General features: G+C 39.2%; 2 protein-coding genes across 3 annotated transcripts; both read left to right on the top strand.

Moving 5' to 3' along the window:
- Window positions 1-48,309: 48,309 nt before the first annotated feature.
- Window positions 48,310-221,675, top strand: hs6st1a (heparan sulfate 6-O-sulfotransferase 1a). Its single transcript, XM_022667048.2, has 2 exons — window positions 48,310-49,164; window positions 216,069-221,675. The coding sequence occupies exons 1-2, from the start codon at window positions 48,647-48,649 to the stop codon at window positions 216,808-216,810; spliced, it is 1,260 nt and encodes a 419-aa protein (XP_022522769.1). The 5' UTR covers window positions 48,310-48,646; the 3' UTR covers window positions 216,811-221,675.
- A 9,331-nt stretch (window positions 221,676-231,006) lies between these two features.
- Window positions 231,007-270,547, top strand: uggt1 (UDP-glucose glycoprotein glucosyltransferase 1). Of its 2 annotated transcripts, none has more exons than XM_049482499.1 (40): window positions 231,007-231,271; window positions 232,426-232,558; window positions 232,769-232,848; window positions 233,230-233,360; window positions 233,457-233,569; window positions 234,578-234,752; window positions 235,286-235,382; window positions 235,498-235,576; window positions 235,917-236,017; window positions 237,147-237,246; window positions 238,486-238,546; window positions 240,302-240,393; window positions 241,645-241,795; window positions 242,712-242,831; window positions 243,249-243,334; window positions 244,236-244,371; window positions 244,672-244,803; window positions 244,979-245,143; window positions 248,490-248,610; window positions 249,107-249,205; window positions 252,236-252,330; window positions 253,059-253,265; window positions 254,188-254,319; window positions 254,422-254,552; window positions 255,244-255,339; window positions 255,471-255,573; window positions 256,157-256,236; window positions 257,216-257,405; window positions 258,359-258,517; window positions 258,607-258,692; window positions 259,421-259,505; window positions 259,906-259,994; window positions 260,960-261,064; window positions 261,644-261,728; window positions 263,792-263,974; window positions 265,004-265,164; window positions 266,248-266,362; window positions 266,482-266,598; window positions 267,674-267,842; window positions 268,249-270,547. In XM_049482499.1, the coding sequence occupies exons 1-40, from the start codon at window positions 231,235-231,237 to the stop codon at window positions 268,272-268,274; spliced, it is 4,623 nt and encodes a 1,540-aa protein (XP_049338456.1). In that variant the 5' UTR covers window positions 231,007-231,234; the 3' UTR covers window positions 268,275-270,547. The 2 variants fall into 2 exon arrangements, with proteins under 2 accessions (XP_049338456.1, XP_049338457.1); XM_049482500.1 differs by lacking the exon at window positions 231,007-231,271 and adding an exon at window positions 231,957-232,138.
- Window positions 270,548-288,358: the final 17,811 nt, after the last annotated feature.

Here is a 288,358-nt window from a genome sequence, read left to right as displayed (position 1 = left end):
TGAGGGGACAATTATAAAGAATGTACCTTCGAGTACAAAAAAGTACTCATATCGTACCTCTGTTTTTTAGAGTGTATATATATATATGTCTAACTGCATGGAATCTACAGCTCAGGGTGTGATAAAGTTGATTATAGAGCTTCACAGGAAATGCAAAAGTGAAAAAAAAAGAAATAAATGTTTACAAGAAAAGGTTTTGCTCAAGGGAAAAGCAGAGGAAGGCCAAAGTCTCAGTTTGTGGTTCCTACAATGCAGACTAACAATTCGTAATTATAGCTTTCCTGTAGATAAAGGCTGCACATTCAAGGGTTTATGAGGGTTTATAGAGCTTAGATCAGACCCAGAAATGTTTTGAGTAAGTAGAGCGCTAAAACTGAGCTTTGTTTGAATATGCAAAATTGATTAAGAAAGATGTGAATTAACATTGCAACACTGAAGAAGCATAGACCTACTATTTAAGAAATAATATTTATTAAGAACAGATCTCCGAAAGATTAAAACATGAACAATGCAAACAAGGCTACAAGAATGATGTCTGAATGATTTTCCTCTAATTTAATATAATTTAAAATGGTTTAAGAATACCAATTTTTGTATTGACCTTATAGTCTATGTGCAAAAACACACAAAAAACAGTAATAAACAGTGATAAAGTTATCCAAAAGCAGTGTGTAAGACTGGTGGAGCAGAACATGATGCCAAGATGCATGAAAACTGTGATAAAGAAACAGGGTTATTCCATCAAATATTGATTTCTGAACTCTTAAAACTTAAAACTTTATGAATATGAAGCTGTTGTTTTTTTTTTTTTTTTGCATTATTTGAGGTCTGAAAGCTCTGCATTGTTTTTGTTATTTCAGTCATTTCTCTTTTTTGCAAATAAATGCTGTAAATCACAATATTTTTCTTTGGAATTTGGGAGAAATGTTGTCCGTAGTGGTCTCTTAATTTTTTTCCAGAGCTGTGTAATGACTTTTGACTTTTGAAATGTAATTTGTCTGAACAGAGAAGGATGGATGATAGTACAATGTACAAGTGAGCCATGGTTCCCTCCAAGGGTTCTTCTACTTCCAACTTTTAGGGAGCTTTTCTTTCGCTTTTCTGTCGTTCACTGGAGATTCGGTATTGTATGATCAATGTTTTGTCTGATTCTCTGTCTAATTCTCATAAAAAAAGGGCTATATAAATAAATTTGACTTTACTTTACTTGACTATCAGCATTGAGGGGAAATAGCATTCAGGGGAACTGTGGAAGTCAAAATGTAGAAGTTAAAGAAACCACTCAAATATGATTTTTGAGAAATGCATTGCGCACAGAATCTAAAGCTTGGCTTGTTCTTGGTTTGTTCTTTTGATAAAAATGTTTTTTTTTGTCAATCTCTCTTAATCTAACTGTGGCAGTCACAGCATCTACTATTCGATCCCTATTCAAATACTATTCAGTCTACCATTCATAAGTTCTTAAAAATGAAAGTAAGCTCATGCATTCATTTTTGGTGGATCAGAGATTTTTTAAAAATATGGATGGGTCTACCATACTTGTGCAAATTATGAACCAATCCTACTACACAAATGCTAATTTCTCTTCAGTCTCTTTAGAAGTGCTGCAAATGCATGGGATTAACCTGCTAAGAGACCTGAAAAGGAATCTGAATTTCTCTAAATATCATCTCGTTTTATATCACTTCATGCAGCAAACAGCCTGGTTCTAGCCTTGTTCATCAATGTTATCTCCCTCCTGCACCTTTAACATGTTTCTTCATGCTTCTTCCACCTGGTAATATAAGCGATACATGCTCCATTACAGTGCACGACATGGAATTAATATCACCTGTGACTCTTCATGAAGACGTCACCGAGGACGTACTGCAGCTTCCGACGTAAGACGGATTAGATTTTGCTCCCAGTTCATATAATCAAAGGCCATGCGTTAAGATGTGACAGGTTTAAAGGTTTTTCGACGTACATACCTTAACGCGCCGCACCCGTGACCTCCGCACTGTGGCAGGCGAATAAGTATGCACGTCTTGATTAAAGTCTACTAAAGGTTTCAGGATTCAATGCCCTCGAGCAGATGGTGTGAATGAAAGTGTAGCACTGGTTGTAAATGTGCCAAATGTCATTTTAAGAAGCATGATTAGAGCGAGCATGTGGGCTGGAGCTCGCTGAGCGCAGTGGAGACATGAAGACAGGAGGAAATTTAGTGGAAAGTGAACCCTGAAGTTCTCCAGGAACACACAAGTAAAAGTAAAGATCTGGATAGCTGTCATTAACACTGCTGGCCACTTTATTAGAAACATGTACACTGTAGTTCCAATTACTAGACACTTTATTTGAAACATCTACCCTGTGCTTCCAATTGCTATGCACTTTATTAAAAAACACATCTTGGTCTTGCAATTACTGGACACTTTACTTGAAACACCATCCTTGTTCTTGTAATCACAGGCCACTTTATTAGAAACACTTACATGGCATGTACACTCATTAGTCAGATTATTAGAAACACCTACTATGGGCTTCCACTTGATAGACACTTTATAAGAAACACCTATCTTGTATATCTTCTCACTGGCCACTTTTTTGGAAATACCTACCTAATAGTTCCACTCACTGGCCACTTTATTAGAAACATATACCCTGTACTTCTACTCATTGCTCACTTTATTAGAAACACCTACCTTGTACATTGGCCTCTTTATTGGAAACACTAACATTGTACTTCCAATCTATACTGGGCACTTTTTTAATAACATCTACTCACTGGCCACTTTATTAGAAACATCTATATTGTGCTTTCACTCACTGGCCAGTTTATTAGAAACACCTACCTTGTACTTCGCTCATCGGTCACTTTATTGGAAACACCAACCTTTTACTTCTACTCCCTACTGGTCAATTTATTAGTAACAAACAAATGAATGTCTACTCACTGGCCACTTTATTAGAAACACCAACATTGTACTTCCACTCTCTGTTGGCCACTTTATTAGTAACATCTAAACAAACGTCTACTCACTGGCCACTTTATTAGAAACACCTACCTTGCATTCCCACTCTCTACTGGCCACTTTATTAGAAACACCTATTTTCTACTTCCACACACTGGTCACTTTTTTGGAAATACCAACCTTTTACTTCACACATTGACCTTTTTATTGGAAACAACAACATTTTAAATCCACACACTGTTGGCCACTTTATAAGTAACATTTAAACGTACATCTACTCACTGGCCATTTTATTAGAAACACCTATCTTGTACTTTGCTTATTGACCATTTTATTAGAAACACCTACCTTGTACCTCCACACACTGCTGGACACTTTATTAGTAACATCTGAACTTACGTCTACGCACTGGCCACTTTATTAGAAACACCAACATTGTACTTCCACACTCTACTGACCACTTTATTAGTAACATCTAAACTTACGTCTACTCACTGGCCACTTTATTAGAAACACCAACATTGTACTTGTACTCACTGGTCACTTTATTAGAAACACTTGCCTACGCATTACAAAGAATCACTCCTAGGTTGAGATTTATCAATTTCTATGAGCAGAGATGGTCAGAAATTCAGTAAGTATATATTATATAAAAAAAAATTATTTCAATATTTTAAGATACTAGAAGATATTACATTATTGTTATATAAAATATATATATATATAAATGTTCAGTAGTTTATAGGTAAAGACATCTATTGTCAGTTCTTTTAACAGTTCTTTTGACAGGCTTAATTTTGTTCCTGTCAATATCAGATTCAAGAAATTGTCCCTATATTCCAGCCCTGCTACAAAATACAGTATCTTTCATTGAGCAGCTTCCTGAAACACCAACTTTTTTACATAATGTATCTGAAACTGTCCTCCATCAATTTAAAACTAGAGAGTAGGGGTTTCTAATGAAGTGGGCGTTGGGCGTAATGGGGATTTTTTTAGAGTCACCAGAGGACATCCGCTACTGTAGATGAAGGTGAAGGCGCACTGCAGGGTTTCCCAGTGACCTCTGCTCTGTCAGCGTGTCGCTTTCCTTGCCCCACACTTGGCAAGATTTATGTTACTATTTCGCCTCTTGATTGCCGAGTTGACCTTCCGTCGCACGATTTAAAGCCGGGGAACATCGCGCCTCCAGGACTGGCCGGGAACCAGCGCAGCACCCTAAGTGGCTGACCGCACTTTGATGACCTTAGCATCAGCGGTTCCCTCGCCGGTTGCCTCCAGAGTCAGCGTTTTCCTTCCCCGGGGCAGGAGGAGGAGGCAAAGTGCCTGCGAGGCTCGGGCTCGGCCTGTCACCTGCCGTTTGGAGAGATCTGCTGAGGTATTGGCTTATCGCTGAGCTGCCGTCTCTCATCTGAGGTGAAACAGACCGGCAGGAAAGGGCCGACTCTCCGGCTCAAACTTGACGTTTACGGATTGCCTTCTGGAGGTGTGAAAATTTGGGAACGACGAAGAAACCGAAGAGGTCTACAAGACTGAAGAAGATCTTAATAAATGGGCATTCATTTTTTTTTGCGAATAGAGAGCATTGACATCTCCAAACATCCTTTCAAACAGAATTAGCTCTGAAAGTCAAAGTGCAGCAGTCAGCTTTAAATCGACGCTGCAAGGGTTTGGAGACACTAAGCCGATTTAACTCCCACTTTTTGGGATCTTGAAGGAAATCCCATTGCTGGCTCACACCTGAAAAGACATACAGAGTTTATGTTGGACATTAGATTCGTGGAAAGTCTGTATTTTAGGATTTTATAAAAAAAAAACAGTACAAACGGAACAACCAGCCTGACATTTCAAAACTTCAAACAAAAGGGAATACACTTCTCAAAATGGCCAAATTTTCCCAATACGTCAATATTTTGTGACATGGACATCACCATTTTTCCAGCACTTCTTTAACACTGCTCCATGACGCTCTTCAATCTTCCGTTTCAGGAAGCCCCAGAGGTGCTCAATTGAGTTTAATTCTAGAGATATGTTTGGTCCATCATCACCTTTATATTCAGCTGCCTCAACAAGACAGTTGTGATCTTGGAGGTGTGTTTCAGGTCATTATTGTGTTGTAAAAAATAAATGATTGGCTAAATCAAAGTCAATATACAGTAAATATTGACTGAGCTAATTCAATAGAGGTCTAGATCTCTTCACAAGAAGTCCAACCCAACATCAAGATGGTAAATCATGCTTTACCATTGGAACCACCATAACTAGAAAACCTCATTTACTAAACCTATAAACCTATATAAACACAAACACACACATACATATATAACACGTCCAACACACATGCAACATAGAAAAACCCTTAAAAAAACTACAAAGAATAAAAATGGCCGAAGGGAAGCTGGCTGCTAATCGAATTTGAGAGTTGACACTGTGAAGAGTTGATTTTTTATCTTTTTTAATGTGTTTTAAAGTAAAAAAAATGATCACACAGTGATTTTAACACTTTTTAACATTTTAATGTCATATATCAGTAGCAAACAATGGTTCTCATCAGTGCGAATCTCTTTTTGCACTGTTGTACAGTCGTGATCCCTGAATTTGCTGAACTGTCACGTAACTTGCTTAAGTCCTCATATTCCGACTGTGCTTACTCATGCGAAGAGGAGGCTAGAGGTGTGATTCTGCATGAAAATGAGATGCTCCTGGCTGCTATTTTAAAAACAGGATTCTCCAGTGGTCACAGGCATGATTTTTTTTATTTATTTATTCTTTAGGATGCTTTCACACCTGCCTTGTTTGGTCTGGACTTTGGGACTTGGGTTTGAACCCAAGCAGCAGGTGTGAAAGGGGCCAAGAAACCACCAGAGTTTGGTCCGACCAAAAGAGGTGGCCTTGATCTGGATCTAACGAACCATGGTCTAGTTCATCTGCAGTGTAAAGAAATTCTACACTATTCTAAAAAATAACTTATTTACATTCTAAAAAGTTGAGGGTTTTGAAATCTCCGGATATTCGGAAAAGCTGCCTGTTTTCTCTTTACTCCACTTAATAATTCCAGATCAGTAACAAGAATCAACCCAAATTCTACAGGTTTGAAAATAGATGTAAAAACTAAACAACTAAAAAAAACACGAAAGGTTTAGAGACCATGAACTGGTTGATTTGTATTCAGGATTTGTGTTGATTTTAAAATTAAGTTCAAGAAAGATACAATTTTATGACTTTATTCATCATACTGTATTTTGACAGATGCAGATTTACTTGACTATTTTTCTAAACATTTTGTGCCACTGACTGATTAAAACCCTGACAACAGTCAACAGTCAGGTGATCAATCCTATTTCAGACATTCAGGACCAATGTGCATGTTGCAACAGCGTTTACATCAACAATAAACAGAATAAAGAGTAAAATAACATTACTGTTCCCTTAAATGAGCTGCTGTCGTATCTTCAGAGCGTGAATGAGCAGGTTAGTATCCTCTGCACAAAAGCGCCACACTGTTAAGATATCAACGTGCCAAAGTCAGAGCTCACCTGCCTCTTAAACGTAATGACAACTGGTGCACTGATCATTTCACATTCGGTTCATTTCACCCAGCTGTGCAATGCGTAATTGACGGGTGCACTATAGATCACTAAAATAGTGTCCTTAGATTAGAAATTAATTTATTTACAGTAACAGTAAATTAACCCTTTTTTTGACTAGAAATAAAGGTATTTTGAGGATAAGTTCTGAGTGCTCACTTTATTTTCCTAGCATTAGCTTTTATCTGCTACAGGGCCATGCTAACATTGAACAGAATCACTGGTGATGACTTGTGACTTGTGTAGCAACCTAGCATTAGCTTATAGCGGCTCCAGAGGCTTACTAACATCAGATAATGGCTTTAGTTCTTGCTGTGATCGACTAGCATTAGCATTTAGCTGCTATAGAGGTCCTTACGTCCCTTTTTTTTTTACTTCCTTTTCATGTTTATCTGAAGTGTACATTGCATTTTGCCTTGAACTACTTTTGTTAGTGGATTGAGTATGTATGTTTTTTTTTCTACCACACCAAAGTAAATATTAAATAATTAGTTTTTCATTGTAAGGTATATATATCTGATGTCAATGATATCTGACTTTGACTCTGTATACAAATATCGCCGTTATTCAGTACGCTGTACACACGCACATACACAAAATTACACACAAGTACACACAAACACACGCAAATCTGTACACACAACCTCGAGCAGAAAGCAGACACAGCACCCTGTTGACTTTCAGCCCAGCTCTCGGTGAAATTGTCCCGTAATCAGCAGGAATGTTTGTGCCTGCTGAAGGGCCTTTTCCCACACAGCTCGTTTGCGAAGGGAATTTGCAGTGCATACATATCCCCTGACCCGAGGGGGAATGATTCACTCGGAGGCCCGCCGGGTACTCGCTTCACCCTGTAACATGTACACAGAAAACACACACTCTTACACACACACACACACACATATATATATATATATATATATATCGTTTACCCTCATGCTGCCGCCGCAGATCGCCGGGCACTGATAAGGTCAGGCTCTGCAGCAGTTAACCTGGCTTGTGTTGCACAGGGCTTTTGGCTTTCTGTTGACATGGGAGACTTACTTCCACGTGAGTCCAAACACTAACAGCTTTCTGAGTTCTCGTTGTGCTCTGTCGCACCAAATTCCACAGCAAATTCTGTAATTTGGAATAAACTCTGTGTGAGTTCAAATCAACTAAAAGGGGGGAAGATCCTTCTCTTATAAAGCCCTCCAACTCTGGGACTCATAACCTTCCCAGGACTCAGACACAGGCTCAATCGTTTAAGTCTAGACTTTTCTTGATTAGTTTAGCGTCTGGTAATCATTTGTTCCTGTTAGATAATGGCTGCAAATCCAGGGGTTCATGGAAATAGGTGATTGTGGCAATCTGGGATGCTGTTTTCGGTTGCCGCCATGTCTATGTTACCTTCTGGCGGCTCGCTTCCTTTAGTTCAGCTGTTATATGCAGATCTGCATCTGATTCTCAAGGATTCAAGGATTCAAGAAGATTTTATCATCATTCGCATCACATGTGGTACATGAGGTGGAACGAAATTGTGACCTCACGATCCAGTTTACACCCAGGAGCAATTGTCAAAACAAATAAATATAGATAAAATAAAATAAAATAAAAGTAAGAACACAATAAAATAGAATAGAAAAAAATAGACATCAAGATAAACACACAAAAAAATAGGGAAAGTACAATAGGGAAAGATTTGCTACACTAATTCCATCTTTCTGCATTCCTATAAATTATTGACTACCCACCTGCCCACTCAGGATCCAATGTCACCTGTCCAGACAGACTGATGGAAGGAAGTCTCTGGATGTCAGGCTTCCCCATCACCCACTATACAGCTCTGAAAAAAAAGAGTTCAATTCAGTTTCTAAATCAGTTTCTCTGATTTTGCTATTTATAGGTTTATGTTTGAGTAAAATGAACATTGTTGTTTTATCCTATAAACTACGAGCAACATTTCTATAAATCAATATTTGGTGGAATAACCCTGTTTTTAATCACCCTGTTTTTCATGCATCTTGGCATCATGTTCTCCTCCACCAGTCTTACACACTGCTTTTGGATAACTTTAGGCCCTTTACTCCTGGTGCAAAAATTCAAGCAGTTCAGCTTGTTGGTTTGATGGCTTGTGATCATCCATCACAATCCTCTTGATTATATTCCAGAGGTTTTCAATTTGGTAAAATCAAAGAAACTCATTCACTATTATCATTTTAGTGCTCTTTTATTTTTGCCCACTGCCCTTATTATGCCACCTGCCATTAACTAGTTGCTCACTCTCCTCTACCGATTATATTGAAGTTTAAATAAACTCTGACTAGAAATTTTGTAACTGATTCCATTGGTCTGGATATTGGCCTGAATATTTAAAATGTATGTGGCTGTATAACATTTAAAACATGTATAATTCATTTAATTCATAAGTTGTCTGACCAGAGCAGAGAGGGTCCCATAGCATATATTTAAACCTTATATGTGATAGTACAAGGTAAATACACATGAGCATTGATTCTTCTCTAGCTCTAAGGGAGTTTTCCTTTGCCTCATACCAGCACACTACACACTCCTAACATATAGTAGTTAATTATTTTACAGTAGATAGAGGTCAATGTAAATTATGTTATTGTTCTTGGTCTATTTCAGTTTAATGAGTGTGCAGTGCGTAGCCTTATTGTTGTTTTTTGAGTTTTGCTATAGGTTATATGATAAAAAATATATATATATAATAGTTTGTTCTGAAAGTATTTTATGTTCTTAAACATTGTTAATTATATTAGAGTAGATGGGGAGATGAGTTCTTAATAAATTGTTCTTAAATTTCAGGTCTATGCTTCTTCAGTGTTGCAATGTTAATGTTGCAAAGTTTCCCATATGCTTAGTGGAGCCCAAAGAAATGGACAATGGGTGTAGAAACAAAGATGCTTAAGATAGGAAGCTGAGAAACATTTGTGATGGTTTAATAAGACCCTTAACAACTGGTCTAGTTGACAGTATTTTCTAGGTTGAGCAGGAAAAACGTCTTAAATCTGACATTTTGCCCAACTATTCCTTTTTCTCTCTCTCTTGTGAAGATGTTGGGGGAAGGATATCAGAGCCTCCTCTAACCCCGTGTACTTCAGAGCCTGCTGTCATACTGCAGATGCCGACTAGGAGAGAAATAAAAGGAGGACTGGAAATGCGCCCACGGAATCGATCGGGGGCGGAATGACGAGCTCTGAGAACGCCGGTGTTATCAAGGTCTGGATACGCCGTGCTCTGTGAGGAAGAGAAAAAAAAGGAAGACGGCCTTTATTTGCAAATTCCCTTCATCTCGCTTCCTATCAGGCTCTCGTACTGTACCACACAATCCACACAATCCCAAACACAGCTAGACTGGGAGCAATTCCAGCTCAAACAGGGGCTGATGGCCTTGCTCAAGGACACTGGGACTGAGTTTTTGTAGAGTAGAACGGCCTGTTCTGTTTAGAATGACTTACATTACATTAGTTACAGCAGGCTGTAGACCACAGACTAATATAATGACTATCTACAGCAGGGGTGTCCAAACTTTTTTTGTTGGGGGCCAGAAGGAGAAATATATTTGAAGTCACGGGCCACACTCTGTAATAAAACAAATAATGAAATATAGCAATTTAAATAATACCTTTTTCCTGATTATTTCATTTACACACCATTTTACTTGACTCACTACCTTTATCTTTGAGAGTGTTGTGTAAACTAAGATTTTTCAAATTGATGTTTAATTTCATGATGTCTCTTAATATTAAACTCCTTAATTACGGCAACTTTTAGACTCTGTTTTTCTGCGCTAGAAATGCGCACTCTCTCCGCTTTTAGACTCTTTGTCCCGTTTTTCTGCTCTAGAAATGCGCACCCTCTCCGCTTTTAGACTCTTTGGCCCATTTTTCTGCGCTAGAAATGCGCACCCTCTCCGCTTTTAGACTCTTTGTCCCGTTTTTCTGCGCTAGAAATGCGCACTCTCTCCGCTTTTAGACTCTTTGGCCCGTTTTTCTGCGCTAGAAATTCGCACCCTCTCCGCTTTTAGACTCTTTGGCCCGATTTTCTGTGCTAGAAATGCGCTCCCTCTCCGCTTTTAGACTCTTTGGCCCGTTTCTGACACCTAGCGTTCAAACTTTGAATCTCACATTCTGATTAACAGCGGGCCAACTTTCATTCTATTTCTAAAATACCTCGCGGGCCGCTCCAAAAAAGGAAACGGGCCGCGGGCCGTAGTTTGATCTACAGCATTGGCGTAGATAGAATTGGGGGGGGGGGACCCAATATCAGAATTAGGTGGATTTGTCTTCCTTAAAAATGAGATGGCAGAAAAAGCAGAAATTGTTTTACAATAAACATTTTAAATTTGAAAGTGCACCAAAAAACTGCAACCCCGCCATGAAAAGCACCCCCTCTCTGAACCGTGTTGTGTTTCTAATTAAAGTTAACTTAAGCAGTTATCTCTGCTTTACTCAAGAAGATGTATGTATGCGCTGCCAAGAGAGGGTGCTTTTCATGGCGGGGGTTCAGATTTAGGCACTACTATGGTGCAGGTAACGTTCCTTTTTCCTTATTTCTTACGCGTTCTCAGCATTTCTTAGAACAGCATCTTGAGTTTTTCCATTTTCTGAGTAAAGTTAAAGCCTATTTAGCATATTCATAAAGTTTTAGAAGTTCAGAAATCAATATTTGGTGGAAAAACCTTGGTTTTTAATCACAGTTTTTTTTTCTTAATGCATTTTGGCATCATGTTCTCCTCCACCAGTCTTACACACTGCTTTTGGATGACTTTATGCCTTTACTCCTGGTGCAAAAATGGTTTGTGATCATCCATCTTCCTCTTGATTATATTCCAGAGGTTTTTAATTTGGCAAAATCAAAGGAACCCATCATTTTTAGGTGGTCTCTTTTTTCCGGAGCTGTATATTAAATGTATATTAACATACATTCATTATTACATTTTATCTGCTAGCTCTTTTTTACCATCAAGTGTTCTCTAATTCACTTCCAACATGATTTTTATTTTCTATTTTATTTCTAAATGTCTAAATTTAATTTGTATTCCAGGTTTTTATTATTGGAAAGTCTATTGACCTCACACTCCACTATCATTATTCTGAAGGATATGGCAGTGTTATTTGCATTGGGTACATATTCAGCCCGTCACCATGTGCAATTCTTTCAGCATCATTCTTCTCAGACTCCACTCTGTATGTAAATGCGAACCTCCATCACTGGCTCTTCATGCAGTTTACATTAGACTCGGCTCCACCACAGAACCATTCATCTTCCTGAGGTTCTGCAATCAGAGATAATGTTCCTTTAAAACCCTTCATTATGCGTCGCTTTTACAATCAAAACTCAAAACAGGATGTCACTGGTGAAGTATTAACGGTGAAATAATCCTAGTGATGTGCTGTAATTGATTTTTATCTCTGAATATTTGTATCCTTCTCACATTCTTCCCTTAGATGCAATTCAACCTGGGATTCACATGTTTATACTTGGCCTTGAAGTAACTCATATTGACAAATTGCAGTAGATAAGAAGTGTTGGGTGTTGGGTCTCACCTCACGACACCATGGCATGAGTTTCGAGTTTAACTCCTGCTGTAGTCTTGCTGATGTTACACCACAAAGAGAGCATAGCATGGCTTCTGTTAACTGATGTAACGAAATTGATTTTAATGCATTTGATGCTGACCTTCTAGAAAGGGTACTAGATACCGAGCCAGTGGAACTTGCTTTGAAACCTGTGTAAAACTCTGGTAGCAGGTAGCAGTGCACATGTCACTCTAATTGTGATCTAGGGCAGTGATGCTCGATGGTGCGAGAGCTGCTTTATGTCAGAAACATCTCGCACAGGCCTACACCCATGGGGGAGCATCACTCACACTTCCCTCCGACTGAAGGACTCTTTCATGGAGGGTCACTGGAACGCCATCACGCTGTGAAGTTAAGGAGCTGCCATTTGAGATGCATCCTGGGGACAGTGACCGGGCTGTGTCCCCTCCCTCCGGAGAACCAGGAGGGTCAAGCAGAGATGAATCACATGGCCGCGGTTCTCCAGGGCTGCCGCGGCGCCGGTGACAGGGACGAACCCGGCACCGTCTAATTAAGCCGAAGAAAGCGAGAAACATGGGGAGGAGGAGGAGAGAAAAAGAGAGAGAGAGCGAGAGAGAGCTGGACGGGTTCAACTAGAGGTTGACACTTTCATGGAAAAGGGGAACGAGGGAGAAAGGAAGAAAGTGCTGGATTCTAGTTGGAGGTCTGTCAAGATGTGTGTGTGTGTGTGTGTGTGTGTGTATGTGTGTGTGTGGTAAAACACCAGAAACACCAGGCCTGTGATAAAATGCTCAGATGATGATGAAACATTTGATTTCTTTTTAATTTGAGTCATTACACAAAATCTGCTTAGCCAGGACTAAGCTCCTTCTCAGGGAGTCGGCTGACCAATCAAATCTCAGAAGCCTTGAAGCCTCAGAAGTCTTGCCAAAGATGGTGTAACATGAACTTTAAAGTCTGTTGAAGGAACCAATGACTATCAAGGCTGAAAGTACCCTGATGTTTACCAACTATTTGATTTTGCTTGTGCAGACTGTGTTTAGTTATTGTTAGTTCATTTATTTATTTGATTTTTTATTGTATTATGTACAAGTTAGTTTTAGATTATTTTAACTTATTTTTGTGGTATTAGTCTTACTTTCTTTTGATCTTAATTTTTTGTCAATTAAACCATACTTAATTATTTTTTTTGTTCTATTTTATTCTAATTCTAATTTTATTTTTTTAAAATCTATTTTTATATTTTATTTACTGCTATCAGCTTTCAGACCTCAAATAAGTTTTTATTCATAAAGTTTTAAGAGTTCAGAAATCAAGATTTGGTGGAATAAACCTGTTTTTTTTAAATAAATCTTTTTTTTTTATTTTTATGCATTTTGGCATCATGTTCTCCTCCACCAGTCTTACACACTGCTTTTGAATAACTTGTTGCCTTTACTCCTGGTGTAAAAATTCTATATTCTAGAGGCTTTTCATTTGGTAAAATCAAAACTCATAATTTTTAAGTGGTCTTTTATTTTTATTCCATATTTTTCAGATGTCTATATAAACGCCTGAATTCTCATGAACTTTTTCTTTCTTATTAAGATCTAACCAACACACACATTCTTTCCCTCCCCTCCTATTTGCTTGTTTGTGTTGTTTCAGAGTTTGAATTAATATTGATCTACATCCAATCACCAGAGTCTACCGGGATTAACTGAGTCAATATCCCTTAATTACAGTCAGCATTCCAGCGCCTGCCTTGCTGCAAATTTGACACAGCCAATAAAAAAATGGATTCCAATCATGTTTCAGTATTAGCAGACCAACCAGAAGGAAGGCTTGCTAAATGTTAGCAAGAGCTCTTCCTCTGCTACTCGATTCACATGCATGGAAAACCATAATGGCCAATCTGCCTCTTGTATGACTAATGACTTTCATTAGTTAATGGATTATTGATTATTTTTTTTTCTCACCCACCCAAAATGACTGTTCAAATGCATTTCCAATATTAGATTCTAATGGGCAAATCAACCAAAACACATTTTTCAAATTCAATTTTAACCAGTTAGACTATTAAAACTGTTTAATTTTCTAGGTTCTCACACGGTAAGTAATCCACCCAGCTGAAACAACGTTGAAACAATGTTGAATCAACATTTAATGTTCAATGGTTGTGATAAGGTTGAAATTTTAACGTTAAATCAACATAATGTCCTCAAACTTCTGACTTTTGAATCAGCATTTTACATTTCCTCACCATATAATTTCTAAAAACGGTTGGATGGAGGAATGAAACAGTGTTTTACTTCTGTTTGCAGTAACTGCTTTTTAATTTAACATCATGTTCGTGTTGTAATAGTTTTATTGTTTTAGTGTTATTATGATCAGATGTTGAATCAGATTGATAGTGGTTGATAACTTTCTTTATAATCAGCTTTACTACAGTGATGTAAGTTTATTGTTAAAACACTGTTAACCATAGAATTTTCTAGTTTTTGCGAGCTATGTTTTTATTAAAGGTTGAATGTATGACGTTGAAACATTCAACCTTGATTCAACCATAACATCAACGTTGACCAGCGTTTATTCAACATTTATTCAACGTTGAAATGCCAGCTGGGCCTTCTCTTTTGTCATATATGTGAGACAGACCTGAACCTGGACCATGTAAAATATAGGTTTACATAGGATCTCCAGTGGATTTTGCTTTTTACAGGGACTCTAAGACTTAGGTCAGTGGCTGTAACTGTACTTAGCAGGGCATTACTCATGTTGTAAAGTAAAAACGTTTCTAACTGTTGTTTTGTCTCGCTGCCTCGCAATGCTGCTAGCCAATCAGAATTCCCAATTCCTATCATCCCCCCATTTCCACTCCTCCTCCACGCCAGGACTGGACTAAAGCAGTGTTATACTGAATCACTGGAGCACTTTTTTTCACAAAAAAAAAAAAACAGCTCACATGGCATTCATCCATACTAGAGGCCACAACTAGACATTTTAAAATGAATAAAAAAACGATGGAATGAGACCTTTAAGAGTACGACAGGCCTAAAGCAAACATGACCGCAGCTCAGGGCAGCCAAAATCTCCACTCTGAGGACGTTGCCAGATCCTCTGCATTCATGGAAAATTAAAGGGAGTAATAGAGGTCTGTTTGGACTATTGATATATGAGAGTAGTTCTGCAGAGAATAAACACAGAGATAAACTGATTTCAGCCGAGCTCTGGACCTCACATAGAGACAGTTTTCTTTAGTTAGCACCCCCCCCTTCCCTCCCTCCCTCCCTCCCTCGCTCCCTACCGAACCACAACATTACATAATGAGATCCATGTTTGTCCAGCGAGATTTATCCCCGCTCTGTTTGGGCTTCGTCTCCTGCCAAAGTTCAGATTTACACATGCTGTTGCCATTTATGGTGCAGAAAAAAAAAAAACTACCTTCAGATTGAATCGAGGCCCAGCATGGCTTCCCGGAGCCAAAATGCTGCTACTTTTTATGTTTTTGTTTATGTTTTCTCTACTTTATCAAGGTTTTCACATGTTTTGATAATAATGTGGCTATTATGAGTAATTATTCAAAATGACTGAACCCTTGTTTTTTTTTAAATAATGAAACACATGACAATTTTAAGTTTATCCACAGACAGCTTGCAAAAAGTTGAAATGAAAGTTGAAACAGTGAACAGTGAACAGCGTAGCTGCAGCCTCGTTACAGCGACTCGTGCAGCCTTGCAGTGTGATTCTGCATGGTTTGCTCCCGTCAAGGACATTGTGTGAAACCTGAAAAACACGCCCCGCAGCCACCCACACTGCTGACTTTCACCGCGCTAATATGCCAAGAGACTGCAGCGGGATGATGCAAATCTGTTTTTCTTTTTTTCTTTTTTCCTTTTTTTTTCTCAGGGTTGTTTTTGCCCAGCTCAGCATAAAATTCGCACGCCAAAACGAAGCTTGTGGAACAGGTGCAGCCGTGACGGCGTGTTCCTCAGCTCTCACAAACCGTACACTATTATTCTGGAGTTCTTCACAATGAAAATGCACGTCTGTCATTTTTCGTTCATTTCTATTCAACAGAACCGCGCTTGTGTTAAAGCTCTGCAGGTGTTGTAGTTAAAGTTTAGGCTGGAAACAAAACTATTACATTTTAGAAACTCTGAACAGAAATCTGTCCAATCTGGAGAGTTTTCGCTTTGGTATCTACACTGTAAATCAAATAAACTAAGTCTGTTTTACACAGATTTTGATATTTCTAAACAATACTCAACTATTTTGAGTTGAATATTTGTGGGCAAATATCCATTAAAATAGAGATATTTGAGTTGAACCAACTTATGATAACTGAATTTAGTCTGTTGCCATTGGACGCTTCTTTCCAATTGGCCAGTGTGTAGTGTTTTCCCCCGGGATACCTTAGGTAAACTTGTAGATTATACAGCTCTAAAAAAATAAACAAATTAATTAATTAATAAGAGACTACTTCAGTTTCTGAACCAGTTTCTCTGATTTTGCTATTTATATGTTTATGTTTGAGAAAATGAACACTGTTGTTTTATTCTATAAACTACAGACAGCATTTCTCCCAAATTCCAAATGAAAAACATTTTTATTTAGAGCGTTTATTTGCAGAAAATGAGAAATGGCCGAAATAACAAAATAAAAATCACAGTTTTCATGCATCTTGGCATCATGTTCTCCTCCACCAGTCTTACACACTGCTTTTGGATAACTTTATATGTCACTCATGGAGCAAGAATTTAAGCAGTTCAGCTTGGTTTGATGGCTTGTGATCATCCATCTTCCTCTTGAGTATTATATTCCAGAGGTTTTCTATTTGGTAAAATCAAAGAAACTCATCATTTTTAAAAATCGTGTGGATTGTAATCGGCGTGTCCGTGTAATAACAGTGTAACTACTGGTGTATTACACATTAATAGTGATTTATTACAGTTGTATAGGTTATGTAATTGCACATGTGTCAATTCAAGTCAATTTTGTATGTATACATTTATATTTCTCCAACAGCTCTTGTCTGGTATGTAATTTGGGTTATGATTGTTTTTGAGTACTAAACATCACTTTTCAGATTTTTTAATGGGAAGATGGATAAAAGATTCTGCTGTGTAAAAACTGGCCTTTATACACATTATATAATACATAATCTGCACATCTTAATTTCATTTGTATCAATATGAACTTAACCAGTAGTTACACTGTTATTACATAGATTCTTAATATGTAATTACACAGTTATTACACTTAACGTTTTATTTTATTTTAAATTAAACAAATTTAAGATGCTGCTGTAAAAATGGAAAAAGAAGAAACTGCAGCCCTGCCTGGCATGAGATAGTTCAGACTCTCTAGATACAAACAGACATAAATATGTACTCAGATATGTAGACGTTTCCCAGCAGTGCATATATGGAAATGATTTATTTAATGCATATGTGAATATTAATGTCTGATGAAATAGTAATAACCGTATGATGACTGATGAGTGTGTGTATGAGTGTGTATATGTGTGTGTGTGTGTGTAGTGCAGAAGAAAAAGGGAAAGAGAGAGAGAGAGAGAGAGAGAGAGCTGGAGCTTGTAATTAGTATGCTCTACAGACGTTAGCCGTGGATCTGATCTGCACTTTCATGGCACTGAATTGGAAAACAGACCAGGCTGAACTTTATCACCTTCCCCACTGGCCTTCCCTCCTCCAATCGCCGCACATCAGCACTTTCTGCTCGTTTCCGACATTTTCTAATTATCCGCTTACAGTATTTCAATAAATAATTAAAATATGAGTCATCAATCAAAAGCGAAACATTGATAACGAGAGGATGGCGAGGGGGGTGGCGGGGGGGGAATCCAATATTCGCTGAGTCCTGCAACCCCCCCCCCCGTGTCATAAATAAGTTGCAGGATGTAATATTCTCATAAATCACTGCGGTAAATGATAATGTGTCGTGCCGTAGGTAAGCGATGAAAATTATGTTAATGATAATTTTGCTTAAGTCATGAACAAGGGTGTAAGGCCTCAGTGAGAGATCTGTAATAACAGGCGGGTGTAGAACCAGGCCTTTCTGGATCAGGACTTGTTAGGATCAGGCTTTTAAGCGACTAGAAGGACCAGGCATTTTAGGCTCAGACTTTTGAAGGATAAGACTTTTGTAGGATTTGACTTTTTAGGATCAGACTTTTAAAGGACCAGACTTTTATACGACCAGACTTTTGAAGTTCCAGACTTTTGTAGGACCAGACGTTTTAAGGACCAGATTTTGAAGGACCAGACTTTTGTAGTATTTTACTTTTTAGAATCAGACTTTTGAAGGACCAGACTTTTAAAGGCCCAGACGTTTGTAGGACCAGATTTTTGTAAGACAAGCGTTTTGGAGGACTAGATATTTGTTGGATCAGACTTTAAAATGACAAGGCTTTTGCATGACTAGGCATTTGAAGTATTAGATTTTTGTATGATCACGCTTTTGTAGGACCAGGGTTGTGAAGCACCAGTCTTTATAAGGTCTAAACTTTTGTCCAACTCATCTTAGGAGCATTTGTAGTATCTAGCTTTCAAAATACCAACATTTTGTTGGACCAAGCTTTTGTAGGATTAAGATTTTATGGAACCAGGCTTTTGTAGAACCATAATTGAACCAATTGTTTCATCAGGCTTTTATTTGATTATTTTTATATAAGCCTATTTTTGTAAGACCAGCCCTTGTAAAATCTTGAACCTGTTGAACTAAGTCTTCAGTTCTGATTTGATTCTGATACACAACTGCTGAAGCAGATGCACACATTTATTGAGGGAGTTTTGGTTGTAGTGGGTGGAGATTTTGTTGTATTGAGAAGAGTTTGGGTTGTAGAGGGAGGAGTTTTGGATGTAGTGGAAGGAATTTTGGGTTGTCTAATGCATCTTGTAGAAACGGACATATTTACACTGCTGTTACATATGGATCAATTAGATCTCAAACTACGTCCTAAAGTTTTTTTGAAGGATTGAATTTGTGTTTGTCTTAAATCTGGAATCAGTGTTTTATCACAGTGCATTTTTACGTGTTTTATCAGGATATATATTTTTAATCAGGATATAATCTTGATGTTTAAGTTGCATGAAGTGACCAGGTGTAAACTGGGTCAGTCATGCCCTTGCCTTGTTCCTTGTCTGTCTCTTTGTCTTTTATGTGCTCTTTTTGTGTTCATTTATAGCTACGCCCCCTCGTTACTTGCCCTCGGGTGTTTCTTGTTTCCTGTACCCTTCTGTGCGTATAGATAGTTCCCTTCGTTCCTTTCTCACTCGTCTATGGTTGAGCTTTTTTTACGCTGGTCAGGTTTCTTCTTCCTCTCCCGTGTTCTCTGTGATTCTTTTGTTTCGTTCGTTTGTTTATTTTCTATAATAAATATTAACTCACATTTATGTCTGCCTCCACGTCTCCTCCTTGCCCCAACCTACAGGGTCATAGAGTAACCAACAGCATCAACGCTCTTCAACCACTAATTTATGTTTCTTTCGGCATGTATGTATCTCTCTCTCTCTCTCTCTCTCTCTCTCTTTTTCTCTCTCTGTATCTGAAGGAAAATGATTGGTTGCTATCTGTCTTTGCCTCGGGGGGATTTCACAATGAGCGGGCATCCCGCTAGGTGCTATCCGACAGAAACACCATGATAAAGATGAGCAAAATGAAAGCCTCCGAGCTTCCGAAACACAAGTGCCCGTGGCCTCTGCTGAGCGGTTTGTGGAGAAAATGAGTTTCCCCCTCGCCCGCCGGCTCTACGAGGCTTAACGCTCTGGCGTGGGAGAGAAACAGGCCGCTAAACACACAGCGCAGCCTCATTCAGATCAGCCCTACACCTGCTTATTTAAGCTGCCACTGACTAAGGAGGCCTCGACAGCGTAATTGAAGGTTCCGCGTCGCCACAAAGGGGCTCACAATGGTGTCACTGTACCCCTGTCACACACGTCCATTCCAGATAAACGAAAACACTGAATTGACGCTACAATGCTACAATGCTAAGCTAATCAAGAAGATGCTCTGACATAAACTCTGGCATAAGCAAATTATCTGCATTCATTTTTTGAACAACAGCTAAATAAGAGTAATCATCTACATGCTTTCCAAAATCCAACAAATATCATTGATATTATTAGCATTCATTCCTGAAGTAAGCAACAAAATATCGGTTTAAAAATGCACGTTTTAGAATAGTAACATTATGTGTGATTCCAAAAAAAAAAAAGAAACCAAACTACAAAACAAAACAAACAAAAAAATGGCACATTTGGGCATCTTTACTTTTAAGCTATATATACGAGATTTACAGCTCTTTAAAAATAACGAATAAATAAGAGACCACTTAAAAATCATCAGTTTCTTTGATTTTACAAAATTAAAAACCTCTAAAATATAATCAAGAGGAAGATGGATGATCACAAGCCATCAAACCAAACCAAGCTGAACTGCTTGATTTTTTTGCACCAGGAGTGTAAAGCATAAAGTTATCCAAAAGCAGTGTGTAAGACTGGTGGAGGAGAACATGATGCCAAGATGCATAAAAAAACTGTAGTTAAAAACCAGGGTTATTCCACCAAATATTGATTTCTGAACTCTTAAAACTTTATGAACATGAACTTGTTTTCTTTGCATTATTTGATATCTATCTATCTACCTACCTACCTACCTACCTACCTACCTACCTACCTACCTACCTATGAAATATCCACTATAAAAACTTGCGTCTTTAGAAGAACGAGTGTGATTAATCACAGCTAATCATAGTTAATCACAGAATATTGTTATGATTAATCAGATTCATTTGATTTAATCAGATTTAAATCGATTGTCACCACTACATAAAACACATTATATACACATTTATTTTGTCTGCAAGCAAATAAAAGTCAACGTAAATGCATGCGGTTCCAACTTTTTCTGATTTGGACTTTTGATTTGTCATATTCTACAGATTATGAGGAAAAGTGAAGGTAAAATGTCACTGTAACCCAGCAGAAACTCCTTTACACCTTCTGCATCAGATTTTTCAGATCAAACCGGTTGCCTCCTGCCCGAACTCTCGCCTGGCGCTCCGAGACTGCAGAGGTTGAAATCACCCAAGTCTTGGCTGGTTGCTGGAGGGTGAAGTGCATCAGCGCTTTCATGAGTAAACGCGTGATTGATGTGGTTACAGACAGGCAATCAGAGGAGCCTGGAGTCATCTATAATCAGCAGGGCTTTTTTTTCCCTTCTTCTTCTTCTTCTTCTCCTTCTTCTTCTTCTCGCCGCTCCACTCGGCATCGTGCTGCCGCCGCCGCCTCCCCCGCAGCACATTGACATGCCAGGCGGATTCTCCGGGGACGTGAGCAGAGAAGGTAGCCGACTGAGGACAAGGCCTGACGAATGACTGAAGCTTACTTTAAAAAGGATCTCTTTTTTTCCCGCCGCTCCCCACCGCCGTCGTTCTTCCATCTGCTTGACAGATCCCTGACTTCATCTCCGTGATTTAGAGGGATAGGCCTACGCGCCACATGACAGGGATGTATAGCGCAGGTACAGGTGGAAGGCCTCCTTACACGAGAAAAAAAAAAACAAAAGCGGAAAGCATCTGATTTACAAGAGAATGTGAATGTTTTGTGAACTCTTTGTGATTTATGACGCAAATCTTATGCACAGCGTGTTTCTACAACCGTTATCCATTTTCTATCCACTCCACTGATCATACTGTATAGGAAAACTTTGTTGCTGTTGTACAAGGGTCAGAACCCAACAGGACCACCAAAATGACTCCACCTTGGTCCTTCAGCACAGAGAAGAGTCTGGATGCTTGTTTTCTGTGGGTTTTGAAGGATGTTGGTTCGAGCCAAGCTGTACTGGAAGCTCTAATTCAACTCTAACTCCAATTTCATAAAACAATTAATAGTTTGAGAGAACAGTATTCTTTCCTGAAGGTTTCCTAAGTTTTTGTAAGTCATTCAAGTAAAATTGCAGGTGCAAATCCTGGATCTTGTTGCTAACCATCAGCAGCCAGAGTCCGAGAGATCGTGAATAGCCACGATTTCTCTGGGTGGGTAGATGCTGCTCTGACCCCACATTACTCCTGCTTTCCTCCAAGGGTGCTGGATACCCAGCGATGCTGCATCAGCAGAAATTTGAAAAGATCGTTGATTTCAAATAGAGGAGTATGCAGATCTTTACACTACTAGTGTTGGTGGGAATTTGATGGACATTACCTTATTGACTTTCCTTTTTCAACTCGTTTGAGTCATTTTTCATGGAAAAAACAAGGTTTCATGAATGGTCAACATTTTCACCATAATCTCCATAAAAGGTCTACCTTTTTTCTGATTTGGGTCAAAAGTTGAAAAGTGCTTTTTGTTGCATTTCTGAGCAAAATTTGGTCCAATTTACCATTGCCCATGCATTTTCCAACTCGTTTGAGTCATTTTTCATTGAAAAAACAAGGTTTTATGAATGGTCAAAGTTTTCACCAAAACGGCGTACCGCGGGTCTACGTTTTTCTGATTTGGGTCAAAAATTTAATAGCGCTTTTTTGAGCATTTCTGACCAAACTTTGGTCCAATTTACCATGCCCATGCATTTTCCAACTCGTTTGAGCCATTTTTCATGGAAAAAACAAGGTTTCATGAATGGTCAACATTTTCACTAAAACGACATACCGCGGGGTCTACGTTTTTTCTGATTTGGGTCAAAAAATGAAAAGTGCTTTTTTGAGCATTTCTGACCAAAATTTGGTCTAATTTACCGTGCCCATGCATTTTACAACTCATTTGAGTCATTTTTCATGGAAAAAACAAGGTTTCATGAATGGTCAAAAAAGGTCTACGTTTTTGTCTGATTTGGGAATGGGAGAAAATAGTGTAAAATTATCAACAAATTCTAGCTATAGATGTAATCTTACGCTTTTGTACCAGCTAGAATAACAGCATTGTTAAAACATCTCCTGGTTCTACTTTCCGGAGCTCCCGCTGTACACTGTTTGTATAAGCTCACCTCCGCGCTCCGTATCAAGGGAGCGAACAATAAAACACTGCCGAAGTCCTAATCACTCGACGAGACGTAGACTCCACTCGGAGAAATCAAAGTCTGAACTTCTCCTGCATTCTTTTTGAAGCCATTCAAATATAGCAGCGGCGTTTGATACAGCGCGAGAGCTCTTTGACATGCTGCACAGCGAGTCTGCGAGTCGACCTGTTTAATTTTTTTATTTTTATTTTTTTTTCTGAAGAGAGAGTGAGATGCTGTAGCCTCACAACTCCTGGATTCAGTTCTTGTTCTTCCTGATTTAATAAAGTGGGAAAAAGATGGGAGGAAAAGTGACAGACACGCCGAGGCGCGAATGAGTCATTCAATTAGTCTGAGAAGGAAGTTATTTTGGGGAAGTTGCTTTCGGCAAAAACTTCGGGCCTGAGGGCGCATCGTAACAAGTTGGAGCTGTGATATAATCAACACCTTCGCAAATGCTTGCTAATTTTTAGCGGCGAACTGCGGCTATAAGTGTTGGGCCTTCGGTTTAGGCTACAAATAAATCAAAACTGTGACTGATACAGAGGACCAATACCTGTATAATACATGTATAAGTTATTCTATCACAGCTTTGGGGCTGTACAACTAAAGTATGAACTTCTGGATTAAACAGGAGCTTTCTAAGCTAAGAGGTGTTCCAAATCTAAAAAGTCCTTCTGAAAAAATTAATCAATTTATTATAGCTTTTGACCAGCATTGGGTATGTTTTTGCTGCAAGCATTATCCCTGTAGTTTGACCATGACAGTTCACCAGAATGACCAGCAAACCCATGGCCAACATGGCAAGCAAACTGATTAATTACCTAGGAACCGAGCTGGCCTGGGGCCCCTAGACAAAGACAGGATATGAAATTAATGTAACGACAAACTGTGTGAGGGCCCATTTACATTATGTGATGGTAAATCAACAATATAACAATACTGTTATCAGAATCCCAATCAAGGAAGCCCCAGTAGCCAGCCAGCCAGGTTCGTGATTCTTGCAGCCTGCAAAATATGAAACTCAATCAGGAAGCCAGAAAAGGCTTGGGGCCCCCAAGTGCCTTGAAATGGCCTACCTTGACCAACCTAAATATTAATATATTTAATAAATGATGAGTACAATTTCGGAACTTTCTGCATTTGCTTTTTTTAAGTACATTTATTTCAGATAAATTTAAGTAATTTCAACCCAGTTTCAAGACCTAAATGTTACATAGAGTGTATAAGAATGCAGAAATTTAGTAAAGGTTACTAAAAGAAAGGATTAATTCAGTAAAAATAAATGTAGTAAAGTTTACTAAAAGAAAGGATTAATTCAGTAAAAATAAATGTAGTAAAGTTTACTAAAAGAAAGGATTGACTGAAGTTCAGTTCACTTATTTACTCTGTGTAACATTTAAGCCTTGAAACTGAGTTGAAGCTATTTAAATTTATCGGAAATTAAATGTACTTAAAAAAAGCAAATGCAGAAAGTTGCTAAACGTTTTTAAAGTAAATTTTATTAATCATTTTTTTCAGTGTATATCAACTTCCGCAGTTCCCCTGAACTGCTCAATAATATGAAAACACTTAGCTATGTTATTATTACATTGTATGTATTGTAAGCCTTGAATAAACCTTGCACATGCTTTTAATGTCCAAATTTAATATAAAACATGCACTTATACCAGCTTAGGTACTATAAAGCTGCTTGCAGAAATTAGCCTTATTATACAGGTAGAGTGTTTTTACATTTAATATTAACATTCGTGCACTAAAGGCTAGCGAGTTTTAATACATGATCTTAGGGGAGGCTGTCATCTTCCTAAGAGAACGACACTTTAGTCTGGGATAAGATTCACCCTCATGCTTTGATGTGACAGATAGAAGGTCAACCTTAGATGGCCTCACTCATCACATGCTGATTAAGAAAGGCTTGCTCTGTGCTTTCGACAGCCGGGACCAAGAGGGCCACTCCAATATGCACAAGCGGGAGCCGCTGCCCAGCCTCTCTTATTACACCATCAACCCCGTAGACCCTCCCCTTCCTCATGACAGACAGTGTAATTATCGCTCCTTCGTTTTTTTTAAGGTGGGGGCAGGATGTCACTGTTTTGATCAATGTGCAATGTGGCTTGTGCATTTTTGCTTGATCTTGTATGGTGCAGGGTAAATAAATATTTAATTTAATTGTATGCGTGTCTGTGTGTACACTATATTTGAAGTTTCATACAGACAGTCTACATACATAACACATTCATAAATGCATTAATTAATTAATTAATTAATTAATTAATGTTTGCTTAAAAAAGCAATACTTTAAATATATTTATGAATATTTCATGACAGCATTAAACTTAACATGACATGAGACGTTCTATGAAACAAATGAAATATTGTGTATTAACATAACATGATTAGACAGACAGACAGACAGACAGACAGACAGACAGACAGACAGACAGACAGACAGACAGACAGACAGACAGACAGACAGACAGATAGATAGATAGATAGATAGATAGATAGATAGATAGATAGATAGATAGATCCTCCTCCACCAGTCTTACACACTGCTTTTGGAAAACTTTATGCTACTCACTCCTGGTGCACAAATTCAAGAAGTTCAGTTTGGTTTGATTGCTTGTGATCATCCATCTTCCTCTTGATTATATTCCAATCATGGGTGTGCTTTGGGCGTGACGTGAAATAAACCAATCAGTGTGCCGGTTGTCCTTCCCTTTAAGAGGCGGGTGAGCTCTGACTTTGGCACATTTGTATTTGTATTAACAGCGCAGAGCATTTGCAGATACTGACCTGCACGTTCATGCTGTGAAAGTATGCCAGCAGCTCATTTAAGGAATGATTTTTTTTTTATTCTGTTTATTGTTAAGTTAAAAGTCTGGTTTGCCCTCTGATTATTATTGTCTAGGTTCATTTCCTACAGTAGCACATCTGTGTTTTCCACCGTCAAGATAGCAACACTTCCAGACCATCAAGCCCATAGGTATAGATTCTTCAATGCTATTTTAATGGAGCAGGTTCTTCTAATTCAGCTGGAACCCCCAGTTTTTAAATGAAAAAGTACAGCTAAGACAGATCTTCAAGCATGCACCTACAGTTTGCTGTGTTTCTAGAACCAGACTCTGGGTATTTGTAGTCGCTAATTTGGCTTGTTAAGCAGTCAGTATTCAGAGTCAGCGTAAACAGGGTATTTGCGACGGAGACGACATTTGCGCTACACGTCGGGACAGAGTGCTCCCTCTGTAATTGAAGCCTAACCGCAGCATCATGCTTTCCTCGCAGTCGTGGGCCGCAGTTTACCTAAGCACTGCTTACTTGCCGGTTTCCTTCCTTTCCGTTCCTTTTTTTTCTTTTTTTTTCGGAAGGCAAAGCAATACCCTCAATTAACGTTTTAAACACCCTAACATTAAGTAAACTGCTGGAGCTGAGCAGCGCACGACTGAAGCCTGGGAAAGTGTGAGCTAAGGAAGGATAATTATAGAATCTCACACCTCAGCGGTGGGGTTGTGTGTGTGTGGAGGGTGGGTGGTGAGTGGAGGGTGGGTGTATTTGTTTGTCTTCGAGGCAGCTTTGAGATAAAAAAGACTTTCCGGCCTAATCAAGGAGAGCGGGACAGATCAAATACCTCCAACGGAAGAGAGGGAAGACCAGCGAGTCTCGGCATATCAAACCCGGGAGGAAGAGGAGGATAAAAAGAGAGGGATGGAGGGATGGAGGCAAGCTTTCGGTCAGAGAGCTTCCTCAAGGCGAGGCATAAATTCACTATGTTGCCTAAAGCTATTCACTCATCTGCATTTGCACATATATAGTATGAACTTAAGAAACATCCCATTTTAAATCCATAAGGTTTAACCACCCTTTGCAGTTATTACAGCTTTAATTTTTTTTATAAAGCCTTTACACAAGGTTTAGGAGTGTGTTTATGGGAATGTTCGACCATTCTTCCAAACTGTCAGCTGAAATGCTTGCTCTAAATTCCAGTGGTGGTGTGTTATTTGTATTATTATTTATTTTTACCACATTTGGTGATGTAAGGCTTGAAAGGAGCTGATTGGCTATGGAAACCCATTTCATGAAGCTCTCTGCACATTGTTCTTGAGCTAATCTGAAGGCCTCGTAAGATTTAGAAGTCAGAATGAAGTCTGCGAATGTTTCTGAAGAGATTCGGAGATGCTGCATTATATCATGGAATCACATTAGAGTTTATTGAGCTCCTTTACAACATTTGTACAAGCAGTCTGCATGCCTAGGTGCATGTTTTATACACCTGTGGCCATATAAATGATTGGAGCTCTTTAGTGCACTGATTTGTAAATACTTTTGACAATATAGTTTATGTTACAAGTGACTACAACAGTGCTAGCACCTTAAAAACAGCCAGCTGAACTTTTATCAAGGCATCATGGGAATTGTAGTTTGTGATCTTAACTACAAGTTAAAAACACAGTGTCCAGGACCAAGCACCAAAATGATACCAATTCAGATATACAAAAAAAAGAGAGAAATACATTCAATGTGATCATCCAACTGTCATCCAACCTTAAAAATTATTTTGCAGTTAAACTTCGACATAATTAAACGTAAGGTAAAGTTAAGTTGTAAGTTTTTGACTAAATGACTTTGGCCATCTGCCCGGTCTGACACTGATGGACGTTTGACTGTAAGGATCTACTGCTACCTTCCTGTGACCAGCTGTTTACCCTCTAGCTTCTGCTACCTGAAATTTAGATTGACTCTTCTACTACAACTATAATAGGAAACCTGAGTATAACAACATATTTACGTATGTAAAGATACAGTAACTTTGTATTAATAATCTAAAAGTAACTTGGACCTGAGGAGGATGGCCCCCCCACTGAGGTTTGGTTCCTCCCAAGGTTTCTTCTTCTAGCTTCTTCCAGGAAGTTTTGACTATAGCTTGATTAGTAGGAGTAATATTTTTATATTTAGTGAATGTATGTGGTTCAAAAAAGTGTAAATGCCTCCACAGCTTGGCACCAACTATTTGCCTTGCTATGAGCATGCTGTCCAGTGTTTACTGGTTCACTTAAAAGATAACACCTCACAACTTATACACAGCAAATAATGGTGTTGAATTGACTCCCATAGAGGGTTTATATAGCTCCATACTCTTAGGAGTTAAATCAAAATAGTTGCCAGAGTTCCTTTTTAACTCACATTTGTATTTGTTTAACTCCCTAAATTGTCATGCGGACACTAAAAAAAGTGTTAAAAAATAAATTTGAAGATGATTAATTAGTTAATATGACAATTTATTATTTAATTATAATTCAAGGGGGGGTTAGATTGTGTTTTTAGTGCATTGCCATTTCTTTGTCCCAATTTACAGTATAGAAGATGGTAACTTGTTCTTAAAGCCTACAACATGTTGGCTAGGTAAACAACCATTATATAAGATGTAATGAAATGCCCAATGGAAGGTAGCCCTGGTGGGCAAGACTACACACTGATGATAAGTTACAATGGGATGCATGCTTATTATGCAAATAATGAGTTTAACTGGGTGGAGCTTAATTCAATCTTTGTGGAGTTGGGCAGTATTTATTGGGTTTCTTTGGGTTAACACTAAAATATTCAACTTTGTCAAATAACTCCAACACTGAACACGTGAATTAAAATTGAATTTAAATCTGAATGAAAACCTCAGCAACCACTTAGCAAATAAATAGCTTAGTTTGAACCCCATAGAACATCTTGAGTGGGAATTGAATTGGAAATTAAATAAATGCTAAATATGCTTTTTATAAGTGTGGTTTGAATCATTCTGAGACTGCAGAAGTCTTAAATAAGAAGAGAAAGTTTGTGCTATGTTGTTTGGTTAATTAGAAACAGCTGAAACTTTATAATTTGCTGTAATAAATCTGAATAAATCTAATTTGGAGTGGGAGTTATACATCATTTTGATTCCAGCTTTAATGTAGAGGACGTGGAGTGCACAGTAATGCCAGTTATTTGTTTGTTGTGCATTTTTATTGTGGTATTATTTTAGTCCGTCAGCTGAAATATCACTTACACGAGCACTCTGCTATTAGTACATGAGAAGGGCGTGTTGGAGAAAGTGTGAAGGGGCAGTCATTTGTCTAAATTGGGAACACGGAGGTTGTTTGAGTCCACGTGGACTCACCTCGCGTTTACAGCGTGTTCTTACGCTGCTGTTTGAATTTAACCTCGCAGCGCTTTCGGCTGACTCAGAGCTCCAATCAAGCTCTGCTGCTAGTGATCTGTGAGATTTCAGTACTGCATCAAACCGGCCTTTGAGAAAGCAACACAAACAAAAACATGGCCTGTAAAGAAGAGGACAAGAAGCGTTTATCATTTTTATGTAACTTATGGGGTTTTAAACGGTTTATTTTCAATATTTTCCTTGTATTTAGATAGATAGATAGATAGATAGATAGATAGATAGATAGATAGATAGATAGATAGATAGATAGATAGATAGATAGATAGATAGATAGATAGATACTTTATTTATCCCGAAAGAAATTTAGGCATCCAGCAGCAACAAAACAAAACAATAAGAAACATATTCAAACATAAATTAAATTTATAGCAGTAAAACACAATATGCAGTTACAATGTTTAGACACCAGAAGGTATAAAATCTTTTATCATTTTTATCCATTTTTATCCATTAGAATATGCTTAAACATGCTGTTGTGGTACTTTGTTTTGTTACTTAAACTACTTTCTGTATTATTCTGACTAGGCACACTTAAATTTCTTGAATTCCACTTTAAAGGATAAAGGAGTTTTTTAGAGAAGTTTCTCCAGCACCAAGGCTGGAGCAGTATTAGCATTAGCCGCTAACCTCCTGTTTCGCTGTTCAGAGCTAGCGAGTATACTGTAGTCTGACTGGAGGGTTCCTCAGTGTAGCGCAGTGTAGCGGGTGGCATTTACTACTGCTAACGACGGCTAACGCTGCTGCTAACTGCGGGTGGCTAGCACTGCTGCTGGCGGTGCTAAAATATTGGAAATCTAAGCTTACTGTAAATGAACCGAAATGCTTTACTCACCCAAATAGACAGTTTTCAGGAGAAAAATATGTGTAGGTTAATTCCTGGTGAGGAATACTATAGGATAGAATTGAGCCTTAGAGCCTTTCAGTGTTAATCCCACTAAACCCAATAAATACTGGCCAACTCCATTGAGATTTAATTAAACTTCCCCCAGTTAAACACGTAGTTTGCATGATGGGTGTGTCCCCCAGATCCTAACTTACCATCAGTGTGAAATCTTGCCAACCAGGGCTACCTTCCATTGGGTATTGTGTTATATTTTGTTTAACGGTTGTTCGTCTAGCCAATATATTGTAGGCTGTAAGAGCAAGTTACCTTCCTTTGTACAGTAAATTGTTATAAAGTGTTGGTAATGCGCTAAGATGACATATACAATGGAAAATTACACGCTGACCTGTCCCGAATAATAATTAAATAATACATTTCCAGTGTAAGTGTAACAATTTAGGAAGTTAAAGAAATACAAATGTGAGTGAAAAAGGAACTACGGCAAGGTGTTAAATGTTGAACTATTTTGAATGATTTAACTCCAAAGAGTGTGGACCTATATAAACCCTGAAAAGGGTTAAAATCAACTCTGTGGGGGTTAATTTAACACTTGCCTTGTTGCTGTGATGGAACACTACTTCTACTACTACTGCTACTACATGCCAAGGTTCACAAGTTTCCTGCTGAATGTTAGCATTCCAGTGGGTTTGATCGGCGCGTGAAGAAGTGTGAAGTGCGTGGTGGGTGTCCTTGGTCAAGTATTGATGGGGGGGCTTTGTAATAAGCCGACGCCTCTGTTTTCTTTGCGTGACAGGCTCTCTCTGTCTCTCGCACGGGCTGCTTACCTCGGCTCCTGTAATCACAGCCAGCCCGGCGGTTTATTAAGATGCCGTCATCTGGTATGACAGATGAGGCGATAACACCTCTGTAGTCTTAGCGGGATGAAACCTCTCTCTCTTTTATTCTCTCTCTTTTATTCTCTCTCACTCTGTCTCTCGACCACGCTGTCACATATTTTATGAGGAGTTTGGCTGGCTCCTCCGAATGTAGGCCAGAAAAAACACACACTTCACCCCTGGCATGCAGGAGCTGGACGGAGGCCCGGGTGTACAGATGTGTCTTGAACATCGTGCAGCAGTTAGCCCACCCCCACCACCATCACCATCACTCCATCACCACCATCAGCACCACCGTCAGCATACATCAGCATCAGCATCACCATACGTGCCTCACTTTAAACCCATCTATCAAACCCTGTTTACTGTCCTCAACAGTCCAATCTGTCCAAATGACTCTCTAGGAAAGTCTTTTGATAAGACTTTCTATGAATCCTGTACTCATAATGGATTGTATAGCACACCTAATGCCTTATCATGAGCTTCATAATTAAGCAATAATATCGCAGCAAAGCAGTGCCAATATTACATATATATATAGCAGAAACCATAAGCGTATTATTGTGATTATACCACAGTTCTATTATAGCTTTTTATTAAAATATTTTGAGTTAAAGAGGATGAGAAAATACTAAAATCTTTTAGGTCATAAACACTTCACAAGTTAAAATAGTACCATTGCTGCTCTGTTAGTAGCTTTGTAAAGTATTTCTTTCTTTTTTTATTTAGTTAAGTAGTTCTTGCTTCTCATAATCTGGATTAGAACATTACTCAAATAGAGCTATTCACTGTATACCTGTAACTCTACCTCTTCACTACTTTACAACTGATGCTCTCAAACACTTTATTAAGAGGGCATTGACATTGAAGTAATTAACTCTTGACAAGTTCAGCACAGCTGTTAACTGAAAGCCTGAACTCCAGGTTCCTCTACTTCATAAAACAACAAGAGGTGTCTCCTTTAAAGGTTCTAAAATAGAAAACATATTGTCGCTGTCCAATGAAAAACAAGTATCTCCTTTTTTTGTGGATCTTTAGTTTGCTACGTAATTTGAACTCACTAACTGTCCCTTAAGCTGTGCTGAAATTTCTTGATGAACAGATCAATAGAAATACTTAAAAATGACCTGAAATAAACTCTTTTTACATTGACTTTCATTGAAAGTTTTGAAGGTTTTTTTTTTCTCACTCCTGTAAAGTTGCTGTTTTGGAGATAAGTGTTAATCATTGGACAGCGACAATATTGTGGTTTATTTAAAACTTTTTTTTTACTTTTTCTAAAATAATTCATAGTGTGGATGGCTTTAGCGTTCATTTATGATGCAGAACAATTTAAAATAAAGTCAAAATAAATATAAACAATGCATTGTGATATCGTTTTGTGTGAATCCCTGTGAATTCTACACCTAACCAAGAATCAACCCTTTCCCTACACGTGAACGCTGGACTGAACTGGACTGATGCCCGGTTGTACAGATGTGTTGTGAACATCGTGCAGCAGTCAGCTGAACGCCCACCCCCCCGCCCAAGCACCACCACCGCCGCCACCACCAGCACCATCACCACCCGCGCCTCAAACCCATCCATCAAACCCTGTTTGCTGTCGTCGACAGTCCCAGCTGACGAGCTGCAGATAAACCCACAGCCATGTGAAATTAAGCACTGCTTCAAAGTGCTCACGTTCAGAGGCCTGTCGCTCTCGCCGAGCTCTGCCAACTTCTGGATCCCGGTCGCTGGTTCTTCATCACTCCTCTTCTTCCCAGAACCGAGAGAAAAGCCGGAAGGTCAGACGAGGCTCATTAGCAGCCTCTCACCTCACTAATATGCTGACTTGTTTGGAAGCTACTGTCGTCTCCCCCCTGCAAAGTTTTGCACCAGAACACATTCAGTGAGGCACTACCGGCTTAGTAGTGCCCTTTTCAGCAGAACATCATGACAGCCCATCTATATTCACAGCATACTGGCTTGGTATTATGGAGTCCCTGGCTGTGGTACACTTTTTTTTACTTACTTATGTGAATATAAAGTTCTGTATTGAAGAAAAGAGCAAAATCATCTGCTTTCCATTTCTCTTTCTGCCAGGAGTATTCTGAAGATTATGGGACACTTTGTTATTTTTTTTTTTTCTTTTCTTTTTTTAACTTTTACTCCATTTATCTTCTCAGTTGAACTAAACAAGTTAAATCCCCCACTCACAAGGACTTCATACTGATTTCCAATACTCAATTCAGAGAAAAATGAAGTCAAAAGGCAGTCAAACTGCCTCCAATGCATCAATGCAAAGCTCATACTGTATATGGAAAAGTGACGTGAATTTTTTTGAGTTTGAGTCAGTCCAGATAGATGGTAGCTATGGCTAAATGAATGGATACTGGATATCTGTGGCATTACAGTGATGATTGGATAGTTTTAACCAATTTCTATACAGCACCTCCATGAGCCTGGACTGTTGGGAAAGTTGGGTCCATGGATTCATGGAGTTGGTGCCAAATTCTGACCCTACTGTCAATGTTAAACAGTAAAAAACGGAAGTACGATATAAGTACTTATTTGTACTCAAAGGTACATTTTCATAATTGTATCCTCAAAGGTATAATATTGTTCTTTACAGGGTCAGATGGTTTCACTGTGAGATAAAAAGTCTTTCCTAACAGCAGGAAGTATGGTTTGGTACCATTTAACCAGCCAATAGGTACATTTAGTATTCTCTATCACTCTACTAATAAACAATGTACATATAATATAATTTGAAAGGTACAGCCCCAGCGACATGCTTTGTACTCTTTTGGGTACAAATCTGTACTTATTTTCTTAGTGTGTACTGAATACTACTGTACAGTAACTCAAGTTATCTATGCAACTGGAGCATTTCTGTCAGCTCCAACTGGTCAAATCATTCTCTGTCGACCTTTTTTCATCATTTCCATCTTTAAAACCCACTTCCTGGATGTGTTTTCTTTATGATACCAACTAGACACTGGGGACAGTTGTTCCAAAAATCCCAGATGAGATCAGCAGTTTAAGAAATACTACTTAAACCTCCACTTCTGACACCAACAAAAACCATGATGCCTTCAAATTCATTGAGATCCTATTGAGATTTTTCCATTACCAATGTACTGCACTGCTGCCACATGATTGGCTGATGTGACATGCTGCTATTAGAAACATACATAGATATAGGAGATACATATTTCTGGTGAGAACTGGCTTCCTAAGTAGTTTGTCACGCCGTCAACAGTCTCTCTACAAATGTGTAAATCTGGTTTGTATGATCAGCTCTTCTTGTTGCAGGGATGTAGTAATTCGATTACAGTGAGCATCTATCCTTCCTGCTTCTCTATTGTCAGTATGAATGTGATTAGACATCAGCAAATCATCAAATCATGTATCTGTGTCTCTCTCTCTCTCTCTCTCTCTCTCTCTCTCTCTCTCTGTCTATCTCTCTCTCAGCCTCATCATTAATGCACAGTCTGTGTGACAGTCACTTTAATGTGTCCGCTTGTCGAGGCGTCGCGTTGATTTCCCCCTCGCTGTGTTTGCTCCTGATTATATCCACATTGTATTCCTTAAATGCGCTAACAGGAATCAAGGAGGGAGCAGAAAGGGGGCAGGAATACCCCTGTGCTTCCTAAACTCCAAGAAATAGGATTCTGTACAGTTTTGTGACTTGTAATAATAGTGGAACTGTATTTGGTCCATTGGCTCCATTAAAGCATATTTTAAAAGCACTATATTTAAATTCTACCCAATTTTCTCCCTAATTTTGCTGAGCTACATAATCCACCCAAAAATTCCCAGGTCTGGCACACCAGCCAACAGATGCCTTTGCTACCCAACATCACAATAGGGGTGAGAGTCTTAGTCTACTGAGCTACTCATGCCCTAAACAGAACTTTTTATCCAAGAAAAGAACCATTTGGGTGCCCAAATAAATGGTTACTTGATTCTAAATAGAATCAAGCGCTGCACTAAAGGACCCTACTCTGCCATCCTGACCAACCAGACAAAGCCAAACAACCAGCATGACCAAAATTGTTGGCTAGAACGACCACGCTGGACCAGCAGTTGACCAAGTTGGTCTACTTGTTTTACCAATTAAGTCAACCACCATGATCAAGTTGGTTGGTCATTATGAGCAGCCTAACCACAGTAGACAGCATGATCCATTTGATCAAGCTGGTCAACCAGATTTACCAAACTAGTCAACCAATATGACTAACTGAATGAAAACGAGTCAAGAGCAAAATAAATTTTCAGCATAGGAACAGCCAAGGAACAGCTTTTCAACCACCTTGTCCATCAAACACTAACAAAGAACATCTACCAGAAATAGAAGAACAGCTATCAGAAATAGTAGGTCTTTCAGCTGGATTTCTTAGCTATTACTGGTAATATTTCATCACCAGTGGTGATGGTTGTCCATCAAGTTAGTGGATTAATAGATACACATTTGTCCATCAAGTTGGTGGATTCAAATGTACCCATTTGTCAATCAAGTTAATGGGTTAATAGATACCTATTTGTTCATCAACTTGATGGATTGATAGATATCTTTTGCTCATCAAGTTGATGAATTGATAGATATCCATTTGCCCATTAAGTTGATGGATTGATAGATATCAGTTGTTCAGCAAATTGGTGGATTGATACATATCAATTTGTCAATCAAGTTGGTCCATTGATAGATACTCATTTCTTCATCACCATTGTGCATTAATAGATACCCATTTGTATATGAAGGTGATGAATTGATACATACCTCTTTGTCAATCAAGTTGGTGCATTGATAGATATGCATTTGCCATTAAAGTTGATGGATTAATAGATAACCTTTTGCCCATCAAGTTGATGGATTGATTTTGCATTTGCCCATCAAGTTGACGGATTGATACATACCCATTTGTCAATCAAGTTGATAGATTGATGGATATCATTTGTCCATCAAAATGTTGGATTGATAAATATAATTTGTTCATTAAATTGGTGGGATCGATGTATACCCATTTTTCCAACAAGGTGGTGGATAATTGTTACCCATTTATCCACCAAGTTGGTGCATCGGTAGATAATCATTTCTGGTACACTGTTACATACCTATTTCTTCATCAGGTTGATGGATTGATAGCTGTTCATGTGTCCATCAAGATTGTGCATTGATAGATAGCCATTTTTTTATCACCAATGGATGGACATCCATTTGTTCTTTAAGTTGGTGCCTTGATAGATACACTGTTGCTCATCATCATTTTAGCACTAAGCAGTCCAAACACTGAACACAATGGAGAAAAAAATACCCTTATCAGGGTTCCAGTTACCACCAGAGGGAAACTGGCTGTTCCAAAGCTAATGGGATGGACATCGGCATGGCCAAGCTAATTAATCTGAGCCATGTCTGTGGGCTTCTGGGGTTTGTCTCCAGTGCGTGCAAAATAGTGAAAATGAGACTTAGCCCTCCTGAGAATTGTGCACAGTGAAATCCCCATTGTTGAATTAACACCTTAAGTGTTGAATTGGCTCCTGCTATGTTCATTAAATCCGGATGAACACAAACAAGCACTGCATGTGCTAATTCAACAGTGGGCGTTTTCACATGTGATAACTGAGGACATGATATTAAATAAAATTCCATTAATCATGTTGACTGATGTGCTGGGTTCAATAAATCTTTATTTTTGGATTGAGCCTATCTGTTGACTATATTTTCCCTTTGGTGGAAAAATCTCTTTCAAAATTCTGTGGAGTCCAAGCAGTGGCAAACACAGGCTGTTAAAATATATATATATATATAAATGACACAGCAAAACAGTAAGGATTCAAACTTCTGACCAATGGAAAATAACCAGACTGAATTTCCTTGGTTTAAAGTAAATTCCCACCATCTCCCAAAGACTACTGAGTATGTTATGTCCAATCTGGCCAAGTCTTTAAGCATTAACTCAACGGACCTCATCGCCCAGTGGATCACCAAGTACAATTGAGTGGAACTTTGGGTCAACCTGAGATGCAAGAGATGCCTGGACAACAAGTTAGCCCTTGGGAAGCTCAAAAAAATGGCAGATAGTTACAAAATACTGATTAAATTTAGAGTTTTTGTACCAATTCTCGATCAAAGTAAGGCACGTCACATTTGAAGTTTTACCCATTGTTACATATGAATTTTTCAATAGGACCAAACTACTCCATATTCTTTGAAAATAGAGCTTATCCCATTATGAGGGCATTTAAAGGACACTATTTTATCCACAGACTTTGCACTTTTTCTTTAAAAAGAAAACACCTACCTGGGCACTTCATCATGTTTTCTCACCTGTAGAGCCCATTTTCTCTACACATCAGAGTATCCTCTAGGAGTATCCTCTTATTGGGAAAGGCATAAAATAGGGCATCCATAAATGGGTAGTTCCATTTGATCACTTTTTTACACAAGAAGGGCAGCTGATAGAGTCCACCAATGACTAGGTTTACTCCCTATCCGGGAAATATAGAGTGGCACAGTGGCTTAGTGGTTAGCACGTTCGCTAAGCTCCCAGCTCTGGGGTCTTGGGTTCAAGTCCCTACCTGGGTGGAGTTTCCATGTACTCCCTGTATCTGCGTGGGTTTTCTCCGGGGACACTGGTTTCCTCCCACAGTCCAAAAACACGGAGATCAAGTACTTCGGATACTCTAAACTACCTAGAAAAATGTAATATTCTTAATTGATATGGTGTGTTTATGTATGTATAGGATTGTATATAATATGTATGAATGTGCGGTCATTTCCGGTTGAGAGTACGCTAGGCGCTATTGACTGCTGCTTTCTTACTGATGTGTGGATGAGTGTTGAGTATAAATAGCTGTGTGTAAAACGTGCTTGTAAATTGGAAAGCGTCCTTGGGTTTCTAAAAAGGCTCTACATAAGTTGAACTTTGATTTGAATTCATTCATTTATAGATAGGCAGTCATTAAGAAACACTATCAAAATTCCATTTGATCACTTTTTTTTACACAACAAGTGCAGCCAATAGAGTCTGCCAGTGAGTCCGCGACTTATTTTACTTCCTATCCAGGAAATAAAGCTGTGTTTCAAAAGTGACAATAAACACGGCATCACTATTGAATATAAAACGTGACAGTGTTTTTGTTTTTTGAACAGCGCATTTAACATTGATTTCCACTCGTTTCAATAGACGAACACTACCCTGAAAAAAAGTGCGATCATAAAAGTTCTCCGCTCTGCCAATCGAAAAGTAGTGAATCACCCACCTATAATGATGAGCGCCGGTCGACCTTGGAGCGCAGACACCCTCACTACCCAATAAAAAACTATCTGAAGCTCATAATATGCCATCTTTTTTATATAATGACCCAATAAATAAGAGCCGGTGAGCATGCCTGGCTGGCTTGTTTTTCTTTCATTAGTTTCCATCCAGCCAGCTGTGGAGAGGGACGCCGCGTTACCCTGGTTTCTCCATTTCTTTCGCATTCTCTTTCCTCTCCCAGTTGCAGATGGAGAGCATGAATAATTGATGTGGTTTAATGAGCTTGATAATGGTTGAAAGTGAATGGGAAAGCACTGGGAACAGTATAGGCAGCCTCTGTGAGGAGGCATGAAAGTAAAATTCTTCTATTTTAACCCAAGTAAATACTTGACATTCAGAAGCATGATTAAGTTGTTAAGCTATGAAAACAGGCCTCAAGCATTTTGTTGACTCACGAGCCAAAACAACGTTCTTCTAGAGCGGTCCAGAGATCTGAAATATGTTTTTTTTATTATAGCACCATCATTATGGCACTAGATGCCATCTCATACCTACTGATCAAATCAAGTGGTATACAGGAAACATCTGAAACATCTGAAAGCATGACAGAATCTACAGATCAAGTTGGTTATACTGGGAGTTTTACTTGGGCAACTGCCAGAGGTAGTAAAAAGTACAGTGACTAATCAAGTGTTAATCATGTGTTAGTGCATGGGTTGAGATCTTAATCCAGCAAAGTCACAGGAATCTTCTCACTAATTATGCTTGACCAACACCTCTGACTATATCTGACAGGGATATGGAATCCTTAAAACCACAGTTACATTCAAAACCAGCATTCCATCACATTCATACAGACAGAGGGTGACAAATCAATCAAATGAATTTGTCATAAGGAATGACAGCAGCTCATGAGGGATTTGGCACCAGAAAGCTTGGTGGAAGTGAAGACCACACACATTAAGTTGGGTTTTTAAATATCTATGATTTAAGTCTCAACTGAGTACCAAGTCCGCAGTGGTTTGAGTTTTGAGTCTCTATGATTTTAGCTTTAGTTTTAGTCTTAAGTCTTTTTGATTTGAATCTGAGTTGATTCTTAAGTCTCTTGGGTTTGAGTCTGAGTTGAGTCTGTACTCTCTGGGGTTTGAGTTTAAGTTTTAGCCCTGGGTCTTTTGGATTTGAGTCTGAGTTGAGTCTGAAGTCTCTTGGGATTGAATCTGAGTTGACCCTAAAGTCTCTTGGATTTGAGTCTGAGTTGATTCTTAAGTCTCTTAGGAATGAGTCTGAGTTAAGTCTGTAGTCTCTGGAGTTTGAGCTTTAGTTTTAGCCCTGAGTCTTTTGGATTCTAATCTGAGTTGATTCTAAAGTCTCTTGGATTTGAGTCTGAGTTGAGTCTGAAGTATCTTATATTTGAGTCTTGAGTTGAGTCTGAAGTCTCTTGAATTTGAGTCTGAGTTGAGTTTGAAGTGTCTTGGATTTGAGTCTGAGTTGAGTCTGAAGTCTCTTGGGATTGAGTCTGAGTTGAGCCTGAAGTCTCTTGGGATTGAGTCTGAGTTGAGTCTGTAGTCTCTGGGGTTTGAGCTTTAGTCTTTTGGATTTTAATCTGAGTTGATTCTAAAGTCTCTTGGATTTGAGTCTGAGTTGAGTCTGAAGTCTCTTGGATTTGAGTCTGAGTTGAGTCTGAAGTCTCCTGGATTTGAGTCTGAGTTAAGTCTGAAGTCTCCTGGATTTGAGTCTGAGTTGAGTCGGAAGTCTCCTGGATTTGAGTCTGAGTTGAGTCGAAAGTCTCTTGGATTTGAGTCTGAGTTGAGTCTGAAGTCTCTTGGATTTGAGTCTGAGTTGAGTCTGAAGTCTTTTGGATTTGAGTCTGAAGTCTCTTGGATTTGAGTCTGAGTTGAGTCTGAAGTCTCTTGGATTTGAGTCTGAGTTGAGTCTGAAGTCTCTTGGATTTGAGTCTGAGTTGAGTCTGAAGTCTCTTGGATTTGAGTCTGAAGTCTCTTGGATTTGAGTCTGAGTTGAGTCTGAAGTCTCTTGGACTTGAGTCTGAGTTGAGTCTGTAGTCTCTTGGACTTGAGTCTGAGTTGAGTCTGAAGTGTCAAGGATTTAAATTTGAGTAAAAACTCAAGACTTGAGTCTTGGTTGAGTATTGAGTCTTTTTTTACTTGTATTGTATATAATTGTAAACAAATAGTGTGTTGTTAACATTGTGACTTTTGATTGTTTTTACTTTTGAGTCTGGTGAAAAAAAAAAGTTTTTTTAATATCTCATTATATATTGCAAAGGCAATAGCATTGTAAGTGCTATGTGTGTTATTGGTGTTATTTTGGGCTCTATTGCCGATATAGTTAAACTTTTAATTATATATTAATTATGATTCCAGAAATATTCCAGCACAGTTTTATTGCACCTCATTATTTTCACAAGAGTAGGTTGAAAGTAAAAAACGAGAATGAGAAACTCTATGCAATGTTCATACTTCTTCAATCTATTTACTAAACCAAGTACATGTAATACAAATACCTCATGTCATTAGATCCAAATAGTGAGCCTTCTACAGGAAACGTATAGTGGAGAAAGGAGTGTAAAAGGAAACCTCCGATTTCCTGTTTGGAGCCGAACAGCTGTCCGGGTTCCTGCAGCGGATCTTGTGTGTAAATCCCCACTTTTCATTTGGCGGTGACAGGTTTTAAAGAGCTCTGATAATGACAGCCCTGTTTCCCTCGTTCTGTTCCACGGCTCTAATGAAGGCGCCTGGATGGATGGTCTGGAGTTTTGGCCAAGAAGCTGGGATTTTTTTTTTTATCCCTCACCCAGGTGAGAGAGTGTGGGCTGAGTGTACCGGAGCACCTGGACAGACTGACTGACTGATTGCACTTCGCTGGTTTGTACTGGCATGCTGCCAAATTCCCCCCACTGCAGCACTTTGTGCCAGACGAGGGCAATTATCCCCATGGCCTGATGATTCAGGACTTACATCAGAATCCATCCCTGTCCAAGCTTAGCACTGGAAGCCAGTTTGATGCAGTCCTATCTTCCTGCAGTAAAAGCACATATGCATTCACACATACAGCACGTCAGTTTCTGAATCAGTTTCTCTGATTTTGCTATTTATAGGTTTATGTTTGAGTAAAATGAACATTGTTGTTTTGTTCTATAAACTACAGACAACATTTCTCCCAAATTCCAAATATTAATATTGTCATTTAGAGCATTTACATGCAAAAAAATAAGAAATGACTGTATGACAACAACAAAAAAGATGCAGAGCTTTAAGGCCTCAAATAATGCAAAGCAAAGAAGTTCATATTCATAAAGTTTAAATAAAAGTTCAGAAATAAATATTTGGTGGAATAACCCTGGTTTTAAGAGTTTAAGAGTTTTCATGCATCTTGGCATCATGTTCTCCTCCACCAGTCTTACACACTGGTTTTGGATAACTTTATGCTGCTTTACTCCTGGTGCAAACAAATCAAAAGCAGTTCAGTTTGGTGGTTTGATGGCTTGTGATCATCCATCTTCTTCTTGATTATATTCCAGAGGTTTTCAATTTGGTAAAATCAAAGAAGCTCATACATTTTATGTGGTGTTTTATTTTTTTTTCTAGAGCTGTATAGAGCTGTATAGATACTAAAATGTCCATGTTCAGCATTTGCAGTCCAAAGTGCAGAATTTCTTGTTCCATTTTATACAGCAACTTGTTCAGGACCTGAAGCAGCAAAGCAGCCCCAGACCATCAAACCCCACACTACCACCACCATGTTTTACATTCAGTATAATGTTATGTTTCTGAAATGATGTGGGATGAGTTTTAGGCCAGATAAAAACAGGGCGGAGTCTGACTTTACGTGTGTCGAAGGAGGCAGGTGCTAGTCTTCACCATCCTTTTATTGGGATGATATACATCTGAGTAGCAGCTGAATGTGTAGTACAAATGGTCCAGCTAAATTGGGAGAAACATTTGAAATTAAATTATTAAAAAAAAAACTGTCAGTAAGACAGAAAACAATGAATTCACAGGCGCTCACAGGAGTTTTAACATTATACAAATGGAATCACGCTTACTGTTGTCTGCTTGTGTTGATTCACAGTTAGTGTTTTTGTGTGAAGGATTTCGTTTCAAGCCAGAGGCGACTAGTGGGGGTGTGAAAGTTGCTGGCTGACAAATGTTGGCCTGACAAGCCTGGGCCTGAAGCGCACTCGGAGGCTCAAATCATGTGAGCAACTAAAATAAAGTTTGAAATACTGTCTAGACAGAGGCTCATGTGTGGAAGGTGGTGCATCTCTATTTATTTGTACTTTCTTCTTCCATGTTTTCTGCATCTCTGTATCTTCAGAGTGCGATTCGCTTATTTTCGTTTGCTTTAAATCTTCAACTGCTCTGTTTCTTCTTCATCAGTACGAGACCGTGCATCTTGAAACAACCATTTTCTTCAGGAGGAGAAATCAATAACTGTTTAATCCCGCTCTGCAAGCCTCGCAATCTTTCTTTATAAAGATTCCTGTCGACCTGTGTAACCTGATAATGTTCCACACCAGTGGAAGAATAATAACAATATCAGCATCTGCTTAATTCCGGGGCTCGGGTGACGTAAAGGTCAGCGCCGGTCGGCTCCGCGAGGCCATCTCCAGGGTGAGGCCTCAAATGAAAAGCAGCCTGAGGGAGGAGATGGAGAGATAGAGAGAGAGAGAGAGAGAGAGAGAGAGAGAGGGAGGGAGGGAGAAAGAGAATTAAAAGGCTGAGAAAAGAATACGCCAGTTATGGTGGTAGCAAACCAAACAAATAGCTGCAAGAGGTTTAAATACAAGCCATATACAACACTTTTACAACCAACTTACAGTCCTTAGTTTGTTTTCTATTTGAAAGTTGTTTTTTTATTTAATGGTATTTTCATACTTTTTTCTGCATATATATGGATCATAATGGATGATCAAATCTTCTCAAATAAGCTAAAATAAGATAAAAACGGAGATTACTCAGATAAAAGTATAGATACTAGTAGATAGAGACCGCTTTAGTTTCTGAATCAGTTTCTCTGATTTTGCTATTTATAGGTATTTGTTTGAGTAAAATGAACATTGTTGTTTAATTCAGTGTTATTTAGTCCTTGGGCTAGACTCCTAACACTATGTTGGCCCACCTCTGTAACATGAATAACCTTGTAAGTTGCTCTGGATAAAAGCGTAATACAAAATGCTGTAAATGACAAACCAAATTGAAGAACAAAATGAATGCAAAATGGTATGCTTTTCTAACCCCGGCTAGCGCTGCTGGAGCAGTATTAGCATTACCGGCTAAACCAGGTTAGCCACTAATACTAATGCTCCAACCTTAATGCTGGAGACATTCGGGAATCTAAGCTTACTGAAAATAAACGGAAGCACTTTACTTTTTCACCCAAATGAACAGTTTTCAGGAGAGAAATCTGTGTAGATTAACATCCAGTGCTCGTTTTTTTATTTATTAAGAATTTCAGTTTTGTCCACCCTTGTTCCTTACTAGTGTCCCATACTGGGCCTTATAATCCGGTGCATTTTATGTTTGAACATAGACTAGAAAAAAGACGTTTATTTACAATGCAATTTATAATCCAGTTTTGCACATCTTGGCTGGATTTTCTCAGTCAGCTTTATGAATTAGAGTGACCTGGGATTCAAGCTTTCAGTTAACAGCTGTGCTGAACTCTTCAAGAGTTAATTACTTGAATTTCTTGCCTCTTAATGAAATGTTTGAGAGCATCAGTTGTAAAGTTGCATAGTATGGCAAGAACTACTTAACTAAATAAAGAAACCATCTCATCTCATCAGGACCACCCTAGGAAAGGAAGAGCAAGGGTTTCCTTTGTTTCTTTACCAGCTCATTACCAGCTCCCCAAATACGAGTGTTTTGATTTGTTTAACACTTTTAAGTTACTACATGATTCCTACATACATGTGTTCCTTCATAGTCTGGATGACTTCAATATTAATTTACAATATAGGGGAAAAATTATACATTGAATTAGAAAAATATATATTGAATTTTCATGCAAAGCAATACAACTCATTTGGGTCCGGGTCCTTTTTGGCCTTCAGAGATTACAGCTATTTCTGAATGCAGCCTGTTTCCTCACAGCCCTGCAAAGTTTATCCAATATAGCGAATGTCAGTTTTTTCTCTCCCCCTGATAATGGCGTTTCAGCCCAGGGTGTTTGCTTTGTTGCCACCAGTAATACCATGCCTGTCATCGGCTTTCATCCTCCAATCTGCAGTGACCTGTCTGAGTAAACCCGGAGCTCCTCTCGCTCTCGGGGTTCGCTCAGGCCTCAGCGATGGTTTAACCGTTCTTGACGGCAGCTTCAAAAAAAGTACATCTACCTTGACTATATTTAGAAACGTGCTGAAACTGTGCTGCACTATCACTCACAGTGGTGGACTCACTAGGGGCTATTTGAAGGCCCTAGTGAAAAAAAAAAAAAGTAGATTAGATTAAAGTATACTAAGCATTATTATGCTATAGTGCACTAAAGTGTTCTTGTGGCCACATTATTAATCAGTATATTTAAAGAGTACAGTATAAAAATAGTACAAAAGTCTTACTTAAAGTGTACTTCACTAAATGTGCTAAAATCTAAATATTTTAAATATACTTAAGTAACATTAAAACATACTAATTCATGTACAGTATGTAACCCCATATTTTAAATATGTTTACAGTAGAACTATAATATATTCAATAAGTATTCCAACTGTACAGTATAACTATTATACACCACATATATTAGACATGTATTAAGAATTGATGTTAAATACACATGTATGTGATCTATTATGCAGTACCTCTACTATACACTTCTAGTATACTTTGTTGGGTATAAAAATATATATTTGAATATACTTTACAAATTTACTTTACATGTTTTTTTTTTATTAGTAGTAATTAGTAATTTAATTTACTTTCTAAAAAGGTACATGATACATTGCACTTTAAGTGAACTATTGTCACAACTATTGTTGTTTTAACACACTTTGCTAAAAAAAATGTACAAACGTATATTAAGAAATAAGTATTTTAGAAGTATATTGAATTACATTAAACTAAAAGTGTACTTCATAGTACTTTATTTTTTTTAAATACACTGTATTGTACATTTTAAAAAATAAGTACGATCAAAGGCACTCATTAAGACACATTATCATAACTTGATGATCACAACTTATTGTAGAAAGGGGCACACTAGAGGGCACTTGGTTACTATTTTTGCTCACAAAAAAGGCAGCCAATAGGGAATTTGTCTCTTTTTGATACTCTAGAGGGCAACTTAGTGACACCTTTCATGCCAAGGGGAAACTGTATGTGTTGGAGGGGGGCAGTTGTCCCCCTCTATCCCCCCTCTTTGGTCAGCCAGTGGCCACTCAGCTAAAAAGTGACTCCCTCAAACCAATAGTAGCTTATCTCATTAACATGATACAGTCATCCAGTAGCATTTAACTCAGGAGTCTCGGTGGCAGCGCTCGCAATATTACATGACAGCGGGGGGCGGGGCCTGAGGCTGCTTCTGGATGGTAAATAAGAACATGCTAATGGCACTCGCTGGGTTTTTGAGTGGATAACGAGCAAACATCATTATTTTGAGTCGACTGGAGCAAAACAGCTACAAGGGAACTGAGCGAGTTCATTTTCTAACAACCATTTACCTAACAGAGCATCTTCCTGAACCTTTGACCTTTAGATGATTTGCCTAAAAAATATTTCAATTGAAAATAGGTAAATATATAGAAAAAAAAACTAAAGTCATTCTGTCACGGGTGCCAAAAACAGGATAGACAAGTGCAGATACCAAACACTCAATTTATTAAATAAAGATGCTGCCACTATGATCAGGAGATTGCTGGTTCGAATCCTGTTTATGTAGCTTTCCATCGGCTATCGGAGCCCTGAGAGAGCACAATTATTGGCCTTGTTCTCTCTGAGTGGGTAGATGGCACTCTTTCCCCTTATCACTTCTATGGTGATGCCGATCAGCACAAGGCTGCATCTGTGAGCTGATGTATCGGAACCGAGTCACTGCGCTTTCCTCCGAGCACGCTTGCTGTCCGAAAAGAGGCGGAGTCTGACTTTACCTGTATCAGAGGAGGCATGTGCTAGTGCATCACTAGTGCTAGGGCCATCACTAGTGGTAGGGGCAGTCCTAATGAGTGGGTTGGGTAACTGGCTGTGTAAATTGGTGAGAAAATGGGAACAAAATAGAAAAAAAAATAAAAAATTATTTGAAATTTAGCCTAAACCAAAAGTCAATCTTGCCATTCATATTAGTGCTTAACCTTCTGTTATGCAGTGTATTTATACATGCATATGTTTCTAGACATAGGCTTACAACAATAGGGTAATTATGTATACATGCTGATGACAATCATGTGCTATAGTGATTTGATTAATAAGTGGCAGCGATGAGAGTGCTTATAAAACTGAAGTGGCGGAGCTAACCCTATGGTGCTGTTAGTGTTGAAAATACTAAAGATATTAACGTTGATTTCAGAAATGCTAAAGCTAATCACACCCGCATTTGTGAGTCACAAAAATCGCTGAATTTAAACTATTGAATTTACACCAATTAAGACGTCAAGAATAGCTGAAATTATCATATATAAAGCTTTTTTATTGAGAGGCATGGTTTATTTATCGTACAATTTATCTAGTTTTGATTAACGTCAATTTTTAAAATGGAATTACAAATCAATGGAATTACAAAAAAATCGGTAATTTATTTTTGTTTCTTTTTTTTTTTCTAGTTTGTCATTTCTAATAATTACAAAAATAAAAACAATTATAAAGCGCAAGTGCAGTACGTTTACAAAACATTTTTGTTCGGCTGTGGACGTTATTTATTTTCTTTCACACCGGTTTTGCACACCATCAGTCCACCAATCCCAGCGCAGGTGGAGGAACAATTTCAGCCAATCGTAGCTCAGGCGTGGGCGGGCCCTAGGCGGAAAATGGGTGGGGACACAAAACAAAGCGTTGTTTTGTGTGGAGGACTTAAAAACAAGATACAGATAGAAATAATAAAATAATTAGAAACCTTATGCATAGGGCCTAGTAAACCAACCAGAATATTTACCTGTACAGTTTATTTATTTTCGTTGTGAACGTTATTATTTACTTTCTTCCCACTTATTTTCTTCTTATTGAGTTTCTACCCACAAGCCAATCCCAGCGCGGGTGGCGGGACAAATCCAGCCAATCGTAGCGCGGGAGGGGCGGGCACTTTGCGAAAAACGGGTGTGGGTTCAAAAACAGTGTAGTTTTCAGCATGTTTATTTATTTTATATACTTTTTAGCAGACACAGCTTTTTTATATTACTAAGACATGTACGAGACTCAAATAATAATATACATTTCGACTTATAATCGATTACATTTGATGAAAAAATGATAAATACAGCTCTAAAAAAATAAGATACCACTTAATGATAAACATCTGGAATATAAATATATAATCAAGAGAAAGATGGATGATCACAAGCCATCAAACCATCAAGCTAAACTGCTTAAATATTTGCACCATGAGTGGCATAAAGTTATCCAAAAGCAGTGTGTAAGACTGGTGGAGAAGAACATGCCAGGATTAAAGAATGATTATTTCTCGTTTTCTGCAAACAAATGCTCTTATTTGGAATTTTGGAGAAATGTTGTCCGTAGTTTATAGAATAAAATGGAATAAAACAACAATGCTCATTTTACTGAAACATATACCTATAATAAAAGAAATTGATTCACAATTTTGTTATTTTTTTCAGAGCTGCATTTTTTGTTCTAAACTTAAAAAGTTTAATTTGAGATTTTACAATTTGAAACAAAATACAGTATTCAACGCTTTCTCTTTGCTATGGACATTGTGTATGTTTTCTATTTATTTTCTTCCACACCTGTATTTCGGAAAACCCCGCCTAGCAGTTGCTGTGCACCAATTACAGCGCGGGTGATGGGGAATGTCCAGCCAATCGTATAAACTGTAGCGCGTGAGGGGCGGGCGTTTACCTGAAAACAGGTGGGGTTACAGAATACGCGCTGTCGTGTGTTGAGGACTTTAAAACAAGGTAGCGCGCCGCCGAGTGCGAGTGCGGAGCGACGTCCGGAGGAGAGGGACCGGTTACGGCTGGGTACGGCGGGATTCTGTTGGGTTCGGGCAGCCGGTCGGACGCGCTCGGGTCTTACAGGCTTTTTCTTCTTCATATTTTTTTCCTCTTCTTCTTTTTTTCGGGCTTAACAGGAAAGAAAACCCAGCAACACATATGCGCCTTCGGTCTCCGTGCCAGTCGCGGGTCGGTGCTGGGGCCGGCGCGCCGCGCGTAGTGCCGCACCGCGGGTTACCGACGTCTCGCCAGCCGCTCCAGTCCGAGTGAACTGAGAAATGGTCACGTATGAAGCCCGCTGGAAGGAACATGGTTGAGAGAACCAGCAAATTCTGGTTCGTCGTGGTCGGGTCGGTCCTCTTCATGTTGATTCTGTACCAGTACGTGGCGCCGGGGATGATGAACTTGGGTTCCCCGCACGGCTACGCGCTGGAGGACGAGATGGATATCTACCCGACCCCGGACCCGCACTACGTCAAGAAGTACTACTTCCCCGTGCGGGACCTGGAGCGCACGCTGGACTTCCAGATCAAGGGCGACGACGTGATCGTCTTCCTGCACATCCAGAAGACCGGCGGCACCACCTTCGGCCGCCACCTGGTGCAGAACGTCCGGCTGGAGGTTCCCTGCGACTGCAGACCTGGTCAGAAGAAGTGCACGTGTTACCGGCCGAACCGCAAGGAGACTTGGCTCTTCTCGCGCTTCTCCACCGGCTGGAGCTGCGGGCTGCACGCCGACTGGACCGAGCTCACCAACTGCGTGCCGGGGGTTCTCAATAAGAAGGAGAGTAAAATGAAAAACCAAAGGTGAGGCACGCGATCCCGCTTTATACGCTCCCCGTGCTCTCTGTTTATTACTGCTCTGTTGACTATTACGTTTTTAAGTCGCGCGCGCACACACGATTGCACTTTGAGGCTGGGCGATATGACAGGACATGGCAATTTTTGTATTTCATGATATTTATAAATACTACATTTTTAAACTTTTGCATATTTCAAACACATCAGGCTGTGCAAGTTGTTTTTATAACAATTTCATAACCTGCGTTTTAACAGCTTGTTCTCTAGCTATCAAATCAGAACTAGTTTTATGGAATGTAAAACACTTAATTAAAGGATTTGAATTGTTAAACTGGTTGGAACAGATCAGTAAAAACAAAAAGCAAATAATACAGAACTAACCCAGCACATATTTACACACTCCAGTCCAGTGATGCTCTCAAGATGTTTAGTATGTATTACTTAAGAACTAAATGAGTTAAAGTAAAGGACATAATGCTGTAAGGAATTTTACAAGGCTTTTAAAGGTTCTGTGACACATAAGTCACCATGGGCTCTTTTGGGTTAATGCCATTACAGCAGTTATTCACAGGAAAATATTGCCTAATATTTAACTTAACAGCAGACAAAAAAATCCCTCACCAACATTCAGACAAATCTGACAAAAACCTAAACTGTTTAAGTGGACAAATGTCATGTATAACTCAACTCCAAGTTTCCTCCCCAAACACACAGTGCTACCAACATTTAATTTATCAACTCGACACATTTGTAGGAGAAGAATAATTACCAATTTCATGGCAGGCATTGCACTACAAGCCCTCTTTTTGATTTTGAGATAATTTTGCATTCCTTGCCCATACCTCCCTCTTCACTTCAGCTCAAGACCTCCAACCTCTAACCTAAATACTATAAACATCTTAGACATTATGTTGCTGCATTGCAAAAATGCCAGAACTTCGCGATAGATGGACTCATATGAATATTATCAAATATATCAAAATGACTGTATTACATTGACTTCCACTGTAATTTTGGCAGGGTTTTCTTAGTGTGTGAGGTTGCAATGCTTTTTGCATGACAGTTGGTTGGGGGGACATCGCTTGTCCACATAAATTTGGTTAAATAGAACAATTTTTGTAAGCTCCCGTAATTAATCAAACAGCGCATCATAGCATTGGTGTAGCTTACTTTAGAAACTGGAGATTTCTACTATATGCTCAAAACTGTTGTTTTTGTTCCCGTTCATTAGTTATTAGTTAGTTTTGACAGTGACATCGCTCATTTATCAACTAATACTGTAAATAAATACTGTAAAAAAAGCCATTTTTTTTTTCATCTTTACAACATAGGTAGAACAGCTTAATGTGTTGTCATATTGCCTGTCCGAACTTGCCTGTGGTTTTGTTGGTGCACAGCCTGTGTTCTGAGGCATTTTAGCACTGTTAGCTTTGCTAGCCTGTGAAGTAAGCAGTGATGTAAGTGGTGGTTTTGAGCAATGGCTCCATTTACCCGACGGGCTTCAGGTTTATTTGTGTCAATTTGGAGCATTGCAGCTACATTTACCTGCAGCTCTGAGCTGGGGTGTTCCAGCTGCCGCTGTGGTGCGTAGTGGAAATGGAAAATTACTACTTAGCCTAGCAGCCCCCCTGTCAACACTGGAGTAATTCTAGCGGGGCAGTGGGTTGTGAAATGTGCTCCAATGTCCAGCGTGCTGTGCATAGTCTGTTTGATGATGAGTGTGTGTGTTGCCCATGTGCTCGCTGCCATGTTTTTTTTTTTGTACAAAAAGGAAGAAAACTGTGCTAAAGATATTTGTTCCTGTTTCTTGATTTGTTTTTATCTTTCCCTGTGTCTACCAAACATTCTGGCAACATTCCGGTACCATTCCCAATATTCCTGCTTATTTATATGGTTGCTACACTATTTATTGGCTGATATTCCCATCCAGATAAAGAGAGAAAGAGGAATAAAGTAAGAAAAAGGAAAAGTATAGTGCTGCAAAGAAGCATACTGGCACAGCACGCTAGCTAATGCTATCCAGTTAGTCTTTCTCGCTCTATCCTTCCTAGAGAGAAATGAGATAAGAACAGCACTTTATCTGAGGAGCTCCTGCTGCTGTTCCTTGCAATATTAGTGTTTTTATCTGAATAAAATAGGAAAACAACAGCAAACAGCAATTATTCACTCAAAAAGAGAGGAAATTAAAATTGCGCAATGAGTCCAATCAATCCACAGCTCGGAAATCAACAATTCCTCTCATTTGTTCTGCACAAAGAGACAAAACTCTAAAAAAAACTCTGGATACGAGGTGCAAAAAAGCTTCAGGAGCAGTAACTATAGCGCTTTGTAAATATATAGTAATACTTTACTGTAGCATGAAAATAAAGAAAATGCATTAAAAAAAAAGAGAAGGTGTGTCCAAACTTTTGGCCTGTACTGTAGTCCCAGATATGTTTCCTGCTGTGGGAATCATATCCCAGTCGCTCACTGCTGTTTTCTGTCCTAAAAAATGCAGCAGAGACATGGACGCACATTCCTCTGCTTGAGGAATCCGGCTGGCGTTTACGAGATCCCGTCTATCAGCGGCGCTTCCCAGCCTTGCTGGTGTTTTCCCTGCTGTAACTCAGACGTTTACAAGCCGTGAGGGGCTCGGGAAGGAGCTGATGAGTGGGGTCAGGTGGGTCTAGGGAAAAAGGACAGTGGGAAACAATGTGATTTAATAACATGGGAATTCCTCCTCTAATTTATCAAGTATGAAGTCTGTAAGAGTGTGTTCTGTGGGGTTTCCTGATGCTATTAGTGCTGTGCATTGGCAAAAGCATGGCAGTACAGGAACTATGTTTCAATATATGTCATGATGCACAACTATTAAACGATTAAAGAACCTCTGGAATATAATCAAGAGGAAGATGGATGATTCCAGCCCATCGGAGATCATTGAACCAAGATGAACTGCTTAAATTGTTGCATCAGGAGTAAAGGCATAAAGTTATCCAAAAGCAGTGTGTAAGACTGGTGGAGGAGAACATGACGCCAAGATGCGTGAAAACCGTGATTAAAAACCAGGATTATTCCACCAAATATTGATTTCTGAACTCTTAAAACTTTATGAATATGAACTTGTTTTCTTTGTATTATTTGAGGTCTGAAAGCTCTGCATCTTTTTTGTTCTTCAGTTGAGTCAAGGTTGGCTGTTAGCTGTTTAATGGCAGGTTTTGCACATATAAAAAAGGTTTTATTTCTTTCTTCTGTAAAAACACTGTAAAAACACTCTAGGATTCTTCTTCACCTCTTTGATCATTCTGCGCTGTGCTCTTGCAGTCATCTTTACAGGACGACCACGCCTAGGGAGAGTATCAAAAGTGCTGAACTTTCTCCATTTGTAGATTGTCTGTCTTACCATCGAAATTTTACCAAGTTGTGTTCAATAAAACCACGGAAACGTATAAATGTTTTGTGTGTTATTAGTTTTAGCAGACTTTGTTTGTCTACTGTTGTGACGGACATGAAGATCAGAACATATTTAAAGATCAATTTATGCAGAAATCTAAGTAATCTCAAAGGGTTCACATATTTTTTCTTGCAACTGTACCTAGCACTGGCCAGCAGTTTAGTATAGCACTTCTTGCAATACTTATTCTGCTTTTCAGTTCTTCTGTTGCAAAGAAGCATACTGGCATAGCACGCTAGCTAACGCTATCCAGTTAGTCTTTCTCGCTCTATCCTTCCTGGAGAGAAATGAGATAAGAACAGCACTTTATCTGAGGAGCTCCTGTTGCTGTTCCTTGCAATATGAGTGTTTTCTATCCGAGTAAAATAGGAAAACAACAGCAAACAACAATTATTCACTCAGAAAGAGAGGAAATTGAAATTGCGCAGTCAATCCAATCAATCCACAGCTCGGAAATCAACAGTTCCTCTCATTTATTCAGCACAAAGAGACAAAACTCTAAAAAAAAGTTATTTTACCTTAAGAAATACCAGTTTTTCTGTTCTGATACCAACTTTAAAATCATGAGTGTCCAGTGTATTTTCTTTTTCACAAAGACAAAACTTATGTATGACCTTTTTTTGATTTTTAATTGAGGCATTGCATCTAAAATGCCATCTCTAATATGCTACCTCTCTTCAGTGCTGTGTAAGTATTGAATTTCGATATCTGTCCGCAGTGAGAAGCTGCCTTTCCCTTTCCTGCAGGGAAAAAAAATACTAAAAATCTACTTTATTCTGTCAAACCAGTTCTGAACTCGAGGGTCAGCTGAACGGCCATTTGTCTAAAGACCAGTCCACCACTCTAAAAAAACTCACAGCTGAAGGACGTGGCAATGTCAATCTTGATGCCACATCTGGAATCTCGCTTTATGCGGTGTGACCGGTGTTTGCCGGTGGACGTGCTGAAGTTTTATAGCTGGTGGTCAGATATTGATTCACTCTGGTGACGCTGAATTATAAATTCATGAAGGACAGATTAGAGGTCTCGCAGCTTCAATCAGAGGAGCTTAATGTAATTTAACCTTTAAGAGGTCTCTACTGGAATAAGCTGAAATTCTGGCTCAGTGCCAGTAAGCAATATATTTATTTTTTCCCGCGACTGTATCTGCTGATGCGTATGGTTAAAATTGATTTTGAGGCTGTGTATTAATATGGAGTATCGATCGCATTGAACGGGATCTGGATTGAAGGGGAAGTAAACATTGCATTAGGATACTTTTGCCAGTAGGTGAAGAAGAACTGTTTAATCTGGACTGTTGATTAGATAGTTATTAGACAATATGTCCCTAAAAAAAATAATATCCCCTTAGGTGATGCCACAACACAAGGAGCGTAAAGACTAGCACATGCCTCCTCATGATACATGTGAAATCAGACTCCACCTCTTTTAGAACTGCTGCTGATGTAGCTGATTGTTGAGTAGCATCACAGCGCATTTGGAGGAAAGCGCAGCGACTCGGTTCTGATACATCAGCTCACAGACGCAGCCTTGTGCTAATCGACATCACCCTAGGAGTGATGAAAGGAAAGAGCGCCATCTACTGTACCCACCCTGAGAGAGGGCAAGACCAACTGCGCTCTCTCAAGGTTCTGGCAGCTGATGGAAACAGTAACATATGATCTGTAATAATAATAATAATAATAATAATAATAATAATAGAACAAAATATGCAATGTAACATTAAAATCAAATTAAACAGTATGTATCGCAATACAGAGGTTATGATTCCATCTATCACAATACATTGTAATATTGTATTCAAGGCTTGAGAATGTTTCAATCAAAACTCTGATTTTTAATAAATATACACTCTCCTACTAAAAAGTTTACAGTTTATCCAATCAGATTAGTAGACTTCCATGATAGTGGGTGGAGTTTAAACACATTAAAAATAATTTGAATCACTGTCTGACATATTTTTCACATGTCTTTACATGTAAACTAATACTGTGTTTTTTTAAATATTGTTTATGGTATTTAAAAATGTTGGCGATTTTAGGGGTGTGCTGTATCGTATCATACGCAATAATATTGCCAACATTTTTGAATATTGCGATATAATTATCATAATTATACCCTGAAATATCGTGCCATATCACCCACCCTTAACTATCACATCAGGGTACGACTTTTTTTGCTGTTTTGGCAAAAGAAAAAAATGTACACTGTTCTCAGTTTTCAGTTCTCTCTTTACTTTAATCCTGGATATACAGAGATAGTTGGAGTGCATTATTAGAATCATGACATTCTGGAACACTGACTTCTGTTACATATTGGATACAATTCTTTTTTTTTTTTTATATCTCAGTTAGGGGTGCGCCATATCAAATAATAAATAAATAAATAAATAAATACAAATAAAATAATTTAATTTTCATTTTGTTGCAGTAGTGTATTCTTGAAATATATAAATATTTTTAATTCTGTGTTTTGTCATATCGCTAAGAGTATCGTTATCGCAAAAAAAATACCATAAAATATCGTGATATTATTTTAGGGCCATATCGCCCACCCCTAATTGCAATATTATCATGCATTATACAGTATGGTATTGCACATGCTGATTAGATACTGGTCGATTGTTAGTAATAATATCTGAAGCATGCAGATATATACGTGTATCTGAAACAATTATCTGCGGAAGTGGGCGAGCGCTGTGGGATATATCCATGGAGAGTGTGAGTGGAGCTCTATTTGTGTATTATACCCGAGGGTATTTTCTCTCTGTCTAGCCGCACAGCAGTCTGAAAGCTGATTCGGGATTGGTTGAGGCCTGCATGAGAATGAAGAGCTCTGTGTAGTGTACGAGTGCAGCTGAGAAAGGCAGCGTTTGCTGCATGACCTTTACCCCCATCCGAAATAAAACATGTCTAACCTGGACTTGACCTCTGAAAAACTATCAAGATGAATGAAGAACATGCAGTAGCACGTATAGCACAGAGCAAACTGAAAAACCTGGTTTAAGACCACAATAATTTACTGTCCATACAGACAGTTCTGGTGGAAACAGGAGAGTTGAGGTGCACATTGAATTCTGCCGTGATTTGATCAGCCGTGGTTTTATGTTTTTTGGATACAATCCGGGTTAGCACCCGAACATCCCTTTCAGACAGCTTCCTCTTACAGCGTCCACAGTTAATCCTGTTGGATGTGGTTGGTCCTTCTTGGTGGTATGCTGACATTACCCTGGACACCGTGGCTCTTGATGCATCACAAAGACTTGCTGTCTTGGTCACAGATGCGCCAGCAAGACGTGCACCAACAATTTGTCCTCTTTTGAACTCTGGTATGTCACCCATAATGTTGTGTGCTTTGTAATATTTAGAGCAGAACTGTGCTCTTACACTGCTAATTGAACCAACCTTCACACTCTGCTCTTACTGGTGCAATAATGTGCAATTAATGAAGATTGGCCACCAGGCTGCTCCAATTTAGCCATGAAACCTAAAATCCCACACTAAAATGACAGGTGTTTCAGTTTCATTGTCCAACCCCTGTATATCGTCAACAAAAAAAAAACACTCAGCTGAAGCAGCTTTGTCAGCTTTCAATCAGCACAGTTTCCTATGTAAGAATGTTGCGTCAGTTTTTTAACAGCGTCCACTCGTTTTCTGATTGTGGCGGGTTTAATCACGCACTGGTAGCAGCGCTCCATCACACAGCTCTGGTCTTCTCATGATGGGGCTTAAGAGATGAGCCACTCGTCTGTCGATCTGCCTCTTCCGACTGCATCTCTCGCGCTCGCTCTCTCGCTCTTCAAGCAGCCATCTCTGTTTCATCAGAGTAAAGAGGGGCGAATGGGTCTCATCATGCAGCTGCTGATAGAAAAGATACTGTCTGTGAAATTGTTTCTTCTCTGCTCTGAGGGTCTGTTTGGAGTATTTGGCAGCAAGTTGTGAGATTGGGCTTTGAGAATTTGAATCCCCTTTCTGATAAAGAGCTTCTATTGTATATATTTCTTGTATTTATGATTTGTGATGTATTTGTGTGTAATAATATGTAACAAACAGTTAGTAATTATTGTTTTAAACCTTCTATGGTAAACAGGCTGCTTATGGTACTTTGGTACCTAGAGTATGGTAAGGGCCTCAGTCTAGACACTGGGTGTCTCCCAATTGAGAATTGAGTGTTAGTTACTGATCCTAACTAGTTTTTGGATATTTGTATGTTTGGATATGAAAAACCTGGAAAAGTCATGGAATTTAAAAATAAAAATTTCCAGGCCTGGATAAGTTTTGGAAAAATAAAAAAAATACCCAGAAAGCTTTGGTAAAGTCATGTAAATTTGCAATTCCCCAAATGTGTGTTACCATTTATCGATTGAGAATATCGATTGAGGTATTTTGAGCTAACAAATACATCAGCTCTGAGTTAGTTCAGTAATATGTAATATGATAAAAAACTCACAATGTCTCTCGCTCACTTGCTCTGTCTCTCACTCACTCGCACTGTCTCTCGCTCACTCGCACTGTCTCTCACTCACTCGCACTGTCTTTCACTCACTCACGCTGTCTCTCACTCACTCAATGTCTCTGGCTCCCTTGTTCTGTCTCTCGCTCACTTGCTCTGTCTTTCACTTACTCGCGCTGTCTCTCACTCACTCACAGTGTCTCTTGCTCACTTGCGCTGTCTCTCACTCACTCACAATGTCTCTCGCTCACTTGCTCTGTCTCTCACTCACTCGTGCTGTCTCTCACTCACTCGCACTCTCTCGCTCACTCGCTCTCTCTCACTCACTCGCTGTGTCTCTCCCTCTCTTGCGCTGTCTCTTGCACTCTACCCTAAGATATTACAATACAGTAAGTCTCCCTCCAAAAATACAAGGAACACAATGTATGTATTAAAGGAGTTCTCCTTTAATAAATACATTGTGTGAGAATAATTATTGCACTTTTTGTATTTTTTGGTTACAATTTAGAACAAGTATCTGTATCAATATCAAATTTGAAAACGATACTCAGGCCAATTCAGGGCTGTATAGAAAGTGCTGAGAGTCTTTTTGAGTTCACACTGCGAGGACTTTTCTTTCTCCACACTGATTTCATCCTATCTATTTAAAGATATTGCAGCAGATTTCCAGTCCCAGGCCAATAAGCTGGCACAGAAAATGCTGCAGCGCTGCTGTCGCTCTTTTAATTTTATAAAGACCCCTTCCTATTGTCTCTCTCTCTCTCCCTCTCTCTCTCTCTCTCTCTCTCTCTTATTCAGCTCCTCCTAGTGTCATCCTCTAATCAAACAGGCGAGGTAATTTTCCACACTGTAGCTTTATGGCTATGGGCAGCGCAGTGTGCCCCACGCGTGACTAGAACATTAGAGGAAATGTATTTTCATGGAAGATTTGCCGCAATTTCTAAAACGGCTAGCTGTGCTAATGGACAACCGCCTTATGCATAATCACCCCCCCCCTCTCGCTCATTCTCCCCCGAGTGTGTGTGTGTGTGTTTTCATATACAGCCTGGGTGAGTGAGTGTGTCGTATATTATATAGGTTTATGCAGACTGCTATAAAGACGGTTGTGCACTGGTGGAAAGAATCGGGGTAATTTGAGACGTTTCAATTAGCGCACCGGCGTATCACTCACAGCCTGCCGGGCGGAGATGGAGGGAGCGCTGTTTAAACCGAGGGGAGCGGCTGATGGAGCGAGGAGAAGGAGTGATTACAGAGCGCCGCGGTCGCTGCCCAAATGTGTTCGCCCGCTCTCTCTTCACGAGCGCTCGATGTGGCAGAAAAGGAGGCATCCGAGAAGATGAGCTCTGTTGAACACGAGTTATGAGAAATGATTTCCAGCGACGCTGCTGGCTCGACTGCGAGGGTCATCCTCCCCTGGATTCTGTGGCTCAAACTCCCACTGATTCTCTCTCTCTCTCTCTCTCTGTATATACAGGGGTTGGACAATGAAACTGAAACACCTGGTTTTAGACCAAAATAATTTGTTGTGGTGACGGACAGTTCTGGTGGAAACAGGAGAGTTGAGGTGCACATTGAATTCTGCCGTGATTTGATCAGCCGTGATCCTCTTACAGCGTCCACAGTTAATCCTGTTGGATGTGGTTGGTCCTTCTTGGTGGTATGCTGACATAACCCTGGATACCGTGGCTCCTGATACATCACAAAGACTTGCTGTCTTGGTCACAGATGCGCCAGCAAGTCGTGCAGCGACAATTTGTCCTATTTTGAACTCTGGTATGTCACACATTATGTTGTGTGCACTGCAATATTTTGAGCAACTAAACTGTGCTTTTACATTGCTAATTGAACCTTTACACCCTGCTCTTACTGGCGCAATGTGCAATTAATGAAGATTGCCCACCAGGCTGCTCCAATTTAGCCATGAAACCTCCCACACTAAAATGATGACAGGTGTTTCAGTTTCATTGTCCAACCCCTGTGTATGTGGATATAGCTCTTGAGTTCAGTTTCTGAATCAGTTTCTCTGATTTTGCTATTCATAGGTTTATGTTTGAGTTAAACGAACATTTTAGTTTTATTCTATAAACTACAGACAACATTTCTCCCAAATTCCAAATTAAAATATTGTCATTTAGAGCATTTATTTGCGACAGATGAGAAATGGCTGAAATAACAAAATAAAAGATGCAGAGCTTTCAGACCTTTAGATCATATTCATAAAGTTTTAATAGTTCAGAAATCAATATTTGGTGGAATAACCCTGGTTTTAAATTACAGTTTTCATGCATCTTGGCATCATGTTCTCCTCCGCCAGTCTTACACACTGCTTTTGGATAACTTTATTCATTCCAGAGGTTTTCAATTTGGTAAAATCAAAGAAATTCACCATTTTTAAGTGCTCTCTTATTTTTCTTCCAGAGCTGTATGTGTGTGAAGTGTGATTAGTAGTGGCAGTGTGTGATCTGTATGTGCCCAAATGCAGCAGTGTGTACAGCAGTGTAATTCACTGTGAGTGTCTGCTTTTAATGATGCTGAATAAAAGCTAGAAGGGTGTGTGATGCTTTAAGACGTGACCTACAGACCCTCTTTGTGGATTTGCCAATACAAAGAGTCAATATTGAAGACATGCTGCTCAGATTTCCTACTGTTCTGAAGCTTTTGTGAGGAAAAATAGACAAGGAAAGAATATAGTTTATAGTACGTCTTCTTAAGACAGGACTAAGTGATGCCTTCAACAAAGTGAAGCTTATCAGAAGCTGGCTAATGTTCACTCAGCTGTAGAGCTTTCCGAACTGAGCTATCATTGCTTTCTAGTGAAAACCTTAAAAACATCTTAAAAACAGCATCTTTGCAGGACATAGATAAAAGCTTCTTAATATTTTAAATGGACATCAAAGTAAAAACAGTTTATTTCAGGTCATTTTGAAGAACTTCTATTGGTCCATTCATGAAGAATACCTGACACAGTGTAAGAGACAGTTTGTGCGCTCAAATTCTGTGGTAAACTTAAAAAAACTACAAAAATGGAGATACTTGTTTTTTATTGGACAGCAACGATATTCACTGTGAGTCAGGATAAGTTGCATTTACTTAAATAATTTGAGGTAATTTGTTGCTTCAAATTTACCAAGGAACTTGAAACCTGAGTTAATTAGTCTTAATTAAAATTTTTAGTTTGGTCTTTTTTTCCATTTCAGTGATGTAAATTATAATATACATTTGAATAAATCTATGAAATGTAATGGAGACATAAAAGGATATGGAGTGAACAGATTTGAACACATATCAGCACAGAAAACGATGCTTGCTCTTACAGCCTACAACATATATGCCAGTTAATATGTGTAATATGCGATCTATTACAATGTAACAGTGAAAGCTAGCCTGGGGTCAGAAACTCGGGGACACACCCAGTATTCAAATAGCCAATAGTCTGTCAAAAGCCGAAAGAAAAAAGCAGTATGTGTTCAAAGAATGAGGTCAGCTGACGACCTGAGTATACTGAATATATAGACCAGGTTATTCCATTGACAGATTTTTTCCATATATTCCAAGATGGCAATGCCAGGATTCATTAGGGGCTGGAATTGTGAAAGAGTTCAGGGTTCAGGGAGCATGAGATCATCATCATTTTCACACATGGATTGAGAGAGAGTTCACCACAGAGTCCAGATCTTAACCTCATTGAGAATCTTTGGGATGTGCTGGATGGAGAAGAGCTGCTTTGTGCAGTGGTCAGACTCTACCATCATCAATGCTGCTGCAAGATCTTGGTGAAAAATGAATAAATTAATGCAACACTGGATTGAAATCAATTTTGTGACATTGCAAGCAGTGTAATTAAGTAACTGAGACTAGATTCTTTTGATATAAATGATGAATACCTTAATTAAACCTCTTTAGTTAAAGGTTCAGTGTTATAGGAAGTGCCCTCCACCTCCGTGCCCTGTAAATGCACCGCTCTGTTCTCTTCAGTCCAGGAGTGAGCCAGATGGCCGGGTGTTCTGTGCCAGCCTCCCGCAGCCAGACCTCCGGGCTGATTCGCTTTCCCTGGGCCAGGCCTTCCTGACATGGTGACTTCAAGCAGGAGAGGGCTCAAAGGTTTTGGAGCTTGGCCTCTGGGTAGCAGCCTGGCGTTCATGTGTTAATCCCATCAGATCAGCATGGATTAAACACAGCCCCCTCCAAAGCCTGTTATGTCCAAATACAGATCCCGCGCCCGTCCTTCCGTCCTTCCGTCCGTACGCTGCTGTCGAGAAACCGCCGCTTCAGTCGGGCTCCTTGTCTGAGAATTCCTTTGTCTTTTTTTCTCCTTTGTCATTTTGCTCCGTCTAAATTGTATCTGTTGAGACACAAGGCTTGTCTGTGTTACATATTTTTCCTGCAAATTGGCACAGAACAATGAGGACATTGTGAGGGTCATGGTGGCACATGAATGAACGGTGCTTTTCTTCTCAGTCACCTCACTGATTGGTCGTTTTCTCAGCTGTCAGTCCCTCGTTTTTCTATTTAAAAAGCTGCTTTCTTAAGAAATAAACCACATATTTGTGGTTTACTACACTAAACAACTGAATTTTCACCAAATAATGGTGTACAGACTGGTAAACCAAGTCCACACATTGGCAATGAACCAACTAAAGTCTGTATAGGCAAGGTAGTTATATTGTATGAATATATACACTCATACAAGACAAGCCCTCCATTGGTTTAAATGGTGACAGACCAAAAAATACTGTAAACTGAAGTCTCTAATAATCTCTTATCTCTAATAATAGCTGTCCAAAATCTCATGGTTAGATTATAGCTTTTATTGGCTTAATAATTCACAAAAATGAGCAATTTTTCATTTCAGCTTGGTATGGCTACTGCACTTGCGCAGATCTCCTCATCAAGGGATGCAGCTCATGCCTTTCCCAGTAGCCTACTAACATTGCAGCCCTCCTCTTGCAGTGTAACCAACAATTTGATTGGCTCTTTTTGATGAAGGGTGGGACTTTATTCTTAAAAGAATGCTGGGTATTAATAACACCTTTAGTAACAGTATTAAACAGTTTATTAGCACACTTCTATCTGTGTCTGTTTGTGTCTAATGATATCAATTGGACACACAGTGCTGTCCAACTTTTATGTGTGGACATGTTTCCATGATGTTTAGATGATCAAAATACTGTATATAAACCGATGTTATCAAGAGTTATATTGATAACTTAGATTTGCTTTGATAAACCAGTGGTGTTGTCCTCCAATGTATTTAGCTTAATGTATTTTTGATCATTTTTGATTGATGTTTTGAAATGTTTTGATGCATACAGTCATTCGAATGTTGAACTGGAACACGTCAGTCAACTCTTTCTGACATTATTCCGAGCTTCGACATCTGACTTCCGGGATAAACGGAACGCAGCATTAGTTTTTGCTTAATCCTGTTGGGTAACTTTACAACAAGCTGAGCTGTTTTGCTGACTTTATAGGATTATATCCCCTTGTGCCACAAGTAGTTTATATAGAGTATTTGGCTAAAAGTTCAACATTTCTTCCAAAGTCTTTTCAGAGAAGGCTTACCGTTTTGATTGCATTCAACCACAAAAGTGTTAGAGAGGAAGGGTGGGCCTACTGATGTTGGATGATTTGTTAGTTATGAACCACAAACGCCACAGCTCATCACATCTCCATCCATGCTGTCATTATACCACCTCAGAACAGCACTGCCAGACAAACAAGATGTTCTGGAGTCTATATAAGTTCTCTATACCCAATGACAAACATAAACTAGATGCCCCAGCCGCCAATGGTGTCAAAAGTTGAAGTATAGATACTGGGGTTTAAAAATACTGTTGTAGAAGTTGAAGTATCAACTTAAACTTAAACTTTTTACTTAAAAGTACTGCTTTTAAAACTACTTAAATCCATCCCAGGGATTAGGTTCAATTACATCCAGAACCACCCATGCACTTGAAGCGAAATCCTAAACTACACAAACTACACCTAAACTCAGAAACTACACCTAAATTCATCAAATACCAACCAATAGAGGATCTGAATGGTATTTTATACTTGTTATCCAACCACAAGCTTTCCGGATGGCGTGATTTATCTTTTTTTTTATGCTGACCAGCCGTAAAGAATTGAAAGTACTGATAACTGCATAAAAAAGTAAAGTTGAGTAACAATTTGCCTAAAAATTATTAGTCCACTAAAGTATAGATACCCAACCTTTCTACTTAAGTAATGTAACGAAGTATTTCTACTTCGCTACCTGACACCTCGGCCCAGAGCTGTTAATATATGTTCTAATGTAAAGGCATTGTCTAGATAGATGGTTCATATGGCATCCTAAATGCCCAACATCAGTACCTGACCAGAACGTGGACAAGGTCTCTATTAATGCTATACCTTCCAGTACCACCCACCCAAATACATATTCCCATATGTTCCTACTGATATCTGTAGAACTGTTGGATCAGCTGGTATCTACAACCCTTTGGGCAGAGAGTGTTGGAGTGAGGAATGGAAGCTTGGACTGGGCGAAGGCTCCCGGCTATTTAAAGCTGTATTTGACCCAGAGGTCTGCAAGAGCAGATTATATCACTGCAACACAGAAGCTGAGCTGCAGCCCAGAACTACAGAATCTACAAAGAGTAGAAGTGAAGATGTGAAAAAAAGACCTCTTTTCTACTACAGGGCCAAACGAATCTGGGTATGAAGGGTAAACTCATCAGTGGATTTTCCACTGTTTTACAAACAGTCCAGAATATGACGTTTATATTTACAGTAGAGAAAGGGGTGTAGAATGTATCTTGGTCTGTTGAGGAATAGCCACTGTATATTTGATTGGTTAGTCAATGCATTTGTTGATTGTTTAGAGTCACTAAACTCTAAACCATGTTTTTTTTTTTCCATTAATAGCTGAAATGTGTTCTTTTGAAGTAATAAAACATAAAAGTCCTGCTTATAAAAGTTTTAACCATTTCCTCTCTCCTTCCTGCACCACCTCTAAACTCATACATCACCCATTGCCCCTGACAAACCACAACCTCCCCACAATGTTGTAGCCTTTTTAAAAAATTTGATCTGAGGGTGGTTTCAGCCAAAATAAAGTGGTTTATTGGCCATTTAAAGGGGAAGGGGAAGGTGTTTTACGTTAAGGTGGTAGACGTTCATTGTTAAGGCGGCCACCTTACCTAAATAGTGTTGCAGAAAACCCTGGTTTGGCATAGAAGCACAGAATGTAGGCTTTGGTAGCAATGTTGGATGAGGTCAGTCATTGATGTGCTACTACAGGTGTACTAATGATGAACAAGTCCCATTGGCAGCCTAATAATGCAGTAGTAGCAATATTGGACAAGGTCGATAGCCGAATGGAAATGGAAAAACCAATGAAAGAAACCATAGCCAGTCTAACAGGTCCTCTGCAGTGGAAAAAAATAGGCCAATACGACACTTTAACTCAATTTCGTTTCAATGAAACTTAGTCAAATCCAATTTTTTTTTCCCAACCAACAGAAATGCCAAAATCTCTTGTTACAAGAGAAACTAGAAGCCAAAGCAGTTCTTACACACTTATATACAGGCAGTGTACCAGTCTGAAAAATAAAACAGGAACCATCACATTTATTATTTTGCCTGCCTGCACCTTATTTAGAGTAACCTCGCCCTTCCTACAGACTTTCACTAGGTTTTTTAGGCTTGTGTATTAATGTTTTGTGTGTTTTTATGGTGCTGCCGTTTTGTAATCTACTTAAAATATCACCCTGTCTTTCTGCTTATCAGTTCTGTATTTATGCTGCATTTACCCCTCCTTACGAGGCGGCCCCTGCTCCGAGGTTCTCGCTTGAGTTATTTATCAAACGGGAGAAGAAGAAAAAAGCAAGGGCCGTGCCGCGGCTAGGAACTAGATAATGGAGCCCGCAGGCCGTGAAGGGAAGTGTGCCCTAGAGTCGGCCCTGACACGAGGCCTGTACAAAAAAAAACGAAGAAGAAAAAAAAAAAACGCTCTGATGCTCTCTGTCGAACAGCTTTTTAATAAACAAAGACCTGACTCGTTTTTTTTTTTTTTTTCTCTTGCCCTTTGGTGTTTTGCATGAATGAATACGAGAACGCGGACACGGGCCTACTACTAAGCGCACAATTTCGCTGCGCTGGTTTTCCGCACAGTCCCTTCTTTGCTTTCTTTCTTTCTTTCTTTTTCTCTCTCTCTCTTTTTCACACTTATTTTTTTCTATACTCTATACTCTGTACCAGGCTCTTAATTAGGAACATTGAGTTAGAGCATTGTTTTTTTTTTTTTTTTCTCTTGGCTCCTAAGTGGCCCTCCATGTAACACCACCACACACAAGTGTTTGCTCAAACCGAGATTTTGCTCAGCAGTGTTTTCAGGCATCGCTATGCCAGGTAAAGCCCCTTGATGATTGCTTCAGATTGATTTCCCGGGCTGAGGACAAATTGCCGTGCAATGACTGATTAGCAAACATTTTTATTATTCCTAATTAGGGCCTCCACGCTCTCCGTGTGATTTGGATCTCAGCCGAGCTTTAATTAGCAAATCCTCTCATCTAAGTTCCAGCCTCGTCGCTCCTCTGCTCCTCTGTCTTTTTTCTTCTTCTCCTGCTTTGCTTTAACTGCTTTAGCTTTTACCTCTCCAAGCTTCCACTCCAACAGTGACCAAGCGCAGTTGGTCGTAGTCATGGGAAATGACTCGAGAAAATGACTGGACTTATGCTAGACGTACACTAGACGACTAGAGAAGACAGAGAAAAAAGACTCTGAAAAGACTTTTAATAACTATTCTAAAGTCTGACACCCTCTAAAGTCTGTTTTTTTAATTATTAAAAAATAAGAAGTTGATGAATTATTTAATTATACTACCAATTAATTGCTTTTAGCCTTATAAGTAAGTAGTCTTAGGGTCTTAAAGGGCCTTAAAGTGGCACTAAACTCCCTTGATTTTTGCTGTCTCCTCCCTCAGTTCAAATTTAACATAGGCTAAAAATAAGAGGAGAAGTTTGGGTTTGAGGGGCACTGGGTGATGTATGGGTTTAGATTTTTATTATTCCTAATTAAGCCTCCACGCTCTCCGTGTGATTTGGATCTCAGCCGAGCTTTAATTAGCAAATCCTCTCATCTAAGTTCCAGCCTCGTCGCTCCTCTGCTCCTCTGTCTTTTTTCTTCCTCTCCTGCTTTGCTTTAACTGCTTTGCTTTTACTTCTCCAAGCTTCCACTCCAACAGTGACCAAGCGCAGTTGGTCGTAGTTATGGGAAATGACTTGAGAAAATGACTGGACTTATGCTAGACGTACACTAGACGACTAGAGAAGACAGAGAAAAAGACTCTAAAAAGACTTTTAATAGACTGAGGTCTGGCATAAGTGTGAAAATGAGAAGTTGATGTATTATTATTCAATTATATGATCAATTAATTGCTTTTAGCATTATTATTACGTGGTCTTAGGGTCTTAAAGAGCCTTAAAGGGGCACTAAACCCTCTTGATTTTTGCTGACTCCTCCCTCAGTTCAAATTTAACATAGGCTAAAAATAAGAGGAGTAGTTTGGGTTTGAGGGGCACTGGGTGATGTATGGGTTTAGAGGCGGGGCAAGAAGGAGGGAGGGAGGGAGAGCTGATTGGCTGAGCTGCAGCAGCAGCAGTGTGCCTCTGATAGCGGTGAGACGCAGATAGTTGGACATCAGCAGAGATAGACAGGGATAAACTATTTATTGCCTAGTACCCCAATATAAGCATTTTTTTAAAGATTAGGAAATGTATATATATATATATTTTTTTTTTTAAGCAGGACTGATATGTTTTATTAGGCTACCTCAAAAGAACTCAATTAGCTATTTAGCTATTAATGAAAATATATACTGTATAAATTTATGGTTTATATGGTTTAGTGGCTCTTTAAAATGACTTTAAATAATGTAATTATTTCAGGGACAATAAATAATCTAAACAAAGAGTTATTGTGGTTATTGTAGCAGGTCTACATATAGATGAAACATATATATTTTTTTGAGCTCATCTGGTTTATCTTGGTGTACTCGGGATGCTTCCCATACCACCAGTGCTAAACACACAAAATTCCGTAGTTTGAGGAAACACTGCTCTATGACAAACCAGGGAATTCCAAGGAATTCTGTCTGCAGCTCAGTCTCGACATTCCTGGACCGAGAAACTCGAAACAAGTGAGACAAACTGGAACAGAGCATCAGATGAAATTGCGTAAAGTAAATACATATCGTTTAACACAGGCTCATTTCCATACTGAAGAGCCTCTATTGACTTAGGCTTCATTGGAAACATTAGCATTGGGTGAATTATTCCTTTAAGGAAAACCTCCGACAATGGCAGTAGCAAATCTAATTACAAAGACTGAGAGGCCCACTTTGGATGGAGTAAATGTGGACACAAAGGGCAAATCCTGGCTCGTGAATGCTCTCAGTTATAGAGCCTCTCCATGGTGCATTACATCATTTGGTGAAGGACCATTACCAGCTTTGCCAGCGATGCATGGAAAGGGTAAGAGCCAGGCTCTTCCAAATGGCTTTCATGAGGAAATTCTCTTTCAGCAAAAGCCAGTGGAGATCTTCTTCTTGAGCCCATCAAACAGAGTCCTTTCCAGTAATGCTAGAAGGAACTAGAGAACTGATGTCTAAAATGCAAGTATATTTGTATATTTTATTTACTATTCCGAAATGTGCAGTGTACCTACTGTCCATTAACTGTATAGTAGCATTTTGTAGTCCTATAATTCTCCTTTCACCATATGACCATCACAGAAGACTAGGCCTGTCATAATAATTAAATTATTGACTTATCGTTCAATAAATGGACATGACCTCAATTATTTTAATAATCGTAATATCGTCAGTTGTGTTTCACAGGGAGTGAATTAACTCAAAACATACCTTTATAAGGAAAAATGGCCTCCATCAGCACCCAAAACTAATCTAAAGAAACATAGTTATGGCCCAGTGTGGCTGTAGTCGCTTAACTTTGGTGTTTCTTCAGTTTGTGTTGCCTCAGCCTTCCTCTCACCGTCAGCGTATCTCTCAAGTAAAGGCTGAGGCAAAGTCTTTATGCTGGTCCAACGCGTGCCAGCTGGGCAGACTGGGTCTTTAAAAGGGTGTAATTCATTAGTTATTATATTGTGTTATATAACATAGCAGTTACTCTTGCACGGTGGTGTGTTGGTAATGTGTGTTCGGTTGGGATGAGTGGATCAGACACAGAAGTGCTGCTGGAGTTTTTAAACACTGTGTCAAATTAAGTCTGGTTTATACCTCTGCATTGAGTCAATTCAGCTTTGCGAACGCAAGAAGGTGTGGGTAGGAAACAAGGCTCTGTCGACCAATCAAACACAGCTGCTGCTGCTGCTGAAAGGTAGTTACATTCTTGGGCAGGTGCCTATTGTAGGGTAAATGCCTAGACATGGGGTATGGGTAGGCTACAGAATAGACTCAATGCAGAAGTATTAATTGGCTGCCTTTACTTTCCACTCTTTTAGACACTCCAACTTAGCTTCTCTACCTTTCAGATATAAAGTCAGAGAGACAGAAGCTCATCGTTTTGTGTTGGTCATCCTCTAGCCCTCTATCATTGGTCACAGGCCCACAGGAAGCTGCTCAGAGTTGGCTGGACATTTCTAGTTAGTGGACTCTTCTTAGAGTCCAGCTGTGATGCTGAGCTGTTTAAAAACACAAGCAGCAATGCTGTGTCAGATCCATCTATACCAACACAACGCTGCAAGAAAATACCCAACATCCAAATAATATCAGACATTTTTTTGTCTTTTTGTACACTAATGCTGCATTTCCCATCAAACTACTTTGAATGACCAACTTTAGTGTCAGTATTGAGGCCGGCACAGTGGCTTAGTGGTTAGCACGTTCGACTCCTAGCACTGGGGTCTTGGGTTCAAGTCCCTATCTGGGTGGAGTTTCCATGGGTTTCCTCCGGGGACTACGGTTTCCTCCCACAGCCCAAAAACAGAGAGATCAGGTAAATTGGATACTCTAAATTGATCTGGTGTATATGTGTGTCTGTATCCAGATATGAATTGGCACTCTGTCCTGGGTAAATGCTGTAGTGCCTGATGCAGTCCTTTAGGTGGACGGTTGTTTCCGGTTGCGAGTACGCTGCGCGCTATTGGCTGCCGCTTCTCACCGGTGTGTGGATGAGTGCTGAGTATAAATGGTTGTGATTAATACATGTAAACTGTAAAGCGTCCTTGGGGTTTCTAGAAAGGCGCTATATACATATATATATATATATATATATATATATATATATATATATATATATATAAACGTTGAACTTTATTCAATATCAAATCAATTATTTAGTCATTTCATCAACATTTTGTATACGTATTTCCCCTTTAAGAGAAGCTGAGTCTATTCTTTTTTGAACATAGCTTTATTTTTACCCAGTATGTGCTCTGTATGTTGAGAACGTGGTGTCTTCTCATCTTCTTCTCAGCGTTTATATGATTCATCCTGCTTTTTATTGAGGTCGTAAAGAGGTCCTATAATCCTGGCTTTAAGGAGGGATGTAATATTGGGTGCAGTGTTATATTTCCTTTGGAGTTTGAGATATTACATATATTGAGGTCAGAGGGAGAGAGAGAAAGAGAGAGAGAGAGATTGAGTGAGAAGAGATTCTGCCTACGTTCTGACTCGTGCAGCTCCCCTTCTACATCGTATATATATATATATATATATATATATATATATATATATATATATATATATACCCCTCAGGAGGACAGTGACACGGAGAATAAAGTTTATTTGCCGATCCATATTATGACACATAACATCCTCACATCGCTCTATCCGTTTATTTTATTTTATTTTATTTTTTCCTCTTTGCTGATCACGGCCATGCTGTCATCTGCATCCACTGCACCGGCAGCCCCTGTGCCGTGTTATCTCCTGGAGGGAAGGAGGGAGGGAGCGAGGGAGGAAGGAGAAAGCACCAGTTCTTGATTTATTGCCTCTGCAGAGAAGGAGGGAGGGAGCGCTGAGAAAAAGAGAGGGAAGGTTTTTGGAGCTTGAAGAATAGGGGCATAGAACGGCTCTGCGATTGAGGGGTTTTGAGGGTCGGAAGGATCTATTGCACCTGCTGAATGGGACCAACTTTTATCTTCCTTGCTCAGGAATTATACCGGCTCGCATCACATCCCCCTCTCCCCACCTCTCCTCTTGGTGTGTCCTCCCCTCTTTTCCGTTATCCCTTCTTCCAGTCCACCTTCTCCCCCTTCATCCCTTCCTTTTCTTTGTGTTGCTTTGGAACTTCCTCCTTTTTTTTTCTCCCCCACTGCCTGCAAGAGGCCCCTGGGAATTACCCAGAATACCCCTCTGTCACTTGCTCTCCCCATGAGGCTTTACTGATGGTGCACCTCAGAGAGAGGGAGATCAAGAGAAAAACGCAAGCATGCAAGCCAGCGAAGGAGAGAGGGAGGGAAGGAGGGAGGGAGGGAGAGAGGGAAAGAAGGAGAAAAGCAATGAAATGAGAGTAAGGAAGATACCCGGGGCTCACGGCAGTCCCTCACTACTCGAGCCCCTGCTGAGCTATTTTTATTTTTATTTTTAAAAGCTTGGCTTGTCCGTGAAAAAATCCTAGAAATTTATGCAGGTTTGTATTTTTTTTTTCCAAGAATGTGGCCCATCCAAAAATTAGTATTTACTCATGAATTGCTCATGAAAAGAAAGTGTATAAGCCATGTGTACGTTAAATGAAACCCTAGCCTAATCAGCTTGGTTAATTTACTTGGTTTATTCACCGTTATACATCATTTTCCAATGACATTAAATCTTTCTTCAAAATTTCTAATGGTTATTTAAGGCCAGTTTTTTTAAGTAGTCTATAGTCTGTCAACATGTGATTGCATCTTTAGCTTGAATGCCTGGTTATAGAGAAAGTTTGCTTCTAACCAGCGATAGCCTTAATAGTCTAGTTTAGACCTCACCTGTTCACACTTACCATTAACAAGCATCTTTGGTAGGGCTGGTAGAATAACTTGTATATGTTGATGATGTACTAGTGCATCTCAAAAAATTAGAACTTTATTGAAAAGTTACTTTATTTCAGTAATTCACTTATATATTCTAAACATGTATTAAATACAGAGTGATCTATTTTAAGTGTTTATTTATTTTACTGTTGATGATTATGGCTTACAGCCAATGAAAACCCAAAAATCAGTGTATCAGAAAAATAGGGTATTATATAAGACTAATTGGTACATTTGGCAGAGTGGGCAGTGTGCCAAGTCCTGCTGGAAAATGAAATTCGCATCTCCATAAAAGCAAGGTAGAGTGAGTGTACACACCAAAGCAAACCATACTTCTCAGGCTGGGAACAATATAGCCAAACTAAGTCAAAACTAGTTCAAAACTATGAATGAACACATGTGGAGTTTTATGTATTTAACAAAACATGATCTGACCTCCACAGTCACCGGACCTGAACTCAATCCAGATTTGAGGTTTGGGGTGAGCTGGAGCTTCACAGAGTGAAGAAGGCAAAGAGGCAACAAGTGCTAATAAACACCCCTGGGAACTCCTTCCTTCAAGACTGTAGGAAAACCATTTCACCATTTCAGGTGGCCACCTCTTGAAGCTCATTGAGAGAATGATGCCAAGAGTGTGCAAAGCAGTAATCAGAGCAAAGGGTGGCTATTTTGAAGAAAGTAGAATTATATATATATATTTTTTTTTTTAGTTATTTCACCTTGTTTTGTTAAGTACATAAAACTCCACTATGAATGTGTTCATTCATAGTTTTGATGCCCTCAGTGAGAATCTACCATGTAAATAGTCATGAAAATAAAGAAAACGCATTGAAAAAGAGAAGGTGTGTCCAAACTTTTGGCCTGTACTGTATGTGAGCCGGCTGTCTCGCCTCCAGATTGTCTGCACCACTCCCAGTCTGGGCTCTAAATAGTGCCTTGTTACTCGCTGAGTGAGCCCGGTTTCAGCCACTTGACGTGATTTGTCCCTGTGCATGCGTGAATTCGGGCGCAACGTGCCTGTGCCGCAACCTCCGCGCCTCTCCCGGAGAGAATAATGGAGTAGCGTGTGAGGGAGAGACGGTGAGACGGAGGGGGGGGAGTGGAGGTAGGAGGGGTCGGGAGGCTGGAGGCTGGCGGTAAATATTCCATCAGCAGAACTCAGCAGGATTCAAGGATGACCCAGCAGTGGCGGGGGAGCGGATCGGAAGAGTTACGGCTGTCAGCATGTAGAGCCTCCATTACTGAATATGATCTCCTGTCACGAGAGGGAGAGAGAAAGAGAGAAAGAGAGAGAGAGAGAGCGATGGAAAGATAGCGGATGGAAGAAAGGAGATGGATGGATGGCGGTTGAGGAATGTTTTGAGGGTGGAAAAGTGTGCGGAAGCTACTGAACGTGAGAAACATGAAGCGAAAGAAAAAGAGAGAAAGAGAGAGAGATAAGAGAGAAGACGAGAGAGATGAAGCATCACAGGGAGATTGGAGCAAAAGAGCGCCGGCACTTCCCTTCTTGCCAAAAACTCGAGCAGACATAATTTTTCGCGCTCGGTTTATAAGACGAAATATTGAACGGATTTGTCAGGCTGCCGTGCAGGACTGACCCCTGTGGTTTACCTCTGTCTACATCGCTCTGCAATCCTCCCTCACTCTCTCTCTCTCACATGCTTTTCTTAGCCGCGCCGCTCTTCCAAACATAGCTCTTATTGAGTTTGGCCCTTGTGCCTCTATCCGCGCTGCTTTCAAAGGCATGAAACGAGAAGCAGAACGGAATAAGAATCTTGAATCTGAATCCAGAGCTGCAGAATGTGCACACAGCCGAGCCACGGTGTAGCCGATCCGTACCCCAGGCAGACGAAGGCATGTGAACCCACTCCCCCGGCTTGACAGGCGTGCTAATTGAATTGTGGGAAAATGCTAATGCGAGAGGAGTGCCCACTCCTGTTGCGTTGTTGTGCTGCATGCCATCAGATGATTATTACTATTGCACAAGCCCTCCTGCCTTTCTTACCATAGACAAACATAGCATTTTTCACCACACTGCTACAGTAAACATGGATGCACCTTGAAAGCACCATGAAGCTGAAACCATGAAACTAGCGGTGCATCATTATTGCCACTGCTATGTCAGGGCTTTTATTTTGAAACGAGGACTCGTTTTATCAGTGCATAGACTTTGGGCGCTGTTTGATTTGTGACCAGTATTTACTAGTTTTGATAGTTAATTTACTACAGTAAATTCAAACCAGTGTTTTGCTAAATCCCCCGCAAAAAAAAAAAAAAAAAAAAAAAAAAAATATATATATATATATATATATATATATATATATATATATATATATATATATAAGTATATTGCTAAGGCTAACAGTACTATCCTAGCCCTGTACAACCTGTATTTCTCAGCTGGAAAAGAGACAGTTTGTGTAAAGTATTAAACTGTGTATCATAAATTAATTGAGTAATGTTGTATATGTGAAGTAATTGTAACTAGGTTATATTGTATGCAGAAATTAAGTAAAGGTTACTAACCGAAAGGATTCACTTATTTACTCTATGTAACATTTAAGTCTTAAAACCGAGTTGAACCGAGTTACTTAAATCTATCTGAAATGAAATTTACTTAAATAAAGCAAATGCAGAAAGTTGCTAAACTTTTTTAAAGTAAATTGTACTCATCATTTTTTTCAGTGTAGAGTCCTATATACTGTTTGTCTTTTCCTAACCTTTCCCTGCCACACTTCCCTCGAACATGTCTATCAGATAGCATGCAATTAAACAACATATCCCAATCTGGCGGCGCTAATCCAGGTATTATCTATCTGCTCAATACACTTCCTCTTCTCTTCTACTGCAGAAGACAAAGTGTCTCTGAGTGTTGACTGCCGTGCAGAGAGACATCTCGAAGTATTCTAAAGAGCTCTACCGCACGCGGGAACAGCCTTGTGTGGCAGGTAGAAAGCGTCCGTCTCTCAGAACAAGGGTGTGAAGCAGTAACTCGACTGCAGCCGAGTGCTTAGCTGAAGGCTAAGAGCGCTACCCTTTCAAACCCCGCACGTGTCTGCTGATCCCTCGGACTTTGAAGGGCTCTTAACCCGCAGCGGAACAAGGTGTTTCTGTGAGCTCTCCAGTCCGGCGCGAGACTAACAAGCCTAAATCATCGTCTTCTTCCTGCTGCACTAAACTTCTGATTGACAGGAACATCTGGAACCGGCACATTCGTTACAGGCAAATCTGGCACAGCATTTTAGGGGCTAAACAAACTCAGGAAGTGTTTAGATATCTAGAGCTTTGTGGGATTTTTTATTAAAGTGATGCTATAGTTATATATCGATGTAACAATGAGGACTGCTTCCTCTGTTGGCAACACTTTACAATAAGGCTACATTAATTAAGTGTACCTTCAACAGAATATCTTTATTAAATACTTTACACTTAATATTTAACAGCTGGCAACAGGGCCATGACAAGAAACTGGGTTATGATTGGTTCAAGGCATTAATTTAATTCATGAGAGTTTGCAGGTAAAGATTGGTGTCAGCCAGTGTCTTCAGATCCCGGAGTTCTCATTTCTTATAACATGTAACTTTTCATTTACTTTTCTGTTGAATGAATAACAGTAAAAATTGAATTATGATATAGTTTTTTCCTAAAATGTGATTTAAAAAAAAGAGAGATTGGGGGATAAAGCGCTGCCACTATCATCAGGAGATCACTGGTTCGAATCCCAGTCACGCAGCTTGCCATCAGCTGCCGGAGCCCTGAGAGAGCACAATTTGCCCTGCTCTCTCTGGGTGGGTACAGTAGATGGCGTTCTTTCCTCTCGTCACTCCTAGGGAGATGTCGATCAGTACAAGGCTGCGTCTGTGAGCTGATGTATCGGAACCGAGTCTCTGCGCTTTCCTCCGAGTGTTAGCGCTGTGATGCTACTCGGCAATGCAGCATCAGCATCAGTTTTAAAACAGAGGGAGGAGGGGTTAGCAGCTGATTAGGTGGGACAAATGGCCAGATAAATTGGGAGATAAACAGGAAAAAAAAATAGAAAAAAATGGCAATATATCCTAGTTATAGTATATTTACAGTTTATATATCACCAATTTTTTAAGTAGAACCCCTTCAGAACTCCTCTTACTCTCCAACTCCCAACTTGTTCCCATCTCTGTTGTTATAACTAAAGAAAAATAAAGAATAAAGACATACTGAACAAGGGATTTATTGTTGTTCCCAGAAGCTGCAATCAGTTGTGCTGCTTTTACAAAAAATGCGCAGCAAAATCAGGAGGGCTAAAACAAGAACGGCTTCTGTTCGGCAAACTCCGTCTCTTAGAAAACTCTGCAGGAGTTGGCAGAACAGTTAATGACTTTGCTTTGCTCCCTTGTCTGTACCCTCCAAAGTGCAAAATGCACAAAAAAATAAAAGGCAGTTCAGAGCAGTGTACAAATTTTTCTGCTGAAAAAAAAAAAAAAAAACGGATCTCGGGATCTTGCTATAAGTGTGTGTGTGTGCCTGTTCTGGAATGTCACCGTGCTGCTGGTGTTCTTGCGTCCGCCTGTCCGTCCGTCCGTCTGTCCGTCTGTCCCCGTCCGTCCTCTGCGTCTCACTCCGGAAGTGATGCGGTAGGAAGTGCTTGGCGGTTATCAGGGGCAGATCAGATCTCTGTCGCTGATAACGGGGCTCAAATTGTGCCACGCGATCATGTCTTGATTTGCTCCTGATGTCCACAGAGACCTTTGTTCAAGACGTGGTCAGGTGACCTTCAGCTGAGGTCGTATGGACACTTTCGCGAGCGCGACTGTTACATGAGTTGAGTTTTTTTTTTTTTTTATAATTAGTTTCTACCCTCTATTTCAAAGTAAACATTCTGTAATTATGCCTCTGTAAATATGGTACTACAAATACTCTACCATGATTTATTTTTATTCTTAATCTACATAATATATGTTTGCTTATATATGTTTATATATGTATGCTGCTACTATAAGACTGCAATTTGCATCAGGAACACTGGAGTTCTGTCTAGCCTACAAGCCTACAGATTAGCTAAACAATTAGCAGACTAGCTAACTAGCTAACTACTTAAACTGCTATCTAGTAAATGTACTAACTAGCTAGTTTAAAAAAATACCTGGCTAACCAATATACTATCTAACCAACTAACTAACTAACTACTTACCTACCTAACCTGATATCTAGTGAACTAACTATCCAACTAGCTATCTAGTAAATTAACAAACAACCTACATAGCTAATAAGATACCAAACTGACAAACTGACTTACTGGCTGACTTTTAACTTAGCTTACTTAGCTAACATTTTCTTAGCTATGTAGCTGGCCAATTAAATTACTATATAGCTAGGTAACTAACTAGCTAATTAGCTAACTAACCTGCTAGTGAATGAACTAATTAGCTAAAAAACGAACTAACTAACTTGCTAACTTAGATAACTAGAGCAGGAAACCTGACCCAATGAACATTATGATCAGCTCATACTTGAAACAGAATTGGTTTTGTTCTTCCTTCCCTTCTTTTTTTGGTGCCAATTTTTTTTTTGGATTGATGGAATAAAAATGTTAATATCTCCCCTAACTGTTATTGAGTGAACTCACTAACTAACTAACTAACTAACTAACTAACTAACTAACTAACTAACTAACTAGTCAACTAACTAACTAGCTAACTAACTAATTAGCTAATTAGAAAACAAGCTGTCTAACTGGCCAATGTATGTATTACCTACCTAGTTAACTACCTAGCTAATTACCTATCAAACTGAGCTAATTTCTACCTATGTAGCTTAGCTAACCAGGTGTGGACCCAAATCTATGAATGAAAATTCCTGAGCTCATGTTTGAAAAAGGAATTGGTTTTGTTCTTCCTTTCCCTTCTTTTTTTAGCGACTAAGTTAGAGTGATGGAATACAAATGCAAATATCTCTCCTGTCTGTTCGTTCATGCAGAGCTTTGCTCTTTCGCTCTCTCTCGCTCTCTCTCTCTCTCTCTCTCTCTTCTTTTCTCTCTCTCGCTCTCCCTGAATTTTGCTTTCCGCTGGAGAAACCTGGTGACAGCTTTACCTGAAATAACCTAATAGGAGAGAGTTGGGGAAAAGTGCTGAGAAGGGGTCTCTTATCTCTCTCTCTCTTTCTTTCTCTCTCTCTCTCTCTGTCCTGCACTCTCTCTGTCTATCTCTCTCGATCTTGTGCTCTGGCTGATGGGATTTTTGTCATAGTCATGTTCTTAAGATTTTGCGCTCGCTCTCTTCACTCCTGCTTTTTGCACCGTGGAGAAGAGCGTTTTACTGCTCCTCTCATTCATTTCTCAGGGATGGTGTGTGAGTGAGAGTGGTGTGTATGTAAGGGGGTGTTAAACACCCCGCCCTTCCCTCCCCAGCCCCCCTCTGCCTTTCTTTCTCTCCGTCTTTCTGCCTCCGCCTCTCTTGTGGCTCGTTCTTTATGCTTGACCAGGCGTGCTCCAAACCCTCAGCTTCAAAAGAGAGCGTAACTCATCAGGCCCCCGCGAGGGGGATTCTTCTCAGTGGTCCGGCGAAAGAGTGCGAGCGGGGCGGATACGATCTGGGGGCCACAAGGAACCTGTCAGATGATTTGCGACTCGTGCCGGAGCAGCAATAGGACGGAGAGTAGCACTGTGGACCAACGGCTTGGGAACACAAACAAGACTTTTGCCTTCTATTTTCTGTAGTTCTTTTGCTCCCCTCGTCAAATTCACTCTTAACTCCGGGCACTTGAAGCTGAAGCAGATGAAGTTGTGATGGAGTAGGGATTATACCTGTCAAGTCTCCTGTTTTGGTCGGAAAACTACCGTATTTTACCCATCTTTCCTGCCATCCTTCCATATTTATTTATTTTTTATTTATTTTAATAAATTATATTATAAAAAAAAATAAAAAAATAGTGTTAGTGTTAGTGCCAACAGCGGGAACAACCCTGGAACAGCAAATCAGAGGTATGGATGGATGCAAGGAGAGAGAGAAAGAGAAAGAGAGAGAGAGAGAGAAAGAAAGAGAAGGAGAGAGAGAGAGAAGACTTCATGTAAATATCTAGAAAAGGGTTTTTTATTTTGGCTGTACTATAAGAATTACATACATAGAAACGTCCACAGCATTTCAGTGTCACATTTTGTCAGATTATGATCATCTAATGGTAGTTTGTAAGTGGTTCACAGGTGGTTATATTTTAGATTTCTTGTAATCCTGTTTTAAAATGTAAGGGATACTGAAACGTGGTTGGGTTGGTTGGACAGCTCAAATCGGGCAGCAGAAAATTTTACCTTATTTTTAAATCCAAAACTTGACAGGTATGGTAGGAATACATCAATTAGTAGTGGCTGGATGTCACACTCCAACTCGCTTCTCCTCCAGCTCACAGCAGTGCTGCATAATAGAGCAGGGACTGAAACAAAGTGATAAACGGCAGGTTTAAGTTCATTTTACACCCTCCGCACATAAATGGAATTAAATAAAATATTGAAAAATCATTTAAAATGCTTAGTCTAAGTTTACAGCTTCTTCACAAACTTCACAAAGACTGTTTATCAGTTGATAGATATGGGCTGTACAGGGATAGGATGATAATGCTAGCTGAGCTAACTTAGCCTTAGCATTTGTTTGTGTACCAAACGTTCGGCTGCATTTCTCTGTGCACATCTGAAGTCAAGCAATTAACTGTGGCTTTCTGTTGTCTCTGTTTGGTTTAGTTTAATGTAGTGTCGAAATGCTGTGTGGTGTATTGTGGTGTTGAGAAATTGGACAGTGATTATGAAGTGCTTTGTGCGCTAGTGTGATGTTGGTGGATACAGCAGTGCTCATGCTGCATTGTCAATGTTCTTTCCGGCTGTTAAACTTCTGTTTTTCTCTCTTTTCCTTGTCTTCCTTATTTCTCTCTGCCTCTAATTGCTTATTTTATGTATTCTGTATACTTGTTTAAAATCTCTGCGAAATGTAATTGCGATGTCATGATTTTATAAAGCGCTAAAGCAGGAGTAGCATAAATTTTGAAATAAATGTAGCAGAATTACTGAATTTGTTATGCTAACTTCCTCTTAGTCAGTATCTAAGTGAGTGAATAGTTTTATGTGAAACACTGTGATGACCCTAACGAGAAAAAAAAAAAGGAAAAAAATGTGTATGGATACATGGTTGGATGGACGGGTGGAAAAATAGATACACACTCTGCCTCTCGCTCGCTCGCTCGCTCTCCCTCCCTCTCTTTCTCTCGCCCACCCTCCCTCCCTCTCTTTCACAAACACATTCTCCCCTCTACCCCCCATGCAGGGCATGCTGTTGTGTGAAGTGGCTCCATCCTGGCACCTCTACAGCAGATTGTGTAACATAACTCGAGCAGATAGCTCCATATGGCCTTCCCATTCAAGCTATGTGGCGGGGTTCTGCTGATTGATGCTAGCTTTCACAAGAAGCGATTGCTTGGTTAACACTGTTGATACACACCAAGAGTGACCAGGCAAACAATGGAATTCACAATGGAATATGATAAAACCTTAACTATGTAAAATATTTGTTTTTATAATTTATTAGCAATTTTTTTACCCATTTTCTCTCTGTCCAGCCAATTCAGCTGCTAGTCAGCTGTATATCCCCCATCACTAGTGATTCCACAACACAAGGAGGGTAAAGACTAGCACATGCCTCCTCCGATACATGTGAAGTCAGACTCCGCCTCGTTTCCAACTGGTGCTGATGATGCAGCATTACCCACTAGCATCACAGTGCACTTGGAGGAAAGCGCAGCGACTCGGTTCTGATACATCAGCTCACAGACGCAGCCTTGTGCTGATCGACATCACCTTAGAAGTGATGAGGGGAAGAGTGCCACCTACCCACCCAGAGAGAGAGCAAGGCCAATTGTGCTCTCTCAGGGCTCTGGCAGCTGATGGCAAGCTGCATGACTAAGATTTGAACCAGTGATCTCCCAATTACAGTGGCTGCCCTTTGAACTGATTGACCACTATATTTAAATAGCAAAGCTGTAAAGCTAACTAATGCATATTTAAGTAAGTATTTTACTGCCTTCTACTAAGTAAACTGCACTCATTTATTTTTTTTTCAGATGGTCAAATAATTTTTTTCATGCTGCTCCTTTCAACTAACTTAATTGAATTTCATCCCTCTAGAAACCAAAACATTTTACCACAAAATACACAAAATGTACAACCTACAGTAGATGCTGTATACATTATCAAATATGATATTTTTTTTACTTATGAAAAAGCAGGTACACACTGACAAGGAGGGTGAAGACAGCTGATGGCAAGCTGCATGACTGGGATTCGAACCGATTATAAACTCAACTTAAATTGACAGGTTTGATAGGCACCCAACACTCTGCTGACGTTGATATATGACCAAAATATACCAACTCCAACCTCTTTACAACTGTACAACTGATGCTCTCAAACACATTAAGAAGGCTGGAAAATAAAGTAATTAACTCTTGAGGAGTTTAGCACAGCTGTTAAGTGAAAGCCTAAAATTCCAGGACTCTACTTCGTAAAGATGACCGAGAAAATCCAACCGAGGTGTGCAAAGCTGTTATCTAAGCAATAGGAGCTACTTTAAAAATCTAAAATATATAATTCCATAGGTAGTTTCTTTGTAGTTTGGATGACTATTATTATTAGTATTAATCTGTATATCAGTATTGATTATATGGTACCACCCAGTCCTATTTGGTTACATATAACCAATAATATAAAGTAGTTATCGAAAAAAAAAAAAGTGCCCTCAAATATCATGATGTTACTTTAGGATCATATCGACCACCCCTAGAGGGAATGGATGTCATTGTGGGAATCTGCTTTGTTTGAGTTGTCTGAGTGTTCATTTGAAACTTGAGTAGAGTGTGTGAGTAAGTATCAGAGATCCGAGCAAACACACACACACACACACACACACGCACACACACATGCACATACAGACCACGACAAGCCCACTAACAAGCAAAACTCCCCTCCCCCCAGACTGTCTGTTTATCCTCTTTTTCTCACTCGTTTTTGTCTTTTTTTTTCCTCTCCCCCCTATCGAGGACAAAAGGAGTCATGAGGGCTCTGTTGCTTCATCTAATCCCTCACTCCACCTGCAGCCTTTGTCCCTGGTGTGTTCACAGTCATTTTGTCTTCTCTTGTCTCCCCACGACACATATAAACACACACACACACATATATACACACAGACACACACACCTCTAACAAACACTCAAACATTAACTCCATTCTTACTCAGTCAAAGCCACTCCTGTGCCTCAGGCCCGCTCTGCAGGAGTATATATATTAGGGGTGTCACGATTCCGATATTTTATCGAAATCGATCGAAATTATGTCATGGTCTATATAAATATAAAATATAAATATAAAAATAACAGTTGTTTTGTCTAGCCTCAAATATGTTAATAGTTTTGGTACCTTAAGGAGCATCTTTCTCTCAGATAAAGTTAATAATATATCTTTATTAAAGAAAAAAACTTGTCATTCTCAGGGACCGAAAAAGTCTTAAAGTCTTATTTTTCATGTTTAACTGTTATAGTAGGATAGAGTTCAGTTTGTTAAGGCTCTAATTGTTCTATTATTTTGTACATGACTGTTCCTGTATTTTTTTATTATTTATTTTGTTATGTTGCACATTGCTGTTTTACTAGTGCACACTGCTGCTACCAAAACAAGCCACTAGATTCCATTACATATATATCTTAATTAAATTATTTAAATTTGACCATTAGTGCCTAATGTGGCACAGATGTGATCTGTATTACAGATCACTTGTGTCACTTTCCATCACTTATATCAAGCCCACCTTTTGAAATAAGATATTGTAAATTTGATGAATCAAACCAATGACTGACCACAGACTAATCTAAAACTGGCATAGGCCTCTCTGCTGTAAAAAAAAAAGAAAAAAGGAAAATCCAGATTCAAATCGAATTGTGACTCTATATATATATATATATATATATATGTATATACACACACATACCCGTATTCCTCCTTGAATGATGTTTTTTCTTTATGCGTATATGTGTGTGTTTGAAAGCGAGCATGGTCGGTCGTGTGGGTGCGGGAGCAGAGGCCTCCTCTCATGCTGAGTTTGGGTTAATCCTCTGGGCCGGCTGGGCCGTAAGCTGTGCTCTAATGCAGTCTAAATAGACTGACTGTGTTGACCTCAGAGAGAAGCTCCAGAGCCTGCAGCCTGAGGCCGGCTCCCGGCGACCCCCTCCCTCATCCCTCCCTCCCTCATCCCTCCCCCTCCGCTCCCCTCTTCACTTCCTAACTCGCTGCCTGGTCGTGCACAGGCTTGGCCTTCACCCCAGCATGAATCGCGTAGGGTTGGAAATGAGGCCGGTCCTCAGACTGCATGCATATAAAATAATAAAATAATGGCCCTAAAATAATATTATGATATTGCATGTTTTTTTTTTTTTTTTTTTTTCCGATAACGATACTCTTGGCGATATGACAAAGCATAACAAAATAAATAAAAAAAACATTGAAAATTCTATTATTGCATAAGGTATGATTTGGGCCCACCTCTAACTAAGATATAAAAAAAATATACAATCGTTGGTTTTTTGATTTGATTTTTTTTTTTTATTATTATTTTTGATGTAACAGATGCCAATGATCCAGAATGGCATGATACGAATAATAATGCACTCAAATATCTCCATATATCCAGGATTAAAATAAAATAAATGATATAATCTGTCTCTAGTAGATATATAATGAGATAATGAGAAAAGTGTGATTTTGTCAGTACCACTTTAAAATAAGACTACCTTTATAAGGGGTTTATAAATGGTTTACAACTAGTTTATTAATGGCTTCTAATTAGGTTGTAAATGCCTTAAAAAAGCATTATTAGCCAGTTATAACACATATGCAGAAAGGGCAACAATGACCTGTTGTTTGCCAAATAGTGAACCCACAGCCATCTATAGTATTAAACTTTCGAGCTTGTCAGATACTCAACTTACTTTGTCTACTCCATCTAACTCAACTTGCTTCTCCATCAGTCAACATCAGTTTAACCATTTAACTCCCAAGTTTATTCATTTCACCATTAACTCTTTTAGTCATTTATAAACAACAGGCCATTATTGCCCTTAATACATATGTTATAACTGATTATTAATGATTTGTAAGACATTTACAACCTAAAAAAGACTACCTTTATAAAGGGTTTAGTTAATTAGTTTATTAATGGTTAGTAATTAGGTTGTAAATGTCTTACAAATCATTAATAATCAGTTATAACACATACATATAAACAACAATGGCCTGTTGTTTATAAATAACTAAAAGAGTTAATGGTGAAATGATTAAACTTGGGAGCTTAATGGTTAAACTGATGTTGACTGATGGAGAATATGGAGATGGAGAAGCAAGTTGAGTTAGATGGAGTAGACAAAGTAAGTGTAGTATCTGACAAGCTCGAAAGTTTAATAATATAGATGGCTGTGGGTTCACTATTTGGCAAACAACAGGCCATCGTTGCCCTTTCTACATATGTGTTATAACTGATTATTAATGATTTGTAAGGCATTTATAACCTAATTACTAAGCATTAATAAACTAATTGTAAACCATTTATAAACACTTTATAAAGGTAGTCTTATTTTAAGGTGGTACCAATTTTTCTTTTGCTAAAATCAGCAAAAAAAGTAGTACCCTGATGTGATAATTATAAGGATAGGGATAATAAGTCATATGGCACGATATTTCCAGGTATAATATTGTTCACAATATTCAAAAATGTGATAAAATTCAGTTAGGGTGTGCCTATCTAATAAAATGTCATTTTCATTTTGTTTCAGTAGTGTATTCTTAAAATATATATTTTTTTAAATCCTGAAAATATCATGAAATATCATGATATTATTTTAGGGCCACATCGCCCACCTCCATAGTATTGCACTTATTCCAATGTCTACAAATAGAATCTTGATGGAGATACAGTATTGACTGGTGTTTTCACACTTGTTGAAGAGTTAGTTACTTTTAGTTGAGTGTTTTCGAGTCTGGATGTGGCTCAGAGTGTCGTCCAGCACCTCTAGTAACCTGCGTTAATAATCCAATCTCTCTAACAAGCCAGGAATCAGCCCTGGGTGCAGACTTATCCATTAAGGACCAGTATAAAAGCACTTTTGCCTCTTCCTGATTCAGGAAATTGCTAAATTAAAGCTCAGTGGAGGATGTCCTCTCAGTGGCGAGTGTCTCATTTGTGCTAAATAGGAACCAATCAGTGATTGCTATAGAGGAAGCGCTGTCTAGACACCATTCAGACTGAGGGGTCAGCCTTACACTGCTGCAGATCGTGCTGTCTGTGCTGAACTGTGTTGAACCTTGCAAAACCAAGAGATGCGCTCAGTCCTGTAATGATCCAACCAGGTTCATACCAGTTCTGAATACTGAATACTGAATACCCTTTGGTGAATTAAACCATTCTGCAGTGGTGTGTGTACATCTGCATCCGCCCCAGTGACTGCCGCACGCCCCCACGCTGTGAAATATTAATAAAAGCACTCTTCTCTCGCACACAGAGCTGTCATCGCCGTCGCCGTCTCTGTCAAACTCACGAGCTGGGGGGTTGTCGCACATTTTTGGTTTCAATTAAAGCTCATGGTCGGGGAAGAGAGGGGTAGGTGTAGCAAGAGATAGAAAATATGAAGATGTTAGGGTGCAACGACTAAACGACTAACGACTAAAAGTTATACAGTGAACAATTTTGTACATTTTTAATATGTTGGTGACACTATTATGGGCGTTTCTTGCACAGATAAAGAATGATTTAGGATGCACCATCGATTAATAGTCAAAGTTGAACCCTAACATTGAGGGATACTGCTTTACAATTTACAGTATTAATTCCTTATCTTAATCTGGACCTAGAGCTGCAGTGAAAACATACAGACTGAGCAGCTGCCCATCACAAGAATAAAGCATGTGGATTAAACATGCTTTACGTTATTTCAGTAATTTAGTTATTCAGTTCTAACTGTGAAAATCTATATATATATTATATAGATGTATTACACACAGAGTGATCTATTTTAAGAGTTTGTTTCTTTTATTGTTGATGACTATGGCTTACAGCCAATGAAAACCCAAAAATCAGTGTCTCAGAAAATTCAAATATTATATTCCGAGATGAATTGGTACTTTTGGCAGTGTGGGCAGTGTGCCAAGTCCTGCTGGAAAATGAAATCCGCATCTCCATAAAAGTAGTCAGCAGAAGGAAGCATGAAGTGCGGGACAAAGAGTCTAAAAGTGGCGAGAGTGTTCAGTCGTTCCGCAGAAAAAGGGAAAAAGAGTCTAAAAGTTGCCGTAATAACGGAGTTTTATATTAAGAGACATCATGAAATTAAACATCAATTTGAAAAATCTTAGTTTACACAACACTCTCAAAGATAAAGGTAGTGAGTCAAGTAAAATGGTGTGTAAATGAAAGTAATTAGGAAAATGTATTATTTAAAGTGGTATATTTCATTATTTGTTTTATTACAGAGTGTGGCCCGTGACTTCAAATATATTTCTCCTTCTGGCCCCCAACAAAAAAAGGTTGGATACCCCTGGTCTAAAGTCTGAAGTCAGTGGTCAGGAGTTTTGCCACTGAATAGGCCCATATGTTCTAAAGATGTTATATTCTTCTGAAAAGCAACTCAGGCTATCTCCTGCCTCCATCTGTCCTGGAGAGGTTTTGCTTTGGGGATGGGTGACCCTAAGTCTCAACCCCTTAATCTGTGGGTAAGAGGTAAGCTCTGAAAGCTTGTTTTGTTGGGGGTTGTGGGTGGGGTAGACACATGCAGAGCTTGGTGTTGGGTGTATTGTTTGGTATTGGATGCTGCAGGGTGGCTAGTTATGATTTATTGTTTGTCTTATCTTAAATCTTTGATGGTGGATGGAATAAACAGGAAAAAAAAAACAACAGCTGTGCTGATATTATGGGCTATTTCCCAATCTGGACTGGAAGAGCCTTTTAGAGTCTATGTTCTTGGGGGTCACCATAAAGAAACTGCCCTGGTGAATGGTTTCTAAATGGAGTCAAATGGACCTAAATGGACAAGAGTACTCAGTAGATACAAGCCCCCTTCTTCTTTTTATCCAAATCTTGTTTGTCTTCACCTTTATCTTTAGCTGCTCTGTCTGCTTTTTTGTTTTCTCCTCCTTCTCCTTTTCTTTAGCAGTACTTTACTTGCATGAATTCATTGAGCATTTAGTTAGCGTTCCATTTTTTAAGCTTGGTATCTGTTTACTAGCTACAGTACCTCTTCCAAAGCCAATTTTATGAATTTTCTGAAAGAAACAAGCTGTACAGGACTTGGATAGTTTTTTTTTTTTACCTTTACCTTAGATGCTGCTTAGATACTGGTTTGTAGTTATTACTATATTATATGCAATTGAGACTAACCCTTAGTCTTTTTTTATTCTTCTTTTTTGTTATTCATCTTTATCTAGTTTGTTTTCATCATCCTCCATTTTCTTCTTCACCTTCTTTTCCTACTTCCACTGTTTTGTTTCTTCTTCTCAATGGTAATTGTTTATATCATTCCCCTCAATTCCTTCTTCTCTGCTTTTCTCCTACTGTTTCTTCCTCTTTTCTATTCACATCATCCTTTTTTCTTCTGTCTGCTGTTTCTTTTTTCTTCTCCTACTCCAAGTTCTTTTTTTTCTAACATTTCATCTTTATCTTCTTATTTTACTTTTACCTTTTTACAGTTTCTCTTCTTGGGCTTCTTCTTGGATCCTTGTGGTCCTCTTCGTCTTCTATCTATTCTATCTTCTTCAGTATCTTCATCTTCATCATCTTTGGCTTATGATTCTCTGGTTCCTCATCCCGTTCTCTGTATCTTCTCTTTCTTTTTGCATCATCTTTTTTCTTCTCCTTTTCCTTTTGTTTGTTGTCTTGTTCATCTTCTTATTTTTCTTTTTCTTTGCCTTCATAATCTTCTTCTTCTTCTTCATGTTCTTCTACTTCATCTTCCTGATCCTTGTGATCCTCTTCGTCTTCTATCTATTCTATCTTCTTCAGTATCTTCATCTTCATCATCTTTGGCTTATGTTTGTCTGGTTCTCATCTTGTTCTCTCTATCTTCTCTTTCTTTTTGCATCTTCTTATTTTTCTCCTTTTCCTTTTGTCCGTTGTCTTGTTCATCTTCTTATTTTTCTTTTTCTTTGCCATTATACTTTCTACTTTTTTTACAGTTTCTCTTCTTGGGCTTCATCCTCCTGATCCTTGTGATCCTTTTTCATCTTCTATTCCATTTTCTTCAGTCACCATCTCTGGTTTCTCATTTTCTCTTTCTTTTTGCATCATCTTTTTTCTTTTGCTTTTTCTTTCATATTGCCTTGTTTTATTTACCTTCTTCTTTTTTCTCACTATATTCTTCTTCTTTTTCTCTTTCTGCGCCACGCTCTGCTTCTCTGAGCTTCTCCTTCTTTCCTCACCTTTGTCTGAGCAGGTGTGCATGTTTTTTTTTTTTTTAAGTTTTTTTTTTTCTCATAAAAGACTCCCTGACAGGTTAATGAGTTTAAACGAATGGTTGTTTATGTGTTTTATGTGTGTACCTGTATCAACACCGGCATCAATTATACTTCTTCAAGTTGCATTCCGTAAACCTATTATACAGCGCATACACTCTCTTTATGTCCGGCTTGGTGGCAGGCGGCAGGCTGCAGGTGTCCTTGATAAAGGCCTTGCGTATGAATGACGGATCCGGCGTGCTGACCGCCACACATTGTGTAGGATGAACAGAACTCTCCGTCTCTGAACGATAGAGCCTCTCCGTCTCTCCGCCTCTCCGTCTCTCTGTTACCGGGTTCAAATCACTGTTTTGACGTGACGTCCTTCAGCCCAACACAAGATACGTCTGCTCTCCACAGCCGAGCTTTCAAAGCAGACACTCAGCCGTGCATTCCAGCTTCTTATCTAACGTCCAATCCTCCTTTCACGCCAAATTGATTGATTCAGCGGAAGCAGACAGTTGGTGGATAGAAGTTGATGACTTGCGTTCTCACTCTGGAGAGGCTTATGGCTTTAAATACTTTAAATACGAATGTCTTGAAGCTGCACCACTATTATAGTCATTTGAACCATTATTCCAGTTTAAATATCCGTATTTGTAAATTAGTAGCATCCCAATGAGAAACATATTCATTTCCATGCGATATCCAAGTTATATTTTGGGCCCTATATTACCAATCTATAGTGATTTGCTCATTTGTTCATTGTGCAGCTGTGTTTAGGGTGTGTCTTTGGTTTTGTCACAGTGGCTCGCGCATCTATAGGAATGGACTCTGATGATTGACTGTTGTCAGGGTTTTAATCAGTCAGTGGCGCTCCTGTGTTTTCCACCACAAAAATGGACACACGACAGAAATGTACCTGAACACACCTCACTTCAAGATGAACACACCAGACCAACACACAAAGCATCTAGTCCCTGTAGAAAAGTATTGCCAATAGAATAGGACTCTCTGGAGCAGATAAACATGAAACTTAAGACATCATGCCAGCGTGGATTAAAAAGGATATAAAGTTCATTATTTTTTGGGATGAGTTAGAGAGTTGGCGATGAGTTGGGATGATGATCATTCAAACTGCTAATGTCCTTGTCACTGAATGGAGTCAGACTCTCAAAGCAATTAAAATACATAAAACTTCATATTCATGTGCCAATACTTTAGTCTATATATGAAAATTTACAGTTATACTGATGATCTTGGAAATGGCAGTTCTTTATCTTTGTATATTGTTGATTTTAAACCCAAAAGAACTGAAAACCTGGAAACCTGAGGCACAAATTCTTGTTTTATTAACATTAAAATGTTAAAGTTTTGATAACAATTCATTCAGCCATGCTTTGAGTAATGTGCTTTACTTTTTAAACACAGCGTACTTCATGTAAGTTCTGTACATCCACAGTGTAGCCCACTTATTATAGCTATTTACGATACTCTTTTCCTCTGCTCGCTCCTCTAACATTTTCTGTGGTTCACCTGATCATTAGTCTACACCATAGCCTCTCTACGGGCAGCCACTGAAAAGCATTTGTGCAGGATCTTCATTAGCACTGCGAATAGGCCACATGGTAGCCATTTCGACTCCACGGTAGCCTCATTAACCTTACGCAGGGAGCCATTATGGATCATCGATGGCCAAAGGAACACGTCTGTCTAAAAAAATCTAATTAACGAAAAAAGATGCAAGAGGCGGTCGCTCCAATTAAAGACACTTTGAAGCTCCAAATGGAGCTCAGATCCTCAGAGGAGAAGTTTCTTAACGAGGAGCCGAGGTCTTGATGGATTGAGCGTAAAAAAATGAGCATGATTTTTAGTTGTTTGTTTGCTGTTTTCAATTATAGAGAATATATAATGACTGGCGATACAGTAGAACATTGCGTGTTTTCCATCCAAATGGCTTGTTAGTAGGGATGCACCAAAATATAATAAAAAAAGCCCAAAATTGAACAAAATGAAACATGTGACTGAAGGTAAATTACACCGTTTTAAACATGTTTTTTTCACAAGTTAATTGATTTAGTCTAATAATAGTTTAGTTGTATTTTTATCCTGCTTTTCTGCAATTTAAAAACATTTATTGAACATATCAGCAAAGCTTAAAATAATACCTAATAATTAATACTTAAAATTAATCACTGTTTGATATAAACTTCACAACCTGAGAAGATAAAGTGAAAGCTAACTAAGCTAACTAATACAGCTGAGGAGATGAAGTGGGGGCTAACTAAGCTAACTACACAACCTGAGGAGATAAAGTGAAAGCTAACTAAGCTAACTAATACAGCTGAGCAGATAAAGTGAAAGCTAATTAAGCTGACTACACAACCTGAGAAGATAAAGTGAAAGCTAATTAAGCTAACTAATACAGCTGAGGAGATGAAGTGGGGGCTAACTAAGCTGACTACACAACCTGAGAGGATAAATTTAAAGCTAACTAAGCTAACCAATACAGCTGAGGAGATAGGGTGGAGGCTAATTAAGCTAACTAAACAAGGGACATGTAGCCTTTTCCCTGGCTTTCCAAGTAGGAATTTCGACCTTAGGTGTGTTTCAACAAATGGTAGACGAAGTAAAAGCTGTCTAAAGAAATGTTGGAAAAAGTGTAAGCTAACTAAGCTAACTAAAAAAGCTGAGAAGATAAAGTGGAGGCTAACCATGCTAACTAAAGAATAGGCAGCTTTGATTATGAACTCTGGGTTGACAGGGCTCTCCCAACTTTTTTCAGACTAGGAATTCCAACTTGTAGCAGCACAGAAGATGAAGTAAAAGCTAACTAAAGAAATGTAGGAAAAAGTGTAAGCTAAAAAATCCAACTAAAGAAGCTGAGAAGATAAAGTGGAAGATTATTAATACACGTAAATGAAGGCTAACTAAGCTAACTCCAGTAATGTAAGATGTAATCCCAGTAAATGGAAGATGAAGTAAAAGTGGAAGCTAATTAAGCTAACTGAACAACTGAGGAGATGAGGTGGAAGCTAACAAAGCTAACTAATAAAGCTGTGAAGATAAAGTGGAAGCTAGCTAAACTAACTTAAAAAAAAGATGATGACATAAGGTGTAGGCTAACTATGCTAACTTCACAATCTGAGAAGATAAAGTAAAAGCTAACTAAGCTAACTAATACAGGTAAGGAGGTGAAGGAGGGGCTAACTAAGCTAACTACAAAACCTGAGAAGACGAAGTGAAAGCTAATTAAGCTAACGAATACAGCTAAGGGGATGAAGTGAAAGCTAACTAAGCTAACAAATATAGCCGAGGGGATGAAGTGGGGGCTAACTAAGCTAACTACACAACCGTAGAAGATAAAGTGAAAGCTAACTAAGCTAACGAATATAGCTGAGGGGATGAAGTGAAAGCTAACTAAGCTAACGAATATAGCTGAGGGGATGAAGTGGGGGCTAACTAAGCTAACTACACAACCTTAGAAGATAAAGTGAAAGCTAACTAAGCTAACGAATATAGCTGAGGAGATAAGGTGTGGGCTAATTAAGCTAACTAAACAAGGGGCATGTAGCCTTTCCCCCGGCGTTCCAAGTAGGAATTTTGACCTTAGGGGTGTTTCGACAAATGGTAGATGTTTCCTTTTAGGCCCATAACACTTCACAATACTTGAATGATTAAAAGTCACGAAAAGCTTAACTGTTGTTATTTTTTTTTCTTTGCTGTTTGTATTTATATATTGTCATACTGACTGAATATATAGTAGAACTTTGTGTATTATCTATTTTAATAGCATGTCTGTGATTTAAAATGCATATTTAGGGATGTTGCTGTGGTACTGTGGTGCTCCGTGGGCTGTTTTGATGCTAATTTAGCTTCGGCGTGTTTTAAAAGCAGAGGTTTTCCTGGAAAAAAAAAAAAAAAAAAAGCTGCTGTGGTTTTGGGCTGCTTGATTTGTGTTGTTAATTCTGTTAATGAGTCTCTCAGACACGAGTAAACTCTGGACCATTTCGTTGCATTGTTGAATGCCTACAGCAGCTGTTTAAACAAATAACCATCTCAGTTTTCATGCGGAGAGTGGTGCGTGTGTGTGTGTGTGTGTGTGTGTGCAGTGTGTGCAGTGTGTGTGTGTGTGTGTGTGTGTGTGTGTGTGTGTGTGCAGTGTGGGGGCATATGTAATGCCAGGAGGTGACAGGCAGTGACAGCCAGTTGAGTGCTGGGTCTTGACAGTGTCAGAAGGGATTAGGTCTTGGTCGAGCTGAGGAGTGTGTGTACATGTGTATATGTGTGTGTGTGTGTGTGTGTGTTAGTGAAAGTGAGAGAGAGAGCAATGAGAGAGAGAAAGAGAGAGAGAGACAGACTACAGACGGATGTGGGTCATTTATACAAACGATTGTGAACCGCGAAGCCAGAAAGATCAGATCCGAGACGGCTTGCTTTGTGGACGTAGGGAAAGTCCTTGAATGGACTCTAGTTATAGAACAGCCACTTATTTTCTATTAAACTTGATTTAGATGGATAAAGAAATAGATTTCTCTTCTGACATTAATAGAAGAGAGCTTATCCAACTCTGACGCCTGTAATTTAGCCACTGTTTTATCAAAACTGTATCCAAAACCTTTCTGTAAGACTTTCGTTATCTGGAGATTGGATGTTGTAGTTGTAGCTGCACCTGGATCAGCTGTAATATTATTTAGTTCCCCTTTCTGCACCCAAAACAGCACAGATCTGATGAGACATGGACTCCACAAGACCTCTGACAGTGTCCTGTGGTATTTGACATCAAGGTGTTAGAAGTAGATTCTGTAAAAGTGCTAAATTTGATGTTTAAAGCATTCAGATAGCAGCATATTTCAAATATCTACATTTTTTTTTTTATGTGATGATGCAGTATACTGTAGTCTGGATGTGCGGTCTTTGGTAACTTAGGCCCTCCTTAAGAGACAAGACAGTGACATGTCCACACAAAAAAGTGTACATGCAAGACGGCAAAGTGAAGTCCACAAAGCTAACAGACAGGTTTAGCAGGGTTGGAGCCAAGATGCTACCAGGGACATGGTTGGAGCACATAAATCGCGAATGCTAACAGCAAAACATAGCCGTGTTGGAGCTAACAGGTGCAGCCGCTGGTCACAGAAAGGGTGGATTAGTGATAGCTGTGATGCTAACAGGCACAGCAGCTGGACTCAGTAAGGGTGGGTCAGGGATAGCTGAGATGCTAACAGCTGGCCCTGCCAAGTTTAGACTCTGTAAGACCTGGTAGTATGCCTTGGCCGAGTCTTCTAACCATCACTATTTGATCCTTATCAAATTAAAAGTTCTGTAAACAATTCTGTATTTTTTTCTGTCAGCAGGGGTCCATTGGTAAACTGGCAAATAATTGTATAATTGTATAAAACATGTATAAAAATGGAAAACTTGGTAAAAAAAAAATATTTTTTATATAAATTAAAATTTCAACGTTTCACAAAGCTACTAATAAATGTCATTTGTTTCTAACTATATATAAATATGAAGAATCACTAAACCCAAAGGGATCATGGCACACTTAATTTATAATTATTAAATATAGTATTCTTTGTTTTTTGATGGGCAAAAAATTTAATGAAAAAAAAAAGCAGGGGTGGCAGAAAAGTAGCGTTTTTAACATTTATTTTTGTGCATGTTTTTTGCACTTTAACAGTGAATTTTAACAGAGGTATGTCCACATAACAACAGTAATTTTTTGTAAAATTCCAGAAAATATTTTTACAAAGAAAAATGTTTATTTCACAGGTAGTTTCCTTAAAAATGACAGTTAAAAGCTAAAATCAAATGAAACATTTCAAACCACAGTCTATTCTTGGTATTGTACATTTTTCCACTGAAAACAAAATAACAGGAAAAAACTGTAAAACCTTATTGGATAAAAAAAAAAAAAAACAACATTTAAATATATGACTGACTAAGATGTACTGTATCTCTCTCCCCTCTTCATGTACGATTCTATCCATTCACCTGTCTGAAACACCTGTTTTAATGTGATGGCTGATCTGTGCAGAATTTTCACTTTTCTTTAAGGATAAGATGCAGAAAAACTTCACCTAAGAATGCTGATGTAGTTTATAGTGATCATCACTCAGTGACACTGTGCTTTAGGGAGCGTTTCTAAAAACTCTTCGGGCCGCCGTACGAAAGCTCCGCAGAGTGGAATGTTAATTGGCCTGAAAGCTCTTTGTGTGTGTGAGTGTGTGTCGCCGAGGTGAAAGGTTCACTGACACACTGGCCTTTCTAAGAACCTCGCTCTCCTTGGGTCTGTCTAATTGATTAGAGAGCGGCTAGTCAGCCCCGAGAAAATGCCTCTGCTTTAGTCCAGAGCCAGCCGAGGGGAGGGGCAATGGTGTATGTGTGTGTGTGTGTTGTGTGTGTGTGTGTGTGTGTGTGTGTAGAAAAGAATGGGGAAGTGGACTTGGGGTCAGGGTCAGGGTCTTCCAAAGCTCCATAGCTCTACACTGGCTCCAGTCCTTCCATAAGAGACTGGCCTCTTCATCATTTTTGTTGTTGAGCCCATTCTTCATGATTGGTCCCATCGATGAGCAGAAGCCTTGGGAGATGATGCAATGGGATGGCACACACACACATTGGGCTGCAGCGATTATTCGATTGCGAAAGGGATGGGCGATGTGGCCCTAAAATAATATCATGTTATTTCTTAATTTTTCGTGACGCTGATTAAAAAAAACAAACAAACAAACAAACAAACAAACAAACAAACAAACAAACATATATATATATCAAGAATACACTACTGCAACAAAATTAAAATTATTTTTAGTACTGCATACAATATGATTATGGAACACCCCTAACTGAGATATCAAAAAAACAACAGTTTTATCAGATTTGTAACAGAAGTCAATGATCCAGAATGTCATGATACTGAAAATCGCAATGATTTAAAATAAATGTAAAATAAATGATATGGACAGATATAATCTGTCTCTAGTAGAAATATAATGGAAAATGATAACAATGTGAATTATTCTTTTGCTAAAAACAGTGTTTAAAAACTCCAGCAGCACTGCTGTCATTGTATTTTTTGTGCAGTTGATTATCTACAGCACGATCTAAAAGCCTACTCTCTCACACATGTGCAAGAACACCCCCCCCACACACTCGCACACACTTGTGCATTTATGCTTTTGATGTCTCACTGGCTCACTGAGTCCTCTGCATTGCATTAGCATTAGTAAATAGGATGCATTTCAGAGTATTTATGGTTTAATGGTTTGATGTGGATTGAGCACCATCTGTCTTCTCCGCTGCTCCTCTATATATTTATGCATATCTGATTGTGAATGTGAGTATCTGTATGTATGTGTGTATCTGTGTGTGTGTGTGTGTGTGTGTGTGTGTCTTCTCATTCAGTAATACTACAAATCCTCTCATTACAGTTGTTCTGTTGGACTCATTCCCCATTATAGAGTTTTCAACCTTCAAAGAATTGTTTTTTTTTCTTCTTCTTCTTCTTCTTTCTCTCGCTCTGAAACGTTCCTCCTTATCTTCAGATTCATTTCTCTTTGCATCGCAATGAGGCTGTCGTCATTACGGCGGGCCAAAATCCGGCGGCGTCCAAAATGCCACAATTACCGAACTACCTTCCCCGTCTCGCCCACCACCCCCAACACCCCCCACAAAATCTAATTGGTTTGTATGTGTCACACCTTTATCACGGAGCGCCGGCGCACTTTCATTCCGCCGGCTTTGATGTGTCTTTCACGAAATGGGAAATTTAATAACATCAGGCTTTTTTATTTCTTTTTTTATTTCTTCTTTTTTTTATTCTCATAGATGCATCACAATGTCTTCCCTCCACTTTGTTAAGAAGGAAAAAGGGGAACCTGATTGTTTATACTTTGCCGGCGCGAGCCCAAAGCTTCCCAAAATATATGCTAAAAAGGGGCAGAATCTGAGATAAGAAGAGCTTTCAGGAGCTGCTTTAAAAAAAAAAAAAAAAAAAAAAAGATGGAAGCGCTTGAAGCGGGTTACACAATGTAGGAGCACGAGTGAAACAAAGGAAACAATAAAAAAAAAAAAGCCGAACAACAAAACAGAGATAAAACACGAGGAAATTAAACAGTTTAAATGAGAGCCAGTTGGCAGAGCGTGGGTTAGAAACCTGTTGTCAGACACAGAACGGCTCTCCTTCTCTCTAGGTATTGCTGCTGATGTAGAATCTGATTATTTAAAGAGCAAAATAAAACAACACATTCTAGAACCATTCTTATTATAAAAAGCTTGCGGGATATAAGAGGTGGAATAAGCCTGGTGTTTATTCACAGTTTTTTTTTTTTCCATTTGGAATCATGTTCTCCTCCACCAGTCTTACACACTGCTTTTGGATAACTTTATGCTGCTTTACTCCTGTTGCAAAAATTCAAGCAGTTCAGTTTGGTTTGATGGCTTGTGATCATCCGTCTTTCTCTTGATTATTATATTCCAGAGGTTTTCAATTTGGTAAAATAAAATAAAACTTAAAACAATTAAAACTCATCATTTTTAAGTGGTTTCTTCTATTTTTTAAAGCTAATTTTATTGAGCTACCTCTAATGGTTTGGCTTAGACGGTGTCCTACATTAGAACCGTGTCCCACATTAGGCCAGTTCACCCAACCAGAACTATCTGTCTGGGTGTTGGATTACTGTGAGAGCACAGCTATTTGTGTATTGCTGTTTTTTTTCTCACTGTTTAAATGGGTTTAGTTCATACCGATTCAGTTTGGAGATCATCGCTGGTTCGAATCCAGGTCATGCAGCTCGCCATCAGCTGCCAGAGTCCTGAGAAAGCACAATTGCTCTTTCCCCTCATCACTCCTAGGGTGATGTCGATCAGCACAAGGCTGCATCTGTGAGCTGATGTATCGGAACCGAGTCCCTGCGATTTCCTCCAAATGCACTGTGATGCTACTCGCCAATGCTGCATCATCAGCAGTTTAAGAAGAGGTGGAGTCTGACTTCACATATATAAGGAGGAGGCATGTGCTAGTCTTCACCCTCCTTGTATGAAGGACATACAATAAAATTAGTTAAATTGGAATAAATGGAAAAAAGACATTTATATTAAAAATTATGGATTATTATTCCATGTGGAATAATGAAGCAGTTAATTATGGAAGTCAAATAGTGATAGGAGGGCGAGTCTTAGGAAGTATTTCAATAAAAAATATTGATACTTTCCACTATGTATTGATGATACTATATATATTGCGATACTGATATATTGTCGCACCTCTAGTGTGTATGGCTGTTATACTCTCTTTACTCTCTATAGATCTTTTTCTGCTATCCTCTTTATATTGAGGATATTGAAGAATGTGAGATGCCCCACCATTATCTGTGTTTCTTTCTCTTACACAAACACACACACACACACACACACACACTTACACACACACACACACATATATATACACACAGCTGAAGATGGGAAGATCACTAACAAAACTGCAGCCACTCCTCGCCCGCATCCCTGCTGATGCGTCAAGCTCAGATTGTAATTACGATATCCTCTTAACAGCTGTGCTCTCTCTCACTCTCTTCCTCTCTCTCTCACTCTTCCTCCCTCTCTTCCTCTCTCTCTCTCTCTCTCTCTCTCGTCCATGCTTGTGATAGGGAGATGGTATCTCTCGTTCTTTCAGAGATGAAATCACATCAGCGGGAAGATGCCAGCTGCTCCCCTTAACGTTTATCTGCGTCTGAGACTCCACTCTCCTCCTTCTTCTTCTTCTTCTTCTTCTTCTTCTTCTTCTTCTTCTTCTTCTGTGCTTTGTAGAATTTTTTTTTTTTGGCAGCATCTTAAAAGCAGTATAGGTTGATATTATCTGGCAACAATTCAGAATATCCAGGGTTCTGAATTCACTGTGTTACAAAGTAAAGAGTGTAATAACTATATGAAAGCTATATTATAATATTATCACACAGTATACAATATATACAATATTTAATTTATAATGAGATGGAAAATATTCCTTTGCATTATATATTGAAGCGTGTCAAGTAGAGTTATCTAGAATAGCTTTCAGCTAACAGCTGTGCTGAACTTGTCAAGGGTTACTTGAATTTGCTTAAATGTTAAGAGCATCAGTTGTAAAGTAGTGAAGAGGTAGAGTTACAGGTATACAGTGAATAGCTCTTTTTGAGTAACGCTCTAATTCATATTACGAGAAGCAATAAATACTCAAATTAGTAAAGAAAAATATCGAAGAATAAAACTTTATAAAAATTAAAGCTTAGTCAATCCTTATCAAGATATAGGGCGATAAACGAACTTTGAACATACCGTCACGTTATGATGGAACTGGTTCTCATCAGGACCACCCTAGAAAAGGAAGAGCAAGAGTTCCTCTGTTGCACAGGATAAGTTCAACAGAGATACCAGCCTCAGAAACCTCAAATAAACAGCTCCCCAGAGAAGAGCCAACCTTTTAAATGTTCTACATGATTGGTTGAGAAGTGTTCTAGCCGTGCTGATACTTGTAATAACATCACGGCCTTCTCACACTAAACTTGTATCGCTCCGCCGATGCGTTGCCGAGTAACGACGTATACACACAGTACAGTTTTGAATCATTACCTCCACCGGCACCAGCTGCAGCGTTAGCTTAGCACAGGCTAGCGCTCAACCATGGCACGCTCGCCCGCAGCGCTGGCTCGTCTTTTGTGGAAAAAAGGGAAAGGAAAATTGCTCGGCTAATGTCGTCTGACAGCCAGAACGGTAACTTATCCAGCCAGGCTAGGTTAAGCTAAGTTAATACTGAGCTAAAGCAAGCTACGCTAACCTAACCACAGTCCAGCCGGCTAGCTAAAACCAACACCACCCAGCAAAAACAGGCAGAAAAGTGTTTAAAAAATGTGCAGCGTTCACCTGAAGACGACTCCACGGAGCAGGAGAGGAGAGTATTAGCGTTATTTCACGGTCCTAACATTTAAGTTACCATCTTCACTTATTCCCAATTTTGCTTTCAAGCTAACTTTTTTGGTGTTAGTCTGTATGAACCATACACCGTTTTGTAGTTAAGTTTCAGTTCTGTTACAGTTTTTGTGGAACTTCTTTTTGGCGGAAGGCACAGTCCATACTAAAGCATATTCAAACTGAATTTCTTAAAGTTCTTTGATTTATTTTCTTTATTCATTTAGTAAAAAAAATAAACCTTTGTATAAAAGCAATAAAACACTCGAGGTCGTGTGTTATCTCGCATTCGGCTCGTGCCTATGACCAAATCACAGCCGCGATGTTATTCGTGATAACACACTCCCTCTTGTGTTTTATTGCTTAATTAACTCACGTCTACCTTCCAAAGTACTGTGTGTGAGCAACAGGGCTGCAGACGGCTTCATCTCCACTCTGTACAGTAGCTTTGTAACGCTGTGGTCTTGCCCTTTCCCTCTCGTCGTCTGCCCTTTTCTTTTCATTGGCGATTCCCCGCAGTCTTCCTCATTTTCTCTCTCTCCTCATATTCCTGTCTTTCACTCTCTTTTTCTCTTTCCTCCATATTTTTCTTTTTTCAGCCTCACCCTCCACAACCCCTCCACCCGGCTCACTCTCCGCGTTTCCATCTTTCCATCTGCCGTGCTTGCTGTCTGTCTGGGAGCTGGCGAGCCTTCAGAAGGCTGCTGTCCACTGGGGTGGGGAGTGGGATGGGGGGGGTGGGCCGGGAGACGCTTTCTGGAAAGCAACAAAAGGATTTAAAAATAAGTATGGTCTGTTCCTTATTTTAATGAGCCCCCTGCATTTCTCCCAGTCGGACGGGCAAGTCCACGTGCCAGTTCATACCAGGGCTGTCTGTCTGTGTGTGTGTGTGTGTTTGTGTGTGTGTGAGTGTGTTTGTGTGTGAGTGTGTTTGTGTGTGTGTGTGTGTGTTTTTTCAGTGTGTTTATATGTGGACAGTAGAAAAGCTTTCACAAATACACACTCTGCCTCTCGCGTGCTCCTCAAAGAGCTGGTTTGTTGCATGGCGGTGTGTATACCCAAGTTCAAAAGACATCAAAAACCTCTTTTCCGGAAAAGTAAACGTAGCAGCGAAGTGGTGCACATTTTAATTAGGCTTCAACCTTGCTGGACGGAATTGCCTGTTGAAGAGAATACGTCGTCTTTTAAGGACTTAGGATTGGACACCTTTTCTTTAATGCTCTGTTCGATAATTGCCTCGATTGTGGCTAAACTGAATGCTGGATGTGGGTATAATACTGAGGTAAATATATCGGGAAATTGCACTGCTGGAAAGGGGTGTGCCATGTCACATCGTACTTATATATTAATATTGCCAAAAAAAAAATGTAATACTGTGATATTATTTTATGGCCATTTGAGCCATAACTTTTTATGGGCACAATTTTTTTTTTGATGTTTGTAGCACAAAGGAAAATTCACACTGTTTTTATTTACCATAAACTTAGAACAAAAATAAATACCATTAAATACTGTGATACTATTTTAGAGCTAAATTTACTGAGGTAAATTTATAACCAATTATGCACTGCTTAGGTAAATGCTTAGGTAACCTAGACTGAAATACTGAAGAAAATTCATGATTAGAATTGCACTGCTGAGGTAAATGCATTAGTTGGCTTTGTTGGTATGTCTGCTGAGATAATAAAAATATTTTATTATTTAATGGTCTAGTCTTTGTAATAGTTTTTTTTTTATTTAAAAAGAAACAAAAAAAACTTAGTATGTTTAATTTTTTTTGTGGTGAAAAGAGTTTTAAAAAAAATAAGAAAAATGTTTGATGTTTGATATTTGGTATCTAGCCTCCAGCCTTCGTTTCATCTAGTCTAGTTGTGGTTTTGGACAACAATTTTCATTTCAGTGCATCTCTTACATGTATAGAGCTTGAGGAGATATGCCTGGGCGTACCTTTTTCGATTCTTGATCCTGACTTCTGAGAGAATTGGCACAGGTTTCTTGTCGCTAATTGCATGGCACTGTTCCAAACATGTGAAGCCCGGCGGCGTTTTCTGTACTAGATGCCTCTCAGGTTTGTGTCATTCAGAAGGAATCCTGCCTCCAGCCAAGGCGAGGATTTCAGGCTAAAGCCTGCATTTTCCTTCATTTCAGGCCAGTTAAGCGTACCGGGGGCATCCGAGTGATCAGCAATACATTTCAGACCAACCTTATCATATCCAGCCAGGTGTATCAGAGCAGCCGCTGAAGCCGGGAGGGAACAGATCTGTTCGGAACAGGCTGTCGGATCAATCTCCCCGCGGAGCTGGGCGGGTTCGCCATCCCAAATTAGGAGGACACGGAACTCGGTGGCGGGTTCGGGTGGCCGGCTGATTTCACCAGTAAGCTAATCTCCAGCTCTAGAAAGCATCCTTCCTGGAAAGCAATCCTTCAGACAGAAATCACTCAGAAAAGCAGTGAACTGTACTGAAGTGGTGACCACAGGAAAAGAGCTTCTGACAGGCGTGATTGAATCTCTTGGTTTCAATACATCTGTCAGAACCAAAGTCAATATGGCTTGCTGGAGTGAAATTGGCTTGCTTTGCCCGGCACTATAATGGGAATACTTCACAGCAGTACACACACCAACAAGGCTTTTCAGTGGGGACCAAAGCCCACTCAGTATAAAATGATTCATAACTACAGTACAGGCCAAAAGTTTGGACACACCTTCTCTGTTTCAATGCGTTTTTTTTTTTTTTTTCATGACTATTTACATTGTAGATTCTCACTGAAGGAATCAAAACTATGAATGAACACATGTGGAGTTTTATGTACTTAACAAAAAAAGGTGAAATAACTAAAAAATATATATATTCTAATTTCTTTAAAATAGCCACCCTTTGCTCTGATTACTGCTTTGCACACTCTTGGCATCATTCTCTCAATGAGCTTCAAGAGGTGGCCACCTGAAATGGTTTTCCAACAATCTTGAAGGAAGGAGTTCCCAGAGGTGTTTATTAGCACTTGTTGCCCCTTTTCCTTCACTCTGTGCTCCAGCTCACCATAAAACTCCACATGTGTTCATTCATAGTTTTGATGCCTTCAGTGAGTCATGAAAATGAAGACAACGCATTGAAAAAGAGAAGGTGTGTCCAAATCTTTGGCCTGTACTGTAGGTTTAATCCTGTCCACAGGAAACTGATCCAATAAACAATCAGCTCAGCAGACCAATTGACACAATCTATAGTTGCAACAATGAGGAGGTACATGGCAGGCTACCATTTAACCTATAGGGCAGCTTATGCTTATGCATACACTCTATGCCATAGCCTAGACATACAATGTAATATGTGTAGTCGTGTACTGTAGGCCTTAGCCTACACCATACTCTGGCAAACACCAAAACAGAACATTTCAGTGGGGACTAAAGGTCAAGAGGTTTTAAATGGGTTAAATGGGTCCCTAGAAAACTGGTCCAGTGTGTTTATTCCCTAGGTGGGCATCCAGTTTAGCAAATCAAGTACATTTGTTGCATAAAAAATGATTATAGACTTGACTTGCAACTTTGTTTGGTTGATTTGGGACACAGCCCCTGTACCATTGACACATCACAATATCCAACTTGACTTGGACTCCAGTCTAAAAGTTCATGACTTGGCGTAGACTCTACCCTAAAGACTTGTAACTTGACTTGTACTGTAGCCTAAAGACGTGTGACAAACTGGACCGTAGCCTTAAAACTCTTGATTAATGTTTGAAAGCCTAAAGACTCGTGACTTCAGTTGAACTCTAGTCTAAAGACTCATAGCTTTAGTTGAACTCTAGCCTAAAGACTTGTGACGACTTGGACTTTACCTTAATGACTTACGACTTGATTTAGACTGCTATATTTGTGATTTTGTGCACATATTTGTTTTTATTGATGTCCTAATCATATGTTCTGTCACCACCTTTTGTTCTGGAGCAAACACAGTTTGAATCCAACTGCGACAAAACTGTATGCTAATGGAAAACGTGATGAGATGAGCTCCTTGAGGGAGCCTCTCTGGTCATTTTCACCTCTCTGCATCGTGTTGTTTGGAGATCACACTCCTGAGCATGTTTTAACTCGCAGTGTGTTATCGGCGTCAGCGGCCTTGGGTTCTAAGTTTAGCGTGAAGCCCCTGCCTTGGCAGCTCCTCGAGTGCTCCTCTGTGAGAAGGAGAAGGCCATTTAAAACAAACTGTCCTTGTATGAGAAACAATATTGTCCAACCCAACAAAACAGCGATGCCGTTAAAGCCTTAAATATATCCTATCCTGAGTCAAGGCGTGTGGAGATGCTTGGTATATGTCTTGCTAACAGCTCTGTTATCTGGGGGCGAATGAGAGAATAATTGCAGTCAGATTCAATATCCTGACCAGCCTTGTAATGATTGGTGTAGTTAGAGTTAATGGCCTCACTGCTGCCTTTACCCCTCTGCTCCTCTTCACTGAACTTAAGCTACATCTCAGAGCTTCTAGGACAAAATCTGCAATCAATTTTTTTTTTTTTAAAGGAAAAAGTGTATGTTGCAAATTCAAAAGAGAAAAAAACATATAGCAAACATATATATATATATATATATATATATATATATATATATATATATATATATATATATATATATATATATATATATATACTTTTGTAATTATTAAAAAATTATTTTAGTTTGAATTTGGTCAGTTTTTGCTTTTATTGTTGTGTTTTTGTGATTTTCTGTTTTTTTTCTGCTAAAGTTTTCACAGGTGGGCGGGGCTTAGAAGAAGGCATTCCAAAGCAACGACTGACAAAATTTAAACTAAAGAAAATATTTTAAAAAGAACTGCTAAGGATAATAATAAAGTAATCAAGTATATTTAAAATATATATTTTTGCTATATATTATATATTTTCTCTATTGAATTTGCAACGTACAACTTTTCCTTTGGATTCTTAAGAATTTGATTGCAGATTTATTTTTTATTTTTTTTTACTTTTGGCACAAAATTCACTCCATACTAAGAGTATCGTTATCGTGTGAAGACCAGGAAATATTGCAATATTGTTTTAGGGCCATATCGCCCACCCCTAATTAAACCCACCACTGACTAAATCATGACTTAAATTATTATAATTAGCATAATTAGCATAAGACAGTACTGACTAAGTCTACACAGGCAATTCGTGACAACATTGTCCTCTTGTCAAGTCCGATATTTTGAATATACAGGGATGGGACAATGAAACTGAAACACCTGTCATTTTAGTGTGGGAGGTTTCATGGCTAAGAGCAAAGTGTGAAGGTTGGTTCAATTAGCAAGAACAAAATATTGCTCAAAATATTGCAATGCACACAACATTATCGGTGACATACCAGAGTTCAAAAGAGGACGAATTGTTGGTGCACGTCTTGATGGCGCATCTGTGACCAAGACAGCCCCCGATCTTTGTGACGTATCAAGAGCCACGGTATCCAGGGTAATGCCAGCGAGATACCACCAGGAAGGACGAACCACATCCAACAGGATTAACTGTGGACGCTGTAAGAGGAAGCTGTCTGAAAGGGATGTTTGGGTGCTAACCCAGATTGTATCAAAAAACATAAAGCCACAGCTGAACCCACATCACGGCAGAATTCAATGCAGTGCACCTCAACTCTCCTGTTTCCACCAGAACTGTTCGTCCGGACAATCAATTATTGTGGTCTAAAACCAGGTGTTTCAATTCAGTTTCATTGTCAAAAGCCTGTACAGTACATGCTATAAGTCTGCTGTTGAGAAAGTGGAGAAAGTGAGGCAGAGGAAGGAAGGGCTTTGCAGAAAACAGGATGTAGCCATGCGATTCTGCTGAGTCACACAGCGAGTATTACAAGCATTACTGTAGACGTCCAATCCTCCCGCGCTCTAATATAGCAGTCGCTGACCCTGTTTTAGTGGGAACAGATAAGAGAAGTGTAAATTACACTGAGCTCTGTGCTGATTTGTGCTCGTCCCAGTGGTGTGCAAATGAAGGAAGTGATTTGTCCTTCTTAATATGGGAAAATCCAGCCTTAATGAGAACAGCAGAAGGGGGGAACGAGTTTCTACTGTCGAGTTACCCTTTCCTAACCGTCCTGAAAATAAGGCCCTGCCAGGCTTTTCTCTTCTTTTTCTTTTTTTTGAGTAAGCAGTTTTTCTGTTTAGCCCTGCAGTGGAACTCTATACATATTACAGGCAGTCTCTCAGCCTGGCAGGTCTCCGAGGGTTGTGTAAATGGAATACTTTATTGGTTACACGACGCTGGCCACAAAACCCAGCGTTCCGTCATGGAACGCCGCTTACACCCGCTGTCAAACTGTTAATCTTTAAAATGGCCTGTGTCGCGCTCCCGCTGAAGTATGAGTGTGTGTATATATGGCACTATTCCAAACAGAAGAGGGGGATGAAGGATATTTTCCTCTTCGCCGCTGCCGCTACGTTTACCGAATGCCGTGTATAAAGAGACGTATTCATATGTGCTTTTTCGTATAATAAATGGAGCCGTTAGCTCTGATGGCGATATAGTCTTAAAGCCCGAGATCTCCAGATTACATCACTTCTGAGGACTTTCCATTACAGATCTCTTTCGGTCTGTCTGGTGCTAGACTGGTGCCATGCTTCCGTTGCCAATCATATTCCCAATCTTTCCTATTCCCATTCTTTTTTTCCCATTCCCATGGCACTGCACACGATATGTTGCGCTACATAATGATGATATCACGTTACAGAATTTGACAGCTAATATTAATTAATACCTTACTCATTTGATTATAGCGCCACCATGTGATGAAGTAGTAATGAAGCTGTCATTTTAGTAAGTCTTGGGATGTTTTCACAACAGAACTATTTGGTTTGGTTAAAACGGACTCTCTAACGGACACCCCTATTAATCTTAATCATTTTTAGTTCTAAATATTTGGGTGTTTGCAACAGCCATTTCAGTTTGATTTGCTTTGGCATACCTCAGGCGACTCTGTTTGTGGCGTGCTTGCAGAAATGGCTCCTTTCGCATCACTCTCCCATACAGCTTCTCCTTGTGCAAAGTGCGCTGTATTGTTGACCGATGCACAGTGACACCATCTGCAGCAAGATGATGCTGCAGCTCTTTGGAGGTGGTCTGTGGATTGTCCTTGACTGTTCCCACCATTCTTCTTCTCCGCCTTTCTGATATTTTTCTTGGCCTGCCACTTCTGAGCTTAACAAGAACTGTCCCTGTGGTCTTCCATTCCCTTACTATGTTCCTTAAATCTCTGAGACAACTTTTTGTATCCTTCCCCTGAACAACTATGTTGAACAATCTTTGTTTTTAGATCATTTGAGAGCTGTTTTGATGAGCCCATGATGCCACTCTTCAGAGGAGATTCAAATAGGAGAACAACTTGCAATTGGCCACCTTAAATACCTTTTCTCATGGTTGGATACACCTGGATATAAAGTTCAAAGCTCAATGAGGTTAACAAACCAATTTTGTGCTTCAGTAAGTCAGTAAAAAGTAGTTAGGAGTATTCAAATCAATAAAATGATAAGGAGGCCCATAGTTTTGCACCGGTCAAATTTTGGTTTAATGCATATTGCACATTTTCTGTTAGTACAATAAACCTCATTTCAATCCTGAAATATTACTGTGACCATCAGTTATTAGATATATCAAACTGAAATGGCTGTTGCAAACATGTCTAAAAAAATATATAATGTCTTTATCATTATTAGTATAGTGATGGCTGCACACGGAGCTAAAGCTAGCGATATGGGATGTAAACAGTGTTTTTAATAAGCTTCTTCTGCACTTTTTGGGTTATTAATGCCTCGTTTTAAAGGTCAGGGCTTTCCGGATTCTAGCAAGAACGTGTAGAGCTACTTTGAGCTGGATAACAAAGTCCATTTTACACTGGAGTTCTCCTTTAATACTGTATTTCCAGTGTTTATCCCAACGGTCAGACAGAAAACAACAGTAGTGACAGATTTTCCATGCAGAAAGCATCTGTCCAACATGCTGTGCCTACATTTTGACACTTGAGTGATTGGCCCCCTCGCCAGCTCCAGTCCAGGCTCATGCTTTGTACTGGTGACTGGCTTTATGCACAGTGAGAACAGTGGGTCAGAATAGTGAGTATGGAGAGAGAATGGGTCTTTATGGTGTGCAGTGTTACGGTAGTGACAGGGTGTGTGTCGGTGCTGATACTCGACATCAGCGAGGAGACAGCTCAGCTCAAAAATGTGTGTTTGAAGTGGCAAAAACTGGGACAGCTGACAGCTGAAACCAACAGGACAAGTGAAAGAGTCTCAAACCCAGTCTAGACTTCTTCAGTCTGTCTAGAACCTTTTAGATCTTGAGTTTCCCCCTCTGTCTGAATGGGTTTCAGGGGGTCTTAAGGGTAACGGTTTGACATCCAGCGCATCCATGTTCTCTTGATGTTAACTATTCTAGCAGATGTTAACTAGGGGATTACTACTTTATAGCTGATGTGTAATAAATGTTAACTACTCTAGTAGATGTTTGCTAGATGTTTACTACTTAACTTGATGTTTAATAAATGTTACCTTAATTTAGCTGATGTTCTCCAATAACTTTTGCAGAACATTGGCTTGGAGAACATCGGCTTAACCACTCTTGTCGATGTTCTCCAGATGTTAACTACTCTAGCTAATGTTAACTAGATGTTTACTACTTTAGCTGAGGTTTTGTAGAAGTTATCCACCCTAGCTGATGTTACCTAAATGTTTGCTACTTTAGCTAATGTTAACTAGATGTTTATTAGCTGATGTTCTGTAGAAGATAACTACTCTAGCTAATGTTAACTAGATGTTTATTAGCTGATGTTCTGTAGAAGATAACTACTCTAGCTAATGTTAACTAGATGTTTATTAGCTGATGTTCTGTAGAAGATAACTACTCTAGCTAATGTTAACTAGATGTTTACTACTTTAGCTGAGGTTTTTTTTTAGAAGTTATCCACCCTAGCTGATGTCACCTAAATGTTTGCTACTTTAGCTAATGTTAACTAGATGTTTACTTTTTTAGCTGAGGTTTTTTAGAAGTTATCCACCCTAGCTGATGTTACCTAAATGTTTGCTACTTTAGCTAATGTTAACTAGATGTTTACTTTTTAGCTGAGGTTTTTTAGAAGTTATCCACCCTAGCTGATGTTACCTAAATGTTTGCTACTCTAGCTAATGTTAACTAGATGTTTATTAGCTGATGTTCTGTAGAAGATAACTACTCTAGCTAATGTTAACTAGATGTTTATTAGCTGATGTTCTGTAGAAGATAACTACTCTAGCTAATGTTAACTAGATGTTTATTAGCTGATGTTCTGTAGAAGATAACTACTCTAGCTAATGTTAACTAGATGTTTACTACTTTAGCTGAGGTTTTTTAGAAGTTATCCACCCTAGCTGATGTTACCTAAATGTTTGCTACTCTAGCTAATGTAAACTAGATGTTTATTAGCTGATGTTCTGTAGAAGATAACTACTCTAGCTAATGTTAACTAGATGTTTATTAGCTGATGTTCTGTAGAAGATAACTACTCTAGCTTATGTTAACTAGATGTTTACTTCCTCGAGTACACTAGATGTTAACTACTTAACTAGATGTTTACTACTTGATTGTATTTAGATGTTTACTACTCTTGCTGATGTTAGCTAGATGTTCAACATTATAGTTTTTGTTAGCTAGATATTCACTGCTTAGGTTAATGCAACTTTTGTTCAGAAACAGTTGTGAACTTGAGTTCTCACACTTTAGAATAATTATTTAAAAATTATTTACATTTTATATTTAAAATTAATTACACCGCCTTATGAATCATTAGTGTGCAACATTTAACTGTTGAATATCAAAATGCAATGAATGCAGTGTATAAAAATGCTTACATTTCTGATATTGGCTGTGAGCCTTTCATTATTATTATTTTACTGCGTGTGGTTATCAATTATGCTTTTTGTTTAAATGAGAGGCTAATTATTTTTTGATTACAGTCCACAAAATGGGTCTATTTTTAACTAGTCTTTCGTCAAATGAATTAATATTTTTTATATATTTTGTATATAATGTTGTATATTAATGTAGTGCAGCAGTGTACAGTATATTCAGTGCTGGTACTAATTTAACTCTTCATCTCTCTTTCTCTCTTTTTTTCTCATGTCTGCTGCTGGCTGGATCCTGGTTCTGATTCTTGTCGTGTCTCAGGTAAGCCTCTCTGGTCTCTTTATATGTTATATCTCTGCTCTGACTCGAATGTTGAAAGCTTTCCACAGCCGTGTGCCTGACTTTCACATGAACCCCACGTGATTTAAGTGTTCAGAGAGGTGGAGAATAAACATTACAGACAGAAAGGAAAGATGTACATCTGATTGTTTGCTGGAGTTACAGGTTAAAGGTTGAAGTTGCCGGAGACGGGTCGGGCTCAAGAAAATGGTCTGGGATGCAAACCTCTGTTTTTTTTTATTGCTTTTTTATTTTATATAAAGCTATGGTGTAATAATTACCAAAAACAAAGTAACAAATCAAAAACAAAAAAAGTTGCACAAGTTTAGAATGTTATAACCACGCAGTTCTGGGGCTCAAGCACACGTGAGCTCCTCCGTTTGTCCACATTCTGCATTTGGCTTGTTTTTTTTTTTAACGTAGTTTGTGTGGTTAAAAATAGTTTTTTTATATATTCTTAAACCAACTTAAACTATATTATATTAGAGGAAAGTCATTCACACATCATTCTTGTAGCCTAATTTACTGATGTTTAGGCCTGTGGATCGTTGTTTGCGTTGTTCATGTTTTAATCTTGCGAAGATCTGTTCTTAAATTATCGGTCTATGCTTCTTCAGTGTTGCAATGTTTTTGTAATTATCATCATTCTAAACAGATTTTGCTCATTCTGGCAGCCCAAAATGTTTTAAAAAGCTCATTTTTAACGCTCTACTTACTAAAAAAATGTTGGGATTAAATCGGGCTCGGGCTCATAATGGCAATTTACGGGTCGAGTCAGGCTCGGGCAGAATGTGCACAGGCTCGGGCCGGGTTTAGGCTGTTTTTTTTTATGGGCCCGATCGAAGCTGACACACTGGCATCTGTCCACTCCATCGTCTACAAACCTCCGTATCTAAGTTTTTTCATTGATTTCAGTATTATAATCATACTGAACATCATAAGAATGAAACCTTGATTCTTATGTCAAGGTTTGAAAACGAAATATCGGAGTTCCTGTAGGACGTGTTTCGGGTACAAGAGCTTCAGACGCACAGACTTTAGTTATTAATGTTCGGGATTAGCCAGACATAACAAAACGTGCAAGTCAAGTCAAGGCCCTCTTTTACATAATTAGCCTTTTCATCGTGACCCTCCAACACCTCCCCCCCCCCCCTCACGTATCAGCGTGAGACGTTTCTGAAATGCTGTCTGAGGAAGAAGAGCAGCGAGAGGAAAAGTCTTAAAGCGCTCTCTTTGAAGTTTGGAAATTTAGCCTATACCCTTTCATCAGGAGACTTTTCAAGTGTCATAGATTTATGAGTGTGTGTGTGTGTGTGCACATGTCTGTGTTTGTGTGTGTGTGTGTGTAAATAAAAGTGTGTGTGTGTGTGTGTGTATGTCTGTGTGTGTGTGTTTGCTTAGGACGCCTGTCAACAGCACTAGAGTACAAGCTGCGTATTTGAAGCTTGGAAAGCAAGTGTGGGTGTGTTCGTGTGAGAAAAAGAGAGCAAGAGAGAGAAAGAGAGAGAGAAAGTGTCTATGAAGGTCACAGAACTTTTATTTTGGATGAAAAACACATTTGAACTAAAGCAGATAAACAGGATTTCTCTTTTCATTATTCTTAGATTATTTTTTTTTTAGACCTGTGTAGAGAAACAGTGAGCAATACACCACCATCTTCTCTTAGCATATCTCTCTTACAGGCTATTAGCAGTCATTGATTTGCCTTTCTTACCAGCATATAGTCGCTGTCCAATGAAAAACAAGTATCTCCAAAATAAGCAAATTATAGATCACTGAAGTCGTGCGTCATTCCGTAGTGCTCGTACGGCTTCCGTGTCTAAGCGTTTTTTCCCTATGAGAAAAATGAATGGAGTGAACTGACCTCCTGGCGCCGCTGCAGAGATTAGCAGGAGACTGTTTTCGGCGCAACACCAGAGAACTCCGGCCGTAATTTAGGAGCATTTTAAACACAGCTGAGCCTAATAATGATAATTCTGGTTGGTTGTCGCCTCAGTGGGGGCAGGTAGTTAGTAGATTAGTTGATTAGTTAGTTGTTAGTTGATTATTTGGGTCAGGTGTTGTAATTAGTATAAACTACTAATTAAATACTAAACCTGCAGGAAAGCGCTGATCTTGAACTGAGAACCATTTTCTCTTATTATCTGCCCCTTAAAGCTCTAACACAGACTACACTGCTCAACATTCCTGAAAGAGTTTTCACCTGTTTAAATGCTTTAATGATCCTCTGTGAAGAAGAAGAATAATCCAAAACGCTTTCTGATGGGAGTTTATTGGTGTTGTGCAGAATCCAGTCCAGTGTCATTTTCCAGCCGCTGTGCTGTGACGTCAGTTAAGCATTAGCTTAAACGATCTCGTAATTCAGAGAATCCAGTGATGTTTATGAGGTAAATGTACACAGAATAAAACCTACGGGGTTCTGAACATATTTATTTACCACAGAATGTGACAGAGGCCAGTTTTTTAAAAGCCCATTCAAATCCCGTATTGACTTGGACGGCTTAGACACGGAACCCCAAAGGAGCCCCAAATATGGGCATAAACAACATGGCGCCGACTACAAATTGACGGCACGACTTCATTGGTCTATTGGCTACAGTTGGTGTAATTTAGCCAAGGGCCAGGGGTTAATGAACTGGTATCATGTGTGTCCATTATAGGGATGTGCCATATCGTATCGTACGCAATAATATCATTAGCATTTTTAAATATTTGAACGATATTATACCCTGAAAAAATGTGCCATATCACCCACTTCTAATAATCACATCACTTACTACTTATTTGCTGTTTTTATCCAAAGAAAAATTCACACTGTTCTCATTTCCCATTATATACCCATTATCTACTAGAGACAGGTTATATATCTGTTTAGTATTATTTATTGTACTTTCATCCTTGATATATGAAGATATTTGGAGTGCATTATTAGTAATATTGGTATCATGATATTCTGGATCATTGACTTCTGTTACAAATCTGATAAAATTATGATATGATATGATATTTTTTTATATCTCTGTCAGGGGTGTTCCATATCATATCATATGTAATAATATATACATATTTTATTTTGTTTTAGTAGTGTATTCTTAAAACATTTTTTTTTTATTCAGTGTTTTGTCATATCGCAAAGAGTATCGTTTTCGCAAAAATATCATAAAATATCGTGGTATTGTTTTAAAGCCATATCGCCCTCCCCTAATCTATTAGTTATTAAAATTAACTCTTTAACTCTTTAAAACTTTTTTAAATTCATTATAATTTAACAGCTTTTGAAGAGAATCTGACTTTATAGGGATCTACCCATCTTTTCTGTCAGCACTCTCTGTTTCCCTGCATTGTGATTTTTTTGTGAGAAGTGAAGCGAGGCTGATTGCCTGAAGCTGATAAGCTGTTTATGACTCACTCGATCTGCTCCTCAGGTTTTGGAGTCTTTATCTCCAGACTCTTCTCTGTGTGCTGATTTCGTGGTTCGCTGACATCGCGCTCGGCGCTAATGCGACTCTGTCGGCGGTGTGTTTTCGCGGGGTTGCGAGGGAGCTTTAATTGCGAGTAGACGGTGTGCAGTTAGCATTAGCGGGTTTCATTGGCGCTGGCTTTGATGTGCCATTCACTCTGAATGAGAGGAGGAGGAGACAGTGAGTCAGCCACAACTGTCTGTCTGACTCGCCCTGGACAGCAGGAGGGATACACTAGGCAGTGAGAGCTGGATGGAGAGACGGTTGTTGAGGGGGTTCCCTCGGGGTCCACTTTTGCACTTTTTTTGGTTTTATGTACCAAGAACGATCATTATTTGCTTTAAGGCAACCGTTTCCCAAAGATCTCTTTGTTTTCTACAGTTAAACAAGCTGTTTTTCTCAATATGGCTATGGGAGTGATATATGCTTCTCATCCAAAAAATAGGTGTTCCCATGAGGAACAAACAAAATGATCGTTCTATTATTTAACCCTTAAAAAAAACATTACAAAACCTCTTAAAATAAGCAGTTTATCTCATTTTATTTACTTCATATTCAGTGACATTTCCTAATTTAATGGGAACAACTGGTTAAACATAAAATTAACATGACATGTTCACAATACCCCGCATAGATTTTGTGTACGCATCAAAGTTTTAGCTGTATAAAACATAAAAAAAAAAAAAAATCAGCATTTTATAATCTGTACACTTTTGTGTTGAATGATATGATATGCAATTTTATCATCTTTATAAAAAATCTTAAGAGCCCTAAAATCACATTACCATAACTGTAGTAGTGCGAGAACCACTGATAGTTCACACATCAGGAGGGTGGGGAAAAAATAAATTAATTTAATATAATTATTATATAATATTTTTTAGGAGATTTAAATTGCTGAGGTCAAATTGACCCCAAACTTAATACATGTTAATTTTGTTGATAACATAATATATGTTTATTTTTAAATGTTTAAAAAATAATAATAAAAAAAAAAAAACGAAAAAATGTCAATAAAATATTGAATTTTGTATTTATTTATTTTTTTAGGCAAGTTTTAATTTAGGCAGATTTTATGGGGATGTGCATATTTCTCCATAGTCATGTATCATGTATTCTGGTTGTATAATAGGGGGTGGGTGGTTGTGTAGATTTTTTTTAAAGGTTATTTAAGTAGTCGACAAACAAATATAGCATGTGACATAAACTTGGGTAGCAGTTTTAATTATAATATAAAAATTGCGGGACATTAAAATATCTGGGGTCAAATTCCAAATGCCAGACCTATCCCCAAATGAAAATGTGTGGTACTTTTGTGGTACTGATTGCAGTGTCAACTTTCCAACCTTGACCTGTACCGCAAATTCTGTAGTATCTGCATGAGAATATTCAAGCTGCATGGGATGGATTATCACAGGAAAACAAACCATTAGGAACCTCTACAACTCTATATATCATTCTGAGACATCTGGAATATTGTGCTACACATGCAGCTCTGGATGAGTTTCTTTGATTTAACCAAATTGAAAACCTCTGGAATATAATCAAGAGGAAGATGGATGATCACAAGCCATCAAACCACCAAACTGAACTGCTTGAATTTTTGCACCAGGAGTAAAGCAGCATAAAGTTATCTAAAAGCAGTGTGTAAGACTGGTGGAGGAGAACATGATGCCAAGATGCATGAAAAAAAACTGTAATTAAAAACCAGGGTTATTCCACCAAATATTGATTTCCAAACTCTTAAAACTTATTATCTATGAATATGAACTAGTTTTCTTTGCATTATTTGAGGTCTGAACTGTTAACATCACTCTATCATCTCTATCAAACATGGGCTATATGTGCTGGAGAGTGTATGTAAGGGCTTACGATGATACAGGCCTTTTAGAGAAAGTGCTTTGTTGAGTATTTGAGTGCAGAATGTCTGTAAGAGGCAGGATATTGCCGTCCCGTACTGCCGGCATCTTGTCTTCGGATGAATCTGCGATAAGAGCGCATGGAAAAGTGAGGCCACTTAGTGGAGCAGAGACAACGGTGCCCATTCTACTGCCATTCACAGAAGATAACCTTGATTTGAAAATCATTTTAAATGTTGAAGCCATTAAAAAAGCTTTGTACTGCATCTTCAGAAATGTAACATTCAATGGTACGATACTTGAATATTTAACTAATATTATTTATAGTTAATATCCCCCTAAATAACAGATGGGTTAGTCATCAATTTGTTTTTTCTGTTGTTTTTTTTTTATGGTACCTTAGCTGCACTTCTAGAAGCATACATGTGAAAAAAATGGATGCCAGCAGAAACTGACTGAAAGTTTATTTACTTATTTATTATTTATTTTTTACCAATATTTTCTGCCTGTTAAAAACCAAAGAAGTAGATTAAAATTCTGTATTTTTTGCTTATGCTGCTCCAGCAGTGCTAGCCAGGTTTAGCAGAAAACTACAGGCTAATAATACTCAACTCTGAATAATGAAAGAGATTGCACTTAGCACGGTTAGTGGCTAATGCTAATGCTGCTCCAGCAGTGCTATCCGGAGTTAGCAGCTAGATACAGACTGATACTACTAACCTGTAAATGGCAAAAAAGCTAGTGCTAAGTGCAGTAAGTGGCTAATGATAATACTGCTTCAGCAGTGCTATCCAGGGTTAGCAGCAGGCTACAGACTGATACTACTCACCTCTAAATAACTAAAGAGCTAGTGCTAAGCATGGTTAGCATGTAAAGCTAATGCTGCTCCAGCAGTGCTATCCAGGGTTAGCAGCAGGCTACAGACTGATACTACTCACCTCTAAATAACTAAAGAGCTAGTGCTAAGCATGGTTAGCATGTAATGCTAATGCTGCTCCAGCAGTGCTATCCAGGGTTAGCAGCAGGCTACAGACTGATACTACTCACCTCTAAATAACTAAAGAGCTAGTGCTAAGCATGGTTAGCATGTAATGCTAATGCTGCTCCAGCAGTGCTATCCAGGGTTAGCAGCAGGCTACAGACTGATACTACTCACCTCTAAATAACTAAAGAGCTAGTGCTAAGCATGGTTAGCATGTAATGCTAATGCTGCTCCAGCAGTGCTATCCAGGGTTAGCAGCAGGCTACAGACTGATACTACTCACCTCTAAATAACTAAAGAGCTAGTGCTAAGCATGGTTAGCATGTAATGCTAATGCTGCTCCAGCAGTGCTATTCAGGGTTAGCATCTGGATACAGACTAATAATACTTACCTCTAAACGACGAAAGAGCTAGAGCTTAGCACGGTTAGCGGCTAATGCTAATGCTGCTCCAGCAGTGCTATCCAGGGGGTTAGCAGCTGGATACAGACTAATAATACTTACCTCTAAACGACGAAAGAGCTAGAGCTTAGCACGGTTAGCGGCTAATGCTAATGCTGCTCCAGCAGTGCTATCCAGGGGGTTAGCAGCTGGATACAGGCTGATAATACTCACCTCTAAACAACAAAAAAAGCTAGCGCTAGTGTCTAAACATAATCATGATAAAAAAAATCAGGTTTGTCAACAAATACCATACATTTACTTATTAATCAGCTTGTTAATGCACTGTTATTATATATATTTTTAAAACACATTTTTTTATATTCCTTTTTAAAAAGCTTTTGTAACTGAACATAACTCTTATAACTCTTTTTAGATTTTTAATTTCTCTTTAGAAATAATTTTATGATAATTTGTTACCACCAATAATCACATATCAGAGGTACTGGACTTAAATATACTCTCCGTTGATGTTTTCTCACCAGCTTCCAAAGGTTCGCTCCTGTTTTTCTTCATCTTGCTGAATCGTTTCCCTTTGTTCTTGTTCTGTGCTTTGTTTTTAATCTGTCTTTTATCAGTTATCTTGGCTATGCAGAAGGCTGGTGCTGAGGAAAAAAAAGAAGAAAAAATAACATCTGGAGCTTTCGCTTGGGTGCGAGCTGGTGGCCGGAAAAGGCTTCTTGATTTCCCTTTGGCTCGTTGGTCCAGTTCAGTCATTTTTCCATTGATCGTTTCAGTCCTTTATGGGATTATATACTGTAAAGCTTTATAGTGAAGGACGATTGGATTTGGGAGGTGTTCTAAATATGAAGCCTTTAGATCCTTACTGGAAGTTTACTTTTTAAATTATATTTATTATATTTATTTATGTACAATTATGGCACATTTTCACTGAACGCTACCATCATAGCTCTGTTTATATTTCTGTATATATATTTTTCCTAAATTAATTGTTATTTTCCCAAACCAATACACCAGAGTATATATAGGAGATTATGAGTTTATGAATTTTTGCTATATCAGAGGAAGAATGACCTATTTATCCTGATCAAGCTGTATTTAAAACATGAAAAAACATTAAACCCAACAAACAAATTGGTGGCTGTGGAGCATTCTGGGAACAAAGCAAAATTAAGGGGCGGGGCCTGTGAAATACACTAGAATACACTGTGGGAAGCTGAAATAGCATCAAACTCTTGTTTAACACTGAGGTCCCTATTATTTTACACCCTGCTTATTGCTATCTGACACCCCACAAACAGTATATTTTCACGCCTTAAATAGCAACAGCTTTTAAGTATTTTTGGCGTATTGCTATCTTGGCAACGGAAAACACAGGTGCGCCACTGACTGAAAACGACCTAGAAAGACATCAATAGTCAGACATTCATTGTTATCTCACTATAGTCAGATCGTTTGTGTGTGTTTGAGGACAGAGTTTAGAACAGGAATAGGTTTATTGAGCTGCAGTAAAAAGAGTGAACAGAGTAGATATCCTGTGTCTCCAGCAGCCCACAGCAGGAGAACCCGGCCAATAGCAGCAGACATCTCTCCTGTGGTAATTGAACAGGTGGGGTTTGTGGTGTGGGTACATTAAATCCCTGTCAAATAAACCCAACCTCAGGTATGTTAAAGTCAAGAAGCTGAATAGGATCCAGTGTAATGGCAATGTAGCCAATGTGAAAAGAGGAATAATCGATTGACACCACTAATATACAACTCTGGAAAAAAATAAAAATAAGAGACCACTTAAAAATGACGAGTTTCTTTGATTTTACCCAATTAAAATCCTCTGGAATCAATATAATCATGAGGAAGATCACGAATGGAGGATCACAAGCCTTCAAACCAAACCAAGCTGAACTGCTCGAACTTTTGCACCAGGGGTGAGAAGCATATTAGCAGCAAGTTATCCAAAAGCAGTGTGTAAGACTGGTGGAGGAGAACATGATGCCAAGATGCATGAAAAAACTGTGATTAAAAACCAGGGTTCCTTGCTTTATTTGAGGTCTAAAAGCTGTGCATCTTTTTCTTTTCTTTTTTTTTGTTGTTATTTCAGCCATTTTTCATTTTCTGCAAATAAATAAATGCTCTAAATAAACATATTTTAATTTGAAATTTGGGAGAAATGTTGTCTGTAGTTTATAGAATAAAACAACAATGTTCACTTTACTTAAATATATACCTATAAATAGCAAAGTCAGAGAAATATATATATATATATAAATATATGTATTTTTTTATATATATATATGAAAAATATAACCTTTGTAAATAAACAAGTGTGTGTGAATGTCTGTGTGTGTGTGTGCGTGTGTGTGTGTGTGTGTGTGGGCCAGACTAATTCCCTATTAACATCTGTTTGGTGTGTGTGTGTACGTGTATGAACAGGTGTGGAGCAATCTCTTAACTGGTGTCTGAGGACTTTGGTTCGTTAGGCAGCTATAACACTTGCTACCGTGCTACACACACACACACACACACTCGCTCAACACACACACACACACTCGCTCATGCGTACACACTTGACCGGTGCACCAGAGCACAACTAACAGACTGCACATAGACCTATACACTGAGGACCCAGAAGAGGTATACCCGTCTGTGTGTGTGTGTGTGTGTGCGTGTGTGTGCGTGTGTGTGTGTGTCAGTGTGTGACTGAATACGGTCATCACCACTGAGCATGCTCTGGAAGAGCTGGCTCCTGCAATTTGTTTTAAAATGCTCACCCCCCACCCATCTGCACACACACACGAACACATATACACATATACACTATGTACACACATATACACCATATACACACACACACCAGGAGGGGCTGGAAATGGGGTTGGAAAGCCTCTGACAAGCTGTTGGGAAGTTAATGGGCATCCTAGAAAGGTCTTCAGGGAACAGAAAGCAACACAGACTGGAAAACACCATTCAGACATATGTGAGCAACACTCCGAGCTTCACTTCCTGTCTAATGTTTATTTTATTACAGACGAACACGTGCACCAGTTGTGCGGGAGTATGGAGGACCAAAACTGCCAAAATTAAAAATAAATAAATAAAAACTAGTAAATCGGGAAATGAATGAATGCAGAAATAAATAGTCATGTAAATAAATAAACAAATAAATCAAAAGAAAAAATAAATCATGTTAATAAAGAAATCCATAAATAACAATTTATTAAGACATTTCTTTTTAAGTATGTGTATTTATTTTTACATTAAATATTTTTTTTTTACCGTTTTTATCCACCATATTACTTTTATTGAGTGATTTACTAGTTTTTATTTATTTATTTATTTATTTATTTTAATTTTGGCAGTTTTGGTCCTCCATACGGGAGATCCCGTGTGCAAGAATTGTACATGTATGGAGTGTAAATAAAATTAGTTTTTAGCTCATATTATTATATATTTTATAAAATTAAATGTCATTCAAAACTTCATCATTTATTTATTTTTCAGTATTTTTTAACGCTTCAAATGGAAAGAAAGCAACAGCAACATTCATTAATAAACTATTAATAATTTAGAATGTAAAGTATGTGGTGGAAACACTGCATTACGAACATTCAAGGATTTTGGGTGTAGTATAGCATGTATCAGTTCAATTTTCTGACCGCCTGAGGCTAAAACATCACTATTCATTTGTTTCCTCAAAGTATAGTCAAGAAGACATGTTTTTTTTTATCCATTTAATGATGAAACTGGCTCTCATCAGGACTGTTCCAGGAAGGAAGAGCAAGAGTTTCCTCTGTTGTACAGGATAAGTTCATCCTCAGAAGTTACCAGCCTCGGAAACCGCAAGATAAGAGCACCTAAATTCTGCTTTAAAGAGTTTTTTTGGTTTATTTAACATTTTTAAGTTACCACATGTGTTCCTTTATAGTTTAAAATAAATAAATAAAAAAACATTGCATGAGAAAGTGTGTCTAAACCTTTGACTGGTACTGGTTCAGTCAGTAAATAATTTCTTCTTTTTACTCCTTTTTTTTTTTGGTCATTTTCTGCCTGTTCGTTTCATATTGGTTGCCAAATATTCAGTGAACCCTTAATAAGCACGGGGCTACAGTTTAAGCTTGGTGTGTCCTTTTAATCGATACTGATACCGATACAATACTTTCGGTACGGAATTCGGTATGGATACACAAATGATACTAAAAAAATATTTTTTCTAACTCAAACTCATTGGCATTGGCTCATTTTTTGTGAAAAACATATATCAAAACACATTTTCGATAAACACACACTGTACACCCCCCCCCACACACACACACACATTTATTTTACATACAGTATGTTTGGCCAAGGGCTAATAAACATTGCTTCATTTGTAAATTTGAAACTAAACAAATTTTCTACTCATATCTTGAGTTTAATTCATTTTCTTTTACATTTTATTAAAAAACTAATAAAAAAAAGAGTGGCACTTTTTAAAAGAAATGTAACATAAGAAAGGTAAAGGGCAAATATTAACCATGTAAGCTGTTTATATTGCTTGCAATTTAGGTGAAGCAAGCATGTGTAAAGCATTTTAATGTAGAATTGCTTAATTTTGCTGAAATAAATACAAGTAACAAAGTAAACGAGTAACAAAAATATGAACACCACACAAGGGTTAAGCAGGGGCCTGCAGTATATGTTTGCTCTGCTCCTTGGTGCATTGTCGTCCTATTAATTCAGACCAGGCTTCATCATAGGCGTCATCATATTATTGACTCAACACTAGTGTGTATTAACACAAATCAGCATAATTCCAATACTTACACCAAGACAATGACATGGGTGACCTTATTACAGCTCACAGTCTATGACAGATGACGCGCTTGGTTTGAGTGTTGGGGGGAATGGTCGTGGCCCAGTAAGCACTGCCCCCTGTCATGTGCTTTGCCGCTGCTACTGTCACCTCCACCCGTCACGCTCGCTGCTGCCACTCTCTGAAGAGCTTGTGTGACAGCTCCCCAGACGGCCGTCTTGGAAAAAAAAAAAAAAGGGGGCGGGGTTAGGCTAAGCGCTCGAGGAACGCGGCTCGTAACGCGGCTCGTAACGGCCCGCCGCCCTCTCCCCCGAGCCCCGACAGCAGCGTTAATACTTAATGCTCCGGCGGCCTCTGGCCTCCCCATGAAAAATTCAGCACAATATGAAATAGTGATGAACGCTGATGGAATGAAACCTGCTAATTTGTCTGCACCCACCCATCCCCCCCCCCCCCCACCTCTTCTGCTTCGTCGTTGAAGGGGCGTGTCCTTGGATTCATTGGATGCTGCAGCATTGTTGGGAGGGGGTGGGTTTAGGCATTGTTACAGAACAGCATGGGCGAAGAATCGAGGAATAGAGTGCATGCATGGAAGCATAATTTCAGACATCACATTTTTATTTACTTTTATTTTGTCCATTTATTAGGAGTCTACTCTAGAGCAGATAAATATGAACCTATATTGGCACCATGCCTTATGTCAGGCATGGGCTGTAGGGGTATAAGGGGTAGCCCCTTAGCATTGAACCATAGATCCATAAATCAGTGGAACTGTGTTCTCTGAAATGATGGTGCCAGTGCTTTAGACTCAAGTCTCAATTACAAGTTACAAGTTTCAAATAGAGATGCAGGAAATAAACATAGACAAGAGAGTGTAGGAAATGTACAGTATATTAAAATATATATAGCTAATCTTAAGCTGAAATCAAAGTTTAAATGTATGAGTAGTGCATAAAAATGAACTTAAACCTGCCGTTTATCAGCTCCCTGCTGGCTCTCTTCCTCACTCCTTGCTATGTGGTTGGTGTGGTGCACTGGATAACACCACCACCTGCCAGTGAGTTACCACTGTTACTTCTATGGGAGATTGGGGTTCAATTCCAGGTCTGGGTTCCTATGCTGTGCTAGACTCCCAACACTACATTGACCCATCCATCCAGTACTTTTGGGATGAATTGGGGGTTAATGATGAGGTGGGATGGTTACCATCCAACACCTTGACCTCACATAAAGAAGGGTTTTTAATATCTATACTTTTTTCCAAAAGAAATATTAAATAGGCAGGTTTCTCAAAATGTTTGGCCATATATAGTATGTGTTAAAGCCCCAATGGAACCAAAATTAGGTAAATAAGCAAATCTTGCAAATAAGTCTAATAAATTATCTTGTGGTGCTGCCAAACAGTTCCACAATACAAGATCAATGAAGATGACCTGTAGTATCTGGAACCAGGACAGTAGCATCAGATTACTTTGATGTTCCTGTTAGTTGTGAGGTCTGGTAGAACCACTGCGTCCCAGCAGGTAAAGGATGCATCATCACTGAGTACTTGGATGCTATTGAAGTGATGTAAAAACATGATAAAACATGTAAAAACTCATTTGTTGTATACCCTACGTTGGCTTTTGTCCAAAATAAAGGTCTGGACATTATCTGACAATGCTTTTTCTGGATATATGCATTCGAATTAGCAAACAACAAACTGCTGTTATTACAAATAGTATAGGGTTTTTTAAGGTTTTGAACAAGTCACATGAGAAATATAAACAGCACAACAAAACTTTAACCTATTTTTTAACCTTAATCCATTCACAAATGATCTTATTCAGACATTACCTAGACTTTACCTAGACTATGGGCCTGGCGCGATAAAGTCAAGGTAATGTATACTGTAGTTCATGCATGTTGAAAGGGGCTTTTATAAAATGTAGAGCAGTTGATTTACAGATATATAGATATTGATATATTGTCGCTGTCCAATAAAAAAAAAACAATTATCTCCAAAACAGCAACTTTATAGAAGAGAGAAAAAACCTTGTAAACTTTCAATGGAAGTCAATGTAAAAAGAGTTTATTTCAGGTCATTTTGAAGAGTTTCTATTGGTCTGTTCATCAATAAATTTTGGCACAGTGTAAGGGACAGTTTGTGTGTTCAAATTATGTAGTAAACTAAAAATCGACAAAAAAATGGAGATAAGTGTTTTTCATAGGACAGAATCAATTTTTCCATTGCCTGGTCTAAACCAATATAAACACACCACTAATGATCACATTAAGCCTTGTGTGGTGTTCGGGTCTGTGGGACCCGTTTTCATTTTTCATCAAATGATACTAAAAAAATATTTTTTTCTAACTCAAACTCATTGGCATTGGCTCATTTTTTGTGAAAAACGTATATCAAAACACAAAAAAAGAGTAGCACTTTTTGAAAGAAATGTAACATAAGAAAGGTAAAGGGCAAATATTAACCATGTAAGCTGTTTATATTGCTTGCAATTTAGGTGAAGCGAGCATGTGTAAAGCATTTTAATGTAAAATTGCTTAATTTTGCTGAATTAAATGCAAGTTGAGTTGCAGGTTGCCAGTCATTGCCTGTAATCCCTCTGGTAATATTTTAGCTACTCTCAGTTTTATGGCGCGGTCCTCTCTCGGGCCATGACATGTTTTGTTTGCTCGATCTGCATAACAAGATCACCACAGGCTCAAATGAGTCTAAAGTCTACTCATCCTAAAAGTGACCTCCGCTCAAGGTCGCTCTGCTCTGCTGCTGCAGATGTTTATGCAGTAAAGCGTTCTGCCGTGGGGGGCTGCTTACCCTCCTGTTCATTTTTAGCTTCTGTATGAGCTGCATGTTAAAATGTCAGTCATTAATAAATGGGGAGTTTTGTTCAGCGGCCGAGGTCATGCAGAAAGAATGTGAAGACTTAGTGTATTTTTTATTATTTTTTTTAATTGGCAAAAAGCTTTTTTAAGGACTGTTTTAATTTTAAAAAATATCATTGGGATGTGTGCTTACTTGACTTTTCCATGTTGTGGAGAGAAAATGCAAATTTCTTTTCACTCTTTTCACTCCTGCTACCTCCTGTGGTGGAAGTGTAATAAGTTAAAGTATATTTTGAGAGTTAGCGATGCGGAAATTATTATTTTTTTTTGCCTGAGATATTTTGAAATATTCAAATTCAAAAGGTTCACACAGATTTTCATGAGGTAAAAATCTGAGAAAGAAAATAAAAAGCAAGAAAGATCACTGTAAGTGATCATTTACACTAGATAAAGGGGAAAATAAAGGGCAAAAAATGGCTATATATGTATATATATGTAGAAAGGTACTTGGATCAGGACGATATCAATAAGCCAATACTTCATACTAATTTGGACTGTTATCAGCCTAAACTAAGCATCAAGGTACCTGGGTCAGATCAGTATTGGACCATTAGAGACTGATATTCAGCATTAAAACACTCACACAGATTAGATTGTTATGAGTACTAAAGTGCTGCCACTATGATCGGTTCGAATCCCGGTCATGCAGCTTGCCAATCAGCTGCTGGAGCCCTGAGAGAGCACAACTGGCCTTGCTCTCTCTCTCTCTCTGGTTGGGTACAGCAGGTGGCGCTCTCTCTTTACCCTCATCACTCCAAAGGGTGATGCTGATCAGCACAAGGCTGCGTCTGTGAGCTGGTGTATCTAGCTACTCGGCAATGCTGCATCAGCAGCAGCAGTTTAAAAAGAGGCGGAGTCTGACTTCACATGTATCGGAGGAGGTGTTGGAGCATTATTAGTAATAGGGGGAGTCCTAATAAGTGGGCCATGTAAATTGTAAAGAAAATGAAAAAAATAAATAAATAAGTAAAATTATATATATATATATATATATATATATATATATATATATATATATATATATATATATACTGTATATATATATAAAAACATGCACATTCCCACACGCTCTGCTCGGCTACTGCAGCAGAGGGCAGGTGTGTTGTTTGGGTTCTGCGTGATGGATGATAAGAGCGCTCCCTATCCCAGGCTTGTACAGTATCCGTCTGGCTCCTCTCTTTTCTGGAGCTAGGAAATCCATCTCCCGCATTCCGTCTCGCAATGCACAAGTGTGTGTGTGTGTGAGTGTGTGTGTGCATGCATGCTGTCAAAGTCCTCCCCGTGTCATTACCGCTGCTACAGCCTCTGTCTCCTAACGGACCCATAACGGCCTGCAGTGTGCCGGAATAGCACTTCATATTCCCTAATATAGCTCCGCTCAGCCTTCCCCTGCTTTACTGCTGGCCGTAACGGCTCCCGCGCCGCGAGGCACAACGCAGGCTGAATAATGCATGAGGCAGTAAACAAAGGCACATATGATCGCAGACTCACCACAACACACCTAGCTGCCCACGCACACACACCTCGCACCAGCAATTAAGTGAGTGCTCACATAGAACGCATGAAATCAGTCTTTCAGTCTTTCTGTCTTTCTGTCTCATTTCATGTTCCCTCCCACCCCTCCATACCGTGCCTTGCACAATAAGCTAAACCACACCCTCAGATGTAATCACGACAATATTCTGTGATTAGCTGCGATTAATAGCTCTTAATTGATATTCTTTAGATCAGGGGTGTCCAAACTTTTTTTGTTGGGGGTCAGAAGGAGAAATATATTTAAAATCACGGGCCACACTCTGTAATACAACAAATAATGAAATATGCCACTTTAAATAATACTTTTTTTCCTGATTACTTTCATTTAAACACCATTTTACTTGACTCACTATCTTTATCTTTGACAGTGTTGTGTTTAAACTAAGATTTTTCAAATTGGTGTTTAATTTCTAATTAATGTCTCTTAATATAAAACTCCTTAATTATGGCAACTTTTAGACTCTTTTGCCCTGTTTTTCTGCACTAGAAATGCGCACTCTCTCCGCTTTTAGACTCTTTTGCCCCGTTTTTCTGCACTAGAAATGCGCACTCTCTCTGCTTTTAGACTCTTTGGCCCGTTTTTCTGTGCTAGAAATGTGCACTCTCTCCGCTTTTAGACTCTTTGGCCCGGTTTTCTGCGCTAGAAATGCGCACTCTCTCCGCTTTTAGACTCTTTTGCTCCATTTTTCTGCGCTAAAAATGCGCACTCTCTCCGCTTTTAGACTCTTTGGCCCCATCAAAGGATTGGATTGCCTATAGAAAGCATGAATTTAGGCTTTTTGTTTATTTTTTTTGTGTGTAAACTAAAGCCCGTCCTTCTTGATTCCTCCCACTTACTTTTCAGGTCAGGCTAACCCTCAGTCTCGGGTGCATGCAGACGCATACACACAGCCTGTTTTGCTACGCAGTGAGCGTCTGTCCGAGGGCAGCGGGGTCTTAAGTGGCCGGGAACCTCCTGAGAGCTAAATCCACTTCATATCCGCTATGACCTGCTGGGTCAGTCCACACTGCCTCGTTCTCTCTCTCTGTCTCTCCATCCCTCTATTGCTCTATTTCATATTCTTGGGCTCTCTGCTGTCCAGTCGAGATCAAATAACCCATGCAAGGTCAGCACATACCTGGGGCTTATCTGGAATTAGCAGAAAGGTGTGCGGTACACTAGCGTTATTGTGCATGATGCTATTACGTTTTTGGTACTTTGGTACACATGGTGAACATTCAACTGAACATGATTGATTACAGACCCCAGATGCAGTCCAACAGTCAAGATGTATTTGATAAAATTACAGATTTGGTTTAAAAGAGTATTATACATCTATTATACATCTATTATACAGTATTATACATCTATTACACAAGTAAGAATAGCTCTATGGGCTATAAAAACTAATTCATAAAGTTTCCAGCTCACCAGCTCTAATCTAGCCAGTTTCATTCAGTTTTCGTTCAGAACGAGCCACTTAAGGGCTCTGACACTTTTATGCAAATAAGCTAATAAGCTGTAGACATAGTGCTTGGCATGATTGGTGGTGCCAATGTGGTTCTATGCAAATTTCCTTACAATGACATCACATTAAGGGAGCATCCAAACAGCTCACAGAAGCATATTGATTCCTGACACCAAATCTTTTAACTGATTTACAGAAAACGAATAAATAAATTTGATTATTTGGGCTTGGGGGGCTGTATAGGGGCAGCTGAGACTCAAGTTGGAAATAATTTTTTTTTTCTGTACCTGAGTTATGAATTAAAGAAAAGCAGGTTAACCGCAATGCTAGCAAGCGGACGGGCTTGCCCAACCCAAAACTGCAGTGCTAACAGATACAACAACCAGCCTCAGCAGTGTTGGAGCAATTTAGCTGCAATGCTAACAGCTGGCTTTGAGTGCACACTTCCTGGATCTTTTGGGGTAAGAACCAGATGAGGCTTTTTAAATAAGGGACAAATACAGAGAGCGTAGAACAGAACCAGGCGAACGACAGAACCAGAAGAATAGTAAACCATTATATCAGACTAGATATATTTGCTAGACTAGACTAGATAGAAAATATATTTAAAAAATGGAAGAACACAGTATAAACAAAACAGAGAGGACAAAACAAAAAAACAAATTAGAAAAAAACAAAACGGGTCATATATTGAGATACAAACGGGAATAGAATGCTCAATATGTCGCTGGAAAGCAGTGGCAATACTTTGCAAAAAAAAAAAATAAAAAATATATATATATATATCAAAAGCGTGAGCAGATTGGTTGAGTCTTAACACATGATAGAGACAGATGCATGCTGGGGGTTGTAGTCCTGAGGCGAAGATTGTCTATTGACAGAAACAGAGGAGTTCTGGTTTTGGACTACACAGTCTTTCCTAGATTTAAGCCACACCTACTTTTAGCTTAGAATGCAAAAAAAAGGTATTTAAAAAAAAAATAGGTAACGCTTATAAATTGGTATGAAAGATGAGGTATGGGTATTGGTATCCATGTTGGTGTATTTTAAACAATACTCAATAGTCATTTAATACAGTATAATAACTGCAGTATAATTTAATTATAATTAGCTATTCTTTTTCTATAAAGTAGAACAGCAAATATATTTTTCTTGCAAAACATATACATTTTTACTTTTTAAATCTACGGGAGACAGGTTTGGTTTTAGCCTTTTAATGCCAGTTTGATGTGCTGGAATAAACTGGGGACATATAGTATATATATATATATATATATATATTCCCTCTGTAATGCCCAAGCCCTGTTTACGATATTCCATTTCTCACTGTTTATAATAATATGCTTCTAAATCTGCCGAGACAGATTTCAGGGGGATAATCATAAAGAAATAGTGCAAACAATTAGTATGCCAACTCTGTCTTCTCCGGCTGCATCCGCATACCAAAATAAGCAATTAGAGCAGACCATCAGGATACAAAGATGTGAGTGTTGAAATGTGAGCTGAAATTTATATCATAATATTCTGCTCTGTCTAGTTATTAACAATGTTATATCACTATACATGCAGTACACTGAATAATAACACGTTGATGTTGATTCCAAGCTAATAACCAAGCTAAATGATAATGGAGACATTCTAATTATTTTTATTATGTACATTTATTTCTAATTTTAGCTAGGCCAACTGTCTCACCCATTCAGCTGCTACTTAGCTGTGTGTCCCTCATCACTAGTGATGCCACAACACCAGGAGGGTGGAGACTAGCACATGCCTCCTCTGATACAGCATTGAAAGCGCAGCTCAGACTTGGTTCTGATACATCAGCTCACAGACGCAGCCTCGTGCTGATCGGCTTCACCTAAGAGTGCCATCTACCCACCCAGAGAGAGCAAGACCAATTGTGCTCTCTCTGGGCTCTGGCAACTGATGGCAAGCTGCATGGCCGGGATTCAAACAATAGTGGTAGTGCATTAGATCGCTGAACCACAGTATAAGTGGCGCCCCAATAAGTTTACACTGCTTTAATGTGTCTTAAATACATCTCAGATCACCTACTGAGATGGTTTATGTGATCAGATTTGTGTTTGTTTTAAATGTGTCTTGGGTGTGTTTACACTTGCATTTGCATTATGTAAGGATCTAAGGATCTAAGCACAATTGCTTAGCATGCGCTAACACAGTCAGTGGACAGCTTAACATGCTTGGAGGAGAATGTTAACTACCAGTTTTGTAATATGAGCCATTAGCCACCGCCATTGATTTTCATTGCTCCCAGCCATGGACGGATGGTTGTGGCATCACCACGGATCAAACTAGTGACCTTGTGAAGATGAAAGCCCAAAGCTTAGAAGGCTTTGAAACTCAGGAGACACCTGAGAAGAGGTTCTTGATGTTCACGATGACAATGGTTCTGGGGAAACTTACTGTAAATGGTTCTTCCAAGAACAAATCAGGTTTTCTAGGCTATTTAGATTTAAATCTTAATCACTTTTCGTCATCGGCAACCACTTAATCTATTCATTTCAGGTTGTGAGGGGGCACAAAGACGCTCCCAGAAGTCAGCGGTCGACCCTTGTTGTATACTGTGTTGTATACTGAGGGACCCTCGCGCTAAGCTTATTAGCCTAGCTGTCTCACAGGCTTCATCGTGCGTGGGATACACCTTGATTAATCTTTAATGAGAGAGCTGACATGGCCGCCAATTTAGCTCTCTCGTCGAGACAGAAGAAGCACTGAGCTCCAGATAATTGAAGTCGCGTCGGAGGAGAGGAGGGGGGGGGGGGAGGGGGGTGAAAAGTTAGCCGGCAAATGACTGCGGCAGAATGCAACCGAGATCAGGGTTTGATCCAGCGGCTGAAAGTTTCTTTAGTAGAGAAGCAATCTCCCCGGAACGTCATCTCGCCAAATCGGCCTTCAGCAACTTAACGGAACATGCCGGCCCTCCCAGCGCTCTTTCTTTCTTCTACTCAGTTCCATTCCTTCCTTGTTTCTGTATTTTCCTTTTGCTTTTGGTGTCTCAAAGGTTGAAAACACAAGGCTGAAAAAAAAACACGGTTTTAGGTCCTCTAAAGACTGCTGGTGTTGTTTCAATTCTTAGCTCTGAAGCAGGGCTGTCAAAGTCATTTCAGGTAACGGGCTAAATTACATGCAGTCCAGCATCAAGGGGGCTGGACCCTTTATATATATATATATATATATATATATATATATATATATATATATATTAGAAAAGGCCCTGCTGTGCCCAAATCTTTTTATAAAAAGTTCCTCTTTTGATATAGTAGATACTATTAAGTACCTTGATGCTATTGGTTGTTGGTTGGTGTATTGGTCCATGTCCATGCATGTATTTAATCTATCAAGTGTAGAGACGAGAGGAAACCTATTTTTAAGCAATAGAACACGAGAGGGAGTGTGTTATCACGAATAACATCACGGCTGTGATTCGGTCGAGTGCTCTATTGCTTTTATACAACAGTTTCTTTTTTTACAAAATGAATAAAGAAAATAAATCAAAGACCTTTAAGAAATTCAGTTTGAATATGCTTTACTACAGACTGTGCCTTCCGCCAAAAAGTAGTTCCACAACAACTGTAACAGAACTAAAACTTAACTACAAAACGGTGTATAGTTCATACAGACTAACACCACGAAAGTTAGCTTGAAATCAAAATTGGGAAAAAGCGAAGATGGTAACGTTAGGAGGGTGAAATGACGCTAATACTCTCCTCTCCTGGTGCATTTCTGCTTGTTTTGCTGGGTCATGTTGGTTTTAGCTAGCCGGCTGGACTGTGGTTAGGTTAGCGTAGCTTGCTTTAGCTCGTCATTAACTTAGCTTAGCCTAGCCTGGCTGGTTAAGTTATCGTTCTGGCTGTCAGACGTCATTAGCCGAGCGATTTTCCTTCCCTTTTTTCCACAAAAGACTAGCCAGCGCTGCAGGGTGAGGGCGAGCGTGCTGTGGTTGAGCGCTAGCCTGTGCTAAGCTAACGCTGCCACTGATGCCGTTGATGATTCTAAGCTGTCCTGTGTATATACGCTGTTATCACAAATAGCATCACGGCTAGAACACTTATCAACCAATCAGATTGTGAGGTCGGAACTAACTGTTGTATAAAAGTAAATAATTCAATATGTACGTAAACAAATAATTGAATGATTGAAAGAATGAATAAATAAAAAAGCAGGAGTGCACTCGTTTTTGCTTTTGCTCGCCTGGTTAAAGCTTCTCAGGTTTATCTCCTCTGGCAGGTGCCACAGAAAATGAAAAGAAAGGAAAAAAAAAAAGCTGAAAGAAATGACTTTCAGTTAAGCACATGGGCCACGGAGGAGCTTGTGCCGCTGTTGGGGGGGGGGGGGGGGGGGGGGGGAAGCCGCGAGGCAGACGTAGCCGAGAGGAAGCTACAGGATTATGAGTCCATAATGTGTATGTTCCGCAAGCGTATAGCCGGTCCGGAACGCTCTCCGCTCTGCCGGCCACGCGGGAAATGAGAAAGATGAAGGGTTGAGGGGACAATGGCGATCCAGGTGCCATGTTTATGGAGTGTGAAGTTGGATTTTGACGGATAATGTGCTTTTTTTACGTGCAACGCATGCATGAAACGGTTTCCCAGCTTTGAGTATCTGGGCATCTTGTGATCCTTTGCTCATATCTTGGAAGTGCCTTCAGATATGAGCCTGGAGAGACTGGAGTTTTGTGGGGATGCCTTGCTCTGGACTTTTCCATTTCTGGGCATCTTAACAATTGCTGTTTTCAGCAGTACAGCATAGTAGGCCTCAATGCTACTTTTAGTTCCTTGTAAAGCATATATCACCCCTTATAGGACGTTTAAGGCTACTTGGGAGAAATGTTGTCTGTAGTTTAAAGAATACAGCACCAATGTTCATTTTAATCAAACATATTGGTATAAATAGCACAATCAGAGAAATCAGATTATGCCTTTTTGCCCCTCAATGATGTGGATGCATCTATTATCTATTATCATCTATATACGGCAGCCTGATGTAGACTATCCGCTGCAGATCACTGCGTTTTGCAGAACTCTGTTCCTCTAATTAGGAAGCCCTGAGTTATTGCTCTCTTTCATGGCTTGTTCGGATGCTGCGAGGCCTAATACATTGTGTTTCTGAGGCAGTGCGCCAGTTCATTTGATTAGAGGCAGAATGGACTATGTGTTTGGGTGTCTAGTTATTGCGTCTTTATATTTCAGTCTCGGCTCTCTCCCTTAATGAAGAACTTTACCTGACAATGCTGCCGCGGCCCACAGTGAGCGAAAACTATAGGGGCCAATTAGCATGATTTCATTTAGTGTGATGATCATTGATGTCTGCTTATCCTCTTTACAATTAGCTGCATAAGCAGAGCAGAGAGATTTTAATGATTCCTTTTATGGCTATCTCCTCTTTTTTTACTGTGACCTCAAAAAAAAATATATATATACATATATATATATTTTATTTTACAGTCAGAATCAAGGTCTGAACAGTATAGTACAGTAATACAGCTCTGGAAAAAAAATAAATAAATAAATAATAAGAGACCACTTCCGTTTATGAATCAGTTTCTCAGATTTTGTTATTTATAGGTATAGATGTTTGAGTAGAATGAACAAATACGTTGTTTTATTCTATAAACTACAGACAACATTTCTTCCAAATTCTAAATAAACATTTTGTCATTTAGAGCATTTATTTGCAGAAAATGAGAAATGACTGAAATAACAAAAAAAAAAACAAAGATGCAGAGCTTTCAGACCTCAAATAACGCAAAAAAAAAAGAGTTCAGAAATCTTTCATATTTGGTGGAATAACCCTAGTTTTTTATCATTTTTATGCATCTCGGCATCATGTTCTCCTCCACCAGTCTTACACACTGCTTTTGGATAACTTTATGCTGCTTTACTCCTGGTGCAAAAAAATCAAGCAGTTTAGCTTGGTTTGAGGTTTGATGGCTTGTGATCATCCATCTTCAATTTGGTAAAATCAAATAAAAAAAAAATTAAGTGGTCTTATTTTTTTCCAGAGCTGTATTCTTTAATTCCAGGAAATGGCCAACACAAAGATTTTAGTTGTAGCCTACTTGGTTTTTAACCAACTAGACATCTCTCCAACATAAGCTACAGTGATTAACATCTGGCTAAGATCAGCTAGGGTTGTTAATATTTAATATTTTAATATTGGCTAACATCTGTTAGAGAAACTGCAGTACTTCAGTTGGTGTAGTTAACATCTTGTTAACATCAGCTAGAATAATCGCTATGAGTTAAATATCAGATAGATCATATAATATCTAATTAACATAAGTTGGAGTGACTGAAAAACAAAAATACAAAAATATGGCTTGGCTGTACTAATTCTCTAAATGAATCATGGATGTGTTTTGGGTGTAATGTGAATTAAAACTATCAGTGTGTTACTTGCCATTCTTTTTAAGAACCGCGTGTGCTCTGACTTTGGCACGCTATGATATTAACAGCGCAGCAGTTTTGTGTATCTCAGCAGAGGATACTGACCTGCTAGGCGTGCATGGCGCATCTACTGTATATAAATGTATGATATGGCTCAAAATATCAACATTTGATTGGATTTCAGTACAAATTGGCAACTGGAGCTGTGCAGTATTCATTGTATATTCCTAATTGTTATTAGGATTCTATTTACTGCTGTAATTCTGTACCTATTCTGCTGTTCTATCCTTGATTTTCTGGGATGATGGTCCCTAAGCCCCTTTTGTAAACGTGAACATAAAGAGCTCTGTGATCTTATAGAAAGGAACGGACAGATCTCCTCCCAGCCCCGGGGCTCTGGATGGAAGTGTTGGTGGATTTCTTTTCACTGCTGTTTGAGGTGTGTGCATGGAGTGGACAGAGATAAATCACTGTTCCTTTTAGACATGTGTGTGTGTGTGTATATGTGTGTGTGTGTATGTGTGTGTATGACTCCGGACAGGCACCAAATGGCTTGTTTGCCCTGTGGTGTTTTTTTTTTTTATTTTCTGTTCTTTTTTCTTCAGCTGTCTTTTGAAGGGACGACCGGATAAGAGTGGTTTTTAAAAAATGTAAAAAGCCTATATGAAAGGAGGTAGCAGCTGAATACTACCCTGGACTGGGGCAGATTCTCGGACAACATATATATTTTTCTCTATGAAAAAATCTCACTCATCAGATTTGATTCATTTTAAATTTATTCACAGAGCTTATACCATATTATAAGGTGCACTATTAAAAAACGTCTATTTTATAAAGCGCGTTTTTGGGCGACACTAGTAAGGAACAGTGTTCCACAGTAATATACACAGATTTGGGTGAGTAAAGTGCTTCTGTCTACTTACAGTAAGCTTAGATTTCCAACATTTTAAACAGCCTAGTTAGCAGCAGCACTTAGTGCTAGTAAATGGCAACCGACAGCGGTACACTGAGGAACTGGGAGGCGCTATATTCACCTCTGAAAGGAGAAAGAGCTAGCGCTTAGCGTGGTTAATGGCTAATGCTAATGCTGCTGCACCCAGCCTTAGTGCTGGAGGAACTTCACTGAAAACTCACAGTTATAATTCTGTAATTCAACTAAATGTAGCTTTACTGCTCCTTAATACCTGACTGGTAAAATTCATACATAAGGCGCACCGGATCACAAGGCGCACTGACGATTTTGGGGAAAATTAAAGGATTTTAAATGCGCCCAATAGTCCGAAAATCTCAAAATCTTTCCATCTTTGTTCCTCATTGATAATAACTCTTCACTTTAACTCTCTCTTATCCACAGTGCAGACTCTTTCCTGCTACTTCTAACCATTTATATGAACAACTATGTTGAACAATCTTTGTTTTTAGATCATTTGAGAGTTGTTTTGATGAGGCCATGATGCCACTCTTCAGAGGAGATTCAAATAGGAGAACAACTTGCAATTGGCCACCTTAAATACCTTTTCTCATGATTGGATACACCTGGCTATGAAGATCAAAGCTCAATGAGGTTACCAAACCAATTTTGTGCTTCAGTAAGTCAGTAAAAAGTAGTTAGGAGTATTCAAATCAATAAAAGGATAAGGGTGCCCATACTTTTGCACCGGTCAAATTTTGGTTTAATGCATATTGCACATTTTCTGTTCTATTTTCAATCCTGAAATATTACTGTGTCCATCAGTTATTAGATATATCAAACTGAAATGGCTGTTACAAACACCCAAATATTTAGAACTGAAAATAATTAAGGTTAATAGGGGTGCCCAAACTTTTTCATATGACTGTATGGTCAGATATTATTGACCATTTTTTTTTCCTTTTTTTTATTGACCGGCTTCTACTTAAATTACAACTGCTATTGTTATAAAACTGTGTATTATATATTGACTACACACACACACAAAAAAAGTAAAAGCCGTCCTCAGACAGGAGCAGCTCTGAACTAAGCTCTGAAGCTCCACTCTGTCTTTGCAGCTGCCAGATTCCAAGCAGTGTTTTCATAACCCCCCTCTAATGTTCTGTGTTTGGTTATTGTCTGAGCCGACCCCAGCCTCCGGGCATGCTCTCTCTCTCAGCGGGACCAACCAAGCGACGCTGACGTAGGGGTGGAAGATTGTTAACATTGAGAGACAGGGAGCGATTGTGTTTACAGTAAAGCCTAAAATACAAAGAAAATAATAAAAAAACAGCATATCTGCATGTAGTAAAAGAAATCCTAATTAGTGACCAACATCACTTCCTAGCCAGTCATCCCCTTCACTGGTTATCTCATCTCATCTCATTGTCAACCGCTTTATCCGTGAAGGGTCGCGGGGGGGGGGCTGGAGCCTATCCCAGCAGGCATCGGGCGGAAGGCAGGATACACCCTGGACAGGCCGCCAATCCATCGCAGGGCAGACAGACACAGACAGACAAACAGACACATTCACTCACACACTCACACCTAAGGGGCAATTTCAATCAAGTTCCAATTAGCCTGAACGTGCCGTCTTTGGACTGTGGGAGGAAACCGGAGAACCCGGAGGAAACCCACGCAGACACGGGGAGAACGTGCAAACTCCACACAGAAAGACCCGGGTCGCCCCAGCCGGGAATCGAACCCAGGCCGTCTTGCTGTGAGGCGGAAGTGCTACCCACTGCGCCACCGTGCCGCCCCTTCACGCCCCCTATATTACCTTTAACTAGCCCAAAAATTGTTAGTGCACTTTTTTATTATGGTGCACCTTAGGAGTGTTATACAGAAGTTATACAATTATAGAGTTTCAGTGAAGTTTCTCCAGCACCAAGGCTGGAGCAGTATTAGCATTAACAACTAACCGCACTAAGCGCTAGCCCTTTCGCTCCATTCAGAGGAGAGTATTATCAGCCTTTAGCCTGCTGCTAACCTCAGATAGCACTGATGGAACAGTATTAGCATTAGCATTACATGCTAACCCCGCTAAGTGCTAGCTAGCCCTTTCTTCATTCAGAGGTGAGTATATCGGACTGTGTTAAAGCAAGCTACGTGGGACAAACCTTTAGCTAATATGGCCCTGGCTTGCTGGAACAATCAGCGTTCCTCAGTGTAGCGTCTAGAAATTTGTAAATCTAAGCTTGCTGTAAGAAACGGTACTGATTTAGTCACCCATATAAACAGTTTTTAGGAGAGAAATCTGTGTAGATTAACATCCAGCGCCCATTTGACTTTTAAAGATAATTTTTTAAATAATTACTGGTTTGTTTATTTAACTTAGCTTAGCTTTAAAAGTCAAGACCTGCTGAATTAGAAGAAAACCAATGGCGACACCCCTGTTCCTTACTAGTGTTGCCTAATTCACCTTATAATCGAGTGAGCCTAAACATGGTGAACAAGACTACAGTCTGATAAACTCACCTGCGAATGAGGAAAGAGCTAGCGCTTAGTGTGGTTAGCGGCTAATGCTAATACTGCTGCACCCAGCCTTAGTGCTGGAGAGACTTTACTGAAAACTCTTCACCCTTATAATGCTGTACTTCAACGAAATGTAGCTTTAATGCTCCTAGTGCGAAAAATACGGTAACTAGATGGCAGTCTAACGAGTGCTAATTGGAGATCAACCAGAGGAAGCTGCCTGAGATTTCAGCCTGTGTTAAAACCGTACGGCTCATGCAGTGAAGCGAGCGGAGGCTCTTTGAAGCCGCGACTCCGCTGGGTGGACTCGGACGCCCGAAGGTTTTGCGCAGTGAACTGTGCGTGGGAGGAGATGCTGGTCACTTCAAATGGACTGGAGTGCAGACTGCATTCTGCCATTGATCCGCGAGCCCGAACAAACAAACAGCGACTGTACGCCTGACAACAAAGTGTGCTGCTTTCCCTTTGAGAACCATATGTCCCGGCTCTGATGTGAAAATGGAAGCGAGGAGCCGCGCGAAGCCTCGCCTCGTGTCGCCAGCACAGAGAGGTAAAGTTTGCCTGGAGCAAACGCTCTGTTTTTCACAGACAAGAAAGACTGGAGCATCTGCCCTGTTTTTTTTTTTTTTTGCTTTTCTTTTTTTTCCCCTAACAACAGGCTGAAAAACATGGAAGTTCTGCTCTGAGTTTTGGTCTGTTTTTTTTATGTTCTTGTGTCTTAAGCCCAATCCTATTTCTCTTTTTTACCTCTAGCCCTTGTTTTTGAGTGTTTAGAGAGTTTTCCCTTATAAAAATACAAAAAAAGGTTTGAAATCCTCCATCCAAGAATTGGGACAACCCTTCAAGCACCAATCAGATACAAAAAATATCAGCATATCTGCATGTAGTAAAATAAATCCTAATTAGTGACCAACATCACTTCCTAGCCAGTCATGCCCTTCGGCGGTTATATTACCTTTAATTTGCCCAAAAATTGTTAGTGCACTTTTTATTATGGTGCACCTTAGAAGTGTTATACAGAAGTTACACAGGAGTTTCAGTGAAGTTTCTCCAGCACCAAGGCTGGAGCAGTATTAGCATTAACCACTAACCACACTAAGCACTAGCTCTTTTACAGACAAGAAAGACTGGAGCATCTGCCTGAAAAACAACAGGCTGAAAAACATGGAAGTTCAGCTTGGAGTTTTGCTCTGTTTTTTATGTTCTTGTGTCTTAAGCCCAATCCCATTTCTCTTTTTTACCTCTAGCCCTAGTTTTTGAGTGTTTAGAGAGTTTTCGCCTATAAAAAATACCAAAAGAAAGGTTTGAAATCCTCCATCTAAGAATTGGGACAACCCATCAAGCACCAACCAGATACAGAAAGTTCAGCAACCTAGCTGCTGCTTTTTTTTTTTCTTTTTTTTTTTTGCAATTTTGCTCATAGTTTTAGTTGATTTTTGCTTTTATTGTCCATGTCTGCACTGATGTTTTAAAAAGCTTATGGTCATGAAAATTTGCCTTAAAGGCATGGAAAAGTCATAAAAATATAATGGAAATGTATTGGTTAAAACTTGTGTATTGGTTAAAAAGTTTCCCCATACCTTCAGACGCCCTGTTCAGAGTATTTTGTCCATTAAACATTAAAAACACTTCTTCAGACTATCCAAGTAGTTCCTGGTTAATACATGAAGGTCAAGTCAGATTGCTTCATGTAACCAAAGCTGAGTGCTGTCCACTAGTTTGACAGACAAAAGTCTGAAGGTCAGAGGTCAGATCCTTTGTTAATTTTTTTTTTTTTTGGCATCAGATGGCGCCAAGCCTTCAGAGATTAGCTGGTTTGGAGAGACATGTCATCTGCTGGTGTTGATCCACTGTGTTTTATTATCAAGTCTAAAGTCAGTGCAGTTTTGTTTTCCCACAAAATCTTACAGCACTTCATGCTTCCCTCTGCTGACAACTAGGAGGATGGATATGCGGATTTCATTTTCCAGCAGGACTTGGCACACTGCCCACACTGCCTAAAGTAAGGCCAATTGGTCTTATATAATGTTTAAATTTTCTGAGACACTGATTTTTTGGGTTTTAATGACTGTAAGCCATAAAAAAACACTTAAAATAGACCCATCTGTGTGTAATACATCTACAGGTGTTGGACAATGAAACTGAAACACCATTTCAGTGTCATTTTAGTGTGGGGTTTTAGGTTTCATGGCTAAATTGGAGCAGCCTGGTGGCCAATCTTCATTAATTGCACATTGCACCAGTAAGAGCAGAGTGTGAAGGTTGGTTCAATTAGCAGGGTAAGAGTTTTGCACAGTTTTGCTGTGCAAAACAACAATGCACACAACATTATGGGTGACATACCAGAGTTCAAAAGAGGACAAATTGTTGGTGCACGTCTTGCTGGAGCATCTGTGACCAAAACAGCAAGTCTTTGTGACGTATCAAGAGCCACGGTATCCAGGGTAATGTCAGCATACCACAGAGAAGGACCAACCACATCCAACAGGATTAACTGTGGACGCTGTAAGAGGAAGCTGTCTGAAAGAGATGTTCGGGTGCTAAAACGGATTGTATCCAAAAAACATAAAACCACAATAAATTATTGTAGTCTAAAACCAGACTGCTCTACCTTTTATTCACTCGCTTGTTTTACTCTGTATGTTTTTTTTTTTTCACTTCCCCCCGACACTGAGTAGAGCTGTTTTGAGTGCTGCCTCCGTCTCAGGGCGGCTGTAAGAGGCGAGTCATTAACTTGTCGCGTGTTATTTGATGAATAAACTGCGAGCTGCAGTGAGTGAACAGGGCCGGTGACGTACCGCCACGTCGGGAGTGTTTCTAATACTCCTGTTCCTGAGAGAGTGCTGACAGCCGCGGACACATAATTAAACTATATCCTCTCAAAACCCGTTTGTGTGCGCGTTTGCATGTGTGTGTACGAGTGTGTGTGTTTATATGAGGCTCCACACAAATTGTAGTTTTCTTTTATCGCCCATTTCCTTCCGTTATTGCCAATCATCCCATTTAATTCTCCCTGAACAAGGCGAACAAAGGAACACCCATTACACCCGTCGTCTATCTCCGCGAGTCACCACAGACAATTCCTGCACTGTTTTTTTTTATTTTTTGATATATATATATATATATATATATATATATATATATATATATATTTTTTTTTTTTTTTTCCTATTAGAAAGGCATTTCCTCATCTTGCACATCCTTTAAATTTTTGGTGTGGGCAAAGTTTGCGTTTCCGCACCTTCTGCCCTGGGATCGAGGGAGGAATTAAGACCACCTGCTTCTGGAACAGTTCAGCAAACATATGGGCCTCCATCTCCAATTCTATCGTTCTTTTGAAACTGCCTTCTTTTTCCCTGCTTTGTTTTAAAGGGGGAAAAACTGTTTTATTCATCAAAAATGCTCTTTCTGGGTCTCTGATGAGTGAAAATGAATAAATTACGCCCTGTCTGGAGCAGCTGTTGCAGTTTTTTGTTTTTTTTTGTTTTTTTTTTTGTCTTGGCGAAGCAGAAAGCTTTCATTATTGTTCAATCTAAGCCTTAGTGCTTTTTCTGGAAAACATTTTTGATTGTTCAGTGAATAGAACATTAGGCTACAGCACAGATCCGTGACACATTTTGATCAGTTGGGTTTGTGTGTGTTGCCGCTGCTATTGTTTCATTTGTTTATTTCCTCCCCAACTCCCCCTTTTTTTTTTTTTTCTTGCCGTATTCTGAGCTGATACACTGATGTAGTCGGTGTCATAACACATCAGTGTATATGAATATATTATTACTATTATATAACAGAGAAACAGAGAAAAGTTCGGAGAGTGAACTCATTGATGGGCAGGACGATATTTTCTTTTCTTAAAATAATATGATACATGATATTTCAGAGAGTACCAGTCAAAACTTTGGACATACTGTCAAGGACAGACATTCGTAGATACCTAATGTACCTATATATGATTTCTATATATTATCAAAGGTTGGACAAAGTTTACATGGGGTAGTTAGGGACAGGCAGGGTCCGTAACAGAAAGGCAGCAATAGTAAACAACATACCAGAATGTGAAAAAAAGGTAAGATGGAGTCATACACGGGTAATCCAGCAGAAAAAAAGTCAAGGCAAAAGGAGACTCAAAATATAAAAATAGATCAGCAACGGTATCAAGCGATACAGAGGGCAAGGCAAGTGAACAGTCAAAAAGCACAAAATAGAACAGTAACAAAAAAACAACAAAAGAAATGCATCATAGAGGAGCTAGCAAACTAGATTCAATATTTGTCGAAGAGCTAAGGAAACAAGGGGTATATATACTAAACAGTATACACACAAATCAGTCCAGGTGTGAGCAATTACAAGCTGGGAGAGTGTGAACACCATAGCCAAGGTCCAGTGTGAGTGCATGCTGGGAATTGGAGTCTTTGTTGTTCAAGGATATCGACTTCAACACTGATTATTTACCTACAGTTTAATTTTGCATAAAATAATAGTGATGTAACAAAAATAAATCAAGTACCACACAATATAAACAACAGACTATTTATTACATGCATATAAACTGCAAATAGAGACAATGATAGCAAAGTTTTGCCTCTCATTTCCCTGTTGTTGTTTCAGTGGGTCTATATTAGATACGGCTCTGATACAATAAGATGTCGAAACTAGTGCTGGTACAGAACTGATACTTTCAGATGCAGAGCAACTTAGGTGGATGGATCTGGCTCGTACTTCACCCAATCACTTTTTAGTATTTAAAGTAAGATGGTTTCAGTTCTTTGCTTTAGTGCTTTAGCTGTAAAACCATCTGTAACTAATGCCCTGTGAATTTCATGATGTGGATAACATAGGAAGAATCAAGGAATTGGGCATTGAGGCATTAAAAGCAGATTTCATGGACAACCTGTGATGCACATGTCACATGATCAGTGCTTATTAATAAAATAGTTAAGGTTTATAAGAATTCAAAAGTCAAGAGAGCCCAAGGGCAAGTTGTGCAACACATTGACCAAACAAAAAGAGAGGAGCCAGTTGCACCAGCTGTTCATAACTGGGCTTATGAACATTTTTATATAAATTCATCTTAGTATCTGTTTGTTTAAAGTTCCGACAGTACAACATGAAACACGTGGACACAACTGTCTGGGCTATTTACTAAAGACATCAGATAAAATATATCACTTCGGCATATTATCTGGATAGATTGCTACAAAAATTGAGGGCCCTATTTTAGTGAGGGCACAAAAAAATATGTCTTGCATGCCTCGAAACATGCAAAAGGCAACCAGTAACCAGTTAAAATTAATCAGTGTGCCAGTTGTCATTCCCTTTAAGAGGCAGGTGAGCTCTGACTTTGGCGCGTTCGTATCTTAACAGCGCAGTGTTTGTGCACCTCAGGAGAGGATACTGATCTGGGGGTTCACGCTGTAAAGGTGAAGGTACGCCAGCAGCGCATTTAAGGAAACAGTAATGTTATTTTATACTTTGTTCTGTTTATTGTTGAGTTAAAAAATAGGAATAGACTCTAAAGACTGACGGTTGTCTAGGTTTATTTCAGTCAGTGGCGCACCTGTGTTTTTTTTTGCCACGAAAATATCAATATGTCAGAAATTTACCTGAACACACCTCACTTCCAGAGCAACACGCTCTAAACTCTGACGCTATTTTAATGGCGTAGGTGCAAGGTGTAAAGTGAAAATAGACTGTTGACGGGGTGTAACATAGCAATTAGGGTCCTGAAAGTACTTTTTCTTCTTTCTTTTGGTCACTAAACTCTCTTACTGCCAGCTGAGGGCTTTTTTGGAAGACAGGTGGTTGTCCACAGAAGCAGCAGGTGAGAGAGTGAAACTTAAACTCATCCCAGTCTCCCACTCTTCCGGAGGGAAAAGCTTTGTCTGAGGAGTTCAAGGAGACGGACTTTTTTGAAGGAGAACTCTTTAACTGAAAGGAGAAGCCAGTTTGGGTGAGGAGCTTAGAAGGCTGAGGAGGGTAAAGAACAGAAGCGAGCCTTGGGGCTAATCTAGACCCGCCACTGGACTTCAATCACGCTGTTCCTCCCTGTTGTGTTCTCTGGTTCCTTTCCTGCTATTGTGGTTTGCTGTAGTGGCCTTTCCTACACTGATCTCTGGGAAACTAGAGAGACTTTGTGTCTTCTTCTTATCATGAGCTTCATATTCACAGCAGACTACAGTATAAACAGATTGAGTATTTTGTAACATTTTCACACTAAATTACACAGATTTTAATGGTGAATGAAAGATAAAATGTCAATCACACATTAACCCTTGTGTTCATTTTTCATCAAATGATACTAAAAAATATTTTTTCTAACTCAAACTCATTGGCATTGGCTCATTTTTTGTGAAAAACATATATCAAAACACATTTTCGATAAACACACACTGTACACCCCCCCCCCCCCCCCACCTACACATTTATCATTTATATTACATACAGTATGTTTGGCCAAGGGCTAATAAACATTGCTTCATTTGTAAATTTGAAACTTAACAAATTTTCTACTCATATCTTGAGTTTAATTCATTTTCTTTTACATTTTATTAAAAAAAACTAATAAAAAAAGAGTAGCACTTTTTGAAAGAAATGTAACATAAGAAAGGTAAAGGGCAAATATTAACCATGTAAGCTGTTTATATTGCTTGCAGTTTAGGTGAAGCAAGCATGTGTAAAGCATTTTAATGTAAAATTGCTTCATTTTGCTGAAATAAATACAAGTAACCAAGTAAACGAGTAACAAAAATATGAACACCACACAAGGGTTAAACGACAAGTTATCCTGGACTACACTAGGGCTGCAAATGACGATTATTTTGGTAGCTGACTAATCTGATGATAATTTTTTTGATTAGTCGGTCAGTCAACGATTTTTCTTGCCATGTCCTCCATCTCTAAAAACAATAGAAACAGCTGATCATTTAGATTTAAAAGGCATTTTAATGTCTGGATTTAATCTGTTGTGTTTGGGAATTTTAAGAAAACAAAGACTAAGCTCTTTTTTGGCATCTTTGTGATATTTTTCAAGCATTTTCAGCTTGTTTATCGCTTGCTCTTTCGTGCAAATATATTCTGCATGAGATAAATCCTCCACTAGTTCACCCTAGAGTTTCTTCTCATAGACTGTGTATAGCTGAACAGAGCATTGTCTCTCAAAAGTGAAGCCACCACAGGTCGGGCGCCCCCTGCTGTTCGGTTGCAGAAAGCTGCGTAACCCCACCCATCCCCATACTGTAGGTTTCAATGGCAAAACAGACAACTTTCAATCACGTTTTTTTTTTTTTTTAAACTATATTCAGCTCTATTCAAAAAGGTGTGGTTATTGTAAAAAAGAGGGCTGGGTTACACCTAGCCGGGGTGGACCAATCACTGTATGGGTGGGACCATAGACTGTGTATAGCTCTGTGTAGGCAGTGCTCAGGGGCGGGGTTATTTAAGTGAGTAGGCTGTCTCTCCACCACAGTCTTTCTCCCTCCTCTGGTCTCTACTGTGGAAGATTTTGGCTTCATTTTCATTGAATGAATGGGAACGGCGACATGGCGTCCATCTTTTTTACAGTCTCTGGTTTCTCCTTCCTAGTTCTCCCTTCAAGTTTATTCTGAAACTCCGGAGAACACCCAATGGATAGTAAATAATGTGTTTCCTCAGCAGAACACTGTGCAATTTTTGGGGAAACAGACACGCTCACAGATGTCATCACAGTTCACGCTGAGGAACCTAGTATTCTTTGGTTCCCGCTGCGAACAAACGTTCTTGGTTCCGGAACCTACTTTTGTTCGTGGAATCGCAGCGAATAGTTCAAAATCAGGTTTGCGAACCAAAACGGTGCCGGTTCCATGTCGGGGGAAAAGCACTACCATTGTGGTTCTGTCCCCAGCACTTCGTGTAATTAACAAACAAAATTAATGATTAGTCGACAATGAAATTTGTAAAATTTGAAAATTGAAAATTTTAAAATCAGCGACATTGTCGATTGTATCGACTAATCGTTGCAGCCCTAGCAACTAGCTAAACTGAACCGAACACGCCCCTAAAAACACATACAAACACACTGTACTGTACTGTGCATTGGCAATTACGTTGACCAATCGTTGCAGCCCTAGCCTGAACCTAGCCTGAACAATGTCCAATTTAGGACATGATTGGATTAAAGTGTAGAGTAGTTTGGACTTCTTAGGTTCTTTTAAGAGCTCAGTGTGTGTGTAGAGGGTAAGTGGAGATGTAGGCCAGGTTTTAGCTGCTTTTCGACACGTCCAAAGTTTGCTAGACACATTCTACATATTCTACCAGATTCTCTTTGCAGAGGCTTCCACATCCATTCTCATCTCCAGCTCTGAAGTGTCGTTTGCGTGTCTGGATTTAGTTGGGTTTTTCTGTCTTGTAAGAATGAGAGTGATTGAAGATGAAGATGAAGATAGCGAGATGGCTCCTCCAGCTCCGCACACATTGCTTCAGAATGAGAAATGAAGCTCTGGATCCAGCCGTCTTGTCTCCTCCCTCCGCGCCCCGCTTGACGACACGTCTTGACGGCGCTCCCAGGGCAAGAGCGTCGTCTGCCGCACATCCTCCATCCGCTATGAAAGTTTGATTAAGCTGCATTTTTCAGAGCAAAGACTCCTAGACCCCAGAGAGGCGGAGAGTAGAAGCGCTGCGAGTGTCCCTGTTTCTTTTTGTCCACTGTAATTATGTCAGAATGGAAGTGTTCTGGCAAGAAATCGTAAGGGAGGCATACGAATGAACAACACCATACAACATGCTATATTTCAGTGAACTATAATGTATATAATAAGAATCTTATTACATTAACTGTATATGTATGGATGCATGGATATGCATTCTATAAATATGCATTTTCAGAGTTGCATTCTCAGATACACGGGTTGGACAATGAAACTGAAACACCTGGTTTTAGACCACAATAATTGATTGTGGTGACGGACAGTTCTGGTGGAAACAGGAGAGTTGAGGTGCACATTCATGGCAATTCTGCCATGATTTGAGCAGCCGTGGTTTTATGTTTTTTGGATACAATCCGGGTTAGCACCCGAACATCCCTTTCAGACAGCTTCCTCTTACAGCGTCCACAGTTAATCCTGTTGGATGTGGTTGGTCCTTCTTGGTGGTATGCTGACATTCTCCTGGATACCGTGGCTCTTGGTGCATCACAAAGACTTGCTGTCTTGGTCACAGATGCGTCAGCAAGACGTGAACCGACAATTTGTCCTTTTTTTGAACTCTGGTATGTCACCCATAATGTTGTGTGCATTGCAATATTTTGAGCAAAACTGTGCTCTTACCCTGCTAACTGAACCTTCACACTCTGCTCTTACTGGTGCAATGTGTACAATTAATGAAGTACAATGGGTACAATTAATGAAGATTGGACACCAGGCTGCTCCAATTTATCCATGAAACCTCCCACATTAAAATGACAGGTGTTTCAGTTTCATTGTCCAACCCCTGTATCTCAGATTTGCAGCTTATTTCTCCAGAATGTCTCCAACATCGTGATTTGCACTTTAGAAGCCCACCGATTTTAGTCATACATACCATCAGGCGCTTGCTAAGCTACATATACAGCGGATTACTTACCAGCGTATCACTTCTGGTGTTATTATATCTCCCTCTGTCTTTTGCCCTCTCATTTACACATTATCCTTTCTCTTTCTCTCTCCGTCCAGTTCTCCTCTCTCCCATGTGCTGTCCCACTATGAATATAATCTTCTTTCTCAGTTCCCTTCTCCTCTCGAGCTCGACTAAAATAGATGTTTACACGGCCTCGCAAATTTAGCGTGAGAATAGAGAATACAGCAGGATTTTAGCACTAAATGCTTGGCTGGCTTCCACTTTAGAATATGGAGGTGGATTTACATGTTAATATCGAGCCACTCTGCGGCCCCTGTGCCAGTTCAAGTATAATAAAGCCTTTCAAGGAGCTGCGTTAAGAAAAAGACACCGCCGGTTCACTGGGTCTCTCGGTTTGTATCTCTCCATCTTCAGCTGCTGTCAGGATGAACTGACCCATCTCTGATCTTCATGAGGCCGGAAGAGCTGAAGTGGTTTTTAAAGAAATTTGATTTCGAGAATTTGCAAGAGTTTGCAAAAATCCTGCTCTGCACATAATGCACTAATAAACAGAGCAGATAGATGAGATTGAAATACTGTATTTTACCGTTTTAGCCACTTAATCAGGAGATCGCTGGTTTGAATCCCGGCTATGCAGCTTGCATCAGCTGCTGGAGCTCTGAGAGAGTATAATTGGCCTAGGGGGATGTGGATCAGCACAAGGCTGCGTCTTTTCACCCTTTTTTGGGTGTATTTCAGTCATATTTAAATGGTTTACACCGAAACTAGCTTACACCGAGTTAAGCTTCTGCCCTTTTTTGAAAATAAAGTAGTTTAGGTTCTAGTCATCAATACAAATTCTTAATTATTCTCAATAAATACAGCTGTGTCCTTAGAATGTGTTATGCTTGTAGAACCTCTTGGAGGAAAACACGTAAATCGGAAAAGAAACCTTGGTGGATTTCTATGGCTGTAAATAGAAATCCATCACTGTCAAGATAATCATATTTTAGTTAATGTTTCTCAGACTACTTGGTAATCTACTGGATCCAAAGATCAGGTATTTCCATGAAGCCAAAGCAAAGCTCCTTTCATACATCTGCTGTTTTGGCTTTTCTTGGTCCTTCAGTGACGAAGATCTAGGACATAAGACATAAAACTTAACATATATCAGATGCATTTTTTTTTTTGTGTGTGTTTTTTTGAGAATTTGAGAAGGTCTCCAACCCCTTTCGACACTTGTCTCACATTATTTTCATTGCCGTAAGAGGAAGGGTTGTTAAGCACCATCTCAGCAGAGAGAGTGTTAGTAGGAGGATGAAGATCCAGAAGATGATGTCCTTATACAGTATTAATGAGAGAGATATCAGCTATTATTCATCATCATCATGTGTCTGTGGAGTAGTCTTGGAGAATGACCTGAGTGGGGCTTAGCGTAGCCTACTGTAGAGGGATAATTGCTCCCAGCACCTTCACATGTAGTCATGATACGTAGACTAGCATGCGTGCGACTGTCACGTCTCAGGTACAATGAATATTGATCCAGGTAACAACAGCCCATTTAACCCACTTGTTCCCGTTTTACACCTTAGTGGAACAAATCAAATCGAACAATGTGTTTGTGTTTGTGTTTGTCTAATTATCCGGAGCACAGCGCTCGAGTGTTGCTAATCAATCTGCAGGGTTTGGCTGTGGAATTAATCCTGAAGAGGTTTTAACTTCCTCTGCTAGCTCACAAGCCACAGTCTAATACACTTTATTTATTAAAAAATGGTTCTTGTTGGGATTATCTACATCTAAAATGTGTTTAAACAGTGCAGATAATGTGCAAAATCATACATCTAGGTTGTAAGTTGTTCTGGTTTTGCAGTATATACAACATTATGGGTGACATACAAGAGTTCAAAAGAGGACAAATTGTTGGTGCACGTCCTGCTGGCGCTTCTGTGACCAAGACAGCAAGTCTTTGTGATGTTTTAAGAGCCACGGTATCCAGGGTAATGTCAGCATACCACCAAGAAGGACCAACCACATCCAACAGGATTAACTGTGGACGCTGTAAGAGGAAGCTGTCTGAAAGGGATGTTCGGGTGCTAACCCGGATTGTATCCAAAAAACATAAAACCACGGCTGATCAAATCACGGCAGAATTCAATGTTTCTGTCTCTTCTGTCTGTCGGGACAATGAATTATTGTGGTCTAAAACCAGGTGTTTCAGTTTCATTGACCAACCCTTGTACAGGTGCATCTAATTTTTTTTTTGGAATATCATTGAAAAGTTACTTTATTCCAGTAATTCAGTTCAAAACGTGAAACTCATTATTTCTTCTATTGTTGATGATTATGGCTTAACACAGCTAATGAAACCTGAAAAATCTGTATCTCCGAGAAAATTACAACATTATATAAGACCAATTGGTACTTTTGGCAAGTGTGGGCAGTGTGCCAAGTCCTGCTGGAAAATGAAATCTGCATCTCTATAAAAGTTCCGTAGCAGAGGGAAGCATGAAGTGCTTTATATCAAAATGTTCTGAGAAAACACTGCACTGACTTTGGACTTTGGACTTGATATAACACAGTGGATCAACACCAGCAGATGACAGAAATGATTCTCCAAACCATCACTGATCATCATTACATTTTACAGAGAATTTCATTTGTAAAATAAGGGAGCAGAGTCTGGAGGAAGAGTGGAGAGACACACAGTCCAAACTGCTTGAGATCATAATGTGAAGTTTCAATCACAATCAGTGATGGTTTGGAGAGACATGTCATCTGCTGGTGTTGGTCCACTGTGAGAAGACATGTAACTTGAGGCTATTACGCATTGAAAAGGCAAAACATTTGGAAAGTCCAGACCAAACGAGGCTGGTTTGAGGGCTTGGAAAGCATCTAGGAAACCTTGTGGAAGTACAGCTTAAGGAATCGAGGTACATTGGACTTGGCAAATCCTCATTTTTTGGGACGCTGTCAAAACTGGCGACAGAGGCCGGAGTTAAACAGTGACTTAAGCGAGTTAAAGAAGGCCAGGCCAGGCCACAGTCTGATTCAGTTAGGGGGCTTTCTCCTCAGGGGTCACCAAGTTACTGAAGCATTGCCGGGTCTGGATCTGCTTTCCCCTTTCTGTTCCTTTATCCCAGCGTCGGCCAAATCTGCTGGGAGGGAAAGCCGAGCTGACAGCTGCATTCATGCAGGAATTCCTCAGCATCTGATCGGGAATTGGAAGGGCAGCACAGGGAAGCGTCTGTTCCTCCGTCGGGGGTGGGCAGGGGGATGGGGAAGTGCTGTCATGCTTGAGGGTAGGGGTCAGAAGGCTTAGAGAAAGTAGAAAATGGCTCTTTAAGCTGTTTTATGTTTCAGTGGAGGGATTCTCTCTGTCACTTTCTCTCGGATCACACTGATTGTCATGGGAAGATGTGGAAGCTTTTTGCCTGCTATTCTAGTGTCTCTCTCTCTCAATCTTCATCTCTTTCTCTATCTTTCTCTCTGTTCTGTTTTAGTGAGGAGAGAGGATTTTTTTTGGTGTGTTACAAGCCCACAAGTTCATCTCCAAATAGATTCTAAAAAGAAAGATTTAGCTCTAATACTGTAACTGTAAAGAACTTAAAAATGATGAGTTTCTTTCATTTTCAAATTGAAAACCTCTGGAATATAATCAAGAGGAAGATGGATGATCACAAGCCATCAAACCAATAAACCCAGCTGAATTTTTGCACCAGGAGTAAAGCAATATAAAGTTATCCAAAAGCAGTGTGTAAGACTGGTGGAGGAGAACATGATGCCAAGATGCATGAAAAAAAAAACTGTGATTAAAAACCACCAGGGTTATTCCACCAAATATTGATTTCTGAACTCTTAAAACTTTATAATTATGAACTTTTTTTGTTTTCTTTGCATTATTTGAGCTTTGAAAGCTCTGCTTTTTTTTTGTTGCTATTTCAGCCATTTCTCATTTTCTGCAAATAAATGCTCTAAATGACAATATTTTTATCTGGAATTTGGGAGGAATGTTGTCTGTAGTTTATAGAATAAAACAACAATGTTCATTTTACTCAAACATAAACCTATACATAGCAAAATCAGAGAAACTGATTCAGAAACTGAAGTGGTCGACTAAAAAATAGAATACTATATAAGCTGTAAGACCAATTGGTACTTTTGGCAGTGTGGGCAGTGTGCCAAGTCCTGCTGGAAAATGAAATCTGCACCTCCATAAAAGTTGTCAGCAGAGAAAAAAAAAAACACTGCACTGATTTTGCACTTGATATAACGCAGTGTTTTAAACTGTGTTATATCTGTGTTATATCAAATAGCAATGTCCAGGCCTGGATACATTTTTGAAAAAAAAGAAAAATACCCAGAAAGTTTTGAAAAAGTCATAGCAAATTCACTTTAATTGTAACTGTAAATTCACTCAGTGAGAGAAAGTGCTATTTTAATGCTGTCTGGCTTCATTCCGACATATATGAGGCAGATACGTGCAGAATATGGCGAAATATTATTTAGCTAGTAAAACATGTGACATTTTAAAGTGTTTAATTTTTTATTTTTCAATTAATTTTATTTGAGATATAGACCTACTATAACCAGTTTTACATGGAGGAAGGAAGAATCTGTTTATCAGTGCTCACAGGATGCTGCCCACAGGACACTATTGGTGGACTATAACATATAAAAAGGAAGAAATAAATGAAATAAGTCTTTGGTTATTACTAAATAGACTGTTTAAATGAATACTGCATATGACGAATGCTACTGCAGCACAACAGTTTGGCTCAGAGGCTTTTGAGCTATTGTGAACTAGTTCAGCCACCCTGGGTATGACTTGCTGTTTGTCCTTGTCTCGGTGCCAAGCCTTTTTTGCCTGGACGTCTCCCCTGCGATCTGAGCCACAGCTCTCAGCGCTTCAGCCCTTTCATCAGTCTGCCCTTAATCTCTTGATTAGCCGGCCCCACTGCTCCACTCCGCACTCCCCTGCACTGCCTACAGGCCCGTACGCACCGCCACACTCCAGAAAGACGTTTCCCTTTAAAGATCATGTCAAGCCAGTCCTTGATTACTCAGATTATGATACTCAAGCCACAGTTTGATCGAACTGTGCCAGCATTGAAGGCTTGATGTTGACTCTAGCTGGTGATACTGGATGTTGTTGGTGGTGGCCCAATGGCAATTTGATGTGTGGGGACATCAAATTTCAAAATTGCTGATTTTAGCGTAATTCTAGCTTTAAATCTACAGAGACCACTTTAGATCAGTTTCTCTGATCTTGCTATTTATAGGTTTATGTTTGAGTAAAGCGAACATTGTTGTATTGTTTTATTCTTTAAACTGCAGACAACATTTCTCCCAAATTCCAACTAAAAAAAATGTCATTAAGAGCATTTATTTGCAGAAAATGATAAAATGATAAAATGCTGAAATAAAAAAAAAAAGTTTTTAGAGTTCAGAAATCAATATTTGGTGGAATAACCCTGGTTTCTAATGCACAGTTTTCATGCATCTTGGCATCATGTTCTCCTCCACCAGTCTTACACACTGCTTTTGGATAACTTTATGCTGCTTTACTCCTGGTGCAAAAACTCAAGCAGATCATCTTGGTTTGATGGCTTGTGATCATCCATCTTCCTCTTAATTACATTCCTGAGGTTTTCAATTCAACACAAGTGCATCCTAACCTGACCCTGAACTCCTAGAAAAAGAGAAAGCTGCAGCTCGTGGAAGCTCTCAGCAAGACTCCCGGATTTAATCAGGAAGAGAAGCTCTTAAAAGCTTTAATTGAGTGACTGTGAAGAAAGCCGTGCTCTTCCATCTCCAGGTCAGTTCCTTCACCTGAGGCGCTCTTAAATCCGGCCAGCCCACCACATTACAGGATTTGGACGTGCCTGAACCAGCGGGATCAATCGGCGCTCTCGGTTGCCATGGCCTCTAACACAGAGAGGGAATTAGGAAAGCACTGGCAGACTGGTGGCAGAGGGGGATTTTGGATTCCAACCAAATGTCTTGGGAAAAATGGCGAGAGTGGACAATAGACAAGCTGTCGGAAAATCACTGTCCACGTCCGTCTGTTTTCAAAGCAAGCAGAAGTTGATGTAACTGCAGACCAATTTCCTATGAATTTGTTACAGTCTGCTGTATGAGGGCTGTGTGTGTGTGTGTGTGTATGCAATCACATTAGGCATTTCCACTGCAGGTTTACCATAAACAGCAATTTTGTGCAAGAGCGTTTTCAGAGTCTGTTATAATGCTGAGCCAAACAGGAACCTAAGAAAGTGGCCTGTTTTTAAACGAATTAAAATCCTGCTAAATGCTAAATGCTAAAATCTGAATGCAAAATCTGCATTTGTTTAGGGTTTTAGAAGAGCAGTATAAAATCTGAAACTGAATTCAGCATTGAAATGTAATTAATGCTATGGTTTATAGAAGATAACTGAAATGATTAATTAATTAAATTTGTGTTGGTTTGTTGCAGAGCAGTATACAGCATGGGGATTAATTCAGAATTGAAACAGAATTGATTTGTTTGTACAACAAAATTTGTTTAGGGTAAGAGAAGAGCATTATATAATCAGAAACTGAATTTACTTAGTTCTGTAGAAGAGAATTGAAATTGAATTATTTAGATTTGTAGAAGAGAACTGAAACTGAATTCATTTAGATGTGTAGAAGAGAACTGGAACTGAATTCATTTAGATTTGTAGAAGAGAACTGAAACTGAATTCATTTAGATTTGTAGAAGAGAACTGGAACTGCACTGGAACATTTTATGAATATGAACTTTTTGAGAACTTTTTGAGATCTGAAAGCTCTGTATCTTTGTTGCTATTTCAGCCATTTCTCATTTTCTGCAAATAAATGCTCTAAATGACCATATTTTTTTGGAATTTGGGAGAAATGTTCTCTGTAGTTTATAGAATAAAACAACAGTCTGAATGACTGATGACCTGATTCTCACTCGCTCGGTTGTCGCTGGCAGAAGGCCGGCGGATTTGAACAAAGCAGGTATCGCTGCTTCTGCCGCCAGGCCGAGGAACCCGCAGAGAGCCTGGCGGAACTGGGCTGTCACGCACCCAGGCAGTGGTCCCGCAGAACGGCTCTGTTCTCAGAGTCTCCGGCTGCGCGGGGCACGGGTCACTGCGGCTCTCCACAATGGGCCCCTTTCACCCGGGGCCCTGTGGGAGCGCATTCACACAGCCCCAATGAGCCTCTGTGTGTGAGGAATATTTCACAGTGTTGTTGCTCACAATATTTGGCCCTCTATCACTGCATGCCCCTATTGTGATAAACAAATACAGATTTATGTACTTACATAAAATACAGGGGTTGGACAATGAAACTGAAACACCTGTCATTTTAGTGTGGGAGGTTTCATGGCTAAATTGGAGCAGCCTGGTGGCCAATGTTCATTAATTGCACATTATTGCACCAGTAAGAGCAGAGTGTGAAGGTTGGTTTAATTAGCAGGGTAAGAGTTTTGCACAGTTTTGCTCAAAATATTGCAATGCACACAACATTATGGGTGACATACCAAAGTTCAAAAGAGAACAAATTGTTGGTGCACGTCTTGCTGGAGCATCTGTGACCAAGACAGCAAGTCTTTGTGACGCATCAAGAGCCACGGTATCCAGGGTAAAGTCAGCATACCACCAAGAAGGACCAACCACATCCAACAGGATTAACTGTGGATGCTGTAAGAGGAAGCTGTCTGTTTTTATTAGTACAAAGTGTGTTAAAAACAATTACAGTTACAGTAAGACAACAATTTGAGTAAGACTTTTGTACTATTTTATACTGTAATTAAAGTATAATAAGTACAAAAAAGTTGTAACATTTTAGCACTCTTTAAATATACTGATATATAATGATGTGGCTGTAAGAACACTTTAGTGCACTATAGCATAATAATGCTTAGTATACTTTAATCTACGTTTTTTTTCACTTGGGAACGAAGTGGTCTGAGATGCGGGGTTGTGTGTGTGTGTGTGTGTGTGTGTGTGTTATGTTTTGCTCTAATTTGATTCCCTCCTTCGCTGTGCCTGTTTGGCTGATGATAACTGCGGCACAGCCAACCTCAGGAGGGGTTCTCTCTTTGTGTGTAAGCATCTGTGATTTGTGTGTGTGTGTGTGTGTGTGTGTGTGTGTGTGTGTGCTGAGAGTGCCAAAGTAGTCTCCTTATGATGTCATCCCCAAGCTTTCGCACCACTGTCGCGCACTATGGATCCCCAACCTAGCATTATGTATGCTAATCCTCACCACGGGAGCCCCCAGACGCTCATCAGCCCACCAAAATACCACAAATATGAGTAGTGATTTTTTGGCCGAATACCATTTTCTTATTTGTTACACTCCCCCTTGTTTTCGAGCGTCAGCCGACCACTTGGAACTGAGTTTTAATGAGGTAGTGGAGCTAATATTAGCTATTTGCTAAGTTGTTGCTGATTACAAGCATTTTGCTATGGCTAGCTCCATGTTTGAATTTTTCCATTCCACCTTAAATGGAAAATGGAAAAGCAGCCTCAGTCTCAGGTGGCTGAATGTAAGTAATGAACTACTTAAGGTGGAACAGGACTCTATGTCACGGAATTTACGTCACGCTAGTGCTGTGGTTAGCAGCAAATGCTAATGCTGCTGCACCCTGCCTTAGTGCTGGAGAAACTTCACCAAAACTAAGCTTACTGTAGCTTTTTGTTTGAATTTTCCCATTCCACCTTAAATGGAAATGAAAAATGGAAAAGCAGCCTATGTCTTAGCTGTCTGAATGTAAGTGATACAATACTTAAGGTGGAACAGGACTGTACTAGCAATCTACCTAGCTTCTATTTTTTACAAAAATCGAAAATGCACCTTATGTATGAATTCTACCAGTCAGGTATTAGGGAGCAGTAAAAGCACTAAAGCGCTGAAGTACAGCATTATAAGGGTGAGTTTTTTATGTCAAGTTTCTCCAACACTAAGGCTAGGTGCAGCAGCATTAGCATTAGCTGCAATTTGTTGTGTATTAGACTGTAGTCTGTGTGTTTGCCATGTTAAAACAAGCTACATGGGACAAACCGCTAGCTGATAGCGCCCTGGGTTACCGGAACACGTCGCGCTAGCACTGGGGTTAGCAGCGAATGCTAATGCTGCTGCACCAAGCCTTAGTGCTGGAGAAACTTCACTGAAAACTCACCCTTAAACAAAATATATTAGAAATCTAAGCTTACTGTAACTAAACAGAAGCACTTTTCTCACCCAAATAAACAGTTTTCAGGAGAGAAATCTGTGTAGATTAACATCCAGCGCTCATTTGACTTTTAAAGAAAATGTCATTTTTGTATCATTGCTACCTTCTAAATCTTCCAATTCCACCTTAAACGATGTAGCAGCCCATGTAACTGAATGTAAATGCTTGTTTCATTTAAGGTGGAACAAGAATTCACTAGCTATCTACAGTAGTTACTAGTTTCCGAGATGTACTGCTACTACTATTGTTTAAAGAACGACTTTATGCCCTACATTTCCCAAAATTTACTTTGGGAAATGTAGGACATTTTATTTCTTGCAAATCGGGGAGGAATAATGATGCAACAGTTTTATCATCCACCCCTAATTCCTTAGTAATAGAGAGCTATTTGTTAGCTAAGTTAGCTATTTGCTAGCTTCCTGTTCAAATGATCCCATTCCACCTTAAAACATCAGGCAGCAGCCTCAGAAAAGGAAAACTTAGCTACCACAAGACACTACTAACAATTTTGTATGCTTGTTAAAATGAAAAGCACTGTAATACCTCTACAATCTACAGTAAACTAAGATGTTCGATGTTATCGTTGGTTTGGGTTGAAATGGAATGGAGCTTTCACATGAGTGCTCAGTGGTGGATTTGGGAGCGCTCCACCAGAATCCTGTCCAAATACCACTATCCGAATACCACAGATAAGTGGAGTTGTTTATATTGGGTGTATCATAAAGCACATCCCAACAGTTTATGATTATGAATGCATCCCTGGCCAGTTAGCTAATGACTTAATCCTGCAGCAACGCACTGCGCTAATACGCCCCAGATGTTTCTGGAATGCTGATCTCTTGATCTCTTGTCAGCTGACATCATGCGCTACCGTGCCCTTGTTAGCCTGATGTAATCCCTGGTGTGGTAATCATACCATGTCGTAACAATTATTGGCCCGAGCGGTGACCACAATGGTATTCTGGCTGAATGCCCTGGTAACTGATGAACTGTTGCTAAAGCTAAAGGTTTCCTGGACTGGTGAGGCCAGTAGAATGGAAGGAAAACCGACCCTCCTCTGCGCTGGTTTGTCTGGTCGGCCTGTGGTCCTATTTCTCAAAGGCTTTCCCAGGGTCCCCTGGGGGTGGGGGCGGTCTTCCTTTTGCAAAACTCTTCTCGCCCTCTTCATTAGCCCGATGGCCCCCTTCGATGCAACAGGGACATATTTGGCAGGAGCCCCTCCTTGCCGATTCAGGATTAATTGGGCATGGAGGAGAGACTTTAGCATGTATCGTGAAACACCCTCCTCCCATTCCACCCCCTTTACTGGCCTTGGGGAAAAACAGTTGGGCTACTGTCTAGTTTGAAAGCACAGAGCTATGGGCTCTTAAGTAGAATCTGTGGTAAATTTACTAGTGAATTTTCTTGAAAATTGTCTGTTTTGGGGACATTGGAGACATTGTGGTACTTTGTGGGTTGAGACCCACATCCAATAATGTGGATAAAAATGTATCATGTGCATATCTGGTATTATATACTGGAACCAACAGGAATAGCCATCAAGGGAAATGTGGTGGTGATGACGCTCAATGGTTTGTTACTTTGGGGAAATCTACTGTGACAATTTTGATTTCCCATTTGATTTTTATTTTAATACGTTGTCAGAAGCATGGAAGTTTCCTTAGAAACACAGATAGTACTCATTTGGTTGCTGTTGCCATGTTTGACATAACATTGTATCAAATGTATGGGTTGATTTAAATCAATCGCTATTTAAATGGTCCGATATCGATCAATAATTAGGTTGATATTTAAAATTAGCCAATTTTTTTGTGTCAACTATACAACTTCACACTCTAACACTAGCGACAAGTTTATTTATCACTTACTAAAGCCGACTAGACTAGTTAAACAAGACGTGTCAGTAAATTCGATTTCTCAAAAGTCCGGCAGAAAAGCATTTTCCACGATTTCCAAGTTTTTCGCTCCACAATCTTACTGTTCCACCTTAAATTCCACCTTAAATACACTAGAACACTAGTTGCTGTTAGCGATTTTTTTTTTTTTATCACTCACAGTCACAGTTACTAAAGCCTGCTAGAGTAGTAAAACAAGTTTATAGTCTCAATATCTAATTCACTTTTAGTGAACAAATCAGCATTAGCATTTCTCCCATATTTTCCCTTCCACTTTTCCACACTCACACCTTAAATTCCACCTTAAATATTTTAGAACACTAGAAGGTGCTTATAATGAGATAGGGAGCCTGAGAACAAGTGGAAAAACAAGAACAGGCTGAAACTAAGGTTACACCGAGCGCGACAGAAAGACTGGGGGGAGGAATGTAAACAAAAGCTCACCAGAGAAGCATTTTATTTTTGTATTATTTTCATTATCATTATAATAGTTCAAACAGTCTCACAAGCCAGATGTTTCATGCTTGTTTCATTGCCTTTTGCCGACCCCTGACCCCTGACCTGTGCTGTGAGGTATATAAAAATTTGAAATATTAAGTAGACTACATTTAAGATGATTTTTTCAGTATAATTCACTACTCACACCACTCTAAAGCAAATCAGCGCCGCAGCACTATTTGGAAATGTGTATGAATACTTTAATATCACTCTAAATTGATATTTTGATAAATTCAGACTTTTGTGAACGGGTTTATAAGGTTAATTGTGTTGTCCTGGACCGTTCACAACCTCATCCTGTTTCACAGCTTGTTTGTGAAGTCGCCGGAACTAAATAAGCACGCAGACACAATTATGATTAAATGAAATGTAATATCTTTTAGCTTTTCAGCGAGCTGTACGACGTGAGCTGTACCACTATCTGTCCCTTCTCATTAGACTTGTTAGAGCTGCGGTCAAATTTTCTTTTAGGGTTAATGAGGGCAGAGAGAAAGTGGGCGTAATAAGACTGTTATGGATTTGGTCGCGTCGCAGCGTCTCACGAAAGCACAGTCCGTTTAATTCTCTGTGTTCCCGCTTCCCCGTGTCTATAGGACATGCTGTTAGTGTGAGTTTAACTCGAGTTCTCTTCCCCCGTCGCACCGCCCGTGTCCTCTCTCACCCATCCCGGGGCTAATCAGCCGTACTTGACGTGTTCATCAGAGCGTCTTTAATAATGCAGCGTCTTTCTGGCGTCGGCTATATTTGAGCGTGGGTTATGGGTGACAGGATCCAGGGGCTGTGTGCTGAAGTGCATCTCTTCCCCCACTGCGCTGCCTGACTGATCCCTCCTCTGGAGAACTGTAGTTACCATGAAGTAGAGCTGGGCGATATGGTAAAAACATATTGGGCCGCTGTTAAAATAGTGTCGGAGTTTAGGAGTAAAACTACACCGATGGGCATGGAGACGTGTTGCTATGCTGGCGTCATAAAACACAGGTGCGCCACTGACTGAAATGAACCTAGACAACAGTCAACAACTCAAGAACAAAGAATAAAATACTGTAACATTACTGTTCCCTTAAATGAGCTGCTGGTGTATCTTCACAGCATAAACCCGCAGGTCAGAATCCTCTGCTGAGACACACAAAGCACCGCGCTGTTAAGATACGAACGCGCCAAAGTCAGAGCTCATCTGCCTCTTAAAGGCAATGACAACTGGCATGGCACATTGGTTGGTTTATTTTATGTTAGACCCAGACAGAGCATGGCAAATTGTACTCTTTCGGATTCCAGCTGCTGATGCACGACCCTCGGGTCATAGTGGCAATGTCTCTAAACTCCTGGGTCTGCTAGAACATTTGGAACCCCCAGCAGTGGCAGATTCTTAAAAATAAAAAAATACTATTCAGATACTTATATATATAGGTTCAAATATAATGATATTTGAAAACATTTCACAATTTCAAGATTTATCTCGATACACATAATCGCAGTCAAAATCATCATGATGCATCAGAAGAGAAAGCTCCTTAAACACCATTTACAATACTATCTCAAATACTTTCTCATACCCTCCAATTACAGTGATTTGTATTAATTATTGATTATCGTGTCCTTCTTTCTAATTAAACTAGAATACTTTGTAAAGAAACTCTTTGTAATGAAAATTTCAAATTTCAAAGGAGCACTAAACCCCCTGATTTTTTTCTGACTCCACCCCTCAACTAAAATTTGAAAAATGCTGGGTGATGTATGGGTTTAGAGGTGGGGCAGGAGGGAGAGAGAGCTGATTGGCTGAGCTACAGCAGCAGCAGTGTGCCTCTGATAGCGGTGAGACGCAGCTGGAGGGGGGGGGGGTATTATTGATTGGCTTATTTTGATTGATTTGCATATTGTGATGCGTCTGGGTACCAAAGTACTCGGACACATCATCCTCGCCTATAGCACAGTTGAAACTGAGCAGTTGAAGCGCATAAAAGAGTTTTTTTTAAGGTTAAGAAATGTTTATGATTTTTTTAAGCAAGACTGGTATGTTTCATTACTTTTAATGGCTATTAATGGCTCTTAAAAATAATATATTGTCAATGTGATGACTAACTGTATATTGCCCACCTCTATTCTTAGTTTTTGCTGCACATCATCCAATTAAACAGCATTTATATTAACATACACTCTCTGTAATGCAGTGTACAGTTAGTTCAGTGTTCTTTAAGTACTGATGATATCCTCAATATGCTTAAAAAAAAAGTATATTCTAAGTACGATTTGCCACCGTTGACATAGTAACCCCCATGATCTCATTATCCCAGATCCCTGGATCATTCAGCCAAACTCCTGGGTCAAGCAACAGACAACCTGAGGATGCCATCTTGGGTCTTAGCCATATCCTATTATGTGGCTGTAATTACTGTTCATATGTGCGGAGGCTTTAACTGGGTTATGAACTCTAAACCACCCAACCACCTGCTCCAGAGTGGCGGCCAGCAAGGCACGGACACCCAGCACTCCAGCCCTGTCAGGATGGCTTTAGTGGATTGCTTGAGGGGATCATCCTCCAGAGAAGAAAAGATTGACCAAGAAAAGCCTCTGGTCATGAGTATCTCATGGGAATGTGTAGATAGATCACAGGTAGGGGGTTTAGATTAAAGAAATGCTACCCTGTGAAGCACAAGACAAGATTCTACAAATTTGTAGTGTTATTTAATAGTTAAATGAGCATTATTTGATCTAGTAATGGATCGAAAAGCACATTTTTGACTGAATCAAACAGAACACTTGACACTTTTTTCAACATTGTATAAATTAAATAGTATAAGTGTCTTTTTGGCTTTCTTTTTATTTTATGATTTTTTTCTTTAAACAAAACTACAAATAATTAAAAATAGCAAGTAAGCACTTTTTTAAACATGTTTAATATCTCAGCAGACAAACCAACAAATACAACACAATACAATAATAATTTACCTCAGCAGTGCTACTCTAATCGTTAATGTAATTCAGCAGTGCTCTTCTATTCACACATTATAGCTAGCACTATTCAGAAGTGTTGTTCATAAATGATCACAAATGTACCTTTACCTATAGTGTAATTCTAATCGTAGATTTACTTCAGCTATGCTGTTCCACTTATACCTGTACCTAGCTAGCTAGTTACCTCAGCAGTGCATAAGTTTACACAGAGAAATGCAGTCAGTTTTGATGAACAAAGTTAGCAAGCTAGCTTAGCTAGCTTAGCTTACATTACTATCGGAGCTAGCCCTGCCACACTGCTGAAATAAAAACATTGTCATTTAGAGCATTTATTTGCAGAAAGTGAAAAATGGCTGAATTAACAAAAAAAGATGCAGAACTTTCAGACCTCAAATATTGCAAAGAAAACAAGATCATATTAATAAAGTTCAGAAATCAATATTTGGTGGAATAACCCTGGTTTTTAATCTCAGATTTTTTTTATGCATCTTGGCATCATGTTCTCCTCCACCAGTCTTACACACTGATTTTGGATAACTTTATGCTGCTTTACTCCTGGTGCAAAAAGTCAAGCAGTTCAGTTTGGTGGTTTAATGGCTTGTGATCATCCATCTTCCTCTTGATTATGTTTTCAATTTGGTAAAATCAAAGATACTCTTCATTTTTAAGTGCTCTCTTATTTTTCTTTTTTTTCTTTTTTCCAGAGCTGTATATTGCCTAACAAAAAAAATCGAAGTTTCCTTGCAGTATTGGCAACATGGCTCCCGTTTGGACACATTATGTCATGGGCAGGTGTTATATTAGATGTGGGGTCTAATGTGTCCCAGAGAAGTTCATAAAATACATGGTTGGATTGTAATTCAACGGCGGCACAGTCTCATTTTGGCTGGCCGGTGTTCTGCTCTACAGAAGGACTCCACTCCATTTGGCTCTGCTCATGTATGCAAACAGTAGAAATGAGTCTTTGTGAGTGCTTGAGTGTCGGGAGAAAAAAAACAAAAAAACAAAAAAAAAACTTCCATTTCAGCTGCTTTTCAAAGGACTGAGCCATTTCACAGAAGGCTTTCACAGAGCAAATTGACTCTTTTCCCTGAGAGCTTTTTGATTTGTCGAAAGTGTAATCTTCGGAGTTGACCGGATAGGTAATTTCAGGTGGCGTGTCTTGGTGCGGTAGCAAGACTACAGACGCGATGTGAGTCAGAAAAGCCAGGCCTCTACCCCTCTCGTGCAGCCGTGACTCAGGCCAGACTCATATGGAGAACAGCAGAGATAACAATGCTTCAGGTGGACTGTGTTGTAGAATTCTTGTTTAGGACGTTTTATTCATTCCATTGTAACACATAATATTAGATTGTTAAATATAAGTATTGTTAAAGACGAAGATACTATAAATGGTGTTTTTTGAGTGGTGCCATTGAAGCACCAATAGTTTGATCTGTAAAGAAAAAAAAGAAAAGCTTGGTTTAGAGATAAAATTAGGGCCCTATTTTACCGATCTATAGGTGAGACAGTGTCGGTGTGTCTTTGGTATCGTGAGGACACCAAAAATATATCTTGCACAGCTTCGAAAAGAGCTGAACAGCAAACAGTGAAAGAGCTAGCACTGCAGTTAGCGGCTAATGCCAATACTGCTCCAGCATTGGTGCTGGAGAAACTTTACTGAAACTCCTGTATAAGGCTGTATAAGTGGCTTTACTGCTCCTTATAACCTGACTGGTAAAATTTATACATAAGATGCATGGTATTATAAGGCCCACTGTCAATTTTCTGAAAATTAAAGAATTTTAAGTGTGCCTAATAGTTCAAAAAAGGATTTTAAACCAATGGACAATGGTTTTGATTTGCAAAATGTTGATAATTTTACTGAACCATAAGACATCTAAAACTAAAATCACTCTCCCTGTGTGTGCAAAAATGCACCATATAAACCAGAAAAAGAAGAAACAAGACTACCTTATCTGAGATTGATCTGAAGATTGATCTGACTTGCTAAAGCTAATTGAATAGAACATTATATAGATGCATTAATATAACATAAGTGAAGATACTACAAACTTTGTCTTCAAGTGGTTCCATTATAGGACCAGTACTTTGATCTGTAAAGAAAATAAATTATTGGTTAAGAGATAGACTTCGGACTCTATTTTAGCGATCTATAGGTGAGATGTCAATTGGTGCATCATTGGTGTGTTTTGGGCATAACGCGAAGTAAACCAATCAGTGTGTTCCTTGCCAAACAGGACTACTGTATCTATGACTGAATCTGAAGAACTTGCTGCAGCCAATCGAGTAGAACGTTGGTTTACTACAACTTATATTAAACTCATATTAAAATGAGAAAATTCTGGCTTGACTCTTTGTGCTTGACATTAAATTGCATCTATAAATCGAATGCTCCCATTGAAAGTAACTGGTCGCTTGATGCTCTGCAGTGTAAGCCCGGATAAGTTGGTGACTGGTGATAAGTGTCAGAAACTGTTGGACACACCCAGTAAGCAAATAGATTGTGACAGAAGCCAATGGAAAAGAAGCTGCCAATGGCAACAGACTAAACTCAGTTATTATACGTTGGTTTCCAAACTGAAAGATCTCAGTTTGAATAGTACAGTATATGTGCCCACAAATGTTCAACTAACTCAAATTTGAGTTGAGTATTGTTTAGAAATATCCAATTTTATGTAAAACAGACTTAAATCATTTGAGTTTAAACAACGTATGGGTTTACAGTGTGTCGCCTGCTAGTATGAACACATGCTAGTGTGCTGGTAAACGTGTTAAATAAAGAGAATTTTAATTTTTAGACCTTATATATCAATTAAAATATGTGTCAATTTTTGGGAGGGTCAGAAGCCTTTAATAAAAGCGAGGCGGTGTGGATATGTATCTCGACGGCCCCTGGCTCTCAGTATCAAAGCCCTGCCGTAATCCAAGCCGGAAGGTTCCGAGGCACCGGTCCCACTCTCTTAACAGCACCATCTGTCTCATCATTAGCCTCATTAAGTGCCCGTTAACGTCAAGGCACACGCAGGCCACCGCGGCTGGGTGTACGCTCTCTCATCTATCCTCCCTTCATCATCCATCTCTCCGCTGCGCCCCCGTCCCACTCCTCCCCTTCACGCTCCGCTCATCGCTTGACCTCCGCCTTGTTGGGGGTGAAGATGGTTTAAGTATGATGTGTGATGCACATCAGGCTCCATTATTCATAGTGTTCGTTCCTCTCAGGGTAATGTATTCTGATGAAGGCGGCACACCGGCAGGAACGGCTGGCGTGCCGAGTCTGTTTAGCATACTGCGACTCCTGCTACAGTGTCAGGTTTTAATGGCGCGGTCTCACCTAAAGTGTGTTTGTTTTGACATAAAACTCAGTTAACAAGTTTGCAAGCTTTTTTTTTTTCACTTGGTTTGGTCTTAAGTGCACCAAAAAGTGCATCACAATAAACCACGTGAGAACATTCTGTCTGCTAAGGGGTCAGACTTGTCTGGGGTGGGGCAAGAAAGTAAATACAGAAAGAAGACTCTGTGTTTTGGACTAGTGCATAAAGTATTTCTGTACAGTGCAATCTAGGGACTATCTATGGACCATCTAGGAATGTAATAATTGCCTGCAGAACTTCAGAAATGGAAGGCATCCACCATGTATGTGAGGGCCAGACAGGAACCAGACTGGTGCGGATAAACCAAAACAAGATCATACACAAAAATAGACAATGGCAAGGGAAACGCTTTGTCTTGCAGGATAAACCAGATGAAACAGATACTCGGCGAAGCGTGAGCGTGAGCATGGTCCTTTTATACTGAGGGAAATCAGTACTCGGGACTTCCTGGTGGTGTCGTGCGATGTGTCATGTGATTGTATTGTATTGGGTATTGTAGTTGGAGGCTTGGAAATCGCAGATTTTAATACTGCCATATTTTAATATTTAACATTACTAGCTAATAGTGCTCTGGTTTACTGGAACACTTAGGCTACCTCAGTTTAGCGCAATCGGGTGGCATTTATGTCCCATTAGCACTGCGGTTAGCGACTAATGCTAATGCTGCTGCACCCAGCCTTAGTGCTGGAGAAACTTTGGAAACTGGAGCGTTTTGCTCGCCCAAATAAACGGTTTTCAGTAGAGATGGCGACACCCTCACTTCAATGTAGGCATCCTTACTAGTGTCGCTTAATGCGCCTTATAATTTGATATGCCTTATATACTGGCTGACAATAGACCAGAAAATAGACTTTTATTGATAGTGTGCCTTAAAATCCAGGACATATGGGTAATATATAAGCACTTTTGAAATGTATTAGCTTTCAATGTTTTGGTTTTGTCTTTGCTTTTTTTTTTTTAGACACATTAATAAAATCAACTTTAAACGTAACGGTACTTGAGTGGTGATACAATCAGAGCAACTTTAAAAACCTTTAAAGCTTTACTTAAAAACTTTAAGCTTTCATCCATTCTTTTGCTTCTAATATATACGTAAATCAACCAGATAAACCAGATTCTTAGACGATCTTTCCTCCTCTTCTTTCTGTAATGTTTAAATCTAGAGCGAGCAAGAGGTGCTATTTCTGGAATCACAATGGCAGCATGGTACAGCGGAACTGGCTCGGCTCGGAGAGAGAGAGTACACACTAACTCCCATACACAATACATACAGCGCAGGCCAAGACTGCCTCATGCTTCAGTTCACAGAAACACTGGAGGGAATCCCATCCACTCACCCCCCTTCACCCCTCCTCACACCAGGCTCCACCGTCCATCCATGCGCTTTCCTTCCTGCTCTTTTTTTTTTTTTTTTTCCCTTCCTAGGACAGTTCTGGTCTCCTGCCAGAGAGCATTACATGAGAGAACAGGTCCCAGAACATTCCTGGGAGCGCCACACTTGGCACAGCTCCGCGGCTGGCAGGCCCGGGGGCTCGTCTCTGAGCTTTACCCTCAGTGCCTGGGTCGTAAATCTGTGCCTGGGTTCGTTCTTTAAGTATGTGAGCTCGTTTTGTCCTGGAAAAGCCTGTTAATCTTCAGGTAAATTGCGATGGTTTAGATACGTCGAGACCGGCGCTGTGCGTGAGGAGCTTGTAGCCTTTGGTAGGACAGCTGGCTTGTGTTAGGCTAATCCTGAGGGGTGTTAGATATACTTTGCTATTTTGCTGCTTTGCTCTGTAATAAATAAGATAAACAAGCTATTAAAGGAGATCAGAACATTTTTAGCAACATCAGCAGAGTTAGTGGTTGAGCTAACTTAGCTTTAGCATTTGTTTGTTTGCCAAAAGACTGACCTTAGCTAGACACGTGTGACTTGAGTAGCTCTCCGATGGTAAATATATGATTATAACCGAACTGCTGAGGTAATTTTATGACTAAAATAGCAGTGCTAAAGTAGATAGCTAGAATAATATGGCTATAGGGAATGTCTGATTAGAATCTAATTTCTGAGGTACATTTAAAAAAAAAGGCTAAAATTGCACTGTTACACTGGTACATTTATGAATAGAACTGCACTGCCAAGTTTATGTTATGACTAAAATGGCACTGCTGTGGTAACACGCTAAAGGATTGACTAGAATAACTAGAATTTAAATGGGGCTACTGATGTAAATATATAGCTAAAATAGCACTGGTGAGGTACATTTACAATTAGCGATTAGAGTGGGACTACTGAGGTAACAAACTAGCTAAGTGTGTGACTAAAATGGTACTGTTGAAAAAAATCTATGATCAGAATAGCACTACTAATTGTTTTTTTTGTGTGTGTGTGCTTTGTTGGTTGGGTTTGCTGGGGTATTAAAATGTTCAATACTTGTTCTTTTTTTGTTTATTGCTTGATGTGCTAAATGTGTTACGTGAATAGCATGGCTGTAGGAAATGTATGATTAGAATGGAATTTCTGAGGTAAATTAAAAAAGGACTAAAATTGCACTGCTGGGGTACGTTTATGATTAGAACTGCACTGCTGAGTTTATTGTATGACCAAAATTGCACTGCTGTGGTAGCAAGCTAAATGTTTGACTAAATTAGAGTTTTGATAAAAATGGGGCTACTGAGGTAAATGTATGGCTCAAATGGCACTGCTGAGGTACATTTATGATTAGAATGGGACCATTGAGATACCTAACTAGCTAATTGTGTGACTAGCACTAGCACAAAAAAAAAAATCCATGATTATAATGGCACTGGAAAGGTAATTTTTTGAAAAATGTTAAATATTTATTTTTTATTGCAGTATTGTAATTGCTTTTTATTTTTTATTTAAATTTAAAAAATTTTTAATTTTGTTCGGTTTTGGACGGAAATTTGTGTGCATTTTTGAGTGCATCCCTACAAGCTATTTTCAAGGTACACACCTCTGCTCAGTGCCTTCCTTGGTTGTTTTGTGTTCTCGCACTTAGCAGCCAAAGCTTATAATGAACAGATAAAATTCCTGCTGGGTCCAAAAGGGCCCCTGAGACCCGGAGCGTAGAGGCTAATCACCATATCAGGTTCATCATGCACAATGCACTGGTCTGTTCCTGTCTCCAGTGTGAATTGGACTAATCCTGTCTCTTTCTCTCTCTTTCTCTTTTTCTCTCTCTTTCTCTCTCTTTTTCTTCTTCTTCTTTCTTTTTTATATATTGCTGCCTGCCTGCCCCGTTCCTCTCATCACGCCCTCGCCTCCACGCTGACAGGTAAGAGTCTGGAAACCATGCTTTTGCGATGACTGATGACTAAATGTTTAAAACAAATACTTGCATGATCACATGGACCTGCTTCGGGCTGCAAGTCTGGCAGCAGAGAGCATGACTCAACACTGATTCTTCAGATTTTAACCCTTTGAACTCTAGGCTGTTGTTATCAGTTCCTCTTTTAGGTCTTATAACACAGTAATTATATCAGACAGACACATGCCCTGATCTATTTTACTCCAGAAGCCAAACGGCTGCTCAAAAATATAATCATTAAAAATGTAAAAGGAAGCAGAATTGTAATATTTTCCTGGAACTGATCATGTTTTGGTCAGAATTTTACCAAGCACTTGTTTTTTTTTAAATGTATAGACTTTAAATATATTCACACCTAAGATATCTGTTCAAAAATGGTTAAACTAGAGTGTTTATGAGTTATAATCATAAGAATATTGATGATGTATAGTTCATTACATGGCTTATTAATTATTACTTTGACAAAATAAATGGAGAAACAGCATCAGACAGAGTTATTTTTCGTGATAATCAATAATCACACCTCTAGGATACATATAAATACTAAAAACCACCTGACACTCAGAGCAGCCTATGCCTTTCAGTATTTTGAGGATCAGGACACACAAAGAAAACTACTGTATATAAAAATTTAAACTTGTGCAAAATATCTACTTAGTAAAAATGTGCAAGTAAAATAAAACTATATAAAGTAGTGCGCACAACATACCTAGCTTTAGTTTGAGTAAAGCAGGTAGTTTCACACTTTTTCTGTGGACACTTTTGAGTCTTTATTTACTGATATTATTTGGTTTGTTTGAAACATCATATAAATGTGATGTTTGAAGCACCAAAGGTAAATAATATTGGTTGGGGAAGGAGATCTCACTTTTTTAGGTGTTTTTTCTCAATGGGTTTCTTTTGGATGCTTTACTGCACGGGGATGTCATTAGCTTTAGCATTAGCTTTCTAACCATATATAGTTTATGTTGATGTGTGAAGGGATTCCTGAGTAATTAAGATGAGAACACAAGGTGCGATTTTGGATGGAAAATCCGTCCTTAGAGTTTTAGGGGTTAAATTTTAAATCTTTTGGGGCATAAAACGTAAAATAATCGTCGAAACACTTGGAAACATGGCTCAGACGTTGGTCTGTGTACATGATAATGTCCTAAATTGCTTAGATGTGAGGGGAACATTGCTTGCGGCCTCATGTCTTAAGCATTGTAATCCTTCCTTAGGGGTGTATTCGGGTTTAAGGACTGCTTAACCCTGTTGTTGGAGGTGAGCGCTTGATTGAAGGCTTGATTCTCGGGGGTGGGCGCTGCTGGTGCGGAGCTTCCCCACTCTGCTTTAGGCACTTGGGTAGTGTTTTAAACTGGAACTCCTGCTCCCTCTTCCATATGGAGGATTAAGTCTTTAAGGATTAAGTCCCGGTCTCTAAAGAGCCAATTACAGCACTTTGTGTCGTAGGGAGAGGTGGAACTGGTCTATGGAAGATTTATAGGACACTTGAGGGAGCACAGAGGCCGTTCACAGACACTTACCCACACCCTCAGTACCGTTCCAGACCTGCGAGGAAGGGTTCGTCTTTCCTATCGTCTTTCAGCGAGGCCAACTAGTGTCATTCTTACTTAGGCATTCTGCTGTAGATGTCACACCCTGGGATGCAAACCTTGTCGCTTCCGTTCACAGTTACTCAATAATGCAATCAAATCACGACGGGCATTACGAAGCATTCAAGGAGATCCTGGTGCCGCTGGGCAAGTCCCTGCTTGCAGCTTTCAACTCGACTAAGAAGTTTTTAGCAAGACTAAACCACTCACTTCCTCTCCTTCTTGCTTCTTTTTAACCCCTTTGTTGTCTTGCGGGTCCAAAAAGTGACCTTCTATCATGTTTAGCTGTAGAAAAATACCTTAAACTACAGGGGTTGGACAATGAAATTGAAACATCTGGTTTTAGACCACAATCATTTATTGTCCTGATGGACAGTTCTGGTGGAAAAAGGAGGGTTGAGGTGCACATTGAATTCTGCCATGATTTGAGCAGCCGTCATTTTATGTTTTTTGGATACAATCTTCATTAATTGCACATTGCACCAGTAAGAGCAGAGTGTGAAGGTTGGTTCAATTAGCAGGGTAAGAGCACAGTTTTGCTCAAAATATTGCAATGCACACAACATTATGGGTGACATACCAGAGTTCAAAAGAGGACAAATTGTTGGTGCACGTCTTGCTGGTGCATCTGTGACCGAGACAGCAAGTCTTTGTGACGTATCAAGAGCCACGGTATCCAGGGTAATGTCAGCATACCACCAAGAAGAACCAACCACATCCAACAGGATTAACTGTGGACGCTGTAAGAAGAAGCTGTCTGAAAGCGATGTTCGTGTGCTAACCCGGATTGTATCCAAAAAACATAAAACCACGGCTGATCAAATCACGGCAGAATTCAGTGTGCACCTCAACTCTCCTGTTTCCACCAGAACTGTCCGTCACCACAATAAGTTATTGCGTTTCAGTTTCATTGTCCAACCCCTGTACGTTTTTCAGTGTCATTATGTCATAAGGCACATTCGGCCCGTTCGGAACGTTTGGAACAGGGAGCGGTTGTTTTTCAGCACAATGGCAGGCACGCATTTGCGCGACCAGCACAATTATGTGGAATAGCCAAGCATTACTGGCTTAGATAAAAGGTTAATGCAGGGGAATGGACGTAATAGGCGCAGCAATCGGCCCTCGCCCAGACTTGCTGACATTGCGGGATCACTGCAAGAGACAGCTTTATCTGAAGATAAATGCCTACGGAATCAGATCATAACATCATAACATCGCTCGAGATGGAAATGCATCCTTTAATCACACTTGGCCCCTAATGTCTTCTGTGCTGATGATTCAACCGGTCTACCAGTCGTAAAAGCCTTTGATTCCTTTTAGTCTACATGGAGGATGTACAGTATCTTTGTGTAGGTGGAATTGTTTTAGGTTGTGTTTACACTGGTAATATTTGGTCTGGTTAAAACAGACTATGGTTTCCCCTCATCACTCCTAGGGTGATGTCGATCAGCACAAGGCATCTGTGAGCTGATGTATCGGAACCGAGACTTCACTTCAGCTACCAATTCATTTTCTGTGATTTTTCTATTTATAGGTATATGTTTGTGTAAAATGAACATTGCTGTTTTTAGTTCTATAAACTATGGACAACATTTCTCCCAAATTACAAATAAAAATCTTTTCACGTAGAGCATTAATTAGCAGAATATGAAAAAATGGCTGAAATAAAAAAAAAAGATGCAGAGCTTTCAGACCTCAAATAATGCAAAGAAAACAAGATCATATTCATAAAGAGTTTTAAGAGTTTAGAAATCAATATTTGGAATGGTGGAATAACCCTGGTTTTTTGTTTAAATCACAGTTTTCATGCATCTTTGCATCATGTTCTCCTCCACCAGTCTTACACACTGCTTTTGGATAACTTTATGCTGCTTTACTCCTGGTGCAAAAATTCAAGCAGTTCAGCTTGTTGGTTTGATGGCTTGTGATAATCCACCTTCCTCTTGATTATATTCCAGAGGTTTTTTAAAGATGGTCTCTTATTTTTTTTTTTTTTTTTCCAGAGCTGTATGTGTTGGTTCAGAACACAGGACCTTCTTTATGTACTTACTTACTTTCTTTTCAAATTCGTTAAACAACCTCATAAATTGATTAGGAAACAGATTAGGAAAAAAATCAAACAAACATTTGATGGCTGATGACCAGGGAATAAGGCCAGCCATTGGGTAAACCATGACAAGCACATTGCTTTTTTTTTTTTTTTCCGATTTTCTCCATCGACCTTATCTCGACACTTTTTTTTTTTTTTCGTATCTAGCTCCCTCTCTCTGCTTCTTCCTGTCTTACCTTACTGCCATCTTTCCACAGAAAAAAAATAAAAGAAGCACCTTAATTACCATTGTGGTACTTGACTGACCCGTAGGCAATAACTCGGGACATTTTAATGGCAGCTCATTTTGCCGTGCCGCCCCACTGCAGGATGAGCTTTGATTTATACACAGACTATACCACCCCCCCGCCTCTACCTCCCAACACACTCACCTACCGATTCACCAGTCAGCAGCCTGGAGAAAAGCCCCCTTTTTTTCCAGCAGCTTGAACACCGCTGCGTATTGATTACCGCCATTATTAAGCACTGCAGCCACAACGGAGGACCACTCATCACCATTATTTTGGCTGCTAGTCAGTTGTGGCAGAGAAAAGGCAGACACATGCAAAGTAAGAGGCTTTTAAAGAAAATGGATTTGTCCACAGAGCACTTCTCTAAAAAAAAAAAAAATAAAATAAAAAAAAAAAAAAAATCTGATGCTCTCGTCATTTTAGCTTTGGTATTAGACGTTAGCCTTTTGCCCTCAGGCGGTGATGTTTATGAGAAAGAACATGTTCTTGAGAAAATATATAATCTAACTTTTGAGGCAAAAGCCTAATGGAAAATGGAAATGTTGCTGAAGTAGCAATAAGTAGATTTGTGCAACGTTGGGCAGAGTTTTAAATGTTTTTTTTTTTTTCATTCTTTTACATGGAGGGAAAGCTTTTCTCCTGTCAGCTTTAATTGGACAGTGAAATAAGAGTGAAGACACTCTTGAGCGGGGGTCTTAAACTCAAAAAATGTATCTGGGGCTGCTGGGGGCCACATCAGGACAAGGACAAGGACTCACTGAACTGATTTTTTTTCTGTGCATTCTGCCAACCTGGATTTACTGTAATTACACTGTTATTACACTGTAATTACACCGTCATTACACTGTCAAAGTGTAATGGCAATTAATAATAATAATAATAATAATAATAATAATAATAAATATTATCTAAAAAAAAAAACAGATTATAATAAACTCTACCCTAACTTTACTCTGAAAGTGATTTAGACTATCCAAAATTAGTACATGAACTTCTACTGGAAACATACTCTAACATTGTGCTTCTTTTGTATTTTTACCTTTAAATATACACAAAATTAGGTAGCACGGTTTGACAGGGTAGCACAACTCGACAGAACACCGGATCTTTCGGCTCGCTGTTTGGGCGTATCCGTGATGTTTTTTTTTTTTTTTTTTTTTCAATTCAAAGGAAGCAACAGATGTTGTCAATCATACGTTTAAGATTTTTAACCAACCTCACTGTGATCTATAGTCCTATTAATCCATATTCCAGTGTTTATAGCTTCTCCGGAGAAGTTGAAAGGCACCTGTTCTCTGTGTGTGTGAGGCTCGTATGTGTGTGAGAAGTCGTAGCTGCTGTTTCCTGATTGGTTGGACGCAGCTTGGCGATCGGATTCGCTAAAATTTGAAATTACTTAAAAAATTAAGGAAACCGGTTGGCTTCAAAAAGTTAAGTAATGGGTAATAAAAACTTAAGTTAGCATAACTTCAGCAGAACATCAAGTTATTACAACTAAAGAGGAACTTTAACTTTAACTTTTTTATTTTTGTTATACTGTAAGACCAGAGTTGAGTTGAGTTTACTTAACTTTTTTAAGGCAGCCGGTTTGCTCATTTTTTTTAAGTAATGGGGAATGAAAACTTGAGTTAGCATAAATTAAAACATCAAGTTAGTACAACTAAAGGGGAACTTGATTGATTTATTTCTAAGGCAGCTCAGAGGGGGAATAACTACACACTGATGGTGAGTGTTAGTCAGAAACTGTTGGACACACCCAGTACGCAAATAGACTGTGACAGAAGCTGTTAATGGCAACAGAGTAAACTTATTTTTATTTTAGTTATTATACGTTGGTTCAACTCAAAGATCTCAGTTTGAATGTTCAGTATATGTGCCCACAAATGTTCAACTAACTCAAAATAGTTATTAGAGTATTGTTTAGAAATATCTAATTCATTGTATGGGTTTACAGTGCAGTGGGCCACAAAATATTGTTCTGTGGGCCACAAATGACAAGTTTGAGGCCCTGCTCTTGAGTCTTGTCTTATATAAAGCTAATAAAGCACTTTTTGAATACAAAGATCGAAACATTTAACAACTGAACATTTAACATCTTTATAAGGCATTTTATAAGGTGAAGCAAAGCCAAACTCAACAGGCCATCGACTCTCTTTGGCCTTGAAAAAAAAGCAGGAAGGTGAAGACTGGGTCTCTCAAACCAGGAAAACAGCAGTTACGCATTACGCATTCCCATCAACACCTCGTCTATCAGCCAGGCCTGCAGGGAAACTGGAGGTTTGGCGCTCTGCTGGAGCCTACTGTAGGCGCCAGAGGTTACAGAGATGTGACAGACTTGTTGTTCGTTGGTGGCCTCACAGCTCAATAAGAGGTGAGGAAAGTAGTAGCCTTCCTCCTTTTCCTCCTAGCCTTTTTCCTTCTACTCGTCTACTCTTCTACTATTCGACTGCTTCACCCTGAACCAGCTGTGCTTTGTGAGCTGTGCATTCCTCAGCTGTTATATAGCCTGAAGCTTAGGAATGGCCCTAGGATTCTCCCCTGAGGCACTCCGTTTTTCCTTTTTGGTTTATTTACTTTCTCTCCAGCCTCCTACCATTCTCCATTCTCAATCTCTTTCCCTCCTCTCAACTTTTTCTTTCCTTCCTTCAGCTTCTCCTCCTTGACCTGTTGGTTCTTCTCTTCTTTTTAAAACTTTTGTTTACTTTCCTCTCTCTCTCACTCTCTCTCTCTATCTGTCGCTCTCTCGCTCTTTCTCTTTCAGCCAGCCCACTTCTTATCGGTATTCTTTCCCCGTCACACCCCCCCATCCCCTTTCACTCATATTATTCTTATACCACATCCCACTTGTTTTTTGCCCTCCTTCACCCCTACTTTCCTTCCTTCCTTCCATCTTTCTTCTCGTCTGTTTCGACTGTTCCTGTTAACCCGGACCGGCCTCCGCAGACGCAGCCGCAGCGGTCGAGTGGAACAGGCGCTAGAGGTGGGAGCTCATGTCGATACTTCTTCTTTCTTTCTTAAAGAGTGAGCGAGAGAGGACCTGTCTCCTGTCTCCTCAGCGCAGGCCTGCCTGTTTTGGTCGCTCTCTCTCTCTCTTTCTCCTCTTTCGCGCGAGCTATTCTGGTCCGGCCGTCTCATTAGCTACCGAGAGACGAGGAGACAGGTGGAGAGAGCAAGTGTGAGAGTGACGAGGAGAAAAGGTGTGCATGAAACCCAATTATAACCCATTGCGTCGCGTGGATGTGATGTGCGGTTTGCTCGGTAAGCAAGAGCAGAGTTAAGGATATCAAAAAAATATTTTTAAAAAGCCAAACTTTAGAAGACATATTCAGCACACAAGAGCACAGTCCTGAAGAGACTGTATCTCTGTCAACTGGACCATTTGAATAAAAGAGTAGTAGAGTGACAAAACCAGAGGTGTCAAAACATGGTTCTGGTCCTTGGTATCTAAAGTACACTGTAAACCCAATTGTTGTTTGAACTCAAATGATTTAAGTCTGTTTTACATAAAATTGGATAACATTTCTAAACAATACTCAAATATTTTGAGTTAGCTGAACATTTGTGGGAACACATACTCTGTACTTTTCAAACTGAGATCTTTGAGTTGAACCAACTAATAATAATTGAGTTTGGTCTGTTACCATTGGCAGCTTCATTTCCATTGGCTTCTGTCCCAAACTATTTGCATACTGGGTGTGTCCAACAGTTTCTGACTAACACTCACCATCTGACCATCAGTGTGTAGTGATTCCCCTTTGAATCACTTGAGTTATGCTAACTCAAGTTTTCACTCCCCATTACTTTTTTCCCTGTTACTACATTAACAAAATTGAGCAAACCGGCTGCCTTAAAAAAGTTAAGTAAACTCAACTTATCCGGTCTTAGAGTATGACAAAAATAAAAAAGTTAAATCAACTTCCCCTTTAGTTGTAATAACTTGATGTTCTAAGTTATGCTAACTTACGTTTATATTACCCATTTCTTTAATAAAATTCTCAAAAAAACTCAAATTTTAAAGTAAATTCAACTTATCCTGGCTTTTTTTCACACAATCAATCTTGGTAAAGAGGGTCTTCATAAGAATTCAGAAATATCTGAATAATAAAACCAGTTTTGTTAGATCTAAACAATCCAGATTGGTACTGTACATACCCAAGACCAGGATTGGCCACTCCTCTTTCCAACTCTGCATCTGATGATACAGCAAAAACAACATTCAGCCTAAACCAAAAATGCTGCAATGAGCCAACACTGCTTACCAACATCCACATGCAGATTATAGTCTAGCCAAATTGAAGTGCAAAGCATGGCAAGAAAAGATAAAGGACTAGGCACTAGGTGCGTCATTCTTGTTAGACACGCCGAGAACACAAAGTGATGCCTGAGGGTTGCACAGGCGTAGCCTGGCTGGATGGTTTGATGGGCAGGTGCCAGCATTGATGTGACTGTTGCTTTGAAAATGCTTCGCTGGAGGAGAGCATTCCCGGTCTCAGAGGACACAAGATGTCCCCAGTTTACTGCATCCATAGTTTCATTGCTGTTTTGATGCAGCTTTATTGGCTCCAAGGCCAGATGCAAGGTGACCTAATGTTGTCCTGATGTTGGTGGGGTGTTTATTGCTAGCATTAATAGCATTACAGCTAGCATGCAATTATTGCCACCACTGCTTTAAAGTTTTATTAAATTAGATTAATTTGCAAGAACAAAACTCAAAAAAGCAGATGACTTTTAGATTGACAGTTTTAAAAGAGAGCAGTTCCGGCACCATATATAGAAAATATACAAAAAACACACATAATAAGCCACAGTAGGTAACGTGACTTTTTGTGAAGTTTTAATATGCAGAAAATGCTACGTTTCCTTGGCTAAGCTAGCCCTGTACAGCATGTATCTATCAACCATAAAACAACCAGTTTATAATTATAAAGAGGTAGTAAACTGATTCCAAGTGTTATAAGTGATGCTGAACCCGCTCTAAAACCTGTCTAAACCAAGTCCAGCTGATAGTATTATGGCTTTTATTTTATGTATTTTGTCTGATACTCGGCTGTTACTCAGCTGTATATCATCCATCACAGATGATGCCACGACACAAGGAGGATGATGGCTAGCACACGCCTCCTCCGATACATATGTAGCCAGAACCTTCAGAAGAAAATGCAGCGACTCGGTTCTGATACATAAGCTCACAGAAGCCTTGTGCTGATCGACATCACCCTTTGGAGTGATGAGGGAAAGGAGTGCCATCTACCCACCTAAAAAGAGCATGGCTAATTGTGCTCTCTCAAAGCTCTGGCACCTGATGGCAAGCTGCATAACCGGGATTCGCACCAGCAATCTTCCAATCATAGTGGCAGCACTTAAGACCACTGGACCGCTTGGAGTCGTGACTCATCTAATATAATTAGCCCAGTTTTGGTCTGTAGTCCCTAGTTTCTGCATTTAACAAATCTAAATCTTGTATCATGTATCAAAGTCATATTCTTGCAAAAGCACATAGTATGATATTGTTTCTTTACTATAAAACTTGTATCAGCTCTTCTCCAACTTTTTAAGGCTCTAACCCTCCCGCCCAAGATTCTAACCCAGCTCTCTCTGCATCGATTCATCCCCTCTTTAGTATTTGTGGCGGAACTGAGGGTCACAGGATGTTTGTGGCTAAGAGACGCTCAAGAGTTCAATGAAATGCTTGGCATCTGTGATGGTCCCGGAATGAAAGACCTCCGAATCATCTGAGCGAAGGAACAGCTTGCTGTCTGTTTTGCTTTTTTTTCTTCTTGGTTCACAGTTAAGATAAGTGCGCCGTATGCACTCTGATAGAGAGAAAGCTAAAGAGAAGAAGGTCAGATGGATTTGGGATTAATCAAGACTCGGAGGACTGGAATGTACTTGGCTCTCTGATCACATCTCTGGTGATGATTGTGGATACAGTACACCAGAGCCTGCAGCTTCTTTGTGTGCATGTTTCGCGTGTTCGCGTGTTGCCGAGGTGTTTCCCTGCGGCCCCAAGCTAGAAACATAAGACAATCGCTGCACTAAACCTGTCAGCTCGGCCTGTGTCGACGGGATTTCGGAGGAGGCAACAACTAAAAGGTGTACATCCTCAGGCAAGCTATCAAGGAACCGGCAACTCCCTATTGAAAATAGTGGTTTCCTACCTGTCCTACTAAGCAAAGGCAGATGCAAGAGGTCAGAATGGTAGATTAAACACCCATCGGCATCACGAGTGACGATCTAACACAGCGGTGAACATGATGCTAAACCAGCAATTTTCTTAAATTGATGTTTTCTTTTCATCCTGCTGAGCGTCACACTTCTTTGTAGGGATTGACATAATGAATGTATCATTATAGTGCCTTGTAATAACACGTCCACTGATACGCAACTAAATCAGAGGACAAGATACAAGATTACACACCCATTGGCACAATGAATGGCAATCCAAAAATATGTCAAACACTATGCTTGTGCAACAAGTCTGTTTTGTTGTTTTCTTTCTTTCATCCTGCTGAGTGTGCCAATTCTTAGAAAAGAATGCCATCATCAACGTACAATTAAAGCACCTTGTAATAACTCAGCCATTGATATACCACTTGACGAGAGGGCAAGATTCAGGATTTCACAATCATCGGCATTATGAATTACTATCAAACTTAAAGCCAAATGCAATGCTAAAATTGTTGTTTATTTTCTGTCCAGCTAAGTATCCCATAAGATTAAATGCCTTGTAACCTTGTAACCACAAATTAATCGGTATGCCAATTGATTAGAGTGCAAGATGCAAGGTTACACATTCATCAGCTTGAATTGTTTATTGGTACAAACTTGATTATACCATGTTTATCACAATAAAGTTGTTTTCTTATAATGTAAGCAAAGCAACATATTGATATTGTTAAATTGCAATGTTATAAGATGTAGATGAAGATGTAATAGTATAAAAACACATAATCAAACTTAATATATTAAATAATGAGTTAAAGAAATGTTTCTTTAAACTTTGGACGACAGAACATTGTGATCTGAAGACAGAAAGCATTCGTCAGTCATTGAATTTTCATTTCATTGTTATTATTTGATGAAAAGTGTAATAAATTGTCATAGCTTTTATTTTCAAGTATTATTTTTATTTAGTTCTTGTCTAGTTTTGGTCATGAAAAATAGATCATCAAAAAATATTTTTTTTTTATCATAGTTTTTGTTAAGAAAATTAACACTGGATCACACACCCACCAGGACCATGAATGTCAATCTAACTTGATGCTAAGCATGATGATAACCCAGCAACTACTTAAATGGTTGTTGCTAAATTCCTTGTCGAGATTGACATCAACATATAATTAAACTTCCTCATAAGAACTTGTCCATTGATATGCCACTTGCCCAAAAGTTACAGAAGATGCAAGAATACATGTAGATCACCACTTATGATGCCGATGGAACACGATGTAGAGCCGATGCCAATCTAATCTCCTCCACCTTCAAACATTTTTGGGAAAATCACCTGGATAATGGAAGTAAGCCATCATCAACGTATAATTAAACTTCCTTATAAGAACTTGTCCATTGATTCCATTGAAATGCCACTTGCTCAAAAATTGCAGAAAATGCAAGACTACATGTAGATCACCATTTATGATGCCGATGGAACACGATGCAGAGCCGATGCCAATCTAAATCTCCTCCACCTTCAGACATTTTCACGAACATTCACCTAGATAATGGAAGTAAGCCATCATCAACATATAATTAAATTTCCTTATAAGAACTTGTCCATTGATTCCATTGATATGCCACTTGCCCAAAAGTTACAGAAGATGCAAGAATACATGTAGATCACCATTTATGATGCCGATGGAACACGATGCAGAGCCGATGTCAATCTAAATCTCCTCCACCTTCAGACATTTTCACGAAATTCTTTTGTTTTTGTTCTGTTTCGTTTTTCAGTTTGCAGTGAACAGGATATCTGATAATGTAGGATGTAGAATTGATTGTGTTCCAGCAGCAGCAGACATTTTTTTTTTTTTTTTTTAAACAGGGGGAGGGAGGAGCAGCAGTTCCTTGCAGAAGTGTTTAGTTTCCTCTGCTCTGGGATGCAAAGCCTGTTCCTGGCATCTTGCCGTGCCATGTACACACACTCGGTATGTGGCCAAGTCCTAACTGTACCCTTAACGATGATGGATGGAGTTTTGGCTTGGAGTGATGGCATTAAGTGGCTCCAATACTTTATTTAATTCCTACTTCCTTCTCTCTCTCTCTCTTTTTTTCATCCAGCTGTTCTTGTCTTAAATAAACAGTGTGGGGCACATTACTAACTGATTTACTCAACTTACTGAGTTGCTCAACTATAAACGTAACTAGTTACCAGTAAAAATAACTATTGCGTTATATTTGTGTTACTCGAATCCCGGTCATGCAGCTTGCCATCTATTAGCTGCCAGAGCCCTAAGAGAGCACAGCTGGCCTTGCTTTCTCTCTGGGTAGGTAGATGGCGTTTTTTTTTTTTTTTTTCCCATCACTGCTAGGGTGATGTGGATCAGCACAAAGCTGCATCTGTGAGCTGATGTATCGGAGTCGAGTCGCTGCGCTTTTTTGTGTAACTTCGGTGGTTTCTAGAAATCCAAGTTTGTGTAGATTTTATTTATTCTCTCTCGCACGTATATATATATATATATATATATATATATATATATATATATATATATATATATAAATATGTTTTTTTTTTTTGGATTAACTAAGAATAAGCTGCTTAAACAAGCCAATGCTTCAGTGTGTGAGAGAGTGAGAGAGCGAGAGAGCAAGAGAGCGAGAGAATGAGAGACAGGGGGGTAGGAATAGGAGTCGAGAGAGAAGTACAGGAATGATAAGGTGAAAATGAGCGTGTTATGTGTGCATAAGTGTTGATATCGGTGTATTTCTGGCGCAGCGGCATATCAGAGCGAGGTGCAGCTTTGGCACATCAGTCTGGGAGGCAGGAGTAAATATTTTGAAATTAATTAGTTTGAAATTGGCGTGTTGGTGTCTGCATGCGCCTTCCTGCCGGGTGCTGACAGCTGGGTGTGTCCGTGTGGGTGAAGCGAGGGCAGATAATGCTCTAATCGCTGTCTGCATTTGTGCACGGCGAGGGTGGGCAATGCGGCAGAAATATAATAGCACAGTATCCGAAGGCATGTTCATAATATCTATTAATATGATGTTTTCACTTACACGACTGTCAATACAGTGTAATTCATCTATATACAATATCTATATACAAAGAACCTAAAGGCAAATATGTTCATAATCATGATATGCAAGTCTGTGCCAAGTTTTAGGGTGTAAAGCTGAGATACATTTTTGCGTGCAAGTCTAAAATGACTTTCTAGGCGCTATTTTATTGATCTATAGTGCACCAGTCAATAGCGGACTGTGCAGCTGGATTTAGGGCGTGTCGGTGTGTCTATGGTATCGTAAGGGCGCAAAAAATACACCTTGCGAGGCTCAAAACATGCAAAAGGCATGTACTAATTCTCTTGATTAATCTTGGGTGTGTCACTTGTCATTCCTTTTAGGAGGCAGGTGAGCTCTGACTTTGGCGCGTTTGCATCTTAACAGCACTTCAGCACATTGCGCGTCTCAGCAGAGGATACTGACTTGCATGTTTAGCTTATTTAAGGGAACAGCAATGGGTCCCACTTTATAATAAGTGTTGTTACACTGTAACAATCCATGTAACTACAGTGTAACTACTGATGAAGTACACATTGTTACAGATTAACTACAGAGGTACAGGCTATGTAATTACACATGTATATTAAGGTTAAATTTGACTTGTGTAAGTACACATGTGTACCAGGGTGAGTGTACTTACACAAGTGTAACAGTGTGTGTGTGATGAGTTGAGTATAAATTTATCCAACAGCTATTGTCTAGTATGTAATTAGGGCTGGTTAAGTACACATATGTTGTTACACATGTGTAAGTACACTTGCTCTATTACATGTGTAAGTACACTCACCCTGGTACACATGTGTACTTACACAAGTCAAATTAACCTTAATACACATGTGTAATTACATTACCTGTTCCTCTGTAGTTAATCTGTAACAATGTGTACTTCATCAGTAGTTACACTGTAGTTACATGATTGTTACCGTGTAACTACATAGTACCTAGGGACACTTATTATAAAGTGGGACCCAGCAATGTTATTTTATTCTTTAATCTGTTTATTGTTGAGTTAAAAGTGAGCGATGCCATGTGACCGACCAACAAAAAGACTAGCATGTTAGAATGTTTTTGTACTTTATTACCTAGTTTGACATGCTTCAATATCCTACAAACTCACACAAGGACGTGGACAATGATTGGTTGGTGACTCTGGCGTCTGATGTGTTGTGTTGCCAGTCCCCAGAATAAGACACAAAAGACACAAAGATGACTGCTTAATTTGATATAATGAACATTGTGAAAGACAAAAATGTTGTGTAGTCCAAGCTTGGCATAATATCTTGATGTCTGTGTTAAGGCTGTGTTAAGTCTTAATCAAGTCTTGAGTGTTTAAGATGTGAGTCTTGAGTCTTTAGGGATTTTGGATGTGAGTTTGAATTGAGTTTCTGAGTGGAAGTTTTAGCCTCAATGTCTCAAATCTGAGGTACAAATCTAAATTGAGTATAAGTTGGGTATAAGTTGGAATCAAGTTTCATGTCTTTATGGTGCCAGTCTTGAATACAATTTCTCGAAGTGGGTGGGAGTCTGAATCATGTCTCTAGTCTCTGGGTATAGACCAGAGTTTAGATTCTGGGTACAATCTAAATCAAGTTTCTAAATCTAAGGCCTTGAGCCTCTAGTGTGCAGGTCTGAGTTGAGTTACTTGGTATGGAATCATGTGTTAAATGTATTGAAATTCAGTCTGAATCAAGTTTATGGGTGCTAGTTTTTTCTTGAGTTTAGTTTATGGGTGTTTTGAGTCTTCAGTTTGAGTTTGGATCAAGTCTAGAGTCCCTAGCATCCAAGACAAGTACCATGTTTTCTGAGGTCTTTAGTCTTAAGTCACAATCATCTGATGAATGTTAATGAGTTAAATCTTGAGTTTTCATTTGTGTTTATCCCTGTAGATTTTGCTTTTCTGTCTCAGACATTCACGAATGTGTGCTGAGCCTTTTGGTTGCACATCCAGAATCAACAGAATATTCACACAAAACATATGTATCATATTATGTATTTTCACATTACCTTCTGGAACTGTTTTTCTGGAAAAACAGAGAAAAATAAAAAATGGATAAAATCATTAGAGAAGGAAAACGTAAGAAATAAAAAACTTAATATATTAATGTATGTATGTATACTGTATATAAGGGCCTGGCAGTGCTGTATTTGGGTCAAATAGACTGATTCTCTGCCTCTTTCTGCATATATTATTATACATATAAGAACCCGGTGGGAAGTAAATGAGGGTTTTTTTTTTTTTTTTTTTTTTTTTTTTCTGTGTGAACACATGCATTCATATGGATGAGGAGCTATAGGGCCTTGATCTTGCTGTATCCTATTGTCAGCATAGGCCTGTACCAGATCAATCATCTACCTGTCACACATATGCACACAGATTTAAGCAGACAACCTGAGTGTGTGTGTGTGTGTGTGTGTGTGTGTGTGTGAGAGAGAGAGAGAGAGAGAGAGAGAGAGAGAAAGAGAGAGAGAGAGAGCAACGCCACTGTCTCTCTTGTCCCTCTCTTATGCATTCAGGTTGACTCTGTTTTGGAAGGGAAGTCATTTTACTTGCAAATCTTCAACTCTGAGATGAAAACATAACTCAATACCTCCCGCTCTGTGTGTGTACGTGTGTGTGTGTGTGTGTGTGTGTGTGTTAGTCCTTTCCCCTTACCCCTCACCCATGAGCTTCACTCTGATTTTGTTTGAAGAAGCTCCATCTCATAAAAAAATGACTGTTTTCCATTTCCCTTTCCTTTAAAACCACACAGCTGGTCCAGTCACTGGAGTCCTAATAGCCCCCTTCACACACACTTGGGTTTTTACTGGTAATTAAACAGGAAGGAGTTAATTGTGAACACAAACCAAGTCAAGTCAAGATCCCAATACAATTCCCAGGAATTTGCAGAGAGATAATGATAAATAATAAACAATAATAAACTTCATTATCATTCATTATTATTATTTTTTATAACATAGGGAGAAAGACAATAAGAAATAGCACAACAAGTAAGCAAGACCTTAACAGAAAAGTCCATTAAATTAAACACTAATAAAATACAGTATAATACTCAAAAATCTAAGATCTAATTAAAAGCTAGAAAAATAAAAATAATATAAAAATAGGGTAATAATAAAATCAGAACCAAACAAAACAATAAAACAGTTATAATGAATAAATGATGACAAGGATGTAGTTGAAAGCTATAAAAATAAGAATAAGGTCTAATTAAAAGCTAATGTAAAAAGATATGTTTTTTGTTTTTTTTCTTTAGAAATTAGTAACAGAGATGGCTTGACAAATATTTTTCTTTCATTTTGTTTATTTTTGATGGAAAAAAGTCCATAGATGCCAACAGGCAACACGCGCTATGGGTTTGTTTACTGCTATGTCCATGTGTGCAGGTGCAGAAAGAGTGGAGGTGTGTGCCTGTTGACAATCCACTGCCAAGATAGTAATAGACATCTGATGGTTGACTGTTACTGCTACGGATTTTTCAGTCAGTGGTGCACCCGTGTTTTCCATTGCCAAGATAGCAATATGCCACACCCACGCCCATCATTGTAGATATATTCAGAAGTGCCGTTGCTGTTTAAAAAGGGTGTCCTTTTTCTAGTACTAACGGAGCCAAAGTCGGTCAAGAATATATTCCCCATACAGTTAATCCACCTATATAACCTACTAACTATTTCTGTCCAGGCCTTTCAAAATGTTTTGATGTTCTGATGTTTGTGGCTCACACAGAAGACACTGAAGCTGGTCATTTAGTTCATTTCTGTTTAAAGTTTTGAAAAGAGCTTCTGGGAACAAGTTCCTCGAGACCAGTTATCTAATCGCTGGCCATAGGAGCACAGGCCACCTACCGCTGAAGGGACCTTCACTAATTACATCAGTTACTCAGGGGTATATGTGTGTGTATTTCTGTGTGTGTGTAGTTTTGAGTGTGACACTGTGCAATTATAAGATATTTTAAAGATAAGCGGAGGGAGGAAGAGGAGGAAAAGAGGAAGCATTTTTTTTTCTTTAATCCACCAGAGAGAGAAGAGCAGCGTTCCTTCTGACAGTCAAGTGATAAAACACTAAACAGAGGTGGCAGCTGTAACACACATACACACAAATACACACACACACACACACACACACACACACACACAGACACACACATATATACACACACAGTCTGAAACCTAAAGAGAGGGTATGCAAAACTGCCTTAATTCAGCAAGACCAGGAGAGAAAAAGAGAAATAATAAAATTGAAAGCAGAGAGAGACCCATTGAAAAAAAAATGGAGACCCAATAAACGAGAGTCAGACCTAGAGGACAGGAGACCTATAGAATGAAAGAGATACCCCATAAAAAGAGGGAAAGCAAGGGACAGATAAAGACTAAGAGAAATAGACACCCAGAGAAAGAGTGTGAGAGAGAGACAGCCATAGACGGAGACCCATAAAGAGAGAGACATGCAAGGAAATATACAGACCCCGAGAAAGGTGGAGTCCGACATAGAGAAGAATGAGAGATCAAGAAACAGGCAACCAAAGAGATACCAAGAGAAACTAAAAGACCCAGAGAACAAAAGAAATACCAAGAGAAAGACAGAGAGAGAGAGGATGTTTCAGAGAAAGGACAATGGTGAGGCTGGGAGAAAGAGGAGAACAGAGAGACACAAAGACCCCAAGAACCCCAAAAACAAAGAGAAGAGAAGGATGAAGATTTAGAGAAGAGACATTGAAAAAGAAACTCATAAAATGAGAAACACCCATAGAGAGAATCCCAATGAAAGAGAGACACCCAGAGAAAATGCAACACAAAGAGAGACGCCCAGAGAAAGAGAGACAGTCAGAGAAAAGCCCAGAGATAGAGACCCAGAAAAAAGAAAGAACCAGAGAGAAAGAAGATGAGACACCCAGAGGAAGAGAGCTAGAGTGATAGAGAGCCAGAGAGAAACACCCAGAGATAGAGACCAAGAATAAGAGAGACCCAGAAAGAAAGTGAAACACCCAGAGAGAACCACAGAAATAGAGACCTAGAGTTAGAGAGACACCAAGAGAAAGACTGTGAGACACCCAGAGAGAAGCCGAGGGATAGACAAATAGAGTGAGAGAGACCCAGAGAAAATAAATGAGACATCCAGAGAGAAACACCCAGAGATAGATAGCCAGAGAAAGAGAGACATGCAGAGAAAGAAAGTGAGACATCCAGAGAAAGGTCATGAGAAAGAGACACCCAGAGAAAGCAAGTGACACACCGAGAGAGAAGCCCAGAGATAGATACCCAGAGAGAGAAAGACACCAAGAGAAAAAAAGAGTAAGACTCCAAGAGAGAGGTGATGAAAAAGAGACAAATAGAGAAAGAAAGTGAGACACCCAGAGAGAAGCCTTGAGATAGATACCTTTGATAGAGAGACCTAGAGAAAGATAGTGAGACACCTAGAGAAAGATCATGAGAAAGATCATGAGACACCTAGAGAGAAGACTTGAGACACAGAGCGAAAGAAATACATGTAGAGAGAGAGATTTAGAGAAATAGAGTGACACCCAAAGATGACCCAGAGAAATGGAGACACTTAAAGACAGAGGGAGAACCTCGAATAAAGAGACAGACAGCCAAAGAAAGAAAGAAAGAGAGAGTCAGAGACAGATGCACAGAGCGAGAGAAAGCAGTGTGAGAGAAAGAGAGATGGGTCATGTAAAGTTGAAGTTGTATGTGAGTATATTAGAGGGGGTCCGGGACCGCCGCTGTGACACCGCACGGCCTCGCTCAGAGCCTCAGCATGCATTAGACAGAGTTCAGCGGGAACAAAGACCGTTCACAGTACGAGAGGAGGACTCCAGGACAGACTTAAACAGCTCCTCTAATACCAGCCTGATCTCCGAGCGAAGGGTTCATTCGCTTTTCTCTTTCACTCCTAGAGACGATTTAGCGTAGCAAAGACATTTCATTTACCTTTGTTTTTGTAGTTTTGGCTCCTGGAGCTATGTGATATGTGCTCTGTTGGAGGCACCACCATTCCACCATTGCTTTTTCATTTTTTTTTGTCACTGGAAACTTTTAAAATCAATCAGGAACATTTTAGCACACCGAATTCCCAAAATGCTTGGGTGCTTTGGGTTTCTCTGAGCAGACAATTCACTTTCCTTGTGTTCAAGTATTGTGTTCTTGCACTATACGTAGTGCTTAGATTTTCGATTAGGGCAATAAGGGCGGCACGATATACATCGTTTAAGCATCGTCGTTGCATCAGTCATCACATTTACTTCTTGCGATGTCACTTCAGGCAATTGAATCAAACACGTCATGCTGCAGTGTTGTTTTGATCCTTGACACCAGAAGTAGATACACAGTGCTGTCTCTGTGTCTGTGCGAGCGACAAGCTGCTGCTGCCTGAGAAGTGTGAGAGGGAGGGGGAGTGCAAGGGGACGGGGGGGGGGGGTGGGGGTAGGAGTAAACATGAGGTAACCGCATGGCCTCCATCCTCCACATGGTTGGGCACGTGATTGTTACACAGTTTTGTGACGCAGATATTTCCAGTTACAGCTGAATTCACACTTTTAATCCCAGAAAAACAAACGCTCTTATTTACTTTTTAAAAAGCCATTTAAATGCCTGACTAAAGGGCTGATTACTGTTGTTCCCTCGGGTTTTGAGTGCTCAACGCTGACGTCATGGGCCCTGCATTGTTTAATAGGTACCACTTTAAACTATGACCCACCCTTATAAATGGTTTATAAATGGTGTATAAATTAGATTATTAAGTATTATTGATTAGGTTGTAAATGCCTTAAAACCATCGATAAACAGTTAAAACACAACAATTAAAAAGGCAACAGTGATCTAGTGGGTCATTTCTTTTTTTGTAAAGAGTTAAACATACTTACAAATATATTAATATGACACGTTTAATGCTGATTGATGGAAAACACAAAGTAAGATCAGTATCTAGAAATATCTAGAGGTTTGACAGTAGAAATAAGTGTGAAATCACTACTTTGCCATTTTTTTAAACTCACTTTTGTAATTTCTATCCATGTTGTTATTTATTTATTAACTGCTTATTAATGAGTTTTAAAATATTTGCAGCCTAAGTAATAACCCTTAATAATCTCGCTTATAAACCATTTATAAACCCTTTATAAAGGTAGTCTTATTTTAATTTAAAGTGGTACCGTTTAATATCGCAATATATATTTATGCAATGTAAAAGTTTTACAATATCGTACAGCCCTAGAATCAATCGTATAAAGATATAACCAAAGAAACTACATAGTGAACTCTGAAACACACCTTTTTGCACACTGCAGCTGCCCCTCATGGCTTTTCCTTAACTGCAGCTGATGGATGTGTTGCATCATCGACGTATAAGCCTCGCACTACACTGTACACTCTGTTTCATTCCCCAGTGTGAACACAGCCCTTCAACTAGTGCCTATAGTGCGCTACAGAGATGTACTTGATTTGAGACACAGCCATGGTGTCTTTCATCTTTGGGTAACTCTACCTGGAGTAGCGGTCTCCTCCTTGGCTTTCTCTCACCCTCTCTCGCGTTCTTTGCGAAAGCGAGACCTTTTCTCACTGTGAAAAGGGATCTTTTGGCTAAGTGTGCTCACATTGTGCTGCCTGGATTAAGCAGTATGTAGGTCGCAGCTGTCGCCTCTTCCAGCAGCAGAAGGCGACGTGTCAGTCAGATCCCCACCACTCTCTCTCCAAAAACTCATTTACCTGCCAAAAAAAAAAGTCCCAGTCCCTTTAGGAGGCAGGGCTTTCCCTTTTAGTGCTTTCTTATTGCACATGTACTTTTTAGTAGTACTGTTAAAATTGACTATATACTTCACCCTTTGTGAGGCCAAATTGTACACCCTGCACAAGGCTTGTTGCAATGCTCTTTGCTATCTTACACCCCATCAACAGTCATAATTTTTTGATGCCTTGCACCTGTTCCGTCAAAATAGTGTCAGAGTTTAGGAATAAATCTACACTGATGGGTGTGGTGGTCTTCTGGAAGTGGGGTGTGTTCACAGCTGAGATGCACAAAGTGCCACGCTGTTAAGATACAAAAGCGCCAAAGTCAGAGCTTACCTGGCTCTTAAAGGGAATAGCAAGTGACACAGCCCTGATTAATTAAGGGAATTAGTACATGTCTTTTGCACGTTTCAAAGCACGCAAGCTGTATATTTTGTACTCTCACGATATCAAATACACACTAAAAGATCTCGATTTAGTCCCAATTGAACCCTACAAGTTTAAACTAAACTGTAGTTTCAAGAACACAGGACCTCCTTTTTGTATTTACTCTCTTGTTCCCACCCCAGCCTGGTCTGATCAGCGGAGAGGATGTTCTCACAATATGTTGGTACAATTTGGTGAGCTTGAGATTTTTCCTGTGTAAAAACATGATTACACTACAATAATTTTTGGCAATTTTGGCAATCTATTGGCAAAAACTGGACAAAATATATTAAAATTTAAATAATTTAATATGCTGTCACTAAACCAAAAAATAATAATTTAGTAGGACAGATTTTAGTAAGAGTTCTTCAAAATCATTGAAATAAGAAGTAAATCAAGTAGAAATCCCTGATTTTATACCTTATATAAATTTAAACACAAGGTTCAGAATAACATAACTGGTGACTTTTAATTATTATTTTAATTTAATTTACACCTACAATGCTTGGTAAGACAAATATTTGTGTTGTCTTGAAGTTAGATCATTTCTAATCTAAAAAAAAAAAAAAAAAAAAAAAAAAAAAAAACTCTTTATCTGATTCAGACCAGAGCAAACCAAACCTATGTGTAAAATAAATACCTTTAGCTAGGGCAGTATGAGAACTTTTTTATTTGAGGACACTTTCTGTATCTATAGTCTTTAATCGGGTGTCAATCATGCTCTGTTTCCTGTTGCAAAATTATCCAAACCCTGTGAGAACTTGCTTCAGGTCAATCCAAGGAATCCCAGATTGTTTTATTACCGACCTTTACTGAATATTTTGTGCAATATAGGAGATTTTGGAGTGTGGACTTTGGCCTCCTTCTGGTGGAGGTGCAATATAACCTCCAATTTCCTGTAGAAACTGTTTTTGTTTCAGTTAATTTTCTTTTTCTGGCTGCTTTAAGAGTCATAATAAATCACGGCACTTGTAGTTTTTTTGTAGTTTTACTGAAGTAGTGGTCTTAAAGGGAGGACTTCTAATTTTACTGGAGTAATATTTTACCTCAGGTATCTCTAATTTAACTCAAAAACATCTTCTGTCTTCTGTACGCCACCCGCCACTGTTCTGAGGCCAGCTCCTGAGCTCCTGCCGCCGCATTCATCCAGGCTTTGTCGTATCTCACCCCCCGCCATCCCACAAACACACATCCTTATCTTGTCACTTGAGTATTAGAATACTCTGGAGCTTTACTTTGCACTTTCCGAACAGCAATTCCCACAAGCCCTTCTTAACCAAGTTTCTCTTTTTAATTTTAAAATCTTAAGATGCTCGTGTTCCCGCTGTCATTTCCCATTCTTTCATCTAAAGCTGCTCTGCTCTTTTACTTTCCCTTTTTTTTCCTCGGCTAGAAATAATGTGATTCTCAAGAGGGATTTCGGAGCCATTTTCATTCCATTCCTTCATCAGTCGGACATGTTGCCTAGCATGAGTCACGCAGCAACAAGCTGCCTTCTTATTAAAGTGCACACACACACACACACATAAACACACACATACACACACACACACACACACACACACAAAATCTGTCAGCGAAGCCTCCGTTAAAATTGCTCTGGCCTCGCTGTTGTCCCCATGCCCAGATGCTCGCAGGTATGTTTGATATGCAGCATGACTGCGGGAAAATGCTGGATTGTGGGAACGTCTCAGGGCAGGAAAGGCAACCACCCCATACCTGTGTAAGATCTGTAGAAGTTTAGATGGTCTGAAGTGTAGCCACTACGATCGGGAGATCAGGAGCTGGTTCAAATCCCGGTCATGCAGCTTGCCATCAGCTGCCGGAGCCCTGAGAGAGAGAGAGAGCACATTTGGCCTTGCTCTCTCTCTGGGTGGGAACAGTGGATGGCGCTCTTTCTCCTCATCACTCCTAGGGTGATGTCGATCAGTATAAGGCATCTGTGAGCTGATGTATCGGAACCTGAAGGATATACAGCTGAATTAGTAGGATAATTGGCCAAGCTAAAATGGGAAAAAATAGACATAAATACAAAAAAGAAAGAAGGATAACTGTTCAAGTGTATCCAGGAGATTCAGGCAAATTCCAAGCAAAAAGAAATATATGTAAAAAAAAAAAAAGAAGCCAAATTAATCAGCCACAACATGCCTCAAATGGGCAGAACTGGCTGATTGGTGGACAGTATACCAAAGCAGAGATCCCAAAGTAGCTTTTCATCCAGAAATGCAAGTCCAGATATGTTTTGCTTTTATCCATCTGTACATCCATTTATCCATCCATCCATCCATCCATCTAACTACTGAAGCAGAAATGCTGAGAGAAACCAAAACTTAAAACTTAAACATTTAGAGCAACAAAGTCTCAAAAACTCATACAAATAGAAAAAGATCTGGTAAATAAAGCAGTAGGGTGATCTACTGATCATGCTGGATGTTGGATAAACAGTCCAGATCTAACCAGAGCCCGAAGAAAGTCTGGAACAGATGTAGTCAGGCACAGAAGAACAGATCAAATATAAAGATATAAGTAAAGGAACTGGTCAAGATCCATCAGCTTCCCTCCCATAATCCACCGTGAATCCATCCTTGTAGTCGCCTCGGGTGAAAATGAACGGAGGTGATTTTTGATTGCCACCAGTGGACCCGTACCCTTCCTGCAGTCTGTGTGATTATGGGCACTCCGGAGAACACCTCAGTGCCCTGGAAACTCGCCAGGCCTCCACTGCGCTTCACTGGTTGATTAAGCAGAGTCTGACAGATCCATCAATAAGCTCAGAGGCAGGAGCCAGGAGGGGACACCAGGACCTTGGTGGGGTTGCGGGAGGAAGATTGTGAACTTGATGCTGTAAGATTCCTTTCTTTACAGGGAACGAGGAGGCTTTGAGGGACTTTTTTTGAGACGTATATATTGCATTGTATTGGAATTAACTCATATTTTCAGTATTTGGGTGTATTTTTGCAAAAATATATTAAAGCTATTTTATTTATGCAGTCTTGAGTGGCAAAATCAAGCCTTTCCCATGAATATCAATATTTAGACCATTTCCGACTTTGTTCACCATCCATTCCCAAATGGTATATAAGTATCTGAGTGTAATCAGTAACTCGGAGAGCCGGATCGCTGTGGTGCCAAGTAAGCCATGGAGTGAGGGAAGACCATCCAGCATCCCATACATACCGATTGAGTGAGGATGTAGCAAGATGCTACATTACCTTTTTTTTTATATCAAACTTGTGTCTCACAAGTTTGGTATTGCCTTATAAACACCATTAAAATGCTGCTATACACAGGCTTGCATTGTGGAGCTTTAAGTGTAGACACAACCCAAAAAAGTACTGCTTATCTGGTGCTAAAAACTGCAAACGCTCCTAATTTCCTTCCTATTTAATGTGGATTGTGATGTTTGTTAGCTCTGCTTGGTTGCTGTGCCAATAGCTATTCACTGTACTAGGCTGAGTGATGCACTCTTGAGAGTGGTATCCAGTTAGTGGATACAGAGCTGCTGTAATCCTGTGTAATTCTCACAAATATGATCTAAATGGCTTGCACGATTGGCTGAATTAGAGATATATCAGTGTATAGAGATCCCTTTTTCCATTTATTAAGATATGTTTCATTTTGTCCTCTTCCTTTGGACAACTATAGACGTAGACAGATATAAAACTACAAATAAAACAAGTGCTAAGTCAGTTAGCAGTGCTTTCTCTATGGGCTAACTTTCCCAAATAGCCCTCCTACGAGGAGCATCTTGGTAGACACGAGTGCTGGCTAATGCAGCTCCCTTTTTTCTTTATTTTTTTTCATCGGGATTGTTCATTGAGATGATAACATGGAGAGACAGGCCGCCTCTGGGCCCTCAGGCTAGCGGAGCAGGCCAGCCTCTGCGAAGCTGGCAATCAATAACCCTGCTGAGGCAAGCTTCTGTCCACTCTAGTGTATTATACGCATTCATATGTGAACGCAGGGGGGCTAGCGTGAGTGGGCAGCACGAGGAATAGAACGAAATTGCCAAGGATGCTTTGTCTGGTATGTTTTGCTGTCCGGCATTTGTCCCTTTTCTATGTGTATTATGGTTATGGAATACAGTGGTATGAAAAGGTTTGACCATCACGGATCATTTTTGTGTTTTCCTTTATAAATCATTGGTTGTTTGGATCAACAATTGGTAACACTTTACTTAGATGGTCCATTTGATGATGCATTCATTAAATGTAACATTCAACTGCATGTCTATTAAATGCATTTAAACTCTAATCTTAACATTTTAGCATTGGGTTTAGAGTTAGATTTAAAGTTTAGGTTAGGGTTAAGTGTAAGGTTAGATTTTAGGGTTGATTAAGGGTTAAGGTTAGGGTTAAGTGTAGGGTAAGATTTTAGGATTGATTAAGGGTTAAGGTTAGGGTTTAATTTTAGGGTTGATTAATGGTTTAGGTTAGGGTAAGGTGTAGGGTTAGATTTTATGGTTGATTAAGGGTTAAAGTTAGGGTTAGGTGTAGGGTTAGATTTTAGGGTTGATTAAGAGTTAAGGTTAGGGTTAGGTGCAGGGTTAGATTTTAGGGTCGATTTGGGTTAAGGTTAGGGTAAGGTGTAGGGTTAGATTTTAGGGTTGATTAAGAGTTAAGGTTAGGGTTAGTTATAGGGTTCGATTTTAGGGTTGATAAAGGGTTAAGGTTAGGGTTAGGTGTAGGGTAAGATATTTTAGAACTGATTAAGGGTTAAGTTTAGGGTTAGTTTTTAGATAGGAGGGTTAATCATGTTCCATCATTGATTCACCATTGCTGTTTATTAGTTTTATTATTAAATACAGTATTTCAAGGTCTGTTAGTTTTGGAATATGTAGCAATGAAATCACAATGCCGGCGTAGTAGCCACGGCCCTCCTGAGAGAGCGTGTTTGTTTGCGCCTTGTGGAGCATAAAGATGCCATTTTCCATGGCACTTCACTCGTATGCTTTGTCTTGATTTCATCTCCCAGTAGAAAGCTTGTCTGAGCAGTAATGGAGCAGGGACCGATGTTTTATTTAGCCAAAAGTAAGAAAGATAAAGCCTTCAGAAGGGAGGCTTTCCTGGGCACGACCGAGACAAAGAGCTGAACGCAGCATGTTGCAGACACCAGGACTGTGTGTATAGATTGTTCGGAAAATGGCTGTGTACAAATGTGCAACGGCATTTTGCTAATCCCTATTCACACAGGATTCTGGGAGATTAGACTTGTCTTGCCGGTCTGTTCTACACTGCTTGTTACACCCGTTTCTTTTGTGTTGCATTCTAACGAAGACTGAAGTTGGTGTATTATAGTAGAAGTGGTGTTTTGAACAATCTTAGAGGAGAACTCCGGTGTAAAATGAACTTTTGGTGTAAAAGTAAACATGATAAAAAGTACGGTACCACTTTAAAATAAGACTACCTTTATAAAGGGTTTATAAATGGTTTACAATTAGTTTATTAATGGTTACTAATTAGGTTGTAAATGCCTTAAAAATCATTAATAATCAGTTATAACACATACGTAGAAAGAGCAACAATGACCTGTTGTTTGCCAAATAGTGAACCCACAGCCATCTATATTGTTGCCCTTTCTACGTACGTATTATAACTGATTATTAATGATTTTTAAGGCATTTACAACCTAAATAGTAACCATTAATAAACTAATTGTAAACCATTTATAAACCCTTTATAAAGGTAGTCTTATTTTAAAGTGGTACCAAAAGTACGTACCTTTGATCCAGAAATTTGAACAGTTTGTCACCCTTCAGACTGGGTGACACTGGGCATAATTTTGCCCTGATAAATCACTTTTTACACTGTTATCCAGCTTAAAGTAGCTAGTCCTTGCTAGAATCCGGAGAGCCCTGACATTTAAAATGAGGCATTAATAACTTGTAAAGATAAAAAATACAAAAGAAGCTTATTAAAAACCACTGTTTACATCCCATAACGCTAGCATATATATATAGTACAGTGATGGCGGCGCTCAGAGCTAAAGTCAAATATACTTATTTTTAATGAAGCTAAACTACTGATCGATAAGGCACAGTATAATCTAAAATATTTTAGCCAGGTAATATAGTACTTCTATGAACAAACGCTCGCATGCTGTTTACACACACTGAGTGTGAAATGAATAAGTGCAATCTTTACACCAACCGCTTAATGCATAAGCACTGATACACATTAGCTCAAACCTCAGAACCAGTGCAGAAAGAAGTTCATCAGATTAAACCATCCTTCGTATTTGCCAGAAAAAAAAAAAAAAACAGTCTTTACTTGAGGAAACAAAGCATAAACAAGCTAAAACAAAATAAAGAGTCTAATTATTATCCCTATTCTTAGTAAAAATCAAATGCCAATAAGATGTTTAATTGGAAAACTGCAGCTCACTGGAACTGAAAGGAAACGAGTGGGTATAATTTGCCTCTGTAGATAACAAGCCTGCTGTTTACTAATCAGCCCCAGTCCCATTCTTTTTTTAGGAGAAGTAGTTCTGTTCTACTGCAGCCAGAAACACTTTTATAATTTTGTAAATTGCAGGAGTAAGCTTCTGTTCTCGAGTACCCTTTAAAAGCACTCAGTGAGTATGGGTCACTCTGACTACACTACAGGTAGGCAGCTGTCCAGGAAATACCTGCTGCCCTCCTAAATGGATCTTAGCTATAGCTTAGACATTTAGTAGAACTCCATGTTAATTTTTTTTTTTACCTAATGAACCTTTTTCAATATTCTACTGAACCAAAAAAAAAACATATTCCAATTTGACCATTCTGATTTCTGTGCTCATATATTGCTCTTGGGAGAACCATTCAGCTATTAACATGTTTAATATAGCATTGGAAAGGGTTCTTCCTCTTGTTCCAAGTGTGGAACCCTGTGTTGATGAACTACAAAACCATTTTTAGAAAGGTTCCTAAAACAATGGTTTCCATCATGGACAAGAACCAACCATGGAAGTTCTGAAGCATTCAAATGGGTTGTTGAAGTGTAGGTGAAAAGAAACCACTTTCATAAGAGTGGAAGCACAAGGTGAGTGTTTCCATTAAAGTGGCCAGTAAGTGTCATTGCAAGGTGGTTGTTTCTAATAACAAGACCAGTGAATAAAAGCACAAAATAGGTTGAAAATAAAGTGTATAGCAATTTGAAGGACAAAGTGTCAGTAATAAGTAGGTATTTCCAATATTGTGGCCAGGCAATGTCAACGGGTGAGTGTTATAAAGTGTAATAAAGTGGCCAGTGAATGGAAGTAAAGTTACCTACAGGGTGTGTGTTTCTAATAAAGTGGCCAGTATGTGTCAGTACAAGGTGTGTAATTCTAACATATTGTCCAGTTAGTGAAAGCACAGGGTAGGTGTTTCTAACAATGTGGCCAGTATATGTCAGTACAAGGTAGGTGTTTCTAATAAAGTGGCCAATTAGTGGAAGCACAAAGAGGGTGTTTCTAATAAAGTGGCCAGTAGATGTCAGTACAAAGTAAGTGTTTCTAATAAAGTGGCCAGTAATTGTCAGTACAAGGTAGGTGTTTCTAATAAAGTGGCCAGTGAGTGGAAGCACAATGTTGGTGTTTCTAATAAAGTGGCCAGTTAGTTTAAGCACAAGGTAGGTGTTTCTAATTTAGTGTCCAGTAAGTGTCAGTACAAGGTAGGTGTTTCTAATAAAGTTGCCAGGGATAGTAACACAAGGAAGTTTTTTAGTGACTTTTGAATATAAGCACCAGGTAGTGTTTTTTTTAATAAAGTGGCCAGTTTGTGTAAGTATAAGGTAGGTGTTTCCAACAATGTGGCCAGTGCATGTCAGAACAAGTAGGTGCATCTAATAAAGTGGCCAATGATGGCAACACAAGGCAGGTGTTTTAGTCGCCAGTGAATAGAATCATAAGGTGGGTGTTTCTAATAAAGTGGCCAGTTGGTGGAAACACAAGGTAAGTGTTTCTAATATTGTGGCCAATAAGTGTCATTATATTGTGGGTGTTTGTAACAAATTGTCCATGAAGTATAAGTACAAAGTCGGGTGTTTCTAATAAAGTGGCCAATGATGGCGACACATGGCTAGTGTTTTATTGGCGAGAAACAGAATAGAAATACAAGAAGGGTGTTTCTAATAAAGTCTCCAGTAATGAGTAGAAATTTTGAGTTGGTGTTTCTGATAAATTGTCCAGTGAAAGGCGTAAAGAGAAATAGAGTCTTCCAGTCTGTTCTGCAGGATGTATTACGCAGTAGACTCACCGCACATCCATTTGTCTTCACATATGTTGTGAGTGTTTTTAATATTTCTGTATGAAATGGCAGTGTGATTATTAAAAAGCTCAGTGAAGTGAATATTGAGTGAGCGGGGCTGATGCTGAGCGTCGGCGCTGAGCGTGGGGGGGTGGGGGTTTATTATGACGCTGAAGTTTCAGCCTGCGGTTTGTTTCTTTTAGCCTGCGAGACAAAGGCCTCTTTTTTTTCCTGGCTGTTTTGTTTTTGCTTGTCATTTTTACAAAGCCTTGAGTGTGACATGCTTTCTCATTAAGAGAAGCAATAACTTTGATAAATCATTCCGGCTGCCAGCCCAGCCTTTCCGCTGGTATTACAGAAGCTCATTGAAGTCTCTCTCTCTCTCTCTCTCTCTCTCTCTCTCTCTTTCCCCCCTCCCTCTCTTTCTCTTCCTCTCTCGCCCTCCATGGATTTTCTGCCTACTGCTGTGTTCTGTGTGCTGCTCCTGTTGGCACTTCAAAGGTAAGTGATCTAACAGCAGAAAGCCTGTGTGTGTGTGTGTTTGTGCGATTGTGTGTGTGTGTGTGTGTGTGAGAGAGAGAGATTCACTAGGTCATACTCTGTCTGGCAGTGCCAGATAGCACAACTGCTTGTTGCCTGAAAAATATCAGCTTATCCGTTATAAGAATGTATTTGAGGCTTCATAAGAAACTGTATGTCTGTATGTCTTTATTATATGTTGATACTTACATACTGTATGTTACATGTGTCCTGTTAGTTATTTCATATTAGTACTTACATATAGTCAGGTCTGGACTGGGACAAAAAAAAAAAAAAATCGGCCCTGGCATTTTTGGTTTAGACCAGCCCCTCATAATTAGCAGAGCACAACCAACTTGTTATTTATGTATGTGGTGTACAGAGAAGCATCGTATATTATCAGCATATTAAATATAAGAAGTTTATTATTAGATTATTTTGGGAATTTCTTTGATATAACAAATTTTCACAATTCTATTTTTTCAGGTTAAAGGTACGTCCTCCTTTAAACAGCTGTGACATGTACTTGTATCAAATACATGCTCGATTAAGTGAGCAAGGGAGAGAGAGAGAGAGAGAGAGAGAGAGAGAGAGAGAGAGACAGCACGAGCGCCGGAGCCTGCGTGCACTCTCCGGTGCACTGTTTCCAGTTGCCCATGTGCTCAAAGCTAAACAACGCAGAGAAAGGGGTGTGGCCGCTTTCTTTCTATATTCTGATTGATTCAGTCCACTGTCTTTATTAAATATTGGCCAATGGGTCGCCCCCTCTAACTTGTGGGCCGGTCTCTTAGCAAAAAAAGGAAGAAAAAAAAATCAGCATCGGCCCCTGATAATTTGTGTTAAAAATAATAAAATAACACATTACTTACACTTTAACACTTTAACATTGACAGCCCTAGTTAAATTTGGGTTTAAATGTGAGTGGATTGAATAATTCAAATAATTTTTGACAATAAAAACTTTTGGTTTCGGTGTTCAAAACTCTCAAAAGTCTTCTCCAGCACATCCCAAAGATTCTCAATGAGGTTAAGGTCTGGACTCTGTGGTGAACTCTCTCAATACATGTGTGAAAATAAAAAAACGATGATCTCATGCTCCCTGAACCCTGAACTCTTTCACAATTCCAGCCCCATGAATCCTGTCATTCTCTTATCTTGGAATATGGCCGTTTCTTCCATCAGGGAAGAAAAAAAGGATCCATTGATGGAATAACCTGGTCTATATTCAGTATATTCAGGTAGTCAGCTGACCTCATTCTTTCAGCACATACTGTTGCTGAATCTAAACCTGCAGACCAACTGCAGCATCAACCAACCAACCCCACATCATTTACTTCACAGTCAGAGTGCAGAAGGCCTTAAGGGTTCCCTTGGGTAGAACTCTATAGGACTGACTGACTTAGCATTGATGACTTTGGCTTTGCCAACTTTGCTGCAAGTCTGTGAAGGTCGAGAGTGTTTTGACAGAGCGGTCTGTGTGTGTGTGAGAACATCATCAGCACTTTTCAGGCTCTCCGCTCTGGTGACACTACACCTTTTCCCAGTGTCTCTGCTTGAATGGCTGCTGATCAGTGTGAAGGGCCTTGTCACTCAAGCAGAACAGGACCGGACTCTTTTCCCACACAGAGAGGCGTTTTGAGCGGCAGCCCTAATTCAGGCCCCGGGAGCTGTTATTGTGAGGAGCCTGACGCGGGTCCGGCTCGACGGCGGTCCGCCCCTGTTGACTTCGGGTCCGTTCCAATTCGCAGCTCTATGGCGCAGAACTTGGCGAATGCCGGAGGGCGGCTCGGCTCTCGCCTTTCTTTTCGGGCCTCAAAACAGAAGAACTTCCCCGTCTCTTTTCAGAGGCCGGACTGATCAGTCAATAGGCTCTCTCTCCGGCTAAGAGGGGCGTTTAGATGGGGCTGCTCTTGTTAGCAATTAAAAGTGGTTAACGCACTGCCAAGGGCAATTTCTGCCTGTTTGGCATGTGTTGCTTTAAAGTGCGTATGTTTGGAGAATATAGTGTGTTGGGAGTGTTGGGAAAAAAACACAAAAGTCCATCAGAGGGAGGGAAGCTTTTCTATGCCAACTTACTTGTTTGTAAGTCTAGCTGGATTTCCTTTGCATTATGGTGACACTAAGAGGGTTTTCACACTAGCATTTTTTTTAAGTGTGAAATAGGGCTGCACGATATATCGTTTAAGCATGGCCATCGTGATGTGTGCATGCACAGTAGTCACATCGCAGGACGTGCGACGTCACTTAAGGCAATTAAATCACCTTAATCACTCATGTCATGTTGCAGTGTTGTTTTGATCTTTGACACAAGAAGTAGATACACAGCGCTGTCTCTGTGTCTGTGTGAGTGACAGTCTGCTGCTGCTTGAGAAGCACGAGGTAACCGCATGGCCTCCATCCACATGGTTGGGCACGTGTTTGTAAACGTGTAAATGTGTTGAAACCTGTGCACCTCAGTCCAGCCCAGTTTTGAAGTGCAGATATTTTTATTTACAGCTGAATTTACGCTTTTAATTCCTGAAAAAAAAAAAAACGCTCTTACTAACCTTTTGAAAAGCCATTTAAATGCCTGATTAAATAATGGGCCAAATACTGTTGTTTTGCTGTTTTTCTCAGGTTTTAAATGCGCGGCACCGACTCATGGTGACGTCACGGGCCCTGCATTGTTTGCAATTGCAATGTAAAAATGTTCTAATATTTAGCAACCCTAGTGTAAAAGCTTTTTTTTTTTGCTTGTGAGCAGTCAAATCAGTAGCCTGTGGTTGGAACCTATCTGCTCCTGGTGCCACATATAGGGTCATGTTATGGGTTCACTTTGACTCTAAGGGGTAACATGACTCCTTAAACTATCTTTCTTACTTTTCTTTTCCATCAGTGTTTCCTAATAAACTTACACTTTAATAGGATTGGAGTGAGGCTATAACATAAACATAAAGTAAATAAATTAGAAAGTAAGTAAACGACTTAATCTTTTTTTTTTTAGTTTATGTCAATTGTAACGAAGCACTTTATATTATATTATACATTTGTGAATATATTATTACAAAAAAATCCTCACAATATAACAATGGAAGAGATCAATTACATTGTTATTTAAATGGCTAAATTTAAGCTAATGTATAAATTATCTTAATATTAACATCTCAATTGAAGACATATTTAAGTAATATAACATTTTAACATATATCCTGTTTGAATATCTTACTTATTGTAATTTTTAGGTTCATATAGGTATATAAACTAATATAAACTAATTTAAACTAATTAAAATATTAAATATTCTGCATATTTGGTGTTGGGCTCTAAAAGTTTAGCTGTAAAGGTGCAGTAAAACATTGCATTGGCTCTTGATTAAGCCTTACCAATTGAAATCATAAATGGAGGGCACGACAAAAAATAATAATCGTGACTAATCAACTAATCAACAAATTAATCAGCAGAGTATTATTAGTTTACTATTAAAATAGTCTTTATTTGCAGCTTTACTCAGAAAGCTGCCTGTACTGGGTCTGCATTCTGGCTCCGTCTTTGCTCAGAAAATAAAAAATAAAAAAATAATAAAAAATGAAACATCAGTGTTGCCTGGTCACTGTTCTCTGCACTTATTTGGCCCTTGGGGCTCACCCATGTGTGTGTGGCTTCACAGTTACATAACGCGCTCCTCCTCGCTTCATTATCTCCTCTCGTTACGCAGCTAGTGTGACACGCGCGAGTGTGTAAATGTGTGTGTGTGTGTGTTAGCATGTGGCAGAAGTAAAGTGGGATATTTACCCGCTCGGATGAGGCACTGGCATGTCCTCCGTCGGCCCGGCCAATTACTCCGCCGAGGCGGCAGCAGGCATCGACAGGGCTCCGCGACGCCTCATTTAGCTTCGGCTTTAATAAGACACCCACTAGAGGGCCAAAAGGCCCCCGGCTCCTGCCATTCCGCTCCTCATAGAGCAGCTGTCGGAAGCACCTTACCTAGCGCCGTCATTAAAGTTATTTACGAAGTGAATGGAGCTTGTTATTGTGAAATGCTGGGGTGTTTGGTGAAATAACGCTGTCACTGTGCTGTCTATAATGTGCCAGATAATGACGATGCTATAGTTAGCATCGCGGCGGGATGCTTCACGCTTGAGAAACAGTCATAGCCTTTTCCGGGAAACGAGGAGGCAGACAGGTCCTTATATGCTGTCAAAGGTGCGGCACCTGTGTTTGATTTTGGTTAGATTATGTTATTCTGCTCTTAATGGGGTCCCTAGGGGCTCGGGTGTTTAGCGCACAGTTTCCGGGCCTGTGGTGAATCAACCCAGGGAGCAGTCGAGCAGTAATGTACCTCTATTATATGCTTATTCCAATAAATAAGCATATATTAGAGGTATACGATATGGATACAATCGATATTTTTATCCCATTTTCTCCCCAATTTACAAGACCAATTACACAATGCACTCATTAGGACTCATTAGGAATTGAGTTTTAGTTTCGATACAACAGCTCACAGACGCCTGTGCTGATCGACATCACCCTTTGGAGGTCACAGTGGCAGCGCTTTAGTCCGCTGGACCACTTGGAGCCCCAATACAATTGATACTGATGTAAAGTGTGATAAAGCATCTGTTTGGAAGCCCCTGAATGTTCTTTTTTTATTTTTGGAAATAGAATGTCTAGTTTTATAATCAAGAGGAAGATGGATGATTAAAGCTGAACTGCTTGATTTTTTTTTTTTTTTGCACCAGGAGTAAAGGCATAAAGTTTTTCAAAAGCAGTGTGTAAGACTGGTGGAGGAGACCATGATGCAAAGATACATGAAAATTTGATTAAAACCAGGGTTATTCCACCAAATATTGATTTCTGAACCTTTAAAACTTTATAGATATGAACTTGTTTTCCTTTGCATTATTTGAGGTCCTAAAAAACAGTACTATAATACTAGAGCCAGTGAGGCAAAGTACCGTCTAATTTAACTAATTTAATGCAATTTAGAACACTTTTCAATAATATTTTCTTTTATTGTATAGGGATGATAAAAGGCCAATTTGAAATATAAAATATTACACAATGGCTTTAGACGCTATGGAAAAAATAATAAAATGTTTATAGTAGAATATTAAAGTCTTCTTTTCTGTGCATTACAGAAAGAATAAAAGTTGTAGATTGAACTGTATTTGCTTTCATAACAAACATACATGATAAAGTATTGCTTTATAAATAGACCAGAGCTTGTGCATGAAGTCTGAAGTTCTTATGAAGGGAGACTTCAAATAAATAATTCATGATCATTTTTAGCATTCAATGAGATGTTGAGATAAACCCCAGTGGTTCCTCCAGAGCATTCCACATGCTTGATGCAAGAATAGCCAATGCTAATGTGTATTTTAGTCTCAGGGACATGCCAACAAAGGTTTCCCAGAAATGTGCATGTGTGTGTGTGTGTGTGTGTGTGTGTGTGTGTGTGTGTGTGTGTGTGTGTGTTTCATAACACACCACCCACTGATGTCATTCTTTCTGAGCCAAAGTTTTAAAGGGTTGCATATTGTATACTGCTGCCTATTGCGAATCCACTCCATCTCTTCACTCCAGCGGAACACCTGTGTATATATATATATATACACACACACACACACACACAGTTCACATGATGAATATTCCTGACCTGGGCAAACAAAACATAAATTTGGCCAAAGCTATGTTCCAGCCAACCGAATGCACACGAACAAATAGCAGGAAACGGCCTTCAGACGTGGTGTGATGCTTTATTAAAGAAAAAACTGTGTTGTTTCAGTACTGCTTGGTATGTTAGTCATTACACACACACACACACACACACACATACAATGTAAACATATTAATCGTTTCCCAATTGCATATTACATACTAACACTATAATTTATACACTATATACTACTCCTGAAAGTGTCATTTTGACAGGTCTCATCCACAATATGTTTTTTTGTGTTGATGAGTTTTCTTCTAAAAAACTTATATTTATATTCAAACCTCTACTTCTGACACCAACAGCTGAGAACACTAATATTTTAATATTAAATTATCCAGTAACACTTTATGATAACTTTCATTATTTCATATATTTTTTAACAAATGATCAGTAGATGTGAACAAAGCAGTAGTTCATCTGAGTTTGAATATGATTAAATGCTCACACATGGCATTTATTTATCAGCATAAATATTTATGTTAAAATGTTAGCAAATCATCATTTGCTCATCAGAATTTGAATATTAATAAATCGATAGTTAATGTGAATTTTAAACCAGGCAAATGTTTATCAATCGCAGTTCATGTTGCCAATGCATTTATTAGCATTTACAAATGTGATAGCAACTTTTTAGTTTCTGGAAATGTGAAAAATAACAGTTATTAATCATTAGTTAATGGTAAATTAATTAAATGTATTATAAAGTCTTACCGATTATTCTTTATTTTGATCAGAAGATGAAGTAGACACTAGGGGGCAGATGGGTGGGGTTGTTGTCCACAGAGTTACCAAGCATCATGCAGATTAGCGCCTTAAGCTTGTGTGTATGCGTGAACAGCAGGTGCTAAAACATGTGTATGTACTGTAGGCTATGCCTTGTACTGTATATGGGTGTGTGTATGTGTGTGTGTGTGTGTGTGTGTCTGTACACACACACACGTGTGTGAGTACATCTCTCACTGTGGCATCGCGCCCAGCCCAGACCCCGAGCTAATTAGGATGTGCTGATTGATTAGGCCGCGGTAATTAGCTTTTGTTATGTAGATGAAGCTCCCATCGGGTGGAAATTGATTAGCCGGCGCAGTGTCCCCGGAGAACGGATACCGCCGCGCTCGGCATCGAGAGCCGACAGGTTTCGTCTTCAGTCCTGCCGTATCTCGCCGTGTTCTTAATCAAACACAGTTTTGAACCGCAGGCACTGCCAGCTGACCGCGGCTATCGATGTTTATGCTAACGAGGGTTTTTTTCTTGCCCGGCCATGTGGAGTTGGACGGGGGGGAACCGAGGCTATTGTTCGCATGCCCTGCTGATGATAAAATGCTAACATGGCTTGATGTAAGCCAAGAGCCGCCAATTAGTATGACGCCCAATTAGCATAATGCTAGTGGCCGCTTACCATTGTTTGTTCTTTGTTAGCGGTGGTTGCATTGTTGGCTGAACTTAAAACTATTCGTTTTAAGTTAATAAGCCATGGCTATTGCTGGTGGTGGAAAACTGTAGTTACTTATAATACTGTATTTCTGCACTATAAGGCGCACTGGATTATAAAGCACAAGATCAGTAAATGTATATTTTCTGGTCTATTTATTTATTTTTTATACATAAGATGCACTGGATTGTAAGGCACATTATGTGACACTAATAAGGAACAGAGGTGTCACCATGTTTTTCTTTTAATACAGCAGGTCTCACCACTAAGCTATAATAAGCTAAAATAAGGTAAGTTAAGTAACAGTTCTTAAAACTGTCTATTCGGGTGAATAAAGTGCTTCTGTTTATTTAGAGTAGGTTTAGATATCCAGATTTCCACTTTTGGCTGGATGCTGCAGCATTAGCATTAGCAGCTAAGCTCTAGCACTAGTGACACACTGAGGAACTTTGAGTGTTTCCGGTAAACCAGGGTGATATTAGCTAGCGGTTTGCCCCACATAACTTGTTTTAACATGGTAAACAGTATGAATGGTGAAAGAGCTAGAGCTCTTAGCTGTGTTAGCAGCTAATGCTGCTCCAGCAGTGCTAGCTCGGGTTATCAGTCAGCTACAGGCTGATAATACTCATCTTTGAATGGCAAAAGAGCTAGCGCTTAGTGTGGTTAGCGGTTAATGCTAATACTGCTCCAGTTTCAGTGCTGGAGAAACTTCAATAAAACTCTTTAATAACTCTGTACCTTAATACCTGACTGGTAGAATTCATACATAAAACACACCAGATTATAAAGTGTACTGGATTATAAGGCATACTATTAATAAACGTCTATTTTTTTGGCCTATTTTCGTTTATTTACAGGAAACTTAGATTTACAATAAGGCTGGGTTGAGCAGCATTAGCATTAGCAGCTAACCTCTAGCACTAATGACACACTGAGGAACTCTAAGTGTTTCTGGTAAGCCAGGGCGATATTAGCTAGTGGTTTGCCCCATGTAACTTGTATTAACGTGGTAAACATGGAGACTACAGTCCAGTAATAATACTCACCTCTGAATGGCGAAAGAGCTAGCTCTTAGCGGGATTAGCAGCTAATGCTAATACTGCTAAATCAGTGATAGCTGGGGTTATCAGTCAGCTACAGGCTGATAATACTCACCTCTGAACAATAAAAGAGCTAGGGCTTAGTGTGGTTAGCGGGTAATGCTAATACTGCTCCAGTTTTGGTGCTGGAGAAACTTTAATAAAACTCTTTAGTAATGCTGTACTTCAGCGGAGTGGCTTTACAGCTCCTTAATACCTATTATAACGGGATTATAGCATGTACTGACCTTATAGTGTGAAAAATAAGGTACTTTTATAGTTAGCCAAGCATGATTTTGGACTAAAGGTTGGTATTTTCTAGGGTCAGTTCTTTCATAATAAAATCAGAGAAGCATGATTTCCTGAAGCAGGAAGAAGCTTCTTCGTCTGTCTAGTCCCCCCTGACCCCAACCTGGTGAAAGATGCTGTGTTTGTGTGTGTGTGCAGGAAGACAGGCAGTGCAGGACATTGATAGGAAGCCCACTGCCCTGCTCGCAGCCCAAAAGGCTTCTTCCGTTTGACCGGCGCTGGCCATTAACGGCAGCGAGACGCATTCATCCCCGAGCTAATGCGCCCTTCCATTTCCCAGCGCACTGCAAGCCACACACTTCCTCAGACAGGTCTCGCTTAATCTAATTACAGGCCTGCTTGCACACTCAGGCTGTTTATTCCAATAAGAGCCTCTGAAGGAATTCCATTTGGACCTCCGGGATCCATTCTAGACAAATAGCCTTGATGTCCAGACGAGGCTTGACCACTGTTGAAAGCCTGCGCTGGGTACGGTTGAACCCGTTTACCTCAGGCTTCGGAACCATTCTCGAGTGCTGTGCGCCACTTTTAGCAAAAAAGGGTTCTGTATAGTGTTGGACATAGTGTCGAACTGCTTGAATTTTTGCACCAGGAGTAAAGGCATAACGTTATCCAAATGCAGTGTGTAAGACTGGTGGAGGAGAACCAAGATGCCAAGATGCATAAAAAAAACTGTGATTAAAAACCTGGTTTATTCCACCAAATATGAAAGATTTCTGAACTCTTAAAACTTTATGAATATGAATATTTGTTTTCTTTGCATTATTTGAGGTCTGAAAGCTCTGCATCTTTTTTTGTTGTTATTTCAGCCATTTCTCATTTTCTGCAAATAAATGCTCCAAATTATGATATTTTTATTTGAAATTAGGGACAAATGTTGTTCGTAGTTTATAGAATAAAACAACAATGTTTTCGCATTTCAGCATTTATTTGCAGAAAATGAGAAATGGCTGACATAACAAAAACTATGCACAGCGTTCAGACCTCAAATAATGCAAAGAACATTTCTAAAACTATATATTTTAAAGTTTTAAGAGTTCAAAAATCAATATTTGGTGGAATAACCCTGTTTTTTAATCACAGTTTTCATGCATCTTGGCATCATGTTCTCCTCCACCAGTCTTACACACTGCTTTTAGATAACTTTATGCTACTCACTCCTGGTGCAAAAATTCAAGCAGTTCAGCTTGGTTTGGTTTGATGGCTTGTGATCATCCATCTTCCTCTTGATTATATTCTAGATGTTTTCATGATTTGGTAAAATCAGAGAAACTCATCATTTTTAAAGCTGATGTCAGTAAGTTTTGGGATTTAGGGCCCTCTCTGGTGAGAATGGGTAATTGCATGAGCATAAGGAAGAATCATTTTAAACTGTGCGGGTTTGATGTAAAGAATTACAACATGACATTTTTCCCATTATTCTTCAGTCATAGTGTGTGTGTGTGTGTGTTTGTGTGTGTGAGCACAGGAAGTGTAAAGTTGCTCAGGTGTTTGCCTGTTTTTCTCAGTGGCCACTGAAAAGGCTCGTAAATTTGAGCGGAGGGGAGAGTTACAGATTTCCCCTGAGCCTCTGCCAGATTTAAGAGTGTGGACTCTGTGGATATTTATGGACAAACACACACACACACACACACACACACACACACATCTACCTGTGTATGAAAGCAGCTGAAGAAATATAGTTCCTGCAGGTTGCTATAGTGTATAGTGGTGTGGAGTCACATGTTTACTGAATCTATTATTTACAGCATAGAGAGAGAGAGAGAGAGAGAGAGAGAGAGAGAGAGAGAGAGAGAGAGAGAGAGAGAGGGAGCTGTGTGTAATCAAGGACGATCACATGATCAGGATTATGTAAAACATATGATAGCACTGTATAACCACCTTCAGTAATTCCACACTCTGCTTCTGCTGCTGCTGCATGTTCCAGTGGGCTGATTCAGTGTGTGTGTGTGTGTTGGTTTATATCTGATTTCATACAGTAGCTGAGCTGAGGCTGGACAGTGGTGTGTTAAAGGGCTTGTATCCTACATAGATTCTAAATAGTACTGTTTTTGGTGCTATACAGGAATATTTTTGCTTAGAGTGTATTAAAAATAAAGAATATGGGCCCAGAACCAATTAAAAGCTGTTTAAAACAATTATTTATGATGAAATTGAAAAGATATTGAACATTTAAAAAGATTACTTTTGTCTAACAATGCTTCCAATTGTCAAACAAACTTTAATAACAGACGGATATAACCAGAGTAAATATAATAAATGAGAATTTTATTTATTAAATGATCTTTGTCTGATATTAAAGTTTGTTTAAGAATCACAGCCATCAAACCAAGCTGAACTGCTTGAGTTTTTGCACCAGGCGTTTTGCAAAAGCAGTGTGTTAGACTGGTGGAGGAGAACATGATGCCAAGATGCATGAAAACTGTGATTAAAACCAGGGTTATTCCACCACGTATTGATTTCTGAACTCGTAAAACTTTATGAATATGAACTTATTGTTTTCTTTGCATTATTTGAGGTCTGAAAGCTCTGCATCTTTTTTGTTATTTCAGCCATTTCTCATGTTCTGCATTTTCTGCAAATAAATGCTTTAAATAACAATATTTTTATTTGGAATTTGGGGCAAAATAATTTTGCTTAAACTTATACATATAAATAGCGAAATCAAAGAAACTGATCCAGAAACTGAGGAGTGGTCTCCTATTTTTATTTTTCCAGAACTGTATATGTACTGTAAATATGCAAATGTTTTATAGCATTATTACTATAATTTATAGTGGGCTAAAGTGGGTGGTCCTGTTCCTATTTTATTTATCTTATTATTGGCCAGTGGTTTATTAATGTGAATAACCACTCTGGATCTAACCTTCTGATCATTACACACACACACACACACACACACAGTTACTGGCAGTAAGTAGATACATTCGGTCATATAATCATGAGGTCGGGTGTGTTGTGGTGAGTAGTGTTTGAAGTGGGTGAATGAGATCATGACATTCCCTCAGATGTGTGTGACCTTATCATGACCACACAAGAACAAGTGTGTGTGTGTGTGTGTGTGTATGTGTGTGTGTGCGTGTGTGTGTGTGTGTGTGATGCCCTTACACCTTTCAATCAAGCCAATGACCATCAGTCTATCATCCCTTCTGACCATAAGTCCAGCTGTATGTAATACAGAACATACTGTAGCATTACACTGGTGTGTTTAAACACAGTATAGGAATTATGTGTGTACAGCACCACCAAGTGGTCACAGCAGGAACAGGAACCTAGGTCTGCAGAATTAAAATAACTAGAAATGTATGACATAATAATAATAATAATAATAATAATAATAATAATAATAATAATAATAATAATAATAATAATAATAATAATAATGTAGTTATAAAGTATTTAAGTCCAGTCTTAAAACTATTTGTCTTACTCTTAACATTATCTTGTCCCGTCTTGACATTATCTTGTCTCAGTGTTGTTTCGAAGAAATTTTGTCAATATATATTTTGAATCAGTTAATATTATGTTTTAACATTATCCTTTCCAACCTTGCCATTATGTTTAGTTCATGTTGAAATGATTTAGATAAGGTATTAACATTAGTCTTAACATTATTCTGTTTCTGTCTTTACATTGTTTTAACTACATCTTGATATGTTAAATTCGTTTTAACATTGTCTTAATATTATCCTTTTCACTCTTGACATTTTTTTTTATTTTATTATATAACATTATTTATATTAGATTGCATTATATAATCCCATTCTTACCATTATCATTTTCAGTCTTGACATTATCTTGTCTCCTTTCAACATTATCCTTTTCATATATATATATACTTTATTTTAACATTACTTAAATTAGATTGTAATTATTAATTATACTGTCTCAGTCTTAACATCATTTTCAGTCTTGACATTATCTTGTCTTAGTTTTAACATTATCTTTTTCAGTCTTAACATTATTTTGTCCGTCTTAACATTACCTCACCATATATTTTAGCATTATCTGTTTCAATCGTGACATTATTTTGACTTCATTTTACATTTGACAATATTTGAATGTGATTGTAACATTATCTTGTCTCAGTCTTAACATTATCCTTTTTAGACTTGACATCATTTTGTCACATTCTGGGCTTTATCTGGTTTCAGAATGGAGTCTGAACGTACAAAAATTGTACATTTTAAGCTCTTCTTGAACGATGTGCTTTTAGCTACCACTAATCCTTTTGTTTTCCTTTTTCTAAATTTTTCTTTTAAAAGTAGTTTTTTTTTGTTGTTCTAGTTACTGGTTGTTCTGTAGTCTGCATTGTATTTAACTAATATCTAGTTAATTCTGTTGATTTAGTGCAGTCATGAGCACAGTCATACAGTAGCCTTATATTGTTATAATCATCTCACATCCTGTTTTAAAGTTGCATTGGCTCAAAGTACCTCTCCCTATAATTTAAAGACAGATTAATAGAGCTAAATCCCTTAAACACCTTTAAACTCTGATAATCTACACCTGTGTTCAGGTGTGTGTCTCCTTGCCCCTGTAGAGCTGTCTTATATCACTAGTTTTCATCTTATGGGTTTGGATAGGAGTCATCTATCAAAGCTCAGCACTGTGTGTGTGTGTGTGTGTGTGTGTGTGTGTGTGTGTGCGTGCGTGCAGTAATATGCATTAAGGTTTATGTGTATGCACTTGAAAGCCCTGAGCTCAGCCCCTCGTGTCCCTGATGGCCACGAGTGAGAGAACATTAAAGTGTATCATGCATGATCTGCACACATCCATCATGTTCAGTAAATGTTTGATTACTGCAGTGTGTTTGCGAGTGTGTGTGAGTGTCCCAGCATAAATATCCAACCTCTGCCGTCTCACCTGGGTGTTACATTACAGCACATTTAACAGAAAGCGGGTGTTTAGATGGTAGTATCAGATTGCGTTTCAGAGACTTCAGAACGTCTGCTCTGGAAATGTCAAATTTGTGCATGTCAGGTCAGAATGCACTACAGATTTATCAGTTAATAGCTCCAGACCTCAAACCCAAGCATGATCTCATCTTAAAGACATATAAAATTAAATATTAAACATCCCAACAAGCATGTATAACCTCAAGCTGCACATGGACATTTTACATTTTAATGCAGGCACACAAAGTTTGCGATTAAATAAAATGCATGTCCCTACTAAAATAGTGGTTGTGATAAATTACCAAGCTATAGATAGTAAAGTTTAGTTGAAGCTGAGTGCTTACTTGCTGTGGAGAAAATTACCCAGGTTCTAGGTTCTGCTGTCTATGCTCATGGAACTTTTTCCGAAGCTTTTAGGCTGTGTAGAATGGCTATATCACATTGTTTGCCAGCTATTGTGTTCTATACCTGGCAACCAAGGTTGTGGAAAGGGGACTGGGGAACTGCTGGTAAATAGGCCAGCTATAGTGTTCTATACCTGGTAACCAAGGTTGTGGAAATGGGACTGGGGAATTGGTGGTGGATAGGCCAGCTATTGTGTTCTATACTTGGCAACCAATGGTGTGAAAATGGGACTAGGGAATTGGTGGTGGATAGGCCAGCTATTGTGTTCTGTACCTAGCAACCAAGGGTGTGAAAATGGGACTAGGGAATTAGTGGTGGATAGACCAGCTATTGGGTTCTATACTTGGTAACCAAAGGTGTGAAAATTGGACAAGAGGATTAGTGGTGAATTAGGCCAGCTATTGTGTTTTATACCTGGTAACCAAGGTTGTGGAAATTGGACTGGGGAACTGCTGGTGGATAGGCCAGCTATTGTGTTCTATACCTGGCAATCAAAGATGTGGAAATAGAACTGGGGAACTGCTGGTGGATAGGCCAGCTATTGGTGTTCTATACTTGGCAACCAAGTGTGTGAAAATTGGACTAGGGAATTAGTGGTGGATAGGCCAGCTGTTGTGTTCTATACCTGGTAACCAAAGGTGTGGAAATGGGACTGAGGAATTGGCCTGTCCTGGACTCTAGTTCTCGTTCTAAAGACTACATTTCCCAGAATGCAATGGTCTCTAACCTTCCAGGCAAGCCGAATCATGTGACGCTTCAGAGTTCTGGCTCACCTGACTGTTCCAATTGCCATTTCCTGTCTCAATTGTATAAATACCCCCCTGTTTCTGTTCCCCGTTGCCGAGTATTGTCCCTTTATCCCTAGCTACCCTACCTTGCTTTTAATTTGTGTTTTGTTTGTTTGCCTACTTTGTTACCGACCTTGTTTTGTTATATTGCTATTTATATATTTTGCTTTAAGTATCTCCACATGTCTACGTCTCGTCTGGCTCGCATGACACCGGCTATTGTGTTCTATACCTGGCAACAAAGGGTGTGGAAATGGGACTGGGGAATTGGTGGTGGATAGACCAGCTATTGTGTTCTATACTTGGCAATCAAAGGTGTGGAAATGGGACTGAGGAATTGGCCTGTCCGGGACTCTAGTTCTCGCTCTAAAGACTACATTTCCCAGAATGCACTGGTCCCAGGCAAGTCGAATCATGTGACGCTTCAATAAGTTTGCTTATTTTGTTACTGACCTTGTTTTGGGAAATTGACTACTCTTTTGCTTTAATTACCGCCGCATGTCTACGTCTCGTCTGGCTTGCATGACACCGGTTCTATACCTTGTGTCCTATACCTGGCAACAAAGGGTGTGGAAATGGGACTGGGGAATTGGTGGTGGATAGCACCACCACTGGTTAGAGGGTTTATTAGAATGTATATGGATGAAAAGGGAAGGTAATATGTTTGAGTTACAGCAGTCACGTTGCTATCTGAAAAAGCTAGACTCTCCCCAAACCACTGTGTAATTGATTATGTAAAAACATTTTTTTTATCTGTCATGTTCGCTTCTAACAGGCAGGTCAGAATTAGCATAAACAGTTATTTTGACCCTGTTCTCGTCCTATTCTCTCAGTCTTTATCTTCTTCACTCTATTTTCTTCTTCTTCTTTTTTATCTGCTCTGTTCACCATTGACACATCTGACACATGTCTTCATTTGCACGCCTCAGAACAGCAGCACAGGAGGAGTCACATGGCAGTGTGTGCGAGTGTGTGTGTGTGTGTGTATCTGTGTGTGTGTGTGTGTTTGTGTGTGTTTGTAGGACAAGTGAGGATGCGGATGTCTGTTTTACCTACTTCCGACTGCTACCGCTGTGTGATGCACACTGCAGGGAGGTGCCTGCCTGAAAAGTAGTTCACACAGTGTATCTGTCACATCATAACTCAGGAAGTGATGTGTTTGTATTTGTGTGTGTGTGTGTGTGTGTTTTCTTTGTCACATTATTTTGCTTTCCGCATTCATGCATGCTTGTACTTGCACAGTGTATTTACGAGTGTGTGTTATATAAGTGCATTAGCGTGTTGGCTAGGACTGCAACTAATGATTATTTTGGTAGTCAACTAATCTGATGATTATTTTTTTTTCTTATTAGTCGATTAGTTGATTAGTCGGCGATTATTTCTACCATGTCCTCCATCTCTAAACACAATACAAACAGCTGAACATGAGAGTTAATGTAACGCCAGACAGAGTGGAGGCTGATAACCAGATATTACAGATATCAGAGCCAAACAAACAATAATCTCACCAAATACCAGAGCCGTAGTAGTATAAACAGTCCGTGTTCGAAACCAAAAGATAGTCCAACCAAACATCAAATCCAAAAGGGGCAAAACAAGAGACATAAACCGATAAACCAGAAAAGAGGGTCGAAACGAGAAGGCACTAGAAGAACACATGAGAAACGCTTAGTATGCAACAAAAGTCGCCAATACCTCGTGAAGATAGAATACATAATGTAGCCTTAAATACAAAATACATGATGAGCAAAACCCGGAACTTCCTCAGAACACAGGTGAATCTGAGCGTCGGAGCGTAACGTGACTGGGCGAAGGAGAGCGACTGACGGTGACATCATAAATCATAGGATTCTGGGAAATGGAGTCCGGTAGTGTGGAAGGAGAGTCAGGCTGCGTAACAGTTAAAGGCATTTACTTGTCTGGATGTTGTTTAAATATGGAAAGTACTGATATTTAGTGAGAAAATATGTATTATGTCTGTTGTGTTTGGGCCCTTTTGGAGACAGAGACACTAAGTTGAGTGTTAACTGTGTGAGTGAGCCATTTACCCATCTCCCATTGCACTTCTGTCTCCAGCACTTTGTGTAATGCGATACTGTTGCTGTTACAAATTAACAATTAGTCGACAATGAAATTTGTAGTCGACAAATTTATATAATCAACATTTAGTCGATTATATCGACTAATCGTTGCAGCCCTAGTGTTGGCCCAGTCAAACAGTAATACAGCCTGTCTCTCTTGTATGTCCATTAATTACATGTGTACTGATAGCAATAGACAATTGCAATAATGAGCATAATAAATAATCAATAAATCAGTCAATTAATCTTTATTTTCACTTGGAATTCCACAATATTACCAAAGGCAATATATTAACATCCCATTCTTAATCTGTAGGGTTTAATATGATGTCATCCCAGCCACCCTATGGAGCTATAACAGCTTCAACTATTCAACTGGGAAGGCTTTCCACAAGGTTTAGGAGTGTGTTTATGGGAATTTTTTACCATTCCTTTGGAAGCACATTTGGGAGGACAGATAATAATGTTAGATGAGAAGGCCTGGCTCAAAGTCTTTGCTCTAGTTCATCCCAAAGGTGTTTTCTATTAGGTTGTTCTTCTACTTTAAACTTGCTCACTGTCCAAGCAGAGTAACTAACTAACTAACTATTTGGTCTGGTTAAAACGAACTCTGGCTTGATTTCACTCTTGGTGCGGTTCAATTGGAGTGAGAACGTGATTTAACCTTGATACAATATCTATACGGCTGTTCAGGTGCAGTTTAACTTGATTTGATTTATTTCCCATATAATTACTACAGCTATTAGCTAACACTGTCTCTGCTGCTGCTCTATGCTAAGCTGCTCTATGCTAAGCTGCTACCATACTAAGCTGTTTTCACACTAAGCGTAGTATTTACAGCAATCATTACTCATGCAAAACTCTGTTTACAGACGAAAATACATGACCATGTATTTTCCATGACTCACTTCGCATTGAAAGTCACGTGCAAGTGAAGACAGCATGTTCACATGGTTTGTTGTGGTGCATTGTAGCAAGTTAAGAGTTTTTTTTTTTTAAGCATGTGTGAAAACAAACCAAACCAAAGCAAACCAAGAAAGAAAATGCTCCAAGTAAACAAACTCAATAACTCAATAATTTATACCAGAGAAATCAACTACAGCTGTTAAAACAGTCTTAAAAAAAAAACATCTGTAGCACATTTATTTTTAAATGAAAAAAGAGCAGGGTGGGATCTTCTGCGGAAGTATCCCTTCAGAAAGCAGCCGCCCATTTTTCCGCTCTGCAGAGCCAGATGAGCGCGCTGGAGCCATTCCGGTGATTAATTTACTAATGCGAGATTTGATTAGACAGAAGAGGAGCTGAGAAATGTGGAGGTTTTGTGGCTTTCGTTAGTGCGCCTTTTTTTCCCTCCCACTTGTGTAGCGAATAATGAATAATAATGGACTCTTATGGGGAATAGAATAATGAAGTGACTTACAGTCACATCCACTTTATACTTTCTGCGCACTCTCTCTTTTTATTACCCTCTCTCTTTCTCTCTCTCTCTTACTCACTTTCACTCACTCTCAGTCTGGCTAATGATTTTTAGAACGTAGGAGAATCCCGCAATAGGTACTGTATCTGTACGACTGCTAAAAGAGCAGTTTTGCACTTGACAGCTTCAGAAAATTTATCTTGATACTTCCCACACATTTTTTTTTTTATTTATTTAAAATGTCCTGTTGCTATAATTACGTAACAGCCAGTATTGCAGACAGCATCCAGACTGTCTCATATCAGATGGTTCAGACAACTGGAAAAAAAAAAAAATAATAATAATACTGGTTATACTGTAATCAGTAGTAGCTGATATTCTGCCATACTCGTTTTTAAAGAGATTTTATGACTGACCATAAATCTGTCATTTATGGTCAGCCATAAAATTGTAGTCAAAATGTTTCATCTTTGGTAAAACGTAAGTTCATTTAGCCCAAAATCCCACTGAAAGTCTAGCATACAGTTACATTATACGTTTAATACTGTGAGCTATCCCAGCTATCACTATTCGAACGACGGAAGGAGGGTGAAGGGTTCTGATACATCAGCTCACAGATTCCTCGAACTGATCAACATCATCCTAGGAGTGATGAGGGGAAAGAGCACCATCTACTGTACCCACCCAGAGAGAGCAAGGCGAATTGTGCTCTCTTGGGGCTTCAGCAGCTGATGGCAAGCTGCATAACCAGGATTCGAACCAGCAATCTCCCGATCATAGTGGTGATCATTCTAACTACTGAGTCACCACTCTGGCTATAATCCTGAATCCCAAAATTTACCTCAAATCTGATCCTGAAACTAAACCTACCTATGTGTCCCTTTCCAAACCCAAAATCTAACCCTAATCTGGTTTCTAAATCCCTTTCGGTGTTTTAATCCAAACTCCAGCTCAAAATCTACCCATTAACCTGATTTTAGCACTAAACTAAGCCCTACTTCCTACTCTTAACCTGTTACAAAACATTTCCTTGACCTAATACAATTGATAGATTGCCTTGATCAACTGTTTTGCAAGATAGTTAATGAATAAATAGAAGAACTGTAGATAAATATATTGTGAATCTATTGTAAATCTCTACAGTAGCAACGGAGTACATTTATACATATATGTGAATATAAGCTACACTAAGCAAGACCTACACTGACCATTTATTTGTCCTCTTTTCTCTCCTTTGTCCTGCAGGAAGTTCTACTACATCACCCTCCTGAGGGATCCGGTGTCGCGCTACCTCAGCGAGTGGCGGCACGTCCAGCGTGGCGCCACGTGGAAGACCTCTCTGCACATGTGCGATGGCCGCACGCCATCCCTCGAGGAGCTCCCGGCATGCTACGAGGGTGCAGACTGGTCGGGCTGCACGCTGCAGCAATTCATGGACTGCCCGTACAACCTGGCCAACAACCGGCAGGTGCGCATGCTGGCCGACCTCAGCCTGGTGGGCTGCTATAATGTGTCCACGCTGCCCGAGAAAAAGCGCGCCCAAATCCTGCTGGAGTCGGCCAAGAAGAACCTGCGCGACATGGCCTTCTTCGGGCTGACCGAGTTCCAGCGCAAGACGCAGTACCTGTTCGAGCGCACCTTCCGCCTCCGCTTCATCCGACCCTTCGTGCAGTACAACAGCACCAGGGCAGCCGGCGTGGACCTGGACAACGACACGGTGCAGCGCATCGAAGAACTGAACGACCTGGACATGCAGCTCTACGACTACGCCTGGGACCTCTTCCAGCAGAGGTACATGTACAAGAGGCAGCTGGAGAGGCGCGAACAGAGGCTGAAAGAGCGCGCAGCCTTGTTGCCCTTTCGGCGCTCATCCAACTATGCTGTAAACGAGCCTCCCTTGTCGCGAGACGAGGGCACGGCCGAGTCGGAAGCTGCCTCCCGCTTGCCCACAGAGGACTACATGAACCACATCATAAACCGCTGGTAGCAGGGGGAGGAGCGGGGACTGCAGATCACTGGATAGGGCTGCGTAGATCTGACAATGAACGTCAAAAAAAAAAACAGAAACAGAAACAAAGGCGTTTTCTAAAATGCTTATGTAACGTTCGTACGATACATGCGGCTATTCCGACAGATTGTAACACCCTACCAGAAGCATGGGAGGGAGTCTCTATGGCTTCTGTTTCGTTGCAACATCAAGACAGAGAGAGAGAGAAAGCTTGACAGGACTTTCACACAAGACAGAATGAAGGCAGCAAAAAGTAGTCGATAGATTGTAATAATTGATAGGTTGATCGAATCGTCAGTTGTAGCCCTAACACTGGAGGATGAGTGCTGGACAAGGCCAGGAAAGATGGACGCTGCTGCATCACTCAAAAAAAAGTATCCCGTCGATTTACGTCTCGATGACCATCATTCCTTCCCTTTTTGTGTCTCTTGAGCTGCCAGACTTGAAACGTATGTGCTTATATACAGTATGATTGGGATGCAGCCAAGAGACACAGAGGTCACGTGACTCTGAAGGAATGATTGAACGCTCAGATCAAGCCCTCTTCTGAAAAGAGACTAAAGGGAGAAGACTTCTTTTCCTTTTTTTTGTTGGTGGGTTTAGACGACTTATATGATATTCATCCACTCACGCAGATCTTAAAGGAACGATCAAAGTGAAATTGTATAAAGGCAAAGGCTAAACGTTTGCCTAAACGTCTGCTGCCATTTCAGCCATGAGAACGTACATGAGGGACGACAATGCTCCACGTCTTTGTTGGGATTTCGTTTTTGTTGTTTTTTTTGTTCCGATTTCTTTTCAGGGTTTTCATTTTAAGGTTTTTTGTTGTTTTTTTTGTTCTTTCTCCCTCTTCCTCAAATAGGTTGTTTTTATAGCACTGAGACCAACGATGCTGCCTAAGGTTTATTGGATGCAATTTTATCAGCTTCTGTTCGTCATTGTTAAGGTTTAAACAAAAAAAAAAGAAGAGGAAAATATGAATTAGACTTGACGAGATAAGACATGTCGCGCTTTTATTTTCTTATTGTGTCGGATGACCTGATATGAGTGTGTTTGTGTGTGTGTGTGTGGACCATAGCCATTATTTAAGCCTTCAGCATACTGTACTGTCTGACTGAGTCGAGGAGTCAAGTCGGGCATACTGATATATTCTCGCTGAATGTTAGAGATGAGTTTTGTTCGGCCTGGGAACGATTTGGCCTGGTGTCACAGGCTTTGGATTGGATTCACAGGGAAAACTACATCGATGACATTGTTATATATGCTTGAAGGGGGGATGGAAAGGGGTGATCCAAAGAGGAATCTATGTCTTATATTTCACTTCTGTGTGTGTTCCTGGGCTGGTTCTGCAAGGTAGTGGGAACAGTATTGCTTCTGTGACAGCTCCTTTGTATTAGGTCATTAAGGGAGAGTTACAAATGGTGTGGATGTATGTATGCGTATGTATGTGGTGTGTATATGATGCGTGAGACCTCTTAAAAAATACCTTAAGCAGAGGCCAGAAGCAGACACTTTCTAACGAAAGGCACCACCATTCCCATTTCCCCTTGACTACTCAGCTGTGTGTTTGTGTGCTGAGAGCACAAATTAAGAGCGAAAGAGGCGAAAGAGGCGAGAGAGAGAGAGAGAGAGAGAGAGAGAGAGAGAGAGAGAGAGAGAGAGGGATGAATGTGTGTATATAGTTTATACATTCTATTGAGTGTGAATGTAAATAGTATGTATGGGATTTCTGTTCATGTGTGCTTGTATTGTATGATTGATCTCTTGCTGTGGTCTTCAGGGACTGAAGCTAAAGCCAGTAAAGAGAAAAGAGCGATACTGAGGGTGCTTGGTATTATTATATATTGAAATATTGATATATTGATGGCTGATAAGTGGTTCAGCAATAAATGGGAGAAATGTATTATCACTGTAGGTCATATATTGGAATTGTTGGAATTACGATAATTACAACCAATACTTTGACGCACTCTTTGGTGCTGACACCTTGTCTTGACAGCAAAACTAAGGCCCAATCCCATTTCACCCCTTGACCCTACCACTTACCCCTACCATTTACTACTTGTCCCCATTCTTGTTAGGCTGGAGGGGTAGGTAAGGGGAACAGATAGGGCTTTTTAGTCCTTCAAAGGCACACTTCAAACTGAGGGCTATGAGAATCATTGGTAAGATGGCGCAACATGTGACCAAATAAGTATTTTCCTTGTTAAAAGTGACGATTAGCACTTTATAACCATAGTTTAATAAAAGTAGTATCAATGTTGTATGGCCGAATTCTTCATAACAAGCATAAAAAGATTGCTAATAGTTTGTCTCAGTAGCGAGCTAACTAGCTAGCTAACTCTCCTGTTCCACCTTAAATGGTGCAACAGACAGCAGGGGCTGCTGCATTTAAGGCAGAACTAAAAAAAAATAAAATTAAATAAAAGACATACAATAAAGCCCTAAAGTTAACTAGTTATCCAACAGTTAACTAGGTTACAGAACTTTTGCTTGAAGGGTCATACCAATTCTTAGGGGAGGATTTATACTCAAAAAAAGGGGTAGGGCTAAGTTGTAGGACCAAAGGGTAAAATGGGATTGGGCCTAAAAGCTCCAATTCAGAGACAGCACTTCCTTTTTCCTTTTTTAATGGTTTTCCAATAAAGAATATTCTATAAAATATAAAAGTATTCAGCATACACTGACATTGCGGTATAGCAGTATTATGAAAACTGATCATGAAAGGTTACCTCAGGGGACAGCTTGGGAATGTCCACACCTGTATAAGCGGTGAGGTGTTATCTTGTTAGCAAACCTGCTCAAGGTAAGGCGAAGTGAACGATCAAAGTTTGAGCAAGACCTCAGAGATGAAGGGACTACCAGTCCTAGTGTAAGATGCCGATATCTTATTATCTAATCTAAACTACCAATATAGAGATTTTCATATGTTCCTACCTAACGGTTTCAATAGTGACATTGGCTCAATCTCAAATCCACACAGTAGGGGCTTATATTGAAGGCTTTGAGACATTAAGCAATTATTATTGTTATTAAGACACAGTGGAACTTAATATTCAACTACTGGTGGAAAGAGCATGTGCAAACTATCTAACCTTGGATTAAACAAACTTTTAGTGGTTGGCCAGAAGCCAGATTAGAGATTTATTCTCCTACCAACAAGGGTCCTTGGGCTCTCTCTTAACAGTGTGTTATTATTGTTGACCCAAAAATACTTTTTTGAAGAAAATTCTGAAGTTTAATTACACACTGACTGGCAAATGAGCTGTTATTCATTTGCCAGTCAGCCACAAGGGGGCGCTAAGTATCGGTTGGTATATTTACTGGCCCAGAAAATCTGTATCGGTGCATCCATCCATTACTAGTGCTGCACCTCAACCCTTTGAACATAAGTCTTGACTTAACCGCAGAAAATTCTGAAGTTAAATCATACAATTATCAGTCATTGTCATTTTCCTGTTAACCACAAGGGGGCGCTAAGTATTGGTTATAATTATCAGCCCAGGAAATCTCTGTATAAGTGCACCCATTACTACTTATACTGCACCTCAATCCCTAACAACACAAACAAGCCTTCGCTTAACTGCAGTGTATCGTTGTCACTCAGCGATTGGCTAAGCAACTCCAGACCAGTAAAACGAAAGTTGTGTGAAGAATGTGACGATTGTAGACGCGAGTGTACCCACTGGAAATGTACCTTCCTCTTCTCTGCCTGTCCTCAAGCTGCTGGAAGAAACGGTCCCGCTTCTCTTCATTCCACGCTGGGCTCTGGGAACAGCGACTTCTGAAACCAAGGACAACACTCTGAACTACTGTTACAGTGACTGCGTATTTAACCAAGCCTGAAATACTTTACTCGTGAAAGGAAGCTTGTCATGAAGTGTCACTCTATCAAGGTCGACCTTATTTCGTAAGTCGCTCTGTTCATGTAATGCTGTAATTCTTTTTTGCAAACAACACAGAAATGTTCGGTGTCCGGCAAGCCATTGTGGACCATGCTTGGTGTGATGTTCACAGTATAGTACTATAGGTCTGTTTACTATACTGGTATATCCTCTGCCTTATGATGAACTGACACAAGTGACAGTTTGGTAAAATGATGCATATACTATTTACCCTTAAATTCAAAAATATAGTTCATCAGCAAAAGCATGTGTGGTGTTTAAAGTTATGTAGGGTTGCTACAAAGTTAAGGTTTAAGATCAGGTGGGTCACGCGGCAAGACAATGACCCTAAGCACACAAGCACACAAAGAAAAATGTAGTCCAAGTCCACAAGGCTTGGTCCTTGTCTGGAAAACTGTACAATCCTTAATTGGGCAGAGTACAAAACAGCCAATCAGAAGAGAACCCGTTTACATGAGTCTATAGACTTATTTATAAGTTATATTGGAATATTATGACCACCGACCCAACAGTGGGAATGCAATCCTTGGTAGCATACTCTATTAGGTAATCTGGACAATAGTAGAGCACTGAAATTCCTCTGGCTTCAGCATCCCATGGGTCACCATTAATATGCGATTGGGCGGCACCTTGTCATTACTAGCTTTAATTAGTTTTGTAGCTTCAGTGCTAAAAACTAGACAAGCTAACCCAAAACACCAAACCTTTTTTGGAATAAATCATCAAACACCAACATTTAAGAAAGAATTGCTGTGCCGGACAGTCCCTGAGCTTTCTATTCCCAGGTTGTGAGTCCTTCACATTCCAGCTCCTCCTCCACTCTGCCTGTTTGTTTGTTTTTGTTTGTTTGTTTTGTTTTTGTTTATTGTTGTTTTATTTTAGCATTGCAAAAATGGATCATCAAAGCCACCAATAAAAGATTTCATTTTTATATATAAATACATGTGTTGTCGGGTTTTATTTTTGTTGTATTCGTAGATACAGAACATGCATGCAAAAATGATGATTAAAAAACACTTCATGTATGAAAAAAACTTCTAACATTTGTTAGAAAGATTCTCCAGAGAAATTTGTCTTTACCTTGAAAACATGCCAACCTCTGATTCACACTCTTCTAAAAAACAATGTTAAGTATAGTGAGAAACAGCTTACAAAGGAAAAAGTAACCAGATCAAATATATACGATGTACCATGTAACAAACAATGTAAAATTAACTAGGTTTGGATTTTGGTGCAGATTTCATATGTTACAAAGTCCAAAAAAGACACATGTAAATAAAGCTTCAGTGTGTCTAATATAGCAGGGCTGTTAGCGGTAATACAGCATCTAAAATGCATCCAAAATATTTATGGAATATCATTGAAAAGTTACTTTATTTCAGTAATTCAGTTTAAAATATGAAACATATATTATATAGATAGATGTATTACATACAGAGTGACGTATCTTAAGCGTTTATTTCTTTTATGGTTGTTGATTGTTATGGCTTACAGCCAATGAAAACCCAAGGACCAGCATCTCAGAAAATTAGAATACTATATAAGACTATATATAAGACAATTGGTACTTTTTAGGCAGTGTGGGCGGTGTGCCAAGACCTGCTGGAAAATAAAATCAGCATCTCTATAAAAGTTGTCAGTAGCAGAGGGAAGCATGAAGTGCTGTACGATTTTGTGGGAAAACACAAAATTTGATTAGATTTGATAGAACATAGTGGATCAACACCAGCAGATGACAGACATGTCTCTCCAAACCATCAGTGATCATCAGTAAATTTTACATTTTATTTGGAAATCAAGGGACCAGAGTCTAAGGGATTAAATGTAGGAAATCGCAAGTGTCAAACTATCGTACAGCTACTGTGGGAGCAATAGATACTCCCTCTAGAGGCAGCTATATTCAATTGTGGAGCTTCTAAAAAGCTATTTGAAAGCACTTTAACAACATGCTGCATCTCAGAGCTAAATAAATCGAGAGGAAAAATGAGTGAAGAAGAAATAAAGCACACACAAAGCAACTCCGAGCTCACAGATCCGTCATATAGGCTAAGCATTGCAGAGCGCTGACTAATGAGCAATTAAATGTGCAAGCGCTGCTGTAGCAGTCGCATCTCATCAAAAAACAGGAATAAACAGGAAAGCTAGCAGAAAGCTGAACGCTGTGTGGGCTGAGTTTCCGCTTTGTCTCATTATTTCTGCTCATGTTGGCAGCATTGAGTAATGCTCTGAACTGTAACTGTGTTTTGTTCCCATTTTTCAGACTAGCATGCTAGAATGCTAGTGTATTTGTGTGCTATCTAGCTTTTCTGCCGATTATACCTCACTAATGAGACTTTAAAATGTAAAAAAGTTGCATTTTGTGTGTGTCGACTTTACAGTTAAAGGAAATACCTTCCGAACTTACTTTGGAAACATTGTGAAAAAAAAATTAAAGATTAAAGTATATTAAGCATTATTATGCTATAGTGCACTAAAGTGTTCTTGTAGCCACATTATTATTAATCAGTATATTTATTGTACTTATTATACTTTAATTATAGTAATAAAAATAGAACAAAAGTCTTACTTAAATTGTGCTAAGTGTACTGAAATGTATGAAAATGGAATTATTTTAAATATACTTAAATACAATTTAAACATACTACATTATGAATATAACCACATATTTGAAATATGCTTACAATAAAATTATAATACATTTAATAATGAGTATTACAACTGTATCACTTTATTTATTATACACCAGGTATATTAGAAATGTACTAAGAATTGATGTTAAATATATGTGATCTATTTACATTAGAGTACAAATATGCCTTTTGTTCCTGTCTTTTGTAAGTAGCACACTTCTAGTATACTTTGTATAGTTGGATACAAAAATATATTTTAATATACTGTACTACAATTGTTATCGTGTTACAAATTTACTTAATTTTTTTTTTAATTAGTAGTAGTAATTTAATTTAATCTCTTAAAAGTTGCATTATTATACTTTAAGTGAACTACTGTAACAGTTTTTTTTTTACATATTTGGAAATAAGTGTTTTAAAAGTGTATTGAATTGCATTAAACTAAAAGTGTATTTCATAGTAGTTTATTTTTTTTAAATACACTATATTGTACTTTTTAAAAAGTATAATCAAAGTTTACTCAAAAAAATTAGATGAAAGCATAATATTAATGTACTTAATGTACAAATTATGCCCCGTTTCTCCCAGTCTGAAGGGTGTTTGGACAAACTGTTAAAATTTCTGGATTTAGGAACGCCGTGGGAGAACGGAGGTGTGCTATTCATCAAAGTTAAGTACATTTTAACATGTTTTACTTTTACACCAAAAGTCCATTTTACACCAGAGTTCTCCTTTAAAAATGTTGACAGATTGAAATGATTGAACTGTAACATTCAGAAAACATTTTACTAACAAAAAAAAAATAAAAATGTTAGCCAGGAGGGCAGGTAAACCAAGATACACACTAAGAACAGGCCTGTCAGGGTTTCTCTTATAGGAGAGGAGAGATATAGTACACACACACACACACACACACACACACACACTCTGCACCAGCCAGGAGAACCTGGAGCCAAGCCCAAAGGCACAGAAGCGGCTGAGTCAGACGAACGCTCCTCTCTGGTAATTACAAAAACGGCTCCTGGCGCAGACCACCGGCCTCACTGCTTTTGTCCTGTCTAACTGAAAGGCGGTATCAGCAGCCGTTATTGTCTTAAATGGAGGGGGTGATAGCTCTAACTTCTCTCCGAATGAATGGCCAGGCCCGCGGCTCGCAGTTGGACCAGGGCCACACCTAGCCCCTCTCCGGCTTATAGCTATTGTTCCAGCCCCGCTCCGTCTTATTGTATTGTGCTGCGGATATAATAGGGTTTCTCATACGCCAAATACAATGTAGTGCAGTGTGGGGAAGATGAAGTAGCTCCAGTGTGGACAGGCTGTGCTGTATATCTTTAGAGTAAGGATCGGACCAAAGGAAGGAAAGCACAATGAGCTTCAGTTTCAGAAGAGCTAACGAAGCAGTAACTACTCCGTAAAACCCAATAAGTTCACCAAACTTAAGTACAGTAAACCTAACAAATATACAGCTTTTTGTTTTATTCTATAAACTACGAACAACATTTCTCCCAAATTCCAAATAAAAATATTGTCATTTAGAGCATTTATTTGCAGAAAATAAGAAATGGCAGAAATAACAAAAAAAAAAGACGCAGAGCTTTTAGAGCTCAAATAATGCAAAGAAAAAGATTCATGTTCATAAAGTTTTAAGAGTTCAGAAATCAATATTTGGTGGAATAACCCTGGTTTTTAATCACAGTTTTTTTCATGCATCTTGGCATCATGTTCTCCTCCACCAGTCTTACACACTGCTTTTGGATAACTTTATGCTGCTTTACTCCTGGTGCAAAAATTTAAGCAGTTCAGTTTGGTGGTTTGATGGTTTGTGATCATCCATCTTCCTCTTGATTATATTCCAGAGGTTTTCAATTTAGTTAAATCAAAGAAACTCATAATTTTTAAGTGGTCTCTTATTTTTTTCCAGAGTTATATATACATTTATACATAAATCACACCCAAAACTCTAATATTACACTCTAATATTCTGTTGGACCGCCTTTAGCTTTGTTTGCGATCGTGGCATTGTTTCGATAAGCTTCTGCAACGTCACAAGATATATTTTAATCCAGTGTTGCATTAATTTTTCACCAAGATCTTAAGATCTTGAACCACTCTTTTACAATAACAGCCCCGTGAATCCTGGCATTGTCATCTTGGAATAAATGGAAAAAATCTACTGATGGAATAACCTGGTCTATATATTCAGTATATTCAGGTAGAGTCAGCTGATCTCATTCTTTCAGCACATACTGTTGCTGAACCTAAACCTGCAGACCAACTGCAACATCAACCCCACATCATTTACTTGAGTTAAATCCAGGTGGAGATTTTGTTTTTCTTCATTTTTTGGATGAGTATTTGGGGTAGTATTAATCAACAATGCAAAAAAATGTATATAAAAAAAAAACTTTAGGATGTGTACTGTATATTGTAGAATAATACTCCTTTAAAAGAATACAAGCTGTTGCAGAGGAGAAGTTTGCCCTCCACCTTCTCCCTCCTCCTCAGTATCCTACAGGCTGATCTATAACAGAGGAACCTTGACCTCATAAAGCAGCCTGGTCTCCTTCCCCTCACAACACACAGGCCTGTCACACTTGATCTACTGTTTTAATTCAATCCGGGAGCATGCAATTTCGGCCGGCCCATCACGGCAGGGGTGCGCGGTGCTCTGGCCGGCGATTGGCCCTGCGCTAGTGGGTATAAATATCAGCCGTGCCCTTGTCGTTTGGACAGTTGGGACTGGTAATAACTGGACAGGTCCTGAGTGCCCAGTCATGCCCTGTATCATAAACGGCACATGCACTTTGACATCGGGTTGGCCGTGAAATACAGTGTCTTCTGGCCCGGAGAGGATAAGAACAGAGTTGCAGGTGATGCTCAGCTTTGGTTTGAATTATGGTGGAAGGTTTTGTTGATCTTTTTGGAACATAAACTGTTGAAATAAACGAATAACTCAATTAGAGTTGTAGTTTTCAAGTCCAGTTTTGGTCTCGTCTTGGTCTCAGCATCATTTGTGATCTGTCTTTTCTTGGGGTGAGATGGAAATTATGTAAGTTATTTAGACCAAAGTGTCTGAGGTAATGCCTTGTCCTGTATACGGGCTACAAAACCTTTATTCTCTGCAGTAAAATAACTTTTTTACACTCTGAAAATGTGAGGGTTTAAAATCTCCTACAGGACACTTGGAGAAGCTGCCTGTTTTCTCTCTAATCCACTTAATAATTCCAGATCAGTAACAGGAATCAACCCAAATTCAGCAAACTTGAAAATAGACATAAAACCTAGACAAACACAACGAAACTAAATATTTGGAGGACATGACCTGTTGGATTTGTATTCAGAAAAATACTGATTTTAAAATGAAGTTCAGGAAAAAGCCAATTCTATTCAATTTTTTTTCATTATATTTTTATAAACATAAGCAGATTTACTTAAATATTTTTCTATACTTTCTAATACTATTACAATTATGATTTTTAGTAACATTCCTTATCAAATAGAAACCTTTTTATGTAATGCTTGAATAGAAATCCTCAAGATTTAGGGGTGTAATGTCAGGCAGAATATTGACAAAAATCATGGCCTGCTAATTAGGGTTAGTTAGAAACTGTTTTTTTTAACCCTATTGGTACTTTGCGTCCTCATAGGGAAATGTTACATTTCTGCTTCTCTGCACGATGATATACCATCTATTTATTATTTATTTTAAATATTATTATTATTATTTTTTTTATTGACCCTTTAGCCTCATATTGAGACACTGGACATACCATCTAGTGGTCACATGACCACATTACACTCAATTTTTTGTTTAAAACAGGTTAATTTACTTTGACTACTACTCTACATTGTTTTGGACTAATTGGGTCCTTCAGATCCTAAATAGCAAGGATCATATTTAATTCTTAAAATAAACTACTGTCCCCATATGAGGACAATATTAGAGGCACGCTGCTGCTGAAGCTCAGCCTAAAAAGCTCTCTCTCCTGCCCTCCTCTAAACCCATACATCACCCAGTGCCCCTCTCAAACTACCCTTTCCATTTTTTTAGCCATGTTCAAATTCAGTCAGCAAAAATCAAGGGGGTTTAGTGCTCCTTTACTGTATAACCTGATAACTTAAGTTTAGTTAGCGTTAAATTTAAACTGAATGGAATTAAACTGAATTCTTACTAAATTTAGCTCAATCACAAAACCTGTAAATCATTCCTCTGTTTGATTTATTATGATCTAGACCTTATCCACCTTTCATCCAGAGAAAATCTCCAGTTTTGCTTGCGAAGCTCTTTAAGTGAAAGTGGCTCGCAGCTCTTAGGAAAGGAACTCACTACTTTCCTGAGATTATTTTTTTTTTTTCATCTGAAGATTTATGTAGGAGCTGAACCTGATTTAATAAAGGCAGATTTATAGGGCGGGCCGCACTCGATGTGCTCGGGTGAACAGACGTATGTCAGGGAAAAACCCATAAAGGAGGAATAATTGAGTCCATTTCTTGACCTCTGACCTGACTGAAGGTGTTTCGAACTCTTCAGACGTGAAGACCAGACTGTATGTCAGGGTGGACGGTGCTGCTAGGAAATAGAATGAGTCATAGAAAGGAGATAAAAATCTGTGGTGATGATGAGAAGGTCTGATAAATCAGGAGATAACAGCAGTTTAAATGTCTCTCCTGTGAGGGAAAATAGAGATGAGGGATTTTTCTGTTACTGATCTGTCTTTTTATGATTTTTTACATTGTAAATTTGATATTGAAGACTATTTTTAAGCTATACAGACACATGAACTGAAATTATTTTGTAAAATAAAAAAAGTGTTAAACAAACCAACATATGTTTAATATACTTTAGATTCTTCTAAGTATCACGTTTATCTTTAAGGACAGATCTGCACACTCTACAATTAAATTAACCTCAATGTCTTTATAAGGTAGAGTCACCTGTAGAGTAGAGTTTTCTCAGCATCTTGAAGGAGTTCCTGAAGGTGCTGGACAATAGCCACTGCTGTAGTAGATAACACCACTGCCTGCCAATGAACTACAATGTGGGAGACTGGGGTTCAATTCTAGGTCTGGGTGACTGAATGCTGTGCTACACCAATAGGAGTCCTTGGGCAAGACTCCTAATGCTACATTGGCCACCCTCTATAATCGGTATAACCTTGTATGTCACTCTGCATAAGAGCATCAGCTAAATGCTCTATATGTAAATGTAATGTAATTACATTTAATTACATAAAAAAACAAAAAAAAAAAAAAACACTGAATGGGAGGGTGTGCCCAAACTTTTGAATGGTACAGTTTACATATTGTCGCTGTCCTATGAAAAACACTTATCTCCATTTTTGTCTATTTTTAGTTTACTACATAATTTCCCTTACACTGTGCCAAAATTTATTGATGACCGGACCAATAGAAACTCTTCAAAATGACCTGAAATAAACTTTTTTTTACATTGACTTCCATTGAAAGTTGCTGTTTTCAACTGCTCCTTATTAGTTACTTTATTTATTTATGTATATATTTCGCAAATGAGTGCCTACTACTTAAATACTAGTAATAATCTCCGTTTTCATGCAGTTCATCTATTGAGACAGCGAGTCCTGCTCTACAGAGCTCAGCTCTGTGCTGTTTCTGCAGCTTCGGCTGCATTATGATATTATTACAGAGCCGCTGGGAAATCACAGGATGGGCTGAATCCCTTGTAGGCTGCTGTCCAGGGTGCTGTATCCATAAAGAGCAATCAGCAGCACACTGAGCATCCCTGCACTGGGACTGCAGAACACCTAGAGCACTCTGTATGTAATACATCTATACAGTATATGTGTGTGTATGCATATAATAAAAGTGTTTTACATTTTAAACTGAATTACTGAAATAAAATGGCCTTTTAATGATATTTAAATCTTTTGAGATGCACTAGTAGGACATTTTCTGAATGTTAACGTAATTCAGCATTCTGTGTAAGTTCCTAGAACATTTTTATTTTACGGTTTCAAACGTTCTGGTAATGTTGTTGCAATGGCACTTGTGTCAGTGTTTTCATTTTTGGTTTTGGGAATTTTATTTATTTATTTATTTATTTTTGCACAACTAAGTTTCAACAGTTGTAATAGTTTAAAATCAATTTACAATATATTATTATTGAAGCCATTAGAGGCATTAAAGTATTTAAGCAGCTGCTTATCAGTTAATCACAATTCTCCTGGTTCTCCAGTTAACAAATATATTCAGTTCAGAGTGCATTAATATTATCCTTCAAGCTACAGTATTTATATATTTAAAAGGGCTATAATTACTTACATTGCAAGAAGCAGCAGCAGATGCTCCAGGAGTTCTGCTCTAATGTTTCTACAGTGTGTAAGCTTGTTAAGCTAACTGGCTAACGTTAGCTAGCGAGCTCTTCTGCTGTGCTTTTTTTGCAGCGCTGTTCTACACAACGCTCCGCAGCGCCTCTAGTGGTATGGCGGTATTTTAAAAATGTATACCGGTTCTAAATTCCCCTCTGGTATACCATAGGAACCAGTATTACGCCCAGCACTAATTTGTAACGTTTCTATAATGTGACTATTTCTATATGTTTCTATAATTTGACCATTTCTTTTCAGAATATTCCTGAAACATTATTTCTGTAAAGTTACAGGCTAACCTTCCTGGAACATTTTAAAAACATTGCTAAACATTCTTATAACATGAAAAGAAAATCCATTGGCAAAAGCTAGACAAACTATATGTAAATTAACACGTATCTGCTCATATAAAACAAAAAAGAAAATGCTAATGGGATAAATTATTTTTTTTATGATTTCTTAAAATAATAAACAAACAATCTCAAAGTCTCAAAATGATTAAAGCAAAACTTTACTCTTCACTCTTTTTTTGGCTTAAATTTCAAAACAACTTTATTGGTCACTTCTGTATTTTATTTGAATCAAATTGCTTAAAATAAGGTGAACATTCCGAGGAATACTGTTAAAACCATTATTTATAAAATGTGCAAAATAATCTTACACCTACACTTCCAGTTTCTTAGTTTTACACTAACACTACACATGTTATGAGACAGAAATTAACTAGTATTGTGTCTTATTACTTCACTGAAGTTTAGAAACGCTTCACTGACCTGTGTATTATGGGTGTTTGGGCTCCTGCATGTTCCGCCTGCTTGTTTGTTCACAGGGACATTTCTAGCAAGAAACCGCAGGTGACGATAATTTCCACCACCTGCACTGTGACTATTTCTGGTACACACGTGACAACACAACTATGAAACGAAACGTTATGTCTCATTTTTTTCCGTTTTTTTTTTCATTGTATATTTATTTATATTTTATTTTACTTTAAAATTTGACAAATTTTATTTATACATTTTTTTTTAACTTATATTGGTTATTTATTTATTTAGTCAGTTATTTTAATTTGAAAAAAAGACGCAACTTTAATTACTATTATTTTTTTTCTTTCATTCTTTATTTATTTGTTTGGTGAGTTAGTCAAATATTTTAATTCGTTAGAATTGCAACGTTTATTATTTATTTATTTAGTTACTTGTTTATTTAATTAGTTATTTCGCACGTTTGTTATTTGAATTCATATAAATCCATTAATTCATATAAAAAATAAAAGACGCGACTCTTATTTTTAAAATCGAGCCAAAATGGCAGTGAGCAGCCTAGTGAACTGCCTATGTAAACATTGTGAATAGCTTCCCGACTCTCTGCTCCCTTCATAATTAATCAAATAAAGGATTTTACAGCATTTCCCCCGCGGACTGCGCTTCTCTGCGACGCTGTAGGCGCAGTTCGGACGCTGCAGCGGGGTTTTGTGTCGGGCGCTGCGGGCTGTGTGAGGCTGTAGCGCTGAAGGACCGGTCCATGGCTGTGCGGGGAGCGGAGTCAGGAGCCGGCGGAGGTAAGAGTTTAGTTAAACACAGAAACCCGGCCTCGGGTTCTGTTTTTTTTTCACCCCCAGGATAAATGCCTGAGGGGCCCGGGACTGAGGCCAAGCCATGCCCGGCTTGGGCTCGGTCGGTTTAAGGAGGAAATTCGGTGTATTTCGGATAGCTAGCCTTAGCTAATTAACGCTAAGTGTGCAGAGACGAATATGGAGAACATAGCATAGCTAGCTATCTGCGTTTATAAAACTGGATGTTTATGAACAGAGCAGCTAATGAGAAAACGCCTTAGGCTCATTTATAAAAAGGCCTTAGCGTTAGCTAGGTTATTTAGTCCATAGGTTTAACTGTTAAATAAATATCGCTAACTACCGGTTGCTGTGAAGCGTTAGTCAGAACTAAACGGCTAAAACTGCACAAATCTATTTCTAATTTCTAATTCGAAATAAGTGCATATTTAATGTTTGAGCTTCTAAACCTTCAGCGAGTCGTTTACATTCAGCTCTGTTCTGACAGAACCTACAAACTCCTTATTTCCCAACATCCTATTTAAACTTCCCGTTCCACCTTAAAAAATAGCTGCGGTTTAACGGACATCCGGCTCGGGCCTCAGTGTACATGCCAAGCTATTTAAGTCTATTTAAGGTGGAACGGAAAAGTCCAGCTCAGCTTCGCTTTGAATGAATCGCAGCGGCTAGCTAAGCTAACTCCGGGAAGCCAGTAGGATGAACCGGATCTGCCGCTCGATGTCGCTTCTGATTGGATAATGGGTGTGAGTACGGCCACGCTAAAAGATTTGATTGGCTGAAGCGCGCAGCTGCAGTGAGGTCTGCGAAAGCGAAAGCATCATCGCTGCCCGGAAAGAAATCAGCTGCAGCATATGTGTATTTTAAATATATATTTAAAAAAAAAAATAGAATATCATAGAAAACTTACTTAATTGCGTTATGAAACTGATATATATATATATCTTTTACACACAATGTGATCTATTTTACGCATTTTTCTTTTATTGTTCATGATTGTGGCTTACAGCCAATAAAAACCCAAAAATCAATGTATCAGTAAATATTAAATTAAAGACCTATTAGTTCTTTTGGCTCTGTGCCAAGTCCTGCTGGAAAATGAAATCTGCATCTCCATAAAAGTTATTCTGTTGACTTCACTATAGGCATGAAAATGTGGCTGCTGTGTGTTTCTTTGGTGATTCTGCACTTTGTGGCCTCTGCTGATGGGAGCTCAAAGGCTGTGACCACAACACTGACCACCAAATGGCCCTCTACGCCTCTTCTACTGGAGGCAAGGTAAACAATCTTGACATGTTGACTAATAATTAAAAATTGATATAGTATTGCAAAACTAAATATTGAGATTCTTTCATACATTAATATGTTATGATACCTTTGATCAACAGTGAAAAATGTCATTGTGATTAACAACCTGCAAAAACTATGTTTTTCAGTTGCAAAATCTGTGTATCTCTACTAATAATGGATCTCAATGTTTATCCCCAGTGAATTCCTCTCTGAGGAGAGCCAGGACAAGTTCTGGGACTTTGTGGAGGCAAATCAGGACATTGAAAATGAGCATGACGGTAAGCCTTACCACCATTTCTCCTTTTAGTTCCACTTTCTAGTTATAAACTAAGGGTGTACTCACACTAGCCATGGTTCGGTTGAATCGTGCTGGAGCAATCCCCAGCTGGCCTGCACTCACACTGCGTTTAAACAATCCGTGCCCAAGCACACTCACGTCATTACTCACTAGTACTTAGTGGGCCTGTCGGTGCCATGCAGAGCACCTTTTCTTGGGAGTGCTTCTTATTGATTATTGCACATTATTGGTAAAATCACACTAGTCAGTCGAGCCGTGCTTTGGGAGGTAACTGTGTTTACACACTAAGTGTTGCCTAGTATAGTATATACATTTTTTAACCACAGTAAAGTGCAGAAACAAGGTGTTTGCTTTCTCTCAGGCTCTGATCTGTCCTACTATGAGCTGATCATAAAGAGGGCTGGCCAGCTCCTGAGTCCTGTGCAGCTGAAGCTTCTCAAATTCGCCCTATCACTGCGCTCCTACTCATCCACCATACACTCCTTCCAGCAGGTGAGTCCAGTTTTCTCTCCACAGCACCACCCTCAATTTACACCCAATTTTACCCCAAGAGTAAAGTCTAACTTTATTTCTTCTAATATTTCATAGATTGCATCCAATGAGCCTCCTCCTCCAGGCTGCAGGGCTTTCTTTAGCGTCCATGGTGAGAAATCATGTGACCCGGAGAGTCTGAAAACGATGATCGACACAGCTTCAGAGAGGTATATGTCTTTTGCTTACACAATGTGGTCAAACATTTGTGGACGCCTGTTTAAACAGTGTTACGTTTGAAATAAAAACAAAAAAGTCTTTCCATAAGCTGGGAGGCTTTTCTTACTTTCAGATACAATACTGGTCAAAAGTATAAGATCAAATCTATATTTTTATTTTCTTAACTTCATTTCTGCTAATCACTTCACCTGTCAGACTTCTAATTCTTCTCTTTACTGCTGAAATTAAGATTAAGTCCATGTTAATCCAGATGTTAAGTTGAGCTAAGGGCATTGCCATGTAAGTGCAGTAACACACAAGGTGGCCCAGCACTGCTTTACTACAGCCAGGGGCTTTGTACTGTAAATTGACTTAATTAAAAAAAAAAAATCTATTTCTAAACCTTAATTTACTGGTTAACAGCTTATTATTTAATGCTCACCTCTCTTTTAAACTAAGTATGACTTTTACAACACTTTTACAATACTAAAATGACTTTTGTACACTATATTATTTAACATTTCTGGTCATTGACTGGATCGAAAGAGCTTAAATGGCAAAATAAAGAAAAAAATGGGGGTGTTCTAAAACTTTAGATTGCTAGTGTATTTTTATGTTATTTTATTTTTTTTTGGCAGAAAAACATTGAAAAAAAATATTTTACACTTTACTGTAGGTGTCAACTATAGCATCTCATTGTAATATTTTCTCAGATAGTTATTAAAATATTATATACTAGTAAACCATGGGAACTCTGCCCAGTGTACAAACATTTTAGTTTCCTGCTCATTTAAATCACTTTGCGGCTCCAAAAACTTAAATTAAAGCTGGAAACCTTTTTAAACTGTAGCTTTGAATGCAAGTGACTTTTGACTGGAACTGGAAGTTCCATCTCTCCAGAGAATGTATTTCAACTGCTGGTACTCAGGACTCTATACACCTTTATTGCTTTAAACTTATGTTCAGTTATTCATTACAGTCTTATCTTTATTCAGTCACGTTTTCTTTTTCCCTTCCAGACCGAAACCATTCCTGTTCAAAGGAGATCACAGATTTACATCATCCAATCCAGGAGCTCCTGTGGTGATTCTCTATGCTGAGTTGGGCACCAAAGAGTTTGCTAGCTTCCATCAGCAGATGCTCTCCAGAGTGAACAAAGGGCTGATTAATTACGTTCTGCGGCATTACCTCCCGGTAAGGACGGAGCGTTGAGTGAATGTGAAGCTTGTGCGCTTTTGACATCTATTTTAAGCGTTTATTTCTTTTATTGTTGATGATTATAGCTTACAGCCAATGAAAATCCAAAAATCAGTGTCTCGGAAAATTAGAATGTTATGGAAGACCAATTGGTACATCAGGCAGTGTGGTCAGTGTGCCGAGTCCTGCTGGAAAATGAAATCCACATCTCCATAAAAGTTGGCAGCAGAGGGAAGCATGAAGTGCTGTAAGATTTTCAGGGAAAACACTGCCCTGACTTTAGACTTGATATAACACAGTGGACCAAACCATCATGGAGAGACATGTCATCTGCTGGTGATGGTCCACTGTGAACAAAAAGGAATGTAACCACACCCTCCATGATTGTATACAGTCATTGGTGTAAGAGAAAATTAAAGATAATAACAAGATTATAAGCCATAACCCCTTTGCACCTCTAGATTTTATCCTATCTGGAAGCAAATTACTGTTTTTAGAATGTCACAAGTTCTTCTCTTTCTGTCATTTAGAATCCAAGTAAGAGTAAAGTGTTCCTGTCTGGCTATGGGGTCGAGCTAGCCATCAAAAATCAGGAGTACAAGGCCAAAGACGACACACAAGTTCAAGGTTCAGTAACTTTTGCACACAACTACATGAGCACAGTGTATTTTTGCATGTTTTTTTCCTGTGTTTTTGTGCATCAAATCAACCCTCAACTCACAAGTCTTCCTCTAACCTGCAGGCGCTGATGTCAACGCTACCGTGATTGGAGGAAACGACCCAGTCGATGAGGTCCAAGGTTTTCTGTTTGGAAAGCTCAAGTGAGTACTGTTTTTAAGATGTTTAGAATGATGAGGGCGGGACTCTAAAGCAAATGACATGTTTCTCCAAACCATCACTGATCATCAGTAAATTATACATTTCATTTGTAAATCAAGGGAGCAGAGTCTGGAGGAAGAGTGGAGAGACACACAGTCCAAGCTGCTTGAGGTCTAGTGTGAAGTTTCCACCAATCAGGGATGGTTTGGAGAGACATGTCATCTGCTGGTGTTGATCCACTGTGTTTTATTATCCAAAGTCCAAAGTCAGTGCAGTGTTTTCCTGGAAAATCTTAAGTTCTTGTATGTTAGAAACTAACTCTATGTTCTCTTCCTATCGCAGGACGATATACCCTGAACTGAAGGAACAGCTGAAGGAGCTCCGCAAGCATCTAGTCGAAAGCACCAATGACATGGCCCCGCTCAAAGTCTGGCAACTGCAAGGTGAATATGCTTGGACCCATCGCTGTTTTGTCTGACAGGAACTATACACTGTATTTGTATTTATGTATACAGGAGTTTTAGTTTAGTCCAGTTTAGTTTAGCATCAGGGCTGGAAGGAAATATTAGCATTAGCCGCTAACCGTGCTAGCTCTTTCGCCGTTCAGAGTTGAGTATCATCAGCCTGTAGCCTGCTGCTAAAACAAGCTCCCTGGGTTACTGGAACACTTTGGAAGCTTTTTTCTCCCCCAAATAAACAGTTTTCAGGGAAGAAATCTGTGTAGATTAACATCCAGAGCTTGTTTGACTTTTACAGAATTATATTTTGTTTACCGCTGTCCCTTACTAGTGTTCCTTACTAGTGCATAAGCCGCCTTATAATCCAGTGCACTTCGGGTAAAAAAAAAAAAGAACAGAAAATAAACGTCCATTGATATTGCACCCTATAGCGCGAAAAACATACAGTACTATATACATTTTGATTGACAGAGACATAAAATATATTTTTCCTATTTTACTACCTGTCATTGTAACGTTGTCAGGATTCCACTGTTGTGATTGGATGAAAGGGTGCTTTTATACAAGTGATCTAAACCAATCACACCCATTCTCTAATAGGACTTTCATGCTAATGCTAAAACACTGGAGCTGCTGCACTACTCCCTTGATTTTTTATTAGCTATGACTCTATGTCTTTCTATGGTGGTGTGCCTGAAGCTCATTAGAGCTCTATTAGGAGAAATTCACAGGAGACCATAACCACACACTCAGGCAGCTGGAAAAACACACACACACACACACACACACACAAACACACACACACCATGTTATTCTGTGGTGTGTGTTTACTGCCTCTGATACAGCCTATCACTTTTCACAGCAACAAATACAGGACTGTAAGAAAATATCAATGGTATTATGTGTTGCACTATTGTACCAAAACTCAAAAACACAGCTTTATTATTTTTTCATTAATAGTTGGCATATATATTTTTAGACATTTATGTATGACTCATTCGTTCATTATACATTCTGTATAAACCCCAAATGCTAGATGCAGTGTAGCTCTGTCATCAGATTCCGCTGTTCTGATTGGATAACAACTTTTTTTTGTGTATTTCTCTCCTTTTAGATCTCAGCTTCCAGACAGCAGCTCGTATCCTGGCAGCCCCCCCTGTAGACGCTCTCAATGTGATGAGGGATCTGAGTCAGAACTTTCCTACCAAAGCCAGGTACACATTTTTGTATTGAACATTTTTAATGATCCATTAAGGATGGCCATCTTCATCTAGCCAACATCAGCCAGAGTAGGTAACATCTAGCTAGAGATACATTAGCCATAACAGTAAACATGTCACTGGCACCAGCTGGAGTAATTAACAAATAGCCTCTGTTAATATCTCATTAACAACAGTTAGAATAGTTAGCATGTAGCGTATATCAAGTATAGTAGTTAAAATTAAGCTAAAACCATCTAATGCTTTTTTTGTTTGTTTTTTAAGCATCCAGCCAACATCAGCCATAGTACCTAATATCTAGCTAACATCAGCTAAAGCACAGGTAACTTCTAACCAATATCATTAAGATTATCTAGATAGCATTAACTGGAATAAATAACATCTAGCAAGAGTTACCATCTGGCTAACATCAGCTAGAGTAGGCAATATCTATCTAACATCTATCTAACATCAACTAGAGTTAACAATTAACATCTAGCTACAGTGAACATCTAGAATCAAATAGTAGAAAGATAGATAGAGTAGATAATGCGAAGCTAACATCAGCTACTATAGTTAATATCAGCTAAAGCACAGTTAACAACATTAGCAACATTAATATACTCTCAAATAATAGAAGTCAAGTAATGTTGCCTAGCTAACATCAGCTAAAATTAAGCAATAATACATGAGATGAAGTGCTATAAGATCAGCACAGCGGTGCCAATATTACACGTTCTAGCACAAACGTCAAATATTATTGTGATTATACCACAGTTCCATAATCGCTCTTTATTAAAAGATGTTGTACGTTAAAGAGGTCTTATGACTTAAAATAGTTCCATTGCTGCACTGTTTGGCTTGTAAGCGCTGTGTTATTGTCTCTCAGCCAATCACATTGCAGGGTCGAAACTAACTGTGGTATAATAGTCAATATCTTAACAATTAATGTAATTAATATCTTATACAGTACTTAGTACTTAACATGAGCTGCACTCATTATAATTGTTAGCTGTGCTAGGCTACAGTCAGATATTAAAGAATATACTCAAATAATGCTTTATATGTTACGTTAGAATATATTAGTTTGCCCCTCAACCATTAATTCTCTGCCTGCTCTAAACCTACTGCTTAAAAAAGGTTTGATTTTATTGCTGTATAATTCACCTGTGTTTTCTATGGAAACGGGGGATAATAAAAGATGACAGCGGCATTAATGTGATTTAATGTATCTAATTTACTTTCGCTTCTCAGGTCCATAACCAAGACGGTGGTGAACTCGGAGATCCGTAAGGAGATTGAAGAGAACCAAAAGGTAAAGTGTGTTCCTCTCCTCCTCCTCTCAACGTCTACAGCATAGTTTTCTGTGCTTTTAAGCCGTTCCTCCCGTCTTTTCTGCTGAGCTGGAGCTCTAACCGAGTGCCATATTAGCAGTGACTAAGCCCTTATGAGTCCCAGTGGTGCCGCTGCGCTGCGCTGCAAGGCTGCGATAACAGCCATGAAGAAGGGCTTCAGTCAAACCTTTGTTTACGCCACATAACTCACATTGGGAGAAATCTTTAAGACGCTTGTTTTTTCTTTTTCTTTTCTTCTTTTTTTCTTCCCTTTTCATCTTCCTGCAAATTGTAAACAGCGTCTGCTGTGAAAGAGGGCTGTGTTGGCGAACAACAGCTTCGGCTGTGCGTGTTAATGAAATAAGTGATTGCTCTAAATGTATTTATTTATTTCATTTTTTTTGCACTTCTCCAGCAACCAGCAACTATCCTCTTCTCTCCAACCCTTTTAGAAATGCCTGCAATATACATCAATACATCACAGACAGTTCCTTTTGGTCCAGATCAGCAGAAGGGAGTGAATTATGCAGATTCTCTCATCCCAATTCTCTTCCGAGGGCTGTGCCATTGTGCTGCTCGTCCAAGTAGTACTGATCCAAAGTTGTTTTTTTGTAGCTTTAATAAAAACTTCACTGCATCCACTTTCCATCCCTATGTGTAGTTGCACACATTGAAACACTAGCAAACTAAGTGCCTTGCTCATGGACTCAACAGTGGCAGGCTACCAGATGTGGGTATTGAACCCAAAACTCTGTGATAAATAACCCACTTCTCTAACTGCTGGAACACCAACTGCTAACCTGCAAACCTTGAGTTGGATGAGGGTGCCTAGTCATTAATGCAACGGCAACCCCGCAGCAAAGACAGGCATGGGTATGGAACCCATATCCTTGTGTTCAGTAAACCTACGTCTCTAACTGCTGGATCAATAACTGTTAAAACCTTCAGTTGGAAGAGGGTGCAGGGTCATTAATCCTGCGAAAACCCTGCATCAAAGGCAGGCATGGGTATGGAACCCATAACCCTGTGATCAATAACCCAGGCCTCTAACTGTTGGACCAGCAACTGCTAAAACCTTGAGTTGGAAGAGGGTGCAGGGTCATTAATGCTATGGCAACCCTGCAGCAAAGGCAGAAATGGGTATGGAACCCATAACCCTGTGTTCAGTAACCAACGTCTCTAACTGCTGCATCAACAACTGCTAAAACTGAGCGTTGGATGAGGGTGTAAGGTCATTGATGCTTCGGCAACCCTGCAGCAAAGGCAGGGATGGGTATGGAACCCATATCCTTGTGTTAAGTAACCTACGTCTCTAACTTCTGGATCATCAACTGCTAAAACCTTGAGTTGGAAAAGGGTGCACGGTCGTTAATGCTATAGCAACCCTGCAGCAAAGGCAAGGATGGGTATGGAACCGATAACCCTGTGATTAGTAACCCAGTGCTTCAACCTGTACTCACTTTGAGCACAGATTCCCTTCAACCTACAAACTTGAACCTGTGATCCTAAAAGTTGGGTTCAGAGTGTGAAGTCAGCCTGGGTTTCAAACCAACAACCATGTGATCATTAACCTGGTGCCACCTGTTTTAGATTACTTAAAAGAATGGTTTGGCAACAAATCATTCTGTGCATGAACATCGTTTATCAGTTATCACAGTTTGGGAATGGTGAGATTGGGATTGGTGACCATTATAGATCTTATTGTTTGTGTTTGTTCTTTTTCTTTTTCACTGTAGTACTTTAAAGGATCGTTGGGTCTTCAGCCTGGTGACTCTGCTCTCTTCATTAACGGACTCCACATTGACCTGGATGTTCAGGACATCTTCAGGTATGCAGATTTTTTTTTAAATATCGTGCAAAACCTTCTGTGTTTTACTTTTTGGGGGGAGTTATTTGATGGTCTTTAATGGTGCTACCTTCCTAATTTCCTGTTCATATCAGTGCAGTTCCTCTGAACTTACTGAGCTGAAGAACTGATAAAAAATTCAAGCTTTTACTAGCAATGCTTGGATGAAGAAACTCACTGGATCTGCCACTGAATTTGCCCATGTTTCGTTTGGTGTTCCCTAGATAGATTAGCAATTCGGTAGAATATCACACAGGAAACTCTGGAACTGTTTTCATTTTGATTCTAATGATCTTAGTTCATTTTTATTCATTTTTACCATTTCTTATCATTCATATAATATTATTTCATAATTTACTTTTACTATTATTTTTTATTTATTGTAAGTTTGATAAACTCTTTTCTTTTTATGCGTTACATTTTTAATGGGCCTTTTTTCCATTTATATATCTCTATATATTTTATTCATCCATATTAAATGTATTTATTTAAATTATAATCGTTATAATTGTAATCGTTTTATTCATTTTAATTTTTTTCCAATTTTTAAATTTTTATCTAATGTTTTCAATCCAGTTTATACTGTAAAAGCTCAGCTGGATTGCAAATTAGGGTCACACTCAATGTACTTTCGAGTTAAAATAAACATTGGCTGATTGATTGATTGATTTTTTTGATTGATTGACTTGTTAAGGCAATTCACAGAACTGACAACATAAATTTATAAACCAACAGTACCATCAGTATCAAATATAGGAACTCAAAATGTCCTTATTAAAAACCTTTTTTTTTTTTTATAAATCTCTGAGCTCCTAAAGCATTCATTAACACGAAAGTTCACTAAAAATATATCTAAAAACCCGAGAGGTCTGAAAGTGTGGTGTTTATTATTTATAACACATCACCCATACATTTTCACCCAGCTTGCACCCTTCCAGACTCTTTTTCAGAGTTAGTTGGGAAATGCAAAGCAGCTCTGTTTAAGCAGCACTTAGAACATTCAGCAGATAGAGTGAAGACGGAGAGAGGTGGAGGAGAAGATTAAAACACTCCGTGATGGATTTGCCATATTTCAGCACTGTAGCAAACACCTGCTCCACAAAGCAATTCTCCATTCTCCAGCGCTGCTTTATGCAAAGAGAAAAAAAAAAACCCCGAGATTCATTTCAGCCCCATTAGCATGCTGCAGACAGGGAAGTGTTTGTCTCTAAACGAGTGTGTGATTTCTTGCAGTGTGTTTGACGTGTTGAGGAATGAGGCACGGGTTATGGAAGGCTTGCGCAGTCTGCTCATCGACTCGCCCTACATCCACGATATACTCAAACTGAACGTGCAGCCCGCCGACTCGGACTACGCTGTGGACTTCAGGAGCCCCTCCATCTACGTAAGCTTCTGAACTGCTCACTCAACCTGATTATCCTGATAGACCAGTATTAATTGGGTTAAAATGTATACCTGTACATTAGCATGCCATATGGTAGGGGTCAGCAACTAAGTTTGGCCACGGAACAGATATTTTCCGAGCCATTACGTGGCGGGCCACAAAAAAAATCAGTTTTGGAAAATAAGATTTAATGGGATGGAGTGCTACAGACTAGTAGCTCTCCAGCCTAGAGGGTTGTTGAACCCTTTTGCAGAACAGTTGAACTCAAAGCAGGTAAACCCAAGAAGAAATAAATAAAAAAAATAAAAAAACACCACTCCTCATGCGGGATCGAACCCGTGTTGTCAGGGTTGCGGTCCAATACACTACAGCTGCTCAGCTAGTGAATTGGGACACGGCCGGGGAAAAAACGCCCTTATTAGGAGATATGGAGTCCATGAACGGGCGGAAAAACGAGAACGAGCAAAAGCTAAAATTACGCTGAGCTCAACAGAGAGACAGGAAGTAATGTAAACAAAAGCTCACCAGAGAAGCATTTTATTTATTGTTTTTTTTTTTTCATTATCGTTAATTAAAGTTCAAAAACCTCACGGGCCAGATGCTTAATGCTATTGCCGACCCCTGCCTTATGGCAAATGAGTAAAACTAGTATCATGTCCCATGATATTTGCTATGACCTATTAAAGCTAAAGTACACTGCACTAACTTGCAGGAAATGCATGCTGCATCAAATGAGTTGAGTGGATGTGATTGCTTGTCATTTCCCATGGACAACTCTAGCCAGATGCCACCAATCACGATCATTACCACCTACTTTCTAACACGTATAACCAGGACCCACTATATGGCTTTACTCTAACTCAGATAATACAGGTCTCTCTCTCTCTCTCTCTCTCTCTCTTCCTCTTCCCTGCAGTGGGTAAATAATCTGGAGACAGACGGCAGGTACGCCTCCTGGCCATCCAACGTGCAGGAACTGTTGAGGCCCACCTTCCCAGGGGTCATCAGACAGATTCGCAAGAACTTCCACAACCTGGTGAGCACTTCACTAATGTATTCACTAAACAAAGCCTATACTGAAATTAGTACATTTTTAAATTACATTATGTGACAGATTTTATGAAGATGTGGATTTCATTTTCCAGCAGGACTGCTAACACTGACAAAAAAGTACCAAATGGTCTTTTGATTATAATATTCAAATTTTATGAGATTTTTGGGTTTTCATTATTGGCTGTAAGCCATAATCAACTATCAACAATAAAATAAATGAACACTTAAAATAGATCTCTCTGTGTGAAATACATCTATATAATATATGAGGTTTACATTTTGGACTGAATTACTGAAATGAAGTAACGTTTCAAAGATATTCACATTTTTGAGATGCAATTTAAGTCAAAATAAGTCTGTGTTTATATGGTTTAAATGTTCTTTGGGGTTCTTTTTTAAGGTCATGATCATCGACCCCACTCATGAGAACACAGCAGAGCTGTTGAGTGTAGCAGAGATGTTCTACAGTAACAATATCCCTCTCAGGTAAGGTTTACACACACATACCCACTGGCTCTTTGACTTTATCAATAGTTAACATCCTACTGGATAGATTGCAGATTTCTCTTCATTGTTCTTTATATTGAGAAGCAAGCAGTACTGTATTTATTAAATGTATTTAGAGAGATAATCCACTAGGTTACAGTGCTGTTGTACCCTATTATAGTCCAAGATGTTGATAGCAATGCACCTTGTAATCCGATGCGCCTTATATATGAATTCTACCAGTCAGTTTCTAAAGGCACTCGACTGAAGTTCAGTGTTTTAAAAGAGTTTCAGTGACGTTTCTCCAGCACCAAGGCTGGAGCAGTATTAGCATTAGCTGCTAACCGCAGCACTAGCTCTTTCACTGTTTAGAGGTGAGTATATCAGACTGTACTCTGCTTGTTTCCTGTGTTAAAAAAAGCTACATTGGATGAACCACTAGCTGATATCACCCTAGGTTACTGGAACACTCAGGGTTCCTCAGTGTAGCTCTGTTAGGTGGTGTTTACTAGCACTAGCTGCTAACTGCGCTAAAATACAGGAAATCTAATCTTACTGTAAGTAAATGGCTCGTTTTACTTTAAAATATATATATATATTTTTTTACTTTACCTAGTGAGACTTGCTAAATCAGAAGGGACACGTGATGACACCTTTGTTCCTTATGCCTTAGTGTCGCTTAAAATATGCCTTATAATCCAGTATGTATGAAAATATACCAGAAAATAGATGTTTATTGATAGTGAGTCTTATAATCCATAAAATATGTTTCTTTTCACATTCCTATTGTTAATCACTAGACAATAGACAGTTGAACAGTTGAAAAGTGATAGCGTGTGGATAGAGTTCAGTGCTCTGTTATTTATTAACTGTGTTTATATTCGGTTTATTATCCCCTCAGGATTGGGCTGGTGTTCGTGGTGAATGATGCTGATGACATTGATGGTATGCAGGACGCTGGAGTGGCGATGTTAAGAGCTTTCAACTACATCGCAGATGAGGTGGACAACCAGATGGCCTTTGATGCTGTATTGTCAGTAAGTCTATTTGCCGTCAGCAAAGTATGTTTAATTTAGATTTTTAACATATTGGCTGGATTTTCTCAGTCAGTTTTATAAAGCAGAGTCACCTGAAATTCAGGCTTTCAGTTAACAGCTGTGCTGAACTTGTCAAGAGTTATTTACTTGAATTTCTTGCTTCTTTTTTAATGTGTTTGGGTTTGTTTCAGTTGTAAAGTTGTGAAGAGGTAGAGTTGGCCCTATTTGAGTAATGTTCTAATCCATATTTTGAGAAGCAAAATTTGAGAGAAATGGTCAATCAATATTTTTTTTCTTCAGATGCTGAACAGAGTGCCCAGTGGAGGGAAGCTGAAGGTGGAGCATGTTGTCGGGGTTCTGGAGAAGCGTTATCCCTACGTAGAAGTCAGAAGTATTTTGGGAGCAGACTCTGCATACGACAGCAACCGCAAGGTACGAGAAGACTCCCTGTGTTCTGCTGTTTTCCACATTTATTCTGTAGATGTCGCAACTGCCCTATCATTATGATTGGAAAGACCTCTTAAGTCCTCTTTTCTTGAGTTGCCAGTGCCAATAAATGTACATTTCTTTTAGTCTGGTGAGAAATCCTGCTCTGTTGTCTGTGCAGGAAGGAAAGGCCTATTACCAGCAGACTGGAGTGGGACCACTGCCTGTGGTTCTGTATAACGGCATGCCTCTGCAGCGTGAGCAACTCGACCCAGATGAACTGGAGACCACTGTTATGCACAAGATCCTGGAGACCACCAGCTTCTTTCAGCGCGCTGTTTACTTGGTGAGAACATATACAATAATGTAAAGACAATAAAGAGTTTAGTATTAAATGGTTGAGTATTAAGAGTGCGGTTAGCAGTAGTGCTAGCGCTTAGCGCTAGTAAATGCTGACCGACAGCGCTAAACTGATAAAGCCAGGGTAGTGTAAGTGTAAGCCAGGGTAATAATGCTAATACTGCTCCAGCCTTGGTGCTGGAGAAACTTCACTGAAACTCTTGTATATCGCTGGACAACAAACAGGATAGTGGCTTTACTGCTTCTTACAACCTGGAGGAAGAATCCATAGATAAATCGCACCAGTTTATATAGGAGTGATGAGACAGTTAGTTTAAAAAGGAAAGAAAGCTGGTATTTATAACATCTAGGTGGGGGGGGGGGGGGCGCCCTTGGAGTGCTGTTAAGCGCTGCCACTATGATTATAAGATCGCTGGTTCGAGTCCCGGTCATGCAGCTTGCCATGAGCTGCTGGAGCCCTGAGAGAGCTTAATTAGCCCTGCTCTTTCTGGGTGGGTACAGTAGATGCCGCTCTTTCCCCTCATCACTCCTAGGGTGATGTCGATCAACGAAAGGCGTCTGTGAGCTGATGTAGTGGGAAAAAACGCATTACTGATTCCAAAATAATTGTGTGCGTTAATGCGTTAAGCCCTAAAATAAAGCCGTCAATACAGAAATATACAAAACGTTACAAAGCTACAAGTCAATCAGATTTAAATATTCTACTTACTTGTTTCACATTTCATAATATAATTTAGGTTTGGGTTAAAACCCCTTAACATGCCTTGTCCAGTATACGAGCTACAGGTTTAGGTGATAAAAAACATGTATTTTCTGGAGGTAAATATCTTATTTTCATCTCTGAAAATTTCAGGACTTTGAAATCTTCTACGGGACACTCAGAGAAGCTGCCTGTTTTCTCTTTACTCCACTTAATAATTCCAGATCGGTGACGGTGTATGTTTGAAAATAGACGTAAAAACTAGACAAATATAGCGAAACAAAGGTTTAGAGGACATGAACTGTTTAATTTGTATTCAGGAAAATGTTTTACATTGATTTTTAAATGAAGTTCAGGAAAGAGCTAATTTTAAGATTTTTAAAACATATTTTGTATTTTTTGTAGCAGATGTATTTAAATATTTTTAGATATTTTTTATTACAATTACAATTATGCTTTTCTGTGATGTTTCTTATCAAACTAAAAAAAAGCTTTTTATGTAATGCTTGAATAGAAATCTTCAAGATTTGGTGGTGTAGATAGATAGATAGATAGATAGATAGATAGATAGATAGATAGATACATAGATAGATAGATACATAGATAGATAGATACATAGATAGATACATAGATACATAGATAGATAGAGATACATATATAAATACATATATAGATACATATATAGATACATATAGATACATATATAGATACATAGATACATATGTAGATACATACAGTTGTGGTCAAAAGTTTACATACACTTGTAAAAAAACATAATGTTATGGCTGTCTTGAGTTTTCAATAAGTTCTACAACTCTTATTTTTCTGTGATAGAGTGATCGGAACACATACATGTTTGTCACAAAAAACAGTCATAAAATTTGGTTCTTTCATAAATTTATTATGGGTCTGCTGAAAATGTCACCAAATCTGCTGGGTCAAAAATATACATACAGCAACAAAATTTGTCAATTTTGGTGATGTAGCGAGTTGTGTCAATCAAATTAGCTTCATGTCATGGCCTCTTCACTTCTTGTAAGTGATTCTGATTGACTACAGCTGTTGACTTCTCATGAGCCCATTTAAATAGGGCTCATTTGACCCAGTGATTAGACTCAGCTACAAAAGCTACAATGGGAAAGTGAAAGGAACTCAGTGTGGATCTGAAAAAGCGAATTATTGACTTGAACAAGTCAGGGAAGTCACTTGGAGCCATTTCAAAGCAGCTACAGGTCCCAAGAGCAACTGTGCAGACAATTATACGCAAGTATAAAGTGCATGGAACAGTTGTGTCACTGCCACGATCAGGAAGAAAACGCAAGCTATCACATGCTGCCGAGAGGAGATTGGTCAGGATGGTCAAGAGTCAACCAAGAATCACCAAGAAGCAGGTCTGCAAGGATTTGGAAGCTGATGGAACACAGGTGTCAGTCTCCACAGTCAAGCGTGTTTTACATCGCCATGGACTGAGAGGCTGCCGTGCAAGAAAGAAGCCCTTGCTCCAGAAAAGGCACCTTAAGACTCGGCTGAAGTTTGCTGCTGATCACATGGACAAAGATAAAACCTTCTGGAGGAAAGTTCTCTGGTCAGACGAAACAAAAATTGAGCTGTTTGGCCACAACACCCAGCAATATGTTTGGAGGAGAAAAGGTGAGGCCTTTAATCCCAGGAACACCATGCCTACTGTCAAGCATGGTGGTGGTAGTATTATGCTCTGGGGATGTTTTGCTGCCAGTGGAACTGGTTCTTTGCAGAAAGTAAATGGGATAATGAAGAAGGAGGATTACCTCCAAATTCTGCAGGAAAACTTAAAACCATCAGCCCGAAGGTTGGGTCTTGGGCGCAGTTGGGTGTTCCAACAAGACAATGACCCAAAACACACATCAAAAGTGGTAAAGGAATGGCTAAACCAGGCTAGAATTAAGGTTTTAGAATGGCCTTCCCAAAGTCCTGACTTAAACCCCATTGAGAACATGTGGACAGTGCTAAAGAAACGGGTTCATGCAAGAAAACCATCACATTTAGCTGAACTGCACCAATTCTGTCAAGAAGAGTGGTCAAACATTCGACCTGAAGCTTGCCAGGAGCTTGTGGATGGCTACCAAAAGCGCCTAGTTGCCGTGAAAATGGCCAAGGGACATGTAACCAAATACTAATGTTGCTGTATGTATATTTTTGACCCAGCAGATTTGGTGACATTTTCAGCAGACCCATAATAAATTTATGAAAGAACCAAATTTTATGACTGTTTTTTGTGACAAACATGTATGTGTTCCGATCACTCTATCACAGAAAAATAAGAGTTGTAGAACTTATTGAAAACTCAAGACAGCCATAACATTATGTTTTTTTACAAGTGTATGTAAACTTTTGACCACAACTGTATATAGATACATAGATAGATACATAGATACATAGACACATAGATAGATACGTACACTTTGTTGATCCCATAAGGGGAAATTCTAGGGATATGAACCGGGGACCTCTCGCAAAGTAAAGTCAAGCAAACAATTAACAAAAATCCAGGTCTGTTAAAGGGTTAAAAGAATAGTTCACTTTCATGTTCCCTTAAAATACGACTGAGGTTTCTTCTGTCAGGAATGATGTTTTAACTGCTTGTGGTTCTCAGGGGGAGCTGGCGTCTGACCACGACGTGTTGGACTTCATCATGAATCAGCCCAACGTGGTGCCGAGAATCAACTCCAGGATCCTGACCACCACCAGAACCTACCTGGACCTGTCCAGCACCAGTCAGTTTCCTTCTTCTGCTCATATTTTAGTCCAGAGACACAGCGATTGTCTGTTCTTTGACCTCCCAATCATCTATTTTCTGTTCAGGCTTTTTTTTCTGTTATTCTGCTTCAGATTCGCCGAGCCTGGTGCTTGTCTGGCTCTGGGGAATGCCTCCTCATTTCGAATTCCACACTAAATGTCTTGTTTGTTCTTGAAAATCCATTTATGTACAAAGAGTGGGGGGAAAATGAGGCGTCGGCAATGATATTCATAACCCATTTTGTTTCGTCAAGGAGATGAATTTTGATCAAGTTTGCGTGCGGGTATTTGCACGCTCTGGGAGGCTGAAGTAGGGACATGAACTCAAACAGTCGATGTTCTGAAGCGGCTTAGTATCAAAATGCTGAATAGAGAGCTGTGTGTAATTCTGCAGGCTGTTTTAAACAGAAACTCACACGCTCCGTATGTAATAACTTTATTTAACTAAGCCGATTGTGTTTTTCTTCCCTCCAGATAATCATTTCATTGACGAATATGCCCGCTTTCTCTTCCTGGACACCAAAGAGAAGAACACAGCTGTGGCGAACAGCATGAACTACATGACAAAGAAAGGTACGGCCATGGCGGCGCAGTCATTAGCCTCCGTGGGGGGGAAAGGTACCTAATTACATCCGACTCACATAAGGAAAGAAATGTGCGAGAAGCCGGCCATTATCGACTCATTTCTGAAAATAGCCTGTCACCACTGAGCTGTAGGCAGTGCTTTTCCAACCTCCCTTATTTTCCTCTTGCCTTAAAGGCCTCATATCTGCTGTGTTGTACTCACATTTCTTTTTTTATTAATAATAAAAAAAGAGTTGATGTAGTGTGCAAACATATTATATTATAGAAGTTTCACTCTCTAATAAATTCAGTCCATACAATACTGTAGAACCTAAACAGCAAAAAAAAAAGCCTGTAATTCCAAAAAAAAAAAAAAAGAAAATCACAATTTTATTATTATTATTTTTTTCTAAATCCAGATAGGAACAGATTATTTTGCAGCTTAGTTTTTACTACAAAGCCTCTTCCTCATTTCATTGGCATAAACGAAATTAGACAAATGATCTTAAAAGCTATTTTATGGACTATTCCTACCGTTAATCCATTATAAGTTAAGCAGAAAAAAAATCTGGAATGGATTCCAGGTGTATTAGCATTTGTAAAAATGCATTTGTATTAGTATAAGCACTATAAGGTTCACTTAAAATCCTTTAATTTCCCCAAAAATCGCAAGTGCGCCTTATAATCCTGTGCGCCTAAATATTTAAAATATTGTCGTTAAGTGCATTAATTTGCAGAAAATGAGAAACGGCTGAAATAACATAAATTCTACAGAACTTTCAGAAATCAAATAATATCATGCAGTTCTTCTTGGCATGTTCTCCTCCACCAGTCTTACACACTGCTTTTGGATAACTTTATGCCTTTACTCCTGGTGCAAAAATTCAAGCAGTTCAGCTTGGTTTGGTTTGATGGCTTGTGATCATCCATCCTACTTTTGATTACATTCCAGAGGTTTTTAATTTGGTAAAATGTAATATTTTTAAGTGGTCTCTTACTTATACCTCCCCGATGCAACATTAGTGTTTTCCTGCTTCCTTCTTCTGGCTGTCTGTTAGTACTTGTTAGTACTCTCTCTCTCTCTCTCTCTCTCTCTCTCTCTCTCTCTCTCTCTCTCTCTCTCTCTCTCTCTTTGTTGGTGGATTATTTAGGAATGCAGTCCACTGAATCTTCTGGTAATTGTCTTTGTTTGCACAGTGGAGTTCAGTTGGACAGCGCCTGATTTGTTTGATCTTAATAACACAAATTTTCATAAATCAGAGAGCAGAGATGGATGTGTTGGATGGAAAGCGCTGCAGCAGAACGTCCTCAGTCATCTGGATTAGCATGCGTCTACTGCTGCTGCAATTTTCATTCTCTAGTTCTAAAATTGCTGTCAGAATGAGGAGTTTCTCCAATTTCTCAAGCATCTCATTTATGTCTTATCTATCTCTCTCTCTCTCTCTCTTTCTCTTTCTGTCTGTCTGTGTTCGTTCTAAGGAAGGATCTTGCTTGGTGTCATGTATGGATTTAGCTATAGCAACACATTTATCATCAGTCAAAACTGTCAATGTTAGATGGATGAGCAGGAGTGTCTTGATATTCTCCTCCTTCCTTCTTTCACTTTTTCTTTTTATCTTTCACTAAACATCTTTCTTTCCTTTGTGGCCCTGGGGTATCAAACAAAAATGATAATCTAATCAGTTCGTATCTCAGCCTAGTTTAAGCATTTATATGAAGAAGCTTTAAAAAAAAAAAAAAGTCTTATATTTGTTTAGTTAAAAATAGGCCTTAGTTCAGGGGTGTCCAAACTACGGCCTGCGGGTCATTTGCGGCCCGTTTCCTTTTTTGGAGCGGCCCACGAGGTATTTTAGAAATAGAATGAAAGTTGGCCCGCTGTTAAGCAGGTTTTAATAATGTGAGATTCAAAGTTTGAACGCTAGGTGTCAGAAACAGGTCAAAGAGTCGGAGAGGGTGCGCATTTCTAGCGCAGAAAAACGGGGCAAAGAGTCTAAAAGCAGAGAGGGTGTGCATTTCTAGCGCAGAAAAACGGACCAAAGAGTCTAAAAGCGGAGAGAGTGCGCATTTCTAGCGCAGAAAATCGGGGCAAAGAGTCTAAAAGCAGAGAGGGTGTGCATTTCTAGCGCAGAAAAACGGACCAAAGAGTCTAAAAGCGGAGAGAGTGCGCATTTCTAGCGCAGAAAAACGGACCAAAGAGTCTAAAAGCGGAGAGAGTGCGCATTTCTAGCGCAGAAAATCGGGGCAAAGAGTCTAAAAGCGGAGAGAGTGCGCATTTCTAGCGCAGAAAATCGGGGCAAAGAGTCTAAAAGCAGAGAGGGTGCGCATTTCTAGCGCAGAAAATCGGGGCAAAGAGTCTAAAAGCGGAGAGAGTGCGCATTTCTAGCGCAGAAAAACAGGACAAAAGAGTTTAAAAGCGGAGAGAGTGCGCATTTCTAGCGCAGAAAATCGGGGCAAAGAGTTTAATATTAAGAGACATCATGAAATTAAACATCAATTTGAAAAATCTTAGTTTACACAACACTGTCAAAGATAAAGATAGTGAGTCAAGTAAAATGGTGTTTAAATGAAATAATCAGGAAAATGTATTATTTAAAGTGGTATATTTCATTATTTGTTTTATTACAGAGTGTGGCCCATGACTTCAAATATATTTCTCCTTCTGTTCCCCAACAAAAAAAGTTTGGACACCCCTGCCTTAATTTGTCTTAAAAATGTGTTCCTAGGTCACCCTGTGCATGGTTTATTTGAATGAGACCTTTACTAATCTGTTAATGGATTTAATCAAGTTTCCTTGGCTTGTTATACTCAGTATATTAGACTTGGGGTTGCTTGCATAATGTTTTGCTTTGTGTCTGGATTATGGATTGTATATGTTTTATATATATATATATATATATATATATATATATATATATATATATATATATATATATATATATATATATATATATATATATATATATATATATATATATACATACATATATACAAAAATCTGATTATCCCGTTATGCTTAGTTTTCCTCACTGTGATTTACAGATGATGGAATCATCCGTCCTGTGACGTTTTGGGTGGTTGGAGACTTTGACGATCCCTCTGGACGGCAGCTCTTGTATGACGCCATCCGACACATGGTAACTATACTTAGCCAGTACTGAATTAGTGAATTACTGTAGTATTCAAATATATATTCAAAAATAAATTAAATTATACAGTACAGGCCAAAAGTTTGGACACACCTTCTGTTTTTTTTCAATGTGTTTTCTTTATTTTCATGACTATTTACATTGTAGATTCTCACTGAAGGCATCAAAACTATTAATGAACACGTGGAGTTTTATGTACTTAACAAAAAGGGGAAATATTAAAAAAAAAAAAACATTCTCTCAATGAGCTTCAAGAGGTGGCCACCTGAAATGAAAAGTTGTTCAACAGTCTTGAAGGAAGGAAGGAAGGAAGGAGTTCCCAGAGGTGTTTATTAGCACTTGTTGCCCCTTTGCCTTCTTCACTCTGTGCTCCTCCAGCTCACCCCAAACCTCAAATCTGGATTGGGTTCAGGTCTGGCAGATCTGGTGACTGTGGAGGACAGCTCATTTTTTTGTTAAGTCAATAAAACTCCACATGTGTTCATTCATAGTTTTGATGCTTCAGTGAGAATCTACAATGTAAATAGTCATGAAAATAAAGAAAACGCATTGAAAAAGAGAAGGTGTGTCTAAACTACTGTCTATACTAGTACTGTATGTTCTCGTACTTGTTTTATAGGTATTTAGATATTCAAATCCAGTACTTTGTGATGAGAGCCAATATTACATGTTATTTATTCATATCTCTCTCTCTCTCTGAAACTCTCTCTCTACAGAAAACCAGTAATAACGTACGACTGGGGATGATCAACAACCCGAGCGAGAACCCCTCAAATTCCACCACGCTGATCGCCCGGGCCATCTGGGCTGCCATGCAGACACAAACGGCCAACAACGCCAAGAACTTCATCACCAAGATGGCAAAGGAGGAGACGGCCCAGGCTGTTTACTCTGGCACCAACATCGTGGACTTTGCTGTCGGGGTAAAGAACTCATTTTTAATAATTAAAATAAAAATGATAGAGTTTGCTGCATTTATTTCTAAATAAATTCAAAGTATAGTAGTTTTACCAAATTGAAACCCTCTGGAATATAATCAGGAGGAAGATGGATGATCACAAGCCATCAAACCAAACTGAACTGCACCAGGAGTGATTAGCATAAAGTAATCCAAAAGCAGTGTGTAAGACTGGTGGAGGAGAACATGATGCCAAGATGCATGAAAAAACTGTGATTAAAAACCAGGGTTATTCCACCAAATATTGATTTCTGAACTTTTAAACCTTTATGAATATGAACTTGTTTTCTTTGCATTATTTGAGGTCTGAAAGCTCTGCAAGCTTCTGCAAATTAATGCTCTAAATGACTATTTTGATTTGTTCGGGAGAAATGTCTGTAGTTTGTTGAAAAAAACAACAGTGTTCATTTTACTCAAACACAAACCTATAAATAGCAAAATCAGAGAAACTGATTCAGAAACTGAAGTGATGTCTTAATTTTTTTCAGAGCTGTAAATCAAGCAATCAACTGCAATAACTCTAATAACTGTGCCTTTCGTTAAAGGGTTACTGTGGGACCAATAATTTAAAAACTGTATTCGTTAGCAAATATTATAAAAAAAAATATTTAAAAAAATAATTATGAAATTAAGTCAGTGCAGTCTTTCCGGAAAATCCTCATTTTTGTCTCTTACTTTCTCTAAAACTTTTATGAAGATGTGGCTTTCATTTTCCAGCAGTATTTGCCCACACTGCCAAAAGTACCATTTGGTCTTATTTAACATTTTGAATTTTTTAAAATATGCAAGTAAATCATAAAATATTGTATCTCAAGTTACTTAAATTTTCTTTAAGTTTTGACCTTTGCTTAATAACTTTTTTATTGACCTGATGTTCTTGTCCTCAGGGGATGGACGTTCCTTTGTTCCAAAGTGCATTTGAGTCGCCTAAAGTGGACTTCCTCTTGGCTCACTCCGCCTATTGCCGAGACGTCCTGAAGCTGCGCAAGGGCCAGAGGGCCGTCATCAGTAATGGAAGGGTGAGTTTAGCTTAATGAAATGAAATGAGACCCTTAGGGTGTTTAGCCTGCATGACTTTTATCTTTTGTCATTTTATTCCCTTCTTTTCTTCACCCTTGCAGATTATTGGTCCTCTGGATGAGGGGGAGATATTTAATCAGAACGATTTCCTGCTTCTGGAGAGCCTTATACTGAAGACGTCTGGGGAAAGAATCAAGAGCAAAATACAGCAGCTTAATGTGGAGGAGGACAGGTATTATATTCAATATGTATTTAAAATCTGAAGCCTACCTTATGTTTTTTTTTTTTATTACATATAAATACCATATACACTTAGATACTAAATTATTGCCACATGCATCATTAAACCTATCTCTGTTTCAAAATGTGTGCAATTATGATGTACTGCCTATCAAAAAATCAACACAACCCATGAATCTGCAGTTATTTCACAAGTTGCAAAAAAGTTGCATGGGAAAAAATTACCACAGGAAACCATTAGGAACCTCTACAGTTTCATGCCAAGACATCTGACACTACTTCTGTATGTGTAGCTCAATAAATATGACCAGGGGTTTCCCTTATCTGTCTACATTAATTTTAAAAAAAAATTGTTCCTAGTAGTGCTGAGCAGTAAATCCATTAGTCTGGTTCAGCGCTAGTCAGTTAGCATAGTCAGTTAGCAACAAGCTAGCACACTAGAGTAATGGAAGCTCAGCTCTGTGAAGCCAAACTCTCATCTTGCTCTGTTCTGTCTGGAGAAACATGAGAACAGCACTTTATCTAAGGAGCCCCTGCTGCTGTTCCTCACTGTATGAGTGTTTTTATAGTAACCAAAAAAAAAAAAAAACAGCAAACTGACGAAGCTTTCACAATTATTCACTCAGAAAGAGAGGAACTCACTCTGACTGTGTTTCTAAGATCTTTGTGTGTTTCTGGTTCAGAGCCAGTGATTTGGTGATGAAGGTGGACGCGCTGCTGTCCTCCCAGCCCAAAGGAGAGGCGCGGGTTGAGTACGGGTTTGCAGCAGACAGATACAGGTGCTCTTCTTCTTTCTTTTCTTCTGTTCTAAGAGATAAATAATCTGGAGCGATGCCTGCTTTAAATAGAGTTATCTTATATGTCTTCAGTCGGCACATTGTGTCAACGATTTGTCTTTTTTTGTCCACAGCGCGGTGAAGATCCGACCGAAGGAGGAGGAGGTGTATTTTGATGTGGTGGCTGTGGTGGACCCCGTCACCAGAGATGCGCAGAAACTGGCTCCTCTGCTATTGGTAAAATCCACAGCACTATTATTATTATTATACAACATTCTGTGCCCCAAAAGACAGAGCTTTTTTATTGTGGTAGCCTCATTAAATACAAATATTAACGAATGTTTGAAGGACATACTGGTGCATCTTAAAAAAATAAAGAAAATTACTATATTTCAGTAATTTAGTTCAGAATGTAAAACTTATATATTATATAGATGTATTACACACAGAAAAATATAGAAAATTACATATAGACCAATTGGTACTTTTGGCAGTGTGGGCAGTGTGCCAAGTCCTGCTGTGGCTTTCATTTTCCAGCAGGACTTGGCACACTACCCACACTTCCAAAAGTAACAGTTGGTCTATATATAATATTCTGATTTTCTGAGACACTGATTTTTGGGTTTTCATTGGCTAGAAGCCAAAATCATAAACAATAATAAAAAAAAACACTTAAAATAGATCACTCTGTATGTAAAACATCTATATAATAAGAGTTTCATATTTTGAAGTAAATTATTTTTCATTTTTCAAGATGCACCGGTAAATTCGAGACTATCCCTGAGCTGATCTTCCTCTGTCTCTCTCTGCTGCCTCTCAGGTCCTGAAGCAGCTGGTCAACGTCAACCTGAGAGTCTTCATGAACTGCCAGTCCAGGCTCTCTGACATGCCGCTGAAAAGGTGCACATCTGGCAACCTGTTTCCTCACAACAGCATGTTTGAATCCGTTGTGCCTTTTTTAAGTAATTGCACATATTATAACATTCTAACTTGTGCAACTTTTTTTTTTTTTTGCACAGTTTGATTTGTTATTTTACTGTATTGTGATTATCACGCCATAGCTTTATATCAAATGAAAATAGTATATAAAAAAAATTGGCCTAGGTTCGGGTATGTGGGCAGAGAATCTAAGCTCTAATGTAGAATAAAGTGTGCAAAAAAAACAGATACAGGACTACAATCTGTAACGATAGAACTACAACATGTTCCTATATGCTCAGTGGAGCTGATGAGATGGAAAGTAAGTGTAGAGACAAGGAGGTGGTTATAACAATTATATTACAACCATATATTGGTATTTATATGTGCTATTGCCATTGACTGTAGTGCAATATCCCAGTTTTGCTAGTGAGATGTTATTAGTGTCAGTGAGCAAAGGGTGATTTTGTGAATCTATTAGGGGAAATAAAGTAGAACAGCGACTTCAGTGATATGAAGTCTCACTAAGGATTCTTGTATTAATTTGTCACCTGGATTTCTTTGAACTTACTTTTAATAAGGCTGCAGTGACACGGTTCCGATACATCAGCTCACAGACGCAGCCTTGTGCTGATCGACATCACCCTTGATGAGGGGAAATAGCGTCATCTGCTGTACCCACCCAGAGAGAGCAAGCCCAATTGTGCTCTCTCGGGGCTCCGGCAGCCGATGGCAGGCTGCATGACTGGGATTCGAACCTGCAATCTCCCGATCATAGTGGTAGCGCTTTTTTAAACCCATTCTAATTTCACGTGATCTAAAGAATAAGTTAATAAAAGCCAGAAGTTTTCGCTGACATTTGCCACACACTGTAGAAATTGTGCATCCATCCAACTCTTTCGTTCAGTTCACCCCTTCAATTTTTTTTTTAAGTGACTCTTATTATCTCTCCTTTCTTCAGTTTCTACCGGTACGTTCTGGATCCAGAAGTGACCTTCATGACCGATAACAGCTTCTCCCCGGGACCAATGGCGAAGTTCCTGGACATGCCACAGTCTCCTCTCTTCACCCTGAACCTGAATACTCCAGAGAGCTGGATGGTAGAGTCTGTTCACACGCGTTACGACCTGGACAACATCTACCTGGAGGAGGTAGGACATTCTTTGTGATTTTGATTATCATACAATAATGAAATAAGCTTTTCATAAGGTTTAATTGTCATATCACTGATGTATAGGAAATAAAAAAAATAATATATCATACACAATGACACTGTTAATATTTATTAAATGCTAAAAAATCTATTTAATAATGATGGCGTTATTTAATATCTTAAAAGCACTGTATTACGTATTTGTTATGCAATTTACTGAGAAGCGTTAATTAGTTTTTTTTTGTTGTTTTTTGTATAATTGTTTACATTTGCATTTTACATGCATGCACTACATAGTTTGCAGTATTTTGATAGATTTTCTATGTTACAATAAATTATTTTTTATATATTACATTATTATTATTACTATTCGAGTCTTGGTAAGTTATTCTTGTATTTTATTTTATTATATATATTTTTTTTCTGTTGAATGTTTGTAATTGCTGTAATTATAGTAATTAAATCTAACTTTTGTTTTGCTGTAGTAGTATATTTTTGGAAAAAAAAATGAATTCTGAAATATATTATGAAATATAATTATAAAATATGCTGCTGCACCAAGCCTTAGTGCTGGAGAAACTTCACTGAAAACAGAGAAACTGAAAACGCTGGCTTTTCTGCTACTTAATACATGATTGGTAGAATTGATATATAAGACTCACCGGATTATAAGGCACACTGTTGATTTTTGGGAAAATTAAAGGATTTTAAGTGTGCCTTATAGTGCAAAAAATATGGTAAACAAACCCAAAATATTTTAGGATTCATTTTATTACAAATTACTTGAAATTACTTTAAAATACAAAATTCTTTATATTTGTAACTGTGATCAAGTATTAATAATACAATCAATACAAATTAAATTATAATGAGAAAAGTATAGTAATGTCTGTGTTTTATGTATTAACTGAATTAGCAAGTGGATAAATTAGGGTTCTGAACATTTTTCAGGTGGACACTGGTGTGGCTGCTGAGTATGAGCTGGAGTATCTCCTGCTGGAAGGTCACTGTTTTGACGTGAGTACGGGTCAGCCTCCCCGCGGCCTTCAGTTCACCCTGGGCACCGCAGCAGATCCTGTTATAGTGGACACCATCGTCATGGCCAACCTGGTGAGGAGCATTAACCAATAGGAATTAAAATGATTGATTTAGTGCCGGGGTTTAATTTTAATAAATTTCCTTCTTCCTGTGTCACTCAGGGCTACTTCCAGCTGAAGGCTAATCCCGGAGCTTGGATCCTCCGCCTGAGGAAAGGCCGATCAGATGATATTTACAAGATTTACAGGTGAGAGAAGTGGCTATGTGTCTGTGTGTCCACAACAGTTCAGAGATATTTTTTCTTTTATTTCATTTATTTTTTTTAGATGTTTAGATGTTTTACGTACAAATCTGGACATTGCAGGTTTTATAGGAGTTTTTGTAGTTCATCCAGAAAGTAGTCCAGCCTTTAGTGTGAAGTTATAATATGACCAATATGCATAATTTCTCATATTTTAATGTATATACCTTGAAAAGAAATGAATATAGAAATATTGATTGTGGAATTTAATATTTATTTATTTATTTTTATTTATTTATTATTTTTTATTTTTTTTTTTATTTTTTTTTTTTTACATGAAAACAGTTTTGATTGTTCTGTTTTCTTTGTAGTTATTTGACAATTATTTGTGTTTGAATTTTGCACAAATAACTTTTAAATAACTGCAAAAAAATAAGTATAAGTAAGTAACCAAATATATTTTAAAATATATATTTGCTATATTTTTTTCTCTTTTTAATTTGCGACATACATTTTTTCCTTTTGATTCTTAAAATGTTAATTGCTATTTTTTTTTTATTAAACCTTTTATCACAAAATTCATACAAATCCATACAAACAAACCACTACAGTTTATTTTATTTGCAAAGTAAAAATCTGTTTATATAGTAACACATTTAAAATGATTAAGCAGTAATGTGCATTTGTGTGGTAATGTATGAGTTTTTTCTTCTTCTTCTTTTTTTATCTCACAGTCACGATGGCACAGACTCTCCAGCTGAGGCAGAGGACTTGATAGTTGTGCTGAATAACTTCAAGAGCAAGATTATAAAAGTGAAGGTAAGTGATTGGCTTAAACACAGACTACCACACAGGTGCTCTGAAAGACTTTAAACTTCATAAGCTGCTCAGATTGAATATTAAATTATGATTTCTGTATTAGGAGGTGATGTAGTATGTTTATATACGTTTTATATATTAGCTGTGTAATTAAATAATAGTGGAGATTAAATGTTGCGATTGGCTTTGATCTGTTTCTAAGTTGGTACTATGAAGTGTTCCCATTCTATTCACAGCCACTGTATTACATCTAGTGTAACAAGACTAGTGGTCTTTAGGTGTTTTTCATATCTGCCATATCCACAAATTTCTCAAATTTCTATAATTTGATCTAATTATTTCCTGAAAATACACCCCGTTTGTTGTTCACATTGCAACCATGCTGTTGTTGTTGCTGCAGGTGCAGAAAAAGCCGGACAAGATGAACGAGGAGCTGCTCAGTGACGGCACTAATGAGAACGACTCTGGGTTCTGGCAGTCCCTAACAAGGTGTCTAAGCACTTTATTTAAAACCATTTCTCAGAGAAATAAGACAGTCTTTACTGTAAAACCTCCAGATCACATTAGAAAAGATGCAAGAAATACAGAAACAATTCTGAAGAAAGTAGTTTAGTAGCTTACCTGATTTACCATCAATAAACTGATTAAACTGTGTTACCAAGGCAGGTTTTGATATAATGAGATATATATAAAATGCTAGACTCCCATGAGGAGAGATTTGGAGATTTGATACTTTTTTGCTCAGATAAGGAGCTTTTAATAAAAACATTACTTGTATCAAAAACAAATGTCATAAATGGCATATTATCACCTTTTAATTGACCTTAAAAGACATTGTAATTTGGAATACAAATCACACATGGTTCTCATATCTTAAATTCCTCATGTTTATAATGTCTGTCATTTTTGAATATACACTGTATGGCCCTATATTACGATATTCCAAAGATATTGATTATTATGGAGACTCACTTCCCCATGGTGACCTAAGACAGGCTTATTTGCAGGCTTATAGCTTTAAGAATTAAGTCGTGTTCTTCTGACTATGTGTTATTACTTAATCGATAATTGGTGTGGCGTAGTGGATAACAGCTAACTAAGTTAAGTAAAGCTAAGTAAACAAAACTGTAATAAAAAAATGACTTTGTTTAAAAAGTGAGAAAAGGGTGAGTAAAGGGATTCTGTTTATTTATAGAAAGCTTAGATTCCTGAATTTCTCCAGCACTAAGGCTGGAGCATTAGCGTCTAGCCATTAGCGGTTAGCAGCTAATGGCCCCGGACAGTGCTACACGGAGAAACCCTGGGAGTTACTGCTCCTTACAACCTGACTGGGGAAATTTCATACATAAGGCACACTGGATTAAAAATAGTGCAACAAAATATGGTAGTACAAAAAAAAAACGTTATGAATGACTGACAGTAAAGCGCTTTTTCTTTGTGTTTCATTTCTTTAGGGGCTTCACCGGAGGTTCAAAAGTGGAGGAAACCAAGCCGGATAAAGACGATGTCATCAACATTTTCTCTGTGGCTTCCGGTCACCTGTACGAGAGGTTCCTGAGGTACAGATTGTGATCAGCCGCCTCACGCTGACCCACAGATTTTACTGTGCAGTTTATAATTTAGGAAGACAAGCATCCCTCTGCTCACGGTTTAACGTGGTATTTGAAAATGGCTCCGTCTTAGTATTATTGATATTTAAAGTAAAGAAAAAAAATTACATGGCCAGCCGTCTTTGCCTTTGGGTGACATTTTACATTTGTGTACACTGGTCTCTCTCTCTCTCTCTCTCGTTTTTTTAATATATATCTTTTTTTCTCCAAAATGAGCCCATTTTCTATCAGTGATCTTTAGATGTGCCATATCTTATTAGAGCTGGCATTATTCCTCTGCCAGTAGATTTCAGTTTTTAAGGTCATTCGCATATTTCTTCCATGGCCTGTGACTGCAGGCAGTGTTAGCTGGTCTGAACTGAAGAACTGACGGCCCTGATCAGGGATCAGTTCTGTGTGTTTTGTATTTGAACAGTTACAGTTATAGGAGCTTGAAGAATCTGATCTCCGGTCAGTATTTTCTCTAAAAAAAAAATGTGCTGTAAGATGCTGCTGGATGATTGAGCTGCTGTTTTTTTTCCTCTGCAGGATAATGATGCTGTCCGTACTGAAACATACCAAGACGCCGGTCAAGTTCTGGTTCCTGAAGAACTACCTGTCTCCTACCTTTAAGGTATTTGTATACACTAACATGCCAAAAATCATGGGTCAGGGACTGGTGTTGTGTCGTAGTCTCGTCACTTCTATGAAACATGGTGGAGGCAGCAGCATCATCATGCTATGAGGGAGCAAATACTACTGCTGTGAATGCTGCACTGACCTGCGTTGTAATGTAATTAAGATGTAATTTTGACCAGTGTCACTTGTCTGTACGCATGGACAGTTTGAGCCAAAAGTCACCGGTCACGATCTTTACCACCTATTGTATTCCTGGTACTTGTGGCACTGTGGATCGTGGAATGTAAAAGCTGTTTTTGAACCCGAGAAAAGTCAAGAGTACCGATCTCTTTTCACTTGAAGTGTGGAAGCTACTAGTGCATCTCAAAAAGTTAGAATATAATTGATAAGTTACTTTATTTCAGTAATTCAGTTCAAACTGTTAAACTGATGATGATAATGGCTTACAGCCAATGAAAACTCAAAAATCTGTATCTTAGAGATTTAGAATATTATATAAGGCCAATTGGTACTTTTAGAAGTGTGGCAAGTCCTGCTGGAAAATGAAATCCTAATTTTCATAAAAGTTGTCAGCAGAGGGCAGTATGAATTAGAAAGTAAGTATGAATTAAAGTAACATTTTAATGATTTTATATATTTATATATTTATATTATATATATAATTTATATATATATATATGTATGTATGTGTGTATATATATATATATATATATATATATATATATATATATATATATATATATATATATATATATAATTTTTTTTTTTTGATGCACCTGTAGCACACCCCCCTGAAAAAAATAGTCACACCAGGTACTTTTTTTAATTTAATAAATATCATCCTTATTTAGCGATGCAGTTATCATTTTAAATACTGCGGTATACAGTATTATCAATTATACTGTCCAACCAATAAAATGTGGTCATGTGCATTTTTGCTTTAATTATACTTTAGTTCAGAATTTAGATCTGCATTTAATTGAACACCTAAGGCTACACCATTTAAATTGCATTTTCAGGACAAAAACTATGAGTGGCACTGTACTTTACCTGACTAATAACAAGACTTTCAACTAGTAAAGCAAATATAACTAGATTGCAGTTCCTACAGAAACTGCGAGTGTGATTGCAGTGCTGGCTGGTATCTGCTATGGTGTTGCTAAGGTGTTGCTATGGTATCCGGGGTGGTTGCTAAGGTGTTGCTAGGCGGTTGCTAAGGTGTTGCTATGGTATCCGGGGTGGTTGCTAAGGTGTTGCTAGGTGGTTGCTAGGTGGTTGCTAGGGTGTTGCTAGGCGGTTGCTAGGCAGTTGCTAGGCAGTTGCTACGGTATCCGGGGTGGTTGCTAAGGTGTTGCTAGGTGGTTGCTAAGGTGTTGCTAGGCGGTTGCTAAGGTGTTGCTATGGTATCCGGGGTAGTTGCTAAGGTGTTGCTAGGTGGTTGCTAGGGTGTTGCTAGGCGGTTGCTAGGCAGTTGCTAGGCAGTTGCTACGGTATCTGGGGTGGTTGCTAAGGTGCTGCTAGGTGGTTGCTAGGTGGTTGCTAAGGTGTTGCTAGGCGGTTGCTAAGGTGTTGCTATGGTATCCGGGGTGGTTGCTAAGGTGAGGCTAGGTGGTTGCTAGGTGGTTGCTAAGGTGTTGCTAGGCGGTTGCTAAGGTGTTGCTATTGTATCCGGGGTGGTTGCTAAGGTGTTGCTATGTGGTTGATAGGTGGTTGCTAAGGTGTTGCTAGGCGGTTGCTAAGGTGTTGCTATGGTATCAGGGGTGGTTGCTAAGGTGTTGCTAGGCGGTTTTCAGGCCTTTCAGGTCAAAAGAAGACTCGGGCCATTATTATGCAGCTGTGATATTTTCATTTCCAAAAGTTTTATTGAATTCAGAGATGGGTGTTTGTCGAATAATCCGTGGAAATTGCGGAGCTGCTGGATGGAAAATTAGGAGGAGCTTTATGAATTACAGATGAAGAAGCCTCATTAGAATTCCAAATCAATCTCACTCTTTCTGCTCCCTCTCTCTCTCTCTCTCTCTGTCTCTCTCTCTCTCTCTGTTTGTTTCTCTTCTACAGGAGTGGATCCCCTACATGGCTAAGGAATATGGTTTCCAGTATGAGTTGGTTCAGTATAAGTGGCCTCGCTGGCTGCATCAGCAGACGGAGAAGCAGAGGATCATCTGGGGCTACAAAATCCTCTTCCTGGACGTGCTCTTCCCGCTGGCTGTGGACAAGATCCTGTTTGTGGATGCTGATCAGGTACAGTGCTGTAGGACATGCTTACTAGTGCATCTCCAAAAAATAGAAAATCGTTGAAAAGTTACTTTATTTCAGTAATTTACTTCAAAATGTGAAAGTCATTTATTATATAGATTTATTATACACAGAGTGATCTATTTTAAGCATTTATTTATTTTATTGTTTATTGTTGATCATGGCTTACAGCCAATAAAAAAACAAAAGTCAGTGTCTCAGAAAATTAGAATATTATATATAGACCAATTGATACTTTTAGCATTGTGGGCAGTGTGCCAAGTCCTGCTGGAAAATGAAATCTGCATTGGTCTACTCTGTTATATCAAATCCAAATCTTCTTTCTGCTAACAACTTTTATGGAGATGCAGATTTCATTTTCCAGCAGGACTTGGCACTAGTATGTATTTTAAAATTACACTAGTTTTATCTTAAACCTGAAGAGAATTCAGTAACAAGGAGATTAGAGATTAGTATTAGAACAGGTTCAGTTCAAGACAAAATGTATGTATAATACTCTGCTGCCCCCTTGTGGTAGAACTCCAGACCACTACCAGTCTAACAAACAGTTAATACAGTGTAGATATGCACTTTTTTAAAACTGTATCGGTGATCAATGATGATATTTATTATATATTGGATATTAATATAATATTATGGATATCTTGGTGCAGTTGATTCTATTCTAATATTTATATTTTATAGATTCGATCATTGATTCTCAGATATTTAATGTAAAAACCCACTTTGTTGATTGTAGGCACTTTGACCCCTGTGTCTCTTCATTTTTTTCAATCAATCAATCAGTCAACCAATCAATTAATTAACCTTTATTTCCACTCAGTGATACATTGAGGTTAACCCTCATTTTTAATGCAGCTAAGCACAAAGGGACTGATAAATAAGTTTAAATGATAAAAACAAGCAAACAATATAAGATTTTTAACTCCTAACTTAAAGGACCAGCATTGTGTTGTACTAGAAACGGGTCTGTTTTGTGCTCTAATTTGAATCCACGTTTATTTGCTTCTGCAGATAGTGCGCACTGACCTGAAAGAGCTGCGTGACTTTGACCTGGAGGGGGCACCATACGGCTACACTCCGTTCTGCGAGAGCCGGAGGGAGATGGATGGCTACCGTTTCTGGAAGTCTGGCTACTGGGCGAGCCACCTGGCTGGCCGCAAGTACCACATCAGGTAAGGGTCAGGGTTTGAGAATTCAAAATTAGATACAGACCTGAAAATGATCAATAGTCTTACCCAAGGGCTCAAATGTGGCAGCCTAGTACATGTGGGTATTGAACCCACAACCCTGTTGTATTGTCGGTATGGAGCAAACAACCGTGTGGTCATGTGGGTATTGAACCCATAACCCTCTGGTCATATGGGTATCGAACCCACAACCCTGTGGTCATGGGGAGATCGAACCCACAACCCTGTGGTCATGTGGGTATCAAACCCACAACCCTGTGGTCATGTGGGTATTGAACCCACAACCCTGTGGTCATGGGGCTATCAAACCCACAACGCTGTGGTCATGTGGGTATTGAACCCACAAACCTGTGGTCAATCTAATCTAAGCCGAGAGTGTTATGGGCCTTTCTTAAAGACACAATAGTGGCATCTTAACAGCTGTGGGTATTGAACCCACAATCCTGTGGTCAATCTAATCTGAGCCACCTCTGCTAAAAGTCACGGTTAGCCATTATGTGCTGCCTCTAGAACATAAAAGGTTAAGTGTCTTGCATAAGGGCCCAACAGTGAAGCTTAGTGCATGCGGGTTTAGAACCCACAAAAATCATCAATAATCCAACACTTTAAACACTGAGCCACCATTGCTAAACGTCAGGGCCATCCATTTTCTGTAGCAGAGTGGGTTATAAGGGTCTTGTTAAAGGGCTCAGTGGTGCCAAATTAGTGCACATGGTTGTTGAACCCAGAACCTTGTGATCAGTAACACAATACTCTTAAGTACTGAGCTACATCTGCTAAAATTCATGACCAGCTATAATGCTGTAGTGCTTCTTGTGCAGAGAAAGTTATTGGCCTTTCCTAAAGGCCCATTAGTTGCAGCTTGGTGCTAGTGGGTATGGAACCCACAACCCTGTGTCAAAGGAAGGAAATACATTTAACAGACCTGTGGCAGTAAATACAGACTCAGACTGGTACTTTGGCCACATTTGGTGTTGGGTTTAAGGCACTTCCTGACACTATTGGGCCTCAAACCAACAACCTTTCAGTCCCTATCGCTTCTCTAAACTTATCTGTCACTCCCTCCAGCGCTCTGTATGTGGTGGATTTGAAGAAGTTTAGGAAGATCGCTGCAGGAGACAGACTGAGAGGACAGTACCAAGGTCTGAGCCAGGACCCCAACAGTCTTTCTAACCTGGATCAGGTGTGTTACTCACTCAGCAGTACTTTACATATTTAAAAAATGCATTTAATATTTATACATTATCTGTTTACTCTTTAAATTCGTGGATTTTCTCTCCTTTATTATCTTTTTCACCACAGGATCTGCCAAACAACATGATTCATCAAGTGCCCATCAAATCTCTGCCCCAGGAGTGGCTGTGGTGTGAGACCTGGTGCGATGACTCGTCCAAAAAGAATGCCAAAACTATAGACCTGGTAATAATGACTGCAATTGTCTCTCCAGCACTAGGGCTGGAAGCAGCAGCAGCATTGGGATTAGCCGATAACGTCCGATAGCGCTAGACTAAGGAACCCTGACCTGTTCTGGTGACCCGGGGTGCTATCAGCTTGCGGTTCACCCCACGTAGCTTGTTTTAACAACGGCGAAAGAGCTAGTGCTGTGGTTAGCGGCTAATTCTATTCTATTGCTGCTGCACCTAGCCTTAGTGCTGGAGAAAGTTTAGTGAAAACTCACCCTTATAACTCTGTACTTCAACGAAGTGGCTTTACAGCTCCTTAATACCTGACTGTTAAATTCATACATAAGGCACACCAGATTATTATAAGGCGCACTGTCGATTTTTGGGAAAATAAGGTTTTCAAGTGTGCCTTATAGTCAGAAAAATGATATAACCAATAAAACCAGAAATAAAAGAGTAATCTGTTATTCTTATTCAGCTGTGTGATGCATGTGCACTCAAATTGAGGCCGTATCTGGCATGGGGCAGAATTTAGTGCAACACCTGCAAAGGCTATTCCACCAAATAAAAGTATAGTATAGTATAGTATAGTATACTTATGCTATAGTAACATTTATAGGTGTATGTTTGAGTAAAATGAACATTGTGGTTTTATTCTATAAACTACAGACAACATTTCTTCCAAATTCCAAATAAAAATATTGTCATTTAGAGCATTTATTTGCAGAAAATGAGAAATGGCTGAAATAAAAAAAAGATGCAGAACTTACAGACCTCAAATAATGCAAAGAAAATAAGTTCATATTCATAAATTCATAGATCTTTGGTGGAATAACCCTGTTTTTTAATCACAGTTTTTTTCATGCATCTTGGCATCATGTTCTCCTCCACCAGTCTTACACACTGCTTTTGGATAACTTTATGCTGCTTTACTCCTGGTGCAAACATTTAAGCAGTTCAGCTTGGTTTGATGGCTTGTGATCATCCGTCTTCCTCTTGATTATATTCCAGAGGTTTTCAATTTGGTGAAATCAAAGAAACTCATCATCATTAAGTGGTCTCTTATTTATTTTCTTATGTTTTTGTTCCAGTGCAATAACCCCCAAACGAAAGAGCCCAAGCTGCAGGCCGCTGTGCGGATAGTGTCAGAATGGACAGACTATGACCAGGAAGTCAAGAGGATTTACAACAAGTTCCTGGAGGAGCGAGAAAGGGGTGGACCCTCAGGAAGCAGCCAGACGCAAGGAAGGACACAGAGAGGTACAAACGTCGCACAGACATGCTAGTGCTCAAAAAATCTCAAAAATTAGAATATCATCAAAAAAGTTACTTTATTTCAGTAATTTAATTCAAAATGTAAAACTTGAATATTTATTTTACTGTTTATGATTGTGTTTTACAGCCAATGAAAGTAGGACATTTATATAAGACCAATTGGTACTTTTAGCAGTGTGGGCATTGTGCCAAGTCCTGCTGGAAAATGAAATCCAGGAAATCTTAGTAGCTGAGGTTCAGGATCATGAAATCAGAATAAAAATGATGATTTGTTTTTGTTTGATATATATTTATTATTCTGCTACGTTTTCAAAATTACAATATCTTTCCTTTTCTCTCTCCCTCTATCCTTCTCTCTCTTTCTGTCTCTCTATCTCTCTGTCTTTCTCAGGTGATGAGAAGCACACAGAGCTGTAGGCGGACGGTCTCCAGCGGAGGAACGACTGACTCTGTTTAAAGAGTCGTCTTTTTTCCTTTTGTCTTTTTTTTTCTTTGTTTTTTTAATAAGCCTATTGTCCTGGAGCGGGGTCCACGTTGGCGCTGTGAAACTTGAATGGGAATTATGCATCCTCTCTGGGCAGTCTGGGGGTAGGAATAGAAAGGGTTCGGGACACGGAGGAGGGGTGCATTTCCGTCCCGTGGTAAACTGAAGCACTTCTCTGGACGCTGTGCTGGCTCCCCCTGCAGGGCTATCGTGGAATTATGAATAATGGGAAATTGCGTTATGAGCTGTATTTTGATTGGTGAGGAGAACAGAGGCCTGGTCGTTGCTACTGAACCTGGGTACGCCTTTCACTTTGCGAGTCCCTCCAGTGTCAGTAAAAGTGGTAGAATGTGAGTAAACGTGTGTGTGTGTGTGTGTAAGTATGTGTGATTCTGTTTTTCCTTTTCTGTTCTCCCCTTTTCCTTCCTTCCTTCCTTCCTTCCTTCCTTCCTTCCTTCCTTCCATCTTCCCTAACTTCAGCCCTCAATTACCACATTTACTCCCTCCCACCCCTACTCTCTTTCTCCCCATTACCTTACTTCCTCTCTCCCTTTTTTCCCTACAATCTTTCTTCCTCCTTACCATTCATTACCCTCCCTTTCCGTTACTTCCTTCCTCGCTTAATCCCTCTCTTTCCTCCCTACTCTCTTTCTCCCTCCTTACCTTATTTCCTCCCTCCCCTAATCCCTATCTTCCTTCCCTACTCTTTTTTTTTTCCTTCTTACCTTCCTTCCTTCCTCCCTTATCTCCTCTGTTCCTCTCTTCCCTCACTTCCTTCCTCCCTACTCTTTTCTCTTTTCTTTCTTTACTTCCTCCCTCCCTTACCTCCTCTGTTCCTCCCTTTTCTTTATTTCCTCCCACACTTAATATCTTCTGTTTTTCCTTACTCTCTTTCTCCCTCATTACCTTGCTTCCTCCCTTTCTTTCTTCCCTACTCTTTCTTCTTACTTTTTTCCTTACTTACTTCCTTACCTTATCCTGTCTGTTCCGCTTCTCCCTCACTTCCTTCCTCCCTAACTTCCTTCCTCCCTCCCTTATCCCCTCTGGTCTTCTCTTAATCCCTCCCTTTCTTCCCAACTCTTTTCCGTCCTCCTTTCCCTCCCTTCCCTTACTTCCCCATCCCTTATTGCCTCACTCCCTTCCTTCCTACCCTACGTCCTCCCCCCCCCTTATCCCTCCCTTCCCTTACTTCTTCATCCCTTACTCCCTCCCCCCATTCCCTCTGTTCTTTCCTTAATTTGTCTATTCTTCCTTACTAACTCACTCCCACCTCCTACCTCCCTCCCTCATTCTCTAATCTTTCTCTTGCTCTCTTATTCCCTCACTCTGTCCTCACTCTCATTTCCTTCCTCCCTCCAGCCATCCCTCCATCCGCTACTCAGTGATTGAATTCTAGAGGCAGCTCCATGCCTGTCGCTTTATTGTCATGATGTTGAAAGTGTGGTACTGTTGCATGCTGTTAGTGAGGAATTCGCACGTTCTGAAGCTCGGACGAGTTTGAGTTCTTCTTCTGCTGCTGCTGGTGTTGGTGGTGAGTGAGTGAGAGAGAAAGAAAGATAGCCAGTGTTTTGTTTTGTTTTGTTTTACGACATGTACTTTTCCAACCTGTAATTTATTGGCTTTATTGGATTTCTGTGCTCGTAGAAATGCTGAGTTTTCTATACGGCCTTCTGTAGCCAAAGATAAAGATGAATCTCGTCTGTGGTCTCTTACTTCACTGAACCAGTCTAAAGGAGTTGTTAGAGACCCTGATTTGAATTAAACTGAAAAACTGCGATCAGTACGGAAGTAATGTAGAGCTACGCTGCTGGTTCTGGTTTATTTCGTCTTTGCTTTTCTTCCCTTTTTGAGACTCATCAGTTTGGCCTGGCGCTGGCCTGCGTTTCAGAATACCCGCCCATGTGGCCGCATGCCTCAGACCACTAAAACTCCACGGACTTGACCATCGAACAGACAAACGACCCCCAAGAGAAAGCACAACCATGACGGATCTGGACGCTCCGTTCCGTGCCTTTCGCTCGGCCACGTCTCCGAGGTGCGCCTGATGCCGCCTCGTCTTCAACTGCATCTGCTGTACTGTCCAATCATGGGGGGAAAGGGGGGACTGATAAATTCAGTCACTTTGATTTTTGAATTTGTTTTGGGGTTAATGTAGGTTTGATCGTGGGAATATTGGTTATTTTTTAATAAAACTGTACTAAATTCCTCTCCTGTGGTCATTTTTTGTGATATATTAGTGATATATGTTATTAATGTTTAATGTAAGGTTTCTCCACAAGGTGGCAGCATAGCTAAACAAATGTTTATATCAGCTTTCCCAGATTGTCATTGCCCCATTGCCTTCTTTTCTTTACTTAACCCTTTCAGACCCTGCGTCCATTACAATGGACATCATACATCATGCATTTTCTTTTTTCTTTTTTTTTTTTTTTTTTTAATTATGTTTTGTTTCACATAACACTAAATTGAGACCTGTTTTGTTCATCTTTTTTAAAATCATAATAGGCTTGTAAATAAGTTTACAAGCCAACAAACAATAGCTTAGCTCCGCCCACTGCACTGGGGGAAAAAACAGCACTAAAGCCAAAGAGGCAATAAAAAAAATAAAATACCTTATTTTAAAAATTGTTATTTACTAATTTAGAACACTTTTTTTTTTTACCATATTTAGTTTTAGTATTTAGAAATGGCTTGTCAACAAAAAGGCCAATATCAAATCGAAAAATGTTAAGCACAGGCTGCTAATCCAATTACTTATTTTAGTTAATTATATTTAATGTTAATATTATATGTTAAAATATTAAAGTCTTCCTTTGTGTACATTGCAGACAAAAAAACAACATTATTATTTATATATTTTTTTCAATACTGGCACATAATTCAGGTCTGAAAGGGTTAAATGTGCAACTTCGGGTAGTGAACCTGTCTGTCTATTTCTTACAGGGGAAATTTACTCATTTTTAAAAGGTAGAAATTTGATGTGATAAAGTTATTTGTTTGGAGTCTCACAAACAAAAAGGAAAATTGTACTTAAAACATTTTGAGAAATATCTAAGTGTTCTGTAAATATACTTACAGATTTATGTACTTACCTAAAATATATTAAAAATACATTAATATTATGCTTTCATCAAATATTCAAAAGGAAACTTTGATCATACTTTTTAAAAAGTACAATGTAGTGTATTTAAAATAAACTCCTTTGAAGTACATTTTAGTTTACTATACCTCTAAAATACTTATTTTCAAATATACTTTTGTACATTTTTTAGCAAAGTGTGTTAAACACTGCTGTGAACTGTTACAGTAGTTCACTTAAAGTACAGTGTATCATGTAACATTTTAGAAAGTAAATTAAATTACTACGTTTGTAAAAAGTTTTTAAAATATATTTAGGTATTACATTAATATAACAGTTGAAATGTATTTTAATGCTACATTGCAAAATATTCACCTCCCTTCATCAGAAAGAGAAACAAATTATCAATTTAAACAGAGAGAAGAGCAGTGGAGCCAGAAGGAGGTTCATTTACATGTAGATGATAGTTTTATCCCCATCTCTCTCTCTCTCTCTCTCTCTCTCTCTCTCTCTCTCTCTCTCTCTCTCTCTCTCTTTCTTTGTCTCTTTCTTTCTTTCGTTCTTCTATGATAACTCTGCTGTGGTTTATTTCTCTACATTAGGAGCTGCTGCTCTGTGTTTTTCTGCAGATTAGCTTTTTTTTGGAGGATGAATTTGCATGTAAACGAGTGCTGTCTGTCCTCATTCTCTCTCTCTCTCTCTCTCTCTCTCTTCCTCCAAATGTACTTTTTATTTTCTTTCTCACTTGTTTCTCATTTCTTTCTTTCATGCATGGAATTTCCTCTTTATCTTTTTCTATCTTTGTTCTCTCCATTTTTTGCTTTGCCTTTATTTGTCTTCTATCTGTTTCTCTCCCTCTGTCTCTTTTGATTCTCTGTTCTGTTTTTTTTCCCCTCAAGCTTTCCTCTGGCTTTCTTTTTCTTTCTCTCCTTATTCTGTTTTGCTCTGTTTTTCTCTCTTTCTTTCTTTCCGTTGCTTTAATTTTCTGCCTTTCAGTTTGTCTTTCTTACCCTTGCTCTCTCTCTATATTGATGTTCTCTTTCTCTCCTTCTTTTTTTGGTTTTCTTTCTCTTTATCTCGTTATTCTGTTTTACTCTTGTTTTACTCTTTTCCTTTTTTATTCACTTGCTTTAATTTTCTGCCTTTCGGTCTCTCCTCCTCATCCTTGCTCTCTTCATTTTTGTTCTCTCTTTTTTCTGTATTTGTTTATGATTTATATCTGTATATCGCTCGCCCTCTTTTCCTTGCACTCTTTCTCTCTCATTCCGTCTGTCTCCTGCTGTCCAGATGGTGGCGGTCAGCCGTCCCTCACTGAGTGGACAGATTAAACAGAGCGCTGATAATAATGTCCAATGGACACATCTGCCATCTTTCTCTCTCTCTCTCTCTCTTTGTTTCTCTTTCTCTCTCTCTCTCTCTCTCTCTATTTCTCTCTCTGTGTCTCTCTTTCTTTCTTTCTAACTGTCTCTTACTCTTGTTTTCTCTCTCACTATCTATTTGTCTCTCTTACCCTCTCTCACTCTACTTCTCTCACACATCACTCTCTCTCGCTCTCACTCATCCTTTCTCACTCTCTCTCTCTATTACACACTCTTACTCTAGTTTTGTCTCACACATCTCTCTCTTTCACACTCATCCTCCCTCACTTTCTCATTCTCTCACGCTCCTTCACTAGATCTCTCTCACTACGCCTCTCTCTCTTTCTCTCTCCATCTCTCTCCATCTGTCTGTTTCTAACTGTCGCTTACTCTTGTTTTCTCACACTGTCTATTGTCTCTTACCCTCTCTCACTCTACTTCTCTCACACATCACTCTATCTCTCTCTTATTCATCCTTTCTCACTCTCATTCTCTCTCTATTAAACACTCTTACTCTAGTTTTGTCTCGCACATCTCTCTATCTTTCACACTCATCCTCCCTCACTTTCTCATTCTCTTACCCTCCTTCACTAGATCTTTCTCACTACGCCTCTCTCTCTTTCTCTATCCTACCCTCTCTTACTCTAGTTCTCTCACCTCTCTCTCTCCCTCTCTCTCTCTCTCTTTCTCTCTATCATATATTCTATCTCTATCTACATCTCCACCACTCATCCTCTCTCACCCTCTCACTCTTTTTTTTTTGTCTCTGTCCCATTGTCCCTCCCACAGTTCTGATGCAAATGTGGTACTTTTGGAAGTTTGGGCAGTGTGCCAAGTCCTGCTGGAAAATGAGATGGTTTGGAGAGACATGTGTTGATCCACTGTGTTTTATTATCAAGTCTAAAGTCAGTGCAGTTTTGTTTTCCCACAAAATCTTACAGCACTTCATGCTTCCCTCTGCTACTGACAACTTTTATGGAAATGTGGATTTCATTTTCCAGCAGGACTTGGTTCACTGCCAACACTGCCAAAAGTACCAATTGTTCTTATAATATATTCTAATTTTCTAAGACACTGATTTTTGGGTTTTCATTGGCTGTAAGCCATAATCATCAATAATAAAATATTTATAGTGATTCAAATATGCTCTACCATTGAATGAGAAGTTAAAGGGTTAATCCAACTTGTTGGAACTTTTTTTTCCACCATTTCGGAAAGAAGTGGAGCTGCCGATCGATCGCAGCAGATTGAAGTTGTACCTGAAGTACCTTCACCCGCCTTCACCTCCTCCACCTTCACACCCCCCAACCCCCCTCCACCCTTCCCATTTCATTTACTACCAGCTGCCTTTCTTCTTCAAAAGAAGTCTATTTCAAGTGGGAGGGTCTACAATAGTACCTTCACTTAAAGCAGCAAGAGCAGAAAAGGTCATGAAATGCCACTCTATTCTCACTTCCACCTTAAAAGAAAAAAAAAAAAAACAGCTTCTGCAGTATCTTGTCCGAGATTACAGATAACTCCCACCATTGTTGATGAAGACCCCCATTGATGTATTACTGTCTGAGATACGCTTCGTCTGACCAGGACACGTCTGTCTCCCAGATCTGGCAGATGACCTTCCTGACGTTTTGGATGAACATCAGTCAAATAATCCTCTCGAAGGACGTCAAACGATTGGTCATGCATATGCTGCTCTGTTTGTTAGAGTGAGAAATCTGATGGCCACCAGGTGGCGCTGGTTCTCTATAATATGAGCATTGTTTGGATCCACCAGGAGCCCTGGCAGAGTGCAGAATGTCTTTAAAGGAAAGGGTGAAAAAAAAGAGATGTTTTGTCTTCCTAAATGCTTAGGATAAAAAAGCTTCTTAGACGTTTCCTTGGTAAAAGTAATGGTGGAATTTAGGAACCACAGCAAAATGTGAAATGCTTAGTTCTTTTTCTTGATGCTTATTATTACTGTGTAGAACCATTTTTGGTAAGAACAGGAAAAGAAAATCCACCTTATTCTGCCATGACCACTTTCAAGTTAGCTTTATGCTAACCCAACAGGCTCTGTAAATTGTGTCAGGCTATTTATAACCTTATTTACAGCTATTTAGAGCATTTGTGTGGAGACTACATACAGGTGCATCTCAAGAAATGAGAATATAATTTCAGTAATTCAGTTTAAAATATAGTGATATTTGATTTGTTTATTTTATTGTTGATTATTATTGCTTACAACCAATGAAAACCCAGAAATCAGTGTCTCAGAAAATTAGAATATTATATAAGACCAATTGGTACTTTTGGCAGTGTGGGCAGGGTGCCAAATCCTGCTGGAAAATAAAATCTGCATGGTTATTTAAAGAACAATTAAAAAATATTGAGCACAATTCCACTATTGTTTTGACACAAAAGCTCCTTCTTAGTACTGTGTAAACCGTTTTTCCGTTTGCATTTTACTTACAGGTGCATCTCAAAAAATGTATACTCTCATTGAAAAGTTACTTTATTTCAGTAATTTAGTTCAAAATGTGAAACTCAATATATCATATAGATGTATTACACACAGCCAATGAAAACCCAAAAATCAGTGTCTCAGAAAATTTAAATATTACTGTATATAAGAACAATTGGTACTTTTGGCAGTGTGGGCAGTGTGCCAAGTCCTGCTGGAAAATGAAATCCGCATCTCTATAACATTTGTCAGCAGAGAAAAGCATGAAGTGCTGTAAGATTTTCCAGGAAAACAAAACTGCACTGACTTTAGACTTGATAATAAAACACAGTGGATCAACACCAGCAGATGACATGTCTCTCCAAACCATCACTGATTGGTGGAAACTTCACACTAGACCTCAAGCAGCTTGGACTGTGTGTCTCTCCACTCTTCCTCCAGACTCTGCTCCCTTGATTTACAAATGAAATGTAAAATTTACTGATGATCAGTGAGTGTTTGGCTTCACTTCCCATTGTGAAAAATCCAATGTCAGTCAGCCTCGGTCCTTGTATACATGTAAGCATGTACACAAGCGTGTTCCTGCAGTCGTACTGGCTTGTCTCGCTCAGTTTCGTGCCATCAAATGGCCTCCTCGTGATGTATTGTCACAGATTGGCCGTCTGTCGCCTGAGCTGTTGGCCTTCTGGGTTTTGTCGTTGGGCGGCGTGATCTCTCTGCACAGCAGAAACCTCCTCTAGCTGGCTGCTTCCCCGGGCCAAATGCTGAGTCCATGACCCTCACACCTAATTAGCCAATGCTAGCACTCGATGCACGATTGCATGAGTGTGTGTGTGTGTTTTAATGTTGCACCACTGCCTCCTCTGCTTCTACTGAGTAATGAATCACTGTTCACTCGATTAACCAGGCCTACCAGTCAATGGTGGAACAATCAGCACTTCTGCTCGATACTCAGCTCAAATTCAAAAGGTTGAAAGTTGGAGAATGTGAAAAAAATCATGTGATGCTCATGCAGGCTTTGGCCTCTCAGACCAAAGATCGTTGCACATTATCTTGCTCTATTAGCCAGGCCTGATGGCCAGGAGGATGGTTGGTCCAGAGCTTTGTGTGAGGGTTGGTTGCACATTACCCTTACTTCATTATCTCAGACCTCTTGAGGATCAAGAACTTTCAGATAAGACCCTGAAGATCCTTGAAGACCTTAATGTTGAGCTACTGGCCCATAACAATCTGGGCCTTATTTTCCCCAAGACATTTTAGGGTTAAGATCATTGTATCTGGTCTAGAAAGTGTTAATTGTAAACCCCGCTTGTCCATTTAAAGGGTGGCAAGCTTTGATGGAAAGCGAAAGTTCCCTATCCTATTATTTAATCTCAATGTAGAATTCAATTGTTGTATGAATCCATCCATCCATCAATCCATCCATCCAACCATCTACCCATTCATCTTTTTTCAGTTTCTTCATGGTCTAGGTAGCAGTAAATCCAAAGATTGGATCATCCTGGAATCATCCTGGATAAAAATATCCTGTAGATAGAGGCTCATAACTGGGTATAAATCGATGACATCCATCCATTAATCCATCCATCCATCCAACGATCCAACTATCAATCCAACCATCAATCCATCCCTCAATCCATTCACCTTTTTTCAGGTTCTTCGTTGTCATTGTAGCAGTAGGTCATTGCAGGACTGCAAAATCTTCTGCACTGACAACTGGGTATAAAACGATACCATCCATCTATTCATCCGTCCATTCATCAGTCCGACCATCAATCCATCTATCCATCCATCCATCCATCCATCCAACCAACAATTCAACCATCAATCCAACCATCAATCCATCCACATTTTTTTCTGTTTCTTCATTGTCATTATAGCAGTATGTCCTAAGCTTACCTGGAATCATTGGGTACAAGTTAGGAACATTCCCAAAATACAGGACTAGATCATTGCAGGGTTGCAAAATCTTCTACACTCATAACTGGGAATAAAACAATGCCATCCATCCATTAATCCAACCATCAATTCAACCATCAATCCATCCAACTTTTTTCTGTTTCTTCTTTGTCATTATAGCAGTAGGTCCTAAGTTTACCTGGAATCATTGGGCACAAGGCAGGCATATCCCCTAGATACAGTATTAGATCATTGCGGGGTTGCAAAATCCTCTGCAGTGGAGAGTTTGGATGTCCTGCTACTGCTCACGGATGCTAAGCTAATTGCTACTCATGTTATATAGGTGCTAGTGGCTTTCAACAATCCGTCCATCTAGGTGTGATCAATCTAAAATAATAAAAGCTTCATGCTGTTTTGTGCTAGGACCTCCTAGATGAGGTGCAAAAATGGGAAGAAGGCCTGAAGCTCTGGAATGGATTAATGAAAACTCATCCTCCTTCTCATCTCTTCTGATGAATCAATCAGACAGACTAATGAATGACTCCCCATCCTCGCCATCAGACATCCATCACGACCAATCAGCAGACGGCCTCTCTGATGCATGTTAATTCCGTACGCTTAAAAGCTGGATTGTATGTTAATAGGCATTCTGAAGTATTAAACGGAACAGCGGCTTGTTTTCAGGCGGCGGATCCATCACAGCCAGGTACCCCATTAGCGGCAGTAATTACGGAGAAGCTAGACGCTAACAATCCGAAGATGCAGAGTAATGGCGAAATAATGCAGCGTGAACGTGTGACTTTGCATTTGCAATGAAGGGCGAAGGGGTTTAGCAAACGGTTGTTGGCTCCAGCGCGTGTTTACAGTAGCGTGGTAAACATCGTTAACACATGTGGTGGCGCAAATTCATCAGCGCTCTCTAATTAACGCGCAGGACGCGGTGCTGTTGATGCGTCTGGCCTCACGAACCCTGTCTAAGGGAAAAATCCGATTACCATTGATTGACGGCCCCTAAAAGCCACTAGCATTGATTAACGCCGAGTAAAGGTGTGTGCTGACGTTCAAGTGGCTTGTTTCCCCAACGCTGTGCCTGACCTTCAGCTTTCATTTCAAGCTAAAATCAAATGTACATAACTTTCCCCTTCAGTCAGCCAAGACATGTTTAACTTCTCGGATCTTTGGATTTGGACTGTAACTACAAGGCTAATCAGGGTCAGTCCAGCTACAAGCAGAGCATCGAGGTGCCCAGGGCCTCTACGTTCACCAGGGCTTCCATATCAGTGATAATCTGCATCAGCATTTTCTCTCAGTGTTCATACTGGAAATCAAACTTGTATTTGTGGATTGTGTGACTTTCCTTAACCAAATATTCCTAAGCTTTAGATGGTTCATTGTTAGGGTGTTGTGTATACCCATCCTTTTAACCATCAATCCATCCATCTATAAATCCATCCATCAATCCATCCATGTATGAATCCATCCATCAATCTATCCATAAATCCAACAATCAACCCAACCAACCATCAATCCATGTATCAATCCATGTATCAGTCCATCCATCCATCAATCAATCCAACCGTTAATCCACCCATCAACCCAACCCTCTTTTTTCTCTTTCTTCATGGTCAAGGTAGAGGTTGTCCAAAGGCTTACCTGGAATCATTGGGCACCAGGCATGAATATCCACATAGTAAGATGTCTTAAAATTAGCAATCCCAAAGTCTCAATGTCGGGTGACTTTTTGTGCTTATATTTTGAGTTCAAATTACTTAAAACGGTAAAATGTTAAGTAAGACTGAATACGATCATTTTTCCTCAAATAAGCAAAATGCTAAACACTAGCAATGCTTAGTAACAGAAGAAAAAAATAAGATTTATAGCCTTAAAATTAGATAATTTCCCTTGCTTTTGTTTTTGTTTTTTTGCAGTGAAAGTAAGGTTGTCTTCTATATGGTGAAGCATTGATTTGATTTTCATTCTGAGACAATAGCATTAGTGAGTGAAACCAAGTGTGAAACCAAAACTAACAAGACCAATGTAACAAAGACTTGAACCTTGGCGTGGAATTTCAATTGTGAAAACACCATAAAATATGCTCTTTTTTACTTATAGAGTGCTCATGGAAAAAAAGATAGATCTGTAATTAGTGGATTTGTGCGACACTCAGGAAATCACTGAGGATTTACTTCATTGGAGCCTACATTGGATGGAAAGTCAACCTGTTCACCCAGAGAGAGAGAGAGAGAGAGAGAGAGAGAGAACGAACGAACGAACATGGCCAGCTTTTTTTTTTTTTTTTTTTCTGGAATCCCTTACTATGGATGGCTGTGGCATCACTCTGTGGCCAGGGGTCGGGGGTCAAAGACACTAGTGGTAGAAAAAGTCTAACATTCTGGCCTGGTATTAGCTGCTGGGAGGCCATTCAAACTTGAGAGAACATTGGCACATTTATGTGTAACCTAAAATGATGCCTACAAGTTGCTTCAGTCTTCAGACACTTGTCTCAAATATGACCTAATATGTTCTGATCTTTCACCCACGGTCTCAGACTAGCCTCGAATAATCATCCACGTCAACGGAAATACAGTGTACATTGGTTTTATCCCCTTAATGACCGAAGAACCTTGACCTGATCTGTCCAGCACAGAATTACCAATCAGCATCCTCCAGCACACTCAGCCCTGGAGTCCCAGTGCAGTGGAAGAGTCCTGGTTTCTGCAGTGGAATCGATGCTTCTAACTCGGCCCTCAGCCTGTGTTTGCACGCTCCTTACGTTCTCGCAACCTCACTCTACTCCGCACCACGGGCTCCGGGCTCCTCTTCCCCACAGTGCCACTGCAGGGAGGACCAGTCTAATGGCTCCCCACCGTCTGCTGGCCACACAAACATTTAAACCACTCAGATCAAATATGGATTTCTCTTCCATCCACAGCCAACCCACCATCATCTCAGCTCCCACAGTGGAGTGGGTGAATTCCTGGGAAATCGATGCTTGGCTTGCCCAGCAGTAGCGTTGCAGTACTTAAGTCCGGTCTCGGCCTCAAGATCAGTGTCAGGACCATAAACGCTTGGTCTCAGTCTCATCTTGGTCTCAACCTCATTTGGAATTAGTCTCAGGATGCGATGAACTCGAAAATTGTAGTTATAACATTAGCAGGTGTCAGGATTCCCTAATTCCCAGTAAGACATTTTTATTGGAACGCTCCTACAAGTTGGGTTCACCACTAGAAAAGTTAGGAGAGAGTCTCTAACCCCAAGTTCCGAATCCAAGATGGCTGCCCTGCGATGTGATGAAAGCAGCATCTTATACTCCTAAATAAATAGGTAAATACCAGAACCAATCAGAACCCCTAGTTCAGCAGAGGGTGGGACAACAGAGAGTAAAAATAAATAGCAGAACCAATCCAAATCTCTAGTTCAGCTGGGGGTGGGACAACAGGGAGTCAAACTCAAGGCAGAACCAATCAGAATCTCTGATGCAGGTGGGGGTTGGACAACAGGGAGTCCAACTCAATGGCAAAACCAATCAGAACCTCTAGTTCAGCAGAGGGTGGGAAAACAGAGAGTAAAAATAAATAGCAGAACCAATCCAAATCTCTAGTTCAACTGGGGTTGGGACAACAGGAAGTCAAACTCAAGGCAGAACCAATCAGAATCTCTGATGCGGGCAGGGGTGGGACAACAGAGGGTCAAATTTAGAGACAAAACCAATCAGAATCTCTAGTTCAGGTGGGGGTGAGACAACAGACAGTCAAACTTGGAGTCAAAACCAATCAGAATCTCTAATTCAGCTCAGGGTGGGACAACAGAATCTGTTTTTTCTGAGATCAGTTACATCAGGACATGAAATGATTTGGTGTAGACCAAGGACTTATTAAAGCTCATTTAAATGTGAATGATAAAAACAAAAAAAACATTGTAATCCAGCAGTAACTGAAAGTAATGGTAATTACAGCAATTAAATGTTATATGGGTAATCAGTATCTGTAACAGAATACATATTTGAAGCTTCCAAACCCTGATATCAACTGATCATGCAGACAAAAAATACTGTAGCAACCAGTTAGATGTGTATGAAATGACCTGAGGGTACCACATCAGCCATGCAGCAATACCATAACAACCACTTTTAAAAGTTTAGCAACTGTCTGGAAACCCAGTAACAGTAACACCCTAGCATCCACCTGAGATCTACTTAAGCTGAACAATAACTGACTTTTCTTAAAGGTTAAATGCCTTTTTTTGTTGCAGGAATAAAAAAAAAATAGAAACATTTAAAGTCATACAAGAATGATACTTAATATACAGTATTCCCAATCACTTGATTCTTCTAAACCCATCTGAATGAGTGTCTGAATTCCATCTAGTCAGACTGAAAAGATGTCTTTGTGTTGTGTGAGTGAGTGAGTGAGTGAGTGAGTGAGTGAGGGGGATCAGTTGTGGCATTGATTAGTTGCCTCTTGAGGGGAACACTTTGCTAATCACACTTTTATTCCTGCTTTCTCTAATGGATGCTTCACTCTTTATTTTTGGCTGCTCTCAGAGGAACGTCAGGGTGATTTAAAAGTGGTCTCGCCGCGCTGCTGCAAAAGTAGCGGCTTGGCACTCGAGCGCTCCGAATCGTCTTTATTTATCGCCACCACCTGTCTTTCAAAGCTCATTCTGCTCTTAATGTAGAATGACGTATGGATGGATGGATGGATGGGAGCGTGAATGGTTGAATAGATGGAATGTGAATAGATAGTTGGGAAGATGAATGGCGTTTTGCTTTACGAAAAAGGCATAAAGATGAAACATGCTTTTTTTTATTTTAGGTAAGATCAGTGTATTAGTTTGATTTGTAACATTTTAGATTAAAAGGAGTTGCCTACCATGTAAAATTGAGACTGAGACACTCTACTGTAAGTATTGTTTTCACATCTATTGACCCATCAATCTCCAAACCAGCAGGGGGCGCCACTGCAAAAAAAAAAATTGGCTTGCTTTCCACCATGGCTGTGGAGGATCCCATTTTCTCAGTACAGCCTCCATTTGTTCCTTGGTCACTATGGGTAGTAACCAATGGAACTGGAGTGCAAAAAAATCGCTTGTTACACCGTTATTCAGGCTCAAAGTAGCTCCACACTTCATTGGTAGAATCCGTAGTGTTACAAATGGATATCTTACACCGCATACAGGGGTTGGACAATAAAACTGAAACACCTGGCTTTAGACCACAATATCCGGGTTAGCACCCGAACATCCCTGTCAGACAGCTTCCTCTTACAGCGTCCACAGTTAATCCTGTTGGATGTGGTTGGTCCTTCTTGGTGGTATGCTGACATTACCCTGGATAGCTTGTCTTTTGATACATCACAAAGACTTGCTGTCTTGGTCACAGATGCGCCAGGAAGACGTGCACCAACAATTTGTCCTCTTTTGAACTCTGCTATGTCACCCATAATGTTGTGTGCATTACAATATTTTGAGTAAAACTGTGCTCTTACCCTGATAATTGAACCAACCTTCACACTCTGCACTTACTGGTGCAATATGCAATTAATGAAGATTGGCCACCAGGCTGCTCCAATTTAGTACTATACACTACAAGTACTATATACTACATTGTATAAACTATAACTATAAATTAAGCTGTGGACACATAAGGTACTGTATGTTATATATCTTATCCTGTATATATCCTTTTGTATATTGATGCTTCACTGGCAGCTCACGGAAGCTCGTAGCTCAGAGCTCCAGCCTCTCGGAGCAGATGGTTACTCCGCCCTAGCCCCCGACTCTTCCCGCATCTTGACCTTGGTCTGTGTGTCAGCTCATCTTGCGAACGCCTTCTGATGACTTTGAGCAGATCTGGCTCGCAGCTCGGCAGGACGGGCCGCCCTCGTCCTGGGAGGCCCACATTAAAGCAGGAGGCGCGCTGACGGAGGAAGCGGCTGTCCTCTGATAGCCGGGAGATTGATGTCAGGTTGATCAGAGAGAGGGAAAGAGAGAGTGATGGTTTCCTCGCTGGGGAGCCGACCACAGCTGTGCTCCCTGACAGCGGCCGGAGACAGACGCGGCCCTCAGCTCGGAAACTCGGAAACTGCAAGGACGATGTGCAGAAACCAGCGGACTTCACCCGAAAAACAGCAGCGCTAAACTTTATCCAGCACTCCTCCAGCGGCCTTCAGCTGCTTCCCTGACGTACGCTCCCTGATGAGGTGAGAGGAGGTTGTGCTCGGGTCAGCTACTTCCTTTAGTTTCGGTCAAGGGGTTTAAAAAGTAATTTAAAGTTTGTTTTATTTGTACACTGTAGAGTTTAACGGATATCGTCCCAAATCAGCTTTAGATCACCAATAGTTTAAAAACGCAATAAAAGTGCTATAGCATGTTATATTGGCACGGCTGTGCTGCGGTCGTAGATCTTAGATCAGCACAGCAGTGCCAGTATTACACGTTATAGAACAAACCTTAAGTGTGTATTATTGCAATTACACAACAGTTCCATTATCACTGTTTATCAAAAGTTTTGAGTTAAAGAGGAGGAGAAAATATGATCTTTTATAAAAACTTTATAATAGTTCTATTGCTGCTCTGTTTGTAGCTGCGCTGTTTGGTTTGTAAGCGCTGCATCCTTGCTAGGTTACCTGTATGTGGTGGCGTAATACAGTACATGGAGAGCTTCAGTTACAGTGCATTACCGGCTGATAATGGCACTCATGATAAAGGCCTCTGAGCCAATCACATTGCAGGGTCAGAAGTAATTGTGGTATAATAAAAATTGTTGCTGAACATTATTAAAACATTTGTCAAAATTACAATGTCAGAGGAGAACGGAAAGTCTGTATTAACTTTTAAAGAAAAAAGAAAAAATATATATTGCGAAATATTTGATGCATTTTTATTGTTCTATTGTTCTTGTTTTTATTTGTTGACAAAAATTGTCAGTTAATTTCATCATCGTTTTCATTATTTTATGCTGTTTGTATTTAGTTATCATCTTGTTTTCGTCTTGAAAAAAAGGTTTGTTAACTATTTAAAAAGAATAAAAAAAAAATAATTATTTGACAATGAAATTAAAACTGGTTTAAATTTATAGAAATGGGCCATAATACGTTAAAAAATGGTTTCAGCCATATTTAGACATCCCACCTAGCAAAAAAACTAATTTCAGGGAGGTGGGATTAAGGCTTTGACCCCCAAACGTCTCCTTCAACACCCTCCCAAGGTCCAAGGTTGCTCTAAAACATGGTTTTGTGTATATTTTTTTTATATTCTGCAATTAGCTACTATTAAAATGCAGGAAACTACCTGAATTTAAGGGTGATTTCTTAAAATCCTCCGTTTGGAGTCAGTTTGGAAAGTTGTGTAGCCCTTACTCTTCACCCTACCCCTTTATCCCAACAAGAAGAGGGATAGGGCTAAGTGGCCCTATTGGTAACGACACCAGTGGTAAAGCAAGTGGCAGCCTTTCTAATAGTTCCATTCTTCCCCCACATTGTAAATTATAAATACTGAAGTCATCCAGACCATGAAGGAACACATAGGGAATCATGTAGTAACTTAAAAGTTTTAAACAAACCAAAATACTCTGTGAAGCATTTTATTGGCTCTGAGCTGTTAACTCGTGGTTTCTGAGCTTAGCAACTCTTTTATTGAACCATTTTCGATGGTCTCAATTTGTGCTTGAGGATACTTTCAAAGTTGTGTCTGACCTTCATTTCTTTGAAGATGGTTTTCTTTACTTAGTTGAGTAATTATTGCTTTTCATAATATGTATTAAAACTAAACTCAAAAAGGGCTATTCACTGTATACCAGAGGAGGAAAAAGGTACTGAAAAATTGTAATTAAGTAAAAGTACCTTTACTTTGCTAAAATTCTACTCAAGTAAAAGTAAAAGTACCCGTCTAAAAATCTACTCAAGTAAAAGTAAAAAAGTACTCAATGTAAAATGTACTTTGAGTAAAAGTTACATAGTTACTTTAAATTATTTGATGTGAAAAAGTAAAAACAAATCATAAATTAAATTGTTTTTAATAAACTATTATTCCACATAATAATTTGGATCTTTCAGGCAGTATTTGTTCAGACCACCCCATAAAACATTTTCAAGAACAAGTGGCATAGGTTTCTATTATCCATTTTTTTTTCTTTACTGTTAAAAAGTTATGGTCATATAGGTGACTATAAACTGTATTTTTATAGTTTTACACACAATTGTTCTTTTTTTCCCCCAGCATTTTATTTTGTACTCAGTAATTGGGAGTTTTCCAATGTAGCAAAATAAATTACTTGTGATAAAATGTACTTGAGTAAAAGTAAAAATACCTATTTTAAAAACTACTTAAAAAAATTGCAAACTAGTAACTTGAGTAAATGTAATTCATTACTTTCCACCTCTGCTGTATACCAACTCTACCTCTTGCTCTCAAACACATTAAGAGGCAAAAATTCAAGTAATTTACTCTTGATTCTAAAGTTCAGCACAGCTGCCAACCGAAAGCCTGAATTCCTAAGCAAAAGGAGCTACCTTGAAGAATCTAAAATATACAACATACAACTCTGAAAAAAAAACAAACAAAAAAAAAACGAGACAACTTAAAAATGATGAGTTTCTTTGATTTTATCAAATTGTAAACTTCTGGAATATAATCAAGAGAGAGACGAATGATCACAAACCATCAAACCAAATTGAACTGCTTGAATGTTTGCACCAGGAGTGAGTGACATATCAAGTTATCCAAAAGCAGTGTGTAAGACTGGTGGAGGAGAACATGATGCCAAGATGCATGAAACCTGTGATTAAAAAAAACAGGGTTATTCCACCAAATATTGATTTCTGTAGAAATATTGAACTCGTAGAATGCGATGAAGATGAACTTGCTTTCTTGTTATGTATCTTTTTTTTTTGTTTTTTCAGCCGTTTCTCATTTACTGCAAATAAATAAATGCTCTGAATGACAATATATGTATCCATAGTTTATAAAATAAAAGAACAAAGTTCATTTTTAAAATGTAAAAACGTATACCTATAAATAGCAAAATCAGAGAAACTGATAGAGAAACTGAAGTGGTATCTTAATTTTTTCCAGAGCTGTATATGTTAGTTTTAGTATTTTCTTTTACTGTTTCTTTTATAAATATATTTGTTCATGCCCAAATGTCATTAAACAATGTGCTATCCATTCCGGTGATGTTTTTCCATCCATCATGAAGGCACGCTTTCATTTAGTGTCTGAGGTGAAGCAGGAAAATTGGGTTTCATGCCCTCCCCTCCCCTACAGGTTACACCAGTTTCCTCCTTCGCTCCTCAAGGTCTGATCCCATTTTCTCTTGCGTGTCCCGGCTGATTTGGCTTTTGCCTCCGTTCACCTGTTAACGCGCGTGTCCTGGCCAGAGAGAGATTTGATTCCAGTCAGGAAAGTGATTGGGAGAAGCAGGTAATGGGACGCAGTGGGTTTGGATGATAGGGTTGGTGTTGGGCTGCGGAGGCTCGCTGCCATTTGACACTGCAGCAGGTCTGGTCAGTTGTGAAAAGGCTTGAGCTAAACAAGTTCAAGGACACTGTTAGAAGCAGCCGTACTTCTACATAAAGTAAAGCTTAGCAATGGCACAAGATTTATTTCAATCCAGTGTTGCATTCATTCATTTTTCACCAAGATCTTGCAGCAGCATTGATGATGGCAGAGTCTGACCACTGCACAAAGCAGCTCTTCTCCATCCAGCACATCCCAAAGATTCTCAATGAGGTTAAGATCTGGACTCTGTGGTGAACTCTCTCTCAATCCATGTGTAAAAAAAATGATGATCTCATGCTCCCTGAACCCTGAACTCTTTCCCAATTCCAGCCCCATGAATTCTGGCATTCTTATCTTGGAATATGGTCTTGCCATCAGGGAAGAAAAAATCGATGGAAAATGTATGTAATAACCTGGTCTATATTCAGTATATTCAGGAAGTCCGCTGACCTCATTCTTTCAGCACATTTTGTTGCTAGACCTTTCTAGACCTGCAGACCAACTGTAGCATCAACCCCAGATCATTTACCTAGTTAAATCTACAGGGGTTATACAATGAACCTGAAACACCTGTAATTTTAGTGTGGGAGGTGTCATGGCTAAATTGGAGCAGCCTGGTGGCCAATCTTCATTAATTGCACATTATTGCACCAATAAGAACAGAGTGTGAAGGTTGGTTCAATTAGCAGGGTAAGAGCACAGTTCTGCTCAAAATATTGCAATGCACACAACATTATGGGTGACATACCAGAGTTCAAAAGGGGACACATTGTTGGTGCACGTCTTGCTGGCGCATCTGTGACCAAGACAGCAAGTCTTTGTGATGCATCAAGAGCCACGGTATCCAGGGTAATGTCAGCATACCACCAAGAAGGACCAACCACATCCAACAGGATTAACTGTGGACGCTGTAAGAGGAAGCTGTCTGAAAGGGATGTTCGGGTGCTAACCCGGATTGTATCCAAATAACATAAAACCACGGCTGATCAAATCACGGCAGAATTCAATGTGCACCTCAACTCTCCTGTTTCCACCAGAACTGTCCGTTGGGACAATAAATTATTGTGGTCTAAAACCAGGTGTTTCAGTTTCATTGTCCAACCCCTGTAGGTGGCCCATTAGGTGGCTCATTAATGGAATAGGGTAATTTCATTTTTTTCCATATTATGGGAAGGTTAGCCATGTATCTGCATGTAGCCACTGGACAGCTCTTGAGCAGTTAGCAAGCTGGTTAATTCACCACAAAAAATGCAATACTATGCAAATACTACGCAAATAAGGCCACACCTTATTCTTTTGACCAAAATTGTCCATCGGATTCTTCTGTTTTCACTCAAAAATGACACCAAACAAACACAGCAGGTCTAGTTGGTCGAGATGCTGTATTTCACTGGAGTCAGAGAGTTCACGTTTAGTGTTATTTGAGGAAAAGGCCCACTGCCCACTGCTGCTGCAGAATTCAATATCACTGAGGTACTCTCTGCATGCGCACTGGCTACATGAGCCCCGGACACCCAACACCTTAATGAAGCCTTATCTAAAATCACTTCCTCCTGACTCAGACCTTAAAAAGCCTCTCAGTGTCCCATTAGCGGGGATGAGAGGGGGCCATCACGGCCAGCACGCTACCGTTCCTGCATTAATGAAGTCACTGATATCCATTGTTGGCGGCCAGGCAGCTAAAGGCCGAGGGGTAGCGGAGTCTGCCAAATCGCTGTGGTTAAAAAAGCATTTAAGTTGGGC

Source organism: Astyanax mexicanus, chromosome 8 (assembly GCF_023375975.1).
Source record: "Astyanax mexicanus isolate ESR-SI-001 chromosome 8, AstMex3_surface, whole genome shotgun sequence".
Lineage (NCBI taxonomy): Eukaryota > Metazoa > Chordata > Actinopteri > Characiformes > Acestrorhamphidae > Astyanax > Astyanax mexicanus.
Note: the sequence above shows the minus strand (reverse complement) of the source record. Positions and strands in the feature narration are given on the sequence as shown.

What these genes read in the sequence shown, in the direction of transcription:
- hs6st1a (XM_022667048.2), top strand. Translation starts at nt 48,647, where the DNA reads ATGAAGCCCGCTGGAAGGAACATGGTTGAGAGAACCAGCAAATTCTGG. An exon ending in AGTAAAATGAAAAACCAAAG is followed by an intron (nt 49,165 to 216,068) that starts GTGAGGCACGCG and finishes TTTGTCCTGCAG; the next exon opens with GAAGTTCTACTACATCACCC.
- uggt1 (XM_049482499.1), top strand. Translation starts at nt 231,235, where the DNA reads ATGGCTGTGCGGGGAGCGGAGTCAGGAGCCGGCGGAG. An exon ending in CCTCTTCTACTGGAGGCAAG is followed by an intron (nt 232,559 to 232,768) that starts GTAAACAATCTT and finishes GTTTATCCCCAG; the next exon opens with TGAATTCCTCTCTGAGGAGA. An exon ending in GATATTTACAAGATTTACAG is followed by an intron (nt 258,693 to 259,420) that starts GTGAGAGAAGTG and finishes TTTATCTCACAG; the next exon opens with TCACGATGGCACAGACTCTC.